At 46.0% G+C, this 208,879-nt stretch overlaps 18 protein-coding genes across 24 annotated transcripts; 9 read left to right on the top strand and 9 right to left on the bottom strand.

Moving 5' to 3' along the window:
• Positions 1–17,850: 17,850 nt before the first annotated feature.
• On the top strand, positions 17,851–54,260 carry LOC117582785 (mucin-19). Of its 3 annotated transcripts, none has more exons than XM_034270765.1 (8): positions 17,851–18,304; positions 32,632–32,733; positions 43,381–43,419; positions 44,547–44,744; positions 44,803–45,057; positions 45,127–50,727; positions 50,851–52,735; positions 52,805–54,260. In XM_034270765.1, exons 2-8 carry the CDS (start codon positions 32,640–32,642, stop codon positions 52,905–52,907), a joined length of 8,175 nt encoding a protein of 2,724 aa, XP_034126656.1. In that variant the 5' UTR covers positions 17,851–18,304; positions 32,632–32,639; the 3' UTR covers positions 52,908–54,260. The 3 variants fall into 3 exon arrangements, with proteins under 3 accessions (XP_034126656.1, XP_034126655.1, XP_034126654.1); XM_034270764.1 differs by having other exon boundaries at positions 45,127–47,300; positions 47,337–52,735; XM_034270763.1 differs by having other exon boundaries at positions 45,127–52,735.
• A 930-nt stretch (positions 54,261–55,190) lies between these two features.
• Positions 55,191–56,613, top strand: LOC117582786 (26S proteasome regulatory subunit 8-like). The gene is made up of 2 exons (XM_034270767.1): positions 55,191–55,436; positions 55,492–56,613. The coding sequence occupies exons 1-2, from the start codon at positions 55,262–55,264 to the stop codon at positions 56,541–56,543; spliced, it is 1,227 nt and encodes a 408-aa protein (XP_034126658.1). The 5' UTR covers positions 55,191–55,261; the 3' UTR covers positions 56,544–56,613.
• A 207-nt stretch (positions 56,614–56,820) lies between these two features.
• On the top strand, positions 56,821–58,016 carry LOC117582954 (beta-1,4-galactosyltransferase 7). The gene is made up of 3 exons (XM_034271064.1): positions 56,821–57,016; positions 57,086–57,701; positions 57,765–58,016. The coding sequence occupies exons 1-3, from the start codon at positions 56,920–56,922 to the stop codon at positions 58,012–58,014; spliced, it is 963 nt and encodes a 320-aa protein (XP_034126955.1). The 5' UTR covers positions 56,821–56,919; the 3' UTR covers positions 58,015–58,016.
• An 18-nt stretch (positions 58,017–58,034) lies between these two features.
• Positions 58,035–58,566, bottom strand: LOC117582956 (ER membrane protein complex subunit 6). Its single transcript, XM_034271065.1, has 2 exons — positions 58,377–58,566; positions 58,035–58,300 (listed from the first exon to the last, which is right to left on the bottom strand). The coding sequence occupies exons 1-2, from the start codon at positions 58,507–58,509 to the stop codon at positions 58,092–58,094; spliced, it is 342 nt and encodes a 113-aa protein (XP_034126956.1). The 5' UTR covers positions 58,510–58,566; the 3' UTR covers positions 58,035–58,091.
• Positions 58,567–58,653: 87 nt separating this feature from the next.
• Positions 58,654–62,398, top strand: LOC117582953 (nuclear hormone receptor HR96). The gene is made up of 5 exons (XM_034271063.1): positions 58,654–59,633; positions 59,696–60,609; positions 61,310–61,519; positions 61,588–61,800; positions 61,865–62,398. Exons 1-5 carry the CDS (start codon positions 58,985–58,987, stop codon positions 62,063–62,065), a joined length of 2,187 nt encoding a protein of 728 aa, XP_034126954.1. The 5' UTR covers positions 58,654–58,984; the 3' UTR covers positions 62,066–62,398.
• An 851-nt stretch (positions 62,399–63,249) lies between these two features.
• LOC117583777 lies at positions 63,250–71,645 on the top strand. The gene is made up of 7 exons (XM_034272332.1): positions 63,250–63,732; positions 68,644–68,729; positions 68,798–69,139; positions 69,649–69,706; positions 69,773–69,844; positions 69,911–70,375; positions 70,440–71,645. The coding sequence occupies exons 2-7, from the start codon at positions 68,718–68,720 to the stop codon at positions 70,565–70,567; spliced, it is 1,077 nt and encodes a 358-aa protein (XP_034128223.1). The 5' UTR covers positions 63,250–63,732; positions 68,644–68,717; the 3' UTR covers positions 70,568–71,645.
• Positions 71,646–72,845: 1,200 nt separating this feature from the next.
• On the bottom strand, positions 72,846–84,176 carry LOC117583776 (activin receptor type-2B). Of its 2 annotated transcripts, XM_034272331.1 has the most exons (7): positions 84,162–84,176; positions 77,223–77,446; positions 75,674–75,865; positions 75,415–75,591; positions 74,667–74,812; positions 73,792–74,607; positions 72,846–73,730 (listed from the first exon to the last, which is right to left on the bottom strand). In XM_034272331.1, exons 2-7 carry the CDS (start codon positions 77,269–77,271, stop codon positions 73,551–73,553), a joined length of 1,560 nt encoding a protein of 519 aa, XP_034128222.1. In that variant the 5' UTR covers positions 77,272–77,446; positions 84,162–84,176; the 3' UTR covers positions 72,846–73,550. The 2 variants fall into 2 exon arrangements, with proteins under 2 accessions (XP_034128222.1, XP_034128221.1); XM_034272330.1 differs by lacking the exon at positions 84,162–84,176 and having other exon boundaries at positions 77,223–77,773.
• Positions 78,265–79,049, top strand: LOC117583778 (histone H4). The gene is made up of 3 exons (XM_034272333.1): positions 78,265–78,282; positions 78,465–78,672; positions 78,736–79,049. Exons 2-3 carry the CDS (start codon positions 78,493–78,495, stop codon positions 78,865–78,867), a joined length of 312 nt encoding a protein of 103 aa, XP_034128224.1. The 5' UTR covers positions 78,265–78,282; positions 78,465–78,492; the 3' UTR covers positions 78,868–79,049.
• On the bottom strand, positions 79,037–81,755 carry LOC117583775 (protein Cep78 homolog). The gene is made up of 6 exons (XM_034272329.1): positions 81,417–81,755; positions 81,157–81,347; positions 80,924–81,100; positions 80,239–80,873; positions 79,846–80,185; positions 79,037–79,788 (listed from the first exon to the last, which is right to left on the bottom strand). The coding sequence occupies exons 1-6, from the start codon at positions 81,736–81,738 to the stop codon at positions 79,195–79,197; spliced, it is 2,259 nt and encodes a 752-aa protein (XP_034128220.1). The 5' UTR covers positions 81,739–81,755; the 3' UTR covers positions 79,037–79,194.
• On the top strand, positions 82,266–92,596 carry LOC117583774 (cadherin-23). The gene is made up of 13 exons (XM_034272328.1): positions 82,266–82,854; positions 85,818–86,141; positions 86,196–87,426; positions 87,493–87,693; positions 87,746–88,541; positions 88,598–89,006; positions 89,062–89,716; positions 89,773–89,954; positions 90,013–90,425; positions 90,489–91,579; positions 91,643–92,037; positions 92,094–92,238; positions 92,299–92,596. Exons 2-13 carry the CDS (start codon positions 85,928–85,930, stop codon positions 92,495–92,497), a joined length of 5,931 nt encoding a protein of 1,976 aa, XP_034128219.1. The 5' UTR covers positions 82,266–82,854; positions 85,818–85,927; the 3' UTR covers positions 92,498–92,596.
• A 2,678-nt stretch (positions 92,597–95,274) lies between these two features.
• On the bottom strand, positions 95,275–105,324 carry LOC117583832. 2 transcript variants are annotated; one of them, XM_034272426.1, is made up of 7 exons: positions 105,101–105,323; positions 99,427–99,831; positions 98,767–99,223; positions 97,329–98,730; positions 96,157–97,265; positions 95,986–96,087; positions 95,275–95,881 (listed from the first exon to the last, which is right to left on the bottom strand). In XM_034272426.1, the coding sequence occupies exons 2-7, from the start codon at positions 99,679–99,681 to the stop codon at positions 95,586–95,588; spliced, it is 3,621 nt and encodes a 1,206-aa protein (XP_034128317.1). In that variant the 5' UTR covers positions 99,682–99,831; positions 105,101–105,323; the 3' UTR covers positions 95,275–95,585. The 2 variants fall into 2 exon arrangements, with proteins under 2 accessions (XP_034128317.1, XP_034128316.1); XM_034272425.1 differs by having other exon boundaries at positions 97,329–99,223; positions 105,101–105,324.
• Positions 105,325–105,661: 337 nt separating this feature from the next.
• LOC117583833 (serine protease easter) lies at positions 105,662–107,105 on the top strand. Its single transcript, XM_034272427.1, has 4 exons — positions 105,662–105,831; positions 105,896–106,071; positions 106,132–106,279; positions 106,340–107,105. Exons 1-4 carry the CDS (start codon positions 105,747–105,749, stop codon positions 107,035–107,037), a joined length of 1,107 nt encoding a protein of 368 aa, XP_034128318.1. The 5' UTR covers positions 105,662–105,746; the 3' UTR covers positions 107,038–107,105.
• Positions 107,106–108,301: 1,196 nt separating this feature from the next.
• Positions 108,302–109,696, top strand: LOC117583810 (protein HEXIM1). 2 transcript variants are annotated; one of them, XM_034272391.1, is made up of 3 exons: positions 108,302–108,457; positions 108,623–109,168; positions 109,231–109,696. In XM_034272391.1, exons 1-3 carry the CDS (start codon positions 108,436–108,438, stop codon positions 109,686–109,688), a joined length of 1,026 nt encoding a protein of 341 aa, XP_034128282.1. In that variant the 5' UTR covers positions 108,302–108,435; the 3' UTR covers positions 109,689–109,696. The 2 variants fall into 2 exon arrangements, with proteins under 2 accessions (XP_034128282.1, XP_034128283.1); XM_034272392.1 differs by having other exon boundaries at positions 108,312–108,453; positions 108,619–109,168.
• A 312-nt stretch (positions 109,697–110,008) lies between these two features.
• LOC117583809 (cell cycle checkpoint protein RAD17) lies at positions 110,009–111,897 on the bottom strand. Its single transcript, XM_034272389.1, has 4 exons — positions 111,824–111,897; positions 111,097–111,767; positions 110,580–111,040; positions 110,009–110,528 (listed from the first exon to the last, which is right to left on the bottom strand). Exons 1-4 carry the CDS (start codon positions 111,836–111,838, stop codon positions 110,071–110,073), a joined length of 1,605 nt encoding a protein of 534 aa, XP_034128280.1. The 5' UTR covers positions 111,839–111,897; the 3' UTR covers positions 110,009–110,070.
• A 99-nt stretch (positions 111,898–111,996) lies between these two features.
• On the bottom strand, positions 111,997–144,688 carry LOC117583808 (disintegrin and metalloproteinase domain-containing protein 12). Its single transcript, XM_034272388.1, has 8 exons — positions 143,687–144,688; positions 120,179–120,294; positions 119,164–119,376; positions 118,943–119,094; positions 117,833–118,148; positions 116,413–117,772; positions 116,225–116,354; positions 111,997–114,404 (listed from the first exon to the last, which is right to left on the bottom strand). The coding sequence occupies exons 1-8, from the start codon at positions 143,826–143,828 to the stop codon at positions 112,583–112,585; spliced, it is 4,251 nt and encodes a 1,416-aa protein (XP_034128279.1). The 5' UTR covers positions 143,829–144,688; the 3' UTR covers positions 111,997–112,582.
• A 9,769-nt stretch (positions 144,689–154,457) lies between these two features.
• Positions 154,458–166,620, bottom strand: LOC117582905 (T-cell leukemia homeobox protein 3). Its single transcript, XM_034270999.1, has 4 exons — positions 166,352–166,620; positions 164,307–164,773; positions 159,766–159,994; positions 154,458–155,190 (listed from the first exon to the last, which is right to left on the bottom strand). The coding sequence occupies exons 1-4, from the start codon at positions 166,522–166,524 to the stop codon at positions 154,989–154,991; spliced, it is 1,071 nt and encodes a 356-aa protein (XP_034126890.1). The 5' UTR covers positions 166,525–166,620; the 3' UTR covers positions 154,458–154,988.
• Positions 166,621–178,467: 11,847 nt separating this feature from the next.
• Positions 178,468–183,232, bottom strand: LOC117583207 (ATP-dependent DNA helicase MPH1). 2 transcript variants are annotated; one of them, XM_034271413.1, is made up of 6 exons: positions 183,076–183,232; positions 182,663–183,008; positions 181,731–182,605; positions 179,388–181,676; positions 179,129–179,331; positions 178,468–179,074 (listed from the first exon to the last, which is right to left on the bottom strand). In XM_034271413.1, exons 1-6 carry the CDS (start codon positions 183,148–183,150, stop codon positions 178,753–178,755), a joined length of 4,110 nt encoding a protein of 1,369 aa, XP_034127304.1. In that variant the 5' UTR covers positions 183,151–183,232; the 3' UTR covers positions 178,468–178,752. The 2 variants fall into 2 exon arrangements, with proteins under 2 accessions (XP_034127304.1, XP_034127303.1); XM_034271412.1 differs by having other exon boundaries at positions 182,663–183,011; positions 183,076–183,228.
• An 18,173-nt stretch (positions 183,233–201,405) lies between these two features.
• On the bottom strand, positions 201,406–202,522 carry LOC117583144 (acyl-CoA Delta(11) desaturase). Its single transcript, XM_034271333.1, has one exon. It carries the CDS (start codon positions 202,498–202,500, stop codon positions 201,406–201,408), a length of 1,095 nt encoding a protein of 364 aa, XP_034127224.1. The 5' UTR covers positions 202,501–202,522.
• Between the last annotated feature and the right edge of the window lie 6,357 nt (positions 202,523–208,879).

A 208,879-nucleotide genomic window follows, 5' to 3' on the forward strand; every position in this document is an offset into this window, starting at 1 on the left:
GTGATCCCGCTGGCTGATAATGATGCGACTTGAGATTTGCTTGCTGAACAATATAATACTGATTGATTAGTGCCAAAAATTTGAATCGCAAATTTGCTCTTTCACGCATGCCCTAATGAACGCCAAAAATCAGAGGCAACTTGAACAGATTATGGACAGACGATTGTGCAACAAACACGCAACGTGCCAGAGTTTGAAAATGAAAGATTTTCATTAGATAGCCAAGCGGCAGCAGGAGCAATTGAAAAATTGGATACACGGACATGGGCAGCGGGGCACTGGGCAGGGGGGGTTGACCCATTTGCGGAGTGCACGCGAGGAATCGATGGAACGACGGAATCGGCGAACTCTTCACATCGATGGCGTCGACAAGTGTCTGGCGGCCAGCAACATTGTTGTGCCGGCGACTGGTCATTCAAGTGGCGCTTAGGCGGTTTTTGGCTTGCTTTCTGTGTCAATTGTTTGCCGCTCGAGGCAGTTTCGGGAGTGGGAACTGTGGAGACGGGACTGCTGACTGTGCCTGAGACAATTTAAATACAAACAAACGAAAGAAAAAAAAAAGCACCAAAACTCAATTAACAGTTCAGCAGCAATTGGATATCTAATTGAATCACGCTTTGGCTATTTCCAGCCATTAATTACTCTACCCTGCTGACGCCTTGGCGGATGTACATCGTAGAGAACCTGTAGAAACCTTTAAGCTCTCGGGGTTTATGAATGGAATTGGATTCGCTGAGCGAATGGTAATCACTTAGTGTCTGAATCAGTGGCGGCGGCGCATCTGCTATTTATAAACATGAGTCTCAGTCTCCATCTCCATCTCCATCTTCCTATTGCCGACACATCCAGTTATTTGTTATCTAAAGTGCAGACAACATTCTCAAATTGAAGTAATTGCTGAGAGGAGAGGCAGCAACAGGTTGCTCCTAATACTTCCTCTGGCTGGAGAGCTGGATTTCAGATTTCAGTTGCGGAACTGTTCCCTGTTCCCTGTCCACTGTCCCCTGCCAACTGGCAACTGGCAACTGGCAACATGTTGCCGCCAACAACTAGTGAGGCAACATTTTACGAGGCTATTTTTAGCCAGCAGTTTAGAGCTGTATTTATTAAAAATGAGAAATTATGCTGGCTTGAGCTTGAGTGCACTCCACAACCAGTGCCACGTTGCCTGTATCTGTTGCTGTATCTGCGTACTTTAGCCACATTCTTAATGTGCTGCAGGCAACTTGTTGAATGCTTATTACATCATATTGGACTCCGACTCCGTCCTATCCCTGTCCTGCGCCATTCCGTTCTGGCTAAAGTCTGATGCAATTCGCTAAACTTGTCTTACCGGCTCGCGGTTGCCATTCCACATTCGATATGCGATATGCGAGCGCCACAATTGAAATCCCTCAGTGTCAATGTCACCAAGTTGACTTCCTAGACCAGCCACAGTCCATCCTCTCTGGCTCTCTGGCGACCCAAGGAGGCAGCGGCTAAGCTGCGTTTGCCGTTTTCCGTTTTTTTGCGTGTTTGTAATTTAAGCGGCTGTGTCATTTAGTTGTTGATAAGACGCTGCAGCGTCTTGCTGTTGTTGTTGCCACATAAATTAGAAACATCTCTCTGCACAGTGTGGCATATCTGATAACCAAGAAGAAGCTGCAAAGTCCAACTCCACTTCCATTTGCCTTCCATCCCCCGAACTCTCTCTCTCTCTCTCTCTCTAACTGCAAGCTGATAGTTTGAGAACCGCTGACAGCAACAAGCTGCAAATTTGTTGCCGCAACCATTTTGATATATCGTCTCTATTTCCTGTTCATGCTGATGAGCCTGGTTTATGGTTAATAAAACCTTAGCACATCCCCCTTGCTCTCCCCCTCTCTCTGCGGTACTTTCTCGGACAGGGCCCCCAATCGAACGTACGAAATGCAATGGCACAAAATGCAATTGTGGGAAGCTGGAGACGAGAGAACTTTTATGCATATGATTCAAATGACCCAAATTGCAGCTGCCACGATGGGCAGAGAGAGAGAGAGAGAGAGAGAGAGAGCGAGAGGCAGTAAAGATGAGCACGTTTGCCACCTTACCGCAGGGTGCACTGGCAAAACCGAATGGAGTTCGGAACGGAATGGAATGGAACTTTGAATGGTCTGCCGCAGTCAGCGATGAAGTTTCTTTCCCATTTGTCACATCTTTGAATGCCCGTTAGAGCATTCAATTGTCGTTGAGCATCGTTGGACCATCTCTTGTTGTGTATTTGAATTTGGCAAACATAAACCACAGGATTGGGGCGGAGGCAACCTGTTTGCTGTTGAGTTTAGCACATGGCCCACAACAGCCAGAAGGAGGAGGTGGAAAAGATTCACAGTCCAAGTGCGAGTCATAGCCTTTGGGTTAGCCTCAATAAAAATGCAGTAAATTCCTAGAACAAATGATTAATAAAAAACGAACACAAAAACGCACACACCATGGCAGGAGAGGTCTGGGTCTTGGCTTTGGTGGCTGCACCCACCGTTGGAGAGCTGTGAAAAAGCGCGTATAAATTTTGGCTTGCCAGTTGCCACTGCAGTGAGAGTCGCTTGTTTGTCCCTCTGTTGGAGAAATCGATTAGAACCAACAACAAGCGAACACGATTGTAGTTGCATGTTGCATACAGGCAACTCCTGTTGCAAGTCCAGTAAACTGCCTGTGTCACATTCGGTGCTTTGATGAGCTGCGTGTCCAGCGCTGCGCTGCATAAAGGTGTCAATTTTAGCACAGGGCTGCCAATTCACAGGATGTCCCCTGCCCTGCCCTGCCCTGCCCTGCTAATTAGCGCTCCCTAGAATATATTTTCGCTTCCTCATCTGTGCATACACAAGACTACATCTTCCTCTTGCTGTATGTTTGCACATCAATCAAGTGAAATCAAATGGCAAATTTTGGCATTGATTGAAAACATTGCCCCGGGGGGGGTGCCGTGCAACGTCAGCAACTTAATTGCATGCTCTTCAGTTCGAGAAGTGGTTCTGGAAACATATCTCTATGGCCATTATGCAAATTGCACAGCCAACGAGCAGCTGTAAGAAACATTATGCGTCCAGGCACTTGGCTTTAATATTCTTTCAAATTAATTGTCAGGCCAAACAAGTTTTTTGGCACTTCCACGAAATTTGAATAAGAATTGCGCACTTGCCAGCAGAAACTCCCCTCCCCCCCAATGGGATGGCTAACATATTTAGTGGGCGTGTCTGGTGTGTCGAATGCCTCGGGGCGTTCGCTCAATCAAGCCGCACCTTTCACCGCTGATGACAGCAGCCCCCCCCCTCATATTAGAATAAGAATGAATGGCCCAACCAATGAAGGAAAGTGAAGTGAAAGTCATTTGCATATGCATAGACCAGCGAACACACTGAAATATCTTTCGCTTGATGACTGCTTTGATGGCTGCCTATAAAGAGAATGAACTCTTTTTTGTTTACTATCAAAAACAATTTTCGTCGCTGACTTTATTTTAATGCAGCGAAAGTGAAGTTGTAGCCAAATGCAGTGGCAAGCAGAAAATAGTCGCGAACCAAAGCCAGATTCTAAAATTAAGTTTTACAAGAGCGCGAAACGGAAAGTAAATCGTAAATTGGAGAAAGTTTCACTCAACGCGCGTCAGGTGAGGCTGCTCTTTGGCTCGCTGCTGATGCCGTAACGCCTGCATAGTCCCCCCGCCATTAATCATTTATCAGAACAACTCGTTAGTGATGAACTGTAGCCCGAGCTTGGCCCTGGCTGACAGAGGCTGCGCCCAGAGCCCACGGCCCAAACCATTGCGTGAGAAGAAGAGCCAGACCAAGAGCTTGGGCAGTCTCGTTGCTCTCCCGGCCAGGGCGTGCATTGACCCCTCCCAGCCGGAGACAAAAATAACGCCAAACAATGCTTGTTTAAACATAAAAAGAAGAAAAAGAACTAGCAGCAGCAGCAGCAGCATAACAGGCAGCAAAATAATATAAAAGAATGGCTGAAAATGGCGCAAGAATCTTTTTCATATGATCTTCGCCTGGGCTTTGCGCATGGGGAGTGGTTATGGGATGGCAGAAAGCCTTGAACCCGTGTCGTCTCTGCACTCTGGTAGCAGTCTCAGTCAGGTAGCTGTCTTTTGGCTCTTTATTACAGTTATAAAGTGAATGAAAGTGCTGCGCGCGCGAAAAACGTTTTGGTAAATCATTTTTTGGTTTTTACTTTCTAAATTGGCATTTTGCTATACATGTAGGGCTAACGTATCTCTCACTCTCTTGGCAGATTCCAATGCTGATGAACTCCACTGACCTTCGTGCCAAGTGCCAAGCGACAAAAGATTTTTGCATGCCGCAGCCTCAGCGACTCGTATCAATGAGGTGAATCACACTTTCTCCCTGGACGGGAGCATAAATCGCCTGGTTTGCATAAATTATGTCGCGCTCAGAACACTTGGCAGTGGCAGTGGCAGTGGCAGCACAAACTGGCGTCAGCCAGTCCATAATCAAGATAAATGTCGGCCAGCGCCTCGCGCCTTTGGGTGTGCAAACAAAAAGCAACGCACGAGAAAAAGTACGAAGAGAACCTTTTTCCTTTTTCGGATTCTGATACTGATTACGGCCCCGATCGACCTGTGATGATGACTAATGGATCGGTTCAGCAGCATGAGCAGCATGGAGCTTAGTCAGCGGCTTTTTTATTTCCATTCCGGCTTCTAGGGTGACTTTTTACACACACACACACAGAGAGGTGATCAGGTATATGCAAAAAGCTGTAGAATTTAATGCTGGAGCTGCCCCTGGGGCAATGATTTGGGCAACCAAGAGCCACACATAGATCATATTATCTGCAATCTTGTGTGTAGGAGCCATAGTTCATAGCTTTAATCGTTCGATTAAATACCACCGCATAAATCTTAGCAGCAAAACTTTCATTTTAATTAGCCGTCTGGTCGGATCGGGTCGGATCGGGTCTGGTATGGTCTGGAATGACTCGACAACTGTTTATTTATAGAACTCCAACTATCTTTTGCACATCATTTAGCCGCCGTTTTGTGTCACTTAGGCAGTGGGGAACTCATAAACCAACTCCCATATGTGGCCACTCGCTGCCGAGAGCTGTGGCTGTGGCTGTGGCTGTGGCTCTGCTCCTTCAGCTGTATCTGTATCTGGCGCGTGTATCTTTGTATCTGAGGCAGCAACAATGCAAGCAGCGCATAGCTTTGGCCATTAGGCTGCACATATGTATGTCCCTGGGCACCCAGTCCTAGTCGAGGCCATGCTTTTGTCGTGCTCATGTCGCACAACAGTTTTCGTTTTCAATGCCTTCAATGCGCCGGGCCCTAAAGGCGGCCACAACTCTCAGTCAGGATGGTCAACGGTAGGGCATAAGGGGAGTGGGCAGGCATTCACTATGCTTGGCATGCATTCAACACACGATACTTGGCATTCCAGGCAGTTGCTGGCCGCTCTCCGGTCTCTGGGCCTGCGTGAGTTTGTGTCCAAAGTCTTTTGTTGGGCCATCTTCAGTGTGCCGGCTATCGATCGGCATGATCGTCATCATGGCTTGGCCTGGCCTGGCCTGGACTGGCATGCTATTTTTATTACATTATTCTGCAAAATAGTAACAACACAGATACACACACCACACACCACTCTCTCGCTCTCTCTCTCTATCTGGCTGTTCCTCTCTGTTGGGAGTGGGGGAAATATTGCCATGTTGTCAACGCTTTTTGCATTGTTTTTCATGCGCAGTCCATTACATGATTTTATTATGTTCCTGGCATTCGCAGCGTCATGTAGAAAATGCAGACCGACCCCAACTGGCAACTTGCTCTCAGCTTTTGTTTTAGTTGTTGTCACTTTTTGCCTGGGCTTTGGTCTCGTCCCGGGACACGCACGCTCTAATGAGCAAAAATCATTTAAGACGTGGCTATTTTTAGCTGCCATCTTCTATATATAGTAGAAGAAGCTGCAATCCGAGGCGGTTTTATTGGGCTTCCAACTGGTTGGCTGCTGCGATCGGTAATGCGATCGACTTGCGAATGGCCAAAGGAATTTCAATTTGCATTGGCAGTGGCAGTGGCAGTGTCAGTGGCTCTAACCCAAAGTACTTTGTGGAGTAAACTATCGGTCAAGTACCTCTTAGACAGTGCGGCGGCATCTGCGCGGGTCTAATTGCGCGTGTGCGCAGTCAACGGAAGCAGCGAGTGTCCATCCGTCCATGCTTAAGCAGCTGTGGCGGCAGCGGCCTCTTCTCATGCTAATTAAACCGAATTGGGCAGCGCACAAGTGGAGTGTGGTGACGTGTGCTAAAAGAGACCACAGAACGGTTCTTCAATCCTAAATCGCTGCAGTGAACGGAGGAGTAGTGCAAAGAGGAACAGCGAAGAGCGAAGAGCGGCAGCAGCGGAGAGAGCAGCAGCGAAGGGCGGAACAGCGAGGAGAGGAGTAGCTAAGAGCGGAACAGCAAAGAGAGGAACACCGCGTGGAGACAGCGGCGCAACATGTTAATTCCAAGCTTGCCGGCAAATTTCGTGGAAGAGTTGAGAGCCGCAAAGTATGAATTACAACTGATGCGCAAAATTGGAGCCGACCAAAGTCGGGCAACGGACGAATAAGCAAACAAAAGGAACCGTTTTCACTTCCTCCATCTCCTTCTCCTACTCCTACTCCTTCTTCTTTGGATTTGGGCTTCAAGTGTCGTTGCACTTTCGGGGGCCCTGAACTTGTATACATTTTCGGGGCCTGCAGATGGGACCAATGCGATAAGCTAATGACGGCACTCGGTTAGTCAGCCAGCCGCAGTGCCGCAGTGCCGCCGAGCTCGCTGGTCCAATCCCGAACGACACTTGGCAAGTGCATGCTAAAAACGAGTCCCCACATCGCTCCGATTCTGATGAATTCGCCAGTGGAGCTGCAAATTACGGTTATGCATATTTGTAGGGTGCGAGAGCAACCCCATAGGCAAACACACAGCCCAAGCACAAGCACGAGCAAACAAACATCAGGCGATAAATTGAAATCCAAAGCCGCAAAGCAAACACACACACGGAGAATGGATGGATGGATCCAACATTGAGTTCCTCATCGTTGGGGTATTTGGATGAAAGTTGTAGAAGAAAGTGGCCCCCCCCCCCAGCCACCCTGGCATTTCCTTAATGCACTGCAGTGTTAAATGCTTTTACCAAGGATTTTCTACTCAAAACCCAAGCCAGACTACGGTCTCAGACACAGAGCGACGCTCGGCGGAGAGCCAACAAAGTTGGCAGACAACAGCAAAAACAGCGCAGCATCCAGTGGCATCTCCAGTTCTGCCAGTTGGCGACTCTTGCGCGGCATTGAAATTGATGATGTGCCGCTGCCGCTGCCTCTGCTGCTGGCGCTACTGTAGTTTTTATGGCTTTCACTTTTTGCGCTCTAGGTTTCTGGCTAGACAAGCAAAAACTTCCCTTTTGCCCAACATGGGGTGGCACAAGGCGCCAGAGCGTGCTGCCACTCTGCCACTGTCTGTGTTTGTGTAGCCTCAGAGTGAGTGCTGGTTGCACTTGATCCCCCAAAGTGAAATTAGGAAAAATTTCAATTAAAAAGCATTTAAGTAATCCACAGTTAATGCCCAGGAACTGCAAAAGCTTTCACCCTGGCAGGACCAGGAACAGCAAAAGAGGGAGAGCCAGCCATCAGCGTTGCGATGTCGCTGTTAGGGGTGGCCATGCCCCTGCCGCTCAGTTGCAGCTGATTGCTTCGAGATTCGCTACGGGCTTGGGCTCTGTCTCTGTCTCTGTCTTTGGGTTGGGCTCCAATCCATGTGCATTTGCTGCTTCTTCCAAGTCGTTAGCAGGTCACTGCAATTTTCTGGGAATTCGCTAATGAAGCGAACATTTTGGGGGGGAACGAAATGGAAATGGAATTGGAATTGGAATTGGAAATGTGTGCTGACAGCTCTGAGCTGGGAAAGTTAATTGAATTATAAATTGGATGGCATTCAGTGGGGGCTAATTGACGGGGCATCTGCAATCTGGAGATGATTTGTCGCTAATTTGCATCTATTAGGGTTTGGATTAATCACTGCCTGAGCTCAGCTCATGCACCCCAGGGGATCGATCATATCAATAACTCTCTCTCCCTCTCTCTCTCTGTCTCTCTTTCTATCAGGCGGGGATTTATTCGGTGACCCTTGAACCTGTGTAGGGATTAATCGCCTGCGAGTTCCTGTGTGCATATTCTAACGTTATTTTGTTCGTAACCGGCGGCCAGTTTACCACTAACATGCAGATAACCCATCAAGAGATTCGTTCTGCCAGTTCCCAAGATACTTCCAGCCCGACTCCAACTGCTGCCCTTCTGCCAGGCTGCCAGGCTGCCAGGCTGCCAGGCCCGTGGGGTAATCGAAACCTCTGGCCCCCATCCCAGCCCCCAACTCCGAGTCGCACTGGATGCGTTCTGCTTAAAATTGAAAAACCAACGTAAGTGAGTTCCAAACACGAGAATGGAAATTGGCCCAGGCAGGGGGAGAGCAGGAACAGAGCAAACACAAACATATCGCAGGCAGAGACAAGTGCAGGCAGCGGGCGGCAGTCGCATTAGAAATGCAACAAATCACAGCGTGGTGGGGCAGTCGAGCGTGGCAGGAAGGCAGCAAACTGCAACAAGAACCACAGCCAAAACAAGTTGCAAGCGGCCGGAGAGTGGACCTAGACGCAGGGCATGCCCTGTAAACAGAATCTCTAGGAGCAAATATCAGGTGAAAATTGGCTAAACATCAATTTGAAGAGTGTTTTGGGTTACCTCTTTGCATGCATTTTGATGGGTATAAAAAGTATTAAAATTACTCAAATTTCTGCTCCAATTTGAGAGCCAAACAAAACCTTTGCCTCAGTGCCCATATACCCCTTGCTGCTGGCCACAAATACGGAGCATAACCAGACATACGAGTACGCACTTTGGGTGCAAGCAGCAATCCAACAAACTGCAACTGCGACTGTGGCACAAACGACGCGTCGTCTGCATTGAGTTGCCCGGCAGGCAGGCAGGCAGGCAGGCAGGCAGGCAGGTTGCTGTTGTTGCTGCTGTTTTCCTTCCTGCAATAAGTCAGCACACAGCAGAGAGCGAACAAAGCCACGCTACAAATTGTATCTAGTTACAATTTGCAAACTACAAACAGACTGAAGTTGCTTCAGTCGCAGAGCACGCAATGGGGCAGAAGGAAGATCGAGGGTTGGGGTTGCGGTTGGGGCTGTGGCAGGAGCACACTCTGTGCGTGTTGAAGCGCAGTTTTTGTTTGCTTTTGCCGGGTTTTTTGTGTGTGTTCTTTTGTATAAATATCAGAAGCAGTCAACATATTCGAGAGCAAGCATTTCCTGGGCCACACTTCGTATGAGCAATACAAAAGCACCAACTGCAGCAACTACTCCACTCTATGGTCATGGCCATGGACACGTTCTTGACAAACAGCAAGCAAATTGCAATGGCAGCCCAGGCCAATTCCCCAAACAGCCTTGCCAAATTGGCCACTGACGGACTGCCTTGAAGTTTGACTTGCACTTGGACTTGGGCATGAGGATGCTGGCTGCCTGACTGCCTGGCTGCCTGGCTGCCTGGCATGGCCAACAAATCTAATGCGCTTGTTAACGCCAATTGCACAAGCTGTTTGCCTGTTGGCAATTTGGCCAACGGTAGCGTTTAATGTCCAATTCGTTTCGCTGCTCCAGTAGGCTGGCTGCTGCTGGCTGCTGCTGGCCAAGTGGAAAATCAACTTGTCGCCATCACCGGCGAAATTTCAATTAAAGTTCTACACTCTAGATGGCCAGGAGCAGCTACAGGCTCTCGGGTCTCAGCGCATCATAAGTCAGAGCCAAAAATCAAGCCAACAAAAGCTGTCAAAGGCAGCGCACAGCGAGACGCACTCAAGCAGCAGACAGATCCTGGCCAGCCCCAAAACTGTTAATGGGTAAGAGCCAAGCCAAGCCAACCAAGTAAAGTGAAGTGAAGTGTGTGCGCCTGGCTCGGGCTCGGGCTTTGCCTTGGTTGGCTTTTGAGGCGCGTCAGACTGTGAACGCCGAAAAAGCCAAAAATGTTCAACATTAAATGTAAGTTGCTCAGACAGGAGAGCGCGAGAGCAAACACACAAACACATATGCAGCTTGGGAATGTATACATGCACATACATATATGTATACATAAATATGTACATATGTACATACATATGTCTGCTGATAGCTGTGGCAGGAAGCGACGACTGCCTCTGATATGGCATGGCCCCAAAATGAAGCAGTTGAAAAATTGCCCGCCAGTCATTTGGCGCGAAATTCAATTCCCGCCTGCGTTGACATGAAAATCTTTTGGGGGTTTTTCCTGCCACTCCCCCCCACTGCCAATACCCCTCTGCTGCCAAGCTCTGCTCTTGCAGTCTTGATGATGCTGTTCGTTCGCCTGACTGCCATCGAAACCGAGGCTGAGGCTGAGGCTGAAACATGAATGATGCTCCATGGCATGGCATGGCCCTTGTGCTGCGATATGTTTCATGCGTAAATATGTGTGTGGCAAACAGGGCGTATGCGCAATATGAGTTCGTTATGTGCGTGACTGTCGCGCTGCCAGCGAAGCTCAGCTGTGGCTCTGTCCTTTGGCAAATATTTATGCTGTACATTTTCACATTGCACATTGTTTGAATTTATTTGTTTGTCGATGTGCTGTTGCGATTTTGTTTGAGAGAGAGTGCGATGATTATTGCTGCTGTGTCTGTTGGGGTGTTTGCCTTTTGGTGCTGCCTGGCGGCTAGGTTCCAGTTGTTTCCAGTTCTTAATGCCGCAAGGCGTAAGGTTCCCACTCGCTTTTAGATCTTTAACAGCACAACTTAGGGCAGATTTCAGGCGCTTTCAGGTGCCAGAACTGGCAACTTTTGTCAACTCAAAATGTAGCTCAAGATCACACACAAATAATCCCACCAGACTCATAAGCATTTAACTAGTGTAACATTTGTTGCACTTGTTCAAGGGTCTCTAATCGGCACATAATCATGCCAAATATATTTCGAATAGGTCATTGTCGCTAATGGAGATTACATGCGTGCAGCATGATTGCTGCAAAAAACTCTTTTGGCTAACACTTAAGATGCGAAGAGCTGAAAGGGAGTGCCCTCCCGATCATGACAGACATTCGAAGAGTCATCTCAAGTGGGATTTGACTTTTGCTCATAACTTATTTGCATTTTAAATGTGCTCCAGAGCTGGTGGGAAGTGTGGGGCTTAATGTGAATCTTCCTGAGTCATTGCTTCATTTTACAACATTTATTCGCAGCACTTTTGTAGAGCATTCAGGACTACGGACTCTTGCGCTGGCGATTTTTGTGTGACAAAAGCTCTGCTCTCTGACAGCTCTGCTCTGATAACTTTTTCATATTTTTTTGTTGTCCTTTGGCAAACTGTCAATTTCTGTCTGCACACATATTTGTCGAGCGTCCACAGCGGCCGCTCCTCTCTCTGCTCGTTGACTTTAACGTGAAAATTCAGCTGTAAATTGTATTTGCCAGACTCCGTTTGCAGTGCAAAATTAATGCAAATTTAATGAACTCTGCAGCTTGATTAGGGATTGGGTTTAATTGCCAAGACAGGAAATGGCGGGACCGGGGACTACTGATGACGATAATTATGCGAGTGCGTGGCGACCTTGAGTACATTTTTGGCATGCAAAATGCATACAAAACTCTGCTGCCAATTATTAATGCCAATTTGGATTCGAACACGAACTTGTCTTGGCCTAAGCGAGGAGGGGGACTGGACTGAAGTCATTTGTTTGTTGGCCTTTGACAAATGTTTGCATAAAATTAAAATTCATGCGACTGCAGTATCCAAAAAAGAAAGACAACAAATAGACAATGAATTGGCTAAATAACTTCTAATTGTTAGGCAAATAGCTGCCAAGCATAAAAATACACCTCAGAAATGTGTTAAATTGTTGAAGAATAAACGCCTGGAAATCGAAAGGGGACAATCCACAGATCCATTGTCCGGCGCAAGACACGCGACGATCATCAATCATTAGACCCAACAAAAAGTGCCACAAAAGCCAACTGTTTACAGTTGCTACGCTTTCGGCCCTTTCCGTTCGGTTTGGAGTTGATTTTTAATTTGAAAGGGATTTGAGTCCCCAAACTTGACCCTGAAAAGCCACAAATCCGCCCACAAAAGCCAGCAGCTGTCTTGGATATACCAATGTTGCAATTTGCATTTGACCCCCAAGCGTGTGGCACAGTGTAATTGTTGTCTTACACAATTGAAGCCTCCTGCTACGCTGCTAAAAACGTGCCGCAAACGCGCGTTGCTTTTATTATTTATTGCTATTATTTTTTGATGGTCTGCTTTTTGCTTTTTGCCTCAACACCTCGCTGGGGAGCCACCAACGAGCCGTATAAAGAGCGTGAGAATATTATTAAAGATTATCAAATAAAGCCGCAGCGATACCATCGCCCGTCGTTTGTGTGTTTGTCGCTCTTGCTCTTCGTTTTCCTCTGTTTATTCTAGCAATTTCCGCAGTTTTAGCCCCGATTGTTCCACTTGTCAACCCTCCCAAAATCCAATCCAATCCAATCCACACGCCCACTGTGCAAATAATGACCAAAACTACAATTGGAGTGTGGAGCAGAAGATGCCCAGCTGCAATTATATGCGTCGCTGTGTGTATCTCTATCTCTAGTGATTTTAATGCCAACATCCAGCAGATTGGTTTGGTTTGGGGTTCGACTTGGCCAGAGAGAAAGCAAATACCAAAAGCAGTCTGTGCCATGGCTGATAAGCAATCGCTAGTCGTTTTTATGAGTTACTCACCCAAATGAATTGGGTCAAGATGGACCAAAGACACCAGCAGATACATACACATATGTACAAATGTATGTAAGTATGTACAAATGTATGTATTTATGTATCTTTGTGCCGTGAAAATCAAAGATGCTAATTTTTGTTGTCGCTGTCGCCGGCGCTTGGCTGCTTGGCTGCTGGGCTCTCGAATTTATGCTCCATAAAATGGCTTGTTTAATTTGTTTAAGCTACACTCAAATCGTGGCACTTAAAACTCTGATTTGCAGGGCAAGGCGTGGTGCCATTTGGTGCCACAACCCAAACTGCAGCTCCAGCTGCACAGCGTGGCTTTTCCTTCTGTGTGTGACAAATGCCCGTCAGGTAGATTTGCATATGCATATAGGAATGAGTACCAATGCAGAATGATATATGGCCCTGCATATGCATGAGCAGGAGAACCTTTTTCCTGGCGCCGCCGCCGCTTTCAGGGCCAAGTCCTTTAAAGCAACACCACCAAGCTGAATAGAACAGAACTACATATGTAAATCTAGCGCAGTCATTCATTAAACATCAAAATGAACCACAAGACTGGGCCTCAGCTCATTCCATATGCAGCCAGCATGGCCCGCCAATTGTTGTTGCTGCTGCTGCTGCTGCTGTTGCAGTTGCAAATTGTAATTTGTAATTTGCTTATCCGATCACTCTTGCTAATTCGCGGCACATTCGAGGCGCCCACAACCAATGGCGGCGCCAAATCATTGTGGCAAAAATTGATTTTCATTTGATTTTCCATAGCCGCACTGATTCATGAATGGCTCATTATGCGCTCGTTGAGCATGGGAAAGCACAACAGTTTGTGCTGCACATGAGACGCTCACGTGAGCAAAATATGCAAAGAAAATTAATCATAATTGGATTTAAATGTAGTCTTTTTGTGTTTACAGACTTGCATAATTATCAGAAATTTGTGGGAGCTGAATCTATAGCTGATTCTTAGGAGCAGAAAACATCTGGTAATCGATGTTAATGTGGAAGAAGCTGCTTCAAGTTATGGAAATAGTTGCTTTGATTAAGAAAAGTTCATCCACAGCTGCTCTGCATGGCCTCCTTTCCTTACAATTTTCAGTGCGTTAAAGGTAAGAATTGGGACCAGCTATAATATTAAAATATGTTAGGGTATTAAAAGTTAAGCATACCCTCTTCAGAGACAATAAATAATTGATTCAAATACAATTTGCTTGCCTTAAGTTTGTGTACTTTTGGGACGATCTAAATCACGAAACGTTCGAAAGGGCAGCTCTGGCCTGGCCTGAACTGTGTCTAGCCTGGGCGAGGGTCAGGCGGCTGATGACTTGATTGAATTCGCATAGGCGCTAGATGGAGGCCCTCATAAGCAATGCAGTTGGCGTAGGCCAGAGTTAGATGAAGCGTGGTTCGGGGCAACACGACAAAGCACAAGGCTCCCAGCAGCAGCAGCAGCAGCGGCAGCAAAAACAATGACAAGCCTCTTTGTTATGCACGAGCTGCGTTCTTGTCTGGGGCACATTAAAGACACATGAATGGCCTGGCAATAAATATTATTTAAAATGTTTGCCTTTATGGCATGCTAAACGAGACACCAGCCAAAGGCAGCAGCAACAATTGCGACACTAAGCCACCATAAGCCTATTATTTAATTTGCAAAGAGAATGAATCGCTGGGCAGACACAGGAGAGAGTGGAGTGTGGAGAGTGGAGAGTGGAGACAGTGCAAATGAACTTTAAAAGCGCCCGAAAAGTAGACAACAAGAAAAAGTTGCAGACGCCAGGACGAGGCCAGGAGCAAGACCGAAAGACCGAAAGACCAAGACGTAGACCGAGACAGAAAATATTGTAGACGCGACAGCATCATCAGTCATCACCCTCGCGACGGCATCTCGAGGGTTGCAAAAAGGGCACCAAAAACTCAACAACAAGGGCCACAGCAGATATGCACAGAACGATGGCCAAAAAAACTTTATATCTATCCGCCGTTTGTTGTTGTTTTTGTTGTTGTTTTTGTCTTTGTTGTGGGCAAACAACAAGCGAAACAGACGCAATTCGTTACGGCCAGATACGGCTACAAATATCTGTATCTACCAGCTACAAAATAGTGATGCTGGGGGGAGCCCCAGCCCTAGCATAAAACTTTGATGACTGCGACTGCGACTGCGACTGCGGAGTCCAGCAATTGGCTCGATGTCGATGCCAAAGTTAAACATTTTCTGGGAAACAATTTATCCAGGCTACACTTTCATGTTAAATCAATTGAACTCAGGCGTGCGTGGACTGTCATTCCTTCTGGCATTGTTGCCACAGACACACGCACAGCACGGCAGACAGGGGGCCTGCTGACTGTTACCGTTAGTGCTGGCATGGCCCAATGGCCACAGTTTATACCGCTAACAAGGCTAATTGGTCATGAGGCCTCCGCTCCGACTTTGACTCCTCGCATCCACTCGTCTTGGCCAGTGGACCAGTCTTGATTTTATTCCTGTTTGGCTCGCTGCGCGTTGTCCTTGTCCACCCACCTGTCCACCTGTCCACCTGTCCACCTGTCCACCTGTCACATCACACAATGGAAATCACTCGACATTGTCGCTGGGCATTTGCCTCCAACGATTCACTTGCTCACGGCCAAGGCACACAGCGAAAACTCAACTGTCGCTGGCTATTTATTTACTCAAGCATTTGCCCTGGTTGTCCTGGTCCTGGTTCTGGTTCTGGTTTTCGGCTTTGATGGATGGCACTTAGCGAGGGTTGTCTCTGTGGTTGGGCTAGTGGCACTGACCGTTGACAGTTGCAACAGGGTGAGAGCTCTGCCAAGTGTTTTCTCCTAAAAGGGAAAGAACTCTTTGACGCATTTCAAAGAGAATTCTTAGAAATCTTAAGTCAGTTAATTTTAAATATGAATCACAATCATGAACAAAAATTCCCGACTGCGGTGCGGAAATTTCTGTAACACTCATTCGGCTCGTTCGGTAGATTTGCAATAAGAAAGCGTCAAGCAAATTCACAATGAAGCAAGTTTCGAGTTTGCCCTTGAGGACCTTTTGTCAGGAACTTCTGCTCACTCCACTGTCTGGTGCACCCTGTATGGTGGCGGCAACTCAGTTGTCCCAAACCACCCACAGAATGTGGCCCCATCCTCGGGCTGCCTGCCAGTGTCGTTTGCTCTCTCTTTGCATGTCCGGCATTTCGCACCAATTGTTGCCCATAAAATTTGCACGTATAAAGCGAAAAATGCCAAAAAATATTTCACGACAGCGAGAGACAGTGGCGGCGGCGGAGGCAGCGGCAGAACAAGAAGCGGTGGCGGCGGCGGCGGCGGCGGCGGCGGCGGCGGCGGCGGCAGCAGAATCAGAAACAGAGCAACAGCGACAAATGCCGGCAACACGTAGCCGGCAATTGCTGGGATTGCCATTCGGATTGAGAACTGTGAATGGGAATGGGCATTGGGATTGAGTATGGTATTGTGGATTGGGCTGTGGAAGCTGGGAGCGGGTGGGTTTTTGTTTCTTTGCTTCATTTGCTTTATTGTTGGCAATGCGACAAATTTCACGCTCAAATGTTCGACACGCGCCGGCGCAGTGCAGCCTCCACCGATGCTGTTTGAAACCGAAAGGAGCAGCAGGCAGCAGCAGGCAGCAGCAGGCAGCAGCTATCCAAAGGATGCCGTCAAAGCGGAAATGTTCAGTTCATTAGCGAAACGTGCGCGTCGTGTAATGGACGTGCCCCACCAGTGAGCTCAACGGCATTGAATCCCATTTGAATCCCGTGCTGCGGCCTGAGCCCAAGTGAAAGAGTGAGTGAGTGAGGAGAGCGCGCGCGCGACTTCTATGGCCAGAAAGGAGTTCGGCATCGGCATCTGGAGTGGGAATCAGAGACAAAGCCAAGTGCGAAATTGCCAACTTCTGGCGTAATTAAATAATTAATTGGAATCAAACAAGAGAATTTCGCACAAAAACCAAAAACAATTAACAAAGGAAAAGACGCTGGCGGGATTTTTGTTTTATTATAAGAAAGGTCAATAATCAGCACCGGAGAGGGGAGTCTAACGTCACGCACGCATAGTACACCCATAGTCCAAGTCCAAGTCCAAGTCCGAGTCCGAGTCCGAGTCCGCATCCGAGGGTAATGGGCATGGACATTGGGCCAAAAACCGGTTAACCATCTTCATGCCTTATTTGTCGTAGTTTGTCGAGTGCGTGCAGAGCGAGTCTCTGGGAGTTTGGCAACAATGAGCGTTGTTTAATTAGAAGCGGCGCTGTAGCCCCAACACCTGTACATGAATTTGTATTGTAGAGTTAGCAGGCGGCACCAACAGCTCTTCCACAGCCTCGGCTTCGACCGCAAAGCGCCGCTTGATGGCCAACTGACTGACTGACTTGTGGCCAAAAGAAGATGCTCTTGCCACAGCATCGCAGTCATCATCATCATCATCATCATTATCATCATCATCGTCTTCCATGTATCCCCCCCGCCAAACATCATTATGAGCCGCGCGAATTCTTCTTTGTGGCCATGGCAAAGACCACGACCACGACCACGACCACGAGACCAAGAGCAAGAGCAAGAGCAAGCCGAAGAGTCCGAAGACGAAGACCAAGAACTTGCCGACGCTGACGTCGTCTTCGTCTGAGAGATGAGCGGCGAGTTGTTGGCCAAAGTTACATGGTGGCGTCGCAGTCGCTGTCGTAGTCGCAGTCGCAGTCGCCGTCGCCGTCTCCAAAGCTTGCTCTCTCCGCAGCGTCAGCGTCGCGAGATCCAATTGATGAACATTTGACTGTGTGCCAGTGTGAGTGTTGGGAGAGTGAGTGCACGCTCTCTCTCAGCGTGTGTGTGCGTGTGCTTGTGTGAGAGGTTCTTTGCGCTCTCTCTCTCTCTGTCGCGTCGCTCTTTACGTTCGCTGTTGCTGCGCTGCTGCTGCTGGTGTGCTGCTGCTGCTGCTGCTGCTGCTGCTGCTGCGCTGCTGCTTGCTTCGTTCGTTTGATTTTCTCCAAATCGCCGCACGACGTAGGCTATATAAATAAGCACCGCGAACCCAATAGCTCCGAGTCTCTTTGAATTTTATGAAGCGGTTGTATCTTGGTGGTGCCCCCCAACCAGCCAACCGAACGGCCAACAGAACCCCCAGTTGGTACCACAGCAGCAGCAGCCGCACCAGCAGAATCTTCTTGTAAAAACTCTTTTGCCTTTTTACCCCCAAAAAGCAAGCCAACGAACACAGTGGATTATTCCCAAATAATTGTTAACAATCAAAAAAGCGAAAAGTGAACAAAACACACTAACACAGAGAATACAACAAAATAAAGTGCGCGAAATGTTGTGCAACGTGTAAAAAGAGCCAACACAAAGGATCTGATAACTGTGCAAGGACTGCAAAACGAAAACCCAAAGATACAAACGCAAAGATACAAACCGCCAGTGCACCGCAGTGGCTACCAGTGCACCACACACATAGAATCTCCGCAGAGTTCTAAAACGAAAGATTTGCTCGTTCGTGCTGTTAATTGAGTGAAAAAAGGTGAGTTTTTTACCAAAGTGGATCTCAAAGGGGTCCTTGGAATGGGACAGTCTGCAAAGCTTTTTGCAAAACAAGTTAAAAGTTTTCTCGATAATGCTGTGATTTTTTGTGTGGGAGAATTAATTTTTTTGGCTTAAATTTTGCAAAATTCTTTATTTTTAAAAAGAAATATCTATGAGAACAAAACAGACTAAATAAAAAAAAATGTTTAAATCATATATAAATTTTAAAAAGTTAACATTTTTTAACAACAAAAAAAGTTTAACAAAATATTTTATTTTTTTATTAAATAATGCAAAAAGTTAAATTAAAAAAAAAATAATAAAAAAAAAAATTAAAAATTTCGAATTTTGATTATATTAAATATAAAATCCGAAATTACACATACTTTAAAGAAAATATTTTCTAAGATTTTATTTAAACTAAATTCTAAATTATTTCCTAAGGAATGATTTCCCACTAAGCCTCAATCTATTTTGATTTATATTTCAAAAGTCTGTGAAATGCATTTCCCAATCGTGCACAAATTCCCATTCTGGGCAAGAACATTTCCAAAGATAATTTCTAGAAATATTCCTACTGTGGCCATGACTAACACAAACCCAATGGCAGGTTTCGCTAGGGCTAATGATAATTAATTTGCGGATCATTTAAACCCGGGTATATGCACATGTGTGTGAGGCTGGTTGCGCAATTGTTTGAACTTGATTCAATAATTATTCATTTCCCCTAACTCGTTTGCAACTCTCACGCCAGTGGGCAGTGGACAGCTCTTTGTAGGGCAAAAACCAGACCTCCATTGCGGTGGGCAAAGGGGGTGAACAGAGAGCTGAGGGGTTAATGGTGATGAGAAACTGCAGTGACTTTTGGCTGCATAAGCCGCTTTAATCTTTACGGCAGCCAATTAATAAAAATGAATTTGCTTGCAGCCAAATTAAAGCAGGAGCCCAGCCAGCCAGGCGTTAAAACGGCCTCAAAGTTATTCATTCATAAACAAGAAATTGCAGTGGGAACATCGAAAGCCGACGACTTAGACGCCCTGCACAGATGGAGCATTTTTAGAGAGATTTTTGCGGAAAGACATTTTGCAATTACGCCCTGAAAGTGTATACAAAAAAGAGTCTGCTGGCGTTGCTGCTGCTGCTGCAAATTGCAACCATTCATTCGCTGGCTCATTCATTCATTCAGAAATGGCGGGCTCCCCGGCTGGTTGCACAACTAACGGGCCACGCTCAGGCGTAAATGCCACGCGCCTTGGCAACGGCAACTTCAACTTCAACAGCAGCAGTCTGCGACTCCGTCTACAGCTGCAGCCTTTGGCTATTTGCATTGTGAAAATAGTTTTTGGGCTGTGTTTTAATTTATGAAAGGCCATTCCGCGCTCTCGAGCCTCGCTGCTGGTCCTTGCACAAAAAAACAAAAACCATAATTAGAATTTATGCCCACAGCAGCTGCTGTTGGGGAAATCTTTAAACAGGAGAACCGAGCGGCCGGCCGCTCTGCGTCGACATTTGTCAAAACTCGTAAAAACGAAAATGGCTCGAATGAAAAAGCTTTTAGTTAGCCATAAATAATACAAACTACTGGCCCGGCCGGACCACCCAGCATCACCCACAGAAAGTGCCTCAAAGCGATGTATTTATAGTTGTTACACGATGGTCCTGCCAGCAGAGTCCTGGCTCTGGCTCTACTGCCGGACCGGGGGCCCAATAAAAAATGCAAATAAAACTCTGCCGCAATATGTGACCGAGCGAACGTCCGTCCCTGTCTGCTCCTCAAACATTTTCAACCTGACTTTGAGTGTTATTTGGTTTGCCAGAGATTTCATTGGCAGCTGGCCAGACCAGAGAGACAGCCCGGAGTGAGGGGCAGTCAGGGCCATGGCCAGAGACTGCCCAGAGACTGGACAGCAGCAGCAGCAGCAGGTGTTTGGTTTTAGTTGACATTTTTTGTGTGTCGGGTAAACTGTCCCTTGGCCATGAACGGAAATAGTGTGATTTATAGACAATTTCTGTGTGTTACAACTCCGAGAGCGAGCAACATTTTTGACAGCAGTTCTGTCTGCAGCGGCGCCAGCAGGAAAATGCCAACGGATTTATTGATGAGACCAGCAGGAAAAGTATTCGATACAGAGTTTAGTTTTGGTTGTGGTCAACCCACACACTTCTAGCACACATCTAACACACAACCCCAAAGCAAGTCCTTTTCCCATGCCGAATCCCCCTTGAGCATTTCTTGGTTTCTGTGGTTTCAGCACTTTTTTCTGGCATCTGCTGCAGCATTTTAATTAAAAATGCCTCAAATGTCTCCGACTTGGGGCTCCAGCCGGAAAAGCCATGTCAATAATGACATAAATGCCTCGTCTTTGGGCACTTTAAGGTGTGCTGCCTCTGCCTCTGCGGTTGGGAATTGAATAGGAATTGAAGCTGGCATTTGGCTTAACCATCCGCACTTCCGCTGCCCCGGGAGACAGCAGAAACTTGGCAACTTTGTCAAAGCAGAAAGAAGTTTTAAAAGCTTATCGTTGGGCACAACTCTGCGTATGATTAATGCCAAGCCCCATGCCGAATGCTGTGCAAAAGTTTGATGAACATTCCCCCCACTTTCCATAGTCACTTTCAATATCAAATTCGAATTCATTTCATTCAAGTTTCGCTGCTTTGGGACCTTTCTCTTAGAGACCAATCCTCGGTGGCTCCTCTGACTCTGCTGGCGAATTATCATAACAATTAAAAGCCACTGCAAGCGAGGCCAAAAAAAGTTCTTCAGCTTTATGTTAATTTATTATAATTTTTGGTCTTCTAGAGGGAAAGATTGAGGCAAAAAAGTCTTTAAAATATTTAATTGGCTGGCATGAAGCTTCTTGCTACTATTTTAAGTTATGATGCGGACACACCTGAGCGCTGACATCAGCGCGGATCAGAACACAGACAGGAGCCAGCCCTGCGGATATTCTGGCACTGGGAAACAGACAAATTACCTAATGATAGGCTGGCTGGATGGCCGCGGCTAATGTCTCATTGTGGGGCCAACATTCTGTGCCGTTAGCAACGAGAAAAGAGCGGCTGAGCCTTCACATCACATAATCTAATTAGAGTCCCCAACATTATGCAAATGATATGCTCCGGCTAATTGAGTGAAAAGCTGTGCGAAAGCCTAATGAGACGGGTGGGGACATGCAACTGCGACACTCGACTATCAGTTAATCGGATTAGGGCCATGTGTTATGACACACTTATGTCTGCTGTCTGCTCAAAGCCTGTTGCCATGGATCTGCTGCTGCAGAAGACGGGAAACATTTTTGGCAAGCTGTTTCGCTGGATCAAAAAGCTTGTTGCCTTGCCTTAGGCCAAGTGTTTTTCCCACTTGAGACGGCGGCAAAACTAAACATCATCCCAGCGCGCAGTCCGCGAGTCTTTTTGTATTTTTAAAGTTTAATTGAGTAAATCGGTTTATGTAGTTGTGCCCGGGCTGGCCCTAAAGAAAGTAAGCGCATCTAAGCCCATTACGAGCGAGGCAACCAAACGACACTTGTCTCGCATTACGCCCAAACAGCGGCAAGGTTAAATCGTGAGCCAGGGGGGAACATGCCACAAGAACTTGCTGCTGCGACTCGCGGGCCTAAAGTGTGTCGTGGGGCGCAAATTTCTCTAACCCAAATTGTTGTTGCTGCCTCCGTCTTTGGTTTCGGGGCGCCGATCTGGTTTGCCACACAGATGCTTTCGAGTTCAATAGCCAAAGAAAGTGTCTGACGATAGAAAGAAAAAGTGTGCGATGCAGAACCAATGGAGAGCAGAGCCAATGCAGAGCTAATGTAGCTCCAGCGACATACATTTTAATGGCTGGCACTCCATGCCCATGCGTAATGCCTGTTATCAGGCCTCGCCAAATGCATTTGCCAAGTGCCTGTTAATGGGACAGGGAGATGGAGCCAAGAAGTGTTAGTGCAACGAGCCATTAGGCCAGAAGCGCTTTTATGAGCCCAAAGGATGGGCGAGCCAGGGTCCATTTGAAGGCCATTTAAAGCCAGCCGCAGAGCTTTGTGCGCTGCGTTCGTTATGCCTCTTAAAGTCTAGAAAATATCATTTGATTTAATTTGCAACAGCGCAAATAATGGAGCATGAATTGGAGTAGGGCCAGCCAGCATCAATGCGGTCAAGGTGTCAACGCTGCTCGCTGCCAATTCTCTCTCCCGCCTGCCATATTTTTGCCAGCTTATTAGCTTGGCCAAACTAATGTGTTTGTGGCCAGCTAGCCTCAGAGCGCCAATACAGTTATGGGGCCAACACAATTAAGCCAACGGTTCCACAAAAATTGGCAGCAGTCAGCAGAGAGCAGTCAGCAGAGAGCAAACCCAACTGGAAAGCCCATAAATTAATTCAATCGCCCGATTCAGCCAGTGTTCGAGTGGTGGCTGCAATTGCCCTCCAGGCAACAGCCAAAGCTACGATCGAATCAGCGACAAAGATCAGTCGAAAATATCGAGAAATTCTTTTGTGAGAAAATATGCGAAAAGTCGTCGACGGGCTGCGACTGCGACTTCGACTCGCAACGCTGGCCATTCCACGAGCTGAATAGTCAAAAGAAATCAGCAAGCAAAGTAACAAAAACTCAAAAGAAATTCCCCCCCTTCCCGCGAGAAAAAAACAAGTTCGTAGCCGCTGTAGCCGGAGGCCAAAGACAGCGAGAAATCTAAGAGTGAGGGTGATGGGGAGCGCAAAGATGTTTCTACGTTTCTTGAATGAAATTAATTTCCATTGTTTGCAGAGTAAATAGGTAGGCAATAAAGGGAACTACAGTTAGGCAACTCGAGGCGCAGAAATATGCCAAATGAACGAACCAAACAAATTGATGTGTGAGCAGCAGCAGCAGAAGGCGATGATGATATGGATGAATCGATCGATTATGCCTACCAAAAGCTAAAGACATGCACTCTCAAAGCACAAGCAACGCTCAGCATTGCACATTCCCTCCCGTCTTTGGCTGTTCTTCAATCGTGCTGTGTTCCAGTCTAACTTGATTTTTGTGCGACCCAAATTCCGAGCCAGCCAACTCTTGTTTTCTACTTGGTGTGGCTTGAGCCTGATCTACATGTCATTACGTTTCAATTGCCATTCCAAGCGGTTGTTCTATTGTCAACTAATGATCAAGCAGCTGCAGACATGAGTGTTCAACTGTTTGGCTAATCGATTGGCTTTTCCCTTCTCTCGTTTCAGGTATGTAAATCCAAATGGATTCAGGTTCAATCTGCTGAAGACGTCACGCTGTCCGCCCGCAAAAGTATGCAATGATAAATTAGACAGCAACAGCAAATTGCAGAGGCGACTGCACTTTTTGTGGCCCCTGCTGCTGAACTGCTTCAATTTGCATAAATAAATAATTTAGCAATGCAACGAGACAATAAAAACGCCGGCAAATTGAAACAGCAACAAAAGTTGAGGCAAAAAGAGTGCGAGAATCAGAATCTGTGGGGGGGGGGGTTGACATTTCAATTTATGCAGAAGGGAAGCTATCAGAAGGGAAGCCAAGCCGCCAAGCCGCCAACAAGGTGCGTGCCTCGACACAACATTGACAACAGACACAGAGAGGAGTCAGTGAGGGAGTCAGTGGAGCTCTGTGCTCTGATGAGGCAATAAGGCGTGGCAGCAGCAGCAGCAGCAGCAGCAGCTTTCATTTCATCCTTTCCTTAGACAAGCACAACGACACGGACGCTCATTATTGAAGAGGGCAAAGGCACGGACACAGGTTGACTATCCGGCACATCCTTGTCATATTTCTACCCCATAAATTCCGACGCTTTTGCATTGTTTGCATACTTGACTTCATTGCCTTCAAGTGCTCCCAGTCCCCTCGCAGTCCCCCCGCTGCACTCTGCCTCCTGGCGGCGCTGTGGCTTTTTTGCAACCCTTTTTCCGCAGTCGCACTTAAAGTTGCCACCGCGTGTCACTCTCCGCTGGCTGCAAACTTTGCCAGTTTTAATTGAAATTGAAATGCAGAATAAATGTTTTGCCATTTGCCAGTGGACAGGTCAAACAATGCCGTTGCAGAATTGATGGCCAGAGCTGAAATTCGTGTTTTAAATGTCGCTGTGCATAATTTAGATTGCAAAATGCCAAGCCGAAAAATCGATATATCGAGCAGTCAATTTATTTATGGCCCCCCCCCCCCTGGGGCTCTGAGTTGGGGGAATGCCAAAATCAATTTAAAGCCAATTTTCAGACGCTAATAAATTGAATTAAAAATGTGTGAGATCAAAAAATGGAGTGCCCGACAAAACCCCAGGAAAATTTCGTTACCCCCCAAACGGTTTTCCACCTCCCTCCACCACCTGCAACACACTGACAGTTCATCCATCACTTGGTGGAGCTGTGTCAGAGCCCCCGCTCTGGGCACTTCTAATTAGGTACACGAAAACGCCGACGAGCGCTGAGTGCTGAGTGTTATGGCAACTATTTATATGAACATCATAATGCGGAAACTCTTACCCGAAATGAGGGGATCGGTAGGGGCTTCTAAGAACCCGCCGCGCTTAATAGGAACTGAAAACTGGTTGGGCTTTAATGGGCCTGACCCCCCCCCCCGTTGCCGTTGGCATGTCTTCTGCCCGCGTAATAGCCAAGTTGACCAGCCATGAAATTCAATTTCATTTCGTATATTTTTTTTGGGAACATTCTCGGAAGTCTAAAGTGCACTGAACGGCACAAACTCCAGCTAGTGGCTAGAACCTGCCACAAATGATGTTTGCAGAGGCTTCAGCTGGATGAATGAGTTTTATCAAAACACTTTCCATGCTTTCCCCTTGGAGCTTCAAGCTGTTTTCTCGCTCGCAGAACACTTTCCTTTGCCAAACAAATAAAACTAAAAACAAAAGCAAGTAAAAGTGAAACTGCCCCCCGCTTGACGACAAACAATTTGCTCTTTGCTCAATGCTGTGGAGCTGTGGAGCTGTGGAGCTGCCAAATCTCACGTTCATCTCTTAATGATGGAGCATCCATTTAATCGTCATCGTGCACGTGTAAATATCTTCAATATCATTGAAGCAGCATTCCGTTGGAGCTCCATGCATAATTAAGTGTTTTTATGCGGGTCTACAGTCCGTAGTCTGTAGCCATCTGATTAATGGAATCAACTTTGGCTAAAGCACCTGCGATGGGCATTTGGAAATTGGTTAGGATCTGCTCTGCTGGCAGGAGCAGCTCTCGGTTCTCAAGTGGGAATGGGCCTGGACGGGAACCGACTTTGGCCTGCGATTCTTTCCTCTTTTTGGGATTTATTTGTGTGGAAATGAGCAGCTAACGGTATATGAATCATGACTTTGGCAGGCAGCATGATTTAAAACACTCACTCATATGCGGCGGCGTTTGCCGGAGTCGTCGCTGGAGTCGCAGCAGCTGCAGAGTGCCATGACTTTATGCGCAGACCAGGCCAGACCAGACCAGACCAGACCGAGCCAGACCCACGTCCAGGCCCAGACTAGGCCGCTTCTCCTTTGCTATTTGCGCATATTTTAGCACATTTTGCCCTGTCCGCCTGTCCGCCAGTCCTGCTGTCCGCCTGTACTCTGTCCTCTGTCGCGCTGCTGCCTGGGCTCCAACTGCTCGATCGGCATCGCGACGCGACTTTGTAGCGCGTAGAGAAACGTGCGATTTCAAGTTGACAGCACAGCTATGCCATGAACCCTGCCCAGCTACAGCTACAGCTAAAACGACTCCGCAACTCCAGCTCCCTCCTCCCACTGCTCGCACAGTGACTTGGCCTGAGACACTGCCTTCGCCTGCTGCTGCTGCTCCTTCTCTACCTGAAATCAGCTGGAAAAGGCAACGTTTTTCATTTTCTACATTTTAATGCAATTTTTAATTTATTTGTTTTGCCGAAGAGACAGCAGACAGCAGACAGCACACACACAGAGAGAGACTCCGCTCTCTATCAATGCTGCTGCCAGAGGCACAGGGAACGCATGTATTCGCTGCCATTGATTGGCATTTCCTGGTTGGGCAGAGCATTAGACTGGCCAAGTCAAGTGAATTCCTCGAAGCGGACTAGCACGAAGGATGAGCCCCCAGCCCAGACGCTCTTTGAGCGTTGCATTGACTTTGGGCCAGAGTTTTTTGGTTCTTTAGTTCCTGCTCTGGCTTGGCCATGGCCCTGGGCCTGTGCTCTGTAATTATCTGAGACTGGCCAATGAGTCACTGGGTGGAAGAATCTCACTGTCGATGATCGATGCTGACTTGCAGAACCAAGCGGCAAAACAATGCCATGACATCACAGCGCTCGAAATAAATGCGTATCCGGGCATTTCCCATGCCTGTCTTTGGGTTGTAGCATCCCTCAATAAAAATACTTGTACACATTTTGGCATACACTTCAGTTGAATTCGCTGCAAAAATTACATACAATAGACATGAGTAATCATATAAATGAGATTCAATTGATGGCTGCCCACCAGCCAGCAGTGGAATTTGATTTGGGAGTCAGCCCCAGTCCGCGCCAAAAACTCAAACTGAAGCTCATTGATCCACTTTTAGCGAAATTCTGCGCTCAAATCACGTAGCTGCCAAAGCGTTTATGTTTATTTCGGTTAACTGTTTTTGGCCAGGCTCTCTGGCATAATTAGAACCAGTTTGTCTAGCGCCGGAGAAGGTGCTTCCAGCTCATACATAGTTGTGTACATATTTACATATTTCCGTACATAAGTTGGATGTTTGATCACAATTATGATGTGTACCAGCAGGAAGTGCATGTTTTCGGGTTGTACAAACATCAATCAAGTTTCCCCCTGCCATTCCGAGAGTATTTGCTGTTCGGCTTGTTTGATTTGTTCTCTGTCTTCCACCTTGCTGCCAATTGCAGCTCTTTTTCTGTGTGTGTTTTTGATGACTGAAATTTGCAAATCGCTTCAAACATTGTATAACATTATTCGCTTGACACGTGTAGGCGTCATTAAGGTTTGGTTTCGCCTGAAATTTGTGGGCCACTGCAGCGCCAGTGGGTCGTGTCTCATATTTACAATCACGTAGGGAAAACCTGGCTATCGCGCGCTTCTGGCCAGCTGAAAAGTGAAGCCGGAATGGCTCCAGGCACAAAATGCCTAATTGGGATGTTTGCTTTGAATTAAACCAAAACCAAAGCCAAACTCAAAGCTCATTAGTCAGCAGTTGCAACTACGTTGCATGCAGCAGCAGCAGCCGCAGAGGCAGCTGCATCAGTGGCGAGTGAAATCAGAACGCTTCTGCGGGCTGCCAACAAACTTGACCCCAAGAAAAAGAGAAATTTGTGGCAAGAGCGTTACAAAAAAAGCGAAAAAAAAGAAATAAGAAATAAATAGGAAACAAAATCAGCGCACGATCTGCGGCAGCTCTTCTGCTGGTGTTGGGTCAGCCACAAGCTGCTGCCACATCCACTTCCACATATGGCCAGCAGATTGCATGCTGCAGGCGAGCACACGGTAGCCAGCATCATCAAGATTTGTCACAAATCAAAGCGGGCAGGCAACTAATCCAGTTCAAGTGTTGCAGTTGGGTTCTGGGTTGGCCGACACACAGCGAAAATGGCAAATTGCCGTCGAGTTGCACTTGGAGAGCGCTGCTGGAGATGGGAGTTGCTTGGCGTTGGCGTTGGCGTTGCTGAAGAGCTGGAGCTCGAGTCGTGCTGGGCAGCTTCCGCATGCCGTTGCTCCATTGGCTCCATGGCAGTGGCATGGCTGCGCTGACAAGTGACTCAGTCGGTCTCCAACAGAAGTTTACATTTGGCGCGGGTTTGTTTGCTTGTTTGCTGCCTCTCTTCCTCTCTCCCTGCTCCCTGCCCCCTGCCACCACCTAAATTTGCCACTAGACACCGTTATGTTTGCAGATCGTGAGCAGCACCGTGAGCTTTATTAATTTCAAGCAAACTCCTCCAATTTGTGGCTCAAGTGGCCAGCCAGAGATGATGCTGCCTGATGATGCCACAAGGTCGCTCAATTGTGAGTTCAAAACCGAAAATTTGCATTAGACCCTCGTGCAATAGAGTTCAAACAATGTGCCGATAATCAGCAGAATCTAAGCTGAGAATTTAAACCGGCAGTTAACACCTTTTCCGTGCTGTTAAAATTGTATCTGGCAAAGGTCGCACATTCCTGAGGCCGTATGCCTGCAAATTGGCTTCCTGTACCGCAACAATTTGGGCTACCAATTGGCCACAACTATGCGAACGATAGACGAACGATTGGCGATTGGCGATTGCCGAACGGGCGATTGGCGATTGCTGATTGGTCGATCTGCCGCGATCGGGCGATCGGGCGATGGGCACATGTGTGTGAGGGCCTCGCGGCTGTTCGTTCGTTCGCTCGTTCGCGGATTTATGGGGATGACGTGCAGAACAAGGCAATTGGCCAGACAAAAGGAATACCATAAACATAAAATAGTAAAAGAACAAAAAAAAGAAATGCAATTTGCAATTGCTGCTGCCACGACCGTTAAATGGCAGAGCCAGAACAGAACACAAAACCAAATTAACGCCAAGCAACAGCAGTGGCAGCAATGGCAGTGCAATCGAAGAAGTGTAATACGATAAGCTGCAGGAGGGAGAGGAGAGACTACAGGCAGATCCCCAGATGGACGCGTGAGGTTGGGGTCAGGCAGCAGCACTCTGATGGGGAGATCGTTCTGGGATTGCTATTGGAACTGGCACTGGGACGGGGACTACCACTGGGGTTCTTCGCTTGTGTGCTAAATGTCAATTTGATACCAGCCAGAAATCCAATTAAAGCTGCAGAGTTGGATGCTGCAGCCTGCAAATTGCAAATTGCTATCGATCTCTGACTGCGATCTTGTCGCTGGGTCGTCGTTAGATGCGTGCCCCAAAGTATATTTGTGGGTCATGGTACAAATTTCAAAAGCAAAAGGCAAACAGGCAGAGCAGAGCGAAGGAACAGACACACAGTCAGAGCTAGAACTAGAGTCCAGAGTCAGACACAAACACGACAGCCGACACAAGATAGCTCTCTGACAAGAGACACCTTTTGATATGCTAACGAAGCGTCTGCTCCTCGGCTCCCTCTCCACTGGCCATGCCCCCGACTCGTGCCCCGACTGTCAAAATGCTGCCCATGCTGGGTTGCCCCATGTGATATTTTCCCACCCTCCATTGAGGCCGTCGTCTGTCGTCGTCGTCGTCGTCGTCGTCGTCGTCTGCGTCTCTGCCTTTGTGAAATGTAAATTCTTCTTTTTTTTCTCTCTGTTTGTTTCCACCGCTCGGGCCATACATTTATATTAGAGCCAGCTGGGCCACAATTTGTGCAACTGGGGAAATGGGAACTTGCAACTTGCAGCAGCCAGCAGCAGGCAGCAGCCTCCACGCATGCCCACAATGCACAGTGGATATGGATATTCCCCAGAGTTGGGTCAGGGGCAGAGACTGCGGCAGCCCGTGCAATTTCTCAGCCGCTCGCCTGTCCAGTGCCTACCCTTTGTGGGCAGCGGGCAGGGGGCAACGCTATGCAAATATTGCCACTGCCGCTGCACTTCACGCATGAGCCGCTGCCTCCTCCTGCTGGACCTGAATACATTTTTCATAACGCATATCAACAGTGGGCCATGCCATTGTCAGAGCAGGCCAGGTCTCCACTGGGTCTGACATCGCAGACATCGCAGACGATGAAGATGCATGGCTTAGGCCTTGCCCTTGTCGTTTCTTCCGAAAATCTTGCAAATTTCCCATGACCGATATCTGCTGGCATGTGTGTGGTTGTGTGTGTGTGTATGTCCGCCCCTCTTTGGGTACACTGGTAACAAGCGCCTGCCTCGTTTTGGGCAAATGCGAGAGTATTCCTCGTACTGCAACGGGTAAAAGTAGTTGCCTGCTGCTGCTGCTGCTGCCTGATGTTTGTGTGTACTTTTGGCTGCTTCTTTTCATTCACAAATTGAATTTGTGTCACACACACAGAGAGCATCAGAAGACATATGGCAGCCGGCTGGCTGGCTGGCTGGCTGGCTGACCACCCCTTTATTTGGTCTTAACCCAAATACTGAAAATGCTATGCTATGACTGAAAAGAATAAAATTGCTGGCCATTTAGCCACGGCGAGTACAGTGGAATATAATTACCGCAACAAGTTGCAAGGCTGCCAGGTTGCTAGGCAGCAACATGTTGCGCTGTTGCTGTGTTGCTTGCTCGCCGCTCGCCTGTTCGTGTGTTGCTAATAGTTTTAGAACAAGTGCCATTTTGGCCAACAACTAATAGCCAGTTTGTGTCGCTTCCGTTGTCAGTGCAAGCAGGCAGGCGGCATTTACAGCATCATCATCATCCTCATCACCATTATCATCATCATCATCATCATCATCATCTTCATTGTATATCTTGTTGCTGGCTCTTGTTGCTGGCTGTTGTGAGATTATCATTATTGTTATTGTCGCTCGTCATGTCAACTCGTCATCAACATGCCGCGACTTCGAATGAGATGGTAGCAGCAGAGGCATCGGCCACAGCCACAGCCACAGCCCCAACTCCAGCCTCATCTCCAGCATCTGGGCAGCAATCTTTCAACTTGACCGAGAGGCGGCTTCGTGTGTTGCATACCTCACTCGTTACTCTTGCTGCCCGAGCAGCACGCAGCAACTGATTTTTGTGACTCCCGTGGCTCAGCGCAGGTTGAGGCTTTCGCTCTATCTCTCTCTCATTCCCTCTCTCCCCCAGTTTGCCTGCATTTTAATGAGCACAATTCGCGCATTTATGATGAGCGTCGAGCCGCAGCTGCAGCCCCAGCCCAGCCCCAGCCCCAACATTAGCCGATTTTTATTTGCTTGTTTCGTTAGCGAGTAAATCCAAGCAGCTGCCCGAGGGGGAGCATTGCCGTAACCGAAACCACTCAGATTTCACTAGAACAGGGGGAGCAGCAGGGGAGGCGAAGGAGAGAGAGAGCGAGAAAGAGCTCGATATGACCCCCCAGAAGAGTAACCGAAATGGAATGCCAAATGCTACAGTGGGCAACATAGATCGATCGATCGAGCGATGAACTATCGCTAGTGCTGTTAACTTTCGCTCTATAAACACACAAAATCTATCGATCAGTTTCCATATTCAGAGATCTATTTTATTCTTTTATCGCCCTTTGCGTCCCATGGTACTTTGGCGTGCAACTTTTTATTGCTTTATGAAAGGTATAAAATTGCATAATTCCCCACCCAACGACCACGCCCAGGAATACATGTACAAAAAACAGCACCCCCAACCCCATATCGCACTGAACCACCACGACACCCTCACGCTCTTGGGTGTCTGAAGCCACCCCATCAAAGCCATTTGGCATCGCTCGGGCACACTCACGTGTTGCATCTCCTGGGACTTGATTAAAGCAACATAAAGCAAATAAGAGCCGAGAGCAAACTCTGGCTAATAAATGAAAATATGAAACGTATGTGTCGACGGGTCCCCTTCCCGCCCCCCCCATAGGCCCAGGTTATATATGGCAGCAGCAGCAGGACTGTGGCAGGAGTCACTTTAGTTGGCTAGTTGTCAGCCGATAAGCTGTGATATGTGGCGGTTGCCACCCGCTAATTATAACGATGGGATCACTGAGCAAGTCCTGGGGGAGGGAGCAGCCAGTGGGGTTGGGAGACAACTTCGAGAAGTTTTCTGTGGCGTGCGGCTGACATTTTCAATCAGCAACTTCACAGAAAAGTTTCGGGGCACCGAACGATTTTTGACCTTTCCGGCAAGCAGAAGGAAGTGCTGTAAGGGGGCGGGCTAGGGAGGCGGCAGTGCCAGCATGTCAGGGAAAATTGCACATCTGTCAAATCGGCAAACAAGTGATTTCCGCAAACAATTGAAGAAAAACAGCCAGTCAGTCAGGGCAGGGCAGGGCAGGGCAGGGCAGGACAGTGCTGGCCAGGACATCCCGAGCAGGACATACAGGAGGGGTGCAAGTAGTGAATGCTGCATGGTGACATGGTGGCATGGTGGTGGTGGCATTCGTGGCATTCGGTTCACATGTCAACAGTCCCGCCAACCGCCACCCAACATTTCTGCTGTTTGTGCACGTAAATTGCTTTTGTAAGCCGAAGAGCCATTGAAAATTTTCAGCACACACAAAAAGAGGGAAATAAAAGAAAATAAGAAAAGGAAATAAATTGAGACGACACGAGATGAGAGTAGAGGTGGTGGCATGAGGTGGGTTGGCATGCGCCTTGTCATGCTTTTTTAATGAAGTGCCTGGGCTGTCGTTTAGGGAACATATTGTGGCTCGATTTGATTGTTGTTTAAGGGTTAAACGATTCTCCACCCTGTCAGCCCGCTGGCTCTTCCTTTGCCAATCACGCACTAACAATAACTCTACTCTGCTCCATTTGCAGTTACAACCATGACAAGAAGACGTTCGAGTCCGCTGGGACTCGAGGCGCTGGTGTCTCTGACGCTGGCCCTGCTGGCCATAATGCTGATACCCACACGAGCCGGTAAGTGGTTTATTATGTCAACATAAATTATGCTTAGCTGCAGCTAAGTAGCTCGCAAGTGCCACAATCCTGTGCCAAATCCACACATCTGCAACGCTCTTTATTTTGTTTGTCTGTTTTGATTATTTCTGCCATAAATGCTGCGAACTGACCCCCGAGTTCGTCTGATTAAAGGCCATTGTGACAAATTGCCAGCTGCCGAGTCTTTCCGCCGCTTGTCCTGGGTCAGGGGTCATCACTGGCCAAAAGTCTGTTGCATTTAATTAAGAGCAGCAGTTCCATTTCGATGCTGAGGGGCTGCTCTGTTGCTGTCGCTGTCCCAAATTCAATTGTTGTCATGCGTTCCGACTGGCGGGAGGGCAGTGTCCGATAACTGCGGGCTCTGCGTACTCTCGTATAATTAAAAGCAAGTGCTAATGGTGTGTGCCATCATCAGCCAACTCGACGCATCTGCATCTATGTATCTGTTGTGTCTGCATCTGCAACTGCCTGGAGGGGGAGCCGGAGCGCAATGTGTTAACTTTCACATTTACCAAGGCAATAAAAGGCAATGCCTAACGGTTCCACAGCCTGACTCTAGGCGTGTTCAATTTAACGACTTGTTTAAACAGAACTTAAAGGCAAATAAACCCAAAAAGAGCAAGACCCAAGCTCTCCTCGGGAATATCGGTCAGCGGCAGAAGACAGGCAAATGCCAAAACCAAAATGTATGCGAGATGCAGTACTCCATCCAGCCTGGGGGCCATAACCAGAGAACCCAAAGTAAGAGCCAGAGCCAGAGTCCCATTGTTTAATGGGCATTCAATAAACAGGCAACAAGCGAGACTCCAACTCCAGCTGCAACGTCAACGTGTCGTGTCGTCCAGCCTCTCAGACTGATTTGGCCTAGTCAAAACGATGGGCGACAATAGTCAGGCTCGTTGACCCACATTCGGCTGGGACCACTTCGACACTCTGCTTGCATTCAGAATTCTTGGAATTTTCATTAACACATGTCCAAAAACCTACGCTCTGTGTGCCGTGGCTGCATATGGAAATGGAAATAAAATGGAAAAGAATTTTTGTGAATGGAAGACGAAGACTGAGAGGGGGAGAGGGAGAGGGAGAGGTACCTGGTGCCCATGGAGCCCGGACCCCCGCCAGGCATTTTTCTCACCTATTTATTGATTATTACACACAGTCACAAATCTGTTACACTAACAAGGCAACAAAAAGCGGCCTAATGGACAGCACACCCAAACCCAAACCCAAACCCAAAGCCCAGTCCCCACTGAAAGATTGAATGTGCAGACACCACTTGAGTTTGATGAACTTGTTGTGCCGCGGCTGGGCTTGAGTTCTCTCAGCATGCTCTGGTAATTGAATTGTTCCATTATAAATACATGTATGAGCTGGCAGCTAATGCATGACTCAACAGTTGGGCTTACACGAGTGTGGCTTAGGTGCCCCTTCTGCGGTTCAGGTTCAGGTTCTGTTTCTGGCTCTGTTTCTGGTTATGCTACAGCAATAAATCAATAGTACTAGCGCTTGATGTCAGCCGGACTTGGACTCCAAAGATGATTAACAGCGGGCAGAGTTAGATACTTCACAACAAGTGGCATTTGCGTCATAACAAAAGCAGCGAGCGATCCAGCGATCCAGCGATCCAGCGATCAATTCCAAGTCCTCTATTTATTTGCCATTTGTTTGAGCAGCTATCGAAAACATTTTGGCAGCCAAGAGCTTGGCCGAACAGTTAACCGTAAGTCGCTGGCCTGCGGGCAAGTTGTGCAACTTAAGTGCCAAGAGGATGCCTCAAGTTCAAGTTTTAATTCAAGCTCAAGGTCGGTGGAGCGTTGGCACGGTTTCAGGCATCGCATAATCATTATTTTATAAGCCACGAATCGAAGATGCTTTTATTTCTGTTGCCTTCCGTCTTATGGCTGTTGCCCGACTGCTTTTCATGGGGCGTTTTCATCAATCAATTTCAAACGTGAGCTCGTATCTCGTATCTCGTTTTTCTCATGCTTATTAAAGCAACGAACAGAACAGAACAGAACAGAACAACTCAAATCAAGCAGAACAGGTGCTCGTTCCCATTGCCTGTGGATTCTTTGACACCTACACCAACTTCGATCGTTGGTCACTGAACCTTGACTAGCTCCCAACTGCCCAACTGCCCATCTGCCCATCTGCCATTTCCCATTTCGTAAATATATTTTATTGCCGAGTTTTTGTGATTTCTTAATTTATAACCAATTACAAAGGCATTAGCATTAGTACTCCACCAAGCGAGCCAACAGATCTTCAATACGTTTGTTTATTGCGCACATAAATCGCCGCTTTATGGCCTCAGACCCAGCTCCAGCTTCGGACTGGGACTGGGATTCCAAGTTAAAGATTTTTTGCGGAAGTCAGCGATGTTCACTTGCCGCTGTGCCTAATTATCTTGTATTAGCCAGGCCAGGCCAACTATCTGGCTGGCCGCGCTATCGATGGCTTCAAAGTTTTGTGCGTGCCAGCAGAACTTTTCTGGCCAGGCTCTGGCTCTGTGTCTGAGGTACACATCATTATGGTTTGATATTAATTGCATGGCTCGGCTGATGTCATCAGCGTCAGCATCAGGCATCAGGCCCTGGGCTGAGGCTGAGACTAAAGCCAGAGAAGATGCCTCTGAAGCATCGGCTGTGGCAGCGTTAATCAAGATTTAACGTTGTCCAGTCATCAGCTTAGCCACGCGCATATAATTAACATTTTTGCACCCAGACACGAACCCCGAGCCAAAGCCAAAGCCAAAGCCAAAGCCAGACGTAGACCAGGTTCAATGTCAAGTGGCAAGGCGGATTTGGCTTATCAGGTGTGTTGATAGCACTGCCCACAGGCCCACAGCCATTGTGGGCTACCGCCATCCTCTCCAGCTGCTGCCCATCCAACGATCGTAAATATTTTATATATGCAAACATACTGACACTAGGGGCCAATAGCCATAGCCATAGCCATAGCCATAGCCATCCGTGGCGTACATTGTTGTCTGCACTCCAGTCCCAGTCGGGGAGTCGCAGAGTCGAAGTACGAGTAAAAGTTGCTGTAGAACTCCCAGTTGAAGCTGTTTGCTTGGCAAACAGAACTGGCCAAAGCCGCTGACCATTGACCGATATGGCAATGAGGATGATGAGCTTGGCGATGCTGAAGATGTGTTGGCTGGCTGCGTGGCTAAGGAATTTCATAGCCACTTAGAGAACAAGTACGCAGAGTTAGAGATCACGAACTTGCGGGTTACAGGCCCGCACGAAGCAGCAGGCACCCATCGAACGTGAGACTGGCCAAACGGATTGGCGGAGAAAAACTTTCATCGGTGACACAATTAGATGGGCTAGGCCCCTGCAACTCCCAACTGCGATTTCAACCCCAATCGGCTGCCGATGCTGGGTTGTTCTTGGCCATAAATAAGCATTTATGCTAAGCGGCAAACTCGACAACTTTCCTTCCTTGCTTTCCCTTCCTTTTCCCACTCGTTCATCAATTTGTCAGAAAATGCTTTACAGATGTTGTTCGAGTTGGTGCGAAGCCGCGCCTGTGTCCCAGTCTCTGCGCATGATAAATTGACCGTGAGCTTGAGACACTCATAAAAGATACATTTGTTTGGCTTAAATGTTCCGGCGAGCCACTTAGTTGGTTTTTGATTTAGCCCACGCGAGAGTGCCGTGTCTGTATGGGGGCGAGGCCATTGACCAGAGACCGCCAAAGGGCCGCCAGTTGCCGTTGCCGTTGCACTTGATTCTCCAATTAAATGGTTAGAACTGCGGAGCAGCGTGTGAACCAGCATCGGAGGCGGAAATTCACTGAGAACAGAAAGGCAGGCAGGCAGTCAGCTCTTTTGATTTTTATCAGCATTAAATTCTCAACTTCCTGCGACAAGGTCGGGGGCTAATTTCATTTAAGTAAATACGCTTGCGGTTAACTCACAGGCAATTTGAAGTGTAACGGTAACGTGTGGCCACAGAGAGAGAGAGAGAGAGAAAGAGAGAGAGAGGGGAAAAAGAGAGCGCGCGCTGAAACCACAGCAGCAGCGGCAGCAGCCGCAGCCTCCGCCGTTTCTTTTTCGGCCAAAGCCAAATGGAATTACAATTGCAATTACACAATTTGGCTATTAACGCCTCGACTCTGTGGTGCTGTGCCGTGCAGCGCCCCATTCCACCTTTCACCTTGACAATGAAATGGTTTTCAATGATTGCTGTAATTTCTGTTTGAAGAGCAGCAACGAAAAGAGACGCAAAGAGCAGCACTGTGAAGAGAGGCGAAGCAACGAAAAGAGAAGCGCGCAGCACACAGTAATCTTACAATCCACCCCCACGCTCTTGCTCTGCCTCTGTCGCTTGCTTGGGGAAATGCAAATGAATATCTTTTGCTGCTGTTTAGTAGAGCAAAACGCCGGCTGGCTGGGCTGGGCTGGCTGAGGTTGAGGTTGAGTAATACAATAATACAGATTTCCCATCAAGACACCTATCTCTGTATCTCTCTATCTGTTTCTTAAAGTGCTTTGGCTGCTGCTGGTGTGGCTGGTGGATGCCATAATCATAGCTCATATTATGCATGCTGCTACGAGTATTTCCCTATTGTTGTTCGATGTCATTGAACTTGAACTTGTCGTCGTCGTCGTCGTCGTCGTGGACGTGAACGTGAATGTGGATTGTGGACTGTGTCGCGGGGCGTATGTCTATTTTTGGTTCGACATTTTATGCAATTTCTCGCCGTGAATATGCTAATTTTGATTTGTATAACACGTTGCCCTGCTCCGCTCCACTACGAAAAACGTGTTCAAAATGTTAATTAAATGGCAAAACATTTGCGGCTTTTATTCATATTTATGGCAATTAGTAGCCGCTGTGACCCAATTCGGTTGTTCTGCTAATTAGTGCTTATGATACGGGTAGGATGTGGAAAGAACCCTTCTCTCTGTGGCATGCTCCATCACTTGGCAAATGCATTTCGCATCTCACTTGGACATTCAACCTGGCGCCACATTCAAACCCCTACTGGCTACTGGCTGCTGGCTGGCCACTAATCGCTGTCTAAGAGAGCTAAAAGGCGCCGGCACGCTAACAAGACAAGACAAGACAATGATGGAGACCCACAAGCCGAAGACAAAAAGCCGAAGACGGCTACCGTCAGGCAGAGCTTGACCAGTGCAAAATGTTTTCGGTTCGCTAGAGGCAGCGCTGGAGGCAGGCAACTGGAACTGGGAGCTGCGATCTGCTGTTGGGTTGGCGTGTTAGAATTCATTTTGACACTATTTAGACGAAGGAAGGGAATGGTAATTAGAAGAGAGAGAGAGAGAACTAAAGGCAGATCTCTATCACAGGTGCAATGACTTACCCGGCCTGGGAGCAGCGTCTTTCAATTGTGTAACCCTAGAGGCCCAGGCCCAGGCCCAGGGCCAGGCCCAAGCCCTGTGCCCAGACCCATCTCTATGTATTCTCCCATTCTAATGCCTCAGTGGGTTCAATCAACTCTCCGGCTGGCACCTTTACGCATGGCAACCACAGACAGTCCATGGCTCCAGCTCCAGCTAGAGCTTTGGGTCATGCCAAGTCAGAGACAGGCTCCGGCTTCGGCTTCGGCTTCGGCTCGGCTCTCACTTGAACTAATACTTTGTATAATTATCGCTTTGCGCTGATCTTTTGCACATGATGTACGAGTATTCCTACAGTGTCTCCCCTGCGCTTGTGTGTGCGAGTCTCCTCTTCTCCTTTCTGTGTGTGTGCAAGCACTGGGCCATTGAATTTTACGGCTTTTGGCCAGCTCTGTCCTCTGTCGGCTAACACGCAACATTCTGCAGCTATGAGTCTCCCCGCTGCACTATCTGCAGTGTCCAATCATTAGGCGAATGCCAAGGCGAATGCGACGTGGGAGGAGAGAGAGATACAAAGATACAAAGATACAAATCGACTACAAGCTGGAGACAGCAGCAGCAGCAGCAGCAGCAATTAGCGCTTAGAATGCCACATGGATGCGTTCCACGAGCACTTAATTGAAACCAAAGTCAGAGTCAGGACACGGCAGCGTGAGAGAGTGGCGCGGCGCTCTCTCCCCAGCTACCACTCAAATTAATAAACAGTTACGCATGCGCAGTGGAAAACTTGTTGCTCGCTGGGAGGCTCCTACTGCCTCCTCCTGCCTCCTCCTGCTCCGCTGCTGATTGCTGGGGCCGGGCCATGGATGCATCCATCACTTGTCAGGCTGAGGCTCCTGCTGCAGCAATCAGAGTCTCAATCTGCATTGAAATCTGCCGTTGGACTTTGTCTTGTCTGTTATTTCGGCAATTGCTGTAATCAATGCGCTGTTATCAATAACAGCTAGCGGTGTAATAATTGAATGCAGACCCGGCATCCTCCTCCTCCCTGCAGGCTCTTCGCTTTGCACTGTCTAAAATTGCGCAAACAAAATTATGATATATTTGCCAGCAACAGCAACGGAACACAGAACAGAAGAGATCAAAGTAGAGCTAGTGGAGCTAGTGGAGCTAGTGGAAGGAATGCCAGTCTGTGATTAGCCTCAACTCTGGCGGGGGAAGAGTGTACTGACTGTCGGACAGATTGATTGCCGAATGGAGGGGGGAGCCGGGGGTATGGGCTGTTGAGGATTCATTAAAGCCATGCAAAGGCCATCAAAACAAATCAAAGACAGGACACATGCTCGTAAAACTCTAGGGCCCCGAACTGTGGGAAAGAATTCATGGCGACCGAGCCGAACCCCTCCTTTAACTGCTTAATTACAGCGCCCCAAGGCCAACTGCCTGCCAGTCGACTGTTGCCTCATTATTATCTATTAAGCAGTCAGGAGCGAGCGGTGGGGAAAAATTCGCCCCAAACCTGACAAAATGGCAAACTGACAAACAGACAAACTGACAAACAGACAAACAGACTCTCTAATGACATTGCCCGAGCAGGCAGGCAGCCATAAATATGCATATGAGATGAGCTCGAGGAGTAGTCTTGGGCCTGCAATTACAATGTCCACATATAGACAGGCAGGATTGTGCGGGTCTAGGTTCTAGGCATCCACTGATATTACCCTTGCCTCGGTAATTGTTTCATATGCACGGCAGCCAAGAACAACCAGCAGCAGCCAACAACAACCTTCGACTGGTGCAATTTCATGGCCATCCACATCCACATCATGACCATCGGGCATAATTTACTTAGAACGAATCATGGTCTAGGCTGCTGCCTGGCCAGCATCAGTTTGGTAATAAAACACAGCGTCACGCCAAGGTAGCGCCCGGTCCTAGTCACAGCCCTAGCCTTTTGCGCAACTGCGTCCAATTTGGGTAGCCGCAAATCGAGGAGCAGCAGCAGCAGCAGCAGCAGCAGCAGCAGCAGGAGCTCCACCAGCAGCACCAGCATCAGCTTCGATGTCTACATTGCTACCTTGTCGCCGACATAATCATGTTAAATTACTCGCAAATTCATTTGCTGTGCGGCCCCCAATGCTTCCAGTTTGCAGTTGCATTGTTAGGGCGCCTTCTGCCTTGGTTTGGCTCTTGCCTGGCGGCTGCTTTCAGCGTTGATGCATGGACATGATACGGGCTTGGGCATGGGCTTGGGCTTGGGTCGCAAGTCTCTGGGCTCCTTCTGTCCGTCCGTCTGTCTGCCTGTGTTGTTGTTAGCTTGTCGCTCACTCCATATTGATCTGCTTGGCATTATGGAAATTATGTGATCAAGGCCATAGAAAATGGAAATTGTTTTTGCCCCAAACAACAACAACAAAAAGTGCATTAAAAAAATTTGCATACTCCTGCTGCCAAGTGGCAGTTGCCTTTTCTTCTTCCTAGTTGCTGCCTTTTGCCTTTTACTGGGAATCGCAATTATAGATCGATTTATTGCTCCTCTCCGCGGGCATTGTTTAAGCTGCATCTAATTAGACGATAGATAAATACAGAGAAAAGTCAAACGAAAAAGAAAACGAAAAACTCTCCACACTCACACCAAAAACAGAGTGAGAAATGATCAGAGCTGGGCAAAGACAATATAATATGAAGTAACGGCAGTCTGCAAGCAAGAACTGGACGAGCGACGAAAAGCCAAAAAACCCCCCGCGCTCGCTGCATGCTTGTTAGAGCGTAGAAATCTAAAAATAGAATACGCTTGCATGTGTGAGTGCGCACAAGCAGACGACGAACATATTTGCATGTAATTTCTTCTACAAAAATTATTTCGGCAGCAGCAAATAAATAAGCAAATAAATCGTATGTCGTTATCCAACTTACTTACTATTACTCGTATATTGTATTTGGTTTGGTTCTGCGTTTGGTTCTGCTTCTGCGTCTGTGTCTCGCCTGCAATTGAAACTAAAGGTGGGTGTGGTCAAGTTGTCACCGCTGCAGCTGCGAATAGCGGTAAAGAAAAAGCAAAAGAAAAAGAAGCATTCGAGAGTCAAACGACAAACGCATTTGGGGACAACACAGCAGACACTGCAGAAGATTTGTGTTTATTTTGTAATCTTTGAAATATTTGTGGCATTGCAAATATTTTCACTCGCATCGCCTTGCGTTTCCGCATCGAGCGTGGCCATAAAAAAAAGAAGAAGAAATCGTAGAAGCACCTCCAGGCACAGCACAGCTACCAACGAGAATATTTTTTGGGGGAAAAACTGCCACTTTTTCCCACTACTCCCAGAGTCTCCACCCACCCACAAGCCACTAAATAATAAAGCGTAACCAGCAAAAGGCGTGCCTGGGGTTTGGCCTGGGCCTGTGTGTGACTATGGGGACTCTGGTCCAGCCACGGCCACAGGCCCAAGCAGCACCTAGGCCTACTTATGTAAGTAAAGCTGCCGAGTGCTCAGTGCCAGTGCTTGTGGCTTGTATTTTATGGTTTGTGTACACATTTTTGCACACATGCGCGACGGGTCATTCAACTTGGCTCAGCGACAGAGAGCAGACCAAGCAGCCAGCCATGGCCATGACCATGGAGGAGGATCAGAGCGGGAGGGGCTGTGACTGAGGCAGAGGCTGGGCGAATACGCGCGCGCTTTCCTAGAATAAACAAAATGCACGACTCGAGCAAAGAGCAACAGCAAAGAGCGAGCTACAGCCAACGCCGCCGCGGCCGCCGCCGCCAACAACTACAACTTGCCTTCAGCTTCGGCTACGAATGCTGCCCCTACACGATGCAAGTTGTTAGCTGGGATCCACATCAACACCAGCCACAACAGCCAGAGCCCGACTTTGGCTGACTAACTGACTGACTGACTTCTGTTTGTTGGACCGACACGACCATGTTTGATGTGTACCAGCAAAGAGCAACAGCAGCCAGAGCCTCATGCGTTGCTCCGATCATCATCATCATCATCATCATCATCATCATCATCATCATAATGTTGTTGTTGTCCGTGGCTTGTTTTAGTTGTTGCACTTGCACAGCACAGAAATTGTTGCATAAGTTTGGCACTACAAGGCAGGTCCCTGGTCCCCGGCAACTGGGGAGTTGTCGTCGTTGTGGTCCGGGCTCTGGCTCTGGCTCTGGCTCTGCTGCATGATTGACTTCCATTGCCAGCCAAATTCTTCACACTGCCTGCTGCACTCTTGAGTGTTCGGTTCACTCAAGTGGACTCCACTCCATTCAACTGCGCAACTCCACCTGTTTGCTGGTCGACAATCCTTAACTTAACAGTTAATGTGTGAATTTTTATGCGTTGCCAGGTTCGGTCTTACCGCATAAAATGTAATTTACATCCGTTAGTTAAGAGAGAGAGAGAGAGAGCAGCAGTTCGTTGGCCATGAATTGAAATTGCTACTCTGATTTGTTTGACCGGACTCCATGCCTTCCTGCCTGTGCCTGTGCCTGGGCCAAATTCCATGCCGTTAGAATTGCTTTGCTCCCTGCAATTTGCTGCCAAATTGTATGGGCCAGAGAAGAGCAAGTCATGCCGGTGTGGGGCCCCCCCAGGTACACGTAGGTAAAATCTGAATGAAATATGCGCCAAATTGTCAACCCTTCAACTGGCAGCAATTAATCAAAGCAAAAGCAACGCCGCCAGCAAGCAGCATAAATTCATAAAAAAGCAATTTGTCAAATCATTTGTGCCGTGCGGCGTGCCGGGACGTCCTTTTGTTGCATGTTGCATGCGGCTCATAGACGCCACCACAGCAACAGCAGCAGCAGCAGCAACAAGTGGCCAGCAGCGACTTTGCTGGCCAGCTGTCAGCTTAAACAATTTGTTTGAGCCAGGAACCAGGGGGCCGCTGTGGGACACACGCAGGCAGCTCGCAGCTCGCAGCTCAGGCCTCAGCCTCAGCATCGACTTTTGTACGTGCCATTTCTGTGCTGGATTGCTGGCTGCTGCTGCTGCCTGCTGCATTTTGATTATGTGGTAATAACACGTTGCACGCACCACGAAGCCAAGCTGCTGGTTGCAATTTGGAGCTGCTGTTGGACCCTGTTATCAGAACACCGGCCAGAGCCTATCAACAGAAGTGGCGCTGGTGCTGAACCGGAGCCTAATTTCAATTGCATGCAGCCACAATTAGAGGCCACGGCATTCGATGCCTTGCAATAGATAAATTAATTTATTATGGCCACGGCTATGGCTAACGGATATGGCCATCATAAAGCGCTTGGCATTTCATTAAATAATAAACATTTCTTTTCGCATTCCTCATTGCAGCACCACTCCAGGAATACACGGAGATCCAGCAGTACTCGGGTAAGTCCTCCGATCTCCACTGATTAACTGGCAAAAAATGGAACCACTCGTAAAATGTGCAGCCAGCCAGCCAGCCACCATCTAGATTCGTTTTTATGATGATTACGCTGCTGAAAATAATACTTGAAGAATATCTCTGATTGCTCCCCCTGCCACGAAGACGCCATAAATGTTTGCCAGCTTTATGGCATGCCGCGAATTTAATTAGTTTTTTTTTTTTTTTTTTTGCTAGAAAAAGGAATTTATAAAGGGTGTTCATGAACCCACCCTCAGCTGGGAAATTGTACATTAAAAATGAAATAATAATATGCAGAATATGCTGCTCCCAGTCTGTCTACTTCCCACACAATTTGCTGGTTAATTAGGCCTCCGCGAGTGATCGAATCGCAGCTAATCTGCTGTCATAAAGCAGCATTATTAACCAGTTAGATGAGGTGTGAAAAAGGCACAAAATGTAAACAAATTGAAACATAAAGGCTGACTTTTTACGAGTTAGGTTTGGGCAGCGAAACGTGAGAGCAAGAGCCCCAAAGATTTCAATCAACAACAAAAAAATGGTCTACGCCGCATGCGCAGCGCTCAAGTCGGGGTACAGCTTGGGGCGCTGCGGTCGGAGGCGGTGTACGGGGGCTTAACGTGTTAATGATGTGATGTTGAATTTATTGCGGGTGGACGTCACTAAATTAGGCAGCCAGACAGCCAACAGACAGCGGACAGCAGTTAACGGACAGCGGACAGACACGTGCGCATATTTTACTTGTGGCACTTGGTTCTTAACGTTTAACGACGCTGATGAGCCATAAAAATGTGTCTATAGATGTGCACGTATTATGACAGCTGCTGGCGCTTAGCCTTTATTTATGGCCCCTAGGGGCGACAACGACGACACAGTAGCACACATTGTGCACCGCCCCCAATCCCAAACCCAAACCCAAACCCGAACCCGAAAGCCCCCGACTTTAGTTAGTGGTTACTGATACTGCCATGGCCTGCATGCATAACTAATGGCTGGAATTTATTAGCCAGGGAACTGCTGGGAGTCTGGCCATTGTCTTGTGATTGCATTTTCCCAGGCAGCGCTCCAGATTTGTAATGTGAGCCTCTCGCACTCTTGGTCTCTTTTGCAGAGGGCTGCTACTACAATTATGCGCACTACAATGAGGGCGATCGCATCATGACCAATGAGCCGTGCCTCAACTGCACCTGCCACAACCGCATGCTGATGTGCTATCTGCGCGTCTGCCCCTTCACCAAGCCCATTGGCCACGATTGCATTGTGGAGAAGCGGGAGGATCAATGCTGTCCCATCATCACCTGTCCAGAGGGTAAGTCACCGTCGCAGCTGCAGCTCAGAGATTGTGGTTAATCTTCTTCCCTCAACAGTGCCCGTGGATGTGCCCTATCACACGCCGGAGCCCGGCACCGAGCTGAGCATTCCCGAGAAATTCGGCTGCAGCATTGAGGAGAAGTTCTACCCAGAGGGCGCCCAAGTGCCATCGAACCCCAACAGACCCTGCGAGCTGTGTTACTGCATCAACAATCAGACCAAGTGCGTCATGCAGGAGTGCACGCTCCACGTGGATGGCTGTCTGCCCATCTACAACAAGGGCTCCTGCTGCCCCGTGCGCTACAGTTGCGGTAAGTGGCACAACCCGAAGCTGCCTCCCACTGGCACTCACACAAACCCAACCCAAATCCTCTTTGCAGACCACGAGAACGAGTTGGACTTCCTGGAAACTTCCACCACGACGACAACAACCACGGAGCGACCCACCACTGGCTTTGTACTGCCCACCACGATGATGCCAGCCACAGAGTCCAGCGATTGCATCTACAATGGCGACATCTATGCGGATGGTGCCTCAATCCGTGGCAAGGATGCCTGCGAGCATTGCTACTGCATGCGCGGACACATGGTGTGCGCCGTCCAGGACTGCCAGATGCCCATGATGGCGGCCAATGGCACCGCCTGCCGCGCCATGCCCGCCGCCGAGGGTGAGTGCTGTCCCAACAATTACATTTGCGAGGATGACAGCGCCACCACGGAGATTGTGGAGCTTACCACAGCCACTCCAGCCAAGGACATTCATGGTGAGATTCCGAAGGAGGACGTGGATCTGCAGGAGCACATCGATGACGATCAGAAGGAGGAGGACAAGGAGACGGCCACCGAGATTCCTACTCCGGAGGAGGGCAGCGGTGAGGTTGAGGAAGCGGAGACAACGACCACGACAGCTCCCGAGAGCTCCACTGCGGGCATTGGTTCGGACTCTAGGATTGATCTGTCAGCCAGCTCGACTGAGGCAGCCACTGGAGATTCTTCCAGCTCCACTGAAGCAGCCACTGATGCCGCATCCACGGAGACAGCTACCGCAGCCAGCGATGAGGAGGATGAGGATGACATCGTTAAGATTGTGACCACGCCCGAGCCCGAGGGCAGCGGCGAGGAGGATGTCTCGAAGCCCACGACGCCCGCTCAGCAGGACAGCACCGAGCAGGAGGAGGAGGAGGAGGAGATCATTAAGGTCACCTCTCCAGCGCCAGCCAAGGCCAGTCCGGAGGAAGATATCCTCAAGGTCAGCACCTCGGCTCCATCCTCTACTACCGATGAAGAGGTTACTGCTGCACCTGCCGAGGGTTCAAGCGATGAAGAGGAATTGGCCAAGCCCACACCTGCCGAGGAAGGCAGCGGCGAGGAGGATCAGACCAAGGCCACACCCACCACTGAGGAGGGTAGCGGCGAGGAGGATGAAGTCAAGCCAACGCCAGCGTCTGAGGAAGATGCTAAGAAGGATGACATCAAGCCCACAGCTGCACCAGCAGAAAGCACAGAGGAAGAGGAGGCCAAACCCACGTCTGCCCCTGCAGTCAGCACTGAAGATGAGGAGGAGAAGCCCACAGCAGCTCCAGCGGCAAGCGGCGAAGATGAGGAAGAAGCCAAGGCCACAGCCGCTCCAGCAATCAGCACTGAAGACGAGGACGAGGTCAAGGCCACTCCGGCACCAACAGAAACCACAGAAGATGAGGAGAGCAGACCCACAGCTGCTCCAGCAGGCAGCTCTGAAGACGCTGAGGCAGCCAAACCCACACCCGCAGTGGTGGAGAGTGATGAGATTGAACCAGCCAAGCCCACGGAATCCACGGAAGAGGCAAGCGGCGAGGGCGAAGGCGAAGGCGAAGAGGAGCTCATCAAGGGCACCACGCCAGCGGAGGATGAGACTGCCAAGGCCAGCACGCCCGCTCCTACGAGCGAGGGTGAAGCTGACAAGGACATTGACTCCGCTTCGGTCACCACAAGCACTGCTGAACCCTCAAGCAGCGAAGGCGTTGAGGACATTGCACAGCCCACAGCTACAGCTCCGGTTGATGCCTCCTCCACAGAGGGAGAAGTTAGCAAGGCCACCACCCCAGCCGACAAAACATCCACCGAGGAGGAGGAGATTGCAGAACCAACGACTCCAGTCAGTGCGGAGGAGGAGCAGGAGGAGGAGACTGTCAAGGCAACCACAGCCAAGACTGAACTGATCGATGATTCAACTGAATTGACAGCCGAACAGGACGAGGAGCCAGTCACGGAGACGGAGGAAGGCGCCTCCACAGCTGCCACTCCAATTCACGCCTCATCCACCGAGGCAGCAGAGGCCCAGCCCGCCAGCTCCACCAGTGCATCAGCACTTGCTGGCGAGAAGGATGAGACAGCCACTGAGAGCGATGAACAGGCTACCGAAGTCAGCGTGGATGCAGCCACTGAGCGTCCTGCCGAGGATGCCTTCAAGACCGGCCCTGTACAGCCAATTTCCACGGAGAAACCTGTGGGCGAATCATCCACGGAAGCGGAGGAAGCTGACAGTGAGACAGCGACCAGCACGCCACTTGACAAGGAACAGGAGCACCCAGAGGAGACCACAGACAGGACTCAGGAACAGCCAGAGGAGACCACAGACAAGGCTCAGGACGAGCAGAAGGAGGAGGAAGAGACAAGCACCGATGCAGTCAAGTCCGACATCAAGCCAACCACAAGCCTGCCAGAGGAAACCCCAGAGATCTCCACCGACAAGCCAAAGCCCGCCTATCTGCCACCTGTCAGCGAGGAGAAGGACTCCACGGAGGGGGCCGAAGCTGCCACAGAAACACCCATCAAGGAGGAGCCAACGAAGTCGGAGGAGTCCACTTCCACACCCCTGGCCGAATTGGAGCCATCCAGCAGCGTCTCACCCAGCAGCGAGGAGCAACCAACGACAGTGCCAGCTGTGGCCTCAGAGCAGCCGACAACCCTGCCACCCAGTGCCGAGGATCAGAGCTCCTCGGAGGCAATGCCCGCCATGGATCTGCCCGCTGTCATACCCGGAGAAGGGGACTGCCTGGTGGAGGGCAAGACCTATGCCAACAACACGAATGTGCCAGCCACCACGCCCTGCGATGTGTCCTGCAAGTGTGTCAGCAGTTTGGTGTCCTGCCAGCAAATGGAGTGCAAGGAGCCCGCCAACCGCGAGAAGTGTGTGCTGTCCTCCGATCTACTGGCCGGCTGCTGTCCCACCTACATCTGCGAGGAGAGCGATGAGGAGGAGACGACTGCCAAGCCCATTGACAGAATCGATGAGGCTGAGGATGAGTCGAGTGCCAGCAGCACCGAGGAAATACCCAAGGACGTCATTATGCCCACGGGCATTACCGAGCAGCCACTTTCGCATGTCAAGCCCGATGAGGAGGTTGAGTCTTCCACAGCCAAGCCACTGGAGGTTGAGTCTTCCACGCAGAAGGCAACCGAGAAGCCAGCTGTTGAGTCCGATGAAGACATGGCCAAGCCTACGACTGCCACAAGCACAACTGAGACTGAGGAGAAGGAAGAACAGAAACCTCTCGACAAGGAGCCCGAGCAGAAGCTCAAGGATGATGAGGAACAGGGCGCAGCCACAGAGCAACCCACCGCTGATGAGGCCACCAAGAAGCCGTCTCAAGAGGAAGCCACAACTCCTGCCCAAAAGGAGACTGAAGATGAATCGGCAGCCACAACCACAGCTCCCAGCACGACACAGGAAGATGAGAAGAAACCCACTGAGGAAGAGAAGCCCTCAGAGGAAGAGCCACAAACCACCGAAGAGTCACCAATTCTTGGTGCTAAAGCGCCAGTTGCTGATGTCGAGACAGGCACTCCAGCCACCACAGCCACATCCGAGGAAGAATCCACAGAATCCTCCACCGAAGTGCACGCACCAGAGTCCACTTCCTCCACGCAGACACCAAAGACCGAAAAGACGCCCGAGCCATCGACCAGCGCATCCGTCGAGGAGGACATTGAAGATTTGGATAAGTTCACAACAGTTGCGCCAGCGCAGGCTCCAATCGATGAGAAGGAGCCAGCGACCTCTGCCGAAGATAGTTCGGATGATGAGGATGAGCTGCCAGCCACGACTGAGCCTTCGGCTATTGAAGGAGGTGCACCAGCATTGCCCACCAGAGCGCCAGCCGCCAAGCCAGAGACGCAGCCCGAAGATGCGGAAACGAGTACTGAGGCGGAGCCAGAAAAGGAGCCCGCAAAGGATGAAGTGGCAACCACTGAGCCTAGTTCAGAGGGTGAAAAGGACACCTCTGATGAGTCACCGACTGCGACTGGAATCGAAAGCGATGCCACGACCACGACCACTCCTGCTCCAGCTGCTGAGTCTTCTTCCGATGAAGACAAGACACCAGAAAGCACAGAAAAGACGCTGCTGGGAGGTGAGCGAGAGGAAGAGATTGCCACCGGAGCCCCACCGGCTGAAGAGACTGCCACAGGTGCCCCGTTGGCTGGAGAGTCTTCCACCAGTGCCCCATCTGTTGGAGAGACTCCCACTTCTGTCCCATCGCTTGGAGACACTTCCGACGAAGAGCCGACCGCCACCACTGACATTCCCTCGAAGGCTGAAGACGAACAGCAATCATCTTCCACATCTGCTGAGATCGAGCCTGAATCTGATCGTACCACAACTCCTGCTCCTGCCACTCCTGCTGCTTCTCCTGCCGACAAGGAAGTGTCCGCTGAGCAATCGACGACAACTCCCGCCTCTGATGAGCGCAAGGAATCGCCTGACACCGAAGATGAAGTCGAAGCCACAACAGCTGCTCCCTCTGATGAAAAGACGCCCTCACTTGGCGTTACGCCCGAGCCAGAGCAGGATGAGACTGCAGCTGCAACTGCTGCTCCTGTTGCTGATGAAGAACGCACTGAGAAGCCCGAGGCAGAAAAGGAACCACTTCCCGCTGGAGAAGATGTAGAGAAGGAGTCTGACATTGAAGGATCTACTGCCAGTCCCTCAGCAGCCTCAACGCCAGCGACTGACGAGGAAATCGAAGATGTATCCACCGACAAAACGCCAGCCCAAGAGGCAGAGCAGAAGCCCGAAGTACCCACAACCTCCTCCACAGAGGAAGAGGAGGAAGCATCTGCAACCACAGCAGCACCTTCTGATGCACCAAAACTTGGCGATGTTCTGCCATCATCCACTGAGGCATCCACAGATCAGGAGCGCGAATCGACTGCTGCTCCCAGCGTGGACGAGAAGGAGGAACCGGCAGTCACCTCAGCGCCAGCTGCTGATATCGATTCAGATATCACCACCATTGGCCCCGTCTCCGAGGAAGAGGAGAAGCCAAGCGAGGAGGAAGAGAAACCAACTGAAGGCGAGACTCCAACAGGGGAGGACCAATCCACTGAGCAGCCAACGAAGCTGGCAACTCCAGCAGATAAGATTGAAGACCTGCCCGAAGATAAAATCTCTGCCACAACTGCCGCTCCTGCCGAGGGATCCACCGAATCCAGCGATGAAATTGTTCCATCAACCGAAACCCTGTCCGAGGAGCAGCCCGAAGACAAGCTGCCTTCATCGACTGCACAGGCACCAGTGGAGAAGATACCCGAGGCGTCCACTGAAGTGCCAACTGAAGATGCTGACTCCACTGTCACCACCGTTGCTCCTGCCTCAGTGCCATCCGATGAGCAGAAACCTGCGACATCCGCAGAGGATGAGGAGAGCACCGAGACAGCCATTGGTGTCACTGAAGCTACCGTCGATACAAAGAAATTGCTGCCAACCACTAAGCCCACAACTGCAGCGCCAGCCACCGAAGAGGAGGAGGAATCTGTCACAGATGCCCAGAAACCAGAGACGGAGGAGCCAGAGGCTGATGCCTCCACTGAAGTGCCACAGCTGGGAGATGAAGATATTCCAACAGCCACATCTGCGCCAGCAGCTGAGGAGGAAGAGGACAAGTCTGAGGCCACCACAGTTGCGCCCGTCAAGGAGCAAGATGAGGAGCTCACGCCAAGCGCCGCCACACCTGCCACACCTGCCACAGACGCCAAGGATACAACCGAAAAGGAAGAGCCCTCATCTGTTGATTCCAGCACAGGTGCACCTACCAAGGAGCAAGATGAAGAGCTCTCAGCCAGTTCCACACCTGCCACAGACATCAAGGAGCCAACCGAGGACTCCACAACTGTTGCACCCACGAAGGACGTCGATGAAGAGGCCACATCCAGTGCCACTCCTGCCACATCCGAAAAGGATGAAGAGGAAGTTGAATCGAGCACGAAGATTCCTCCCACCGATGCATCCGACGAGCGGCCAATCGATGAGGCAGCTGCCCCGACATCCCCACCCACTGTGGATGAATCTGAGCAACCAACGAGCCCAGCAGCCACTTCCGTCAGCACACCAGCTGCCGAGGCTGAGGATGAGCTCGATGTCACCACCGCTGGCAGTCCAGCAGTGTCCGACGCCAAGGATGATACTACAGCCACCACTGTGCCACCACTTGCCGACGAGCAGGAGGCAACTGGCACGCCACAGGACGATGCCAAGACACCAATTGAAAGCTCCACGGCAGCGCCCACTTCCGAGGCGGAAGAGGACCAAACGGAGGCAACACTTGAGGCCTCTAGTGCTGCTCCAGCTGAAACTGATTCCTCAACTGCCGCTCCGTCCGTGCCTGAAACTGCTGCCTCAACTGCTGCTCCTAGCCTGCCTGAAGCTGATTCTACTGCTGCTCCTGTCGATGTGCCTTCTGCTGAGGAAATCGACACGAAGCCCATGGACGATGTCATGTCCCAGACTGCCGCTCCAACTGCCGAGGATGACAAGACGCCAACGACAGTCGCCCCCAGCAGTCCTGCCTCCGAAGATGTGGGAGAAGAGAGCACAGAGCCAGCTACCAGCGCTGCTGATGCTGATGCAGAGGATACCACCGATCAGTCGCCAGCTGGTGCCAAACTGAAGCCACCAACTGCCGCGCCAGCAACCCCAGCTGAAGCCGCTTCATCTACAGAGGCAACCTCATCTGAGGCCGCCGTCACGGAGGCTGACATTGTGCCGGAAACAGCAGCGCCCGAGCTGGAGAAGGAAGTCACCGAGAAGACCTCCACCGCAGCTCCCGCTGTCAAGCCAAGCTTGGACTCCACCGAAGAAGGCGAGGAATCCGTGGAATCCGAGGAGGATCAGACACCAGTCACACAGGCAAGCGAGAAGGAGGAGGACGAAGACAAGGAGTCCGAGGAGACAGACAAGAAGTCCGACACCGAAGAGCCAGAAGCTGAGGTGCCCGCAGTGGTCTCAGAGCTGCCACAGAGCACGACCACGCCTGCAGCCCAGGATGAGACATCGTCGGAGACCTCAAGCGAGGAAGTGGCCACAGAGCAGGCAGATCTTGCCACAATTATTACCACAATGCATCCACTCTTTGCGCATCTGCCAAGCTCCACCAAGAGTCCAGCCAGCGATGGACGTGTGGGCGAGGAAGATGCCACCGAGGCGACTACCACAGCCAAGCAGAGCACTGAGGCACCAACCACTAGCACGAGCACCACAACCTCCTCCACAACGACAGCAGCGAGTGCCATTACACATCCACCTTATGGACATGCGCCCGAGTACGAGGACGAGTACGATGATGAGGATGTCTTTGGTCCTGGCACCTGTCGCTATGCAGGCAAACTTTACGTTTCCGCACAGCAAATACCACGTGACGATCCCTGCGACTTCTGCTTCTGCTTCAGGAGCGACATCATCTGCCTGCAGCAGTCTTGCCCGCCACCAATTGCCGGCTGCCACGAGGAGCCCATCTCTGGCTTCTGCTGCCCGCGCTACGAGTGTCCCGTCTCCATGGCCGCTGTGCTCAACATAACGACGAGCACAACCACATCCACGACCACTCTGCCACCGCTATTAACAGGCCTAAGCAGCAGTACCAATGTGAGCAATGAGGGTTGCCTCATGGACAATCGTACATACCAGGTTGGCCAGGTTATCGAGTCGAAAACGGGCCCATGCATGCGCTGCACGTGAGTATAAGAGTACAAAAGAGTGTTGCCAGACTGTTGCTAATTATCTTTCTCTTAAATTCTTTACAGCTGCGGCGGCGATGGCCAGATGAAATGCGATCCACAGCAATGCATTCCCGGTCCAACTATGCAACAAATAATGGCCACCACTGCGGCGGGCCGCAAGAGATGAACCACCAACAGCCATGCTCACTAAATATAATTTTAACTAATGTTTAAGCACTGCAGACAAACAATCACACAACAAAAACAGACGAACCAATCCCAGAACACAATTAACAGAGAAACAGAAGCCCAGCACCCAGTATCAGAATCAGAACCTTATCAAAACGTATGTACTATATGTGTACGTATACCTAGGTGCCAAAACTAATGAGGGACACTGTACCGCAAGGCTCGGCACGCATGCACTCACAACGGAACATTGCAAAGCATTGATATTGGTGCGAATAACTGTAATGAACGTGTACGTGAGTGGCAGCGCCGCGGCAGAGCGGCCATGCCGAGCCCTGCTGTATCGATTTGCAATAGGAATCAATTATAATTTTGCACTCTTTTTTTCAATTTGATTTAAATTATGGCAATTTGCTTTCGGATTAGGTTATTTGGTGACGAAGCAAACAGTGATATTGTACTGTATACATAGTATAGGTGCAATTAATTTAGAGACGCGCTCACTTAAAATGAATTACTTATGTATTTTGTATTTGTATTTTGTATAACACACACACACAACCCCAGCCAAGCAACCAACCAACCGTCGCGCGTGCCTTGTAAAGTCGTTCATTGTGCCCGCCGCCATATACAAATCGCTTTCAGGAGACTCTCAACACACAAAAAGCAAAAGCAACCCAATACAGCCCCAAGCAAATCAAATAGATTAACAGTAGAAAGCCCCCCACAAACACAATCAATGGCATTACGAAGAGCCACGGCAAACAACCAAGCAAAGCGTTTCATTTTGTTTGTTTTTATTTAAAAAAAAATAGCAATATTTGTATTTCTCTTCAATGCGCTTTTATAGTATTTTAGTCACTTTATTATTATTTTTTTTTTGTGTATAATTGTTGCTTCTAGTCTTCTTTTGTTGCAAGAACAACGAAATCCGCCTGTAACACGCGCACAATGAGATCAATATCAATCCCAGGATCAAATCAGATCAGTTGAATTGAATTGAATTGAGTTGAGAGAAATTGTATCTTCTATGAACTATTCCAAGCTTTTATACTTTTATATATACAATACGTGTAAAATGGAAGAAACGAACGAACTAGTTTTTATAGCAATTTTTACAAGAAACGAACCACGAATTGCATAGTTTTTAAACGTATTGAAATGAATTTTGTACTTTGCTGCAATGCATTTGCAATACCCCCCAAAACGCACATGCAAATGCATTTGTGGCGACAGTCACAATGTTAGTCTACATCATAGAATTTTTTAGATCAACTGAAGACGGAAACTAAAAATATGGAAACGAACAAACTGTCGGCAATCGCTATTGCTCGACTGACTGAAAATCAAAAAATATACACAGTAGAGGAGAACACATTAACGTAGCAGTTAACTTTGTAAACTATTTTTTTAAACTATCAGCAAGCCGCGCGCTGATATTTACACATTGGTCGTAGTATAGATTAGTAGCAACAACAACAACACAATTTGAATTTTCAGTCACTTGAGCTTTAGCGGTGTATGCTGTGAAACCCAATCACACGAACATCAATTAGATTTATATAATCTCTAAATATAGTTGTAGTCTTAAGTATTTAATTTTAAAAATAAATAAATAAATTTTAATTTAGATCTTATTTATTTGATATGTCTTTTAAGAACAGCTCTTGTGTTTCCATACCTTATCATAATTTATATATGCAAGCTTTTCTTTGTAATCTAATAAATAAATACAACGCTTTTTATTGAAATGTACAACAAAGTGTTTAATTGGGGGAAAATACTGTATTCGCTGTGAAATCACTGACAGACATGCGGAACCACCGCTTGCTGGCAAACAAAACATAAACATTGTAAAATGGAGAGCAAAAAACTAAAACCTAACATGCGGCTGGGTTAAATTAATGGCGACAAGATCCCACATGAGGTAATTTCCTGACTACATACACTTTTTAGTCACTTTTATGAACTTTTCACACGTTTTCACAAAGTAAACAAACCAAAACAGCTGTTTGAATAGTGTAACGGCATGTGGTACACACCTTTAACACATAACATGTACTTGGCACAAACTGCTAGAAACATTTTTTTTATCTGACTTAGTACACTAACCAAATAGTATACTACACTATAGTGTTTAGTACTAGCTGCTTAGTACTAGCTGCTAAATCCGTTAACACATTTTTCTACCACAAACGTTAATTAACACTAAAGAAGCAACTGGCAGAAATTATACAACACTGACTGAAAACTGTCGTCTCATCTGAAAAAAAGGCGCAGCTCAAATTTGCCAACATTTTTTTTGGGTGCCAAATTGAAAAAATTGTACGATTAAATTCGAATTTTGAAGTCATGATGAAGATGGATGTTGATATTGGGCTTATGGCCGCCACTTGTGACAGCGACAAAGGCCCGGGATTTCAATCCTACTTCTTGCAAAAGATTTCTGAGCTGCAGTTTACCGTGGCCGAAAAGAACGACAATTTGCGCCGCCTGCAGGCGCAGCGCAACGAGCTTAATGCAAAGGGTAAGTAGTCCAGTTGCTGGTAGAGACACTGCTGATTCTCCACTAATTTTGACAGTGCGCCTCTTGCGCGAGGAACTGCAGCTGCTGCAGGAGCATGGCAGCCACGTGGGCGAAGTGGTAATGGCCATGGACAAGGAAAAGGTGCTGGTGAAGGTGCACCCTGAGGGCAAGTACGTGGTGGATGTGGACAAGAACATTGACATTAAGGACGTGGTGCCCAGCTGCCGCGTGGCGCTGCGCACCGACAGCTACACTCTGCACAAGATCCTGCCGAGCAAGGTTGATCCTCTCGTGTCACTGATGCTGGTTGAGAAGGTGCCGGACTCCACTTACGAGATGGTCGGTGGCCTGGACAAGCAGATTAAGGAGATCAAGGAGGTGATCGAGCTGCCCATCAAGCACCCGGAGCTCTTCGACGCCCTCGGCATAGCGCAGCCCAAGGGCGTGCTTCTATACGGGCCACCCGGCACCGGCAAGACTTTGCTGGCACGCGCCGTGGCCCACCACACCGAGTGCACCTTCATACGCGTCTCCGGCTCGGAGCTGGTGCAGAAGTTCATCGGCGAGGGATCGCGCATGGTGCGCGAGTTGTTCGTGATGGCGCGCGAGCACGCTCCGTCTATTATCTTCATGGACGAGATCGACTCGATTGGCTCGTCTCGCGTGGAGACCGGCAGGGGTGACTCTGAAGTGCAACGCACCATGCTGGAGCTGCTGAACCAACTGGACGGCTTCGAGGCCACCAAGAACATCAAGGTGATCATGGCCACCAACCGCATTGACGTCCTCGACCAGGCTTTGCTGCGCCCCGGCCGCGTCGACCGCAAGATCGAGTTTCCGCCACCGAATGAGGAGGCTCGCCTTGACATCTTGAAGATCCACTCGCGCAAGATGAACCTCACACGTGGCATCAATCTGCGCAAGATTGCGGAGCTGATGCCGGGCGCCTCTGGTGCCGAGGTCAAGGGCGTTTGCACCGAGGCTGGCATGTATGCTCTGCGCGAGCGCCGCGTTCACGTCACTCAGGAAGACTTTGAGATGGCCGTCTCCAAGGTGATGCAAAAGGACTCCGAGAAGAACATGTCCGTGAAGAAGTTCTGGAAGTAGAATTACGTCATGCAGGCTGTCCATAGTTTATCATAAGATTCATCCATAATATATGCTTTGGAGAGAGTAATGCCTGTGTTGAAGTGGCTAAAGTCAGGGCAGTGCCAGTTTATACATTTATTAATAATTTAATCAAATAATTACACCTGGAATCGGCTTACCGTTACACGTATTCAAACGTGTCGCTCAAAAGGTGGCACGTTGCCTATCGACGGCATGCAACAGCTGACGCGTCATCGAATACATACTCGACTAGCATTCGATAGGCAGTAATCTTTAGCACCTGAAATTGTATAAATATTAATAGTTTTTAGCTTTTGCCTATGGATTTGACACAGTGTTTAGCTTGACGGACAGCCTAAATTCGCTAATTCCAATGGTTAATATATCCACCATAAATTGGGGTTTTGTTTGCGGCCTGTCCTTCTGCTTGGGCGGCATAGCGGTTCTAAGTTTCATGCCGCTGGGTTCAGGTGAGTAGGTCGCACGCTGGCATGAATGGATTCTATAAATACCGAATGGCGTTGCTGGTTTTTTTTTAGATTGCATATGCCCGCTGTCAAATCCATTGGCGAAACTTGTGGGTAGTGGACCAGTGCAGAAATCAGCGCCTGTGACGCCCGCACCCAAGGGACAGGAGCATGACCACAGCACGGCGGCGCACAAGATGGCTGTGTTGGTGCCGTTCCGGGACCGTTTCGAGGAGCTGCTGCAGTTTGTGCCACATATCACTGGTTTCCTTAAGCGGCAAGGTGTTGCCCATCACATATTCCTGTTGAATCAGGTGGACAGGTTCCGCTTTAATCGCGCTTCCCTCATTAACGTGGGCTTCCAGTTTTGCCACGAGGTCTACGACTATATTGCCATGCACGACGTCGACCTGCTGCCGCGCAACGACGATCTGCTCTACGAATATCCCAGCAACCTGGGCCCGCTGCACATTGCCGGGCCAAAGCTGCATCCAAAATATCACTACGACAACTTTGTTGGTGGGATTCTGCTGGTGCGGCGTGAGCACTTTCAGAAAATGAACGGCATGTCGAATCAATATTGGGGCTGGGGTCTGGAGGATGATGAGTTCTTCGTGCGCATCCGGGATGCAGGACTGCAGGTCACGCGACCACAAAACATTAAGACTGGCGTCAACGACACATTTGGGTAGGCACAAGCACACAGATTAAGCCATTCGTAATGTCATTTAACTGCCTGTTATCTCCTTAGCCATATTCACAATCGCCATCATCGCAAGCGGGACACTCAAAAGTGCTTCAATCAAAAGGAGATGACCCGCAAGCGGGACCACAAAACGGGTCTCGACAATGTCAAGTACAAAATACTAAAGGTGCAGGGACTGACAATCGACGGGATCGACATAACCGTGCTGAACATTATGCTTGATTGTGATGTAAATAAAACTCCATGGTGCGACTGCTCGGGTACAGCGGCGGCCGCATCGGTTGTACAAACCTAAAACCATATGTCTCCTTTTTGTGTGTTTCCTAGTCAAATCTTATGTTTATTGTTCTATTTGTTTGTGAATGCGCCAAGTTAATACACGTGAACCATGCCGTACAAGAATGTCCAGAAGAGCACGTAGGTGCAAAGGCCGCCCATGAATTGGTTGGTCAGCAGATTGCTGCGGCTAATGAAGTATTTGCGCCACTGCGTGCCCGACTTCAGCAGCACCATCAGCCACAGAACAAACACCGACAGGAAGTAGAAGAGGAATCCCAGTGTTCCGCTCAGGCCCAAAATACCTAGAAAATAAGAGTGCATTCATTCATAAATGGAGATTGGCGCACGTTTGGTGGGGGTCCAATCAGTGTCAATTACCAGCGGCGCAGCCTGAGATGGCGGCCATCGATGTCCGGCAGTATTCGACGGCAGATATGTTGTTGCGAATGGCTCCTTCGCTGTAGGCAATGATTTCGCCAGTCTTGGACTGTGTGGTCTTTACGCGATTCATTTTAATTAATAATTTATTGTTTAATTGCGGAAAAGAAATTGTCAGCTGCGAAATGCAATCGAATATTATCGGCTTAGGGATGGCAGTGGAGTATCTTTATCGATAGTTACACTCGCTTTGCTCATAACTGCGCTTCTTTGCCATTCGCGTGTGCGCGCGGCTTGTTGTTATTGGGTTTTGGGCTAGAATTGGGCAAATTAAAAATTATGTGGTGATAACGAATACTAGTGATTTTCTGCGTGCTATAGGGCCATTATGTGCAATCAATAAATTTAATGTAGATCATAATATGTTGACAAGCAGCGTCAGTTGTAGCTGTTGACGAATTTCAAGTGCTTTTACCTTACGGCAGTCCCCCCGCACCATAAGCCACCTCCAGCACCAGCAGCAGGAGGCCACAACAAAAGCCAAAGCAATTAAAAAATCAATCAGAATTCTAATTGAGAGCTGAAAGCTGTGCTGTGTGCTGTGTGACATGTCACCGCCAAAAAACTGTGCCGTCTGCGGCGACAAGGCCCTGGGCTATAACTTCAACGCGGTAACCTGCGAGAGCTGCAAGGCATTCTTTCGCAGGAATGCGCTGGCCAAGAAACAGTTCACCTGTCCGTTTAACCAGAATTGTGACATCACAGTGGTAACGAGGCGTTTCTGCCAAAAATGCCGCCTGAAAAAATGCCTGGACATTGGCATGAAGAGCGAGAACATCATGTCCGAGGAGGACAAGCTGATCAAGCGGCGCAAAATCGAGAATAATCGCGCCAAACGGCGCATGATGGAGCACACCGGCGGGGACGGTGCCTCGGATCCCGATGACAGCAAGGCCCAGGCAGACAGCAGCAGCAATTTGGAGCTGTACTCCGGATCGCAGGACTCGCAGAGCTGCGGTTCTGTAGAGAGCGGCGGCGCCAATGGCTGTGTGGCTGGACGCTCGTCGAGCGAAATAAATCCGCTGCTGATGACGGCCGATAAAATCGTTGAGCAGATTGTCTCCGACCCGGATCGTGCGTCCCAGGCCATTAACAAATTGATGCGCACCCAAAAGGAGGCAATTTCGGTGATGGAGAAAGTCATTGGCTCACAGAAGGATGCCCTCAGACTGGTCTCCCACTTGATTGACTATCCAGGTTGGTGCAGATCATGACATACACACATTTATATATTGTTTATCCCATGCATTTCTTTACAGGCGATGCGCTGAAGATCATAAGTAAATTTATGAACTCGCCGTTCAACGCTTTGACAGTATTCACAAAGTTCATGAGTTCCCCCACGGATGGGGTTGAGATTATCTCTAAGATTGTCGACTCGCCAGCCGATGTGGTGGAATTCATGCAGAACTTGATGCACTCGCCGGAGGATGCCATTGATATCATGAACAAGTTCATGAACACGCCAGCGGAGGCGCTGCGTATTGTCAATCGCATCTTAAGTGGCGGCACGAACACTGCCCAATTAACAGACCGCAAGCCATTGCTGGACAAGGCTAGCGGCGCACCAGAGCCGGAACAAAACGGAAAGCCAGCCAGTGAACGCGTGGATACAGTTATACAGTCGATGCTGGGCAGCGGGAGCCCCTCGCCAGTCCACACAAGCGCCAGCTCGCCCCATGACTTGCAGTACCATTCGCCCAGCTCGAACCCAATGGGCAGTGAACAGCCCAGCACATCGAGCAGCCATCCACTGCCCGACATAGCCAATTCGCCCGACTTTGACCTGAAGACGTTCATGCAGACCAACTACAACGATGAGCCCAGTCTGGACAGCGATTTCAGCATCAATTCGATTGAGTCTGTGCTGTCGGAGGTCATTCGGATAGAGTATCAGGCGTTCAACAGCATACAGGCTGCGTCGCGGATAAAGGAGGAGATGTCCTATATGGGCGGTCAGTCGTACAGTGGCTGCAATCCGAACTCCAGCAACAACCAGCAGCAGCAACTGCCTCAGCAGCCAATTTGCGCTCCATCGAGCATGCACATGGACCGCGAACTGAACGAAGCTGAGCAAATGAAGCTGCGCGAATTGCGCTTGGCCAGCGAAGCTCTCTACGATCCCGTGGACGAGGATCTAAGTGCCCTGATGATGGGCGACGATCGCATAAAGGTGACCAATAGCGACAGAACAACCATCACCACCACCACCAAAGTCATTAGCTCCACCAAGCACCCCTTCATTATTTTAGTTATAACTCTTAACAGTGCCCGGGCCCGGCTTATCTAATCGTGCAGTGCCAGAGGCGTTCGCTATATATATTCAGCACCTGGCATAGACCACAGCGAGACGTGAGTCAGTGCCGTGCGTATCGCATTGACATGTCACTTCCCAGGTGTTTCTGTGTGCCCAGCAAAGCGCTCCTCAAAAATGTAAACACAACATTGAATAATCTTCGCCATAAAAGTGAAGTCTCTCGCGCGCTCGCTCGCTCGTTCTCTCTGTCTGGGGCGACCCGACCAGACAGTGGCTTTATCAGCCGCGGGCAGCGACAAACGATGGGATGGCATGGCATTATCACCCATTATCAACTGAAGGCAGCAGGCGCTCATGAGCCTCCCAGCTGACGATTGCTTCGCGACGTTTATTCAACGTTTATTCATCGCAATTAGCACATTTCATTATTATTGTTAATTAGGGAATACGATACATTTTCTACGAAATGTGGAGCACGCAGGTGTTTGGCGCTGTGATAAGCATGTGCCGCACCATGCGATTGAGTCACAATATCATAGACAACAAACCTAGACTCTAATGTTTTGTGCGATAATAATGGGCCACCTGTGCGTTATATTTTATTGTTCGACCCCAGCCTGACGACACACGACATAATCCGAAGCTTTTGCAACTGATCAATCTGACGGCTGTGGCCATTAAGCGGCTAATCAAGATGGCCAAGAAGATAAGTGCATTCCGTGACATGTGCCAGGAGGACCAGGTGGCCCTGCTTAAAGGCGGCTGCACCGAAATGATGATAATGCGTTCGGCAATGATCTATGACGATGATCGCAATGCATGGAAAGTAAGGCAGACAATTCTTTAACACGATTCTTTAACACATGAATATAAATTGTTATTTTTCCTTTCCAGGTGCCACACACCAAAGAGAACATGGGCAACATACGTACTGACCTGCTGAAGATTGCCGATGGAAATATTTATGAGGAACATCAGAAATTTATTACCACCTTTGATGAGAAGTGGCGCATGGATGAGAACATCATATTGATAATGTGCGCCATTGTCCTGTTCACTTCAGCACGATCCCGAGTGATACACAAAGACGTGATTCGATTGGAACAGGTGCGTCCTCTTTGGGAATTTAAGTATAAGAAATATTTGAATAGTTTTTTTTTTGTTTTTGTAGAATTCCTACTACTATCTTCTGCGAAGATATTTGGAGAGTGTTTACTCTGGCTGTGAGGCGAAAAATGCGTTTATCAAGCTAATCCAAAAGATTTCAGATGTGGAGCGTCTGAATAAATTCATTATAAATGTCTATTTAAATGTTAACCCATCCCAGGTGGAGCCGCTGCTGCGTGAAATATTTGATTTGAAAAATCACTAAAAAACGATACGCATCGGGAAACGGACAACCGGACACCGCCGGGCATCTAATGTGCCGGCCGTCCTATTATAATGGAGAATCAGCGAGCTGTAGTTGTTGTTGTTTTTAATCGTAATTGTGCGTCGCTCGCTGATTTTTGTTTTTATCTGTCGCTTATAATGGTAGATTTTAGTCGAATGTGATTGTTAGTTTTGCAAATACTATATAGATTTTATATTTCTACATCAAAGAGAGCATATTTAGGATACAAGTGCAAAGCAACACAATCTAAATGTAATGTACACACCGTTTAATTAGTTTCAAATAAAACTAAACTCAATTGAAAACACTTACCAATGGTTTTTACAACAATTTAATAACAATGTAATTAACAAGTCGCTGTCCGAATATGACTATATGCGATTATTTGTGACAATAAGTTTTTTATCTTCGCTAACGTCCAAGGCATATTCGTTCAACACCATGCGATAGCGTCCTAGAATTATCTTATTTTCCAGAAGCTTGATCCCATGCAAAATATACACCAGAGGAGCTAACACGAGCATAATTGATAGATAACTAATATTGTGAGGATTATCCAACAAGCAGAGTGCACAAATTACGCTGCAGACCATTTCACCGAGGACGATAGGACGCCAGTACTGCGCAGTCTGTTTCCGGCTAAAAAAGATTTCTGCCAAGCGACGCTCAAAGGCCTTTAGATCCTCAAAGGTTTGATTTTCCATTATGTATATCAAATCTGAACAATATTTATATATTTTTTTGTAATTTAAAAATATTTAGCTACTCAGTCTCAAATGAGAGTATGAATTTTGTCACTATGAATAGCTATTTGAACGATCCAACGATATAGTGATTCGATTTATAGCAAATCTGTGTGTGGTTTAGAGTTTTCAAGAAGAACTAAAAGTATTTAAATGTCTCTGATCGAAACCTGGCCAACTATTTGATATTTTGTCACTTTTTGTCACCTCTTCACCGTGCAAAGCCGCTCAGCATGGGTCACCCTGTAACTAAAAAAGCTTTTCTTACTTGAAACACAAAACAAACCCCGAGAGAAATGTTAACTGTTTCTTTGCTTTCGAGAGAGCGAGGCAGTGTGACAGGCAGCCAGTGATGGAGAGAGAGAGCATCAAAAGCTCTCGCCTTGGCAAAATAAAAGCGAACAAGTGTGTATAAAAAGGACATTTCGCTCAGTCGTCGACTCCTGTTAATAAAAGCAAAACTGCAGAAACGCAAAAAGGCGGAACAATTTTGAGCCAAGCGAAGAGAAAAAGTGTTTGCATATTCCTCTGCAACAAAGATTATATTCCACGAAATTGTGCAACAAATTGAACCAAAAGCAACAACCGAAGAGCCCATCGCAGGGCTTTGTTTGTGTCTGTGTGTGTGGTGAGCGAGAGTCAGGAACAGTTAGTTGTACAGTTGCAAAGTTGCCAGCATCAGCTGCGTAGTAGCCCAGAAAAACACACGCGCTAACCAACCGTTAATTAGTTTTGCCCCTCACCGCTGAATCTTTAATTCGAGGACAGTCCGGGGACTCGGTCCTAATTAAGCCTGGGACTTGCCAACCACGCAGCAGCAGCGGAAGGGCGAAGTTGGAGGATGCATTACCTGGTTGAGGCCGCAGCCGAAAGGAGGTGCCACAACTCGTAAATATTTTGAAGGTAGGCCACAATGCCCTGTCAGCAAGTCTCTACAATTTTTGGTAGACTGCCTGCCGTCCCTGCCAGACGCACTAAGATTCGCCCTTGGCGGTAGCTACACCTACACACCTGCTTAATATTCTCTTTTTATTTTAATATTTGTATATAGTGTATATATGTGTGTGTGTGTGTTGCCGTGCACTCGAAATTTTCTGCACAGTAGATTATTTTTAATGATGCACTAAACGATCAACTCGAAACCCGAGAGGTGTTCATATAATGCTAAGGTAAGTTCCAGTTTGAATCAAATTTGAATCAATTTTGGAGCAGAAGGCAACATGCAAGGCTGAGTGCAGAATGCTTTAGAAACCAGTAAAGCAAATTAAATTCTCTAAAAATTCTTTTAGCGTGTTATTTAATTAAATTAATTTAGTCACAGCATTAGTTTCACTTATCCAAGCAGTTGTTGGCGATATTGCAGTCGTTTTGTTTGAATTTACCTTCCAAACATTGCGGAACATGAAACTCTTGGTGATCTTCCTCATGATTTGCTATGCCCTGTTGGTCACTGGCATAAGTCCCGATTGCGTGCAAAAGCCCATTGGCACGGGAGATTGTAATAGAAGGATCATCGCGTACTACTACACTGAGGACACGAACCGTTGTGACAGAGCAGTATTAAAATGCATCGCATATGGCTCGAATAGATATAAGACCATGGCGCTATGTGAGCAAGCCTGCAAGAAACGGGTCTATCTTCATGAATTTGATCTGGGCTTTATACCAAAAGTTGGAAAGGTTCTATAAGGCAAAAAAACACATGTACATAGTACGTAGTATTATTTATAGTATTCTTTTCATTATTATTTCTTTTTTTTTTGCCGTGTGTGCTGTGTACTCGTTTTGTTTTAGGCTCTTCTTGGCTTGTCACCAGCGTCTTTAGGTCGAGTCGACGGGCACTCATAAATATTTCAACTTGTCAAAGCGCCGTTGTATGAGTAAATGTATTTTTAAACACGGTACAAGGGCATGTTGGATTCAATGAAATGTATGCAAAATGCAAATTTTAGTTCGATTTTGTATTTGGAATTTAGTTGTTTATTTTGTACATAAGATTTCGTTTCCGCTTTGAGAACTTTTCACTCTTGAAAATACTTGGAAATCGCTCTCATGGGAATGTATCTCAGGTTATGTTGGTGGTAATGGGTATTTCATAGCAGAGAGTCTCGTCTTAGCCTACTCTCTGGGCTTTTGGTGCATGCACTTTGAACGTGTGTGTGCGTGTGTGTGTGAACAGCCGCAACTTGTTAGCGTGTGTGTCGCAGTCGGCTGCAGGAGGAGACTCTCTTGGTCGCAACGTTTCCGCTTTGCTTTCTGTGACAGCCAGGGGCTCCATCAGCTCTCACCCTCAGCCACCTCCCTTGGTGTGTCTTTCTTGGCCCAAGAGCTGTCGCTTTGTTGGTATAATTTTAATTACCACTTGAGCGACTTATGCGCCCGTGAGTCGGTGAATGAATACGAGTATGAGTGGCTACTGCTAGTGGCTGTGGCTTAGCGGAGGTGACTACTGCCTGAGTGCATCAAGTCGACACAAAAACAGACCTACGCTGTGCACTATATACCAAGTATATAATATATTTGTACACACATATGTACACATTGCACATTGTACAAGCCATGAGAACGTAGAACAAAACCACGCACTGACAATGCGCAATATTCTCCTGAAAGCCCCGCATTGTTTGGTTCTATTGTATGGGAACTTTTGCATTGGGATTTTATGTGGATTCAGGCGAACCTCAAGGCAAAGCCACAACCAAGGAAACATTGCGTATGTGCCTGTCAGAGGTGTTCCATATATGGTTTTCCATGTGGCTATGTAAAGTATCATAATTGCTTATTTTCCGCTTCATTGGTCATCTAAGCCGCATTCAGTTTCGGCGTTAGACGAATAGATACCAACATCCAGCAATGCAAGCAAACCGCCGCTGAATATCGATTGTAATTCCTATAAAGGCAATGACCACAACAAACCGCTTATTACCCTCGTCCTGGGCGGGTTCCCTTACGGGGTGGCAAGGCAAATTTTTCAACTTGCAACTTTTCGGTCCGGCAAGAAGAGTCTTACTCGGGGACCCTTGTGCTTATTTTTTTTTTGTAAATTTCTATGCCATGAAACTATGAAATATGATAGTGGGACCACCGCAAAAAGTGCAGCCTTAAATTTCTCTCATTTTTTGGCCAGAATAAGAGTTTTGGGTTAGCGTGTCTTAAAGTTTCTTTAAACAGAAAGTTTTTTATTTATTTTGTGTATTAAACAGTCGTAAAAGTTTTATTTCACTTCACTTCAATTTGGTGTAGGAGTTTCATGAGATTTTTCAAGCAAAAGAAACTGAAAGTGCTTTTGCATAGAAAGTTTAATACAAATTGAAAATATTCATAGATATTTTTAAGGTTATATTTCTATGTGCAGACATTTCAGTAACTTTTGTGCAACAACACGGCCTAAATGGTAAAAGTTTCAATGAAAATTGTAATAGTTACAGCTTTGACTTGCTTTTTAAACAGCCTTTGTCCCACGTATATTTATGTACAAGTATATGTACGTATGTAAACTGACTACTGGCTCAATGGCCAACGCTTGGCAGCCGCTAACAGCTAACGATAACAGCAGTCTGGGGCGATCATTATAATCTGGCCATTTGGCCGCAATTCCAGCTCTCGCTTCCAAGTCCACGTAAGGTGCCGAGAGCTACACTACGGATATGACAACAAATAAATAAAAAACGAAATGTTATTACAGTTTCAAAAGTCATCATAAATTCGCATTTTATTGACCAAACCCAAGGACGCAGTCAATGATGTGGCAGGGGGTCATTGTTCATCGAATGTTCTGGTAAAAAATTGATTAAATTGGAAAACTCATTAACGCCTCCTGTTCGTGCGGTATCCTGACTAACTTTTGCTGAATAGCCAATGGCAGGAACATGGACCTAAGGTTTAAACTGCCTCTCCCTGTTCCTTGGGCTAGTGCCAGGATTGCCATCGGCAAAGCAGTTACATATTGCATGTTGTTTTGGGCCTAAATAAGCCCCAACCGGGCGGCAATTTGGCAAACGTTCGAGTCTGGGATTCGTATCGCCCGTCGCTTTTAAGTGTTTTGTTATAAATTATTCGCTACCATTTTCAGACTGGACAAGCCCCGAATTGCAGTTACTGTAATGACTTTTCATGCAATTTTACTGCACTGACCCCATCACATACAAAATACACATCATTCATACATATATGTACATATCTGTGTACATATGTACATATTACATCCAGCTTAGCTTACATATCTGTGTACATATGTACATATTACTTTCCGGTTCGCTGACTTTAAATTCTGGTTCGTTCTGCACGGGGTTGCCTGGCTGTGTGTGTTGCCTGCTGCTTGGGGCAAGGTGAGTGGCCAGTCAGCAATGGAAATTCAATTTCCCCGCAGACATTTTAATTATGCAAATGAAAATGATTTTGCCACGCAGTAAGCTCAAGTTCGAACAGATTCAATGGCAAAAACTTGCTTGCTGTTGAGCATTTCGGGGAACATTTCTGGACAGCTTTTTGCAATAAAGTTAGTAATCTTCTGTGCTAAAACTTTGCTCCAACTCGTACTTCATGTATTCGCAATTAGTTATTCCACTAGCTGAGCTACACCTAAACACGGACAGGGGAAAACAGCCACAAAACTAAAACTGTCCTGAGAACTGTAACACATGTTGGGCAAAATCCAAAGTGAAAGCTTTCTCTGTGAATCTCAACTAAAGAGTAACATTTTGCCAACTGGTAAATGCAGCAGTGTAGCTTATGTACTACATATACCTACATATGTACGTACATATATTTCTACAAAGAAAACATTTCACTTTTGGTTAGAGAGTTCTTTTGACGGCTGGTCGCACAGACATGTCTGACTTTTGAAAATGCCAAAAACGTGAAAAGGATCAACGGCGAAAAGCAAACAAATCGCAGACAATTGAGTGACTGACGTGTTGTTTATAAAGACAGAGCCCCAGAAAGAGACCAAATGATGGACAGAATGACATTGGGAAAGACTGCGCCAGACAGAGACGCAGACACAGACGAGCAACGAAGCAATTAGGATTCAATGCATTGGATATAAAATAAAATTAAGTGCCATTTCGGAGCAGGGTAAACAAGCAATTATGGCAACGTCAGCTATGACTTCCCAGCACGTCGAGAGATATGCCATTATTGATATTGATTTTGCAGTCGGACTCCGGCCAGACTCATAGCACCGTGGCCAAAAGTCAGTTAAGTAAATCATTCCGCTTGTCGAGCGGTAAAGCAAATTTATTGGTTTTAATGATGGGCCACGAGTCCTTGGGGGCTTGAGAGGAGTACTCCACATAACTTTCAATTATTGAATGGGGCAGACAGATACTCGTGCAGCGGCAAACATTCGTTGCATAGCTCCAGGCGTGGCGCATGTCGCGCGCCAATTAAACGGGCAACAAAACAACGCCAACAATTTTGTGCATTTCCACTTTTCCCACACATGCCACATGCCACATGCCACACACAGGGGGAGCGCAGAGCCCACAGTCATGCAAATATGTTCGCGTGTCGAGGCAGCCTTATTCCACTAGTTGAGCAAAAGGAAGACCCCCTGAGGGGGCGCCAGGCCACACTTGATTTCGCTTTTTGCCTGCAGTCTGGCTAAATTTATCTCAGCGGTTGGAGTACGAGTTGTCTGCGCTCTGATCTGAAAGTAGTGAAATTAGCATTTGACATTTAACATTTAACCAAAGGCAGTTCCGAGCTCCTTTGTGGCCAAAGGTCGAAGGTGAGGCAATCCAATTAGAGGCAAAGCAATTGCTGCACTGAGACGCCAATCAAGATCTAACTTTAATTTACGTCTTCCTTCAGATTATCTACGGAGAATGCTTGAATAAAGCAAGCAAAATATACGCAAAATAAGAATTAACTAACAAAAATCGATCATGTCATCAAATGTGAGTAGCAAACATTACCTAAGACTTATAAAACCAATACTGAGGTGTCGTAATCCCTTCTGTTTTAGCATCTCTACATGGACAAATCGAATGGCAATGGCGTCTATGCGGTCAAGCCGAACAGCAGCCAAACGGAAAACGATAATGGGAGCATGATGGGCGCAGGTGTTGCCCCAACCACAACCACAACAGCAGCAGCAGCAGCAGCTGGTGGTGGGTTGGCAGCAGGCTGTCCGACAACGTTGGCCACAGCAAATAACATAAACATAATGAATGGAGCCGCCGCTGCAGCAGCTGCATCAGCGTCCACTCTGCCAACTTCCGCTTCCAGCGAGGACCTCAGTCAGAGCCTGTCCGAGTACACAGATGCGGATGAGAGCATATCCGCACCCACAGAGTTTCTCGCCGAGGTAAGAACTCGCACAGGAACTTGATCTATAAAACCGCAGAATGCCACCGCAATACCCTAAAGAACCCTCTACGGATCGAGCGTTTACGCCTCTCCTTGGTCTCTCCTTGTAGCCTTGAGGTACCTCCGATTATCTGATTATCTGAGTGTGGCACACTTCTGGCACAAAGATGCAACAGAACTTATGCAAATGCAAAATTGCTGCACTGCCAGCACAGATTGGGGATTTAATTTTAAGACCTTTTCAGCAGGATTACGCCACCCTCCTGCTCTGCATGCCAGCGTATTGATTGCTAATAAATTGCTTTCAAGCGCATTCAACTTTGAGAAGAGTCAACTTTTGTGTCCTGCATCCGCTCTACCCCAATGTGTGCCAGTGGAACAGAGCAGGAGGAGCAGTGGCCATTGTTGTTGAGATGTTATGAGAATTTCAAAAGGGATTTGATGGCATTCGGTTTATTTGTTTTATATTTATATACAAATATCTATTGTGCGTTGTTTCTCCTGCAGTTCCTGTCCGCCGTCATGCTCAAGGACTACAAAAAGGCATTGAAATATTGCAAATTGAGTGAGTAGCGACGAAAGGTACTTGTGGCTTGCACTTATGATAGATATGCTTCCCTCTGCCATTTAGTTCTCCAATACGAGCCCAACAATGGCACGGCCAAGGAGTTTTATCCGCTCATCCTGGACAAGCTGCGGGGAGGTGAGTGTGTACAGCCGTTGCCGCCTTAATGCTCCATTTATAAGCTCTGCCATATAATCTCTGCAGTGGCCACATCCAGTGACAGCGATGAGAACTACAATAAATCTTCATCACCCGAACTGGCCCTGGACCTGCGTGAATCTGATGCTGAATGTGATGGCGATGGCAGTGACAGCAGCCACAACTGCTCCGAGGAGGACAACGGCTGGGGTGACGATGAGATTGACAATGTGGATGTGGAGGGCGAGGAGGAGAGCAGCAGCAGTGGCGATGATTATGAGCTGCCGATCGACGAGCAGCAGGATCTGGCTGCTGTCGATGGCCTGGCTGTGCCGCACTCCCACTCTCATTCCCATAGCCACAATGACTCGGGCTCCTCGCGCAACTCATCGAGCGGTGGAGGCGGACGCAGCGACAACACCACGCACTCCTATTCGAGTCTGCTGCTGGAGGAGGAGGATGACATTGTGCCAGTCAATCTGAGCTTTGGCCTGAAGGATACCACGGTTACGGATTTGGATGTGAGCAATGGTAAGTTCCTCAATAAATTCGTTTAAAATTCGCATTTTAACTCCACTTTTTCCCTCCTTTACAGGCAACAAGGTGCCCTCCGCTTCGTGCAGCGACTCGGAGTCACCCACAGAACCACTGACACAGCGACTGGCGGCCATACTGCGCTCCAAATGCGGCGTGTCCTCCGGCGGCAATGAAGATCCCTACTGAGTGAAACCCAAAACTAAGCTGAGCAACACACTCGAAGGTACCAAAGATTGGAGATGGGTCTGTGCTCTATCTACACACATATATTCTTGTATACTCGAAACCCTTTTCGCCCCGCTAGTCTCTCCACTAGTGTGACCGCTTTACGAACCTAGAAACCGTCCCTAACACACACCTATAATGCATCTAGTAACTTGTAACTTGTAACTTGTAACTTGTATCTTCTCCATTTGCAATGTTTTCTCTTCTCCCTAGGACAAACATATCGTACAAACTCAAAGAAGTACTTATATACATTAAAACCTATATATAAATATATATATATTATTATATAAACTTTATATGTTTAGCCCTAGGACATAGTTACAGCTCGACTACAGCTGCAGAGCAACCCAATAAAGAAAGATAAATGTACTCGATATCATAAGATACATAGGTGACTATACACACACAGATACAAGTACCATATATACAGACATATATAGTATATATAGATATAGTCATATATATTTTAGTAAGACACCCATTCAGTACGCACGGGACATGGAATGCTTTACTCGTACAATTTGCATTTGATAGAGATCGATTTTTTTCCCCAGACATAGAGACACAGTTCTCTGACGGTGGCGCATAAGGATAAGTCTGACATGAGATGAAAGAACAGCGAACAGAGAACGAACGAATGTAGAACTATAACTGAAATGGTCCAAAGTCAAAGAAAAACAAAAAACTACGTAGATGATTGTACATAAATACATACAATACATAATCGTACATACATTTACATATATTTTACATTGTCTGCAAAGTAAAACCAGTCTATATTCGTTCGATTCGGTTCGATAAGTTGATGCGGGATGTAACTCTAAAACTTCCCCCTATTATATCCTACTCAAACCCCTTCATTTCTTGCACAAAATAATTATAACTCATTCATACAAGGCTAAGTTTTTCCTATATGTATTGTTGAATTATATAACCCAAATGGTCTGTATTTACTACTAAATGTACATGTATACTCGTATTGGAAGAAAAATTGTAATAAAAAAACGAAGGAACGAAAGCTGGAAAAAGATTTGACTTTTCATTGTAGCAATAAACATGTGCGGGGTTTTATCAAACATTTGCTTATTTATTTGAAATCCATTACTATCAAAGATCGTTTTTATTATACATTAACATGACTTCTTTTCGTACATAATTTTATTACTCGTAGGTTTTTATAAAACTTCTTGCAGATGATATTTCGAAAAACGTGATGTTTTAAAAACATTTTCATGACTATGTTCAAATTGTTTTATGGTTTTATGAAGTGCATACAAGGTTTAGTTATCGCTTTGTGTATGATTTTATACAAATTTCACTGCAACACGATGGAAAATGTTCTAAGAGATGTACTCGTCTGTGTATATTCATTATACCCATTCTGATATGTAACAAACTACTTTGATTAAATACACTATGTCATGTTTTGCTCGCCCTCTTCTGAATACTGATTCGACTTATGATCGTTAATGTCATGGCTATTAAATATGTTTCAATGATCTTTCAGCACCAATGGAAATTATACAAACTAAATGCAGCATAACAAAATTTGTTCTATTATTAAGATTAAGATTGGCTTTTGTTTTTGCATAATAAACTATTTTTGTTGTTGTTAGTTGCTCAAAAAAATCAGGTAATGAAGCTTTGTTTCGATTTGTTTTGTGTGTAGTTGATATCTTACATGAATGAAGAAATATTTCCGACGCTGAGCAAACAGAATTTCAAAGGAAATCATTCAACGCTGCCAATCAATATGCAGAATATTAATCGTTCCTGCATCCTCTATGTGTAACATGGTAAGACTTGCTTTCTTTTTTAACAATATTTAACATACTTACTCATTCATTTGCTTATTTTACACGTACTGTATGGTAAGTTCTCTCCTCTAGCGATATATGTACATAGATCGTAGATGCTGTCAGCGTGTGCTTCATATTATGTATTAGATAAATCCCCTAAGTCTGCGTGTGTGTTTCATGTGCCTATGCTTTTGTGTGTGTGAGTGTATATATATATAGATATATATAATATATAATAATGAATATGCGCTTATGTTAGATTCTCGTTAAAAAGAAACTTTCATTTGAAAACTTCAGGTGATGCTTGTACTGTCCAGTAGAATTAGAATACAATTAGATAATTACACACCCATTTGGCATGAGTTAAGTGAGCTCTGAGGGTCGTTGGCACTACGATTTAAAGTATAAAAAAATAAGCAAATAATAAACAAATCAAATGGCAAAAGGGAGCAGCTAAAAAGTATTTTTTTTGTTTATTTAAAATACAACATCGAAAAGACACACGCACATTGAAGTCAAACGGTAGTGTGCGGCAAATAAAAACACTAAAACTACATACAGAATAAAAATTAAATTTTAAAAATTAAAATTAATAATAGAAATAAACAGTAAGTCTAATGGGTAAGAGACATTCGCTGATGAAACAATAAAGAGGCTGCTTGGCGCGACAATAATTTCAACAAATTACTTTGTAAATGATAAACAAAAAGCTACGTTACGTGTATGTATTCTATGCATATATATATATATATATATATATGCATATATATGTATATGTATATATAAGTGTATGTACGGTTATCAGTCAATGAAGTCAATGTGGGATGAGTTACTAACACATCTACTATGCAAGTAGCAAACGTCTAACGCACTGCTTTGTTCTGTTTTAGCTTAGTTTACAATTTGTTTTTGTCTTAGCTCACTTCTAACGGTTGCAAGATCATGGCTGTATGTGGGTGCGCGTGAGTGTGTGATATCTGCTGATGATGATGTTACAAAACTAGAAATCTATAAACGAAACATGATGCCGCACCTAATTATCAAACTATCAACTAACGACTGCTGAGCGAAAGGCTTTTGTTTGATTCATGGTTGCCGGCAAGTCACAGCCCTGCCCTTGAGGCTGCGACTTAGTACCGCTTCTATAAGCAGTTTGTCGACTCCTTGGCATCATCAATGTTGACGTGATTCTTAATGAGCAGCTGTGTCGAGGGATATTTGTTTACTTGCGAGAAGCGCTCCATCACACACGACGAGCTGAGACGAGCCTCAGCGTCGTGATCCCAGCACTCCTCCATGGTGTCACAGAACACACTAAGACCCTGAAAAAAGACCACAGAGTATTATGAATCAATAACAGTGCAAAAGCCATTTCTCACTCACCGGATGCTCGCGCCAAGAGTTGAGCAAACGTGGGCGCAGCTTCTTCATCACCACGCTCTCCTGCACCTCGTCCAGGGTGGGTCGCTGGCCGAGTTCGGCCTCGAACGGTAGCTGAAACTCGCCCACTGGCCCCACAATGTCGCAACGAGACACCATCTCCCACAAGACCAGGCCACAAGCATAGACATCGATACGCAGGAAGGCGTCTCTGTTGAAATTGATGGCTCCCTCAAGCACCTCGGGCGCCATGTAGCGGCGCGTGCCCACTTGACCGTGAGTATCACCGCAAGGCTTGCCGGGCTGGAAGATCATGGCCAGGCCAAAGTCGGCTATGCACGCCGTCAGATCTCCCTTGAGCAGAACGTTCTTGGACTTAAAGTCGCGATGCGCTATGGATGGCTTCAGGCCATCGGTCTTCGAGGCGGGAATTTCCTCATGTAAATGCGCCAAACCATTAGCCATCGACTCGGCAATGCGGCACAGCTCCAGCCAGGTGATGGTGTGCGATTTGAGATAGTCGCAGAGCGATCCATTGTGCTGATAGGTGGAAATCAGCCAATACTCCGGCTTATCCATGTGCTTCTCGACGCCCAGGAACTCCAGAATGTTGGGGTGACGCATGCGGGGAAGCTTGTAGATCTCATTCTCTGTGGTAAACGATTCCTTCTCCTGCATGCGAAAGATTTTCACGGCCACATCCTGGGCATGCAGTTTGCCTTGCCAAACATCACCAAATCGACCGCTGGCCTTCTGCTCCAGCAGCTGTATGGGACGATTGCTGAGCAGCGGAGAGGAGTTGGTGATTTCCGCTTCATGCTAAAGAAATAGAATGGAATTTGTTAAAGAATACAGCTCAGCGAGGTGGCGGTTCTTACCGTGGGTATCTCATTGAAGTGCGCCTGTTTGCGACGGCGATAGAGGAGCAATCCCATGCCCAGTATGACCATGAGGACGGTAAACACGGAGGTGCCAACGTAAATGTATATTAAATCGCTTCCATCCTGTGTTTTCTCCTTGGGCACTGAAATTGCAAACGTACATTAAAGAGGGGGGCTTTAAGCGCTTACTACAGGTGAACAACATCTCAAGTGACACCCGTAGTTGGGGCATGGAGCAGGGGCTGGGTGTGTGTGCTGCTCAAAGGCAAAACGAGAACCAAAAAACGAAAGTTCGCCCCCAATTTTGCATCTCTTTTTCCCCTCATTTCGTTTGAGATAAAAGAGGGCTAAGCCCAAGAACAAAACAACAAAGAGCAGGGCACAAAAGACGCTCTAACCGAGGGGCAAAGGCTTGGCCTGGCAGCAGCAGCAACACCCCAAAATGAAATGAAAAATAAAAAAAATATGAAAAGAGCGCACGAACGTGCACGGGAGGGCAGAAATTGCAACACATGCTGCTGCTCCTGGGGTTGCTGGGGCTGCGGCGCCACTTCGCGTCGAGAGTTCGTTAGCACGAAAAACGCTGCCTCGGATGGCAGTTGGCTGTGGGATGTGTTGAGGAGCATAACTCCCCTCGCAACTTGAAGATGCAATAAAAAACAAGTTGGGGAAAATACAAAAATAAAAAATACACAAAAAAATTGGGGTAAACAGAGCAATGACAAATCTCCAAACAGGAACACACCTTGTGTTGTTGCCTCTGTCGTCGTGGGTATCCACTTCTGGTCCGAGTTGCACAGTGATCCCTTGCAGCAGCAAAAGTGCATGTTGCCCTGCCGGGGCTCGGCGCTGGTCACGCACTCCGTCTGATTGCATTCGTGCATGTCGGTGAAGCAGCCCTTCATTTTGATTTTCATGGCGCCTGCAGGAACGATGGGGAGAAATAAGCACAATCAGTATGCCTTTATGATGTCACCCAATCCATTCGCATTTAATTCACTCACCCGTCTCCTCGTTGGCGGACCACAGCACATAGCAGCTGGGTAACTTGTCCGTCTCCACCTGGCACCGCTCAATGCGGACGGTGCAGTCCTGCTCCGTATTGCACATCTTCTCATCGTAGTGCTCGCAGTTGATGTTGTGGTGTCCCTCGGGCAGAATGGATCCGTGGATGCCATGGGGCATACAGCAGCAGGCTGTTGGGGTGGAATGAAAACAAAGATCAAAGTTAATGGAATTATCGGCTAAAAGAACTTGAAAGGCGGGTAAATAATGTTTAGCTGCTCAGTGGACCTACCAGGCAAAGCCAGAACCCCAGGCCCCAGAGCCGGAGCCAGAGCCAGAGCTCTTTGTAGGCGCCCTCCTATCCTTTGTACACATATCACATTCTCGCACACCATGGACCGTGGACCGACGACCCCATTGAGAGCAACCCCATTTTGGTACGAAATTAGCTCCACTGGCCACACACCAGCAGCCCCAGAGCCTTTGAGTGGGCATAACCCCAATGCAGCTACCGGGCCACGAGCTGTATCCGCACGGATATACGCGTGCACAGTGGAACCACTAGCACAATCCCACGTCACCATATATTTATTGTGCATAAAGTTCTATCAGAAAATGGAACTCTCAATCACTGGCAAATACAAAATATTACAAATTGAATGGTTAGCACCAAGGCAAAACCAGTTTATGCCCCACTGTTCTTTGGGGTAATCGGATCGCAGCCTGTGCACATGCACATGCACATCCATATGTATGTATCCATGCTTTTCTGTGTGTATGTATGTAAGTATGCATGCTTTATAGTAAAGTAGATACATAAGCAGGCACATTATGCACACAGAAAGGGATGGGTTTAAAGTGGCGCTTGTGGGGAAAAAGGAAACAGCAGCAACAGCAACAGGGAAGAGAGCGCAGTGGGTGAGAGAGAGAGAGAGAGCGAGAAATAATGAGTGAGTGAGAGAGTTCAGCCCCCGCTCCCGAGCCCCAATACAACAAGTTTCAAATGCAACGCAATCCATTCAAAGAAATTCTCTCTCTCACACACACACAAACACATGACCAGAGTGAGTTGAGCAAAGGAGGGATTCGATAAATTGATACTCTGTACGGTGAAAAATCACAATATTTTATGGTTATGTCACAAATATACAAAACAACACAGACTTGTGTATTTAATATAAGATTACAGCATATGGTAGAATACTTTAATCCATTAAACTTTGAATTCTTATTGGTTTTCAAAAGACACCCACACACAACTAATAAATATACCTCAATGTATAGGGTATGTACTGTAATATCAAAGTAGTGTTTTACTAAAGGATTATGGAACCACTAGCGAGTTGTACGCAGCAGCCCCAAATATGTACTTTGTGTGTAACACAAGGAAAACTACAGCCACAAAGCACAAGCGGCGCAGGGGAAAATATGGGGGAAAATATGAAAATAATATTGACTACGACACTCGCAATTAAGGCGCCAATAAGTACACCACACACACACATACACACTCGTGCACACAGATGCAAATTAGAACAAAATACATACCCAGTAAAAGCTGCGCCGCTAGATAAAGCATTAATTCGTATTTGGACATTGTTAAGCGTTATCGCCCTCTAACTTGTTTACAACACACACGGTACGGTATAGTGTATACGTAACTGTAGCATGCGCGCTGGCTCGAGTGATCACTGTGTGTTAGGTTTACGGTGAGGATGTTGATTTATTTTGGCACAGAGTTTTCAGGTCGAGGGTTTTGGCGATTCGATTTGCTGGTCGGTTGGCAGACACTCGAGCACACACTATAACTATACTTCCTCTTTGGATGTACTCCAGGGTCTGGTCTCGGGACACACGCCACTATCTATAGACTAAGTATGTATGCTGCTGAGTTCGCAGCAAATTCGCTGACCACACGCTATTTCTATGGGCATTTTTAACGTTATGCGGCTCTGTCGTCCACTTCTTTCAATCACATTTTAGTCAAACACCATTGAATTGCACTTGGATGCACTTTTGATGCACTTTAAAATTTTGTGGGCGATTTTTTCGTGAATTCTTTAATCGTGCACGTCTTGTCCAGTGTGACCTCGGAATTATGTATCAAATATACCGCAACATGCCATAGAAAATATGCCAACATGCATACCGAGATAAAATAACTGAATTGCAAGGTGTCATGCGTAGAGGAGGGGTTTTAGTCCATTTAGTATTTTTAGATCTAGATGCTTAGCGGATTCTTTTCTACTAAAGCACTAACCGTATACTATACCATTTGGTTAGTGACTAAAGTAACTTTTTATACTTATCTAAGCGGTTGAAATTTTTGCTTGAACCTTCTTTTGTACAAACTAAAATAAAAAAAAGTCATGAAAACTAGCCAACCATATGGAGAATTAATTGATGAATCAAATAAAACTATATGTAAAGTTCTTGGAGTACTAACTAGCTGGTAATATTAATAATTTTCGGTATATTTGCAAATGAGAAGATATACTTTGGTATATTTTTGAGGGTCATGCGCTATATTTCATCCAGACGGTCATACAGCTGAAAAATTCGCCTACACTTGCAAAGTGCGTAAAAACATTTTTAACTAAAACACCAAGTAAGCTTCCTAATAAAATAACAACAAATATGTTTTTATGGAAAGATATGCAGAAATACATCAAGGAAATGTGCAGATGCACATAAGCAGACATGAAAAGACATGCTTTGTGTCTTCCAACAAAAATGGCGTCGGTCTGAGTCTGCAATTAATCCCGTTTGTTTTCTCTTCTCTTTTGCTAGGTAAATCGTAAAAACCTAAAAACTAAAAATGACTGGTCGTGGAAAGGGAGGTAAAGGATTGGGAAAAGGCGGTGCCAAGCGCCATCGTAAGGTCTTGCGTGATAACATCCAGGGTATCACCAAGCCAGCAATTCGTCGTCTGGCCCGTCGTGGCGGTGTTAAGCGTATTTCAGGCTTGATCTACGAAGAAACCCGTGGCGTCTTGAAGGTGAGTGTACTGAGTGGAGTACTGAATATGAGAACTAAACTGAAATTTGCATTCTTTCCATAGGTATTCTTGGAGAACGTGATCCGCGATGCCGTCACTTACACCGAGCACGCCAAGCGCAAGACCGTGACCGCCATGGACGTGGTCTACGCCTTGAAGCGCCAGGGACGTACCCTGTACGGGTTCGGTGGTTAAATAATACTTCGACCGACAAACATATTATTATTCACCATTTGGAAACTATAACTTAATCGAGAACTTAATCAAAACACATACTTGAGCAAAAACTTAACCAGACGCATATTCCATAACTATTAAACAAAACAATTAATCAATGTGACAGTAATAAAACTAACATTTCGAGTAGTCATCACAAATTGCAAATCTTTAATTAAAACAGAGTCTGTTCAACAAATTCAATAATCATTTCGTGGCGGAGGCAAGTGCTCTGGAGGCCCTCTGGCTGCTATTCATGTAAAACTGTAAATTTTACTCTTTCGAGGCAATTTGAAGTAAACATTGCTATTGTTCGGACGCTGAGCTGCGCGAAGAGCGTGCCTCTTGATTCTTTTTCTTCAACATCATGTAGGCAGTATGCGGCGACAATAGTTTCATTTCATTCAAGTCTATGACGGGGCATTTGCGACGCTCGAAGGACGCCTTGCTACGGTGATCAACGCGCGTTTTGATAAAACTTTTTAAATCCCGCTCCGATCCGGAGGCGGAGGCAGAGCCCGACGTCTCTGAGGACACTGAAGGTGTACGCAGTCCCATGAGCGTTTCCATTTTCTCGCGTGCTTCATTCATATTCTTCTCATATGAAGCAAAAAATTCGGACTCCGATTGGGACAGTTGCGTTGATTTGCGTTCCAAGTGATTACTGGCCAAGAGTGTGCTAAAATTGAAGTTCCAGTTGCTGGCGTTATCCCCAGCCTGTCTATTCTTGTTGAGGTTTTTCTGCTCGGCATCACGCAACGCCTTCACCTCGCTGTCGTTCCTGATTGTTAGGCTGCCATCGCCACCTCCTTCGTGATGGTCCTGCCCTTGCTGATTCGCGCTCACCTGGACACTGTCCCCTATGTCTTGCTCGAATCGCTCCGTCGTTTTCAGATTAAACTGGAATAAAGAAAGTGGTGTTAGACTTCTGACTGTCGCAGGCTGTCAATCCCTTACGTATCGCTCGTTGGCGAACTCGTGATCCGACTTTGATTCGTTTTTCTTGTTGGCATCTTGTACGTTTTTCTCCACGTACTTCATCTCACTGCGCACCTTGCGGATCGGTGTGACCAGCCGTGGCGTTGCCTCCTGCTCTTCCTCGCAAATGCTGACCTCCACGGACTCCACGGATTCCACGGATTCCTCCTCCGTTTGTTCCTCTTCCAGTTGGCTGAAGTATGGCTGCTCCTGCGTCTCATTTCGCATCGTCGACAAGTCGCTGCGCGGCGTAGATTCGGGTGTTGGGACGGCACTGTTGATTAGCTTGCCGAACAGCGCCTGTCGATACGTTGGCGATCTGACGGAGGGAGATACACAATGCACAGAGGAATACAGCAGAGAAATACATACTCTATGAGATGTTCCTGCATTTCCGAACACTCGTCGGGCATGTGGGATGTTACGAGGGATGTTTCCAAGAAGTCTTCAGATGACATCTGACCTTCACTCATTATTTGACTGCTGAGTTTCACCGTTAGCTTTTCCGCCTTCTTGCGTACAATTCGCTCGAAGGAGAGCTCATGCTCAAGCCCCTTGATGTGTGCCAGTAGAAAACTTAAGGAAAACTTCTGGCCCTTGGGCAGGCTCTGCAGCTCCTTGGAGATGCTCACAAACTCCGTCAGATCATACTCCGGCTCCTTCCTCTTGAACTGCGGTATGCCCAGTTGCTCGCGAATGCTGCGCTGCATGAAGGGGCTGATGCCCTGGTTGTGCTTCACATTGAACTCCTGAATGACAGTGTTCCAGTCCAGGCAGATCTGTATGAGTTTGGCTCCAAAGTCAGTCAGGCCACAGCACTGCATGTCGATAACCCTTATCCAAGCATCCTCCTTCAGTACTTCGGTAATGCATCGCAGGCCCTGGTCACCGATCAGCGGATTGTTTGCTAGCATTACCGTGCGCAGCCCCGAGATGGAACTAAGATCGACATCCTGGTAGCGCAGAGACTTTTCCCATCCCTCTGTGAATTGGGATATCTTCTGCATCTAAGGGAGGGAATTACCAATAGCAGATACGACTTTTAGCTCCGTCATACCTTAATCATATCAGCCACGTGAGCGGCTCCCTTTGCGCTGATGTTGCAGTCGGAGAGATCAACGTATGCAATCCGATTGAGGTACTTGGCCGTGCTGCATATAATCTCGCACCCCCTGTCGCCAATGTTGGAACTGCGAAAGCTCAAGGTCTCCAGGTTCTCGTTGGCGCCTAGCGCCTAGCAAAACAGGGAACAACATGGTCATAGGAATGGAACCATGAGCTAATACCTACATTGGCAATGGACTCGATGTAGCCATTATATAGGGGCAGACCCTCCAGCTTGAGCACCGTGAGATTCTTGTTGGTGGACACAGAATTGGCAATGGAATGGACGAGGCAGCGAAAAATGAATCGTGTGAATACCACGGGACGCTGTCGAAACAGTCTCGCCCGACTCTCCGTGTCGATGGGCTCAATGGTGCCTACAAAGAAATATTTCCAGCATTTTATTTTCCCCAGCAGTTCGTCTGCTCCGACTCCTGGCTACTCACTCTTTGGATAGGAGCGGCGCATGCGCAACACAAGGCTCTGTAGAACGATGTCATGTTGCAGCGCCTCGATGACCATCATCCAGTCGTTGACAGCCAGCTTGTCCGCGAAGAGCTCCAGCTTGGTTTTGTCATTTGACTTTTTTTGGATCTCCGGCGAGGGTGTCCAATTTTTGGCACGGCACAGCTCCATGTAGCGCAAATGGAAGCAACGGCTTCTGCTTGATTTCTTGACGAGTAACGGCATCATTTCCGACGAACTGGACTTCTTTGCCAATTCCCTTAGCTCTCCATTACGGATCCCTGAGACACGATTCAGTGACATGTTCTGTGTGATATAAATATAATACAAAAACAATTTGTAGTATGTAGAAAAGACTGGAAATAATATTCAATGGAAACTTTGATGATACAAAAATAAAAATGTTTCTTTGTTACACGTAAAACACCTACCCGATTTTTGATGTACTTGTGGAGTGTAACAAATGCTGGTGTAAATAATATTCAAAGCTTGCTTAATTTAAATGTTAATTCCACTAAACATTGTTTAGTCTTTAATACTTGCTAAACTAACCTTCAAAATTGCATAAGCCCAACGCACTTCCGTTGTCCACCACACACTCTCTTTCGCAATCGGCGCGAGATCGTAAACAAACAATGCCACCCCCAATCAGCCCCCTCCTCTCCCTAACTACTTATGCCGGCGGAATTTACGGTTCGGTAATTACTCGCGTGCCTGCAGTGCACTCTCTGTCTCTCTCTCTCTCTCTGGCAGGGTTGCCATACCGTTCGTTGTCAACTCCATTCCCATACTGCACACCGTTCCGTGGCTCAAGCTTCAGCGGAGGCTCTTAGTCGTTTTGCGGCTTTCGCAGCTTACAGTTCGTTTTTGGCGTCTAGTTCGTGTTCCGAAAACACTTAACGGTTTTCGAAGTTTTGAAGTGCAATCGTGATTTATTAACACGCAGCCCCCTGCCCCCCGCCTGCTTGGTCAGCAATAAGTACATTGCGTGGATTGAAGCACGTTCCGTCGGCGGCGTCAAAAGTGTCATTACAGTGATCTCTATCCGTGTGCTCATCATTCACACATGTGTATATGTATGTGTGGTAGTGGTAACCCCCCCCTACCTACCCTGTTTGGAATCAAGTTCCGGTTCGTGCATTGCCCAATTTTAGAGCATGCGACACGTTTATTTAGTTCTGGGGTTCTTTGACTCATGCCTAATTACCAGTGACGTCGTGGTCGTCGTGCCTGTGCTGGCCCACAGAAGAAGCCTTTACGAAAATGTGTCAGTACAAGAAATTTGAAAGTTCTGTGTAAGCAGTCGACAGCTGACAATCGAGTGAGACATTGGAAGTGTGCCCTTAAAATAATTAACATAAAAGTCGAAAGGATACTTGTGACTCTTTGTGTGTGCTAGAGGAATACCTTTCTTAGAGGGTAAGTAATGGAACCAATTTCAGTTGTCCTGAAGGGGCTTCCCTCCTCACTGGGGTTGGTTTTAATGCTAAAGAAGCTCTAGGGATGCGTTGCCCAATGACGTTACGCTTCGCCCAATACTGTATGTAATGTCGCAATGCCCAGGTCAAGGACTTGCTTGCTCTTCCAAGTCACGCGTCGATCGCAGCATGTATGCGAAACCAATTGTCTGGCAATACTCGTACTCGCAGTTTTGGATGAACGAAGCAGAAGCAGTTGCAAAAAACGAGCTAGAAAAGGAGACCAAGTGTAACGGACAAATGTTTTACGACACTTGGGAGCTCAGGGCTAGAGAGTGGAGTGTAGATTGGAGCCGGCAAAGAGTTGGCAGGGACTACGCACATTACCATGAAAGTGAGACGGATGCGGGCGTCGCTTGAACCTGGGCCATGAGTCAAAAACCAAGCTACCGCAACGGCGCTGCCTCCCTCCGTAGCGACTCTCCTTTTGTTTGTTAGCCAACAACAAACAATAGCTGGCATGGAGCTGTGCTGCTGCTGCTGCTGCTGGCGTTGAACTTGACTGTCGCGGAATCGATGGGCATGACAAACAGGGCCCTAATATGAGGGAGGAAGTGTTCAAATTGGAGTAGCAGCAGCAGCAGCAGCAGCAGCCCCCAGCAAATGTTTGCTCAGCCACTCGTGCCCCGGAAACTGAAGCCAACATTGGTCACAAACAGAGATAGCTCTGCCTTTGACTCTCTCTCTCTCTCTCTCTCTCTGCGTCGCGCTTAACATTTTTAATATAATTAAATGAAACCCCTGGCTCTGGCTGACATGGAAAGTGAACAGCCCGGTAGCAACGTACGATTATGTCTGCAGAGTGGAGATGCAGGAGCAGCAGGAGGTGGAGCAAGTTGTCGCATCATCATGCACAACATCCGAAATCAAAAATTGTTCATTGAGTTTTCCATTTCTGTGGGATTATCTTGGGAGTTCCCCCAGCAGTTTTGTTTTGTGGTTAACCACAAGACTTAATGGCAAGGCAGTGGGAAAGGCAATGGATTGGGTAGAGATATTTTCGTGCAGGATTTCACTTTTTGGACAGGGAACCAAAGGCCATTCCAGATCAGGGCAGAACATGCCAAGCGTGAACTTTGCAACAAGAGTCATTAGCACTAGCAAAAACCGCCAAAAGAGTCTCAGATCTTGTGGATTTTGTAGCTGTAGAAAGGCAGCGTCGTCACCCGTCGTCATGGCTCTGAGACTTTTGCCGGGCGACTCTTCCACTTTCAACTTACATAAATTGTAAGTGAAATGGCAACCAACTTTTGTTGGTTTGATCTCTGCTGCGAGTCGACGGCGTGACTTATTAATTTGCTTTAATTCAGTGGGTTTTCCGCCGTGTGGAAAATTGCCAACAGGAAAGTGCGTCTCCAGCCACTAATGGACTTAATTAAGACTGCATTTAGTTGTGGCTCTAAATAGCCTCATTTAATGTGGAGTGATAGCTATGGAGCAGCTTAAAATGGGGGGTATGGATAGGTAACACTTACCAGCTACAAATTCCAGGCATTCATGGGAAGTCTGACAGTCTGGGTACAGCTACAGCTATCGCTCGGATAAACTGATCGACCAGCTGTGATAGATGATAGCTGGCTGTAGCCCCATTCTGATGTGGCCAAAAAGCATTGCAGCATGAAATTGTATGGCCACCCGAGCATTCGCTGGCAGCCAACTGACCAAACAACCCAATTGCCTCTCGGCCATGAATACACACGGATAATTACCCCCGAAAGCCCAAAAGAAAAACCCAACCAAGCCGCTGCAACAGCTTCTTCTCCTTGTGCCTCAGAAAATATGTTGCATGTGGCGCGTGTTGAAAGCGAAATCAGCCACAAATTGTGATTACTTTTGAATCAAAAGTGGATTCGGATTCACTAACGACCTTGTCTGCTGATTTTCCACAATGCGATAAAGATGAGCTGGGAGTGGGGATTGTGCAAGAGAAACAGCAGCCACAAGTACACAAATCAATTACCTGTTGACCGGAGAGACATTTACGATTGCCAACAATTAAGAAATAATCCCCCCCCCCCAAGCCAAGTGATTGCGAAATCAATGAACCACAGTCTGTGGCTCTCCGTGTGCAAAAGTATGAGATTGCTCCGAGGCATAAAAAGCCTCCAAGTTGAACTCTGAAACAATGGCAATGTCTGGCATTAATAAGCCACAGCCAATGGTATCTGTAGCAGCAGCAAAAGATGCATCTGTATCTGACAGATGCAGTCATCGCGATGCACTTTTCACACGCCTCTATGATGCGCTGTGAGAAACCAAAGCGAAGATAACAAACTCTGGAGAAACATCATTAAAATGTTTGGTTATTCCCTCAAACTTTCAGTTTTCTTCACACTTCAGCAAATAACTATTTGTTGGCAGATTAGCCAGAATTTATTGGCATTAAGTGAGACCAAATCTGGCACATGATATACCCGCAAAAGTGCTTCGTAAAAGAGTAATAATAATTGCCGGGGCAGTTTAGAAAACGTTACGGTCGTTAAACCTTCAAGCAACACACAAAAACAAAGTCAATAAAAATTTCTTTAGCGGAATTCCAGACGCTTTAATTAATTTGCGCATAAAACTTTCGCAAAAAGATTTGGCCAATTCTCACGCAGAGCAAGAACAGACGGAGAGCAGGCCCAGTACCCAGTACCCAGTACCCAGTGCCATTGAGAAACGTTTTTGTTCGACCTAATTGTTGACATGTGTATGTCCCGCGATGTTGCAAGAGCAGAACCAGAACCGAAAGCACTGCCGCCACTCCACTTGAAGTTCTTTCTGTCTTTGCTTTCTCAAGCGAAACTTTTTTGGGGTCATAAGGCACAGCCCCAGCAGGGAAAATGGGTTAACACTGGGCTTGGGTCTGTGTCTCTCTGTTGTAACACACACTTGATCCACACTTTTGGTCTATTTTTCTAGGTGTCGCTCGGCTGGTGTCATTCCAAACTGTCATGTGGCAGTCGCAGTAACCAAAAGGTGCTCACAACAAACACAACTTCCTCATCATCGCCAACACCAACAGCAACAAAATGTACAACGAACAGCTGAGGCAATCCACAGACTACAAGAAGGTGCGCTTAAAAAGGACACAGAACCGGCAATACCCTAGACACATAAGCATCCTGTTGATAGTTTATGCCATCCTAATGGGCATCGTGGACTGCAATCGACCACCGCGTTTTGCTATTGATGGACAGTCGGAGATTGTGCTGCGACTGAAGGAGAGTCCTGAAACTAAAGTGGGTGAGTATCACTGAAAACAACATCCATAAACCCCACTTAACAATCGCTTTCCAGGCACTTTGATCTACACCCTCAAGGGCTACGATCCGGACAATGATCCTTTAACCTTTGGCAAGCGAAACTCCCATGACAGCGAAATTATACGCATCGAAAACACTGGCGGCAATGAGGCCAAGTTGTATCTGGCCAAGGAGCTGGACCGTGAGCTGCAGGACGAGTATGCCATAGTCCTGACGCTGACGGACAGCCACTACAGCGATCACAGCTATGTGACGCAGAGCCTCCTGCTGCTGGTCGAGGACATCAACGACAATGTTCCCACCTTTCTGCCCTACCAGAATGCCATCGAGATACCCGAGGGCAGCGGACCGGGTGTGATTAGCACTTTGGAGGCCACCGATGCCGACGAGGGCGCCTACGGTCAGGTGGTTTACTATCTGCAGGAGCTGGATGGGGATAATGATGTCTTCAGCATTGCCACGCACCAGGGCAAGGGCGTGCTGCGGCTACAGCGGGAGTTGGACTACGAATCGAAGAGTTTGTATCAGCTGCGCGTGCTGGCGATTGATCGTGCCAACCAGGAACCGGTCAACACGGGCACTGCTGCCATTCTGATCAAGGTGAAAGACATCGAGGATCAGCCACCGGAATTTGTAGAGGTTCAGGCGGTGGCGCGCATTGCCGAGGATGCGCCAGTGGGCACGAGGGTACTCCGAGTGCGTGCGATCGATGGTGATCGTGGCATCAACAATCCCATTGCCTACAGCCTGGAGGCGAATGATCTCTTTGACATTGATCGACACACGGGCATCGTGCACACCCTCACCGAACTGGATCGTGAGGAGCAAAGCGATCAGGTGAATGGAGCGCACATACTCCGCATCACGGCCACGGAGCTGTCCAAGTCCAACACTCAGCTGGCACCCGTCTCTATACGCACCGAGGTGACGGTCATTGTCAGCGATGTGAACGATGAGATTCCCACCTTTGGGCAGTCGCTGTACCGCTGTGAGGTGAATGAGAATGCACAGACCAATACGCCGTTGAACTTCATCGATGAGGATGTGCAGAACTTTGTCTACGATCATGACGAAGGCAACAATGGCACCTTTCGACTGTTTCTCGATCCGCCCAACGATCTGTTTGAGATTGTGCCCGAACTGGCGGTGAATGAGGCGAACTTTATGCTGCGTGTGAAGAACTCCAAGTCGCTGGATTTCGAGCAGTTTGTGGAGATTAATTTTACGATTTTTGCAAGGGAAATCGATGAGCCCAGTCGTTGGAGGTGGGTTGGATGGTGGAAATTATGATAGAGGGAGTCTAAAATTTTGTTTTCTTTCCCCTCTTTCAGTTCCGCTCACGTCCAAATCTTCATACGCGATCAGAATGACAACTTTCCGGAGTTTGGGCATGCAATCTACAATGCCAGCGTGCTGGAGAACAGCGATCAGGGCACAATCATTACCAAAGTGGAGGCTGTGGATGTGGACTCGGGCGACTATGGCACCATGGGCATACGCTACACGAATCTCAGGGGAGGCATTGCACACTTGTGAGTAAAACAAACGGGGAGTCTGCGATTTCTAACGCCTTTCCATCCGCAGACTCCAACTGAATCCCATCACTGGCGTAATCGCCATCAAGCAGCATGGCGGAGCGGCCTTTGATCGTGAGATCATCTCGCGACACTACCTCACCGTGGAGGCCATTGATAATGTTGGGCAGGGCAATCGGAACACGGCGCAAATCATTGTGGACATACAGGATGTAAATGACAATGCCCCGACCTTTCCGCAGCGACAGTACGAGACGAAGCTGCTGGAGAATAAAGGAGAATTCGAGACTCCCTTGCAGCTGGAGGCACGCGATCTGGATCTGAATGGCACCGAGAACAGTCAGATCACCTACGAGATTGTGGAAGGTCTCTACCGATCAAATTTCACCATTGATCCGCAGAGCGGGTTGCTGCAGCCGCTGCACCACTTTGACTTTGAGGAGCTGGTGGACACGGATCGGCGGAGTGAGCGGCAGGCGGGAGGCAGCATGCGGGAGATCGATCTGCTGGTGCGCGCCCGAGACTCTGGCATACCCATGCTCTCCACGGTCGTGCCGGTGCTCATCTATGTGCAGGATGTCAACGACAATCCGCCCATCTTCCAGAAGAGTTTCTACGCGAAAACAGTGCCCGAAGATCTGCCCGGCGGTAGCTCAGTGCTCCAAGTGACAGCCATCGATCGTGATGGCTCGTCGCCCAATAATGTGGTTGTCTATCGCATCCAAACGGGTGCCAGCGATAAGTTTATCATCAACTCGGAATCGGGTGTGATATCCGTGGCACAGGGCGCCAATTTGGATCCCGATTTGACTGACAGCAAACGTTCCATCTACACCTTGTCTGTGGTAAGTGCGAGAAGTTCTTTCTTTTGGTTTAAACTCTGACAACTCCCTCTTTGCAGCTCGCTTTGGATGGGGGGCTGGGCAGTTCGCAGCTAATGAGCACCGCCACTGTAAACATCAGCATCCAAGATGTAAACAACAAACTGCCGCTGCTGACGGAGCTTCCTGCGCTGCAGATCGTGGAGAACACGCAAGTGGGCAGCTTGGTCTATCGCATCAGGGCAACGGATTCCGATCAGAATGCCATTTTGCGCTACAAACTGAATGCGGAACACTGCGAGGGCCGCAACGAGGAGGGCGCACTGGTCAAGCCCAGCGAATACGACTACTTGGGCGCCTTTGAGTTGGATCCCATTGGGGGAAGTCTGAAGGTTGTCAAGCTGCTGGATCGCGAGAGGGTGGAACACATCAAGCTGGCCATAACAGTGGAGGATCTGGCAGCGGCCAAGGGCAGGCAGTTGGTTGAAGGTGAGCTAAGAGAGAGGAGAATCTGCAGTGGAGATTCTAATCATATTTTCTTTAGGTTACCTTAGCATTCAAGTGCTGGATGAGAACGACAACAATCCCAAGTTCAAGCAGCCTTTCTACCGCCAATCCATCACGGAGAACAGCATCAATGGGGCCATGATTGTCAATGTGCTGGCCTACGATGCGGATAGGAATCGCACAATTACCTATGCCCTGGAAGGCAATCCCACCTACCGCAGCTTGATCCACCTGGATGCCCAAACGGGCGAGATTGTGGTGGCAAATAAAATCGATCACGAGCAGCATCAGTGGCTGAATTTCAGCGTACGAGCCACAGACTCGGGTCTGCCGCCACGCTCCTCCCTCATCGATGTCTATGTCACGGTGCTGGATGAGAATGACAACAATCCGTACTTCATTGGCGGCAGCAAAAACTACACAATCAGCGAGCAGGCAGCGCCGGGCACGAGGGTGGCCACCCTGCAGGCAGCGGATGCTGACGCTGGGGACTTTGGCAAGATCACATTCCTCATGGATCGGATTAGTTCGCAGGGAAAATTCACCATAGATGCGGACACGGGCGTGCTGACGGTGGCCGATCGTTTGGATCGTGAGACAAAGGACTCTTACAATTTGGTGATCGAAGCATGGGACAATTATCAGTTTGGATTTCTGGCTGGAGAGAGCCGCAATGCCTTCAAGCAAGTGTTGTAAGTAGTCGAAGAAGATCGGTACGAAGAGAGATCATTAAGTATTTGCCTTACAGCATTTCCATCCAGGATGAGAATGATAATCCGCCCGAAGTCAGTCTGCCCACGAGCTGTGTGCTCATCACCGAGTACCACGAGCTGCACGAGCGCATTGCCAGCATTGTGGGCAAGGATGCGGATGATCCGGCCACACCCAATGGACGCTTGAACTTTGCCATTACGCAAGGCAACAAGGAGGGTAATAAGACTTCGATAAGACCAATCAAACGATTGTTATAATCTCCCTCCTATCTTAGGCATCTTTGAGCTGCGTCAGCTGGATCCTTGGAATGCCCAAATCTTTGCTGGGCAAAGTCTGCGCAACAGATTCGGCAACTACAGCTTGACGATAACCACCAGGGACTTGGGTCTGCCAGCTAACATCCTGCACAGCAGGTTGGACATTTGCGTCTCGGATTTCAACGATCATGCCCCAGTTTTTGTGAGGCCTTTGCACAACACCACGGTGCGAGTCCCGGAGAATGCAACAGTGGGTAGTCTGCTGCTACAAGCCTATGCCAGCGATGCGGATATGGGACAGAATGCGCTGGTGCGGTACCGCCTGAAGCCCGATCCTCTAGGCAGCTACAAGATGTTTGATTTGAACGCGGACACAGGCGAGTTGTTTCTGCGGCAGCCACTCAATCGGGAGCGGCAGAAGATACATGAGGTAAGCCAGTGGCAAACAGAGAGAAGAATGGATATTGAATGATCTTTTTTCTTTTGTTTAAAGCTCCGCATTGAAGCCTACGATCAGGGTCTGCCCACATCCCTAAGCACCGATCTGGATCTATCCGTTTATGTGCGCAATGTCAACGACTACGAGCCGCAGTTTATAGTCAACGAAATATCCGTCAACTTTACGGAGCACTCGGACCCTGGTGCAGAACGCATTAAGCTGCCGGACACCATAGACAAGGATCAGCTGGAGCTGGACGATCCAGAGGAGTCGCCCAGTCAGGTGTGCTACTTCATAGTGCGCGGCAATGAGGCTGGCTACTTTCGATTGGATCCGGAGTCACATATCCTGGCTGTAGATCGTGAGCTGGATCGCGAGTTGGTGGCAAACTTTACGCTTTATGTTAAGGCCACAGAGAACTGCGCCAATGGGACTGAAGAGCGTGCCAGTGGCCAACAGCGACGTCGCATGGGCATTGAGATTAATAACAAGATCGCTGGACATTTGCGGCATGCCGCGACCAGCTACGATCGCTTCAAGCACTCGCGTCAGCTGCGTTCAGCCGAGTACGAGTCTGACTTAGCCCCATCCTCGTCTGCTGAGACCGAACTCGTGTCCTACGAAAGCTACGACAGCAGCAAGGAGGATCATCCAGTGGAGCATCAACCAGTTGAACCGCCGCCCGAAGCAGACAGCACAATTGTGCGGGTTCAGGTGCGGGTGCTGGACATCAACGACAATCCGCCCAGATTCCGCTCGAAGATCTTCACCGGCGGCATCACAACCAATGCGGACTTTGGCCTGAAGTTTATGCGAGTGGAGGCCACGGATGCGGACGAGGGGTCCAATGCGAAGATCGGCTACTATCAGATAGGTGAGATCCGGCAAACACTCTCCGAGGGGTTGGAGAATGTGCGCAAAGCACCATTCCTGCTGGATGCGGAGACGGGTGAGGTGCAGCTGAACTTTGATCCGCAGAAGGGCATGAAGGGCTACTTTGATTTTGTGGTGCTGGCCAACGATACGCTGGGCATGAGGGATGTGGCCCATGTGTTTATATATCTGCTGCGCGAGGATCAAAAAGTGCGATTTGTGTTCCGACTGCAGCCGGATGAGCTGCGCTCCCGCGTGGACATATTCAGAGAGTAAGTACTGGGCGGGGAATGGCTTTATAGATGAAAGAATACAATTAATTCTCTGCCCTGCAGCACCTTGGGCAACATCACCGAATCCATAGTCAACATCGATGAGATCAAAGTGCATGAGAACAAGGATGGGTCGGTGGACAAGACCAAAACGGACCTCTACATGCATCTAGTCGAGCGCGAGGATAACTCCATCTACGAGGTCTCCGACGTGCTCAAGCTGATCGATTCGCACATCGAGAGCCTGGACGAACTGTTCAAGGAGCTCAATGTGCTGGACACGCAACCGGCGGAGGCTCAACTCCTCACTGCTGGCCCCACCAAGGGCCCACTGTTCGTGTGGCTCGTCTTCACGAATCTTTTCATGGCCACGCTGCTGGTGGTTATCCTAGCGCTGTGCGCCTCACAGCGGAATGGCTACAGGAGGCAGCTAAGAGCCGCTAAAGTTAACATTTTTCGTAGGTTTAACACCCATTTATAGCCATGAAACACTGACTTAGTTGTCTGTTTACAGGCGGTCACTCATCGCTGTCGCTGCAGCACACAAACGAGCCGGCCACGCGTGTGCCAAACACCAACAAGCACAGCGTCCAGGGCTCCAATCCCATTTGGCTGAAGGGCTACGAGAACGAGTGGTTCAAAAACGAGGAGACTGCAAGGTGAGCAAAGAAAGAAAGCCACAAAATAATCAACTAATACTTAGATTTGATTCTGATCAGCATTGGCGCTCAGGACTCGCTGGACGACAACTTTCTGGCAGTGGCCACGCAGGACATGCACGAAACGCTCAAGGGCACCGCCAAGCTCTTCAACAACAGCAACGATCTGAATCGCCACTTCAATCTGTACAATCAGATCGATAAGCTAACGAATAATGCTCAGATACTGGCACGCAAGCTGGAGACAACGGAGCTGTAGCCACAGTCCCATTCAATTATTTATTACAACTAGTCTAGGGTAGGCTTAGATTTAGCTCCTAAGACCCATGTAAATATATATAGCTACCGAAGTACTTAATGACTTACTGCGTATTTGAGTTGCGTTTGGAAAACAGCTTCTGGTCGGGTATGATTAAATATAAATAAATAAATTCGAGCTAACTGGAAAAGGAATGAAAGGCCTGCCATTAGTTTTTGGCAACGATCGGGGAGCTGCTGCATAGACTTACCAGAAGCTTGAAAATGTATTTAAATAATAGATTATGTGATTCTGGTGTTGGGTTTTTTTGGCGCCGCTACAAATCTCACGCCTGCTAGTAGGAGATCTCTCCTGTAGGCTAGAAGCACTGCTTGATCCCAAGCGCCACACAAATCTCCAAACAGAAACAATATTTTTGACAGTAAGTAAAGCACTTCGAATACTGGTGGTCTCCAAAATATTGCCTCTTGTTTGGTTTTTGTTTCTTGTTTTGTTTTCTTCTATTGTGTGGCTGTGAAATTTATAAATTTCGAGTGCTGCCGCATAATGACTGCCGGCTCACTGTCTACTAGGACCCATGGTGAGTAATGAATAAAAAAATTGCCTTCTTTGGTTTTTTCTTTTGTTTGTTTTGTTTTTTTTTTTACTAAAAATATTGTATTATATTTTCAGGGTAAAATATTCAGTTGCCATAAAATCAATCAATTCTTTTTTCCATTTGCTGTTGGTTTTTGTATTTTTTTTTTGTTTCGTTTTCTTAAAGTATTTTGTTTTGTTTTTGTTTTTTTTTTTCGTTTATAATAATTACACAAATTAGATCACAAAAATGCACATAAATTACAAAAATGAAATTGTACCTCATACCGAAAACTTGTATAAAAAAAACGTCAACTGATGGAAACGAGGTGGCAGGGGGCCACAGGGGCAGCAGGGAGCTCTTACAAAATATATCTACCAATTGTGGTGTAAAAAATAAATTTAAAGCATAGAGAAATACATGGGTAAAGTTTCGATAAACATACATTTTTGTTCGCGTCACTTGCACAGCGAAGTAGATCAGAGTAGGGGTTTTTTGGGGGGAGTAATTAACTAACTGAAGGACGAATACATACAAGTTCAGTTACATCTATGCATATAGAGATAGAGAGTGAGAGTGCGGGAGTTACACATATCATATCATATAATATATTACAGAGTTTCCATTATGTTTAAAGTAGTTCCATCTTCCTTCAAGAACTTCCCCCGTAAATGATTGCCAAACCCAAAGGGTTAGCCTGATGAGTGTGCTGTGTCTGTGTCTGTGTGTGTGTCGTGGGGTTCTGATGATGGATGCTACAACATAATGCCAAGTCGATGCATGTGATACATATACAAATACAATGGGGTTTATCCAGGGTTTTATTAAACGAAACTTTTGTTTTTTCATTCATTTAATACTTGCTTAGACGACTGATGAGAAATGAAAACTTACAATGTCGGGGAAGATGATTTGGGTTTTTTGTGTGTTTCTGTTTGGAATGAAATGATTCGGGGATAAGTCTGTTGGGGCGGCTGTGGGGTTATTGATTGGTTGTGAGTTCCTTTTTTTATATCGTATTTTAAAGCGTAACAGTTTTCTTGCATGTTGTTTTTTGTGTATATGTGTTTCGTTATTTGTAGATATATAATATAATATATATACTATATACTCGTATATGCCCCTTTTTATATATAAATTACGTGTGTGTGTGTGTGTGTGTGTGTGTTACTAACTAAAGAAAATTACAATTTACTTTAAGTTCTATTTATACTTGAATATTTTACAGAAGAATCGCAAGTTACAAAAACTCAAAAACGTTGATTTTGGGTTTGTTTCGGGGGCAGCCTAATTTTGCTTTTTAAAATTGTTTAGGCTAAATTAAAATCGAGTTTTAAAGTTTCTTTTGTATTATTTTTTGTTGATTTTTCTCTCTCTCTTTTTTGTTTTATTTTTTGGGGAAGTGTGGGGGGGAGTTTTATGGTTTAAATTAAAGCTTACTCTTAAGTTGTATGGTGTTTCATATATATATATAGTATTTGTTGTATATATATATATATTTATATATGTTTTATATAAGTATATAGTATGTATATTTAGTAATACGATTCGCGGTTTTCAAACTAGTCCCTTGTACGTTGTATGTGTGTGTGTGTGTGTGTGTGTAAATGGAGCTGTGTGTGTGTGTACAAATCAATTATAAAACACAAAACTAACTAACATTAATTATTATGCTTATGCTTCTGTTTCTGTATTTCCTTGTTTTGATCTCGATCTCGAGTGTAAAGTGTTTTCTGCTGTAAATGCGCTCCCACAAAATGGTTTAAACAAATTAAGTTGATTACTTGGCTGAATGATGATTGATGGGCAGATTTAATTGCTTCTGATTCCATCAATGCCAGCGAATTTAATTGAAAATCGAAATTTGTTTGCCAAGTTTCTGCCTTCTGGCGTTTTCTCTTGTCTGATTTCTGATTCCTTTCTATATGTTTATCTGTTTCTGTCTGCTTGATTTCTATGTTTATGTATAATAAAGCTGAACTCAACAATTCTCAAGTTGTTTTTGTTTACATTAAGATTTTTATAATGCTACGGCTGTGTGTTTGTATGTATGTGTCTTGTGTGTGTGTGTGTGTGTGTGTGTGTTCGCCATACATTTTCATTCTTGCTTGTTTCTTTTATTAGGTATTTGTTGTTTAAATTGCATTAAATATTTTATCGAAATTTTTTTTCTCTCAATTTTTTAGAATTTTTTGTAGTTTTTTTTTTTGTTTGTTTTGATTTTTTACATTTAAACCCCATATCTATACGATTTCCATAATGCATATGTGTGCAGGAGATGATACACGAATGTACATTAAAGCAGCATATACATATATATATATAAATATATATAGAAGTGTGTGCCGAACCAGAATCTGGTGAGAAATGTTGCCGAAAACACCACGAAAACTCTTTACGAAAGCTGCTCAGAAGTGCAGTTTCAGTTTATAGCTCGAAAGATCGCTTGAAAGTGACGCTAGTTGTGTGCCAGCTATAGCCTTTGACCTGGTCCTCGACCGGGACCGCGTCTTAGGTCTGCACCAGGCCGCGTATGTCCGCCACGGAGGCGGAGGCTGGCGTGCAGCTGCTATTTGCGCTGTTGCTGCTGCTGTTGCCGCCGCCGCTGCTGCTGTCGACGAACAGCGTGGCGGCATCGATGCCGGACGTGTTCGTTGAGCTAATCACACCGTCGGCTAACATATCATCGAGGAAATCGTTAAGCAGGTCATTGTCCTCGGAGCCGACAATCGTCTGTTGCAGACACTTGAGGTTCTTGTCGGCGATCTCGAGCGCCCGATCCATGGCCTCGCATTCGGCTTGTTGCACTGCGCGGGCAGGCGGACAGGACAGCGATTGCAATGGCAGCGAGGGCACACATTAATTAGTACAACGAAAAACAAAACAAGTAAAATTGCTGTTAAATACACACCGGATTGAAATAGCTCGTTGAAGGCATCGTCCGGCAGCGTGTCGAACACATTTACCAGATCGTGCTCCTCCAGCAAGTGGGCGCCATTCAATGCTATGTCATCTGGAAGATCAAATAAAGGTTCAGCAGTTAGCGAGAGTTCTGCTAAGGAGGCAATGCAAAGGTACGTACCAGCATCGTTAGCGCCAATCAGCTCCGATTCGCTCAGGCCACCCAGTCCCGTGTCCTCGGAGCTGGCATACGCCGAACTGTTCTCGCATATGCCGAACATGTCCTGGCCCAGCAGACTCGCAGTGTTGGCCAGAGCCAAGGTCGTGTGCTGCCCGTTGTGCGTTGGCTGGCCAATGGCATTGCCAAAGGCTGCGTTGAACGAGGGGAAACTATTGTTGTTGTTGGTGTAACTCATATTGTTGTTGTTAAAGTGTAGGCTATTGTTGTTGTTGTTGAGTAGGTGGTTTTGTGGCTGCAGATCCCCACCTGCAGCCGCCAGCTGTGCCACAATTTGGCTAATCTCTTCGGCCTTTATATTGATATTGGCACTGGCCAGCAGATTGAGGCCACTCTCCAGCTGCTGCACCTGCGGATCAGACTCGAACTTGAACAGTGGCGTCTGATGTTGCTGCTGCTGTGGCTTCGGTTGGTAGTCACCGCTCAGAGGAGCTAGCGCTGGAGGTATGGACAAGTGTGACAAACCGGGCAGCGGCTGTGGTGCAGACACTGGAACTGGCGCGGGTGTGGCTGTGGGCGGCGAGTAGGACAGCTGGGAATGAGAGTTGGCCGATGAACACTGCGAATTACTGGCTATGGACTCCAGCGATGTGGTGCTGCTCTTTCGTTGCATCACTGCCGATGGCATCATCGGCAGCGTGGTTATTTGGTGGCTCATCATCTGCTGCTCAGCGTTCGGTTTCCTGCCCCGTTTCTGCGGCCGGCTCACAGGATTGGGATTTGCCTTGCGTTTGCGCTTGCCTGCCATGCCGACAGCTGGTGCTGACACTGCCAGTGGCACTCCTGCCAAGGGCAGATTCGCGGCAGTTAGCTTGGCCGTTGGCCTGACCATCTCAAGGCCGGCACGCAGGTGGCTGTGCAAGGTGCACAGGGGCAGCGTATGCAGAACATCGAAGACAGGCGCCAGGCAGGCTGTGCCGTCCATGCGCCATGCCGCACATGGCTGGAACAGTTGCTGTGTGCTGTTGTTCACAATGTGGCGCTCACAGTGAGCGGCCATGGTGAGCGTGGGTAGTCCACAGGTGGCCACAAGACAGCGATTGCCAATTCCACTGCAAGAAAGAAAAATTCGATTAATTTCAGTGCTGAAAAAAAAGAGACAAACATCCACTCACATGCCCTGCTGTTGTCCTGCGTGATCCTGATATTTGACCAACATATTCTGGACGCACTGTAGACGCTGGCGAGCCGCTCGCACTGGCAAATCCTGCAGGGAACGCGTGGACAGTAGCTGCAGCGCCTGTCGCCTCAGCATACCCTTGCGGACGGCAATCCGTTCCTCGCGGCGATTGCTGGGCGAGAGAGGAGTGTCGAGGACCACATCCCTGCCGGTGGAGTGCATCCAATGCTGTTGCACACAGTACGGCGAGTCCGTGGCATTGTCCGTCAACTCATTCTCATTGATCGTCGCTGAGTAACGCTTGGAGGCGGCCTTGCGACGCCGCTGCCGCACAGCAGGTTCAGCATTGTCTGCAATCGGATTCGGATTGGAAATCGCTTTTGGTTCCGGTGGCTTTGACGCTAAGTTTTTCTTGGCGACACTCGCTGCATTGTTGGTTTTGTTGTTGCCTTTTCTGCCGTCAGCAGCAGCTCCTGGCGTTTGACGTTTTGGCGCAGCGTTTGCATTGACGGCAGCATTAGCATTGGCAACTTTGGAAGACATTTGTTCTGTTTTTATGGTTGTTGCAGGAGTTGCGGGCGGAGTGAGGGGTGTGGGTGTGTGAACCAGAGACATTGCCTGGCTGGCTGCTGCTGAGACGACCAACAGTGGGCCGGCAGCGTGCACAGCAGATGGAGCGGGTGGCAAAGAGACTTTGGAGCTGGGCGCCAATGCAGGAATGCCGCCAGCTGTCTGCGGCAATCGATGAGCCAGCAGCGGTGGTGTGGTCACCTCTGGCGGAGTTGGCGGCGTCAGTGGAAGCACCAACTTGACTCCGTTTGGCTGCTTTTGTCCTGCTGTGGCTGCTGCTACTCCGCCCACTCCCGTACCGGCCATCAAAACTGGCGGCTTGCGAAAGATAACATTGACGGGTATCTCATTGAGATCGCTGTCATCCAAGGTGCTGGTGGAATGTTTCTGTTTCTGTGGAGGAGCGGCAGCTGGAGGATGAGCCGCCGCTTGGACTGTTCCCGTATTGAACACCGTCAGTGGTGGCGGCTGTGTCAGGTTGTAGGTGGCCGTTCCTATCGTCTTGTTTAGTGACTCTACCATGTGGTTATGTTGCTTGCTATTATTATTGTAGTTGTTGTTGTTGTTGTTCTGGCATGTCAGCGGCAAAGACTTTTTCTTCTTCAGGCACTCCACTTTCTGCAAGTGCTGGGCCAGGGTGGTGTGATGGAACTTCGACGGCGGAAGTGGCAGGCCACCCTTGGGCGAGACAATCGGTGCCACCATGGCGGTCACAGCTGCAGTGGGCGTCAGTGTGGGCGAGGGTAACGAGGCGGGCGATGTTGGCGGGCTGACCAATGCAATGGACACAGCCTGGAGCTGATGATGATGCTGCTGCTGCTGTTGCTGGTACGGATGCTGCTGCTGCGGCTGCGGCTGATGCTTCTGGCTGGTGTCCAGAATAAGCGGCGTCTGCCACAGCGAGGGCGTGTGGGAGTACAGTGGCGGCGGCGGCGTTGTCGGCTGCTGGCATGCCTCTGCTGCTAGTTTCTCCTGCTGCTGTTGCTGCGGCCGAACGATGCAGACGTTGGTAGCCCGCTTCGGTGACGCTTGCGCTTGCAGCGGCAACTGTGACGGCGACAATGCTGGCTGCTGTCTCTGAGATTGCGTGACATTATTGAAATTCGTTGTTGCTGTTGCTGCTGTTGTTGTTGCTAAAGACGCCTGCGCCTTTGCTGTTGATGCTGCTGCCGCTGCTACGGCTGCTGCTGTGGCATTCAGCTGTGCCACAAGATTGGCCTTTCTGTTGCTTGCCCCAGCAGCTGTTGCTGCTAGCCTCCTATTGTTGTTGCTGCTGTTGCCGTTGCTCTTGTTGTTTTCGCTTAGGCGGGCTCGCGATTTCTACAAACGCGAAAAAAGACAAAAGATACGTGTAAGAGTTTGACATGAAAAAAAAAATAAAAGGGTTAACAACTCTTGTCGTGCCCTTGCTGTGGTGGGGGCAGGGCAGTGCCTATTCTGCAACTATAACTGCAACTGGGTGCATTGTTTGGATTGTCTACAAAAGGCACGGCCCGACAATGCGTCCCACTTATGGCACTTACCTGTGCATTGAATAGAATTGGCGGCGCGACTGAAACGGTCTCTGTGAATGCATACGGATCCGAGTCCTCTGTCGTCGTCTTGCCGGCGACGCTCTCCCCGGGCGTCAGCGTGGCTGCTGCTGTTGCGGCTACTGCTGTGCTTAAAGCTGCCGCTGTTGCTGTGGCAATTCTCTTCGTGGCTGTGTTTCTAGCTAGTGTTGCTGTTGCTGCTGCTGTTGTGGCTGGATGAAATCTGGACGCTTGCTGACATGACATGTCCAATGTGAAGCCGTTGCCGCTCTCTTCTGTTTGTCCTCTCCTCGTTCTTCTGTATGTCCCCGCTGTCTCCTCTGTTTCTGTTGTTGCTGCTGCTTGGTGCCTTGTCTATTATTTTGTTGGTTCGTCGCTTTACTTTTCTTATTTGATCTGTGGATGCAATATAGAATCGATAAGTCAGCGGAAATAAAAGCAGCAGCAGCCGGCCTGAGACGTCATAACAGGGCGTTGTCACGTGCTCTCCAAAATGCAGTTACACATGCATTCACTCTCACCCTCACAATCACACACACACACACCTACAAAGGCTCTCTGATTTACACACTGTCCCTCGCTCTCTCTCACTCTACGACACGCTCTCACACATACATTGACAGTGGCTGAGGGACGGGACTGAAGGAGAAACGAATGCGATAATAAAAACAAACTACAATCAAAATAAATATATCTGTTTCTTTCGCTCGTTCGTTGCTTTCTTTTGGCCTCTCTCTCTCTTCCGCTCTGAACGTCGCAGTCACTCTACCTCCCCATCCAGACCCATCCAGCCACCACCGTTAATGCTAATAACAAATGCTGATAATAAAGCGCATTCGCAATTAACTAGAAGGAAATAATAGGTTGGTTTCGCGCTACGACGCATTTGATACCCTTATAGAGCGATGGCTCATACATTTTCTGCTAATGCTAACCGATCTTGCCGGTTTCACAGCCTGGAAACCCAAACAGATATTTAGACTCGTTTTATGGGGTGGGAAACATCTGTTCAAAATCAAAATACCGCCTTGCAAGAGTATATAAATAATAATTACATTCTACATCGACATGCATATACATTATTCATATGTGTGGGTATACTATACACACAAGTCCGGTTAGACGGCATAGAGAACATTTGTGAGCACAAATTTGCATATAACTAAAAACCCTATGTACATATATACACACATGGAAAGACCCGTATATGAGCAACAACAAAAGAAATTGCGTATAAATAAATGAATAATATTGAACTTAGAAAAGCAACAATTATTGGGGCTACACGCCACAGCACTGGATCGCAGCGGATCGCAAGTGCAAAAGAGCGAGACAGAGTCAGAGACGCTGCACAGTGTAGCCAGATAAGCGGATAATGGGGACCACATATTACTGGATTTTTTCAGGGAACGAGGCAAGGGATATATAACAGACAGGCGATCTTAATGAAGGAGCAGAGAAGATTCAATAACTTGAGAATTTCATAATAATTTGGCAGATTGCTTTAGCAACAAAATTTTACCAACTAACCAACTGATCTGGAAGTTTCAAGTGAATCCCTTTCCAGGAAATTCGGACTTTTGGACTATGACTGTGCAAAATCATATCATCATGCAGACAACTTTGAGGCTGAGTGACTTCACCTGTACTTATCGCCTTATGTAGGGTGTCTCTATTATGAATAATATGAATCCCTCTTCATGAAAGGTATTCGTCACAGTGTGCACTTTCTATGTCTTCATTGTTTTTTTCATTTGCATTGCACTTTGATTAGTTTCACACACACACATATTGATTTCCATTTCCCTCGTTTTTTTCTTAAGGGGAGGAAATCCATTTCATGATTACACCCGAATAACATCAAACTTGTCGCTAAATGTGGGGGAGGATGAGGGTGAGGGAGTGTACTGCTTCTTTGTTTGCTTATGTTTTCTTAACATGTTCTGCGAAAGAAGGAAATGACTTTGAAAGCATTTGCAAGAATCCCTGCTAACACGCACACACACAAACAGTTCGTTCTCCCCCACCCACAAGTGCTGAGGCATTCAAGAGCACCTCATATCCCACTTCTTATACGTGTGCCTGAGCGCAAGTGTGTACGTGACAGTTTTGTTTATGATTTCGTTTTATTTATTCATTGCGAAAAACCGTTGAGTCGAATGCGCTAAGAGAAGGATGGCGAGACGGGGCGGGGGAGGCAACACGATACGCACGGCATTGAAATCTTTAAGGTTAAAGACGAGCGAATGAATACGCATTCGCAATTCACAATACACAGCCAGACCTCGTACGCACCACGCACCAGAGAAGCCAGAAAAGCAGAAACACGGGCCAGTACATCAAATAAATTCCGACTAAAGGTTTTTGATCTCAAGAGTCCATCTACCAGAGAGAGAGAGAGAGAGAGAGAGAGAGAGAAAGGAAGAGCAAGAAGACTACAACGAGTTGCTTTTAACAGACAAATAAAAGAAAGAACGAACTGAGAAACCACACGAAAGCAGACTGTCGATAATTGCAAATAATGACGATGCTGGGAATTTGTTATTGTTTGCTTTTGTTGCTGTTCGAGCCGTTCGTTCTGTTTGGTATGGTTTGCTTCCTCTGCGATCTCTCCCTCTGTCTATCTCTTCTCTCTCTTGTCCATCTCCATCTCTGGCAAAGCCAGTCGCGAGGTTTTTGGCCATTTTAGGTCTTAAATGTTAACTCGTTTTTTTTTTTTACGTCCGACTTGGAAACACGCTCGAATGTCGAATGATAAGAGGCAGAGACAAGAAAAAGCCAAAGAATACCGAGACAAAAGAAGTCGAGGCAGAAAAGCTAGTGGCAAGACATCGGACTCCGGGTAGAAAACAACTACAAAAACAACAACAGAAAAACAACAACAGAAAAACATGTAGAAGCCTTACAAATCATTGTTGTTGCAGCTTTAAAAGAAAATGAGATCAGAGATCTTTTAAAGATATCTAATTGTTGTCGAAAGGAAGACGGTGCGGGCCTAGAAACGGAATGGAATAAAACATGGAAAACTCATGGGCAATGGTAGTTTTCCACAACTTTTAAAACAAAGCGAGACTTATGGTATTTCTGCTGCATTCATGAAATGAAATGTCCAACGGTTTTGGACAACCTTTTTCCCAGAACTTCCCGGGTTCCCGAGTTGATGCTGCTTCTGATTGCCGCAGGCAGCCACAACATGTTAAAGAAACCCCACGTTGAAAATGAAGGCCCTGGCTCATGAAGGTTGGTTGGCTTAGGAAACTTTGTCTGCTGAAATGTCTGCTCGGTAAACGAGCTCTATAGAGCCTATGCCCAGCCGCAGCCACAACTACAGCCAGGCTGCTAGGCAGGCAGGCAGAAAGCCGGTCGAGAGGTTAATTACGAGAGCAAAGCGTTTGCAGCGTTACGCTCACTGAGCTACAGCAACAGCTACAATTTACAACATAAAGAACCAGAGATATTTGTACGTATAGAAGTACCAGTGGACTGAACCGATTGTATGTACTACATTTGTAGTTCAAAATACTCTGGAAGGGCAGACTTCTTTGGGACCCTTCAGGAACTTAACATCCAGCATTCAGCATTCATTCAGCATCTGTCGACGCAAAACTAAAATTACATTTGAATGCACATTGCGAATGCAGGAAAGGCGACGGAGACGGCATGCCCGAACCCGTTTGCTGTCGTTGCTGCTTCCTTCATAACCGGAAACTGAAGGCTAAATTGTGTAAAGCTAAATATAAAAAAAAAGCTATATAACATAATGACGACAGCGACTACCACTGCCAAATGAGAGAAGAGGGAGAATATGCAGAAGAGGCACAGGCAAAGGCAGGCTGAACGTCAGTTGGAGGCAGAGGCAGGCTGAAACCGCAGCGTCGGCAGATGGAGGCAAAAGGCAGAGCACCAAGAGGCGGCCTGGCAGGCAGGTAGCAAGGCAGCCAGCGAAGCCAGACGAGCTCTCAGGCTCCACTTCAGCGGCGCTGTACGTAGGCCCGTCCGTCCACTTCCCACTGAGGTTTCTGCACTGCCAGAGCGGTATTTATGTGGGGGATGGTGGGGATAGATTGTTGATAGAGCCTGGTGGGACGGTGCAATGGTGGGTTGCTGTTGCTCCATCTCCACGACCAGGTTAACGAGGTTAGACGCATAACTTCCTGTTCCTTCTGTTTCCAGACAGGTTTACAAAACTGTGCTTAATGTTAGCACCAGCAGAACCCAAGTATGACCCCGTACATTTATAAGTTATTCCAAGATGTGAGGCGATTCCGAAACTAGGTTGAGAGAACTATTTCGTTTTGTTGTTAAGTGTAATCCAAGCTTTAATATAAGAGATCCGTTTTCACAGTAATCCAAACTCCGAACGGTTTACAGTTGTTTTCTGTGCACACTGAAACGAAGCAGCAGCTGTCACAGGTACTAGCGGAAAAACACAGCCAGCCGAGAACAGACACACACACACTTATATTTATGTATACATCTGTTCCGTTAAAGCCAAAGATAACGTTTGTCTGGGTCTCTCGAGCCGCAAGACTTTTTTTGGCAAAACAAACACACACACGCGCAAAGGCACAGACACAGCTCGGAGATAATCATGACTGTCGGAAAACGATATTAAGAGCACCACACACGGACATCTGATGCCAGCATGTATTCATACATATTTACATATGCATATGTGCTCATTTGCGTGAGAGAGGGAGAGGCCAATAAACAAATCAACAAAAACTAAACAAAACAAATTACAAATTCCGTGTAAATGAACTTTGGGGGAAGTAGCGCGACGAACGCGTTTTGAATTCCGTTTTAGCGTTTTGTTTGTCATCCGTTTTCGCACTATTTATTGTATTCGTATGTATGTACATATGTGGAGCGCACTCAAAAACCGCTGTTGCCGGCGTTTTTATGATTTCTTTTATTCTCGCTGGTTCCTCTCCAACCGTTTTCAAAGGCGGTGTCGCCCTCGCCCTTTTTCTCGTTTTCTCTTCCTTTTTCACTTTGTTTCCCCCACCTTATCCGGCCGTACCGTACACTTGTGTATTCGCACCGTGTAATTGCACATGCACTGCTTGGGTCTACGGTGGAATAACTATGAATGATTTTGATCAACTATATTTAATTGCTGTTAGATTCATTCTACATCTGCACATATACACCGAGTAATCAATGCGCGCTGTCTTTTTCTTTGATGCAAAACAAGAATGCGTCACTGCCAGCAATCAGCGCAACACTCAGCTCACACACACACATGCACAGGCTGCACACACACTCAGAGAGAGAGCACCGAGAGCGAGAAAAAAATTTACCCAACCTGATGACGAGCCAAACTAAACTGGCGCCGCAGCGCCGCGCGCAATATACTTGGTTTTTGTTGTTTGAGTACCCTTCCCATCGACAGGGTTGTCGACTGAGCGCACGGTGGCGATACTGCATAAAATGACTGAAATACTCAACGCAAATCATGCAGTGGTCTAGAGAGCAATTACCAAAGTTATTATTAATAACTTTTGTTGGAACATTTGTGGTCTGTTTTTTGTGATAAACGCATTTACAATGGAAGCTACCGGTACGTTGGCAACTCTAAGCAGCGTCTCACAGACACATTCACATATACCACAGCGCGCACACATGTACAGACACACATATTGCCAATTACGCCAGCACAGACCTGGGAATTTTTTCTTCGCCCTGTAATTCCACTTTCAAATGCAATTTTCGCCTTGAAATCTTTTAGTTGCAAACTCCAGATGATCTCTCAGCTGTAGGTAAATATATTTTGTAGCACTTTTTTGTGTTTTGGTTAATTGGGCATCGCTTTAAATGCGTTTTATTATTAAATTTTCGCTTCGAAAGAGAGAAGACAACACGCAACTAAGATGGCGGACAACTCTGTGCAACTGTGTGGGTGCGTGAGTAATTTGGGTGTGATTGTGTGCGGAGTTGCCAGACAGCTGGGTTCGATAACGTACCGCGCAGTCAAAACTGAAATTGATAACGTTTTTAAAATATTTCAAAGGAGAAGAGCATCTATTAATCTCTGTGTCCATTGGAGGGACGGACGATTGAGAAAACAATATTAAACCAAAAGCATGGGTCACCCAATTGCACAATTACGATTATGTTATCTGGATCTGGCTCAGCCGCTGGCTCTAGATGAGGGCTCTCTGGGGTTTTTTTCCCATTCCCAAGTCTAACAACTCTCAATTCAAATTCCCAGCCTCAGTCACAAGTCTTGTCGCACGCCCGTCGAGTCGATCGCCAGCCCACATCGGCTCAGATTAATATTCGTAGATCTCTGATCAATCCGTCGCGCCATGAGAACTTTTTCGGACCGAAGCACAGCCGCTGCGGAGGTTCTATGCGTTGCTATTATTTACTCGCTGGCATTGAGCTTGACCGGTAGGCGGGGGGGCGGGAAGGCAATGAACTAAGCTCTGTATGAAATTTCCATGTCAAATTGCAGCTCAGAGCACAGGTAACTGTATATCGAAGACCCAAAATGGAAGAACGCCTGGCCACTGCATCTCCATCAGGGAGTGCGAATACTTTATGAGGATATTGTCATCCGTGAACTTGGCCCAAAGCGATCGCATCCTGTTGCGCGACAATCAATGTGGTGCACGCGGACGTGATGTACAGGTATACACAGAGACTCGGGCTCTTTTGCTTAATTGCTGTCATCTCTCCAATGATTTGCAGGTCTGCTGTCCCAGCACGGATGGCCTGGGTTCACTCAAACATCCGTTGCTGCCCCAGGACTGCGGCTCCGTGAGATGGCAGCGCACAAATGTCACGGAAACGCGCATCAAGGAGTTCCCTTGGCTGGCACTAATCGAATACACAAAGGGTGAGTGGGTCTACCCCAGATAGCAAATTTCCGCCATGGTCACTCCTCAACCTTTTGCAGCGTCCAACGAGAAGATTCATGCCTGCGGTGGAGTGCTGATAAGCAACCGCTACTTGTTAACGGCGGCACACTGTGTGACCAGTGCTGCGGCCAATAATCTGCAGATTAGCGCCGTGCGGCTGGGGGAATGGGACACAAGTACGAATCCGGACTGTCAGTTCCAAGAGCATACTAACGTGGCCGACTGTGCGCCCGTTTACCAGGATATTGGCGTGGAGCAGGTCATCAGCCATCCGCTGTACAATAGAACGGACGAAAGCCAGGTGAATGACATTGCCCTGATACGCCTGGCCCAGCCAGCCCTTGTCAACCAGTTCGTGGAGCCCATTTGTCTGCCCAACAAGCAGCTGCGTGCCGACGAACTGGAGGGTCTGATCACCGAGGTTGCCGGCTGGCAGGCCAAGTCCAGCTCGCGCATGAAGAAGAGCACTGTGACGATCACCTCCATTGAGGAGTGCCAGAAAAAATATGCCCGCCAAAATCTGCACCTCCAATCCTCGCAGTTGTGCGGCGCCGCCAACTCCAACGAGTGCCATGGAAACTCGGGCGGACCCCTGATGTTGTACAAAAATGGTGGCTATCTACTGGGCGGCCTGGTGTCCTTTGGCCCAGTTCCATGCCCAAATCCCGACTGGCCCGATGTCTACACTCGTGTGGCCTCCTACGTTGATTGGATACATGGCGAGCTTAGGGCATGAGTGGAAAACTATTCAACCATACGCACTCGAATGTTTATACTTATGTAAATTTCTGTTAAACACTCACATACAGCAAAGGCCTTTGATTTATTTCATAATTCTTAAAAGTTCGTTTTTTGCGGATGTGCATAAAGCGATTGCAGGAATACCGCTAATGTTCACTCTCCGCCCTGTCAACTGTGGCATAATTATTGGAAATATTATGGATCTTAAAGAAGAATTAAAAGTCAGCTTTATTTATTATTTTATTTATTATTGTGAAAATGGACCAATGGCTTAGTGGGCTAACCTAGTTCCTAGTTTCACCCTCGGTATATTTACGGTATATTTGGAAAATTCCGTGGTCACACAAACAGGGTGTCCATTTACGGTATATTATATACTTTTGGGGATATTTCCATTTACTTTTTTTAAGGTACATAAAATCAACAATATAGGGTATCGAAACTCCCATACGCATGTTTCTCAAAAGTCCCTTGAAGACTTATCTCGCAACATGGGAATTTGTCTATTCCGTCATTCCTTACGTTTTAACCGTTGGCAACATTCTTTGTATGGGCCAGCAACATAACTCGAAAAGTGAGCAGCACTGTTCCCCAACATTTGTCACGGAATAAGCAACATTTAGTACCTTTGGAGGAATAGTTAACCTCGAATTGAAGAATATTTGGAAATCTCTGGCACCAATCAATACAAAAACAAATCAATCTCTGTTGACGAGCCATCTCAACGAAATTTTGCAGATTAAAGATACCGATAATGTTTCTAGATCGGTATATAGCTCAAATACATATGTACATAGACCATGTACCACCTATGAAAAGGTTAAAAGCATATTAGTCTAAAAGAAAGTCATTGTTAATATTTAAAGCAGCTGGTAAAATGGAAATTAAATATAAGGTATTCCACAAGTACCCATACTGTGCAATACTATCGGTTGGCCAGCAACAAATTGCCAAATGACGTAAAATTAAATTCCAACACACGTAACTTTTAATGCTATATTCTTGGTTGTCTTTTTTAATTTTAAACCTATTTTGCAATCATTCCAATATATATATTTCATGAAACTTATTTAATCTCGTGGGGAATCAGTGATGATTTGAGTAAAATAACATTTTTAAAGCTGAGAAACCCAACCAGCTGGTAATATTAAACAGAAGATCAAAGTCGTGGAATATTCTTTAAGATTACTGTATATTTACTGTATATTTTGAAAATTATATGGTATATTTATGGTATAATTCCGGGGGTCTGTCGGGATGTCAGTTCGATAAATCCGCGGTCACACTGCAACGAACTACACAAATTCGCGACAAATTGCAATTAAAAAAAAAACAATAAAAACAAACTTTAGCCCAAAAAAAGTGTCTAGAGTGTCAGTGTGTACGATTAATAATGGCAGAAGCTGTAAAAAAAGGTACAAATTGGTGCAGGACCTCTCAGGAAAAATGAAAACGAAAATCTTCCTGCGTTGTTTTCTTTCTTTTTCTCTGCCGCTGCTGCTGCTGCTGCGAAGCATCAGGCAGAGCTGCATTCGACGCAGAGGCGACCGTTACAATTTCCGATTTGAATTTTCTTGCAGAGAGCGCGTCGCAGAGGCCCCTGGATGGAGGAGGTGGAGGTGGAGGCAGTGGTAGCGGTGGTCCTCCCATGGCCAATCACAATTCCATGCCCAAAAGGAAGCATCGCCGAGGTAAAAAGTCGAAAATGGTGCCAAAAAAGACCAAGAACCAATGTCCGCAGTGGAAACTGGATATGGCATCGATACATCACGGAGCAACGACAGCCACCACACGCACCAAGCTGCTCCGTTCACGTTCGCTGCTCGTGCCCTACAACACGAATCGTTTCCTGATGGAGGAGCACATGTCCGAGGTGCCCAAAGATGACTCCGATGACAATTGCTTTGGCTCCCAGACAGAGGTGCTGTTCCTCTCAAAGGAGTTCTCCAATGTGTACGAGCGAGCACGCATTGAGCGACTGGAAACAATGAACAAAACGGATCTCATTCAAGAGTGTCTGCAAATCGAGGATCGATATTCCAAGGCTCAGAACACCGCCAAGGAGTTTGGTGCCAAAATTCGTTCGCTGGATGAAAAAATGCGTCAGCTAACGCGAGAGAATCAATGTGAGTGGCAAGGACTGCGAACTCTTAAATTTATAATTAATATTTCATGTCTTTCCCCCTAGTTTTGCGTTCTCACTTCCTTCGCTCGTGCTCCACAGCAGCGGGTCCAGTGGCGGCAGCAGCAGCAGCTGCGGCATCACCTCCATCAGCGGTTGCACCCACTGCCAGTTCTGCCTGCGAGCTGCAGGCCCGTCAACAGCCCCCGCAGCAGCAGCCCACGCCGATGGACTCTTCCAGCGAAGACAGCGAGAGTGATAGCAGCAGCACAACCTCGAGCACCACGTCCAGCACAACCTCGAACAGTAGCGATGCCCACGAGATGGGTGTGGCAGGGCTAAACATTGCCAATGGCCATGCAGAGCGGAGCAACCATGAGGGGAGACACAGTCGGTCCAGGTCTCGTTCGCCCATACATCTCAACGGACATGCCAATGAGGAGGAGCGTCTCGGTCTGCTCGATCCCAATCCCATGGATGAGGATGATGGCAACTCCAGTGATGAGCCAAAGAACGGCAAGTGAGCAACAAAGAGGAACATGTCTCTCTCCCCACTCCTTATGTAAATAGATGACTCAAAATATGTGGTAGAACATCTGGACAGATCATTGTTTAGTTGTTTAAGACACGTGTAAACGCTTCAATTGTATTTTTTTCAAACCTTTTTTATATCCACACAAACTTAACACCTTTTAAGATGTTGCTTCATACCGTTTAGCGATTTTAGTGCATGTTTTTTTTTTTATAAATGCGAACAGAAACCATTTGTGGATGAATAAAAATGTTAAATTGTGAATTGCAGTCACATTACAGATGGAATTTGAATTGTTTTTGTGTTTATATATTTTCATAATTTAATCAACGTTCACTGGCACTCAAATATCTAAAAATTAAAAATCTTCTAAGCTAATCCTCTATGGAAAGTTCAATTTCTGTTGGCATCTCTTCAGGTCTCTTCGCGGCTATGCACTTCACAAAGGATTTGTATTCTGTGGCGTAAATACCTTTTGAGGTGCCTGCATATCGCGTGCCCAAAAGTTTCTGCTCCGCCAATGTGGCCAGCGGCTGCCAATTGATTCGCTTTGGACCGCGTATGGGCATCCAACCGCTGACGGGCGCACTGTTTGCCAGCATACTTCCGCGTATAGCGATATTGAGACCCATCAGTGATAACGCATCTTCACGGTACTCGTTAAGCATGCAATCTGCCAGACCGAGATCATGAATGGCGGGCACAACATCCTCAATCTCTCGAAAATGCGGCAGATAATTGGCGTGTATAAAGTTGACAAAGTTTCGCGGTTCCGTGCGAAAGGCTTCGGTTAAGACCTCGGGGCTGTGCTGCAAGCGCTTGTTCTCGGTGACTGCAAGAAAAACAATTATTAAGGGACTCCATTACAGCTAAAAGTACTTACACTTTGGATTCATAACACGACCTAGAGCATGCATCACGGTAATGGACTCATCGCGCCCAATTGACTTCAGTGTTGACTGCGTCTTGCGTTTGCGTCCCTTGCTGGCAACGCTCACGTTCAGTTCTTTGGTGGGCATGTTGGGCACGCCCTTCATGGAGCTGAGATGTAGATTGATCAGCGCATTGCGTATGTCGCCCTGCGCACCGACCACAATCGAATCGACAACTGTTGAGGGAGGAACTTTATACAGCGCCTTGTTCTCCTTCTGCTGCATGATGGCACAGAATGTTTTCATGGATTTTTGCATTATTGTAGCTGCTATTGAGTTGAAGCTTATGTGTTCGATGCGATGTTTGGCCTTTACTTGCTCCGGGAATAGCTTGTAGCTGATGTTGAGGCCACGCGACTTGGCATCGGCTACGATGAACACCAAAGGGGACTTTCCAGACTCTGAGTATTGCCTGCAAAGGGGGTCATATTATTAGCAGTTCAGGAATGTTTTCGTTGGGCTACTTACTCCAGCAATTCATCAAAGTTAGCCTCGGAATCGCTGAGCAGAATGTTGGGAAAGTCCTCAACCAGCAGCAGTCGCTTATTCTGCGCATCCAGCAGCGATTTGTAACGCGAGGCACGCAGCAGAAAACTCCTAAAAGCCTCCAGATGGGAACCCGTATACGATTCGCCATTGCGTTGATCGCCCAGCGCATTGACAACCTCACAATCCACTGGATTTATCCACTCTTGGAGTTGATATCCAAATTCCTTGGCGAGCACACGCAGTGTGGCCGTCTTTCCAGCGCCTGTTGGTCCAGTTAGCAGACACATCTGTGCGGGCGCCTTCCTCCGCACAGCCTCGCAGTGGCGCAGCCAATCGCGCAGCTCACCAATTTTCTTCGAATGCACCGCCAGCTCCTCGCTGCTCGTGGGGGAAAAACTATCCATCCAGTTGGCCCTAAGCGTTGGTGGCGGTTGTCTGCAGCCCTCAGATTCTTCTTTATCATCATCTTTATCTGCCGTCAGATCCACTGAGGCGGTGGGCAGCGTAAGCGTTGAATTTCCATTTTGTTTACTCCGAGTTTTGGTTGCCGCGCTTGGTGCACTTCGCGTGCGTTTGGCTGGTGCTCCCTCCGAATCGACGGTGGTCGGCGTCAGGTTAAACTCGCTGAAAGCGCTGGTTATCCATGTTTTCTATGCATTTACTAGTGTATTAATGGCTTTAAATAAGCTAAATTCAAATTGTTTACCTTTCGTGCGCTCATTTTTGTTTTTCAGAATAAATACACTAACGCTTGCCAGAAGGCGGTAAGAATAATACACTAACGCGCAGTTTGACGCAGATGGTCACACCATACAAGTTTATGGCGCTATAAAAATTAAACACAACTTTTGCATTTTACTTTTCGTTAAATATATATTTCAACATAACGTCGGACTTATTTACTTGTTTGATATCGGCTTTTAATATATAGGGGGGGATAGACAACATAATACATTCAAACATTGAGACAATTACAATTGATTTTCGCTATTTTTTCGTTTTTCTTTTCCATGCACTTTCCGACTGTACCGGTTAGCACATTTAGGCGGTGCATTTGTTGTGACAATTGAACTTCTTTGGTTTTTATTTACAAAAGCATACATATATATATATATAGAGTATATAGCGTATAAATACATTGATGGGGGATTACGATAGAGAGTAGAAGAGAATATAATATACAGACATACATAACGCTAAATCCTACAACTAAAACACTTCACATGCAGAGCTTAAACATTAATCATTGAGATACATATAGTACTTATACTTAGCACAGTGAGTGGAGTAGTCAAGCCTTAACAACTAACTAATTGGGGGGACACACATCGGTAGAGGAATGAATTTAAAACGACGCTCCTAGCACCCATCATCATCATCATCATCTTCGCTTCGTCGTTGTCGTAGTCAGTGCCAAATAAAATTTGATCGTTTCTTAACTTAAAAGTTTAGCTTATTCCTTAATCTACTTGCTCGCCTCAAAGCGCTGAGTCAGCGATGCAATGTTGGACTTTGGCGTCGCTGAGCCAGCCCCAGCGGCTGCCTTCACTGTGGGCGGCGTGGGCGCTATCGTTGAGGCTGCTCCGCCCGGGCCTCGCTTGCCCAAGGCACCGCTGAATGATGGCTTGGCCGAGAGCGGTTTGGGTTTCTGTATTGTGGCCGATGGCGCGGCTGTCGTTCCATTTGGCAGTGTTTTTGCTGTGCTCTTCATGAAGGACTTGGGACGCGTCGACTGGCCAATGCTGCTGCCAGTTCTCTTTGGCAGCACCACAACTGGCGCAGGTGTCGCTTTGCTGCTGTTTGCCTGCGCTGGCTTGAAGCTGGAGAAGGCACGCGACGGGGATATGTCGGAGAGTGTGGGTGCCACACGTGCCACGGGTGCATTGACCGCCGTGGAGCGTAGATATGTGGGAGCAGCAGCCGCTACAGATTTATCCTCTGCCATGGCAATCACGCTGCTCGCCGGCTTGGGCGGCGCGGGACGCTGTGGACTTCGTGGTGCCTCCACGGTTGTGGGTTCCGCTGTTGTGGCTGTTGCCGCTGGCTTGCCCGAGTAGATGGAGTCCCCGTTGAGCTTCTCAAACTCGTTCACAATCTCGCCCAGCAGCCCCATGTCGGCGCTGCCGTTGCTGGCCAAACTGGCCACCAGATCGCTGCGCTTGAGCGTCTGTGCCGCCGGCGGTATCTCGTCGATGACCGAGTAAATGTCGTCTGTGGATGCACGTGTCTCCACACACTCGCAGTCGTCGTAGGTGTTCTCGGGCGTTAGCTGGTTGGATGCCATGACTGGCCGCTGGTAGCCGGAGGAGCTGACAGAATTTGTTTTCTTCACCACCGGCGGTGGACGAGGTGGCGGCGACTTGGGACGCGAAGAAGCGCCGCCTCCAGCGCTATTCGCTTGACTCTTGGGTCGTGGCAGTCCGGGTGGCGAGCGCATGGAGCCAAATGACTGCAGGGGCACGCCCTTCTTCGTGGGCGAACGCATCGACTGTGCGCGCTTCACCAGATTCTTGGTCTCCTCCTCGCGTGGCGTTGTCTCCGAATCGGAGTTTGAGGACTCTGTCTGTGGGGCCGCCGGCACGGGCATGGGTGCGGATATCTCCAGCGTACGCAGGCGCTCCCGATCGATGTAGGTCTTCTCCTTGGGCGGCTCCTTCTTATCCTCCTTCTTGAGGAACGAGGCAAAGCGGCGTATGGTGCCGTCCCGCTTCACATTCAACTTGGGATCGACATGCAGTGGCACGGGAGGCGCGGGTGCCTGTCGTTGGGGTGACAAATCCTCGGTGCTGCCTTTCAGTGGCACCAGCGTCCGCGTGCTCGAGTCCAGCACGGGCTTGGAGATAATCGGGCGAGCTGTAGAACCAGGATTAGGTGGCGGCAGTGCAGGCGCTGCTCTGGGCCAAGTGGCGCCGCTCTTGCCGCTCTCCGGCGACGTGGCTGGAACAGTCTCCCCCTTGGCCGCTGGTGGTGGCGGCGCCATGCGCTGTGGCACTCCATTATCCTGCTGCACCGTGGGCTGCACAAAGGCCACATTCGGCCCACTGTAGTTGCTCGCCGGCGAGGTGGCGTTCAGCGGTCTCAAGGTGAATCCCTGGAACTTGCCAAACATACCAGCGCCGGCGCTGGGATCATTGGAGTCGCTCGGCGACTTCAACAGTGCCGAGTTCATGTCATCAGTGCTGCTGGGCGTTGACTTGGGCAGTCCATTGCCCGGCGGTGGTCCGCTGCCATTCTGATTGTTGCGCGAGGCGTTGGGTTTGCTCGGCCCAGCGCCCGAGGTCTTCAAGCTGCAAGGATGTCGAAATAAAGGATTAACAAAAATAAACATAATGGAAAACGGGGGCGAATATTTGAGTGTTTTGGGGGATATTTGAGTGTGTTTAACATACCAAAAAAACAGAAGCATCGTGCAGAGTGGCAACAAAACCAACACCAAGGCAGGGCAGGACAAGTGTCAAGGATACGAACACAAGCTTATAGTAAGTAAAAGAGTTACATGCAAGTGCAATGGCAAAAACAAGACCAACACCATTAAAACATAAAAAACATTATTTATTCAAACGTGCGTACAAAACAAAAAGCAAATAAAACTAGGCAAGGGGGCAACAAACATTACAAACACATTACATTTAAGGCAGTTTTTTTTAGTTAGTGCTTAGTTAAGGCACAAAAAACGAGTGCAGGGATGAAGGAGTTGGGTGGGGGTGATTGGTTAGCTTTGGGGAAAAGTTGTTTCTTCGGTGCACCGAACTCTGTGGATATCCTGGCGCTGACTTAAAGTTATCCATCTATACTATATATTCGCTTGATTAATTCTACAATTATATGGCAGTGGGGAGTACCCATATATGGCAGTGAATCCTTTTCATTCTACTAATTTTAGTTCTTCTTTTTAAAATTCAACATTTTCTAACTATTTTCACGATTTTTCTCTTAACATTTCGTGCTGCTGGACTCGGGATGCACAAGAGCATGTTCTAAGAGAGAATGCAAGAGAATAACGCAAAACTATGTACATGACAAGTGGATGCTAAATTCGAGTTTGGCGGATTAAGAATTTGTTAGAATTGGCTTTGTGAACACGAATCAACATTATTGGCATTGGGTGATACTTTTTCTTATCTTAAGTTTAAAATTGAATATTCAAATTCTATAAATTAATAAAAATATTGGCTGTTTTCTTGTGATATTTACTTATGAAATGAATTGAGAAACTCTCATAGAAATGACAATCTGCCTAGGGTTCTGTTTCTGTTGTGTTCTCTTCTAGGTAAGGGTATGCGTAACAGATCCTTGTAAGTAACCCTCAAACCAATCAATAATAAAAGTACCTTCTGGCCTTAATGTCTCACTCAACTAAAGAACTTTACAACACTCCGTTGATTGAAATAATTATATGCCCTACAATCTGCCAGGAATATCGTAAAAGTCGCACTCGAAATGCCAAAAGCCAAGGCTCAAAAGTCATGCAGCATTTGGTTTTGTTTGTGTTTTGTGTTTTGTTGTGCGTGTTGCTGTGTGGCTTGCAACTTGTATAATCTGTTTATAGTTTCATGTTTTTTGCTGTGATTAGTATTTGGCGCACCTCGCGGGGTCGCTCTGTATGTACGTGGCGCCTTCGGTGAGTGCCAGAGGATTTGTGGTTGCATGCAGACGCGGTGCCGTGATGTCCAGCTTGCGTCTCAGTGTGTTGTTGCTGCTGGTCGTGTGGTTGCTGCTGTTGTTATTGTTCAGTGACTCTGTGTTATTGTTGTTGTTGTTCGTGTGCTGTTGCAACTGCGGCGTGGAGAGCTTACGCCGCATAGTGGCCGCCAAAGGCTGCACCACGTAGCTGCTCTGACTCCTGGGCACACAGGGCGGACGCGGATGCACGGCGACCGGGCTGCCGCTGCTCCTGCTGCTGCTGGACTTGAGTACTCTCGGCAATGTGGCGTGTATGTTAGTGATGGTGGCAGGGGCAGTGGTTAGATTGGGTGCAGTGTTAGTGGAGGGTATGGGCATGGGTGTGGTTGTGGTTGTGGGTGCGGGTGCTACGCAGCTGCTGCTGCTGCTGCTGCTGCTGCTAGGGTGGCAGCCGCTGCTGTAGGACGTGGAGGTCGATACATACATATTGTCAGCTAGCTTTCCCCCGCTGAACTTTCCATTCTTGTAGCAGTGATAAAACAGCCAGAAGGCACCAACCGTTGGCAGCACCATGAAGAACAGCACACAGAGGAAACGCTTGAGGCTCAAAGCACCTGAAAAGGAAACAAAAAGTTAGCTTTAACCCGACAAAAGTCTTTGTGCAGCACTCACCATTCGGATCGGTGGCTGGGCCGCTGTCTTGGGAGCCGCCGGAGCCCGCCTTGGCGCACGATTCGCCGCCAAAGCCCACATCGCAGTGGCAGTGTCCCCGACTGTTGCAGATGCCATTTCCGCTGCAATCGTCCGGACAGGGTGTGCCCATGCCGCGCTGTCGCACCTGCTCGACGGGCAGACAACGCTGATCCACGCACATCATGTCCTCGCCGCACTTGGCGCCGTTTGGCGCCAGTCCCGGATCGGTGGTCTGCAGTCCCAGATCCACCAGCGCCGTGCGGCAGGCGACAATCTTGCGGTCGTGGCTGACGTAGGAGTGGGACAGCACGGCCGCCGACTCCATGCCGAACTCGAGACGCTCATTCAGATGATTGCAGTGCAGCATGCCGCAGTTCACGTGCCTCGCCTCGCACTGCACGAACGTCTTGTTGAGGCGATTGTAGCCGCAGTTGCCCAGCCGCGAGCCCTCCATGTTCTTGTGGTAGCAATGCACCGAGTTGTCCCCCGTGGGTCCCCACAGAATGCGGCACTGATTGGCATGGGAGCGGCAGTTGCCGTGGAAACAGTAGGCCTGTCCCCCATCGCAGGGTTCCGTATCCCGCCGATAGACATCCGTGGGACAGTACTCGGACTCCCCGGTGCAGTACTCCGGCAGATCGCACTCGTTCTCGGCCTCGCGGCAGGCGCTGCCCGCCAGCTTGGGCCGGCACTTGTCCAGGTCGCAGCACTCGCCCGTGGCACACGAGGCATTCGTGTGCAGCATGCAGGTGGTGGCATTGCAGCAACTATTCCGGCAGTGTTCGGGCAGGCCGCAGTCGCACTGCTCGCCGGGCTCCACGAATCCATTGCCGCAGGTGGGCGAGTCAAAGAGCCGCTCCGGCTTGTTCCTCAAACAATAGTTCATGCCGCGCGAGAAGGCGATCGTCAGTTGATCGATGCTGCAGCTGCTCCAGCTGACAGGCACCACCGATGTGCTGGAAGCGGCCATTACGCACTTTTCATCCGGGCAGTGGCAGTCCGGGGAGTCATGCTCCATGCCAAAGTTGTGTCCCATCTCGTGTGCCATTGTGGTGGCCACCATCGCGGTGACAGGACTATGCTGCATGCTGACACCACCCGAGTACTCATACGTGCAGATGGGACCCTTCAGGGCCTTGCCCACCACACCACCGGCGAAGGTTTCCTTGGTCAGCAGCTGGGCATTATCGTTGGGATGTTCCAGCACCAGTTTGGTGCTGCGATAATTCAGAAAGTTTCTCAGCGTCACATCTCCATCGCTGGAGAACTCAATCTCGTTCGATTCGTTCCATATGACCACGCCCACCAGGGCCACAAAAATGTTCAAAGGAACATACAACTGGGGAGTACAAAAAGGAGCATTAGCTGAGGTTTGTAACTGGTTGGACCTTCGACTTACTGCATTCACAATGTTGGCCAGATTCTTGCAGTGTTCGTGCACCTTCTTGGTGCTCTCCCCAAAGTGTTTGTACACCTTGTTGTCCACCACAATGACCAGCTCCACGTAGCTCGAGTATTTGTTGGCATTGTACGGACCTCGAATCAGCTGACGGCTGTCATCGGCCTGGCGTCGCTTTCGCAGCAACATGCGCTGGAATTCATCGCCAGCCAATCGATGTGGCGGCAGTGAAGCTTTCTCCTTGTCATCCTTGCTGTGGTTGTCCTTGTGGCTGTCGTAGCCACAGGTAGCATTCTGCGGATGCATGTCTGCGTGCCTGTAAAAGCAAATCAAAAAGGTAATTCGATATTTTCCTGTCCACTAATAACGGAAGTGGCTGGGCAGTCGCTTCGTTTCGTTTCTGTTCTATTGCTTGGGTTCCAGTTAAAGCAAATATTTGTGGCCCACAAATAGGCAAATATTTGGCCAGCAAACCCCCATTCCCCCGCCTGCGCTCTGTGCTCTGCGCCTTGACCCCTTAAAACATAAACATTTACGGGGCTCGACAAGTGAGCAAACAACATTTCGCAGCGGCACAGCGGCACAGCAGACGCTCGCTGATTAGATAAGCGCCACGAATATGGATCGAAAGATTTGATTTTGGTTGCCCAGCTATCAGCAGTTGAGAAAGGAGCAGCAGAAACAATATTTAGAGATGAATACAGCAAAGAATCAATGACTATCTTGAGGTGTTGCCATGAACAGATCGTTTGGGAATAAATTATATAAATTTTTAAGGCAACATTTAAGGCCATTCATTTCTCAATGTTTAAGCAAAGTTCTAAATTTATTTGGATAATTCTTTGGAATTCGAAACAATATTTAATTAATATTTTTGGGCATCAAACTTTAGCCACATACCACGAATTTTAACATTTAAGTTTCAATTGCTGGAGTTTCTTGAACGCTAAACAATATTTTCATCTTCAACTCTTCGATAACTCAGCAAATGTTGAAGCTTTTCTCTGCTTGCTAAGATAAACTCTTCTCTTGCTGCTCTTGCCACTTGCCACATTCCGTTCATTAAATTATAGCCCCATCCTCTGCTTAAATCCTGTAGCCAATGCTTACCGTAGCAGATAGTGTTCGTCCTGCAGTCGGCCAGAGCCATCGACATGGGGATGAATAAAATAGGTTTGCTGGCCATCGAAGACGATGCCATTCAGTCCGCCGCCGCAGGTGGACAGAGCCACAGTGGAGTCCGGTTGGCCGCGTATGTGACCCTGTGATTAAACCAAATGCAAATTATTGAGGAGATTGGGGACGGAAATGTATGGCTGGGCATAACTTACCTGATAGTGGCATAAATCAACCTCAGTCTTGGTGAAATTACGCACCACATGGCTTCCTGGTGCAGCAGCTCCTCCTGCCGCTCCTCTGCTGGAGTTCTGATAGCGCAGAAAGTGTGAGTCGGGCAGCAGGCGATCATTGCGCTGCAAGTCCACTTGCACCCGCTTGCCCTCGTGGCTGTAGCTCAGACTAATGTGTGGCGTGTGCAGGCCATCCTGCGGGTATGGAATGGAAGATAACGATAACGAGATTAAGACATTTTCCAACCAGCGTTTACTTTATGCCACATTTCCATGCAAATTGTGGGCGTGGGGCTACACGAAGGTGCGAATGTGTAAAGTCCTGCCACGCCGCAGGGACTCTCTCTCTCTCTCTCTGCCAACTTTATGTGTGTGTGGCTGGTGGATGAAATGGATGCTTGTTGAAACTAATTAACAAAAGGGTTTGGCCTGGTCACCGCACCCTTGCCCCTTACTCCTGGCTGTAATTTAATATTTCGCGTGCAATTTCTACGCCGCGTGGGGTCTTTCCTTTTGGTTTTATTCTGATTAGCCCTGCCCTGACCTGCGGCACTTTTGAGCTAAATTTAAAATATTTTGGGGGAGTTTTTCTCCATTTACTTTCGGTTTATAATATAATTAGAAATTGTCATTAGTGGTGGATATTTCAAGATACTCTAAAGTCCTTGCTGTGAGATTTGTTTCTTTGCACAAGCGAAAATTCAAAAAGAGAATCTCCGTGAATGCAAAAATAAAATGAATTTCTTTAATCTTTCTCCAAATTGTGACTGCATTTAGTACTATAAAGATACTCTAAGGCCCTTGCTTCGAGATGTGTTCTGCAGTCGCACAAGCGAAAATTCAAAAAGAGAATCTCCGTGAACGCAAAAATAAAATTTATTTCTTTCCTTATTTCTCCCCAAACTACTACAACTTGTGGCTGCATTTAGTTGCTATCTCCATTCATCACTCCCTATAAAGCACACAAATTATCCTTGTAGAACCGACGACTACTCACCGCTGCATCCAGTGTGCTCTGCAGATCCTGCTGTGTGTGGGCATGCTGCACTTGTGGTCGTATCACAGTGTGAGTGGAGAACTCGTTGAGGGCAGGAAAATAGTCAGCGATGTATGCTGCAAAGGGAGAGAGAAAAAACTCATTAATAACTGATGTAAATGCTGTTAATTATAAAGTACTTAAAGAACTGAGCCACACCTTCCTTCTCATAGAAGCGGGGCAACACACAAAGGCCGGGGCAAGGTGTCTCTAATAGGCTTAGAGTCACAGGCCACCAAGCAAAATGCTGACAACTTGAGCCCTACATTAAGGCGAAGCGAATGCACGAAGTCTGATAATCATTTTACATGTTCGTGGCCCATGTTTGGGGCTTGTTAAGGTGCTCAGATAAGACTTGTATCACTCATCTGTATGGGCTTTCATTTTGGACTAAAATTAGCAGAAAATATTATCCATATGTGCACGAGTGTACGAGGGGCAGACAGAACACAGAACACGTCCAATTAATGCGCCCCCAAAAACACACAGACGCTGCAGATGTCAGACGACGCATGCAACCCTCCTTGTAAAATAATCTTACAGCTGCAGCTGCAGATACAGATTCTGCACACCCCAAAGGCACACACACACTCAGCTTCTGCTCTGGCCCAAAGAAAACAATAAAATCGCATTCAAAATACAAGAAGAAACTCCTGCAAGAAAAAACTTGTCATGCCCCACGTTCAGCCTCGTCGCCTCCACTGGCACGGTGGAAACCTGCTCCAAAAGTCAGCTTTCCAGCGCCAAATGTCACACGCGTCAGACTTTACACAACGCGTCACAAAATGTTGAAAGTACCAAAATAAAAAACACAACAAAAAAAATGAATGTGTATTTATTTTTAACACGCCCGCCGCCGTTTAACGCAAAATCATGAAGAGCCTCGGCCAAGTTTTTTCAAGAGAGTGTGTGTATTATATATACATAAATTCTTTGTTGTATGTTTTTGTTTTTTAGTTTTTGTTGTAAGCTGATTTCTCCTTTTTTGGCGCATATGTCGCCGAGACTTTGAGAGACTTTTTGGCTCTTGGATAACGAAGGGCTCTTGGGGGTCACAGCGAACAGAGTTCAAATTAAAATAATTCAGAATTCGAATCGACTTTTCTTTAATATTTCTATAATATATTTCTTTCTATAATTACATGATTAAAGTAGGAAAACATTCCCAATCATGTTTTACTCATTTTTGTGTTTTTTCCTTAGTCGCTTCTCTTAAGAGTCTGTCCAAAGATCGCGTTAACCCCATTTATTAGGTGACAAATGGGTGTTGATCATAAATAAAAGACAATGTGCAGACCCATAAAAGGGAAATGGAAGCACAGAGAAAGCTTCTGAAAAATACACAACATTGGATTGGATTTTATATTTATTTTTACACCAATTGATGGAGCACGTAAGGGATGGGTATGGCATTTCCCTTCCAAAAGAAATGAATTTATTTTCGCAATAAATAATTATGAATTTCTGTATAAATTGCCTGTGTCATAGATGTTTTAATAAGCAACTCTTAAGTGAATGCATTTTCTTGTTCACTGAGTGAATGGTTTTTCCTCGCTGCTCAATAATTGCCCCCTAGATTTGTTACTCATAATATTTTCATGCAAATTGGAAAACAAAATTCAATTCCCAGAAAAGCATCAAGTGGCGGGACAGGGCATTCGATTACTCAGAATATGATGGGGCATGGGAATGGGGGGAGTGTAGGAAAAACTACTTAGTGCAGAGACATCATAAAACAGAGCTAATGACTGGCCCAGACTAATGAAAATTCCTGCCCTTCGTACCATTTTGGGAAGGAGAAGTGTGGCAGTGTCGGCTCATTTTCAATGAGTGTCGGCATCTGTTCGTTGGAGGCTACAAAAACGATGTGTCCATGTGTGTGTGTTGGACCCTTATTTGTTGCTTATTGTTTACGGAAAACAATTAACCCAAAGCCCAAAAACTTGCGAGTGATTGATAGGCGCAAAAAGACTAATGAGTGCAGGCGCGTCGACGCTGTAAAAATATAAACCAAAAATAGCCAAAGAAATTCCCGCAATGATAACAGCGATAATGGCGATAAGGATAGCGCAAGAGAATGTGGGTTAACTGGAAATCTGATAGCTAGAAATTATGACACACAATCGTGAATGTGTTTGTGCGACAAATGGCGCCAGGAGGCGCCTCAAGGACCTACTCATTGTCCTGGAACATGGTGCTCGAGTAAGTGGAAACTCATTAAAACTAGAACACAACACACAAAAATGCAAACAACACTCGTGCTCGTAGCACACAGAGAGCTCTCGAGTAGAGGAAATTATCACACACAGAGCCAGACAGAGACAGAGGCTTGAGCTCGAGGCAAACATATGGCGGATAAACCAGGCCGAGGGCCCAGGACCCAGGGGCTGTGCTGTCCATCAACGCCTCGAGCTGTGGAGCGGGTGTTGAGCGATAGATTCGATGCACTAGATTCATCTGCAGCCCAGCAGCCTAAAAATAAGGAACAAATTACAGCCCGATGGTTGTTTGTCGTCGCATACTTTGATCTTTGTTATTTCCCTTTCGATGATGAGCCAGAGCCAGAGCCAGGCTCCCAAACAGGGTTTGTTTTTCTTTTTTTTTGGCATTTGTTTGTTTAACTCTAGCAAACGGTGGGACAAACGTTTGATTTGGCCTCTCTCAGTCGTTGCTGCATTTGTGATAAAACCCCAAGGGGTGCCCCCCTCGTACACTCGTATAACAATCAACAGAGGCAACAATAAAAATGTATTAATAAATGCCAGAGAGCGTGTCATAAAAAATGATATGCAGCCAATAAATATTCCCAGTTCAGATCTCAATGCACAATGAACTTCACATTGAAAAATTGTCGAATAGAAGCGGGTTGGAGGGGTTGAGAATTTTCATATTTTCCAATTTGAATAATGAAAAATGTGGAAATGTGCAACCTTCTTCAAGTGCTTCTGGACCCAATGCATTCCTCAATCATTAAAATATTTTAAATTATGACTCAAAGTCAATTCGGTTAAAGTTTTTTCCCTCGAGCGGCGGGGAAATGGAATCCATAAAGTTTCCAACACTTTAACAGAGTCTCTCCCCAACCCGCTGAAAAAAAAAATAATAGAAAGAGAATATTAATAGAATGTGGCAGCCATAAACAGATTAGTGCCCCTTGGCATAGAGGAGCGTGTCTGGAAGCAGGAATGGGTCTGCTGGCTGGTCGCTGCGTTCATCCCAAAAAAGAAAAACAAAAATCGAATCGAATGTGTGCCTAATTGATAACCAAGACAAGGAATCGAATAGGGAAATTTTCGGCTCAACTCTGGAATACAAATTGGAAACGCAAAACGGTTGGATTTTTCCTCTCTCCACGAATAGTTTTCCTTTTGCGTTAACCAAAGAAACTGCTACGCTCGAGAGCATAATTGAATAATAAAAAAGAGAAAAGAAAATTTCAATTGTTTTTACCAAAAACAAAACTAAAACTCAATTAAAAGACAGGCCAGCGGGGTAATGGAAAATGAAAACCCATTCATAACAATTTAATTAAATTGTTTGGGTTCGGTATCTATTTTTGGGTTGGGGGGCTGAGAATTTCTCAATTGAAAACATTTTTAAAGAAGCGAAAATTTAGATCATTGCAATGGATTGTATGGACATATTTATTGAAATGTGAGATATATAAAGTAGTCAATGAGATATTATAGGAACCCTCATGCTGTGTGCCCTTTTACAACATAAATCAAGTGGGGAAAAAGCGATTTAAATGGAATAAAATGGGAATAAAAATAGATAAAGGGAAAGAAAGAGATCTATCTATAAATTTCACCAAACGAGCAACAAAATTGTAATAAAAACATTGTATCTTAACGACTTAATAAATGCCAACTACCGATCATCACATAATGAATACAAATTGAGTTAATCGGCGTTTACCCAACTACCAAATGGGCCAAATCGGAAAGTAAAATCTCACTATTCCCCCAAAACAGTAGCACCTCAGCACCCGCCTTTCACCTCAATTTTCACCTGACAAAAAGGCAGAGGCAACAAAAAAAATGCAACATGCCACGCAATCCACCAATACCCAGGCCCAGGCGGCACGAACATCATGCGAAATCTGGGTTAAGCGTAAAACTGCGCATGCGCCGCCGAAACGCGACGATAAGCATCCAAGATGTTGCGATTTCACATGGCAAAAGTTTGGTAGGAAGACAAGACAAGAAGGGAGTCAGGAGGAAGCTCCCCAGGGGAATTATTTATGTACCTGTACCTCAGTGATTCCACTTTTATGTGTCAGAATACTTTCAAGTCGATCATACTCTAAAAGCTGAAGATTTGAAGCAGAAAGATCCCAAGTCGATGTTGCAATAATTCTACACAAATGTGGAATAATATAGATCCAAAGATGAACCCCAAGAGCTATCTCTTTGATTACATTTCGTTGATTATAAATAAAAACTTTGCATGATTCTCACGTATCTTTTGATGGATTTCAGTGCAGGTGAGAGTCCCAGACAGACCGAACAACTCCTCCTTCTGCAGCGTCTCATATGAGTATTCCCCATGCCAGAGGCAGAACCCGTGTCTTGTCAAAGTTCAATCCCGCCTCAAGGCAGTCTATGGCCATGGGGCACCTCCTGGGGCAGGCATGGGGGGCATTGCCTGAATTATTTATAAGCTGCTGTCCGCTTTGCCACTCTCTCTCTCTCTCTCTCTCGCTCTGTCTGTCTCTGTCTCTGTCTTGTGTGCATTATAAATAAAACTTTGGCCTGGCCAAGGGGCACGAAGCAAAACAAACTACAACAAACTGCAGACACGAACGACTGCACGGACTGCAAAAGAGAACAGCGGCCAAACGGAATCAGAAATCAAATTGTAACTTGAGTGCACGACAGAGAGAGGGAGGGAGGGGCCACAAAAGGACGTCACATTGTGTTTTGAGAGAGAGAGAGAGAGAGTGTGGGAAGGGGATAATGGGGGCTTGGTGGAGTCGCCACAAAAGCCGCTTTGTTCAAGTTGGTTTCATTCCATTTTCGTACTTTTCATTCCATGATTCGGGGCGTGAAAAGGCACTTGAGCAAACGAACAATCTTGTTGGACTTATGGAGCACTTGTGGTCTTTGGGGCTTGGGCTTAGGGTTGGGTTTCCACTGAAAATGCACTCATCCAAGCGAAGTAGAAGAAGGATTCTCATGCTACAACCATCCTCATCTCTCTGCTGTCAGATTTACAAAACAAAACAACGAAAATTGAAACCCAGGCGCCGTCATTCATTCAGGTAACTCTAGAATGAGTCGAAACGAAGGATGGATGGAGCTGCAGCCCCTCCTCTGTCTGTGTGTCTCTCTGAGCATCCTCCAGCATGATTTTCGGTTTCCATCTGTGTGGTCTGCTTAAGAAATGGGAAAGGGGGAGGGAGAGAGCGAGCGATCCCTTCATTAAAAGGCCATAAACTGGACACTGATCAGCCCATAAAATACGGAGACATCTAAATAGGGGATCTGGAGATCTTCTTTACTCTTTATGAACATATTCAGCTGCCTTTTCCTGCAAGTATCCATTGCCCTATTTGCATTTACTTACTTTCTATTCTATAAATAGAATTTGAACTCGCGAGTTCTTCCTCTGGCCCAGCCCCGCTGCACTTCTCTCTCTCTCTCTCTCTCTCTCTTCTTATTGTAGTTTGCTTCCCCCACTCGGCAATCGGCACTCGGTGTAAATTAATTGCCTTGAGGTTTTGGCTGGCGTTGTGCATAAATTATGCTCTCAATGCAACCATTTAAATAAATCAATACTTTGGTACTCGCTGACAGGCCTGTGGCTCAGCCTCAGACGGTGCCTCTCCCAGTGCCCTCCTCTCGTGAAGGCGAAACAAAACGCTTAAGGAAGACGCCGAAGACGTAGACTAAACAGCCGTGACCCTATTTGTAAATATGTACAGATGTACGCCACTGTGCAGACCCCAAACATATATGTATGTATGTACATACATTTGTGCCATGTATTTATTGTAGATTCAGTGGGTTAGGAGTAGGTGTTTAGCAGGGGGCTACTTGTCTCGAGAATAACAAATCGGAATATAAAATGGATCCAAATCGAATTTATTTATATTTTAGCCAGTGGAAAAGCTATAGAATGGAAAGTACATATCTACCGGGGATTGGAATGCACAAATTATGTATAATCAGTCCAGGAATATGTAAATAGAATTGGAACATTACTTAGTACTTAAATAAGTTTCGTTAAAAAAGAAACTCTCTGTCTGCTATTCCCATTTTCATGTTCAATTTTTGCAACGCTTCGCAGTCCCTTTGTTGATCCCTCCATCCGGTACACAGTCTGCCATCGCCGCTCCTGGCTGTCCATCAAAATCAAGTCAATTATCTACACACATCACTGAGCTGCAGATAATTTGCACTCCCTGAGAGCTAAACACATACGCGTCTGCCGCTCCCTGACTATTTGCAACCCCGGAAAACGTTACCCAGAGATAAACACAAAACTCTGATCAATGTGCAATAATGTACATTGTGCTGCATTGTGCAAAATCATGGAGGCATCTCGCTCAGATAGAGATCAGTTGGACTCCTGTGGACTGCGCACCTGCCTGCTGCACCTCTGCACTTCATGGAATGCAAAAACACAATGGACCAACGGGTGGCCCAGACCCAGGCCCGGTTGCTGAAGCTAATAAAACAAAGCAAACATTTTTGTAGTTTGCATTTTGCGTTTACATTTCGAGTGCGGCAGAGCACAGCGGGGCGACGATTACCCCGGACACTTCAATGACAAGGACTTTCATTCTTTCAGAGAGCTCTGTCCCGCTGTCCCACTGCATTCCCCGCCGACCAGCTGCAGCTGCAGGGGCACAGGGTCAAGTGTTCGGGCAATTAACACCCCGAGGATGGTCGAGCGGGCGGCATTTTTGCACCTTCTCATCATTCAGGTGAGAGGCTACAGGTGGATGGACCACCCATGGGTCGTATTCCCTTTGTGACTCGAGCCAGGACATCATCTGCTGTTTCAAGATGATCTAGGGAAAGGCCCACAACGGACAAACACAAGTGCGCAGGGAGCATGGACTTCTACAATCGATTTCCAGGTAGACTTCCTCAGTTAATCCGTGAAATTTCACACCCGCTGTGGTTTTTATCAGGTACAGGACACAGCAGTCCTGTCAGTCCTGACAATCCTGTTTGCACAAGGAATCCAAAAGGGATTTCTTTCTCTGTCTGCATGTAACTATCTCTCTCGGTAATCCGCTGTGGCCCTCTGTTTGCTTTGGCATTAAAATTGTCAACTTTATTATCTGGCCGCTTGGCTCATAAAAAAAGCCAACAACCTGCCGCTGATAAAAACACCTCAGAATAAGGCCAACAACAACAGCAACAGCAAACTACGATTGCACAGATATCAGCTCTAGCCTGGCCAGACCTTTCGTCATTAAGTCATAAAAGTGCATGGAGAAATGAGCAGCAATTAAAGCTGTTGTGGACAAAAGGTCAACAAGTCGATAGAGAACATACCGTAATTGGAAAACTGACACTAAACCAACAGATATTGTGGCTCAGTGGCCTTCAAGCAGGTGGGTGGATAAAAGGTTAAAGGCGGATCACGGTGGGAATGTCTTTGAAAGTGGAAGAAAACTAACAGAAATATTGTTTGATATGTTCTTCAGAAACATTTTTAATTCATTTACAAGGGAAATATCTAGAAGTGAACTTGAAAATATTCAGCGAAATGCCAGATTTTTGCATATTTTTATGGTCTTTGGTTTAACCTTTAACAATTTCCAACTAAAACCCCGTTCAGCATGCACTTTTACGCTCTTTTGATTACATTCAAGTGTAATTAATCATATTTTAATGTCGCATTATTTCTGTACAATTTACTTCCTGGTTACACACCTACAAGTACTGCGATTACTGGGTATTCCTCTTTGTTTCATTTGATTTATCCCATTTCAAACAGAGACAAAGCATCGCCAGCATTCCTTATCTCTAGCTGGGATCTATGGAATATATACTCGTAGCTGTCATTAGTAGCTGTTTGGTAAAGCAAAGTATATAGGAAATGTATTAAGAGCTAATAAATTGAAATTCCAACATCATGATGATGATAAGCAGGCCGGGCTACAGCTGGATGATAATGATGATGTTGCTGACCGACTGACAGAGTGACACCAGTCACGAGCTGAATGTGATTGCTGAAATACGAGTATAAATCTCAATTGTGCTGTTTCGCGAGTGCATTGTACAATAAACAATAAACGAAATGAAAATGTATTTTGATTTATCTCTGGCGCCACAATTGAATGATAGCTGCAACAGAATTATGTTTATGAAGTTATGTTTTCGTTTCTGTATGATTGAGTTGAAATCTGGCAAAGAATCCAGGCAACATAGGGGAACATTTCTTTTCAGCACTTTGCTGTGCAATATAATTCTTTTAAGATAGATTCTCCCACACTTTCAATCTCTGTTTCTGCTTCTCTATATCCCTCTCTTTTTCTCTCTGTTTTTACTGCAGATTTCTTTCTTCCTTTTCTTCATTGTCAGCCTCCACATTACGCACAAAGCGAGCAGAGAAAAGTGCACATAAACATTGTTGTTTCCTTTTTGGGACATCCCCTGCCCCTACCCAGTGTAGGAGGAGGACGAACCCCTTTAGTGGCCATATAAAAGAACTTGGTCCGAATCGGTTGGAGTTGGTTGCGGCTGGCTTCTGGCTGTTCTGTGGATTTCCATTGCAGTTCTCTGGGAACTGAGAACTCTGGCAGCAGCGCCAAAAAAGGAAATAAAATGCATTGGGACACAAGACGACGACTCGATGGTTGTTCGGGAATGGCTTCCCTTTTCGGTGTTTCCTTTTTCTTTTGACATTGTGCTGCTGCTGCTGGCCATAACGGATTTTTATGTGGTCAATGATCCTTGAGCATACGCACTCCTCACCCCGGACTCCCCAGGCATTGTTCTCTCTTTGTTTGCGGAATACAAGAAAATGTTTGCATTAAAAAAGCGGAAACACGGTGAATAAAGGAAGAAAAACAAAACTTAAAAACAAGCAACCACAAAGGGCCGTCTTGGTGGCTTTCCTGGGGCGTGGCTGTTCATTAGCGTATTGGAAAATGTCATGCCACTGTGCATCCATTTGTTGCAATGAGTCACAGACACGCTCCTTCATGTTGATTTTCCTGCCGGTTCCCGTTCCGTTTTCGGTCCTTTCTTCTACCCATAATTACCATTATGCTACGCACAGCCTCAGCCAGGAATAATTATCATAATTTTTCCACACACAGAACTGGGTCACATCCCGCCAACACTCCGACCATTCGGGCACCGGAACCGGAATTGAAGTTATGTAAAACTAAAACTAAGTGCATCTGTGAGGTTTTCCTTTGGTTAAAAATGTATTCAGTTTTGATTTAAGGGTTAAGTTAGTTCTCAATTTGCTTTGCTTTGCCATGCCAACCACACTTAATGGCCTGGCCAAGAGCGAACATGCCAAATTGGTCAACCATTTTTGGCTTCGAATCATGTGTCAAGCATTTCATTAAAATTTTGCCAACGACTTTCGGCCATTAAATCATGGCTTTGGCCTTGGCCATTTATGGTTGGAGAATATTCTGTTTATGTTGAGGGCAAAAAATTGTCAAAAAAAAAGAGAGACAGAGAGAGGGTTCGAGATATTCAGCATTAGAAAAGGGAATATTTTTGGGGATTGGGATTTTTTGTGTGAGTAGAATGAACACTTAATGAATGAAAAACCATTAGCCATAAAAGCATATCTCCATGCAGATTACATATGTATGTATTTACACCTTTAATCTATGTATTCCTATGGTAGTCGAAACATTTGCAAATATACATATTAGCAATAAAATAAATACAAATCTGGCCAAACCGCAACTCCAAAGGCAATCGATTAATTGAAAAGAGTGTTATTATTTCCGTTGCAAAATTACATATTCCAAGCATACTCGAATACATTCCTTATGGTTAGCACATTCCGGTGGAATCTATTGGGCACATGCCATCCCAAGGCAAAGTCAAAGAACTCATAAAACGTCAGGCCAGAAGGCCAATTGTTACACCCCTAAAAAAATGCCCTCCCTAGGAATTCGATGCCACAAAAACTAGGACGCAAAAGAAAATTTGTAAATATTTGTCAACGTGGCAAGGGGAAGGTTCTTTATATGCATATTGCAAAGCTTATATACTTTGACGTATGTATTATGTGTATGTATTACATATGCACACGTACTAGTACAATCCTTCGTTTATTGATTTTTCTTTGACTCAAAGTAACTTCACTTGACACTCGCACAGACAGAATTAATGCAGAAGCGACCAAAATGGCTAAAACCCTTAACGAGAATCTCACATTTTGTAGCTTTAGAAGAGTTTCAGCTTAAAGGTTAAAGGTGTAGGTGGATTTGGCAGAACAAAACGAGTAACAACGAAAATAAACAAATATATAGCCATATGCCATGTCGAATCATGACAAACAGCTGTTTGCCCCAAAACAAAAGGCAATAATGCGAAATGACAGGCAAGTCGTCGGCGACGGAATACGGTCGACGGCGACGGCCAACAGCAAGTGACAGGGAAGGGAGGTAACAATGATTATGCAGATGATGAAGACTCAATTCAGGCCACAAAATAATTTTCCTACTTTTATTTTGGTTACTTTTTAGCAGTTCTTTTGGTTGTCATAGAGCTATGGGAAGGTTAATGAATGGAAATATTTCAAGCGACTATTTCGTGCTAAAATAGTGAACTTTGTGTTTTTTTTAAGTATTTAGTTATTAAAGGAAAATATTTACATTTTTCAAATGATTTTTATCGGCTAGGCCACAACCCGAATTAATCAACCTTTTGCTTTCTCACATATTTTAGTGCACATATTTTTGTGTGTTTCCATAGAACTGCGATTACAGCCATCTGATAAGAGCTTTGCAGTCGTTGTTGGCGTGTGCTTTCCGTGTGTTCCCGTTAGAGCAGTCGGAAAGCTGACACAAATACGAAGCGCCAATTCCCGTCATTCGCCAAATAAAACACATTTTAAATAAAAGAAATGACAAAAGCAAACCCCTCAAAAACAGCGATAAACATCTGTTCAGTTTTGTTCTCTTTAGCTGTGGATGGGATGTGAGTCAGCGCTGGCCCAGCCCGGCTCTGGTCTGAGCAGGAAGTATGGTTTTATGGCATGTCATGGGCTTACCTGCAAGAACAAAGAAAGGGGAAAATATGATTAAATTAGCATTGAGGAAAAGGATTACAATTTAAGGGGCAGCAGGCAGCCAGACTGCAAAAGGCACTTAGACGGGAGGGAGGTCTGTCTGCCATTATGATTAATAACCCATTAATAATACTGCGTCTTCGGCGCCCTCTAAAATGCATTTTCAACAGTCGACAGTCAACAGACAAGCAACAGCTTTCCCAGATCCGTCAAAAGCGAACCAAACACGCGTCTCAAATAAATCATCATTCGTGTGTACAAATCGAGAGCTCCACTCTCTCTCTCTTTCCAGACTGCACCAAAAGACGACAAATGTGTGAGAAACAAGTGTAGAGCTGGCTTCGGTTTTCTTTTGGGTTGTGTTTGGGGTCGATTGGTGGTGGGGAGAGAGAGCAGGCAGCTTGTCACCAGAGACAGTCACCAGGCTGCGGGCAATTAATGTTAGCAAATTGTTTGGAGCTCTACTCTAGATTAAAAGGGTATATAAGATGAAGGAAGAAAGTAAGTACTCAATGGATATAGGAGTAACACATTCCTACGAATTCGTACGCTATTTAAGAGTGTAAAAACTCTTTTGACTGCTCCCCAGTAAAGGGTATCGTTTAGTCGCTATGTCTCGCTTGACGTTCCACTTGTTTTCTGGTTTAGCTTGAAGTGAAATCGATATCATTTATCGCATAGCGGAAAAATGGTTTCAGTTCAACATTTTTGTTCAACGACAACGGCATTTCAAGTTTGGGCCGCGGTTTTACATTCCGTGCTCTACCCCTACCCCCATCTTACTCTCTCCCATTGTGGCTGTGTATCGTCGTCTTTGTCTGGCCGCAAATTGATACATTTCAAGGTCGCTCTGGCGGTTAAGTTGCGTTTTTGGCGGTCGTTCTCGTTGATGGAAGAAGAGCGAACATTTTGCCAATTAACTTTATGAGCGAGCAGCAGCAACAACGGCAACAGGAGAAGCCAGTGGCAGAGTAGGGAGAGGCTGCGAAGGAAGATACACACGAGATACAAACACCATAAAAATTGAGAGAGCGCAAACAAATTTTGTTTGATATTAAAAAATGAAGAAGAAAAATGAAAGAAAATTTATTTTAATGATGTTATTTTGTATTTATTTTTTGCTGAATTTTCAGGCCCACATGCCGGCAAAAAGTAAATTTTGAATGGAAGGTAGATTTTGTGCCTTGCATGGGGTTGACCTTGAAGCTGGTTTCAAGATAAATGTACAGACATACATCTACCCACAGGTGCACATAAAATTTCAATTCATATCTCTGATTCTTTCCATTAGCAATAATGATCCATTTGCGTTGTGTTTAGGCAACCAAGACAAGATCATTATTTATGTGGCTCATTATTTATATATTTCTAATTTGGCTATTTTTGAGTGCCGCTTCTAAAGAGAAAAGAGAAAGAAAGCTTCCCTTTTGTTTTCATAAAACTTTGGAAGCCAAAGGAAATCTGCTAAAAATATAAAATGTTCAACAAAATATGGCATCCATTGCGTTACACTCTAATAAATAGTAATAATAAATACAGCACAAAAGAAAATGTTGCATAAAATGGGTGAAATTTGTTGAGTCCACATGAATCAGTTTTTTCTACACTTTGGTGAGCAGCAATTTTGGCCAAACAGCAAACAGCAAACGTGTTGCCAATTATTTGTCATGAATGTGGTTAGGCTTTGGTTTGGTTTGGTTTAATTTTATTTTTCTTCATAAAATATGGGCAGTTTTGGGCATCGTTTCGTTAAAGTTTATCCGGTTGGACAGGCAGACAGACGACCCAGACAGGCGCTCCACAAAAGGCATACGGAACGGGTTCACTGAACGAATTTAATTGATTTACTTTTTATACCGTATGTATTGTATGAATGTTTTTTTTTTGCGTCCAACTAATTGCTTCGACTGTGGCTGATGATGACGAGAGGCGACTCTTGTGATGGTCGGAATCCTCAACTCAATTGCAGTTACAAAAGAAATGCTGAAGAGCTGCAGTCTGGTTGGTTGAATGGTTGGTCGTCTGTTGAGGGGTTTCTGTATTTAAGGCTATTTAATTGCTAATTACGTCAATGCGTTTGCTTTAATTAAACCAAGCGGCAGGAGCAGGAGCAGGAGCAGGAACAGGAGACGACAAATGCAACATTCATTTAAGTCCAAGATTAAGCGAGCGAAAGAGAGGGAGGGGAGGAAGTGGTCGGAGCAAACGTCTCTGTTCCACCCACAGGAAATTCCATAAATCAGCAGCGCGACACAGAAATAAAAAGGAAGAAGGAATGAAAAAAAGAGCAAACGAACTTTTAATACTCTTGCAAATTAATTTTCTTTATTCTGTCTTCTTACAGAACCCAAAACGTCATGCAGCAGTTCACCTCGTTTGGTAAAAGCTCGGAGAAAAATGCTTTTGCCTCTGAATATCAAACTTCAAATCACAATCTGAATACCTTTTGTAAGCATATAAAAAGCAAATCGTCAGCCAAGGCTGCAGGAAAAGCAGAAAATGTAATAAACTTAGCGAAAAACTCAACTGGGCTACGGGGCGTGGCGTGGCATGGCCCTGTCGCGGGAGTAAGTGCTGCCAGGGAGTGGGGAGGTGCTTGCGCTTAATGCAACAAAAATAAACGAAGAATTTTTGCAAATGAAAACATTTGTAAGCTAAATAATGCGGACACGCCTCACACCTCACTCCCATTCGGCCCCCACTCACACACCTTGAAATAACTCGCTTATATGCAAATTCTCTCCCCGCTCTTTGTTTTTTTTTCTGCCTGTGCAACGTCAATAACAAGAACAACAATCTAGAAAAGTGGGGTGTGGGGTGTGGGGTGGTGGGTCATGTCGGTGCATGTCACGGACATGTTCCAAGGACAAAAGGTTTGAATTAGATGAGCGAAAAGCATATTTGAAAAGGACTTGCATCGTTAATGCTTCTGCTAGATTCTGCAGTTTTATCGCTTCTCAAGGACTCTTAAATTAACGCTGGAAAAAATGCAAGTTAAATATGTTGCACTTCTGTGCTTGTTCATTTTGTAATTAGCTATACCCTGGAGGAGGGTATCAAAGAGGGTACCCGCAGCACAACGACAGACAGACAGACACACCCAAGGACTCGAAAATTAACACCCTTTTCTTTTCTTCAGACCCTTCACCCTTCGTGTTTCGTGCCTTTCTGGCTGTTGTTTTTGTTTTGACACAATCGATAACAAAGAATCTCTGGCTGGAAATTAATTGCGGCCACAGGGAAAGGGGTAGGGACGCAACAGCCATCCATCCATCCAGTGGAGGGCATGTTGACAGGGAGGAGGACTGGAGGGCTGACAATTCTGAGAACTGTTGCAGCCACAAGGACGCACGCGTGCAGCTGGTAGCTGGTAGCTGGTAGCAGCACCAGAACACAAACAAGAACAAAAAGTATTGTCAATGTTTCGAGGCAATTCCTAGAAATAAGAGAGAGGAGTTCTGTAATAAAGTAGAGGGCAAGCTTCTCAGTTGAGGGCTCCCGATGGCAATGCATCATTTGCTAAGCCAAAGGACTATCAAATGACCAAAACTTTCGAGGCCACATTTGATCTCAATCGTTAGAGGAATGTCCTTCATTTGTAGCTTCAAATGTGCGTCAGACGCCTGTTCAATACACGGAAAAAGTGAAATCTTCGAGAGAAGAAAAAAATCATAAAAGAAAAGTAAAGTAAAAAACCGAATGAACAAAATCAATGCAACTTTCTTTTTGTGATGAAAGCTGCAGACGCGAACGGGCATGACGGGTGGGGTAAAATAAAGAAGCGGACTGTAAAGATGAAGTACAAGCCGAAAAGGTTTCCTCTGATCGGTTTAAAATTGCATGACAATTACCACTGAAGAGACGGAAATGCTAAGGGAAATAGATGTGGATAAGCGATGACTCTACTCGCTAGAGAAGATTTTTCCGCTCTGCAAATTGAAGCTAATTGGGTTGTAACCTTTCTGCCTTTTTCCCTCAATTAAGAACAGCCCAAAAGTCTGAAAAAAACACTACAAAAGTATCTGCAGCTTCTATCTTTCGAGAGAGTAAATATTATAATTAAAATTCTCTCAGGCGTCTCATGGGGTACTGGAGTGACCAGTTTCTTGTTATTCACATTCGTAAGATATATTCGCGAGAATCGCCAGATGATTCATTTTGAAATGTTCTTCGAAGCGGACACTGCGGGGATGCTAATGAGATGATGAGACAGAGAGAGAGAGAGAGAGAGAGATCGCTGTGTCAGGCGCCAACTCTGGTAGATATATCTATACGTATAGCGGGCATATTGTTTTCGCTGATGGATGAATCTTTTTGTCAATGAAGTGTAAGACCCAGGGCCACAAGTGGCAGTGGCAGCAGCCCTATGGGGCAGCAACAACAGCAGCAGCAGCACCACCTCGTTGACCCAATTGAATTGAGCAATTTCTGTGCTCGTTATTAGATTTTGTGCTGTGGCTTCAATTGTATCTGTCAGATGCTATCCCGCTACACAATTTGCATTTGCCCCACCATCGCCGACTGCACGCATCTCTCAGATACTTAGATACTTTGATACTTGGCGTACGCGTAACTGATGCCTTGTTCTAGAGTGTAATTAAAGTGATTATCTTTATGGTGGAGTGATCATCATCATCATCAAATTAAGCCAATTTACACAGCCAAACAAGGCAGGAAGTTTGCTCCAAATAGAAGACTAGAAATTTACGATTTTTTTTCGTAGAGATTGTACAGAAATGTAAGTCGCCATTTCGAATTGAAAAATGAATCATTAATCGAACCAATTGATTGGCAATTTTGAGCTCAAAGTATGGGGAATACCCTATCTCAATGCTGGAGGATTGTTTCGCCATTTATCATAAAATATTTATGATATTTATTCGCACATGAAATCCAAGTAAAGGCCAAGGCTTGTTCTCTGAGTTCTCAGTGCAAACATTTCGCAATTCTGTTTGTTTATTTGCCAATCGTTGGGCCACCGTTCTGTCTACCGTTCAATCAACCCTCTCAATCAGCACAGCAGCGTTGGAAGGAGACTACTTGACGCTTCTTGAATATTTGTTTATTTTCATGCCACCAACGGCACTTCGTTATCGAACTTGCGAGGCAAACGGCAGATGCAGAGGCAGAGGCATCGATGCAATTAGCGAAAATTGGAGCATAGCAGTGCAGAGTGGAGGAGAGCTTCGAGGCAGGAAATTGGAGCGGATCACGGAGTGAAGTCTTAGCAATGAGCACAATAACAAAGCAACCAACCGACATGCTCTATATCCCATGCTACTCCCAAGCACTCCAAAGCCCACAGGCAGAAACCAAGGCAAAGCGTCGATGCAACGCCAATTGCAACGCGTAATTGGCATTTTATATAATTCAGCATTAATTGGCCCGCGGAACTAATCAACTCTGCGCTGCTGCACGGTGGCTGTGAAATGTCAGGCGTTTTCGATTCAGCAATTAAATAATAAACAATACAAAGGTCTCTCAATGAACGTCACAGATTCGTGTGATTCATTGTGCTTTCCAACTATAGTCCAAGCGTTTTAGAGCCATTTGGTTGCCAGCTCAGACCCGGTGCACGTGCACCCCTCCGTGTGTGTTACTGCTTGTGGCAATACAAATGGGAAGCTTAGTGAGTCATTCAATGGCTTGGGAAGGATATACAAAGGGAATTGTGACAGGTGTTAGGGTGCTTAGGGGAGAGAGAGTTCCATTGTTGAGATTAATATGTGTGTTGTGTGTGGAGGTTAAACACTTCATTCAATCTTCTTCCTACTGTAGGTTCGGTAGGTTTATCTATGACTAACACCCTTCCAACACTAGAAACTTCCACTTTGCATCGCCAGATAATGCGAATTACATTGATTTGGTGTACAAATTTCTCAGAACTGAACGGGCACGAGCAGCTGGTTCAAAAGCTCATAAATTTATTTGTATTTTATTTATTAAAATCTGAGAGAAATCTACAGATTTAATACAGATATTCTGAACAATGTAACTTTAATTTCACAAAATTGTAGGGCCTTTCCCAGTAATCAATCTCAAAATAAATCAACGGCACTTCTCGCAATGCCTTTCCATCTGGCTAATAGACCAGAAACCTTCTTCAACTTTCCCCCAGTGATCTCTCGCACTCATTGTGCTGCCATGCTTGAACATACTCGTAAAAGTACGAGTAATCGACCCTAGTGCCATAAATTCTTGAAAAATAATTTCTCTATATAAAAATAAGCTCTTCTCTCTCCCACTTAATGTTAAATAGTATTTTATCAGCTTTTGAAATGTACTGCACATCCGGCGGATATCTTGTGCCTATGGGGAGCTTTAATAAAACAAAGTTTTATTGCAAGAATTACAGTAACGAACCGAGTGAGAGTGAGCGAGTGAGGAAAATTACCCCAGATAGCCAGATAAACAGACAGACCGAGAGTCGTAGTTTCAATTTACTTGAACTTCATGTTTTACATAACGGCAATTAACTAATGCCAGTTAATGAGTGAACGAGTGCCCGGACAAAGAGAAATGTTTGAATTCAGACACGTGCCATGTGCAAATCTTAGCTTAGGTAATACCTACCACATGGGGCAGGAAACCCAACTTGTAACCACATGAAAAATACCTCACCACTTTAAACATTTTCTAAATTTTTAAATATTATCTCACAAGCTACTGAAAATTATATCGATTGCAAAATTATTATAGCCAAAATAAGGAAACCAAGAGTTACCAAAAGGCAAAATTAAGTTATCTTGTCCTTCAGTGTGCCGTTGTTCGCATTCCCTTTAGTCTTCTCTGCTATCTTTATTCATTATTCGTTAATTGATAAACGCGCTCGAACAATAAAGCCCACTCATCATAAGAAGAAGAGAAGAAGAAGAAGCTCCCTCTCCGTTGTTGCTCTAATCTCTGTGCTTTGTCTGCTCTGCTCTTCGCTCTCTCCTGCAGCCACTTCTAGCGGGTTGGGTCGGGTCGGCGAGGGGGGGAGACTACTTTATGGTTCGTTGGCTTCTGCTTCGCCATCTGCCTATCGCACACAGATAAATCGAGTAGAACTTCTTCCAGCGCCCTCACCTCCCCAGCTCACAAGCTTCTCCCACACGGTGAGTGCTTTTCAAGAGAGGTGAATGAGGGGTTGTGGGAGCGGAAAAAGAAATACAAGATGCAGCTCCCGAAAAAATATGTAACACTCGAAAGATAAAAATAAAATGGAAACCAATCGAGAGAATCTAGAGAGCGGGAAGAAAAAGCATCACGATATTAGCGCCGACATGTTAATTCAATTAGCTTCTTGGCTGGCGCTGCTGCTTCTCTTTTCGGTGTTTATGGGTTAAAGATTTTTGGTTTAATTTGTTGCTGCTGCTTTGTTTACTCACGACTGGAGGCATTTGTTCGGCATTGTGCTTGATCGCACTGAGGTTTACCTTTTGGCCGTTTAGCATATTGCAAACATAAAGCGACCACAAACAACCATGACCTAGCACAATATTACGAGTAATAGGAAGAGTCAGAGGTGGAGGCGTTTATGTAGTCGCCAGACTTGGTCTTACGACTTTGCCAGACTAGCGGATAATCCCGAGATAAACAGTTCATTGACTGCAAAAATGGAAATGCTCGAATGATGCTGAGGAACATATTGTTCATATACATTTCTTTAGAATATTTGTCATTGGAAATTGCACATTAATAAATTAAGAAACTGATAAATAAGAACTCAATAAAATAAATGACTCCGCTGTAGATACTACATAACAAGAAGTGCAGAGTTAAATCCGTTTCCATTCCCAGGCCTGACCTTAATTTTCTTGGAACGCTTTCTATAGACTCACCGTAAATCAAAAGCTGTTGACGGAAGGCCACTAAGGCATTTACTTTGAACGAAAGGTTTGTCAAAAGGTTTCAGCAAACTATTAGTGTTTCCACTGTACGATTCCACACCCACACCATAATACATACACAGAGCTCTGTATATGGTAGGCGTTATGGCTCAACATTTAACACCTCCCTCCTCCCACCCATCATCACGGCTCGCTCTCGTGGCTTTCGCTTTTTTCTTTGGTTTCTGAAAAAGCTTTGTGCTTGTAATTTGTAACTGTGTAAATAATTATCCACCGAAAAAACACCAAAACAAATGCACAAACAAATGCAATGCATTTACAAAGGCCTGTAAAATCGGGCCAACGAAAACTTAAAAAGGTGTATGTAAAAGGAATATATTGTATAACGGAAACGTAAACATAAATTCGGTTTTTATTTTACAGTTCAGTGACCCGCTGCGACAGGAACGTCATCAGAGTAGTGGATGGATAGCTGTTTTTTTTTGCCCTCGCTGTTGCTGTCACACCCCGTAGCGAAAAAGGGTGTATAGGCACCCACGAATGTGTGATGAACACATGGCGTAGCTGCTTTGGCATCATCATATTTGGGTATCTCATTGTCGAGGCACCTGAGCATTCTCTCATGTTTAGTTTGCAGCGAACACACCTACGCACACATACGAAGAGCGGAACAGTGCCTCTCAGTGCGTGGCTAAAGCTCTCGCTGACCCTCTCCCCCTGGATGACGAAAAATTGCCACATTGGAAACGTATGCGAAATGACTCGCAATGGAAGGTAAATTAGCCACTGTCCCGACCCGTCCAGACTAAAAGCACTGACCATAACCAGGAAGAGGTGGCTGCTCCGCTGCTTGATTCACTCTAGCGTGTTGTCGCATTTCCGTTGCAAATATTTGTCGCTGTCGCCTGCCATTACGGATGCTAGTCAATAGGTCTGGGCTCTCGTCTCACGACCCTGTCTCTCTGCATAAATTAACCAACGGGAGGAGAACCGAAACAGAGTGAGTGCTATTGCCCATTGAGATCCCCCTCCCAGCCACAGCTTTGTTTGTCTTCCATCTTTATGATTATTTATTCACTTGATTGCATTTGGGTTTTCTCTTCACCTTCGCTCCGTTCATCTCCACCTGAGGCCCTCTCCCTCTCCCTCCCTCTCACACTCTTTGCTTCTTTTATTTTGATTAATCATCGTCAGGGCTGTACTCTCCGCTTACCTTGCTCTCTGCCCTGCCTGTGTCTGTCCTTCGTTTTCTTTGATTTTCTTTTACTTCACTCCAGCCCAACCTCATCCGCTAGTCAATCATGCATTGCATTGGCATTGCACAAGCGAGATAACAACAATGAATGCAATGCATCTCCTCCCTTCCCACTCCGAACACCCCCACGAAGGTCTGCGCATCTCTTTCTTTAGCATTTGTTTAGAGGAAATTTCTGCTGCTACGGATTTTTTTCCGGTTCCTGGGCATAAACAAAGTTTTTCAAGTGTTTTCTTTGATACGTGTTGAGAATTCTTCCTGCTTTTATAGTGGCACCAAGACCGATCTCTTTGAGTGCATCCATTGCTTGTGGTGGAAGCTTCAGAGCTTTGGGTGCTACAGAAGTTAAACTTGTTTTTCTTTAACTTAAACTTTCAGAGGTTCGCGATGACTAATGCAATGACAATTATTTTGGGGTTGTCTAGCCAAAAACTCACCCTGCACCACAGACATGTAAGGAAATGGAGTCATAAATAACTTGAGTGTGTTTCCCTCATTCGCCCTTCGAGAGTGGTAAAAATACATCCGACTGTTCACCCTGCACAGGCTGTGTCTCTGAGTATCTCTGGGCTTAATTAAGGTCGCATTAATTTAAGGCTTAATCTCCGCAAATGTTAAGGTTACACTCGAAACCTGCTCGAAGGAACAACCCTCTGCTTAGGGCTGATTGACTATAATCGAGGGGTATGCCCCGAGCACGTGCCTCAGTCAAAAGTGAATCCTGGCACGTGTCCTACTTTCTGCAACAATTATATAGTAATGGGCCGCCAAACAACAGAAACAATTCCAGGCAAATCGATTGCCATCAAAATGATTTAATTTTTGAATGAACCTTTGAATACTCGTTGCGTGCCAGGCAAATAATAGTCCATTCATTGAATTATTACATTTAGTATATTTCCTCTGCTTTCTTCTATTATTTCTTAATTGCTTCTCCCCCCTACACTCTACTAATGTTTTCCATGTTGATTTCCTAGACTCTACCCATTTGTTGTCACGTTCTTGGAGGCGACACAATTTATGCAAATGTTGTTCAATTCAGAGGCCTTCTCCTCCAACCCGGGGAGAGACACGACAGCCAGACTTTGTCTACTAAAATATGCATGCTAAGAGGCTTCCGTTTGGATTCGATCTAGAGACGAAGAACATACACTGAAGAGATACAAAGAGTAGGAGAGAAGCTCTTTCCATTTAAATTCTTTTGACCTGACTCAATCAAGACGAGCTTGAAGCTTGTGCCCCAGCTCAAGATCCGTAAATTGAGTTCGGTTTCAATTAAGTTTTGCTCATGATGATGATGGACTGATGGCTGACCACTCTAGAATTTCATGCTTAGAACGTTGTTTGGAAAGCCGGGAAAACGTTTCAAGTGTCATACAAGCCGATAGACTGATATATTGTTGCCAACGAATCCAGTTCTGGCTCCCACGTTCAGAGCCACCCATACCCATTTGAGAGGCTACAACAACAACGATGCCGCATATTAATGATCCTCTTGTCTTGCCTTCTGCTTGTGATAATGATAAAGATAATAGTAATGGTTGCTAGCCCGCTTGCCACATGGGTAAACAAGATACAGCAAAGCCCAAGACAAGAGGCGTGGCCCGTATGTGTTGCAGTGGCAGTGGATGTCCCAAGAAAGTCAATGAAATGCATGGGAACATATGGAAATGACGACTACTGCTAGTACCAGTTGCCCTAGAAACGATTTATATGACACAAACACTATAATTATTATTGTATAATTATTCTAATCTGAGCCCTGACTACATTGAAGCAACAACCCCATTCGCTTTTTAGATTCAAAAATATGCTAAGGGGAACTCTGCCAATCACCATTCTCCTTTCCTTTTTTTTGAATCCACAGCCCCAAAACGATTTCAGCTCCCGCCCACTTTTGAGCCATGAATGTTACCTCAATCGAACAACTTGTTTCTTAAGACTATTACGGCCTGTTGCCACTGCTGCTGTTGCCATATAATTGCGCAAATGATATAAAAATTGTTAAGAGAATACAAAAAACAAAAACGAAACAATCATCAACGAAATCGCAGCAGTTAGCAACAAACACAGCACACAACAAATCAAGCCAATGACAAAAGAAACGAGAAACGAAACGAGTTGGCCAAATGCAGAGTTGGCCAGAATAGCGGTACGAGTGTGCGCTTAAGGCGCTGACCTTTTGGGGCCCGTACTGATGACAATGAAAAGACATCAAATATAAATACATTTAACGCTTGCCATTAACAAAAAACTCAGAACGGCAGAAAAATTACAAAGAAGTGTCTGTGTGACCCACAAAAAAGAGCGGCACTTGGTGGACGGGAAAAAGTTGCCAAACTTTCTCAAAAAAAAAAACAAAAAAAAACACTGCCACAATGAGAGTAAAAGTAAAGCACGCCATTGCATTCACAATCGATTTTTACTGTAGCAGAAACATAAAACACCGAAAAGAAACAATAAGAAGTGCCAGCAGATCTGCTCTGTACGTGCGAGAGGGGCAATCAATGAATTTGCATGGAAAGTGTGATCCCCAGGGGCGCCTCTCTATCGCAATACGTGAGATTTTGATAGACCCAAACAATGAGATAAACAAGCTGCTAATAGTCCCACAGAAAGCCGAACAGAAGCGCACACTCAACGTAATACTAATCAAAAAGGAAAAGCGAAAAGCGAAAAACTACTTCCACTGATAAGCCAAAAAGTGCCAAGTGCTCAAGGGCCAAGGGAGGAGCTATGGGGCGTGCCTCTATCTCTAGTCTTTGTCCAGGCTGGAAAACGGCCCTAAAACAGCTTTGTAGTGGAAGTAGCAGACGACTCCCGACCAAATAGAAGCTGGTTTTTCAAGGTTGTTCAAACCGGCAAGAGCTTCAACAACACAGAGAGACTTACACTGGCGGCACAGTGGTTCAAGCGTGTATGAAAGGTTTCTACCATTAACTAACATTATTGCAGTTACGGCAGCCCCAAACTGAGTCACTAACTAATTTGCCACATGACTAACACTCGGCACCAAAAATGTTATCAAAATATTAACCACATTCTTTTTCCAAGCTTTGCCCACTATGAACCCCTTCCACACTGCTGAATCGAGTTTTGCGGGGCCTCTGGGGTAGTACATACAACAAAGGTGATCCATGTGGAGTTGCGACTCACCTTTTGACTTGTCGGCGCTGTCAGCTGTGACACTACACTGCTGCCAACATATGTTGAGCGAGAGCAACAACAGTGGCAGCAGTTGCAACTGGGAACGGGATGGCCGGGACTCGGATCGAGACATGTTCAAAGAGTCCCACATGCGGCTGTGTCGTTCCTACGAAGCTGATGCTGGAATGGGATGGATGGTGTCTCCTCCTCCTGCTCCTCCTGCTGCTGCTGCTTCTGGTTGTTGTTGTTCTTGGGCGAGTGTTTGGTTTCGTTGCGTGGATGAGCGACGCGGTAAGTAATAGTACAATTTGCTGTTCTCTCGCGGGGTACAAGTGGTGACATCACACTTCCCGTGTCAGTGACGGTTCAGCTGCAGGCTTCCGCATGTTGCTTGCACAGCACAAATACCATCTACCGCACCAAGGGGAGTGTTGAGGGACGAGGGCGGGGTTCCGAGATGAATTAAAAAAACAGGATGTGCTGCCCGTCATTCACGAAAAACCGCAAGAACAAAATCAAATCAACAACAACAATGACACTCCACTCCCGCGAATCGCGTAAACGCGAAGTAAACAACAACAAAGCTGTGCTGTATTAATCGGGCTTTGCGCGCTCTCTCTCTCTCTCTCTATTCCTCTCTATTCCTCTCTCTCGCGGGCACTATCTATCTCTTCAGCTGCTTTTGCTGCTGCTGCTGCTTCTGCAAGTTTTTGCTTATTGAAATTTCCATTCTTGGGCCATGCTGGCATTTGTTTAGAATGATTGGGGGAACAGCTGTATTATGTTATATATCATGTGCACTGGGAATCAATGAAATTTGGACCAGTTTCGCATTTATTTTTGAGGCCATTAATTCAATTTACTCAACACAATTCGCTCTTTCACACAATCACAAGCACACGCACGCAAATAGCAGCACCACACACACACGCACGCACGAAAGTCTCGTATTTTTATTCGCTTTTATAAGATTGCGAGACACAGCGAACCGCTCCGTTTGAAATTTTGATTTCGAATGAAGACCAACACATGGTGAAATTACTTTTCACCATTCACTTTTTCACCATGGAACAATCAATGTATTTTCGTTTACCCGTTTCAGGTCTAAATACGACCGGCATGAACCTTTCCAAGTTTTATGCCATGATTATAAATATACCAAAAGTCACAGTATTTTCTCTCCTTTCTCTCCTGTAATTTATATTTATTACTCTTCTTATTTCATAATAAGCAATTAATTCCTAATTGAAAATAAAAAAATAAATAAATTATATCAGGGACAGCAAAAAACAGTTAAGGAGGGTAAATTGAAGTAAATAAATCAACGTGAAGGAATTATGTTAAAGCAACATATTTACAAATACACCAAAGATAACATATATCGAAAATTATATTTCAGTCATAGCTATCAATATCAACCAAAAACTTCTATTTACGATTTATATATTAAAAATTATTTTTAATTCTTATTTTTAATTTTTTAAAAAACCTCTTACTGTTGATTGTTATTTTAAAAGTTGACAATAAAAATAAAAGCTAAATTGATTATCCCTCGAACTGAGTGGTGTGCTATCATGAATGTATGTATATTCCTGACCCTTGAGAGAATACCTTTTATGTGATACATCGCATGTCCCTCAAGGACGAAGTTTCCTTGATTTCTCTTATTTTTGATTTTAGTTTAAAAAAATCATAATTAACTCTTTTTCAATTTTTTTAGTGTTCGTTCGGCAAAAAACTCTTTTTTCAGTTCACAATTTTTAGTAACATTTGTACCTGGTCAATGTCACTCATCGTCTGCGACCAAACAATTTCGCTGTAGCGATTAATTTAAAAAAACAAAAAAAAAATTAACTTTTAATTTGTATTTTAAAGGGATAAATTAAAAATAACTCTTATTTCTGATTAATATTGAAGAAGTTAAAAAATAAGTGTTACTCGTAACTTTTATATAAAAAAGTTAAAAATAATTCTCAGATTGCAATTATTACTTTAATATTATTATTAATATTTTATTTGTTTGATATTTTGTTGTTCTCATTAGTTGTTCAAATTCCCTTCGCAAAGGAAAAGAGCTTTCAAAATCCTCTCCTGTGTGTAAAGGGTCAGGGAAATCCTCTCCTGCCAGACACTTTCGCATGCACTATTAGGATCCTTCAACAGGTGCGAATAAGGTTGGAACTTTGAAAAGTTCGACCTTTTTTACCTGCTTGCCATACTTCGATTTCTCATTCCAATGAGAGGATTAGGTCATTGGGGAGAGGATTAGGTCAGCGGATTGAGCAAAATACTCACCTCTTTCTCCTCATTTTTGCGGTTCGATATCGAGCACAGAGAAAATACCAAAACAATATACGTTCACACTTTCATATGCAGGCACTATTCCACGATTTTGATGTTCTATTTAATATTACTAGCTCGCAAAGACTTTTAACACTGAAACAATAATTTTCATTTGAAGAATCAATTTAACGTATTTAAAATACCAATTTTCATTGGATTATGTACCTTAGGACCTAATATTTTACAAATTTGTATTTGAATGTTTCACTAAAATCACCCCTTCTGCAAGCAAGTGAGCTTGTGAGAAATGTATGAAAAAGTTTGAAAAATAGCGCGGGCAACAAAGGAGAAAGGAAATTATATTGTTTTTCAGAAAGAGAAAGGTCTACGGATATGTCTTCAAAATTTTTTTCAAATATTTCGACTCAAAATATGTCGAAAATACCTCAGAAAAGCCTTTCTCGAAACAGTTTACTCCATTTCAACAAAATGTTTATAGAAAATAGCGTTTTGTATACCTCATTTCCGCTAAACCACAAAATTCTGTTTTCTAAATGAAGTTATGGCATACTAATACCAGCAAAATTCCAGTATCATATTACACTTTAAACTTTGCGCCTACAGCGAAGTATCGATAAAATTTCATCTTTCGGCAAGAGATGGGAGCATTTGAACTTGATGTGATATCGAGTACACATCTATGGATACTAAATCGAATATACTTTTATTTATTGTTTTAAAAGCTGGGCTGCAGGAAACCCTACATGTAGTTAGCATGCACTCTTACATGTATTTTACATAGATTTGTACAGGTTTTTACATGGTGAATTTATGATTCATGATTCTGCTGACTACCAGATGGCGGCAGTTAATAGCCTTCACTGCGGCAATCCGTTTCGCGGCAAAATGTCTATCGAATTCGAATGAGGAAGTGGCACATTTAAACTTATAATGTGTGAAACGAATGCCATGTAGTAGAGTTATGAAAATATAATAAAATAACTACAAGGCTGCATGTGCACATTTACATCTAGTCAAAAGAGGATAATTCCAGAGATTTACTTATACTCCGATGGAATAATTTGTTTGTAGAACTATAAAAAAAACGATTTTTTAATGTAAGGAAAATGAGAATCGAAATATAAATATATTAATCATTTCAAATTTCGCTTAGAAATTACACTTAGAGGGCAACTTTCCTGCATCTTAAGAAACTCCGTCGGGACCTTGAAGACGTTTGCTTGCCAGATCCAAGTTTGGAGAATATTTATTTCATCGTCAGTGCCTGTGATGATAACGATGGTGTAGCGGTTTATATACGAATTTGAATCATCATCATCAATCAATGTGCCGCTGGCAGAGTCTGCGGTTGAGGGGGGAGTCGATTATGGCAGCCATTAAACGGGTTGTATTTGATGGCAAGGATGAAAAATCGATAGGCATCCTTGGAGCTATATATAGGGGCCTTTCCACTTTCCACAAAACATTTGGACAAATACATATTTAATCAAAATCGAATGCGTAATAAACCATGAGTCAACTGGAGAGGAGATCTGTGCATATTCAGTCCATTAAATGCTCATCTAATAAATGGTTCCAATTAAATTATCATTTGGGGGGGAGCAGAGAAAGTTGCGCATTTATGACAAATGTTATTCGTCTTGATGTGAAAACGATGTAGGCACGTTTTCCGTGTCCATGGAAACACGAACAGCTTCATTTTGCTTAATTTCGGGGATGAAAATTCATGCCAATGGAGGATACGGATGAGATGTTGACGAGCGTCGTTCAGCATCTTGCAGTTAATTACTTTAAGTGGCAGGGCGCGGGCGAATAGTTGTGCCAACTGGGACACACACGGAGTCCTCGTGCACCTGCCCGACAGTTGTCTATCGGACAGTCAGGAGAGTCATGAGAAATCAAACGTCCTGCCATAAAGCTAAGCCCGCTCATCATTCACGCAATCCATTCATAAAAAAAAGATCCATGACACAGAGCCACGCAGAGAAATACGAGATGGAAGTGGCTTGTTTTCGAATTGAATCGCAAACAAGCTAATCGATCCTCGGGGAGGGTCGGGTGGGTGCACATGGACATGGCACGGCACTCGACTTGCACGTTTTTGGTCATGGTTCTGGTCCTAGTCCTGCTGCTGTGCGCTTGGGGAATATGAATTTATATCTTTTAATCTGCGACAGCAGCAATGACTGTTCCAATGTCACTCCCCTGCATCGTCCTGCAGCTTGTCTGGCACACAAAAATAAAAGTGAAATTAAGGACGCAGGACATATTTCAGCCCAGCCCAGCCCAACACAACGCTCTTTATTGTCAGTGTCAAGTGGGCCTTCGGGGGGTGTGAATCGCTGGAAGGAGTACGGGTACCATCCATTTGGGGTAGCAACGCACTGACTGACATTCTTGTAATTGCATTAAAATGCAATTCGAATTGCTGGTCGACCACCGTTTCCGAATTTTCCCATGTCGAATGTCCGTTGTGCTGCTGCTGCTGCTGCTGTCTCTTCCCTTTGCCACGCTGAGTGCCATTGAGTGTAGGTGTCAATGACACAACACATTCCAGCCCCTACCTTGGGAGGCACTGCGACATGCGTAAACTGTATTGATAGATGCCTTCAACGCCGCTTCTTCGTGTGGAGTTTGTCACATGCTGAAAGGCTGAAAGATGTGTGCAGTGCAGCTAGGGGACATTCAGCGAGAAAAGGGAATGGCGATGGTCAAAGCGAAGGTTTATATGCAAGTGCCACAGGTGCAGAAGTACTTGGGAGTTGAAGGATATGTTCTATCATGTGTTAAGGGGAGAAAAGCTAGGGAGATTGTCAAGATAGTTCGACAAAGAAAGGGTTCCAAGTATAAAACAAATTTCGCTGCTTGCCCAGGATTTTTCCACGCATATATACCTATCCACTGCTTTCAAGATCACTCTTGGGATCAACTGGAATGTTATCAACAGAAACGCCTGAGAAAATCTCAGCACTTGCCAGTAGCAGGGCAAAGGGAAATCAAACTACAAGCAACACTTTTGTACACATGTAGCTTCCAACCCCTACTTGAAACTTTCATACACTCAACGCCGATAAAAGCGGATAACAATTATATTAAACAGCAGGCAAAACAACACAGGACACACAAGGATTTGTAACAGGATACGCGTGTAACCACGAAAAGGCAGAGTCAGGATGTCAAAGGATGGATGGTTCGATGTGCTGCCGGGAGTCTGGATTGCTGGAACAACAATCCAGTGACAAAACACCCTTTCAATTAAACATTTGAAAACAACATTCGGCAATTATACAATTGACACCAGCCAAGGGGTGACTTCCTCCCCTCCCCACCCACCCCCCTGCACGGACACAGCAACTTCATCAATTTGAAATGTTGCCAAACGCGTGACTCGAAGGCACGCGCGTCAATTCCGACGGGTATCCGAGGGGATCTCTCGAGGCCAGGCCGCAGGGATTTCGAAACGCAGAGTCACGCAGAGGGGGGAGGCAGGAGGGGCCAGACGCATAAACAACATCAACAAGGACAAGCTGTGCGCGTTTAACATTAGTCAACAATGAACAACCTGCCACACGGCACACGGCACCCCGCATTATGTTTCCCTGTTCAAATTTACGTTTGCCTACCCGTAGTTGATGTCCTTTTTATATGTAGATACATATCCTCGTACTCGTACTCCGTATTGTTTGATCGTTGTTTGTGCTCTTTTTTATGGCCGCCCCATTCGTTTGTCGTTTACTTTTACAGCCAGACATTTATTTGGCCAGCGAAAATCAGTGGGCGCCGGACATTCCTGAGGTTAGATATTTTAATATGCATTTGGGAGAAATTTGGCCAGCACTCAGACCATCGGAGAGCAGCCAAAGAAGTTCTTTTGATTTCAATTTTCTGCTGGATTTGCCTTTCAATTGCGTGAAGATTCTGGAGGCCAGTTTGCCAGTTTGCCAGCTTGTTGATGTGATTGCCAGAGACAAAAGAGCTTCAGCTGCATTATTAATGTGCCAGCAACGCATTTTGACTTGCCTCCCAAAACAGGCAGAAGAAAAATGACGCAGAAATCCAAAATTTACCCCGAAGACCACTTACAGAAGGTCCGAATCAGGGGCAGGCAAACTCCAAAGAAAAAGGTCAATTTCTGCTGTTGTGTGGCAAATAAAAAATGCAAATCGCACGTCCATGAAAAGGACATCAGGGAATGTGCACAAAAACCTAATCCAAGCGGGTCAGAGAACAAATGAAATGAAATGAAATGAAATGAGAGTCAAGTTATGCAAGTGGAAAGTTTGAGCGGAAGACAACTGCTTAAAAGGACATTGGAGACCCAACAGCCCAGCCTGATTGGCTTCTGGATCCCATCCCGCCTTTGTTCCTCCTCCTTTGTCCTTGTTTTCATTTCATTCCCTTCCGAGGTCGAGTAATTAATGTTTGCCATTGATTTCTGGCGTGCAATAAAAAAAAAAAAAAAAACAAGCGGCGCAATTTTCACGCCATAACTCTAATGGAATTCAACATAAATTTTCCAGACTTTTCAATATTTTATGAGCCCTTTTTGAACGTAGCCAGAGAGCATGGCCATAAAATTGAAATGTTGCTCGGGCTGCGCATCGACTCCTCCTGGCAGCTACGGCAGCTCGTCAAAGTCAGTTGGCCCGTTGGCTGTTGGGGGTTTTTTTATGGCGTTTCATTGGTCGGTTATAAATTTGTGTGTTTGGCAATAAATACGAAAATAATTCCATCAGAGCCCCGTGTACGTGGCAGGTCCAGCCGTTGACATTTTGTGGGCTGAGGGCCCACACTGTGGAGTGTGGTAAAAAAAAAAACCAAAAAAGCAACCCCAATCCCGATGCCGCTGCCAATACTGACCACCGAATGGCGTAGAGCTTCGAACTGGCACTTTACACAATTTTTATTTGCTGCTGATGTGATTTTGCACTCAATTGAAAAGAAACTCGATTAAATTTTCATGTCGTATTGCCTGGGAAACTCAGTTACATGACTTGCCACTCCTCGTCGTGCACTGACTGTTCACGGTCCCCTCACAAAGTGCGGATGATCTCTTATTGTCGTCACGTTTCGTCAGGTGTCTCCTACGGTTGGGTCTAGCTTTAAAAACACTTTTTACAGTTGCATGAAGTATGCAGTTGATTTTTACATTTATTTACACATTTTTACATAATTTCATGCAGGAAATGCTTGGTTCTTAGTTAACTATTTCTGTTCCTTATTTAATTTCTTCTCTGATTTTGTAACAATTAAGAACTGGCTTTGGAAATTACATCCCTTCTTGTCAACATATTTCTCATTTCTCCAAGTCATAGTCCGCGAATAAGGGTCCTTCTTTGATAAGGGTTTGCATAAGATTTTAGCTGACAGTCAACAGAGAACTTGGCAAATCGTTTTTAAGATATTGATGGACAAACTTTGTTGATTAGTGCCTGACATTTTACCATTCGATTTCTTTTCAATTAGTTTAATAAAAGTCTGTTGAAACCCTACAAGGGGAATCTTCATATTGTCGCATTTTATATTTAGAACATACAAAATTAATTTACATCAAGAAATGTACAAATAATGGCCAAATTTCTGCCTTCCTTTTTCATATTTTCATATGTAAAACCAAAAACCAGCCATATTTAGTAACTAATCGATTTATCATGCCCACAACGATAAGAACTTGACAAAGAGCAGCTCAGAGTTCAAAAAGCAAACAAAGTGCAGAGCGAACCGGACGGGCTAATGACAAGTTTAATGATTACTTTTCAGCGCAAATGAGCTGCCATTAGAGCTGTGTGTTTGCTGTGCTCCCGGAACGATACGATACCGTAGAGCAAACGGTATACCTTACCGGTATGGTACAACGACCGCCCTCTACTGATAGGAGGGAAAGAGCCAAGGCGGTGGTGGAGGCAGTGTGATTAGCGCACTCCATTTACTCCATTTTTAAACTAATTTAGCGGTGCGCTGGTATACAGCATTTTTAATAGCCATATACCTACGATATGTACATGTGAACGAGGGAGCGAGAGAGTGCGCTGAGTGGCAGAGGGAGACGGCTAATGACAGTTGGCTGGAACAATGGCTGGGCCTGGGGCTGGGGCTGGGGCTGTGCTGCCTTTCTATGGCTTTTTTTATGCATACTTCGCATAAGCCCCGCTTAGACAAGGGGTAGACATACAGCCAGACCGTAGCTCGTACGTTAGTTAGAATTACTTTCTTTATGAGGCTTTTATGACTGGACATGGGCAGGTTGACAGTCCGTACCATAATTAGGGAATTTTGTATATGCCGTACGCCCCGGGACAGCGCTTTTAATAGGCAGCGAGATAGCCGGACTCATATTTAATTTAAATGTCCCCGCGATGGCCGCTAATTATCTGCAGTCAGCTGACTGACTGACTGACTGACTGACTGATTGACTGACAGACAGGCAACTGTCCAACTCGAAAATTGCTGCTGCAAAAGATGAAAAACTAATTTGAAAAATTGTGCTTAGATCAGAGCAGAGCTCTGCCTTCTGTGGCCCTGGCTTAAATCCTTTTCAATCCTTTGGCATAATCCAAATTGACATGTACATGTGCAGCCAGCCAGAGCCATGGACAGACAGAGCAAGAGGCTCAGAATCCTGCCTCTCTGTAGCTCGTATCTCTGGCGCCTGTCTTGTTGACCAACCGCATGGCTGTTCATTTGTATTTTTCATATCCACCTTTTTTGACTGACACACGACTGCTCCGTCGCCCGTCCTGCTGTGTCCATCCTCTTTGGTCACTTTGTTTGAGGTTTTTCTTTTTGGGGCGAAAACTTTGCCTCAAAGTCTGAACGTGTGCCATGGCCATGGCGACCCCATTTCCGTTTTGCCGAAAGTCGTTTCATGTTGTATTACACTAAGTGGACACAAATAGATTGCTGGTCGGTCTTCGGCCCAGAGCCTGTCCGCAAGTTTGCTCAATAATCAATCAAACCTTCTGGCCTCCAACGGTCGTTGGTCGTCTGAGAGGTTGGTCCTCGGACAGAGGCAGTGCCAGCCAATTAGAGACAACCCCACATGCAATGCCACACAAACGAAGAGGCCAAGACTGAGGCAGGGAGAGGGGGAACAGCCTCATTACAAACAACATTTTGTTCCTTCTTTTGTTGGCCCCGCTGGCCACAAAGAAATAAACCAAAAATTGTCCAATTAAACGCAATTTATGTGAATTTCCAAGTAGCCCAGATCCGAGTCTTCCCTTCCTGACTCGGCCAAAGCAGCGGCAAATGGCAAAATTAAAAAGGTGTCTTTGCGAAAAGTCCATATAAACAGCAGCATTTGATCGGCTGCTGGCGTCTGCAACTTTGTTTTGGGGCGCCGTCTTTCAACTCTTCTGGCCACGAAAATGGTTTACTTCCGCACAGACCACCAGACCACCAGCCAACTTGTAGGAGACCCGGAGCCCGACCTCAGCGCTAATGTGACAGCGGCCAACACTTTAGAGGCGGCTTGGCCCGATCCAGCCTTAAGTATAGGGCAGACCCCATACCTCTAGTATACCTGATCCAACGCAGCGGCGTCTGTTTGTTTTGCTTTCAACGCCAAGAAAAAAAACGAAACACGTAATATATTTATAATGAACGGGACCCCGAGGATATTCGTTTGCTAATTGTTGTTAGTTTTTCATGTGGGTCGAGCGAGCATATGGCTGATTTCTGTTTGGTAGCCAGAATCATTAGCACGTCCAAATATATCCGGTTAAACTGCAGGTTCCTATAGAAATTGGTCTACCCGTTCAATACTCGCCTGTGGCTGTCAATAACTCTCTATAAATCATCTTTATCGAGGTGGGTTTCTACTATTTTGGGGTTGAAACTCTAACGTTTAACTACGGAACTCAACCGAAAACATTTTGTGTGTGTGTATGGAAGGAAAACTTTCCTTGTTAAACGATTTAACTAGTTTAGGGGGTGTGTACCAGGGACTGTCCTTGTTTACATAGGAGGAGGCACGGCAAGTGGCATGTAATTCTGGGAAAATTATAAGCATTTGGTTATGCTCTGTCTTGAGGTTAAACTTGCTCAACGAGATAGATATAGATCCACGGTACATCAGCTATTTTAATTGATGAGAAAATCTCTGTCAGATATGCCTTAAACAATATCACAAAGATTTTATCTTATTAGGAAATAGTTCCAAAACCTAACACTGCATGAATTTTGGGAATTTATTTTCATTCCCCGTTTAAGAAAATTCTTCTTTTTCAGATATCATAAGCCCATAGATTACTATAGAAACAAATGTAGAGCTCTTTCCATTTTTTAGTGTTCCCGGAAATTGAATCAAACATTGTTAGAGGTGTTGTCTGCTTCAAGCAAAGAGTTTTTAGATTTCAAATCTTTCCTGTGTAACCAATGCATATTTCAACTGAAAAATTGCTTAATTCTACGAACTAAATTAGAAAGTAATCCACCAATATTTGTATTTGTATTCTTTGATTTTGTAATGTGTTTGTTTATTTTCATTCATTTTGTTGTTTAATTTTCAATGATCGTACATATTTTAGGCGTTTATAATTTATAATACTAGGTAATGCCATTTGCCTTAATTCTACAGACAGATATTACAATTACGCACGTACATACACACATTATGTATATGTTTATATATATATTTATTTTGTATTATTACTAAGCGTGGCTCTGAAGCTCACTGCGACATTGTTTTTGAGATGCGATTTGCCTTCGTTGAAACTGTCGAACAATAACTAAGGGAAAGGGTATCTAAATGCTGCAACTACGAAACACGAAACTGAAAACTAAAAGCGTAGATCGGGCTGCACCTCCTCCGCCTGGGATTTGATAAGTAAGCGTCTCTAGAGAATAAAGCTAGCTATTTACAGATGTGGGGAGAACCGATCCAATATGTACAGTGGGAAACAGCCTGTCACTTTCCGTTCACTCCCGCCGTCTCCCTCGAACTATGTACAGAGCGAAATGTATCACAAATAAACCTTCTGCCGCCGCCACTCGATGCGGTTCGAGATTAGCAGCCCGCCGCATGCGATGCCTCTGCCCATGGCTGCAGTCCATGCAGCGCTGCCAGTGGCGCACCATTGACGCCGCCCTGTGAGCTCATTGGAGCCGATGGTGGGGCAAAGCCCTTGCTAATGGCCTCCGCCTGCAGGGAGAGCATCAGGCGATTGGCAGCCTGCCGCTCGGCCTCGCGTTCCTCAGCTGTTTGGCGTCTGAAATGGCAAGAGAGCGGAAAAGCTTTTGTTAGTTCTATTTTATAGAATTTTAAATGGAAAAAAATTACTTAAAGGGAAAAGGCGGCAAACAAACCAAAGAAAATGCTTCTACATTGAAAATTGAGGAAAACGCAGAATAATGATCCTTTCGTTCGGTATCTTTCAGCGCTTTAAATCTTGTGTTTTGTTTCTTATTAAGTCAAAATTTGGTTCCAATAATTAATAACACTTGTATGCCTTAAAGACTGTGTGTATAAATCATCAAAGTATTCATTGCATAGTTAAAAATATTATTCTTTGCCTTCACAATCTCCCCAACAAACAGATCCTTAGCCATAAATCAATAAGAATGATGCCTCTACACCGATTATCTTTATCTGCGAACGGTCATCGCTTAATGTGCATATTCATTATGGAAAAGCAATTTGCCAGAATTCCAATTCAAATGACACGTTGAAAGAGTACAGGCGGGGAAGTAGAAGCTCATCAAGTCATTATGTGGGCGGCCTATTAAGACCATTTAAAACTAATCAAATCAAATATGCCGTCTGCCAAACGACACGGCTGCCAATCAGCCACGGGGCTGCTGTTTTTGTGGAAAATTAATTTCGAGCCAAGTGCCGGACTGCGTAAAATTGCATTTTAAATGTTTTGTGCTTAAAAGGGATTTTGCCCGTGCCCTGCCAAACCGATAAATTATTCAAAGGGAAAATGCATTGCAGATGCAGTTGTCCAGAGCTAAACCCCGTCTCTCAGTGCTGGCTCGCGTTTGCGCAGCATTTTGCTCTAATTGTGGCCATGGAGCTGAAATTACCACCACCAGTCCACCCACCCTCATGGACACATACAAAGGAAGGCTGCCCGACTAGGGGTTGCTCTGCTCTGCGCCATCTTGAATATTGCATGAGCTAATGAAGTTCTTATGTTGCCAGCTAAAGAGACAAGCGGCAGGATGTATGTATGTATGTATATGTACATGAATATGTATTTATGTATGTAAATATGTATAACCACAACTATGCACGTGAATGCCCCGCATATATCATAATTATTGTTTAATATGGCTTTCATTACGGTTTTCATCAGCAATGTCATCGTTCAAACTATAATTTCATAACTCGCATGCGAACGAGAGAGAGAGAGACCATTAAAAATGCATTAGTCCGTAGGTATTTAGTGCAAAAGTTCTGGGGGCAGACATGTGTGTGCCTTAAATGGAGCATGGCGAGTGCAGAAAGACAGGCAGACACATGTGTAATGGAGCAGCCCAAAGATGGTTTTGGGTTAGCTTATCCCCCCGCCTGTTTGTCCGTAATCTGCGCTGGCACAACAATTCAATTGTCAGTCGTATAGCCCCCAAAGTGAGTTATTATGTGAGTTTCGCTTTTACTTTTTCACCTCTCGCTACTTGGTTTGCTTTATCGGGCAACATTTTGAACAGCTACCGCATAAAAAATTCAACGAAAATTGATTAAAAACTCCCAAAAACAGGCAAAGGCAAACGAAAGTGGCACGAGTCGGCGGAGGCAGCCGGAGGCACGATACACGTTTGTAATTTATCTCCCGTTCACGGCAGTCGCTGGAAAATGTAACAAACGCTTTACAAATGTTAAATGTTGGTCTCTTGGCGCCATCGCGTTGATGTGGAAAGTTTCCCAAGATAAATAATGGCCGAACATTAAGCTAAAATGTTTATTAAAGCTGGGCACATAAATTTCCCTCTCAGCAAAGCCACTAAACTGTCAGCCAGCTGCTGCTGTCCTGGTAATTAAAATCATTTCACACACTACACGCAAACGATGTCGGCAAATTGGGGGACAAGTTTCGGGTGAGCCGAGAGCCCAGCCTGCTGGCCCCAAAAAGGTCCTGCGGTAATTATCTTTCAAGACATAACAATTTAGCCAGGCCATTAATTGACTGCCCAAGGAGCTGCTGCCAAATCCCCGGGGACCTGTGCTTCAAGATTTTCCCAGAGACCCTTCAGGACACGTGCCGAAGGGACCGAGACAGGCGGACCAACCGGATTCCAAGTTAATTTACAAATGGCCGTCGCTCGAGTAATTAATTTTACTTGATTTTTTGTGTTTGGGCTGATGCCGCCGCAAAAACTTTTGCTTTCAGTCAAATTGATTTTTCGCTTTTGCGGTCAGAAAAGTTGTTCCTTCTCTCTCTGGGCATGTGTGTAAATTTTTAATTAGTCAGCTTTCGGCAGGAAAAGTTGTGCATATGCCAAGGCAATTAATATAGAGTGGAAGCTACTTCAAGATTTACTAGAACGTAGAGAACTTGCCTCCGATGATGCACGAGCTTGTAATTAAAAAGGGTTTTAGCTCGCGGGGAAAGAGAGAAAGAGAGTTGATTTATGGGCCGGCAACTAATTGAATTATGTACCCAAAGTAAGGCAGAAGGAGACGCCAAATGGCTCCACCGGAAGCCAGACAACAGTTAGACTTGGCCATTTGTTACCAGCCCCCACTGGGAGTCATAAGGGCACCAGCAGCAGGACCAGGAAAATATGCTGCAAATGACAGACAATTTTTCTTCTCTCCATCTGCTTTGCCTCGTGTGTCTGTGTCTGTGTCTGTATCTGTGTCTCTGCTGATTGTTTCTTTTAGTCTCTGCTGTTTTTTGTGCTTGCTAAACACATTGTCAGACACTGACAGGCAACAGGAATTCATTCATTTGCTCGCGCCATTTATTATTAATTATTTATGCTGCCGCTGCGTATTCCTGCTTGTCAATTGAGCCATTCGATCCGATAGCACTCGAGAATATGGCGGGGACCATAACCCGTAATGAGGCACAAACAAGTTGCAATTTATTAAGAGGAACACAGTGCTGGCCCGGGCTGAGGGTATCTTTATGTGAATTGCTTAACGCGCATTGCCCATACGCCATGTGGGACAGGGCTAATTATTCAAATTACTTGCAAATGCAGCACAGTGTGCATTAAGGCAATTATGTGAGCACATTATACACAGTCGTACCTGATATTTACCTGAGTTATGCTGAGTCCGTAATCATGGCGCTTGTATAATATAATGTGGCTGTGCCATTGCCATTTCACTTAACCACAAACGAGCCGTGGCTGGAGCTGCGACTGGGGCGGGGGCGGGGGCGGGGGCTGTGCCCAGGCAGTTGCCGTTAACAAAATTGCGTTTTACATCATTAATTTTTACGAGGCCCGAGAATAGGCCCAAAATGGCTGATAAGCCAAAAGAGCACAGCGCCGAGGGAGCGGCACTGCGATAGAGCGGGAGGCAGGCCGGTCTGGGCCTGCTAAGCGGCAATTAACGCGTCTTAAACGCGACTCCATTCGCCCAGGTCCCCCTTCCCGGTGTTTGCCTGGGAAAAGTTTGAAAAACTTTGTCCATTTAGCCGCCATTTGCCAGCAGCATTATGATCGTCGGTAATTGCATATGAATATGGACGCGCCTCTGCTCATACTAATTTTATATTCAAATACATTGTTGCCAATAATAAAATAGAAAACAATTAGAGACACGCAAGCGAACTTAACTTAACGCATCAATGCCCCATTAAATTAGTGTCATGTGCGGGGAAATGCCTGGGACTGCTGATGGGGGAAGGAAGGGGTCTATTTATTCCAAATAAATTAGTATTTTTGATGCCCATATGTGTGAGAAAAGTTGTAGCTGTGAGCCGCAGAGAAACTCATCAAAATGCCTTGGAGATTATTCTTGGCATCAATTTAAGTTTCAATTCTGTTTCAATTTTGTGAATTTCATTTTTGATTAGCTTCTTCTTTTGTGAATTGAACTATATCAAGTCAGACTTTGTGACTATTTTTATAAGCATTTTGTTTAGTTATCAGCCAGAGACGCTTTATGTTAAAAGCTGTCATTTAGCTTGTTAAACAAAAGTGCTCTTTGTGGCTACAAAATGCAACTACCACCACAGCTAAGCCTCCTTCCTATACACAACGTAAACTTCCCCCCATCGGTGGAGCTCCGAGTTTTTCATTTAATGTGCTCATGCATATTGAATGAGCCATTTACTCCCCGTCTCCCCGTTTATGTACATCACGCTTTGTGTTACTCTTTTCTATGTCGAGGCATAGTAGGTAGAAAACATCGTTCGTAACAGCTTAGAAGAATTTGGATTTGAGGCATTTAAGCATCGATTAAAAGCGTCTAAGATTATGGTAAATAATAATTTGAATTCTTAGAAAATATTCTAGAGACTATTCGGAATATTTTTGTTCCATGTTTAGTTCTATTATTATTATTTCAAATATTTCGAAGTATGGGTAATTTTTAGCAGCTAAAGTTGCTTCGTGAGAGCATCTTTCAGTTGACACATCTCAACATCCTTTTAAACAAAAGCCTTTTGTGCATATTTGAGTTTAAAAAGGCACGTAAAAACAGCAAATACACGTTGGGGGGGGGGGGAAAGGACACATAGGATAGGGTAAGTGTCAAGCTGTCAGCACTTCTAAAGTGGGAAAATGTGCGATGGGGGGGGATGGGCTATTGATTTTTTTGCAACCAACTTGCCTGGCAGGAGGGCTGGCAGGGCTTGGCAGGGCCAAGTGTAAAGTGTAGAACTCACCTCCATTTGGTGCGTCGATTCTGGAACCACGTCTTCACCTGGGCATCGGTCATCTTGAGGCCTCTCGCCAGTGCCGCTCGCTCCGCGGATGCCAAATACTTTTGCTTGTGGAAGCGCTTCTCCAGCTCGGCCACCTGGATGCGCGTAAAGGATGTGCGTGGCTTTTTCCGCTTTGGTGGCGTGCGATTCTGGTAGGGATGTCCGATACGTCGTGCAATGGGGAAGGCAGCTGTAATGGCAGTAAGGGATACATACAGACATGAGCACTTAATAGTAGTTCGGTTTCACTCTCTTTAGATCTCCCTCTGTGTGTGTCCTGGCGAGCAATTAGCAAACCATAAATTCACTCCTAGATAAGTGCCAGTTTCCGAACTTTGCTTCCGGAGTTGAGCGGCGGCACCTGTGCGACTGCAACTACTTAGCGCTGTCGCTGTCGCTGCCACTGCCACTGCCCGCCCTTTCCTTCCTTCCTGCTGTGAAATCAATTTAGTTGCCGCAGCCCCTAGGAGTCAGCGACTCGACCGCTAAGCGCCTAATTGCCACTGACCCAGGCAGCATTGAAAGAGCGCAGCTATAGAGGATGAACCCTTATCATAGAGCCCAGACGTAGCGTCTTGTAGACAATGCACGCGACATCAATTTTCATTCAAAGCCGACGCTTAGTCATAAAGTCGCGTAGGACTTGTGGGCTGAGATGCGTAAGTGACCCACTGTCTGGGCCTGGATCGGGGATGGATCTGCGTCTGGCTCAGGCTCTGGATCTGCTATGGATCGTGGCAGCGTCCCAATCCGTGTCTGGCTTTCGGTCTATGGTCAGTCGCATGCACTGGCGCTGAACCTTTTAAAATTCCTGCCAGTCGCCTTGGCGTGTGTGCTCGTGTGTGTTTTGTTGTTTATTGGGTGCGATAAGACCGGCGCAGAGCTCAACAAAATATTAAAACGATCTCGCAGTCAACCGGCAATGTTGTCGCCGAAACAGCCACGGCAACGGCAACGGCCGTGGAAACCGGCTTGTTGCCCGTTTGCTGAGGTCATGCGAGAAGTCAGGCTGGGAGTTGGGAGCTGGGACTGGACTGGACTGGCGAAATTTCTACACCAGAAGCCATTTGAAATGTTTGGCAAACGTCTTGAAAGTTGAGCAAAATGAGTTTAAATTTAAGCGGGAATGAAGTTGACTTTTTGACTGAGCAAATCAATCGAAGATGACAACGTGGCAGATTAATTAATGAATCAATCAAAAGCTATTTTATTTAAATTTAATTTTATATAAAGAAAGAAAGCCAAAGAGAATTCAGAAAGGTTTGTGTTTGAACATATGTGACGGAATTTCGCTTGAGTCCTCTGCTCTCTCGCAATAAATTAGAAGTACATCAATAAATCAATAGCAGCTAACCTTGGTGCTGGAAAATGGTGCTATTGTTTCTAAAAATATTCTTCAGGCCAATTAATAGTCTCCGCATTTTAAAATATTTTTGCAAAACATTTGCTCCTCAAATTTCGTACTCAAGTTCCTCTAAAACAGGGCTTTTTGGCGTAAACGTTGAATATCTAAGATTATTACTGATTAAAAATTGGTTTTGACTATGAAAACTTGTCGCAGATAAGATATTTTCTATGTAAATGATCAAATATCTAAAAAAACACGCCCCAAAAAAACCCAAAAAGCCCATGGACCCAAAACTAATTTAACATAGCGTAAATGTTCAATGATTTACAGAACTGAGCTGCACTTTGAACATTATGAAAACCTCTGAAATATGCATCGCTTATTGATGTACCTTATCCAAGCTGGCTGAACCCTCGTCGAAGTAGAGCCGGAAAATGGCCACCGTGGTGGCTGGGCTGTCAGAAGCCATCAAATGGCAGCCCCAATGTATGGAGGGCGGGTGTTAAGCTGACAAATCATGTTTGTTATTGCAAGTTTTCTCGGTAAGAAAGTAACAGAAGAAACCCTTTTTCTCGTAGCATACTCTGCCATCAATTTCCCCATGGCTTTTGGGGCAGCTTTCGTGTGTGGGGCTGTGGCAATCATTTGAATATTTCAAGCAATATCAATTTCAATAAAAAGCCATTTATCGCACCACATAAGCAGCTTCTCCATGATTTACTCCCACCACACAGAGCACATCCTTAAAGGTTACCAGCGGGATAAGGCGGAAAAGCCGCATAAGCATAATTTTATAGCCATATCCTGGCAGCCTTCTGCCGCTCCGCCTCTTGCGTTTATTTATGATATTTTGGCTCAGTATCTTCAAGATACACATATCCTGTGACCCTGTGTGTGTGTGCCGGAGCACCGCCTTGCCAGAAATACGTAAAATAATGCAAAAAGCTTTTAGCATGCATTATTGATGGCGGCCTGTGGCTGAAGGGGCTCGACTCGGCTCCAACTCCGCCCATTGGGAGCTGCTACACTTTAACCTTTGCCAGCAAGTGATTTGAATAACCACTGAAAGTGGCTATCATTCTCAGAAGCAAATGTGTGCCCGATGAACTAAGAAGCAAAGTAGAGAAACTATCGGGGAGCAGAGTACTGAATGAGAGTGTATGAATTTTATTAAACGAAACATGAACAAACCAAGAAAATGCAATGTCATAGCTATGGTTTCCTGTGTCACGCTTCCAAGTCAAGTAACAAGAAAATTCGGAAGAAAACAAAATTTAAAGCGGAAGGAAAATGTTTTAGAGACTTTTTTAGAAAACTCCTTCCTTAGAAAACTCAATTTGATTATAATTATTTAATTATGAATAAGGTAAAACAGCCATAGAAATGTCTAAAGATATGACTCTGAAAGCCCAAACTTCCTCAAGAGCAGAGAGCAGGTTCTCTTAGAATGCAAAAACCTTCTACAATGTTCACCTGGCACGTATAAAAATGCCTAATTAAATACAGAAACCATTTAATAATTGCGTTGCCATGTAAATCCAGCAAATTAACTCAATTTGAATCATGTTTGCATTCGTGTTGCCAAACATCGTGACTGAGTGTATCCCGCAGAGTGGAGCTTAGTTTGGTCTGAAAATTGTCATGAAAACGCTCTAAGGGCTGAGGCCCGAAAAGTAATTGGCGCCTGCTGCGACGTCAAACCCCAAAAAACAAACAAAAATAACAGAAATTAACATGCAATGGTTATTAATCATATGGCGCTAAGAGTGCTGACCGAAGAGGAGAAGGGGGGGAGGCAAAGTGGCAAAAGGGTCGGTCAGCCACTGGAGTCGCTCGTTTGTCTTGTTAATGAAAAAAGCCAAGGCGCCAGCTTATCGGCCACCAGGCAGCGACACAATAAACGCAACAAGACACACACACAGAGAGCGACAGAGAAGTGGAAGAGATGTGGCTGCGAGACAACGAAGATGTTGACAAAACGAACTGAAACGAGACTTTGGATCACCCTTGGCGGTGCCTCATAAGTGTGCCTCAGCCCATGACTAGCCCTAAGGCATGGCCATGCCTCTTTCTGTTCACCTACCCATAGCCATATGCATATTCGTTTTGGCCAGTTCTGGCTGGGGGCTAATTAAAAGCTGACCATGTCAGTTGGACTCAAATGTGAAGTGCGGCATTCGGCGATAAATATAGTAAGCCGACGACGGACGTAGAGCCCTGCGACCGCCCAATGCGTAATTAATTCCTTTTCGAGCTCAGCGCGAAATTAAAAAGTCATGTAAAACCAGCTCATTAAAATAACTAAAAAAGAAAAGAGAAAACACAAAATAAAAGCAAAACACTGAGCGGATGTTGGCCATAAAAGGCATTCTCAGGACGCGGCATTCTCTCAGCTAAGCAGCTTTTCCACATGGCCAAAAGCAGCCCAAAATATTATGAGTTATGGCCAGACAAACACACACACACAGACACGGCCAACACACAAGTCCCACAAGTACCAAAATGGTAGCTGTTTGGGACAGCTACTGAGGCGTAATAAAATCAACGCCGTCTCATTATTTCAAAAGGCTCGCGCTGTGCCTGCCGCTTGTAGCTACAAGTGAAGCTCATAATGTAAACAAATTAACAAAAAGGGATGCCAAAAGGAAGCCCCACAGATACGGATACAGATGCAGATGCAACAGCCACAGATACAGCTACAGATCCAGATGCGTATGCAAATGTGAACAGAGGCCAGAGGCACCATTCGTCCTGCTTCTCTGTCGCTTCTGGGCGGTGGCTCAGCGTTAAGTTTTTAACTTAAGCTGCGATTGCGCATTTGAAGGCAAACATGTTTTTATACTTTAGCATCCCAGAGAGGTGCATCTCTCAGAGTGTGTGTGTGTGTTTGTGTGTGTGTATGTGTGGGATGAGGAATTGAGTTTGGGTTCGAACTGGGGGATCGTGCTTTGCCCTGGGTATGGGTCTGCAATGACATGCCGATAGGCATGTTGGCTTAAAAGACTTCTCTGATCGCGCTTATTACTGTGCACGTGTACGTGTAGCTGTATATGTATGCGGTACACACAGTAGCGATTTGCTACCGGTCCCCATCATTAGAGTGAAATGGAAATCAAAACATGACCCAGCACCGCATGGTGGCTCGACTCCTCACCTGCCAGTCGATCCTTGACCGCCTGATGTGCCAGCGCCGCATGATGCAGCGGCGGCAGGGCCCACGTCAGGGGCGTCCTCTGGGGCGGCACACGTAGCACATGTCCGGCGGCGGCTGCCGCTGCCGATGGATACAGATGGGGATATGAGTAGAGGGCCGAGGCACTTCCGTACGTTGAGTTGGCGATGCTGGTGGCCAGCTTGTAGGCCGCCAGTTCGTGATCCTCCACCTGAAGCAGCTCCTTCTCCTCACCCTTTTCCCCATGATTGTTGTTGTTGTTGTTGTTGTTGTTGTTGCTGCTGGAGCCGGGGCTGCTGCTGCTGTGCTGGTGGCTGTGACTGAGGCTGAGACTGAGGCTGTGATGGTGATTGTTGTTCGTCTCGAAGGGCTTGGAAAGCAGGCGTGATATGCTGAAGGGAAGATTCTCGCTGGACGAGGAACGCGTCTGCTCCGATTGCAGCGACTCACTGTGGGATAGACAGAGGCAGAGAAAAGGTGCGGGCTCATTAAAAAGTGTCGCCAGATATGAGGAAAAAGCATGAGAACATTGGTAATAATTAATGCGGCAACCCAGACTCAGTATCCATAACATTTCCAGTTCCAACTTCCAACTCCAAAGCCCACGCGAGCGGATAAGACACGGCCAAGCGTCAGTCAGTTGCAGAAATCATCGTGGAACCAGACACAACCGCGTATACGCAATGTTGTACAAAATTAAGTAATTATGCAAATACTGCCGGCCATTCGAGCTAGAGTTGGAGTCAGGCCTTTAGGCCTTTTTATACGATTCTATAAATCATCGAATGCCATCAACTGACGCACTAAAAACAAGTCACGCGCAGCATTTAATTTATAAATCAACGAAATAAAAGCCATTTGTTGACTTCCAGCTCTCGGCTTCCCGCTCGTTTCAGGGCTGTGATCGGAACAATGAACTGGAAACAATTTCCAAATTATGGATACCAAAAACTTTGGTCAAAACTCGTTGTCTTTGATGCTGCTCTAGATTCCCTGGAACGCGGGTTTTATGGCATTTTTATGGCACGCTCTATTAAAATGTTAATCCAACAAACGACAGAGCGTTTTTGTTCAATTTCGAACACGTTTAGGTCCATTTGGATGCTCTTATCAGAGCGCGTTTTTGGCGCCTTACTAATGTGCGTTTTATAGTCTCCGGCAATCCCCAATACCCCATAGTCAACGGCCATTACCTGCACAGGTCTGTCTCTATGTTAATTCAGGAAGTTTCTTTGGTTTTTACCCACAACTTTATGGGTAAGTTCGGTGTTCCATTCCTCTGATGGCATTGTATGGTCAATTCATTAGCTCTTAAAAGGTTTGTTCACGCCGTTCTTCCAAACCAAAGTCCCAAAATCCCCCCAGCCTCCAAGCAATATGCATGAGAGCAGTTATCACGGGCAGTTCGATATTCTGGCAGCTTGTTAGGCTTCTTTTGTTGATTGTATTCTCTGACAATGAACATTTTGTTCGTGCCTGTCTATGCCACAAAGTTTAATTGCGTTAAGCCAGGGTATATGAACCGAAAATCGGCTTTTGGGTTATTATGTATGACTTTAAATGTTACTATAAAACAGTGGGAGCTATGAAAATATGTACACAAATTGCTTTTCACTGATTATTGACCTTGTTTACGGCCAATCCAATGAAAATGTGTTGAGCCAGTTAATTATTTACATTTTTAGTGCGCTTTTTTGTTGCATTTTGTATGAGAAGTTCGTGAACAAAGTCTGACAATAATTTAAGTATTTTATTCTGTGTGATTTTGTTATTTTTCTAGTTCGACTGTTTTTAATTACAGAAATATTTAGCCTCATAATATATGCTCATTTATGGTAATTGTCTTTTAATTTACCGGTTCCGGCATTTATTCCAAATTTCGAAACAAAGGAAAGCTGCCAAATAAATACTCATAGTTAAACACCTATTTTGACTCCATCAAATGAACTCGCAGACCGTTTAGTTTCAACCACATGACCACGAATCAATTATCCCAAAAATATATTCTCTCCTCTTTCAATCCTTACCTTAATGGCGTTTCCGATTCATCGTAACAGCTGCCATTATCCATATCCACATCGGAGCCGCTGCCGCATGACATCCGCGAATCGGAGTCCACGTCCACGTGTATCTCTTGCTCCTCCACATCATCCGCGTGCTCGTGCTCATGCTCATGATCATCCTCCTCGTGGCTGGACATGGTGACAACAAGTGGCGCCAATTTGCTATCACTTCACCTACTCCTCAAAAGTCAACAAAATTTGTTTATTTATTTGTTTTTTGTCACACTTAAAAACACTTTTAGTTATTGAATTTTTTGCACGAAAAAATGTTTTATTAATTTCGGTTTGTACGGCGTATACGATCGCGACTCGACTCGATAAAGTTGAAGCGCTGCCGTTGACTGCGAACTGCGAACTGCGAACTGTGAACCCTCGAACTGCCGAACTGCGGACTTTGGGAGACACTGGGAAAGCGGGCGCGTGCTGGCGGGCGAAAACGCTTTTCATAAATGCAATCAAAAAATGTGCCGACGGACGAGGATTGCCTCTGCGCGTTGCGGCCTCTGCTGCTGCTGCTGTTGTTCTGCTGCTGCGGTTCCGCTGCTGCTGTTGCAGGAGTAAGAGCAAAATTCACCCCTCCCGGAACAAGTCAAACCAGTTTCCCCGCTGTGAGGGGCAGCAGCGACGTTGGCGGCGACTGCGGCGTCGGTCGGTCGACTTCCTTCCTCTTTCGGTTAACGAGCCTGTTTGCCACCTTGTTTGAACCTAACCTACCATAATACCCAGCAGCAGCAGCAACCCTCGCTGCCCCGCGCACCTGTACCCGGCTCTCTGCACCATTCTGCGGCGGTGGTTGCTGTGGTTGGTCCGCTCCGCCCATCTTCTGTCTCGCACATGCGCCGCTCCGGCTCGCTCCATCGGAACAGGTTTTGGCTTGGCTCTGGGGGCGTGGTGCTGCCGCGCTGCCATTGGCTGCTGCTGCTGCCCCAACGGTCTACGGGGCCGTGGAGCTCGCCGCGCTTTGGCGTTTTGCGACGACATTTTAAATGGAAAACGTTTTGCTTTTGGGGTTTTTTATTAGACGAGAGCATGAAGAGAATGTATTTTTATTTTGATTGTTTCTATTTTCGGGTTAGCCAAGCGTTTCCAAGCGTTCGCTCGACTGCCCCGCTCTCCATCTGTGCCGCTCTTTCGCGCTCACAACCGGGGCTGCCGTCTCGCTTTCGCGGCTCAGCGTTTGCCTTTGAGTGCGAGGGAGCTGGCTGGTGCCCTGTCCTGGTTCTGGCTTTGGCTTTGCCTCTGGCTCTGAAGAAGCGCAAATGTGGCAGATTAATAGCACAATTGGAAATAGCGTTCTGTCAGCTTGAGTTCACAAAGCACACGGCGAGTTCTTGGTTACAAGAGGGGGCTGGTGGGGCACTCAACTTCCTCTAATGCCTGCTCTGAGATCTTTATTAGCGCAAAAAGTGTTCTCCCCAGCTATCGTCTGGTATTTGGCAGCCGGTGATTGCGATAAGAGTGCCGCAACTCCAACACAACCTCAGTCCGATCCCCAAACCACACGAATCCAATCCATTTGCCAGCGATGCAAATGGAAATTGGCTTGTGTGTGCAGTGCAGTGCGGCAGCATCTTTCTCTGGCATTTTCCCCGAGTTAACCTTGTGGGTTAATTGACAGTTTTCCTTGGCCAACTCGGGCACGAGCCATGCCATGCGAAATCAGCAGTCAGCTGTTGTCCAGAAGGCTGCCTGGAATGTGCATGTGGCAAGGGGGCAGCCTTTCTTCATTAGTTTGCAGGTGGCACAGCAGGAGAAGTCTCCACCCGAATCTCACATCATACCAAAGAAGGAAAATGCTGCGGCCAGAGGAGCTGGAAATTATTTGCTGGTAGATTACGCATTTTCTACAGCTCTTTTTGCACTGCAAGAAGTGATGATAAAGTAGAAATCAAAATCGCTAAGCTGTAGTCCCTGGACACCACTCTATGGGCTCAAAAAAATCTGTCATAAAACGTTTTCACTTCGCCAGAGGTTTTCCGATGTTGCCCTCAATCGGAAAAGTACATTTTTATTTTAAGAAATATTTCTCATAACCACAGTAAACTCTGCACATTGAGTTCCCATTCTTTTAGCATAAACAAAGTGGTTCGAAGTTACATCTAAATATTTATTTTATTCCATTCTTTTTGCATTTAAAATCATCTTATAATGACACTTAATCTTCCATGCAAAGACTGGTTAAGCCAGGCCAAATTTGTAGCTCAAATTCTCTAGTGTACATTCGAGTATTAGAACCACTTAAAGCTGGACACAGATCCTAAGCCTAACGGTTAAAAATATTAATATTTGCACTTAACCGACAATGTTTCTGTGTCAGACACGAAAAAATCATGGCCAAAAATGAAGAAAGGCAACAAGCAATTACTGCATATTCAATTTACCGCACAAAGAGGCACAAACACACAGACAGAGAGACACAAACGCACACAAATACACACGCACGTCGCTGGAAAGGACTCTGAAGAAGAGAAGTCACGACGCGTCGTACGCTCTTCGCTGTCGTTGTTGCTGCTGCTGTTGCTGCTGCTGTTGCTGCTCTTGGTAGTAGGCCTTGTAGTTGGCTAATTGGATTTCATTTGAACAGCAACAGCAACAACAACAACAACGCCCGTACAATTGCCATAATAAAAGCAACAACATTTGCCTCCATCCAATGGGCAATTGTAATGCAATTTTAATGCAAAACGAGAGGCGGGCAACATTTTTATTGCATTTTTACCTTTATTTCAGTTAATAGCAGACAACAAGAACAACAACAGCAAGCAGCATCGAGAAATTGGTGCTTGGTATGAATACGGAATGATGCCAAGACCACCACAATGCAAAGAGTGGGGAAAGAGGTTGAGGCTGGAGATAGCAGAGAGGGTGGCACTGGTGGCAGGGTGGATAGAAATTAGTATGCAGCAGCGCACTGCAGCTGGATGGCAGCAGACACACACACACAGGCAAACAAAACTCAGCTTAAGTGTAGAGCCACTAAAGTACACTGACAGAAAGGTACTGCATGACATGAATTATGTTAATAAACAGAAGCCAAAAAGATGGTCCACAAATCAATGTTTAATAGCAAACGGAATTCTAAAAAAATTGACTCAAATTATTCTTCAAATTATTTAAATTTCTTTAAGTGTATGCACTGTAGCTGGTGCACTGTTTCAGTATTGTATGTGTGGCCCTGCCTCCTGGCAACGTTGCCAGGACTTGCCACTTGACTTTATTGGCAACTTCATGGAATATTCAGCAGCAAAGTTTGGCCCAAGTGCCTCCGAATAATATCTCCTCCCTGTTCCTACAGCTTTTTGCCGGACTGACTGCTGCTGCTGCAGCGTTGCCAGCTTCATTTCATATGCATTTTTATTTGGCTCATATACAAATGGCGGCGCATGACGCGAATTGAGTTGGTGGCTGGTGGAAGGAAGGTAGCGCAAGTGTCACTTAAAATGCCAATACTGATTATGGCTCTGTCTCAGTCCTCCCCCTTTTGTGCTCTCAGGATGTCGCAGCGAGGATTTTATGTGCGGTCAGGGCTTGGCTATTATTGGTGACAGTTTTACCTTTATGCGAATCTCTCTCAAATGCACACATGCCAGGGACATACTTCGGCAAATGTTCGCCAGATGTGTGTGCATGTCCCGCCATATCCTTTCGACCGAGTTTCTGTGTGTCGGTCTGTGGGTGGGTGGTTTGGCTCCCATTTAAGTGATTTCCCTCAACACATGGAGGGAGCTCTGTTCTCGATAAAATCAAACTCCAAGTTGCTAGACCAAGAACGTCGTGATTGTGTTTCGAAATTCGCTCCGTCTGTCCACACTTGAGTTCGATTAGGGGAAAAGGGATAGGGTCAGCACCAGTCTAGCTCCAAAATGTCTTGGTACGGGTCTATGCGTGTCTTTTTGTGAGTCAATTGGCCACACAATTTACTAAGCGATAAATTAACACATCAATTATTGAAAAGACTTGGGGCTAGGATTCTCTATGGCTTCGATGGTGGGTTCTGGGTTCTAAGACGCGTTTGACCTTTCGCTGGGACTGCGAGCAACACGAAGCTTTTCCCCCCTCTGTTTCTTTTTTATAAAATCAAAGCAGCAAAGACAGCAACTTTGATTTCTTATTTGGAGTTAATAAAATCACAACGGAGGAGATGTAGAAAGGAATAGAAAATATATTCAAATTCCCATTCTTACTTCATGATTTTAATCAGAATTCTTAGAATTTTCTACACGTCATTCCATTCCTGGCTTACTTCAAATAAGTTCTCCAATTCCATTACTCCAATATTTAATTAATTAAAACTTTGTGTATTGCAAGATATGAAATCCATAAATTCTCCACCCCATATGGAATCACCTTGGGATCTGTTGCAACTTCCTCCCCAATTCGATTCTAAGGCCAAGTTCAATTAAACATGGTCTTTGATTGGTAACTTCCATTTCGTAAATTCCCCAGTAGCACCAGCAGTACAGCGGCTGAAGGGTGTTTCTAATTAATTTCGCACCCACTCCCATAGCTGCCACAAGGAGCTACTGATTTTTATGCTGCCACACGCACACCCACTCTTTGAGCACGCTAATGTAGCCATATACATATTCTTGGATGTACTTAGGCTCATGTATGTTTCATGTACAATGGGCATTTTTAATAAGTTACCGATTTTTTTCACGCATTGTTCTGGCGGAACAACAGCCACCCAGCCACCCAGCCACCAACTCACTCGCCAGCGCCGCCGTGGTCTCCTGGCCAATTTGGTGGGTGTCGTTCTGGCTGTTTTATAAATTAAATATGCCCCCGCGCAATTTCAGTCGAGGATTTCTACCCGCAAACGCAAATTTGGCACAATTTTCGGGGCCGGGTTAAATGGGTTTTCGCGCGGAGCAGGGGCTAGGGCGGGGGCTCTGATTCTGATTGTCTGAATGTGCGACACGCCGTTAAGCAGTTCATTTGTAGGCAATTTTCGTATGATTACAAACCATTTCCGAGCACTGTTTGCCGGGAGTGTGTGCGATTAGCCGCCAAATTTATGGATCATTCTTTTCTACTCTGCAGACTGTGTGGACTCTGCATTGGGGGAGTCATGATTTTTATTGTTTCAAGTGGCTCTTTGGCGCCGAGGGAATAGGAGTTGTTTGAGGTGGGATTTGGGAAAGAGAATGATATGTGGGTCATAAATTCGATGGCAAATTGCCCAATTTACGTACGCGGAGGGTAATTGTTTAGATATACGAGTGGATTCAGTGTTTTTTCAAATCCTTGAGGGATAAGTAAGGGGAAAGTAAGTAGTGTGATTCATTCGCCAGGCTCTTATAAGCTTTTGATCAACTCTGGAGATGTTTTTGCACAAGTGAGTGCGTTAATGATGACGATCAGATAAGAACGACTAAGGGCGGGCGGAACGAATCGCCCGTGCACTAAATGTAAGCGACAGAGAACGAAAGATGCGATATAAGGAGAGCGTAAGAACAGTTTGGGCTGCTGCTAAGCAGCGCACGAGTGATAGGTAAAGCGAAAGAGCGCGAGAGAAGTGCAAACACGAAGAAGGCGGGATAGATAGACGAAAGCACGGCCGCTGACGTGCGTAAGCTTTTGCGAAGAAGAAATATACAAACATGCATGTACACATACGTGTACATACAGATGTATGTATGTACATATGTATGTAAATATGTGCAGTGGGCAGTGCAAATTATAAACAGTAAATGTGACTTTATGTTCGACTGCACAAATATGATTGAGCTGCAGACTTTAAAGGGGAATATTACACTATGTGTAATATGTATGTACATAGGGAACAGAGCAGAGCAGATCTATCATAGGCTTAAGATCTATAGATCCATTAAATGGCATTTGTATTCTGTTCATAAATTGTGAATAGAAACTTTCGTACTATTCTCCATACCAATAGATTTCGCTCTAATAAAAATATGAAAGTTTAACTGATGGCATTATCAGTGGCAACTTTGTACGCTTTTCCCCCTAATGCCTTTTATAGAATTTCAGCACATTCAAACAAATTTGTATAACAACTCTTTTAACATATTAGGAAAAAGAAATGCAACGTTTTAGTGCCTCTTTGGCACATAAAAATAATTAAATAAGCTACGGTCGTTAAAAGTAAACAAAACAATACGAAACCAGCCTCAAGTCAAGCTTTCGTTTAGGGCTTTTAGGACTAGAGGCCTTCCAATAGCTCCATAAAATGAGTAAACAGTAAAAACAAGGTGAGACATTAGATATTTTGAAAGCAAATTATAACATTTGTGTTGGCATTAAAAATGCGGATCGATCGTAAACTTTTCTGGTTTGGACTCTGATTTCGAATTGGAATTTCTACAGCCCGTTTGGAATTTTTATTTGCATAAACAAATTGGCTAAATGCATTTTAATCGTCACGATCGGGTACAAATATTAAAACGACACCTTTCCCAGTCTCCAGCCGCTCTCTCCATCTCTCTTCCTATATAGCACGTACTTATCTCAACTACCCAAGTTAATTGCTTAATTTCTAGAGACAGCGACCAGATCGTTGAGACCGCTCAGACCGCTCAGACCGCTCAGTCCCTTAATGCATTAGGCAACGACTTGAATATTTATATTGTTCTCTCGTCTCACCTCTCCTACCTGTTTGAGTTTCGTACCCGCACTGTGGATGAGTCATATTCGATCGTTTGGCCCGGGTCACATTTTGGGATGCAATTTGCTTATCGAGGCTCTCCGAAAACGACTCGAGAAATGCGTGTCTCCTGGCGGTGGCTTCAATAATTTTATTGGTATGGCCCGCTGACGACGACTTCGCTGCAATCAATTAGCATTGTGACCTGTTTCTCTACCGATTCCCTCTCCCTCAGACTGTTCCTCTCTGCCTGCTCCTCTCTGCTTACTGCTCACTCTCGTTCTCTCTTATCAGTTTGACGCGCTTGTTAATGAACGAGCTGGAGAGCTGTAGCTCAGCCCGAAGCTGCACTTGAAGAAAACATTTAATTTAATCACAATTTATACAGTTTTAGGACGGACTGCCTTGGTGGTAGATTATTAATTAATACAAAAGTCTACGCTGATCTTATATAAATATTTCTGGCTCTTTATTCTACATTGAAATGCTTCAAAATTCCGCTCAGTGCACAACTAAATTAGTTTCTTTATGTCGAGATTCCCCCCCCCCCGTGTTCTGCGTTCCGTTCCCCGCTCCCTCCCCTCTCATATTTTGATGCATCGACCTGTGAGCGACTTTGTTTTGTGCTTTTGTTATGATTATTGTTATGGCGCCGTTTCTTAAAAGCTTTTTTGCTTAAAACGTATTTTAAATGTTAATTAAAATGTGTTTATTTCTTCAAGCAAATCATTAACAAGTTTCTGCCTGGGGTGTTTAATATTTAATTTGTGAATTAACTCACACAGGGACATCCCGCTAGGGACATGCCTGAAAAATTACTCACGTTGAAGCGTGTTATAAATGAAGCTCAAATCGAAATCGAAATTCATTTTTCAAACGGCAAACACAAATTAGCATTTGCCTTTTATATTTTTGTACAATTTTTTGCCTGAGTATAACAAATGAAAGCGTTCATTGCTGCTGGCCCGCTTGTTCCCAAAACAATTAGAAATGGCAGCCAGGAGCAGGAGGTCGCTCTGGGGTGTCTGCAGGCGGGCTCGAGTCTCGTTCATCATGTGAAAATGCACTTTAGAGTAAAAATGAAAAAAAAAAATAAAGCTTGGGCCTGGACAGCACCGGAAGCGGGACTTGAGCCCAAGAGAAAGCAAAGAAGAAAGAGAAAAAGAGAGGACTGTGAATCACAGTTCATTAATTTCAAATGGCCTTATGCTGGCATACGGGCGGGTCCAGGTGTCGGCTTGAAAATGCATCCAGCGGGCCAGTCGGAAAATTGCCTTGGCCAAACTGACAAATGAAACTTGTTTGCTCCTCCGTCTGGCCCCCACTCAAAGCTGTGTCAAGTGGGAGTACTCGTGCCACACCGAACATCGAGTGGGACTCCGACTACAACTAATGGTGATAGAACAGCTTCAGAGCAAAGATCTAACAGCCACTTGAATATTTCAAAATGGCGGCGCTGTCATTAACTGAAGAATAATGAACATTGAACCGGAGAGTGTCCGCTACGAATCGGTGCAGGAATTGTAGGAAAGTAGAAGATGCAAAAACTAATCCAGTTTGAGGTAGTTGCACGTGCTCCTTATGAGAAATTTGTTTATGGAAACTTCTGTGTTGCCTCACTCGTCAGACAGCCATAAAGTAAAGTGCCATTAGGTGCAACACCAACGAGACATCAGGCATAAGGCCATCCATGGTCAACGGCAAATCATTCACACAAATCAACGCGAAAGCAACGGCAATCGGGGTCGTCGAGTGACAAAGCCTGATGTATGTGCCAGCGTCGTAGCAGCACCACCCCCACGCCCCTCATCTTCAGAGACACTCTCATTGGTCAGGCCAGCCTCCTCCATTACACCCACGCTCCCAGTACGTTGTCAACGTCGTCCAATTGCTCACTTAATGGATCGCTGAGCTGAGGCCTTAAAAGTGTGCCAGCTTTGGTAACGCCAAAACTCAAACCCAAAACCCAAAGCGAATCGCAATCCCAATCCGAATCTGAAACTGAAGCACAGCTCGAGCCCGGTGGCAATTAAAAACTCAACCACAAAACCGTTGTTAATGACGAGAACCAGCGTGGACGAGGACCTGCGATGAGATTCTGATTGAGGGAGGGGAGAGATGCCAAGTCAAAAGCTGGCCACGTGTGACAAATTGACGCTTTTTAATTTTTGCCCTGCACCCGCACCAGTCGAAATGAAAGCGCCACACGGATGCCAGGAGCCCCAGCCCCTCTCCCTTCTTTCTCTCTCACTTTGTCGACTGATTGATGACATCGTTGTGGTTGTTCTTGTCGCGGAGGCTGTTGCCGTTGCTGTTTCTGTTTCTGTTCTTCCCGAGATGCCTTAAAAAGGTGTTTTCATTTTGCATGCAAAAACATCGCCCCTGATTAATTGCCTCGCACATGCTAAGGGGAGTGCGGTTGGAGGGGACGGAGCAGGGACACCTTGGACACTCTACTTATTTAACAAATGATGTGCATGTCCCAAGTGCCGATAAGTAGCCAGCGAAATGCAGTCGGAGCTCATAATAGAGTTGAAGTTGAGGCACAGAGCCCAGGTCCAGCTTCAGCGAGAAGTCTGTCGTCCAGCCTGTGTCCAAAGCCAAATCAAAATGTTAATGACACTCTCAATACAGTTATCACAGAGTGACCGGGTGAGGTCCGGCCGAGGACTGTGGCCACTTGACCGAGCCTTTTAACATTTTTGCCATTCCTATCGGGACTGTCGTCGTCGTCGTCGTTGTCCTCCTGCGCGGCTGGCTGTGCGACGACTTCGACGACGACGCTGTTAAGTTGTCATTTCCATTATGACCATGTCGCTTTAGCATTTAACAAATAGTTGAGACATTTACAAGTGGCGATAACAGAGAGAGGCAGGGAACGACCTGGGGCCTGGGGCACTCCGAATGCGCGACGATTTGTGTTAATGTATTTATACGCGAGCTGAGCTTGGCCAGCGTCTAATTGATGTCGCCTCTAAATGGGAAAGCGGCAAGGCAGGCAAAAGTTTAATATTCATATGGCCAGCGCTGTCATACATTAATCAAAGACAACGTCCATAAAACCTCATAAATAAATACACAAATGCGAAGCCCACACAAAACTCCAGACGAGAGAGCGACAGGCCATAATTGCCTAGCACTTTTGACATGCCAACATGATAATATGACAAGACGAGTCAACGGGGCATCAAGAAAACTTATCAGGCAAAACAAAGAACTTCAGGCCAGGCCAGGCCAGTCCAGGCCGGATGCGGATGCGCTCTGCTGGCGATGCGATGGCCGCCACAAAGACCCATTATACCCGCCCTTTGTCCCTAAGTGAGTGTGTTGACAAGACGCCCAGGCCGGTTGTGGGGAGCCAAGAAAAATTGTAAAACGATAAAAACAGGCCGGGCAACAAAGTCGTGTATCGAAAACATAAATATGCATATCGAAAATGGCCTAGACAATATCAATTTGTCAAGCGATATGATAGAGAGCGATCGCACAGAGAGAACCTCGTTGGTGGGCGTTTCCATTGTCAGCGGAACAATTTGAAATCGATTTGCCATTGAGCAGGAATCAAACATATGGCCTGGAAACTGCTCTTCATTATGCTCGTAAATCATCTATTTCCTGCAGAATGCCAATCAGTAAGAAAAAAACACTTCCGATGAGTTCTGCAGATCATTTACTGCAGTTTTTTTTTGTATCTTCATCTCCGACTTCAACTTCAACTTAATCGCGTTGCAGCAGCACGTCCGGGGTACACCTTTTGCGTAATTGTAGCAAAACGTTTTGTTTGAAATTGGAATTGGTTTTGTTTCGCAAGACAATTTAAACCGCAAATCGACTAAAACGATAGGCCCAGCCCACTAGAGGCAGACCATTTATAAAAGCCCAAAACACAAAGCCAGATTTAAAGCCAAAGTGAAACTCTGAGAACTCTCAGATTTGAGTGCGGTGCGATTTAGCATACCCTACAAAGAACGAACTACAAAATTGGACACGGCGCATCAGGCAAGCACGTTTCGTATTAAGGAAATCGTCGAGACCGTAAAGACGACTCGGGCCAGCCAGCCAGCTGAACCTGCAATTGGCTTGGACTCTGGCTCTGGCAATGGCGATTGCCACTATGAAAATGATGGCCAAGCCAGAGAGAGACACACACAGACAGGGGAATGGCATGGAAATCGCATTCACATTCACAGCGAATCAATTTCAAATAGCCATCCATCATTTTGATCGGGCCAGGCCAGGCTGTGGCCGGGGCCGGGGCCGGTCCAGGAATTGCTGATTGCCGCAAAATCATTTTTGCATTTCGACTGGCAACAAAAACTCTTTGAGTTGATGTTGATGAAAACGATTTTAAATTATTTTATTGCAATTGCAAAATTGTACTGTACTGCCTGACTGGTTCGCTTTTCCGTCTGGTTGGCTGACTCCAGCAATCGTTCCGTGGCCCGGTCCACAGACTCCGCCAGACCTGGCTTATGGCCACCGCATGGCTATGGCAATTTTTTTCGCTTTTTCTGTTTTATGGCTACTCCATTAAAATTGAATTGAGTTTTCGTTGTTGCTTTTACTATTGCTGTTGTTGTGCCTGTTATTGTTGAAAATATAATAATGGGTATTACGCTGAAACGATTGTGCGATTGTTGTTAAATTAAAAATTATTGATTATGCCGCGCACACTGCAGTGCAAAAATGTTGGTAGAAACCCAACCGATGCGGGCAATTGGAATATGCTTTATCGGCACTGTACCTTCATTTTTATGGATGCCATGAAGTATAGTAATGGGTTTCTGGTTGTAGTTACTGGACATATATTAAATGGACATATTTTTACTGCAACTTGGCCTTAATTGATGCATTATGTTACGGTTCCAGTAATGTTTTGCGGCACTGTTTAAGTCTGCTTGGCCTTACCGCTAATGGAAGGTATAAAGGAAGCTCTTTCATGAGGTATGATTTTGGAAAAATGTGATTAAAGATATTTTGGGTTCATTTCCTCCCCGCCCCACAACTATTTCAAATTTCAAATCCAATGTGCGCATTTCTACAACTGACAAACAGCAGTGCTGGCAGTCACAAAATATACCGAAATATACTTCTTCCTTTTGCTGACCATTTGATGCATGTGACCAATAGATGAAAGGTATGTAACTCTGGTACATGCGCCATCTATCAGGAAGAAGTCATGTCGAAATGACGGCAGTTTTATGAACTTCGACGGCAATGTTTAGGAACTTTGGCGCCAGTGGGCGCATGGTTGGTCGTGGCCGAGAAGGCCATTAAAAGGGGCTTTTAAGCATCCGATCCTGGCCTGGCCAGGATACAGTTTTTCGCACTCGATACACTTTTCGGGAAAGTTTAACCACAAAATGGAATTCAATGCCATGAAATCCATTCATATATGGAATAAAATTATAGTTTTAGCGCTGAGAATCATAACTAGCTAGTAATATTAATCAAGATATTAAAATCGAGGAAGTTATAAAATAAAAAATGTTATATTTATCGACAAATCCGCGGTCACACTGCGGAATGGGCGCGTTCATCGTTTTTATGACACAATCGATTGAATGACGAAAATATAATTCTCAAAATAATTTCTAACAATGGAATGGCACAAGCACACAAATGAACATGAATTATCAAACAGTGTAAAAACTATAACAAATTGCTTTGATTTACAATAACCTTAGAATTAAATTGAACTTGAACACGTATATGGCCCGCATTCACTGTACACTGAATATCGTATTCGACTGGGACTTCAATCCAAACAGATCACATCATCATCATCGCTGGAGCTTTCTACTCTGTGCACACGACGACGCTTGTTGGAAGCAGGTGGTGGCACTTCGATGCCAAGTCGACGCTGTCTACGTCGCTCTTTTAGGATACGTTCCGCCCGCTCCAGCGGGCACTCGGAAATATCATGCTTCTCGTGGCTTAAAGTGTCATCGTCTACAACAAAGGAGGAGGGCATATACTGGGAGGCTTCTGTCTCGACAGCCTGCGAGAAGATGTGCGACTCATCGTGATATACACGTCGAGCGGGTATTTTAAAGGCACCAGGACGTTGCACGGGGCTCCTACAAATTTAATATAATATTAAAAATGTCAACATAAAAGTATTCTCTGCTCACCTGATTGCCTGCAGGTACATGGCATGATCAGTGGTGTTGTTGTGGTGCTCATCATCGCTGGAAACGACAACAGAATCCTTCAGATACGCGCCAATGGTGGTCTCTGCCTCCTCATCATGATCAGATCCGCTTTTGTCTGCTTCATCCATAATGAAGGAGTTGAACCTTCTACGTTTCTGGCGTGGCTTGGTCGGTGGCGTTTCCTGAGATAAATGGGAGTTGTAATTTGAGTACTGTAAGCATTAGGCGATTGACGTACCATTTGAGTGGCTGGAATTGCCTCGCCCTCATCCGTATCAAAATCAGCCTGGGTGGCCGGCACCTGCATGATTGATTTCTGTCGCTCCTCTTCATCGGAACTGATTACTATCTTTCGCTTCGATGATCGGCGAATGATGGGCGAGTCCTCCTCAATGACCTTGGCAAGATTACTCGGAGCAGAGGCTTTCACTGAAGTTTGCTGATGCAGCGACTGTGCGGCTTTAGCCATACGCCCACGTCCACGCACACGATTCAGGTACAGATCGAATATGCTGGGTGACTTCTCTGGTGCACTCGGAGTCGTTCGCTTTCGATGTTCTGGCGACTGAAGTTTGAAAGCCTTTGAGGGAGAGCTATCTGTGGCTGCAGCTGAGCTGGTTTTGGCAGCTAATTTGGCGGCTAGACTTTTGGGTTGTGGCTTGAAGGGTGACATGGAGTCGGATCCAAAGATATCTGGTGAAACATTGCGCGGCGTAGAGCAGGATTTGGGTGCATAGGGCAGGTTCTCTTTCATATCATCACATGGCAGGAGCGTGTCTCGTTTCTGCTGGCTTATCAGCTCCACCTCTTCGTCCATTGGTTCTAGGAAATCATTTAAATCGATTCCCAACTCGTCTTCCTGAGTGGTTACAGGTTCTGGCGATACGTTTGTCTCTGCTTGCAGATCTGACGGTGAACTTTGAGCGACTTCTGCAGTAGCGGACGCAACGGTAGCTTCTGTTGGCTCAGTCTTAGCCACACTCATCAGGCAATTTAATCGACCCAAATTGTCACCCAAATCGCTTGCCTCTACTCTTGAGTCGCCTTCCTCTTCCTCCTCGAGTGCGTCAAACTTTGCTCTGCTCTCCGGCTTCGCTCTAAGCGGCGTTGATTTATGCTGCACCGCTTCTGTGGCGGCAAAATCCAGCCATTGGCTTTGATACATGGAATTGCACTCTTTTTCCAAATCTTGCTCGAACTCATCGTCCGACCAGCTGTCTTCATCGACACGGAATTGCTCGTGAACTGTCGCCTCTAGATTTCGCAGCTCCAACTTGTCCAGCAGCTGCTGCTTCAGCTCGAAATTGTCCGAGTTCAGGCCTTCCTCATCCAGGCCGTCGAATATCTTATCACAGGTGGCTCTAAAATCTCTTTCCGTCTGCTCATCCAACGGACCCTCCAGATCTTTGAGTGTAATCTCTGCCAGAGATGGCTCCGACTGCAAGAGTTCCTCTAGGTTGTCGGGTCCCTCGCAAACATCCAACAGCAGCTGGTAATTATTTCTGGTTCGCTGCTGCCTACCATTCAAGCGTTGCTCGGGAATGTTCATCTGGATTTGATTCAGCATCTTGGAGTGGGTTTCCTGCACAAAGTCAGGATTGCTTCGCAGCAAATACAGCTTCAGCGGTCGTGGCAGTTCCTTGTCTTGCAGATGACTGACCAAGTCTTGGGAGGCACTGACAATTGGCTTGTTCGATTGCAGCAGACGTGTGAGCTTACGCAGGCGCTGCACATCCTCCTGGCTGTTGCTCAGTGTGGCTGTTGCCTGGGTGTCAAGGAAAAAGTTTTTTACACTCACACCACGCCCAGACACTTCGGCTTGGATCATTTGTTGGGATTCTTTACTCATCTGATAAGGCTCGAAACCCTGCAGTATTCCTTCCTGACTCTGAGTCCCTTGGCTACTTGGCTTAAAGAACTTATGGAGAGTGACACTCGGCGGCTTTGGTTGCTTTCGTTCCTTTGTCTTTGCATTGGTCTTCGGTTTTTCTTCAAGGGCCGCTGCTTCCATGTGCGTCTCCTCGCACTTGGGTTGAAACTGTGCTGGCACCATTCGGGGATTGTTCGCATACAGCGACATTCGCACCACAGACGAGTTGAGCAGTTTCTTGTTCGTTTGATCCTTGTTGGCCAGCACATCCCTGAGGACTTGGTGCTCCCGTCCCTCGGTGACGAGCATCACAACCTCACCGTTCTTCTTCCTTCCAGTTCGACCTATGCGTTGCACGAAGCGCGTTGGATTCGAGCTGCAAATGTCGAAGCAAACAATCATTTCCACTTCGCCCACATCAATGCCCTCCTCCCCAATGGAGGTGGCCACGAGGACGTTGCTGGTGCCGCTGCGAAAGTCAGCCATGATTTGGATCTGCTGCTTCTGCGTCAGGGCATAGCTCGAGCCCGCGGTGCTGCCTTGGCCTACAAAGCAACGCGCACGCAGCAGTGGCCTGTGCTGCAGGAGTAGACGATGAATCAGCATCACAGACTCACGATACTCGCAGAATACAATGGCACGGGAATCGGCATGCGACTGAAACAAAAGAAAGGTAAGCCAATCGATCGTTGACTAAGGAATCTTTTTTACCGTAAAGTGCTCCACAAGCACCTGTCGCAGCCTTTCATACTTGGCATGTCCGAAGTCCAAGTCTGCTGGCATTGGCGGCAGTTCGCCATTCGTCATGGCATGTGTGGTGTAATCCAGAGGATTTGTACCCAAATCCATGCGCACCTGATCAATGAGATTCCTGAGGTCCCTGTCTCGTGCTAAGACAAACTTTTCACGTCCATCCTCATCCGCATCGAAGTTATTTACGAATACACGCAGTCCGTGCCGCTCCATCAGCTCCAGCGAGTGATACAGACTGATGCACACGGCAAAGTTTCCAGCAATGATGTTGTGCTCCGGATGTCGCTGTCCCCTGGCTGAGCGTTCGTTGAACGCCTTCTGGTCATACAGCAGATTGTTTTTGCTGATGTTGCCCTTGGTGCCCTTCAGAACGTCAGCGGCAATGAGCTGTCGCAGATAGGGTTCGATTATCTGCAGCAAACGCTCGCGCGTTTCCTTAATCTTCTCTTGGACGGACACCACAATCGTGCGAATAATGCGCTTGTGTACGTAGGGCTGCACATCGATCGAGTTGTCCCAGCGCACTTGAAGATTGGCAATGTACAGGTTCTGGCAGACACTCGACACATCCTCAATGGTTCGTCCTGGCGTGGCGGACAGGGCCAACATGCGGAAGTTCCGATTGTGGGCCATCATGCAGTCGGCGACTTGGGTGAAGGCGTAGCGACCCTTCGCCCGATGCGCCTCATCCACCACTAACAGTTTAATGTCGGAAAATGGAAAATATGATCCGTCCTCCGTCTCCAGCATATCGGAGTGAACCACCTGAGGTGTGGCGAAGAAAACTCGCTTGCTGGCCCATAGATTTGCGCGCTTCGCACGCGCCAGTTGTCCTGATGAAACCGAAGATGCTTCATTACTCTCTGAACCTCTCTTTTAGCTCTACTTACCCGTCAGCTGCACTGTGTCGGAGGAAGGGAAAGGCATGATCTTCTGACAGGCGGCAATCTGCTGAGCGACGAGCGGCCGCGTTGGCGCCATGAAGATGATCTTGCCTTGAGGATACCAGCGATAAAAGTTGTACATAACCACGGCTGCGATGAAGGTCTTGCCCAGTCCCGTCGGCAGCACCACCAGTGTGTTTTTATAGAGAGCCGCCTGGACGATGGTCTGCTGGTAAGCGCGCAGCGGCAGATTGTTCGGATAGATCCAATTGTGGCCGGTGGCCATGTCGAAGCCATGGCACTCATCCTCGGCATGGCTTGAAGGTTCCTGCGGCTTCGACACAGATTGATCCTGCTTGATGGGTAAGGAAATTGTGATTATTCTCTGGCTGATCGCGTTATCACTAATGCGCTATTACGTTGCTCTCCAGCAGCTCGTGTATCTCCAAGGCCGCCACCAAGTCTTCATCATTATCGTTCCAGTCTACATCCATCACGACATCATTAATAAATGTTTTTATTTTGGCTTGTTTTGTAAAAAATGTTTGTTATTTGTTATTGTTCGCCACGATTCCCGCGGAGCTATCGATAAAATATACCAAGACATACCATTGAATCTTAAAAATATACTGTAAATATACCTTAGTCTTAAATGCCATTCCACGATTTTGATGTTCTATTTAATATTACTAGTTTGCCAAAGCCTTTTAACACTGAAAAAATAATTAAATCCGTTTTAAGAATCAATTTGACGTATTTTAAGCACTTATTTTAATTCGATTTTATTCCTAATGACAATTTATTTATCAAATTTGTATTTGAATTTTTCATTAAAATCGCCCTTCTGGAAGCAAGGGAGCTTTGTATGTAAATTATTACAAGAGACATGTATAATAACTGATAACGTTGAAAATTAAAAAAAAAAAACCAAAACTAGTGGATCTTAACACCATAGATTTTGGGGAAAAATATATTATACAGTTCCCTCCAGACCAGGGCTCGGAACGGCCTTATCTATTATCTTTTTATCTTATCTATTATCTATCTATTTATTATTTATCTTTTCATCTATTATCTATAAAAAAAAGAAACACCATAAACTGTAATGTCTATAGTCATATATTATTATGTTCTCATTATAAACTCATTTAAACTCCCTTCGCAGAGGAAAAGAGCTTTCAAAACTCCCTTAATAAAGCAAAATGGTGCGAAATTTGTACCAAAAACTAAGGTGTCGACAACAGGTAAATACGTCACAAAAATTCCAGTGGCGCTAGGTAAATTACACGGCGATTTTTATCCTACGTGGGAAGTTTTCCCAGGGAAGTTCACTCCTGTGTCTAAACGGTCAGGGAAATACTCTCCTGTGTCTAAACGGTCAGGGAAATCCTCTCCTGTGATACTGCGCGTTCTAGTTCTTTTGAACTGGTTGTTGAGAACTATCCCAGAGTTCCATAAACAGGCGCAGCGGGAATTTCAAATATGGCGCCACTGAGCAGTCTTGTTTTCTCAAGCAAGGGAACTGCAAATTGTCACTGCTGATTTACAGAGAAATTCTCCTTAACTCACATAAAGATCCCCAAACAAGAATCCGACTGTAGGAATCAGAAAGTCAGTCTGAGTATATTTAAAGCAAGCCATTCAAGGCTCTACTTCCTTTCTTGATTAAAATTGAGATGGACTCCCCACAGCCCCACCGCATGTCACCCTGGGAATCGTGCCAAGATCTGATTCGCTAGCCAAAGTGCCTGCCCTGCCCTGATGGCTGCTGATGGGGTAGAAATGATAATTAGAGCAAGCTCGCAGACATGCGTAAGTTTTATGGAAAAACGTACATAAATAGTAACAATCTCATTTAAAAATCTACACCAAGAGCAGAGAGCAGAGAGCAGAGAGCCCCTAATGAGCGTTCGGCGAGCGGAAGCGGGACTGCGGCCAGGCCGAAATGTAATTATATCGCATTATTTGTCATTTCGAGCAAATGAATTGAAACAAATTTAGTGTGACAAATGAATTGTTCACATACGTACTACGTACGAGAACTTGTATGCACATATATGGATATGGTATATGAAGAGATTGGGCGGTGCTGCGGTTGTGTCTGTGGTTGAGGTTTGCCATCCACTGAGCAGGGACAGAAATAAGTACACACGAGTACGTATATCGTTGTACCTTATAGACACACTCAATTTGCTGTCTCTCTAGTCAATTTCATTTCATTTGCATGAAGTTCTTCTCCCTGTCGCTGTCGCTGTCTCTGTCTCTGTCTGTGTCCCTCTCTGTTTCTTTCTCTGTTTCGGTATATGGCGGCCGTGTGCTATCTCTGTGATATCTCTAGGCCATCGGGCATAGTGCCTTTTGCCTAATTCAGCTTTATGAGCCATGTCTAATTACCAAATGAATTGTGCAATTATTTATTTTTGTTTATTAATTGGCTTCCACGCTAATGAGCCTAATGACCAGATATCTACAAGTACAAACAGTCCATAACATATTTCTATGTACTCGTATATTGTGTGTACATTTGAGGCAAACTTTTATGCAAATATTGATGAATCAGCGCTGAGTTGATCTCTTCGACATGGCCAACATAAATGTCATGAGTTATGAGGCATTGATGCTGATCGGCCAAGTTTGCGGTTGCAGCCAGCCAGCCCAGACCCAAAACCCTTTTTTCATTTTTTGGTGCAATCTGCCCCACGTTGCCCAGTGCCAAGTTATTTGCGGTTAGCATCGTAACGAGCACTTTTCACACAAAGTTGCCAACGCCAGCGACAGGGCGGCAGCGGCAGGGCCACGCACAGATCAAGAAGGAACACAGCCACAGAGGGAACCATTTATGTGTTTTTCCTGTAGAGTACTCGAAGGGCAGTGAAATGGAGCAGGAGAAATATATCTATCCCGATCTATGAGAATCTAGTGTCTGCCCGAGCTGTAGTACTCCTCAAATCCTCCCTTACGAGAAATAAGTACAAGGAACTCTTGCGGTTACGACTGCCTCGCTGGTCTGTGGCACACAACCCATTAGCACTTATTAAAGCCAAAAGCGGCGGGAACCCAGGGAAGTGCACATTCAATTGCAGAGCGGAAATGGGCTTGGGCTTGGGCTTGGGCTTGGGATTTGCTGCTTACCAATGGACTGGTGACAGCTGCGCCAGTTTGTAATCAACATTTCAGCAATTGTCTGCGGCAGTTTGGAATTGCAGTGGCAGTGGCAATTCTACCGGTTTCCAGGTCGAGCTTAGCGGCGCGTGTCGCTGCCAGACAGACAGTCAGAAAAACAAACAGAGACAGAAAAAGAAAAAGAAATGAACTAAAATGAAAATGCAACTCAAAATGGCTGCCAATTATGTGGCTGCCATATTTGTTTGTTTGGCTATCGCTTTCTGCTGTTGCTGGGCAATAAAACATTTTGTTTTATTAGCCACCACCACCACCAGCAACAGCAACAGCACCGCCCGGACTCAGCCAGGTCAAGGAGTGCCCAACAAAGAAAGAACACAAAGAACTGCCACTGATTCCCATTTGACTTGGCTCCAAATTGGCCAAATTGCGGCAAAAAGTTTTGTGTGTTTTCTCGTGTCTGCAAGCCGTTAGTTGGAGCTGCGGCAGTGGCACCTGCTCCAAGGCGACTCCTCAGGACACGCCCCAATCCCAGCCACGAACACTTCACACTTTCACAGGCCAAACAAAAGGATGCGCCATGCACAGGCCAGGCCAGAGCAGGGTGAATCGTTCAAATTAAATAACAAATTGGTCAACACAATTTCATTATAAAGGCAATAGCTGGCAGGGAAAACACTCATGAATAACCCTTCATCAGATTAGGAGCAGGCAGCTGCAGGCGCCGCGACGCGACCCGACGTTGTCGATGCTCAAATCGATTATCCTTTGGCCATCCAATCCTTTTGCATAGCCGAACGTGCCGCACCTGTTGTCATGGCCTAATCGAGGGCTTAAGTTGCGCTTCTAAGTGCTGGCTGCCATGCGAACGCATCTCTTGATGGCTATCGACTCTAATGGCGGCCAGGGCATCAAATTGGACGACAGCTTTTCGAGGGTGAGAGTGGAAATTGGATATGCATGGAGAGCACGAAGTGGCTGTGCCAGCGGTAGGTGTGAACCATCAAAAACCGTGCACGTTGCATAATTATATGCAATTTAATGCACCCGAATGCACTCACAGCTCCGGTCAGGTCAGAGGCTCTGCAGTTGTCCTTCCTAGAAAGGCAGCTACCGAGTTACCTGCTCCCAATCGAAAGGTTCAATGAATGAAATGCCGACGTCTATTTGTGGAGGAGTGATCGAGCGGCCAGCTGGCACTTTTGAATGCTCTCAGGGAGTCGAGTGCTCGCGCGTGCTTCAGCGCCACTAACTTGGCTATTACTTGCTTAATTAGCAGTCAATATCACGCACTTCATATTGTCCAATTAATTTAGCATATTACTACGGCTAACTACGAGTTACAAGCTGTTGTTAGTGGCAGGCATCGTTGCAACGTTGCTGTGTGCCACACACACACACCACACAGAGCCACTGCTTGACGGCTTCGTTTGTTGCCAGTCCGACATGCAAAACTGAAATCAGCATATTGCATGTTGTCATACACCCCCCGCCACACTCCATCCGGAGCTACATGTATGCCCAATGCCTAATGATAGAGCTGACGGGCGGTGCAGTAAACGTCAAAACGTCAAGCGTCTATTAGCCTGATTTTTGCATGCGTTGCAGCTACCCGCTCCCCACACTCCTTTTGGCCCTATGTCTGGAAGCTAGAGCTAGAGTTTTTTATCCAACAAAATTGCCTGCGGGCCAGACTTCATTGTAATCGTAGACCAATAAGTTTATACAGTAAATGCACTAGGGAAAAATGCACCTGAACAAAGTTTTAACTTTAGCATTTCCTTGGCTGTTGCAACCATTACAACTATTCTTTTCTCTCCGTGTATTGTGTGCCGTATTCCTTGCATGCAATGCGCTATTTGAAATCAGCTAACGAAACTCTGGCCAGACCCGCCCTCGCCTCCTGCCTTTGTTCCTGCCTAGATCCCAGCATCGACTTTGTTTGTTCGTTAACATTCTCTGCGCTTAAATGGCATAGTTGGGGTGTTGCATGCAACGTGTTGTGCTGCACTTGGCAACAATATTTAGTGAATTTTAGGTGTTCTTTTTGTGTGTGTTTTTGCGCTTTTTGTCAGCGTGTCTCTCAAATTCGTGTCATGTGCCTGTGCAATTTAGCGTTTAATGAGAAGGCGTTCGTTGGTCATTAAACTACAGTGGAAAAAGTTCCCCCAACCCAACGTAATTGTGAGTTGACTCTTTTTTTTTCTAGTTGTTGTTGAATTTTCGTGTGGCAGCTTATTAATGCTGGCGGCCCTCTAAGCAGCAGGCCCTGCGGCGGCTCAACGTTAGGAGCCGACACTTCGCGTGACACTTCGATGCTCTGTTTGGTGCATCGCCAATGTAATTACGGCTTGGGGAGTCACTCTGAGACAGCGAAGGGGCAGGGCAGGGCAGGGCAGTGCAAACAAGCCGAATCGATAACGTCATCCCATCAGGCGTCATCATCGTTATGGGCTAGTTGTGTCATGTGTATTTAGCAGTGACTAAAGAAAAGGTCGACTTGGTCGACTAATATTGTGCAATTTACAGGGCAGCACAAAGGGGGGAACATTTTGATAGAAAATGCTTGTAAGAGTTCACTGAAATCCCTTTCCATGTGCCTAAAGTTTTCGCACGACCAGAAGCTGTTTTTTCTTTCTGCTGAGTTTTACTTTCGAATTTTGTGTGGCTGCCAACAGCCAGCGGCTAAAGCGAGTACAATCGTATCATGACACCTTCATCTACCTAATTTACATTCGAATAATTTAGCCATTAAACAAAAATAATAATGGCAGCTGACAGACAACACACAAATTGTAGCCTGATGCCAATCGAGCAAATGAGATTCTCTTGGTTTTGAGTTTTGAAAAATCACATAAATAATAACAGCAATTAATTTTCATGCAAAATACCAAAATGCCGAAACCAAAAGCCGTGTGAAATGCAATTAATTCAAGAGCCAACAGCGCCCACACCCACACCCACGTCCACGTCCACCCGCAACCAGAACCCACAATGGCAGCCGAGCAGCAGAGCAACAAAGTGGTAACAATAATAAAAGATAAATATAATGACAGCGTTGACGTTCCGCCGCCGCCATATTTGAAATTGTGCCAGCAAAATGTTTCTCCCTGTTGGTGTCGGTGCTGCCTGGTGTTGCCTCTTGGTGCTGTTGCTGTTGCTGTTGCTGTTGCTGCATTTGTATTCGTATTAATTATAGCCCTGGCAATACTCACAAAAGTATCTCATTTTCCAAATTACATACGCTAAACAAAAAGCGAGCCCAGCAAATGCAAACGCAAACCAACTTCAACTCCATTACCATTTCCCATTTCCCATTCCCCATTCCCATTTCCATCCCCCAGTGCCGATGCCGATGCCGATGCCAATTGCAATTCCATTTTCATTTCCAATTCAACTTCAACTGCCATTTAAGTTAAATATTTTGCCTGTTTTGCTGTTTGCTGCATTTAAATTGGCGCATTAGTTGGCTAAATGCATTTCCCCGCAGCCGCATTGAGAACGAGACGAGCGTCCATGACGGATGGCAAAAAAACACTGACAGAAAATGTTGCCACAATCTTTTGGAGATAAATAAATGTTGGAGTAGATAGATGGCAGATCAAACGAGTTTGCTGGCTGATTTTAGAATGGAAATGTTTTTGCTGTGTGTTCTCTTAATTGAGGCCATAATGAACTGAATAAATAATCATAATTTCGCTTTCTATTAATTCCAGTTATCAGCTTAATCAGCGCTCTAAATCTTGCCAATCCAAGGTTAAGCTGTCTCTATACCTTCAGTGTTTTTTTTTCTGCCTGTGCAAACCTTTCTCCCACTGGAGCTGCTCCTTTTTCGGCCTGGCTCTGGCTGCCACGCCCCATCTGGGACCATTTCATTGCCTGCTTGCCTGCTTGCCTGGTTATTTGTAATTCATAAGCCTGACGGCGGCTTTTTGATGTTTTCTCGTCCGTTTTGGCGCATGCATTTGTCATTTGTCGGCAAAACTTTTCCTCCAATTACACGTTGCAACGATATAATAATGACATAATGTGCCAGGCGATGTGGGTCCACGGTCGTCGTGCCACTTCCACCTCTACTCTTTGTGCGCTTTTATGCAAATTTTTGTACAGCAACAGAGGCTTATCCCATGGCAATCCTTTCGAGGAAAAGGCACAGCGTCAGTGTAACATTTGGAGCTGCACTAACTTGGCTAGCGGCCAAAGCCCAAGCAAGTGGCAAACTGGATATTGGCCGCTTTGATTGGTCAGCATTGCTGTGCAGGCGGCCATTGCCTTGGCTTGGCTTGAAAGCGCGGCTTTGAAGGCTTTGCTGGAAATTTGTTTATGCCCCAAAACAGGCGCCGCCATGTTGCAGGTCACGGGAGGCAACACCGCCACATGGGAAGTTTATGGGAAAAATATTTTAGAAATTGTGAAGAAAGAGCGAAACTTAAAGGTAGAAACCACAAAATTGTATCAACTAATTGTGTGCCTAAAAATACAAGAAAATTCCAGAAAATAAAAGATGAATTTATCTTTCAATTTAAATTACTTTCACACTCATTTTCTCTCAGTGCATCATTAGACAGCACAGTCCAGCCCAAGACCATAGCTCAGTCAGGCAGCATTTTCCATTCCCGGCTTGATTGTCTTAGTTGCATTTTGTGTGGTTCTGTAGCCATGTTAACGCAGGGCGAAACTAAATCAAAGTGCTAACTCGATCATGTGTAGCTACCAATACTCGTAGACGCAGTGTCCATCATAATTATCAAGTGGATTTGTCAGCTGCTTCGTAATGCTCGTGATGGCAGAGCTAGAGGCAACAGAAAGTTGAGTCAGCTGCCCAAGACGACCATTTTGGTTGGATTTGGAAAGACAAACATGAAAATAAATCAATTAGCTTAAGCCTGACTCTGTTTTGACTTTGCCATTGAGTTGGCTTTAAGCCTTATCTCTGGCTTTGCCTCTAGCTTCTGTGTGTTTGGTGTTGGCCTAATGGCTGGCTGACTAATTAGTTGAAGTCTATTTTTGTGGCGACTGGCGCAAATTAATTTGTTTAAAGTTTCACCAATTAGCACATTATGTTTATGGTAATTTCAATTTCCACAGTAGATCACACACAGCAGATAAGTTTTGTTTGCATTCATATTAATAGTCCCAGTCCGCGACATCTATGACTTTAATTTGCACATTTACAAAAATATCACGTCCCCGTCGGAGCCATAGCCACAAAAAGCCGCTAATCAAAATTAGTTAAAACCCACTTGAACCCATTTTAGCATTGCGCAAATCACGCCCCAATCAGACGCCAGACCCCAGACCGGGGCCTGAGAGAGCATTCCTCAATTAGAGCTAGCCAGTCGCTTGTCTGTTTTTTTATGCTCTCATATGAGTTTCATTAGCATCGTGGCCATAATCAAGCTAAACAATTAAGCCGAAACAATAGTCATACTTGATCCATGGCAACAGGCGACGACTGCGACTGCGACTGGGACTGGGGCCCGTCTCCAGGCACAGACAGCTGCCAATTAGCATTAGAATTCGTCAACAATATTTGAGGTAACTAGAAATCATAACCCAATGACTGAATGACAGTTGGCGCCAACTGTACCCCGAGTTCAAATTTAAAATCCAGCAAAAACAAAGCCTGAACAAAAAGTGGTGCTGCCTGCCTTTTGTGCTGGGTTATTTATTCGAGTTTTATTCAAAATAATTGATGTCTGCTTAATAAAAGTTAACGTTTCGTATAATTCCTAAGAATTCGGCAGTGGTGCGTGCAATGAGCAGAGTCTTTGACGTCTTTGACGGAGCAGCCGCCCCTCAGACGTGGGGGCGTGACTTCCACAGGCTTTCTGCTTGGCTGGGGGCCTGGGAAGCGGCATCTGAACGGGGGTCTCTCTTTTTGGCGCTGGCGTGGCACTTAAAATTCATGAATATGTACATACATATATGAAAAATATATGTATGGATTGACCGATGTGCCGCTTTGGAGGCGATTCATGACATCCGGCCCAGATATGGATATGAGATATTTCCACACACATGTACCACGGGGCTATGGCACTCCATATATGTATCTGTATGTATGTTTGCTGCTAATTGGACTGTCAGTTTGGAGCACTTTGAGACTTGCTGAGTGGTTTCGGGTGCTTGGCGCATTTAACTGGCATAAATTTCACTTTGGTTAGCAGCGTCCACCAAATATGGCAAGAGATTAGCAGAAATGGTGACTGAATGACAGAGATACAGACTACCGAATTACACTGCCACAAACTGGGAGCTTGCTGGATGATTCCGGATATTTTTGGATAATATTTTGACTTTTTCCAAGAACATTTCAATGTGTAAAAATCTGATGATGCGTACAACGTGATTGATGTGTGATTCCATTACATGTCTTAAGCTAATCATTGTATTAAGCTGTATCCATGTGTGTTTAATACATTTCCAGAGATTCAGGCACACATTTAAGCCACTTTTATTTAGAGCCAAACATTTAGAAAAGCGAATGGGAAAGTTGGTGAAGGGAAATTGCGCATCTTTAAATATATAAAAGAAATGGATTTATGCGCCCTAAAAATGTTTAATAAATGTACATATATCTGCTTAATATTTATGTTTCTGTTACATTTATTTATTCATTAAATAAATATAAATTACTCTCCCACTTCTTCAACTTTCCATCTTAGTACCCCCCAAAAATCGCATCCAATTTTTGTTTGATCTTTCTAAAAACTCTTTTTTGCACTGCAGCATAAATCTCCGCAATTTCCTTTGAATACTTACTCGTACACAATTCGTGTTGTTTCCTTTTCCAATCAGCTAATGCGCCACATTTTGCTTGGCACATTTTCCTCGTGTTTTTTGGTGGCAACGCCTCAGTGCCGTGGCACAGTTGTTAATTAAGTGCCATTAACTGAAGGATATAAACGCAATTAGCGCCGAGTGGATCTCAAGCAAATCGCCAGGGTCCCCACACACACACACACCTCCCCCCTGGCCCAGCCTCAAGTAACACACACACACCCCCAACCCTCGGGGAGCCTCATAAACACGGGCGGCGCTGTTGCTGATGTGGCATGGCCGCCGCCGTTGCAGAGTGCAGTCTGCTTAATTAGTCTGCCTCATCCACAGCCACATGCACTGCTCCCCGCACCCTGCTCTTGCCAGTGCTCCACTGCGACATCGAGTGTGGTGTCCCCAACTCATTTAAGTCGCATTTAATAAAATCAAAATCCATTAGGCGCAATTTTGATTAAAACATTGCCTCACAGCGCTGCTCACCACAGAGTGGTGCTCATTAAATTGTCACGCATGTTGTGCGTTGCAGGTCCTAGAAGCGGGGGCAGCAGTCGTTCCGATCCCAGGCGAGAGCTGGGACGGCAGCCGGGACGGGGGCGCACTTTGAAGTCGCGCCTCGCCGCTGAACGCACAGCCAAATGCCTGACACTTGCCTGACATGCCGCTTGACAGTTTGCATGGCGGCATGACACTCTTCACACGTTGACTGGTTTTCCACCCCCTTTTGACACCACCCGCAGCATAGCAGCCCTCGTTCTGATTGGTTTGTGTCTGTGGCAGCGTCACCTCAATCTATTTCCAACATCTGTCAGGGTGGTGGCGGCGCGTCTCTGAAGGGCAGCCAAACCGTTTGTGTGGGGCAGCGCAACGCTATGAAAAGCGATTTAATTTAATTTTTATTGTTGACATAAACGTAATTGTCAGACCATTTATCCGCATTAAGTGTTGCGAAGCGTAAGGATAACAACAGCAACCCGCTGCAACAACAGCAGAAGCAGCAGCAACAACAACAGAACAATGACTATGAGGATGACAATAATAAGAGTGACAACAACAGAACCAACATGGCGCCGAAGGGAGTTGGATGGGTGCCCGAAGGTGAGGCGATGGTGGTGTAAGTACAGTGGAACACAGCGGCAGTTTTTATGGCCGTTTATTAAATGTTTTCTTATCCCAACATTTGGCATAATTTAACTCTGTAATTGTTCTTCATTTATGCCATTTATTGTTGTCTTCAATGCTCTTAAATGCTGACTAAGACTATAAACAATTCAATGTTCAGTCCTACATAGGCATCTATTATGTATTTTTTGTATAATTTACTCGAACTTCCAAGGAACCCCTACAGAAATGCCCGCCACTTCCACTGTCTCCTTTTTTGGTAGCACATCCCCTGCCACCAGCCACGTCCATTGGACACGTTGGCAGCGCGAACCAACATAAACATTCACAATTTCGCACACCGTTAAATGAGTTTAAGTTTATCTGTGTTTGTGGTTGTTTGCCAAATACGGTAACCGAAAATATTTCGTTTGCCTCTCGCCGGTTATTTATATGCCAGTCAGGTTCTGGGCACCCGGCAACAAAACGCAGCGCATAATGGCGTCAGGAGCGGAGCGACGCCTCACAGTCACAGTCCCCAGTGCCATCATCGCATCAAACGCCTGACTGGACACTAATGGAAAAATTCAACGACCAGCGGCAGCAATGCTCTCGCACTGGCACAGAGCCACCCCTTTTGGGCTCGAGTGAGAAAATGGCTTAAATGGGCTTAAAGCGAGCGACCAGCAAACGCAACCCCAAGCGCCTCTCACACTCTCTCTGGATTATGCCCTAAATTACTTGACATTCGCCATATTGATTGGTTGTTGCCTTGTATCGATTCGATTTCTATCATTAAGTTGGTTCAATTTCTGGCCTGGCTGCTGCCTTATTTGTTTTAATTTGCAATTTGCGGCATGCCACATGCTGAGTCTTGAGTTTCCGCTGGGTGCGGCACGTGGCTGGGGAATGGGTCTGACTCATGTTACACACACACACACACACAGAGCTCCATATGGGAGCTCCTAAACGATGCCTTGGCATATTCCGTGTAATTACTCGTATGCAAAGTTTCCTTTCCTCAACCACTAATGATGATGTAATCGCATAGGCAACTCATTACGTAAAGATCACTTACAGCCCTACGAGCTGCCTATATTAAAATCTAATTAAACGCAAATTGCTTTCGCTTGTACTTATAATAGGCTCGCAATCAGCCCTTAATACAGCACGGAATAATGGTACAAAACGAAAGCTCTTTGCGTGGGCTCGACTCAGCGTTGATTGCGAGTCAAAGTTGAACAGAAAATGTACAGAAGAAACAGCAAGTAAGCATTTACATTCAAACAAAATGAGACCCAAAAGGGGGGGGGCTCCTTCTTCTGTGTGGTCTTCGCTTATTGGCAGGGGCCCAACGTGGCGTATAATTAATAATTTGTACACGCGCAGCGCGAACGAGTGGTTTTCTCTATATAAAATTCATATTTCATGTCGATCTGGGGCTGCTGGCGTTAATTGCACAAATTCGTTTCTGGACTTTCTCAGGTCATCATCGCCCAGCACCGCACCGCCCCTCCAGAGAGAGAGAGAGAGTGCGAGAGCGCGCGTCAAAAGCGGAAATTTGTTTATAATCGTTGTTGGCGTGCGCTGTGGCAGTGCTGCCGTGTGGCACCAAGAACGTCTATATTTAACCAAAGCCATATCAATTTCCTAAATGATTCCGTTCGCTGCGAGCCCTAAGCGCACCAATCAAGCACCCGAAAGAGCCCAAAAATTGATACATTACCCCCAGGGTCCGCTACGAGCGATATTTCAATTTCTGGGCTGGGCTGGGGTTCTGTTGTTTTTTTTCTCGGTGTTTTCTGCTTCTGGGTGTTCCACTGGGCCATATGACATGCCACTTTCCTTTGCCTTTTCGCTTCATTGTGTGGCACAGTGTTTCAGTGTCTGTTTTTGTCTGTTGTTTTTAATTTGTTCGTTGTGTAATTTCTACAGCCTTCTTCTGCCTTTCTTTAATAAATTTTTTATTGTTTGTTTGAGTGCCACAGTTTGATGGCCATTGAGCACGCTCCGAACCACGATCCGCTCTGCCATGGCCATTGTAAAACGTATCTATTAGGCTGCATTGTATCTATTAGTGCGCCCTTTCCATCAGCCTTCCTTTTTTCCATCTTTTCTTTATAGATGGGGCAGCGGTGTGAGGGGCAGAGAACGAACCCTTCCTTTTGTGTGTGCTGGTCTGGCTATTGTTTTGATAAAGGATTTCATTGGTCTAATTGCCCGTTGCCAGGGCATGGCAGGGCAAATTGCCGCTCAGAAACCGCAACGAAAATGCACGGGCCAGCAACATATGTAGGAGCGTCATTAGAAAATTGTTTTGCCAAATGGTTTTTAAATTGTTTGTACTCCTAATGCAGCCGCTTTCTATTCGACTTGGCTCTGCCCCTGGCCAACTGTTGTTTGTTAACCGCTCAAAATGAGTTAATCTCTTGACTTGTGGTTCCGTCTCGGACTCCGACTGCGACTGCGACTGCGACTGCGTCTCCGACTACGACTCTTCCACGACTTGGACTTTGAGCGTGAAGCATTTTTGGATCCAACAACTGTCATGAATTGGAAACGGCACCAGTCGTCATCGTCATCATTGTCGTGCTGTCTTTGATTGGCATCAATTAGAGAGCGCAGAGCCACACAAACACACACAGAATCGGCAATTATATGTGTTTAGATCAACTGGTACCAGTTGAAGGATGTGCTAATCTGAGACGACGCGGCCAAGCTTGAACGCTCGTCACAGATGCTAAACAAAAGACATTTGGCCATTAAAATATGCTAAATCAAAAAGCTTGCCTCTGGCCTCTTGGCCTTTTCTCTTACTCATCAATCGGCCATAAAACCGATACTTTTCAGAAGTAATTCAATTAACTGTAAAAGCCGTCATTAAGGCCCTATAAACCACTCGCTGACCACAGGCCAGCGACCACTGAACCACTGTAAGTAAGTAGCCCAGCGGAGGCACCATAAAGCCGCACAACAAAGTCACAGTCACACCTCGTGGCGGTGAGATAAATCAGATACAGGGACTGAAACATTTCGAGAGGAGATGGGCGCGTGAGTTCATGCAAAGAAGTTTGTCTTTGCCATAGATGTAGACTCATATTTAAGCAGAGTTGAAGCTGATCCGTCTTTGCTTTAATTATGCTGATAATAATATTCCATCACGCGTCCATCCCTAAGGATTTCCCATCCCATGCTGACCAACGCTTGCGGGCGGCCAATTTTAATTATCAAAATTATGACAAAGTTGTTTATGACATTTTAACGTGCGTTTTTAGGAACACACTGCTGCGGCAGACAAAATTTGACTGGGAATTTATTGATTTTTAAGAGTGTGCGGCAGGGTAGTGGCAGGCAATTTATGCGCATACAGATCCGCTTAGTCGTTGTGCCCATCAATAAAACACATTTTCGGGGGGACTCCGCCAGCAGCCAGCCATAAACCTACAGCAGAAAATAACAACAGAGAAAAAGCGCTAAACTGTTGGCGGCTGCTGTGGGTTTTTCGATTGGTTTCTTCGTCACCGGATGGTGGATGGTGGATGGTGGATGGATGGTCTGCTGGTGGTTGATTTGCTGCTGGCTACCGTTCTGTGGTGCTATGGGGCCCCCGAAGCGTTGTAATTTTCATAAGCGTTCTGCTAAAGATGTTTCCGACTTGGTCCCAAAAGCCACACGAATTCATAATTTGAGAACAAACGAAAATCATGACCGAGTTGCGGCTACATAAAATCGATTTAATCCTTGCCAGCACCTTGGTCTGCCGCCGCCATGGAGCGCACACGCTCGCCCAGATTAATTGCCCACAAGAAGATGAAGGATGGGACGGACGGGCAAGGGGCTAAGACTGTTGCCATGGGTTTGGGTACGGCTTGGAGACCTACAGCAGCGCATCGAAAACATGCAGCAGACATATGCGCTCGACTTCGCTGTGGTATGCCATGCAGCAGAATCCAATAAAGCCGAAATTATCAATTTATTTCACGCCTCGAAATCACAACAACCATCACAGCCTCGATGTTGATGCTGAGCAAGGATTGGAGAAGGAGCAGCGATTGAAGGCAACGGCTTAATTACGTCTGGGAGGTGTTTCCGACATACTGTGTGGCCATAGCAATGGGTTGGGTTGGGTCTGGCTCCAGCTCGGAAGTCGATGATTGCAATGAGTAGTGCACATGGGAAAAAGGATTGAATTTTGGACTGGTGAACCCTGGGCCAATCAGAATTTGGGAGTGAGCCGTGGTGTTCCATTTATGTTTATTCTTTTGCAGCCACCCAAGTGTCACTCAGTTGAGTTCATTGAGAAATAAAACACATATATAATCCATCTCCATCGATCCCTACTGACCGCCATTCTCTAGACTTCCTCATTGTTTTCTTTCGATCCATTTCTCGCTTCTTTCCCTTCTTTCCATCAATGACTTTTGAATGCTTTTCGTGGCCCAGTTTTTGCACAAACACAAACAATGTGCCTGGAGGTGTTAAGAGGGTGTTATCCTTTAGCGCCTTCGCTTTATAACTGACAAAACGCAACACGCAACAAAGGGCAAGGATCTGCTATTCCTTTTCGCCGCTCCACATGCGGTAATCCATATAAACGTATAATTGCAACCTTTAGTCGCAACATGGGCTCTGGGTCCCCGGGTGTGGACTCCTCAAATACAAAAGAGAATTTACAATGCCCGCAAGGACAACAAGAACATTGGCAAACGACGAGCAGCGTGCAGCGAGCAGTGAGCAAAGATGGCCCGAACGAGGGCCGCGTCAGGTCCATTGTTGCCAATTCGAAAGTGAGCCGAGCCGAGCTCTTTGGCTTCTTTGTGGCCCCATAATGAATGAATTCCATTAAAGATTTATGTCAGTTTGATGATGCCGCACAAGGATCGCCGAACAACGCCCCGACAGAGCGCTCGCTGTCTGGTATGCGGTGTGCGGTTGTCTTGATTGAAGGTTGATTTGTTGCATTTAGTGGCTCGGACTCTCCTGGCCTACCTGGTCGGTTGTTTTGATGAGATTAGCACACGTGTTGAACTCGCACGCCGTTGTGCCGCCTCCATTGGCAGCAGATCAGCAATCGGCATCGGTTCTGTCGGTTTTGGCTTGCAGTTGTGGGCGAGAGGCGTTGCAGCATCGGCGGCGGCGGTGGCTTGAAAGGCCCTTAAATTTATTTTGACAAATGACATTTCAATCGCAATTGTGGGCACAGCGTGAGATCTGTTCGCCTTCCCCTGCCCCTGCCCACCATCCATCGCCATAGTATCGTAATTCAAAATTGAAACGGCGCGCAATTCATTTGGCCAAATCAAACAAATCGTAAAAGGCAAGAAGCGCGCGAAAATGCAAAAAAAAAGAAAACACAGAGCTAAAACGTGATTGGAGCCACCTCAAGCTGACGCCACCAGGTCGGCACTCCCCCGACCACCCCGTGGTCTGCAGCAGCAGCCAGCGTGCGGCATCCACCTTGTGGTCGGTCCACAGTCGACACAAGTCTACCCACAGCAAAGACTGTGGCTGTGTGGCCACAAAGTGATTTGATCTTTGCACCAAAGTGGTAATCCGCATCTAATAATGTGAAGCGGTGCATTCGGCGCACGATCTCCAGCCGTTGCAAGATGGAAACGGCTTGGCTCCAAGGCAGAGCCAGAGCCAGAGCCAAAGACAGGGACAGAGACCTCCCAGTTGTTGTGGCTCTGTGTGGCGTCGCAGCAGCCCGAAAGTTGATTGGAGTCAACGATGGAGTTATTTGTACGATTGGACCCGACTCGCTGGACCGAACGACCATCTGTTGTGGCAACTACTCCTTGCCCTGCTGCTGCTCCTCCTGCTTGATTGTGGCGCGAATAACAACAACAGCAGCAGCAACAAATTATATGCGTGGCGCATAATGGAGAAATATTGAGACATTATGCCACACATGGCTCGGGCGCTCTCCAGGTGTGGCCCTGATTTCATCTGGCGTTCTTTCTAATTGCAATTATCGATACAAATAAGATTTATATGGAGACCAAAAGTTATGCTGACACATCACGCCTGAAACGCGAAGAAAGAGGTACAGAAAAGAGAGGGGAACAAGAGAACGGTGATTTTCTTTCATAGATAATTCGCTTAAATTATGGCGCAGCAAGATCAACATTCAACATAAACGCCCCAGAGCGACCTACAGCAGCGATCGAAACGATACACATTGATATCAAAGAGAACATCAATCAGTGAGCGGTAAGAAAGAGACAGAAAGAGAGGGAGAAAGAGAGACAGCTGTACATTGAAGTGTACTTCGTTGGTTTATTGTGAAAATTGAGAAAGTCTGTCATGCATATTTTATATGACAATGCTGGGGCCAGGGCCATTTAGCGGAATTAAAACACTGCCACAGAGACCCCACCCATGACCCGCCCAGGGACACAGAGACAGGGAGAGAGAGAGAGAGAGAGAGAAGTGTAACAGAGACCTGGTAGATTGACAAATTGAAATGAATGTGTGTCCATTCACTTGGAAATGTCCATTAAATGGCACTCCCCAAGCGGCCAGCGGCGGCATCATAAAACGCCCGTGCCCAGAGGCAGGAAACCCGGGGACAGGACACATGAACATTATGACACCTTACCTCAAATGACATGCACATGATTGCCTAACTGGTGCCGCAGCTCATCCTCTTGAAATTGAAAATTCTTCAGAGTCATCAAGCCACACCATAGTCATTCAAGTTGATGCCTCTCCCACTCCCACTCCCACTCCCACTCCTACTCTCCCCGTTTGAGCATAAAAAGCGTGACGTATTTCCGCTTCCCATTTGCACCTGCATTCATTATCCTGTGGTGGTGCTTCTGCTTCTGCTGCTGCTGTTTCTGTTTCTGGTGCGTGTAGTTGCCACTCTGTGGCATGCGTAACGAAACTTTCGCAGTTGTAAGTTTTGACATTCGCCTCTGAGAGGGGTTGCTGCTGACACCGGATCGGGGTTGGAGTTGGCAATCCGGATTTTGGGTACAAGTGCGCGTGTCCAATGCGATTTGCTGTAGTCAAGTGACTTTATTTTTATTAGCACAACTTAATGAACTTGAAAATTTTCAACATTTATCACAATGTACTGACTTTTGTTGCTGTTGCTGTTGTTGCCTCTCCAACTTGGCGAAATTAGAAAGTAAAGTGATTTATGAACGTGCCGTGACTGCAGATGAAGTGTAGCACTGGCCTAGCAAAAGTTAATTGCCGCCAGCGGATTAGACGGCGATATGGCAGTCTGCAGTATGGCAATGGATACTCAGCTGAGAACTGCTGTTCTGCAAGTTAATATTTGGATAGAAGTTGCACATATACTCATATTTAAATTTACGAGGTCACAAGAAGATACTTTTGGACTGCCGAAACGCAAAGCATATGTAATATCTACGTATTATATAATTGCAAAAATGTTTGAACAAAAAATGACATATAACTAAAACAAATAAACAAATAAAATATTCCGCTTTTGGGTGTACGTATGATTAAATTCAAACAAGTGAATCCACTTAACTTTTGGGTACTATTTAATGAGTCATTTCTTGACATCACCCGGTCCGGACCACTGTGACGAACATTTGAGTTTGAGTATATGTAAATACTTATATAGAGTTGCTAAATGAACAATAGGTCATAAATGGAGTCAGAGTCAGGGAAAACTTGTTGATCTCTTTAATTGGACTAAAATATTATCAAGATTTAGCAAGGTAGACGACGGCTATCTTATTTGAAACATAAAGTCATTAACATATTTAATTTTGTTTCACAATCCTCTTATAAGTAATGGTCGTACTTTTAATATCCTCCTGTGGATGATCCTTGTCGCCCCAGCCCCAAACTGGATGCGAGCCATCGCCAGAGCGGAGGACGCGCTTTTGCACCATGTCCATGGAGACGCTCTTCAGATCGTAGGCCCAGCCAAGACGTGCAAACAGCCTGATGAAGTTGGTGGTCAGATCCCGTGAGTAGCGTCCTAGCTCGGCGCCTTTGTAGTCCCAGGGGAAGACATGGTGGTAGTTGTGAAAACCCTCGCCGAAGCGTAGCCACACCAGGAAGACCTGCGTGGTGGGGCTGATGGAGGCGTCGTAGGGGCGATTTCCGTACAAGTGGGCGGAGCTATTGAGCAGCCAGGCAAGGTTGAGGACCAGGCACCAGCGCAGGAGCGCCGTCACATGCCAGGCCACGCTGACGGACTCGCCCCAGAAGTACACAGGAATTACCGTGGGCAGGAGGAAGCAGCAGATGGGCATCAGGAAGAAATAGTACTTCTTCTGGAACATCACCAGCGGGTCCCGTCGCAGATCGGACAGATCGATCGACTTACCCTTTTCCTTTATTTCTGGATGCTTCTTGGAGCACAGCCAGCCGATGTGGGAGAAGAACCAACCGCGAGTCGAGTTGTACGGATCGGCATCCGTCTCCGAGTATTTGTGGTGAAGGCGATGGTCGCGTGCCCAGTAATACACGGCATCCTGGAAGGCTATCGTATTGAAGAAGATGAAAATCGCACGCAACGGTAGGTTAGCCTTGAAGGTGCGATGGGCCCACAGTCGATGAGCACCTCCCGTTATCCCCAATCCGGAGAAAGTAAAAACGAGAGCCGTAAACGCAACCGTCTGCCACATTGTTCCGGTGAGCAGCAGCCAGAGGCCATACACAGAGGCCGTGTGCAAATAGATAAACGCCAAAATATTGGTCCAGACGAGCTCCAGCTTCCGCCCGTCCGTTGTCTTTAGAGTGCTGATATCCTTGGAGGTGCCTTGTGGCTCTGCATCCATTTCGTAGAGCACGCCCGTGGTGTCCGAAAGAGTGGGACCACATTCGTTGGCTTCGTTGTTGGGTGGCATTTTGAGATCTTCCGGTAGGTCTGTTGCCTACGACGAATCAAACTGTAATTCGCGGGCCTGTGCCACACACCACTCTTATAATGATTCCATTCAATTAAAATATGCGCAATACGATTTGCATTTCAATTAAATTGTTGTCATACAAAATTTGGTGGGAAAGAGTAGAGTACAGATAGAGTAGCGGTCAAGGTCAACTATCTGTGTGTGTGTATGTGCATTTGGAATGCCGATCATTGACTGTTTACTGCTGATTAAAACTGAATTATACGGAAGAGCTAATTAAACTGGAACAACAACTGAAGTTTCAAAAGTGTTTGTAGCAAATGCTAATCTGAGCTCACTTCTGAATTGTTTATTCAATTAAAAGTCGTGAGAATATTTAAACATTAGTGTGTCTTCAGCTCAAGCGCACATTTTATTGCTAGTGATAGCTAAGGCAGAGGCTATGCAAGATTTTTGTTTGTGGAATGGAAACTAGCTCATATATTTTACGATTTGTTGGCGGAACTACATATGTAATGATGCATACAAATTTGAATTTTTAGTGAAGCAAAAACATGGAAAAGCTGCACTCCCGCATGTTTACGTTTGATGCTTGCAATTTCATTTCACACAATCACAATTACATATGTACATATGTATGTGCTGTGAGCTTCTCAGCTGTGTATGCCTCTCTCATTCGCTCTCACTTGTTCTGCAGCGTGCAAGCTCAATGTGCAGTCTACAAGTACCTTCATCTTCTCGATCTAACGTGAGCTTTTTCGCACATGCCGTACAAGCAAAAAAAGCTTACCAGCGAACTTGCAATTCTGCTGCTTACCAAGTCACTTGAACGTTTACAGTAATTTGCGTCTCTTTCCACACACCCACGCTATCGAGTGTCTCCCCATTAATTAGAGCAAACGGCGCATTTTATGGCATTGCAATCAGCGGACATAACAGCGCGAAAGTTTAAGTGCAGCCTTTTGGCTTAGGAAAATAAGAGTATGCCATAATTGCATGTAAGACAGGGAGGGGGAACTGTCTCCGCATGACGCATGCGCGTAATTGCAATGCACACAAAAATTGCATAGAGCCAGCGCACAGGGGTGCACTCTGTTGTTGCTGGCGGGTGCTATTTGTATGGCCCGCACTGTGGCAGCCAAAGCCAATCGCATTCTCATTATAGACAAGGCTGGCTAGAGGGCCAGCCACAGCAGACCGAACCCGGCTCGGTTCCAATCCCAGTGCCACTGCCGGGACCCCATTAACGTCAGCCTCGCGTTAAAAATCGATAGATGGATTGGGCACTGGCCACTACCGAAGCTTGGACCGATGCTGGTGCTGTTGCTGTCGCTGTCGCCGTTGCCATCGTGGCCGTCACTGTGGTCTCTTGAAGACTCTCTGAAGACTATCGGCGGCTTGCGGACTTGCCTTGGCCGCGGCAAAGATCAAAGCTCGCGAAAAACCACCATCATCTTCTTAAAGGTGGTAATTATGCCTCACTTTGCCTCGTATATGGTCGCCACACTGCGATCCGATGCGATGCGATGCGATCCGAGCGATGCGTTTGCTTTGTTGTTCTCTGGACTGCGATGCGTTCCTCTCTTGTGTATGCTTAGGGTCCTCTCTCGTTGATAAAGAACTTGAAGTGGAAGTGGCCTTGTTGGGGATCTTTTGTCTTGTCTTGTTGTCTCGGTGAAAGCTTCGCAGCAAATTTATACGCACTTCTGTACGAAAACATGGCCGCCGGCTGCAAAATCGCACATAACCCCAAATTTGGGGTTTAAGTAGCCCAATATCAAAGTGGACCTAAACTTGTGGATGGAGCTGGAGTTGGAGTTGGAGTTGGAGTTGGAGCTGTGCCTGTGGTAGCCCTTCATCATAACTCAGCTGTCAGCTGCATGTCACTTTTGCGGCTACCGATCGATGTCGAGTCGATGTCGATGTGGATCGGCAGCACTTTGAAATTGTAGACGCAATTAGTTTGAAATATTATTATCGACACGTACTCTCCCCAGCTCAAGATGGAGCTGGTGGAAGGGGAGACTTGTGGTCGGTCTACAATTAGCCTTAATTGAGGAATTTCATTCGTGTTAAACTCTTTGACCGCATCTCTTTCTCTCGCTCTCTCGGGAAGATTTCTCTCGAGACCCCTAAAACCAGAACCAGAATCTGGAGGAGCAGTGCGAGGAGCAGTCTGCCATATTGAATTGAAAAGCTGCTGACAAAAGCTGTCATTGATGATGGACTCGGGCATCCGAGCCGCTATTTGAAAATCAAATTGCGCCATTAACTGGCGGCAATTAGTAGACGTAGAAGCTCGAAGCACTCGCCACAGACATTGGTCTGTCAAACGGTAGTGAGTGGAACGTTACTTTTTCAATTATGAATAGAGAATGATTGTTTTGTGCCGTCAAAAGATGACGAATGGGCACAGCTGCCACTGAGAGAAATTATTAAAAAAAATTACTAGAAATGTAGCTAATAAAATTGGCATGGAAGAAAGTTTTAGTTCGGTTTTAGATGCAATTTAAAATTGATTTTTCCATTGTCTCAAATAAAAAAATCTCTTTTATTTACCCATCGTGAAGTGAAGTATTAATTCCAAAAATCCTTCTCTCAGTGTAGCATTGAACAAGTGTCAAACCGAAAAGCTTTTTGTTCAGTTCAACAGCAATCCCCGAGTCAAGTCATAAAACCTAATGGATTACAATGCTTCTGTACTCGTTCGTTCGTTGGCGTTTGTTGGCGGCGTTAATTAATTTGTGACTGTCTGAGAGCCGGGGGCCTAATTAATTAGACAATGAGCCTCGACTGGTGCCACTCCGCGACTCTCAAGACCAGCCATTGGAGTCCCGGTGGGTTGCTGATGGATTTTGCTCGATCAGCTAAAAGCTGAAAGCCAAAATGCGCCATTATCATTAATAATATGACATTATGAGTTAAGTAAATTTATGTCTGGCTCGCAAACGGAGTTTAGGTGTGTAATTTCTGTCTGCAAATTATACCTTTTGCTCTCTTCTGACTCCACTCTATACCACTTTCTGATATTGATATTGAAATGAGAAAAGACCGTCCAAATGTCGCAATGACATTCGCCTCTCTGGTCCCATGTGAACTGACTTCATTCATTTATTTATGAGTTGATTGTGTCGAGTGGAGGGACAGAGGGAATTGGCACACGGCAAAGGCAAACACAGAGCGGAGTGTGCTGCCACGGAAACAAACAGAAAATTACACTGAAATTATGGCAACAATTATTTTAAAATTGAATTACGTCCAATTACAAATGAAATGAAATGCAGATGGCATCAAGATATACAACGTTCTCTTCTCCTTTGGCATGATGGCCGCCTGAATTTCGGCTCTTGGTTACTGGGTTCTGGCCAGGCAGAAAGGAAGGTGGCCGGCTGGCTGTCTGTTGTGGAGGCGGTAGTGGGTGACTCCCCAAAAGGAAGAGAAGAAACGTACAAAAAAAAACCAATTACGTGGCTGAGACTCGGGCCTGGGCGGTGGCCGTGTCAGGACGTAAGTTATTATCCTGCAATTAATTTGGCTAAATGTTCTGCTCTCCTCTGTGCTCTGTGCTCTGTGCTCTGTGTGCATATCCCGTGCTACTCGTGCGCAAGCGCTGCGCTCTGGTCAGCGCTGATTGGCTGCCAGAAACAGTGACGTCACCGTTGCAAGTGGCAAGTAAGACACGCCTGCAACACACGAACAGCGAGAGGCAACACACAGCCAAAGAGAGCGAGAGTCGGAGAGTGAGAGAGAGAGAAAAAGAGAGAGAAGTTGTTGTGGCTGCTGTTGGAAGATGTTGCAATAGCGAGAGAGAGAGGCGCAAAAGATTTTTGTTTGACTTTAAGGAAGTTTTCGCTAAAATCGAAATTCAAATAAGAGATTATAAATAAAGATTAAATATAGAGAATATAAAAGGATTTATGTTTTATTCTCAGTGCTTATTATATTAAATTTCTAATAAATTCATTCTGACTCCCATTACATTTTAATAATTTACACTCCTTGGTGGTCTCTTACGGGTGTTTTTTCTACACCCATCTAAATGCAAAACTAAAGAGTTGAAACCGTAACTAAATGCAATTCTTTGATTGTACCAATCACGCACACAAATTAATTGAGTTGATCGTTCTGCTTTAATCTCACATTTTCTCTACTAATTTCCTCAGGCCCAAATGCATTTGGACAATGAACTAATTTGTAGCCCATAGCCTCTCTCTCTCTCCCTCATTTAGTTATCTCAAATAGTAGCTGCTCGAAGTAGCGCCCACTGTTTCTAGTGCAACGCCACACGCAGTGATATGGAGAGGGCGACTGGGACTGCGACTGCGACTGCGACTGGGATTGGAAGCCATCAACTAAATGAATTTTCGAATTGGTTCACGCTTATCGAAAATGGCTTAAAGTGGAAACCTTTTAGGCGGGCAACGTCTTGTGTGGCAAATTAAAATTCAATTTTTCAAACACATCAAATCCCATCCAATCGAATCGAAGACGTACAGCGGACAGTGGAGAACAAAGCCTCCAGCCAGCCGTGCCGTTGCACCGATTACAGCCCAGGGCACAGAATTGAATGGCAGTCCACTTAATTCGATTTACTTTAATTTACTTTTTCTTCTCTTCTTGTTGTTGTTTTTCCACTGGTTTGTTGATGCTCTCCTGTGCGTCAGCGCGTGTGTTAATGACGCTTTACAAATGCAAGAACAATCCTTGGACTCGCTGGTGTGAAGCTCCTTTTGTCTGGAGGCGAATGCGTAGCAAATGTCCTGCACAAAGGGAATTGGAATAGGAATTGGCACAGGTTTGCCTGCAGGTCTGGGTCGGGAAAACTCATTACAAAGCGTGTGATAATCCACAGATCGGCACAAAAGGCTGAAGGCTCACATTATGCACACGTAGTTAGCGCAAGGTAGGTCCTGGGTCCTGGGTCCTTGGTCCCTGGTCCTTGTCATCCTTCATCCTTCTTCGGCGTTGGTGGCTAATGGACCCGAGCACTGAGCCCTTTAGTCTTGGTCAATGCCTTTCACACCTACACTCGGCTCGACTGAGCGTGAAGAATCGCGCGCAGGCAGAGGCTGAGGCTGAGATTCGTCCTTTAGCCTCGTCCTAGCTTTGATCAGTGCCGACTCCACACAGGTGCCGCGCTTAGCCCGGCCACAATTAGCCGTTAATACGCCGAAGAGAGGGAGAGACAGATTTATAATTGTGTTAAAAATCCCGGCACTCAAATTTCATGAGAACAGAATCGAGAATCGAGAATCGTTGCATTCTGAATATCGATATGGATCTCCATTTCCATTCCCTTTGCCACACTCGAGGGCGTTGCAGTATTTGCTGTTGAAATTTTAAGCTAATTTACACATTTCCCTACAACAATCGATGAGCGGAGCGAAAAATGTGGCGTCACTGTGTTAATTGCTGCCCCTGCCTCCTGGCTTTCCCTGCCGCTGCCCAGTCATTCTACCCAAATCCATCCATGCCCTATCGGGCGCTGTCTGCTCCAGGCTCATCCTTCTGCCAGATCCATCGATGCCCTATCAGTGGTCTGCCGCTCACAACCGTTTCACATCTGCCTACACCCGAATCACGCCCCAAAAATTAATCTCCATTAGTTGGTGGGGGAAGAGACCCAAAAATGAATAAAATCATTCAACTGCTTTCAACGCGGAAGCAATAAAATCTCAAATTACTTTTCGTTTACATCCTGAATGCCGGATGCTGGGACTAAGCACCCCAACCTCGAAGATTTTTCTATGTTAATGATAGCAATTAATTTTCCAACACCCACAGCGACAACAACAGAGAGAGAGAGAGAGAGTGAGAGAGGGGGGGAGCTCCCCCAAAGATAAACAAATCGGAGAGCATATTTTTATTGTCTCATCGCAAAAATACCGCTGGGTGCCATTAATTACTCAAAAAAGGCAGACCAAACCCCAGTCCGACCCCCAGCTAGAGTGTGGCGAATTCTTATCCCTTTTCAATTTGTGCAAAAACTTTCATCGCTTTTTCTCTTTCTGTCTCGCCCACACACACACACACACACAGAGAGAGAAGTGTCGCCGTGATTTATTGCTGGGGCACATAATAAATTTCTTCACTCCAGGTGATAATACATAAATCAATCCATTAGTTTTTGCTCACTCACATGTATCATCGCCTTCGATTTGTTGACTCTGACTCTTATTTACCCCTTGGGGGGGGGGGGTAACCCTCGAGGGTTGTGCCATGGGGGGACGTTTGGTTCTATCTGGGGGAGAGTTTATTGAGCTGAATTCGTTGCGCAGCTTTTTGGCTTTTGCACTGGAGTGACAATAAATTATGGGCATGATTAGTCTGAATTTGGCATTGCGGAAGCTACGATCTGTTCCCACAGTGCCCTAAT

The sequence above is a fragment of the Drosophila guanche genome, unplaced genomic scaffold, assembly GCF_900245975.1.
Source record: "Drosophila guanche unplaced genomic scaffold, DGUA_6, whole genome shotgun sequence".
Lineage (NCBI taxonomy): Eukaryota > Metazoa > Arthropoda > Insecta > Diptera > Drosophilidae > Drosophila > Drosophila guanche.

Coding starts and splice junctions, on each gene's coding strand:
- LOC117582785 (XM_034270763.1), top strand. CDS start 32,640: ATGACAAGAAGACGTTCGAGTCCGCTGGGACTCGAGGCGCTGGTGTCT. Junction 44,745..44,802: donor CATCATCACCTGTCCAGAGG/GTAAGTCACCGT, acceptor TTCCCTCAACAG/TGCCCGTGGATGTGCCCTAT. Junction 52,736..52,804: donor GGCCCATGCATGCGCTGCAC/GTGAGTATAAGA, acceptor AATTCTTTACAG/CTGCGGCGGCGATGGCCAGA.
- LOC117582786 (XM_034270767.1), top strand. CDS start 55,262: ATGATGAAGATGGATGTTGATATTGGGCTTATGGCCGCCACTTGTGAC. Junction 55,437..55,491: donor CAACGAGCTTAATGCAAAGG/GTAAGTAGTCCA, acceptor TAATTTTGACAG/TGCGCCTCTTGCGCGAGGAA.
- LOC117582954 (XM_034271064.1), top strand. CDS start 56,920: ATGGTTAATATATCCACCATAAATTGGGGTTTTGTTTGCGGCCTGTCC. Junction 57,017..57,085: donor TTTCATGCCGCTGGGTTCAG/GTGAGTAGGTCG, acceptor GTTTTTTTTTAG/ATTGCATATGCCCGCTGTCA. Junction 57,702..57,764: donor GGCGTCAACGACACATTTGG/GTAGGCACAAGC, acceptor TTATCTCCTTAG/CCATATTCACAATCGCCATC.
- LOC117582956 (XM_034271065.1), bottom strand. CDS start 58,509: ATGAATCGCGTAAAGACCACACAGTCCAAGACTGGCGAAATCATTGCC. Junction 58,301..58,376: donor CATCTCAGGCTGCGCCGCTG/GTAATTGACACT, acceptor CTTATTTTCTAG/GTATTTTGGGCCTGAGCGGA.
- LOC117582953 (XM_034271063.1), top strand. CDS start 58,985: ATGTCACCGCCAAAAAACTGTGCCGTCTGCGGCGACAAGGCCCTGGGC. Junction 59,634..59,695: donor CCACTTGATTGACTATCCAG/GTTGGTGCAGAT, acceptor ATTTCTTTACAG/GCGATGCGCTGAAGATCATA. Junction 61,801..61,864: donor ACGTGATTCGATTGGAACAG/GTGCGTCCTCTT, acceptor TTGTTTTTGTAG/AATTCCTACTACTATCTTCT.
- LOC117583777 (XM_034272332.1), top strand. Junction 69,140..69,648: donor CCACAGAGTTTCTCGCCGAG/GTAAGAACTCGC, acceptor TTTCTCCTGCAG/TTCCTGTCCGCCGTCATGCT. Junction 70,376..70,439: donor GGATTTGGATGTGAGCAATG/GTAAGTTCCTCA, acceptor CCTCCTTTACAG/GCAACAAGGTGCCCTCCGCT.
- LOC117583776 (XM_034272331.1), bottom strand. CDS start 77,271: ATGTCCAAATACGAATTAATGCTTTATCTAGCGGCGCAGCTTTTACTG. Junction 75,866..77,222: donor AGCGGCGCAGCTTTTACTGG/GTATGTATTTTG, acceptor CCACCCCAACAG/CCTGCTGCTGTATGCCCCAT. Junction 74,608..74,666: donor ACTTCAATGAGATACCCACG/GTAAGAACCGCC, acceptor CTATTTCTTTAG/CATGAAGCGGAAATCACCAA.
- LOC117583778 (XM_034272333.1), top strand. CDS start 78,493: ATGACTGGTCGTGGAAAGGGAGGTAAAGGATTGGGAAAAGGCGGTGCC. Junction 78,673..78,735: donor AAACCCGTGGCGTCTTGAAG/GTGAGTGTACTG, acceptor TTCTTTCCATAG/GTATTCTTGGAGAACGTGAT.
- LOC117583775 (XM_034272329.1), bottom strand. CDS start 81,738: ATGTCACTGAATCGTGTCTCAGGGATCCGTAATGGAGAGCTAAGGGAA. Junction 81,348..81,416: donor GCGCCGCTCCTATCCAAAGA/GTGAGTAGCCAG, acceptor ATTTCTTTGTAG/GCACCATTGAGCCCATCGAC. Junction 80,874..80,923: donor ACGTGGCTGATATGATTAAG/GTATGACGGAGC, acceptor TCCCTCCCTTAG/ATGCAGAAGATATCCCAATT.
- LOC117583774 (XM_034272328.1), top strand. CDS start 85,928: ATGTACAACGAACAGCTGAGGCAATCCACAGACTACAAGAAGGTGCGC. Junction 86,142..86,195: donor GAGTCCTGAAACTAAAGTGG/GTGAGTATCACT, acceptor ATCGCTTTCCAG/GCACTTTGATCTACACCCTC. Junction 87,694..87,745: donor AGGGGAGGCATTGCACACTT/GTGAGTAAAACA, acceptor TTCCATCCGCAG/ACTCCAACTGAATCCCATCA.
- LOC117583832 (XM_034272425.1), bottom strand. CDS start 99,681: ATGTCATGTCAGCAAGCGTCCAGATTTCATCCAGCCACAACAGCAGCA. Junction 97,266..97,328: donor GCAGGACAACAGCAGGGCAT/GTGAGTGGATGT, acceptor TCTTTCTTGCAG/TGGAATTGGCAATCGCTGTC. Junction 95,882..95,985: donor CAACGAGCTATTTCAATCCG/GTGTGTATTTAA, acceptor CTGCCCGCGCAG/TGCAACAAGCCGAATGCGAG.
- LOC117583833 (XM_034272427.1), top strand. CDS start 105,747: ATGAGAACTTTTTCGGACCGAAGCACAGCCGCTGCGGAGGTTCTATGC. Junction 106,072..106,131: donor CACGCGGACGTGATGTACAG/GTATACACAGAG, acceptor AATGATTTGCAG/GTCTGCTGTCCCAGCACGGA. Junction 106,280..106,339: donor ACTAATCGAATACACAAAGG/GTGAGTGGGTCT, acceptor AACCTTTTGCAG/CGTCCAACGAGAAGATTCAT.
- LOC117583810 (XM_034272391.1), top strand. CDS start 108,436: ATGGCAGAAGCTGTAAAAAAAG. Junction 108,458..108,622: donor GGCAGAAGCTGTAAAAAAAG/GTACAAATTGGT, acceptor ATTTTCTTGCAG/AGAGCGCGTCGCAGAGGCCC. Junction 109,169..109,230: donor GCTAACGCGAGAGAATCAAT/GTGAGTGGCAAG, acceptor CTTTCCCCCTAG/TTTTGCGTTCTCACTTCCTT.
- LOC117583809 (XM_034272389.1), bottom strand. Junction 111,041..111,096: donor AACTTTGATGAATTGCTGGA/GTAAGTAGCCCA, acceptor CCCCCTTTGCAG/GCAATACTCAGAGTCTGGAA. Junction 110,529..110,579: donor TCGTGTTATGAATCCAAAGT/GTAAGTACTTTT, acceptor TTTTTCTTGCAG/TCACCGAGAACAAGCGCTTG.
- LOC117583808 (XM_034272388.1), bottom strand. CDS start 143,828: ATGTGGGACTCTTTGAACATGTCTCGATCCGAGTCCCGGCCATCCCGT. Junction 120,295..143,686: donor CAGCGCCGACAAGTCAAAAG/GTGAGTCGCAAC, acceptor CTCCCTTTGCAG/CATACATCGCTGACTATTTT. Junction 116,355..116,412: donor CCCAGCCACCGATCCGAATG/GTGAGTGCTGCA, acceptor TTTCCTTTTCAG/GTGCTTTGAGCCTCAAGCGT.
- LOC117582905 (XM_034270999.1), bottom strand. CDS start 166,524: ATGTCCAGCCACGAGGAGGATGATCATGAGCATGAGCACGAGCACGCG. Junction 159,995..164,306: donor GGTCAAGGATCGACTGGCAG/GTGAGGAGTCGA, acceptor CTGCCATTACAG/CTGCCTTCCCCATTGCACGA. Junction 155,191..159,765: donor AATCGACGCACCAAATGGAG/GTGAGTTCTACA, acceptor TTGCCATTTCAG/ACGCCAAACAGCTGAGGAAC.
- LOC117583207 (XM_034271412.1), bottom strand. CDS start 183,150: ATGGATGTAGACTGGAACGATAATGATGAAGACTTGGTGGCGGCCTTG. Junction 181,677..181,730: donor TGCTTGTGGAGCACTTTACG/GTAAAAAAGATT, acceptor CTTTTGTTTCAG/TCGCATGCCGATTCCCGTGC. Junction 179,075..179,128: donor ATGTACCTGCAGGCAATCAG/GTGAGCAGAGAA, acceptor TTAAATTTGTAG/GAGCCCCGTGCAACGTCCTG.
- LOC117583144 (XM_034271333.1), bottom strand. CDS start 202,500: ATGCCACCCAACAACGAAGCCAACGAATGTGGTCCCACTCTTTCGGAC.